The sequence below is a fragment of the Micromys minutus genome (assembly GCF_963924665.1).
Source record: "Micromys minutus genome assembly, chromosome: 31".
Lineage (NCBI taxonomy): Eukaryota > Metazoa > Chordata > Mammalia > Rodentia > Muridae > Micromys > Micromys minutus.
In genome coordinates, this window is record NC_137966.1 from 4,436,952 (window position 1) to 4,725,309 (window position 288,358).

Genomic DNA, 288,358 nt, shown 5'->3' on the forward strand with positions numbered 1-288,358 from the left:
CTTTTTTGTGTGTCTAGCTGGCCCATCTCCCCTCTCTGACACTTTACAGAGTGCCCATTTCTCACTGACATCCTACTTCTCTCTTGCCTTGCTATAGGCCATTCAGCTCCTCATTAAACCCATCGGAGGTGATGGAGAAGATGCTTGCAGAACACTAAGACAGGTGATGCTTCATAAAACTAACAATGCCAAAGTGCAGACAGTAATTATAGCTCTTCTCCCCAACAGATGTCAGCATTTGGATGCCAATACCAAGACAAGAAATCATCCCAACGAGTAAGAATGTGTGCTGTAAAGATGACATGTGGCCAGAAATACTGTTCTGTAAGATTCAAGAAGGCAAGGCAGTCTGTTTGCTTCATGACTGAGATTTGAACAGGTAGCTTAAGCCAAGGGATTCTCAAGAGTCACTGATAGAAGAAATGAGTAAAGCAGTTCCCATGCTATGATTCATTCTGACTACGGACAGTTATTTGGATTACTCTAGAGCCTTTAGATGAGCTTCAGTTTGAAACATCCAAACATAGGCATGCTTTTCTCTCCGTAGCTTAAGCAAGTTCCTTGCACATCAGCCAAAGAAGACTGGTTTTGGTTTTTTATTTTGTTTTGTTTTTTTATTTTATTTTTTTTTAAATGTATCACTCACCTTTCCTTCGCAGATTTTGCATTCTCACCAAAGGCGTAGCATGCAAATTTCAGATTGCCTCCGAGAAGCATTCAGTAGAGGATCTACCACGTCCTGCACTGATCTTTGATCATTCGAAATCTTTTATAAAGATTCGGAGTAAATGGCATACAGACATTAAAATGGGCCAAAACTATTTGGTGATTGGCTTTGACCTTTGCTCAGCCTTTGAGTATCTGCTAATTTCCTCACGGCTGTTCCATATACAATAAATTGAATCTTTAATTATCCTATCTAAGGTAATGACTTTTATTTAAGATTTATGAAAAAGCTCATACTTTCATTTTCTGAGCGAAGTTCCTTTCCTTTTCTCCATCCTCATTCACTCACTCTCTATCTTCATGTTTACAGTGTTTTTCTCCCTCTTGGTCACACTAGTTAATTTTTTTAGTGATTCTAGTCTTTTCCTAGAGTCCTCGTTGCTTTGAATTTTCTAGATAGCCTCTTGTATTTCATTACCAATTCCAGCATTTACAATTTTCTTTCTTGTGTTTTATTGTTGAGAGTTAACTGTTGCTTTTTGCAGTGTCTTAACACCAGTGCTTCTATCGTTAAATACGGAGTCTTTTCGGCGATCTTGAAATGTAGACATGTACAGTTCCTCCCAGCACCACTGAGCCCGAACTCCATGCAATAGCATGTGCTACATTTTCAGTTTTATTAATCTCAGAGCATACCCGATGTCCCCTGGAATTTCACTTCTTGTTGAAAGTATCTGTCTGGTTTTAAATATTCTTCTTTCAGTTACAGATTTCTAATTTCATTCTAGAGTGAACTGAAGCCTCTTTTATGATTTAAGTCTTTGTAAATCTGTTGAAGCCTGTTCGTCATTTAAACTGTGATAACACGCTACACAGATCTCAGAAAAAAATTGTGCACTCTTTGCTGAATGAATCCCTATTTTGATATATTTTGTCTATAGTGATGAAAGTTATTTATTCTGTCATTAGTTGTCTTTGCAGGAAAACCAGCCATCATCTTTGATGAACATTTCAGTTTAGGGCTTTGATTGTGAAATTTTTCTGTGTTTTTTCCTTATTTCTATGTATGTATTTTTGTTGGTGCTAGGCTTTGAAACAAAGGCCCTTATACTTAAGCACTTACCATTATATCAAACTAAAGCACTAACTTCAATTCTTTATTCTGTCATCCTTTATGTCACGTATTTTGGATTATTATATCTACTGTATATAAATTCACAATTGTTAGAACCTGGTGATGACCCTGTGTTTTATTGATGTACCTTTTTTATTCTTAATAGCCTTCTTCCTAAATATTAAAAGAATGTGTTATTATTGTAGCAATACGGGTACATTTTAGTTGGATGAATGAGGCATGTTTGATTCTTTATAATTTCCCTATGTATACATTCAGTGTGAAATACATCTCCTTTACAAAGTGCACAATTGGATGTCTTCTTTCTTCGCCAAGTCTGATTACCTCTACTCTGTTCAGAATTCACTGACTCATTCACATTCCACGCTATTATTAACACAATAACAGTGGAACATTTGTCTCTTTTTGCTTGCAAATTTCTTTTCATTTTCTAAATGTTTTGTGGACTTTTAATTCCCCTCTCATCTCTGTAGCTATATTTGTAATAAATGAATATTTTCTTGCATAACATTTTAATTATATTAAAAATTTTATTTCTTATTATATCTGAATTATTTTTGACCTTACACTCTGGGTCTCACAATAAGGAAAAATTCAGATTTATTTTAGACATATTAATTTAACTCAAATAAGATTTAAAAAGAACTCTCATGCTTTTCTTTATTTTCACCTTTATTTGTATTATTATTATAATATACAATATTTGTAATTATATTATTAATACAACATAAATTGTACTAATTATTATTTTATTTACTTTCCTTAATTACATGACTAAAAACAGAAAGTAATCCTATTTGTCTTGTTTTAGTTTTTAACTTAATTTTTACACACTATACAATTTAATTAGAAGTTATATACTTTACATAAGCTATTTAATGAAAATATTAAAAATAGGTACCAGCAAAGAGTGATATTGTAGAATAAAAGCACAAATCCATCAGCAATTCCTATAGCACCTATATAGTCATAATTACATATATAATTAAATATATACATGTATGCATACATAGATCAACATAGGACAGAAAACATTTCAAATTAAATGAAGATTGCAAATGTACTTAATAAATACATTTTATTAATAAATGTATTTTGTACATTTATTAATGAATAATTGACAATAATAGTCAAATATTTTTAACACCGTCTACTTGGTTTAATTGTATTCTTATCTGCACTGTTTGTCAAATTAGGCAAGAAAAACCTAGACCTACATTTAATATTTCTGCCATCTTTTTATAACTATACACTTATCTTTCCTACTTATTCCTCATTATATGTTAGCAATTAAAATTTCTGGGTTCATTTGTTTCAGGTTGAGGAACATTATGACTTCTGGAAAGATGGCCTTTAGCAACCAGTTCTCACAGTCTATATAATTACTATGATTCTCCTCTTTTGGCTTTCAAGGTTTGGAAGATGGGATTTTACTGAAACCAAAATCACAGTTCAGCATTCTGGACAGAAAATGACATTTGTTGGCCATCTTTAGTTTTGTTGATAAATCAGCTACTAACCCAGATTTTTCTACTTTTCAGGGTGTTGTGTGTAAAGTAACATCTGAGTATGAACCTCCTTATACTTCTGTTGCTTCTTTCTTAAGGTTCTTGAACACTGAGGTTACCGCCATTCAACAGATTTCAGAAGTTTCAGGCTTCTACTTTTTCTATTACTTTACATTTTTGCCTTATTCTATTAGTCTTAAGCTTAAATACAGCTCATATTTTGGGGAGCTTGTTCCATTTGTCTTCATACTCAAGTCTCTATTGCTATATTTTTAAGTTCAAGGATCTTTCCTTCTGCCAACTTAAATATTCTCTTGAGTACATTTAGTGACATTCCTGTTGATACTAGTTGTTATAATTTCCAGATCTAGATGTTCATTTGGCTCTCCAGAAAGGTGAAATATTCTCAGATTAAATTGCACTAGACATTCATCCAGTAAGCTCCAGTAACAAGTTATTGCTTTATTGTTTTTTATAAAGTCTGTAGTCATTATTTGCTTGACTGGAAGTGATTTTCAATTATTATTAAAATAGTTCTGAAGTTATTTTGTGACAGAAATTTCTGGGGAAATCCAACAGAAACTACCAATCCCAGCAAAAGAAACCTATGGCAGACCAAAGAATGAACACTCTGAAGTTTAGTTTGCTAAACTAATGAGATTTTATTGAACCTTCCAGAAGCAGGGTGACCATTCACCAAAGCTAAATTCACTGAGCACTCTACACACAATCTGCAGCAAGCTATCTACAGGCTGAGAATTTCTCCCTGCAATTTCAGTTTGCCTGGTCAGATTCTCAGTTCCCTTTCAAGTTTTTAGTTGTGCTGATTTGTGAGCTTTTGTTACATACCACTCTCTCCCTCCTGGGCAGATGGTTTCAATGAGAAGGAAACTGCTATACAATCTAACTCAGCCTCTGTCTTTTTTTTTTTTTTTTTTTTTTTTTACTGCTGCCACTTCTGGGGTGATTCGCACATCGAGTTTCACTTCACGGTGAAGCTAACTCGCGTATGGCTGATCTCATTGCTATTATTATCTGGAGCTTATCTTTTCTAACTCTTCACACACATTCACAGTTTTATGTTTCATTCCAAATAATTTGTCACCTCCTCTTGATAAGTGCCGCACAATACACTGATTAGCTGTCACTGCCCCACATTCATCTTTATGAAACACTGTTTTTTTTTTTTTTTTTTTTTTTTTTTTTTTTTTTTTTTTGTTCTGAGACAAAGGAGGCTCTGATTTGCACAGAGCCTTACTGCTCAGGATGTGGAATCCTTACTCTAAGATTGAGCAGGGGAAAGGAGGCCCGAGACACCATTTTTAGTCTTCCATGGATGAAGAACAGTTATGATCCAATGAATAGGGATAGTGACTAAAGAGGAACCTAACTTTTCAGTCACTCTCCAAATAGATTTGTACTCTTCCCTCCATAATTGGAGTAAAGGTGTACCATTAGTTTCACTCGTCCTGTGAGATTTAGGGAAGGAGGAGAAAGTACCCTCTTGATCACATGTTCTATACTTAAGTGAAGTTCAGCTTCTTTCAAACTCACCTAGAGAGTGAGAGTAAGAGATAGCTCAGATGTCACTTAGGCCTGCTTCTATTTCAAATTTTAAGATTCCTTTATCCTGAGTGATGTAACCCAATCACAAAAGAGCACTCATAATACGTACTCACTTATAAGCCAATAGTACCCCCACCAAAAAAAAAAAAAAAAGCTCAGAATACCCAAGAAACCATCCACAGAACTTATGAAGCTCAAAAAGAAGGAAGACCAGAATACGGATGCCTCAGTCCTTCTTAGAACTAAACAGGGGAGGAAATACAAGGTCAAATAGAGGAATAGGGATTGAAGAAAAGATATACAGAGACTGCCTTACCTGGGGATTCATCCCATATGCAGCCACCAAACCCAAACACTATTGCTGATGCCAAGAAGTATTTATTGACAGGAACCAGATATGAATGTCTCCTCAGAAGCTCTCCCAGAGTCATATAGATACAGATGAGGATGCTTGCATCTAAACATCAGACTGAACATGGGGACCCAAATGAAAGAACTAAAAAAGCTGAAAGGTCTGCAACCTTGGGGGAAGAACAACATCATTAACTAGCCAAGGCACTGAAGTGGAGAGGGTGATTGGGAAAGGGAGCACCTTCATAGAAGCAAGTTAAGGGGGAGGAGGGAGAGGAGGAGGGGAAAAGGTATAACATTAGCAATGTAAATACAGAGAATATCCAATAAAATTAAAAAAAAAGATTTCTTCAATGACTATTTTGTTGTTGTTGTTGTTTTTATGGAGTTTCCTTTGTCTCCTGCTTTTCTTCTTTTTCAGAGGCATAGGGGAATTTCTCACAATGGCATTCTAGAGGTAAAACTTTCCCCTTGAACTCACCATTATCTTGTGTTCTTTTTTAATTTCCTTCCGTAATTTAGTACTCGCGTGTTTATAAAGCTGGAGGTTAGAAGTGTCACATATCCAGTGAGAAGTTGAAAATTTTTGTGCCTGACAATTCTTTCCCATAGTTCCTACAGAATGGACTTTGCTAATGATGTTTTTGCAGCCACAAGAAATGACACCATGGTAGGGAGTACTTGCTGTCTGCCAAAGGTTAATTGAACTCAGTGGTGTAAAAATTAGTCCTAGGGCCCAGTGATTATGACTCCTGGTGAAGGTACCATTGGTAGATAGATACAGATGGGTATATCTATATATAGATGTAATGCCTATATGGATGTAAGGCCTACTTCGTGTTCAACTCACAGAACCCAACTTTACATGAAGATACAGGTGGCTGAGCATTCTGCCTTAAGAACTCTGCAATTACAGATATCAGTCTGCTTCCTTGGGGTTGGAAGATGGTGACCTCTCTGCTTGGGCTACAGTTTGTGTAAAGAGGTATTATACCATTGAAATCCAGGTTGATCATTCAGTCTGACCAAAGCCATAGTGGAAGAGCATGGAAAACAAAATAATTTAAGAGCTACTGACTTCATAGCAGTAATCTTTCCAGCAGTTGAAAGCTCATTCAAAACAGATTACAGCCATTGAAAGCTTTAGATGTTTAGGAAATGTGAAGGGAAATGGATATAATTTCAAAGGTAACAAGAAGCAGCATCATATCCTTAGTTAGATAGTGTGAGAACGTGATGAGGGGCTCATATTAAGTGTGAGCTGACACTCACAGTTACCATTCCATTCATCTGACAGTACTTAGATAGATTTGATTTTTTCGGATGCCCTTTTAAGTTACTAAAGGATCATTTCAGAAGTCACTTCATAGCAGTTAAGAACTGTAACACTATCACAACTCAAAATTGCAATTCTTCTTAAGAGCTCGTGATCGTATTTGCAAGTTTCTCTTCAAAATACTAAGAAAAATACAGTTTTAAAAGTCATCTTAAGCACCAACCAATGAGTTCACATTGCATAGACCCATGGCTTCAGGTACATATGCAGGAGAGGATTAGCATTGTCTAGCATCAGTGGGAGGAGAGGCCTTTGGTCCAGCAAAGGCTCCTTTTCCCAGTGTAGGGGAATGCCAAGGCACTGAGGTGGGAGAGTGTGGTTGGGAGAAAGAGCACCTTCATGGAGGCAATGGGAGGGGTAGGAGGGATGGGATTGGAAGGAAAGGGGATAACATCTGAAATGTAAATACAGAAAATATCCAATAATAAAATCCCAAAAAATTGATTTTTAGGTATTTTCATAGTAGAGGCTAATGTATCATTTACATGCCATATTTCACAAAACAAAATCTCACTGTCATTGATAACATTACCTGACATTATAATTGGGTAGGCATGACAGGTCCAATTTTTTACTATCCTTGGCTCGTAACAAGGATCTTCTCTGTCACAGGAAGACGTTAACAACAACAGAGGAGGCCTCTGTCTTCCTGATGGAAACTGCAGAAGAGGGAGTTGAAGCAGATCTGATGAAAATATTTTGTTGTTAGGAAAAATGTTTTAGTTGAATTAACACTCAGAATTCTCTGGAAGAAGCAACTTCGTAAACTCCTCAACAAATGCATTAATAGGACTTATCTGAGAGAAGTAGAAGCATCTGGCCATCAGAGAAGTAAAAGATTTCACCTCAACAAAAATATGTAGAATGCATAAGAGACTGGATACAGAAAATTTATCAAGTCAGTAAAATAAATGTCCAATTAAAATGACTGGTAAAATTGTTGTAACAGTAATAAAAATTGAGTTTTCACGATGGAACAATAAAAGTACAAGGGAAATGAGTGTAGTGCTAAAATTCTGTGTGATTAGAAAAAGAGTATCTGCGTGTATTATATCCCTGTGTACTCAATGACATTTGCATAATTTATCTTAATGCACGTACAAATTATAAATATTTATACTTGTCCTTATACATCTCCCTGTTCAAGTTTGTGCATATGTATAAACCTATATTCTTCTGGACAACATAGTATTTATTTACAAAATTTAACTTAATGCAAGTTATTTAGATTTACTTATATGTAGATATCACTGACAAAAATAAGTTAGTTGTTAATGGTTAGAATTAAATACCTACTATTTAATTTAAACATATTTAAAATATGTCACTTTTTAAAATGTATGATATACAAATATGTAAACACATGAATATAATTAAACTAAGTTAATCTATTTAATTTCTGAACTGTTGTAAAAATCATGGAATATGTCAATTATGTATTTCTCAATTTGTAAATACAAATGAAAAAGAAAATATGCCTTTGTTAACTTCTTGGGGAAACATTTTATTAAATATGTATAGAAATAACAAAGTTTCAATTTGATGACTTTTAGAGTTGCTGTGATTGTACTTACATAATACTAAACATATGAATGCTATATTTCTATTTCATCTCTTACACTATGTCTATAGCCAGAGGACCAAGAATATATTCATAGTAAGTATCTAATCAGAAGTCTTGTTTACATAACAATCAAATAACTTAGGAGGCAAGTACCTTTCAGAAATATTAAGATTATTTTGTGTCTCCTATGGTATTCATAAGAAGGAAATCCTGCCATGTAAAAATGTAATAAAAATGTAATAATGCCTTAGTGACATTCCCATGCCTATATAGTGGTGAATTCACCAGATAGTATACTGAAAATTAAAGTATTCATTACTGAGTTTTATCGATTTTGGGAGACTCTAGATACCTAGATACACATCAAATAGTGACTTTTGTCAGGTATTTTTTAAAAGTAATATTTGGAAAGGGTCTGGCATTATTTGGGGCTTGAGATATTTTTCATTTTATAGAATTACCCTTGTTTCTCTGAATAAATTGTCTTTTTAACTTATTTGAGCTTGGAATTGAAAAATAATTTTTGTTCATTCTTTTATTTGCTAGAAAGAAATCCAGAAGTTTGTTATTCGTTCTTTTGATCTCAGTCTTTTCTTCAAAGGATTGAGTAAACTCACCAATTACTCTGAGCACCAATGACTCTCATTCAACAGATAACCATTTTTTTACTTGGGCTTCCCTATAAAGACTCACAAATTCCTGGTGTTATATAGTCAGTCACTTGCAAGTCATAAGCACACTTTTAAACTATAAAATAGTTTTTTTATCTCATTAAAGTAAGATCATTCACCATAAGGGAGAAAATATACATATGGTGATATGAGATGTAATTAAATCCCATGATTTTTATCCTACCTCACGTAAAATTGTAAGCAATTCATTGTATTTTTTTTTTAAACTGAGCATTCATATAAAACAAATCTCAATCTGGGTCTCTAGGTGGTGATTAATCTTGGATTATTTCCTTTATCACTGCGTGTTATTATAGTCCCATCAGACATTTATCAAGATTATGAAACTAGATGTAAATTTGTCTCTGCTGAGTGGATGTAATTTATTATTTCATTTTCACAGCAACTGTAATTTTTTTTCAGCTGAAAATGTTTCATATCCTGGAAATAATACTGATAAGAACATCTCTGCAGAAAGCAAAGGGAGACTGCCATCTTCAGTAGCTATATTCCCTTCTGCGGCTCCACAGCCATTGCACACATCTAAGTTCCGAGGAGAAACCAATACTTTCAAATGGATTGTCTCCTTGAGATCCTTGTCTCTTTTCATTACAAGTTGCGTTTCATTTTCTACATGCTTTACAGTACTATTATTTTGGCCTTATTATATAGCTTAAAATCACAACATGCAGCCAGACCTTTTTAAATTCTCCATCAGTTCCTTGAGGCATAGCCAGTACAATTGTAAAATTAGTCCACACACATCTAATGAATGGTGCTAATGCTCGAACATCTGTATTTTGTTCTTCATTATTTTCTTGCTCCAGCTGAAACTGTCTCAAGGGTCAAGTTATGTGTAATAAGGCCATTTAATAAGAAGGTCTGGAAGTCTTAAGAGTGGTCATAAGGGGGGACGGTCGGCTTAATTCTTAACCTGGCACTCTTTATCCATCCATTGTTCTTTCTTTCTTCTTTCTTTCTTTCTTTCTTTCTTTCTTTCTTTCTTTCTTTTTTTCTTTCTTTCTTGCCTCTCTCTTTCTCTCTCTCCCCGTCCTCCTCCTCTTCTCTCTCTCCTTCTCCTCTTTATCCCTCTCTCCCTCCCTTTCTTCCTTACTTCCACTCACCCACCCCCTCCTCCCACTCTCTTTTTCTTTCCATCTTTCTTTCTTTAAGGGGCTTGGTTTTGGTTTTGGTTTTCCACTGCAAATAAAAGTACAATCATCTTGAGAGAGATCCAAACAAAATGAAACAATGGATAAATGTATAGTTATAAAGAGGAAGCAATCTCCTTATGTACATTGTTTACTGTGTTCTGATTCTTTCATAAAGGTTTTGTTTTTTAATCAGTGTATGTCAGTTATACAAAATCATGGGCTTCATTATGACATGTAATATATGTACATAAGACATTTAATCATATTGGTGCATGCTCAGTACCCTTTTTGTTTCTCTTCCTATAGTTAATTCCCTTCTTTTCATAACAAGTTCTTTTTGCATACACACAGACGCCCACAAAAAGACAAACACACACACACACACACGTATGAGTTGCATTAGTAGTTACTGGGATGCAGATAGATTATTTTTAATACAACATCACAAGTCATTACACCACTAAAGAAAATGCATTTTCCATACCTCACTATTATCTGTTTCTAAGTCTCCTGGGAGGGGAGGTGACTACAGGCCCACAGTGTGATGACATTTTGCAGATAACCATGGCTGCTGTGAGTTTAAGCGGTCAGTAGTCATGTTATCATGTGACCCCACCCCAGCCTCCTTCGTGAAGCTCTTAGACCCATTCCATCCTTTCAGTAATGTTCTTTGAGCCTTGAACGAAAGTGATAACTGTCTAACTTATAGTTAGGAATTAAACAGTAATTTATTCTTTTACAAATTATAGGTCACTGGAGATAACATTGACCACGGCAAGAATTCTTTGCTTTAAAAAAATCTGCTTTATCCTCCTCTGAGATGATTCTAGAGCTTGAAAAGATTATATGAAGACGAATATTTTCTTTTTTAAAAATTGTATATTTTATTTGTTTACGTTTCAGATATTATACCCTTTTCTAGTTTCCCAGATACACCCTCCATACAATCTACCTTTACCCTGCTTCTGTGAGGGTGTTCCCACACCCACTCACCCACTCCCACTTCACTGCCTTAAAATTCCTCTACACTGGGTTATCAAGCCTTCAGAAGACCAAGGGCTATCCCTCTCATTGATGCCAGATAAGACCCCTTCAGCTCCTTCAGTCCTTTTCTTAATTCCTCTACTGAGATTTTTGTTCTCAGTCAATGGTTGGCTGAGAGCATCCAGATCTGTATTGCTCAGGTCCTGGCAGAGCTTCTCAGGAGACACCCATACCAGACTCCTGTTAGCAAGTACTTCTTGGCATCAGCAAGAAGTGTCTAAGTTTGGTGCCTCCATATGGGATAGATCCCCAGGTAGGACAGTCTCAGGGTGGCTTTTCCTTCAGTCTCTGCTCCACTCTTTGTCTCTGTATTTCCTTTAGAAAGGAGAAGTTCTGAGTTAAAAATTTGGAGATGGGTGGGTGACCCCATCATCAACCTGGCGACCATGCCTAAACTCTGAATATGGTCTTGACAGGTTCTCTCTCCCTTTTGTGGGGTCTCAGCAATTAAATTTTGTTCATCAGGCTCAAAAATAAAAATCACCATTACACACTGAGCCACTTTGCAGGTCCTACTTAGTATTTCTTATTGTAAGTCCAGAAGCACATACACATTCTAATTATGTAAGAAAATCACTCCATGTGTTTGAAATGTCTGTTACGGCTGATGAAAAGATTTCAGTTAATATTATCAAGCTGTAACTGTTAAAATTAGCACATTTTTCTGTAACATTTGAGGGAATGTTCCAAAGGACTACAATGGGGTCAAATACAGTATCATCCATTTTTAGAACTGTAGGAAAATGGGACATGAACTTTTTTGATTTAATAGCTTAAATATACATGTGACAAAAAGTCATAGCTTCTGCCTTTCTAAATCTGTATTATTTAATTATCATTATAATTATGAGTTATAGCTTATGGGTGTCTACTGGATGCCAGATTTTTATTTTCTTGATAACTGTGTAAGATAGGTATTTTACAAACAAAGAAATTAGACCCAAATAAGAGAGAAACACTTCAGAAATAGTCTGTTCTGTTTCGAAAAGCCATGCATTTACAAAAACTGTCTACTAACATAATAGATGTAACAAAATATCGTGCAGAATTCAGAGAATCTAGAGTTTATTTCCAGGTGAATATCAATTAGCCTGAACCCCACTTCAGTGACATTTGTAGCCCCTCTAGCAATGAACTATCAATTTCAAGGCTGCTTCCTTTTTTATCCTGTAGTTTGATTCGGAATCACTTTTCTTCCCTGGCATGTTTTGCCCTCTTGTCAAACACCTGTGCGCTGTCTGCTGTCACTGTCCTTTTCTCCATCTTGGCTGGATTTCAGATGAATGGCAGTTCTACGCCTTGCTCCTGTCTGAAATGTATACCTTCTCTGCTCCACCATCTCTGTTCATGAGATCATGATACAGATGTTGTCTTTCTGCACGGCACGATATTCATTCACTCACTAACCCAACAGACACGAAATGCCTTTTGTAAACTCTGAGGGTTTTGTGATAAATCCCTACTACCAAAGTATCTACACTGTGTATTTTGAGTTTGGAAGGTGTCTTGATGCTCTCTATAACAGATTATCTTACATTTAATTAATATAGCAATATGAGTACATTATATCACATTTCTGTAGGTTGTAGATTTCTTATGTCTCACTGGCCTATTTTCTGGGTTTAAGTATTGCTGTATCCTCTCCAGGGATGCCAAGTTACTCACACGCCCTGGTTTTTGATTCTTACTCTTCCCATTTCTTAAGCTATACATGCTATGTAGGTTTTACTTCTGTGGTCACATTTTCCTAAGAAATGTCCTCTTCTTCATAGTATCTTCTCTGCACTGAATAAACTGTGTAGTCTTTTGATATAAAAAATTTGGATATTAAAAAATAAAATACACATGGGAACTCACATAATTTATCAATTATATCAAACATAAATGAAATTACATTATCCCATATAAAATAAGGCACATAAATTCCAGGGGCTGAGTCAGGAACACCATTGAGAGGTCACTATACCACTTATAAAAGCAATTATTGCTATATGTACTGGCTCATAGGAGGCATTAATGATGCTTAGTTATTTCTGGTTAAGGTCTCCATAAATATCAGGAACCATATACAAGACTGGAATAGGCATCGGCTGAAATGAATACATAAGAGATGGTGTTTGATATGCCAATGGTATAGACCATTTAAGAGGAGTTAAAAAACAATATTTTCACAGAGACTTCAGGCCTAATAGAGGGTTTTAATGACTTTGTGAGTTATATGGTGACAGTGCATGAAATTTACAGGGTCTGAGAGTCTCTGGGATTTCTGAATGATTTAAGTTGGTATATATATGCATCGTTTACGAAATCCTAAATTGATCAAGAAAGAATAAAAAAAAATTTAAAGCCCATTTATGTTACGTAAACAGCAACATTTTTGGTGAGCTTAAATAATTGAGCAGCAATTGCTAGGGAAACAAAGGCTTGCCTGATTCTGTAAGGCTTTCAAGTTTGGACAGCGGATCAGTGATAATCTAACAGTGGAACAGAGCAGGTGAAAGTGATTATTCTTGTCCTGGGTTGGATGACTATCTGCCTGTGGAACACATGTATATTCTGTCTTTACAAGAAAGTGTGCTGGAGAAAATGATTATTCTTACAACCCAGACCCTCTCAGTAGCAGGTGAGTTCAACTGAGCATTTACAGTTTTGTCTCCTTTACAACCAGCCTCAGTGTGTTGTGAGAAGAGAGATCTTAAGTTTTGTTTTCACGACTGTACGCCCATGACCAGCTTCTGCCTGACACAGGACCGGCTCACCCTCAACAACATTTTTGGATAAGTAAATAAATCAAATTATAATTGATAGAATAACAGAAAGAATGCTTGCAAATATATACAAATATATATATATTTACTATATATATATATATATATATATATATATATATATATATATAATCAGAAGTAATATAATAGTAATGGAAATAAATTTTATTGATCAGCCAGGAGAAGGGAACAGGACACTTCAGCAGGAGGAAAAGCTAGATGCTCATTTCATAGTATTTGGAATTTTAATCAACTTGAAATATAATCACTTATAATCACTTTAGTCTTACCTTAAAAGGAGTTTCAGAGTAATAATATAGTTTATTTTTCTCTCATTCTGCATACTTCCTTGCATCAAATTACGATAATTTTGAGTTAACAAAAATAAAGCCAATAGAAAGCTCTTTCAAGTTTACAGTGAGTATAGCTGGCAATCTCTTGAAAAGAATACAATTGATCATAGGTGATCATTTATGATAGACTTATAAAGAATACTATTATAGCAGGGCATGAATGGTAAGGCCAGAATTCTTAAAGTTAAAAACAAAATTCAGGTGGCTCTCAAGAAAAAAAAAAAGAAAATAGAAAGAAAAAAGCACAGAAACCATAGGAAAAGAGACATCCCCAGTGTTTTCCAATGTAGCTAGGTGTCTGCTAATAATGACACAGTTCAAGTACTAATTGTGCAGTTGAAAATATATGTCAGAGGTAAAACAAGAATGTAGAGGAAGAGGAACACTCCTCCTTTGCTGGTACGATTACAGTTAGTACAACCACTCTGGACATCAATCCGGAGGTTCCTCAGAAAATTGGACATAGTACTTTTAAGTCCCAGCTATACCACTCCTGGGCACATATGCACAAGATGCTCAAACATATAACAAGGAAACATGCTCCACTGTGTACATAGCAGCATATTTTATAATACTCAGAACCTGGAAACAACCCAGATGTACCTCAACAGAGGAATGGGTATGAAAAATGTGGCACAGATACACAATGGAGTACTACTCAGCTATTAAAAACAATGACTTCATGAAATTCTTAGGCAAATGGATGAACTACAAAATATCATCCTGAGTGAGGTAACCTGTCACAAAAGAACACACATGCATGGTTTGTATTCACTGATAAGTGGATATTAGGCAAAAAGTTCGGGAATACCCACAGTACAACTCACAGACCTCATGAAGCTCAAGAAAAAGGAAGACCAAAATGTGGTTGATCCAGTCCTACTTAGAAGAGGTCTCACCTGTGCTCTCAGGGGTGTCAGAACTCTTGGGAGACCAGCTCTATCTGGTTGGGATTTGGGTATAGAGCATCGTGGCATATGATCAGCTCCCTGGGGTGCAGACAGAAACTGGAAAGATCTTGTGCCCAGGCTGCTCCTTGGTTCCTATGTCCCGAGGGCAAGATTTGGATTCAGAGCATTTTATACTTTGTATTTTCTCTGACCAGTGTGTCAATATCTTCTAAGGAATCTTCTGTGCCTGAGATTCTCTCTTCTATATCTTTTGTCTTATTGGTTAAGCTTGCACCTGTAGCTTCTGATCTCGTTCCTAAGTTGTACATCACCAGGGTTATCTTCATTAGTGTTTTCTTTATTGTTTCTATTTCCGTTTTTAGGCCTTGTACTGCCATGTTCAATTCCTTCTCCTGTTTGCTTGTGTTTTTCTGTATTTCTTAATAAAGGACTGTGTCATCATCATGAGGTGGGATTTTAGGTCAGAATCTTGCTTTTCAGATGTGTTAAGTTATCCAGGGCTTGCTGTTTGGGGAAAACTGGGTTCTGATGGTGACGAATTGCATTGGCTTCTGTAACTTGTTCTTGGGCTTGCCTCTGGCCATTTTGGATATCTCTGTTGTTAACTTTCCTGGGTGTCTGAATGGAGTAAGCCTCCTTGAAGGCAGGTAGAGCTTTATGTCCTGGATTAGAGCTGGCCTCCTCCTGTGTCTGATTACAGCAGGCCTCTTTTGTCCCTGTTCCTAGTTACTGAAGACCTCCTGGGAGATAGATGAGCTGTGTCCTTGGTTACCAGGTATCTCCCAGGGAACAGGCATGCTGTGAGGTGTGATAAAGTATTGGGCCCCCTGCTGTTTTAAAAAAATTTTAAACTACTAGTTATAAATACCTGATAGATTCTAATTAAGTTTACTTTTTGGATGGCTGTAGGTAGGGAAAGAGAGAAAACAAGGTTGGGGCTATTAGAGAGATGAAGAGAAAATGACATAATAGTATTTTCATTTAAAAAATAAAAAATTAAAATGAACAAAAATTCTTAAGTTATTTATTTTCATCTTTTCCACCCAGTGTAGTGCCTGTAGAACTGAACTACTACAGAGACAAATGGGTAAAGTTGAATGAACTCAGACCCTGGGAATCTCAGAGATTCTAGAATGTTAAGAGTCAAGAACAATTCTCTACCAGTCTCTGTATCTGCTTTGGAACACAAAACCAAAGCACCCCACTGAGAAGACTATGGAAACTCACCTTATAGCATAACACTTGGAGTTTTTATCAATGCTAGGTATCTAGGAAGGCCTGAGACTTCCACCAATGCTAATAATTGGTAAAGATCCTTTCTCACTCTGTTGGCTGCCGTTTTGGTTTCTTGAGAGTGCCCTTGGCCTTACAGAAAATTTGCAGTTTCATGTTTCTTGTTCTTAGAGCATAGGCCATTAGTGTTCTGTTCATGAAAATTTCTCCTATGCCTATGTGTTCTCTGCTTTTCCCCTCTTTTTTCTAATAGTTTCAATGTACCGGGTTTTATGTGGAGATCTTTGATCCAATTGTATTTGAGCTTTGTAAAATGAGATAAATAAAAAAAAAGAAACAGATAACTTGTTGTGACCTATATATGTTTGTGTGTCTGTGTGTGTGTGTGACCACATACTCACATACATGTTTTTTTGACTGAGGCCAAAATTAGTGCTACCTCAATGTGTACAGATGGGAAGTTATCCAATGAAGCAGATTCAACCAACTGATCCCAACCTTGAGGAAAACAGAATCCTTCTCCTCCAGAAGTCATAGCACCTCACTGCTAAAAGTAGTGTTCTTGAAAGTCTCCCTTATCCTTCCTGAAGGGCAGAGAGGTTTTATCCTGAGTAGTTCTTTTGCAGAAAACCACAGCTTCTGTGAATTCCTGTGTTCCACAATTCGTGTCTGGAAGACATTTTACAGCATTCCTCATTGACCTCTGACACTACAAGTTCTTCGTTGACTTCTTTGAGCATCTCTGAGCCTTGAGTGAAGGACTGTGATGTAGATGTTCTATTTAGGGTTGAGCTGTCTACTGACCATGTATTCTCTACTCACTGACAAATCGTGAGTCTTGGTATTAAACATACAAAGTTTCTCCCATGAGATAAAGGCTAACCTAATCTACAGGTACAGAGGTATGTGTTCAAAGTGAAGTTTCATGCTTTGTATTTTTAGTAAAATGATTTCTCAGGAAGTTACCTTAGTGGGTTCAAAAAGTTCTTGTATTCAAGTGAGCATGCCCAAATATTAATCTAGGTAGGGAAAACATTATAGATATTGGAATTCTAAATGAGCCGTACATCTTAGGAAAAGCCTTTTGTGAGTGTGTAAGAACGTGGTTCCTTGGTATGAATTGTCATAGTTTAAAAATAAAATTCTATGACTACTAACCACATTTATTCAAAAGGATCGGTTTTTCTAGTCTCTGAAAGCATTTTTTTATTGGATGTTGACAAGACGATAAATGAGCATCTGTTCTTGTCAACTGAAATCGTTACCTTTTCAGTGTATCTCCAGAAGATTAACTATAGTTTCAGAAAATTAATCACTTTGTCCAATCCAAAAATCTACACATTACCTAGAACGCTTGATCAGCACAATTTATTTTCATGATCAATTGGAAAAGGCGAACATAAATGTCTTTAATGCAAATTTCTGTAGATCGGGGTATTTAAAACCAAGCACTTAATCTGGCATGTGCGCCATGGCAATTACTTTGACTGCCACGTCATTTTTTTTAGAAAGATGCAAATATCTTACATTGAAGCTAGTGTGCTGGAGAAAGCTCCATGATACCAGGTATGCTGATACACTCCGGGAACTCCTCCCTCGGTTGCTATAAGGAGCGAGTGTGTTCACATTTCTTATGTCAACTTGCTTCTCCCAGGCAACTTTCTCCAATCCAAAAATCTGCAGTGCGAAAGTCTGTGTGCCAGAAGTTCCTACCAATCCTTCTCAGTTGTATAATTGCGAAGCTCAGTAATCAGGGCCAGATGCCTGCTAACCACCTTAAAAAGTCCCACACGCCTCCATTTAGACTCTAGTTCTTGTAGTCTTAGAAAGTCTGTGCTTTGGATTTATGAATTCTCCAAAATCTACCCATTCCCTTGGGACTCAGCCCAGCCTTGCAGAATGCTGACTCTAGGAAAGAGTAGTCAAGCATGTATATGATTGAAGGGTGGTGGTATTTCTAGGAGGAAATGCTTTTACTAAAGAAAGAGTCACCAATAAATAAAAAGGCTGATAATTTACGAGACAAAATAAAACTAAATTAGAACAGTGATTTATCCTATGAAAACATTCTGGAGCTCTGCAGTAGTATTCCTGTTGCAAAAACAAAAACAAAAAAAACAAGCAAACAAACAAAATGCTGTATTAATGACCAACTTTATGCTAGTCCCAGCTCTAAGAAGAGCCATTGTGTGTGGAATCTGTTCCCACTTATGATGGCTTTTCTATAGAAATTACATCGTTGTGGTTAGGCAAAACCACTCCAAATAACCAATTCTCACCCCAACACAGTCTGTACAAATGCCCCTTCTTCTCTCATTTTCAAATGAACCTATATGTCTCCTCTTAGAAGGAATCACAAACATCTTTTAAAATTAATTCTAAATAAACTCCCATTGATGTCTTTGCAGTGTTCATAATAGGATTATGGGCTTCATTCTCTTAAAATACCAACTACCAGCAGGGCAGGTAATAGAAATTATTTGATGTATGGGAATTGAGCATTTTTCCTCTTATATGAATACTCACTGTAAGTAATTTCCCATTTAAAATGCCTTTTTAGAATCATGTATACGCAGATCTACAGCTTTCTATCCCCACAAGGGAATACAAATATTTCAATGTTTAGCAGCTAGCAAGAACCCTGCAGCAGTGTGCTTCCAACTGAATATCTCTCTGGAAATCTATCCCTGTGGACTGTAAATAATAGCATCAACCAGTCACTGTTTAAGCAAAAACACTAGCTTAGTTCTTGGGATTTCCTCCCAGAATGACCAGGAAAACAGTTTGCTTGTATTTGTAAGAGTTAAAATCAACTTGTATGTTCCCAAACTGTCCTGTGTCCCTTTTAAGAAGCACCAACATTTGGCCAGCTCTCAATGACCTATTCAGTGCATCTAAACCTGTTTATTTTATTTTTCCTCTGTGTCTTCATTTATTAAAATAAATGTTGTCTTTTCTCGGTGTGAGCAAAAATAAACGATGGCTCATATTGTGCGTGGGTTTTTGCTCATGGCAGTCCAGACTGTTAACAGATTGTTAATATGTTACCAGCTCTATTATAAGATTCTCAAAGATGCCATTTGTGAAGTCGAATCCTCCATGTGAAGAAGTACTGCTCAGCAGTGCATCGATGCTGAGAAACCCATATGCTTTCTGAATACAGGTGTCTGCACAGGTGTGAAAGATGCAGGTACCTGAGCTTAAATCGCTGCTGCAGAGGTGAGCTGCTTATCTGGGTGTGGTCACTCTGGGAAACAAACATTACCCAAATTAGTACAGGGACATCTCTGCTTTCTGACTAACATCTACATATATTAAAATGGAAGGTATTCTAAATACAGACATTTCTGGAAATAAGGAATCTTTTAAAAAAGAACAATGGTTGGACTGAATGAAATTAAAAATTATAATTTGGTGGCCCCTAAAGACACTGATAAAAGCCTTTAACCCCACGAGCCTTGCAAAAAGCATCAAGATGTGGTGTTATTCAAAATTTCAGTGCATTATTCATGATGGACCTGCTAAATTATACATAAATACACCCTTTCCTTTATGAACTGAACTCTGGAGTTCCAGTGACATTATAAACAAGATTCGCAGTTTACCTAGGATCACGGGAGATACCTAACAAGAGCATCTCTCTCATTTTCACAGACTGTGCTCTACAAGGACAGCCTAGAAACTTTCCAGGGGATGGTGAGTTCTGGCAGGATGAATACTGTCTCTTCTGTTTCCTAAAGCTGCTTGTTATTTGAAGGAAAACGTTCTGTTGCAGGTTGCCATGGTTGCCACCCTCGATCCTTAGAGATGTAGTGTTGGTAAGGTTCTGCCACTATTTTATGAGGACCCAGATGAATTCCACACAAACAAATCTTACTGAGTGCATCCAGGCTGGCCACTCTGGAAAATACTTTATATGCACAAATTTGTAACAAGGTTAAATATTTTAATTTTATTGTGTATTATGAAGTACTCTTCACAGCACAAAAAAAAAAAACAAGTGTCTTTTAAGCTATCTCTAACATATATGTGTTATTAGTATTAACTATATATCATTAGATTGCCAAAGCAAATCTTTTAATATTAATAGTGTACTATGGCACAAAATGGGCTCACAAGTATCCTTGGCCAAGATGGGTTCTTCAACTTATCCCTGATGCTCTTGGTGACCACTTCTTATCCTATTTGTAAATGCTGAACTTGTTTGTTTGTTGTTTGCTTATTTTTTTGCTTTTGTTTTTGAGGCAAGGTCTCACTGTGCAGCCCTGGCTGGCCCAAAACAAACCATCTGTGTAGACTGGGCTGCCTCTGCCTCCTGAGTGCTAAGGTTAAAGGTATGATCCAACATTCCTGAGACACCTGTTTTATTGTTTTTATTGTTTTTATTATGTTTCTATATTTCTATCCTGGTTACAGACTCCTCTTGTTCCACTCCTCATAGTTCCTTCCACCTCCCTTCATTTGGACCCACCCCTTTTGTGTCTGCTTAGAAAAAAAAAAGGCTTCTAAAGAAAAGTAGTGAATTAAACTCAACTATAATAGATAAAACAAAGAAGATGACAATGGAATGGGATAAAAGAAATAGAAAGAAAAGAACCCAAGAATAAAGGTACAAGAAATAAATCACAGAGACTGAGTTGGTCACTCTCATTAATACCATAAAAACACAAAAGTAGAAGCAATAATAGAAAACAAAAACAAAAACACTTGTTCAGTAAAAATGAGAGAAAAAGTATATATATATGTATACTTTATATATATACATACATCTGTATACATGGTAGTCTTTACAAAGGTCCAACACAACTTTATGTGACAAGAAATCTCCCAGGTGCTACTGAATTTGTTTCTATCAGGCATATACTACTGGACATGCAGCCAACCCTGAAGAATTGTTTATAACCCCAGTGAAACTCACTAGGAAAATAAAAACTTTTCTGTTTGCTAGCAGTTATCAATTGGAGATAACATCTGGGCAAATGATGAGGGTGTTTGTTCAATTCTCTCAATCTTAGAACCCTATGATTTTCAAACCTGTGCAGGCCGTATTCATGCTGCCCTAGTCTCTGTAAATTCATTGATTCTGTTGACTTAAAGAACCTCAATAGCCTGGTGTCTCCCATCATCTGTCTTTTACACACTTTCTGCCTCACCTTCAAGAGAGTTCCCTGAGCCTTGAATGCAGAGGGGTTTGATGATGACATCAAATTTATGGTTGAGTCTTCAAGATCTTTCAATCTCTGCAAGTTACCTGGCTATCAGTCTTCATATTTGTTCCCTGCTGCTTCATGAGGACATTTCTATGATGATGGCTGAGCAGAAACTGATTTATGAGCATAGCACCATGTCATTAGGAGCCATTTTCCTGCTACATTCTTTTAGTAAAACAGTAGTAGTTGGTTTTACCATTGGTCTCTAGGCTATCTGATAGCAGGTCCTGGTCCACCCAAGCTTCCAAGCTGATAGGATTCCTTTTCATGAAGTAAGCCTTAAATAAAATCAAATATTGGTTGGCCTTGTGCCACCATTATTCTAGCATATCTTTGAGGCAGAGTGGCACTGTAGCCTAGAGGTTTTGCTTCTTTTTTTTTCCCTAGAAGGGTTGATGTTCACCTTTCTCTTTCTGCGGCATGCCAGGCACCTTCCTCTACCAAAGATGATAGCACTAAGTGTGAAAGTCCTATGCAGTCACAAGCTTGACTTCTCCAGATTTAAAGACCATGGACTGTTGTCTTCAGCAATAGATTTTTGCCTTCAGTCTGTGAAAATCAACCTATTTTCTTGTCAATAGTTTGGATTTCTGTTAAGACCCCTTTTGCTAACACCCATAGATGTAACACAATCTCAGAACTACTAGCTTTATTTGGCAAAAAGGTATGCCCAATTGTGTGCCCAACATAAGCCAAAGAGTGTGGTTCTGCCTCCCCAATTATTTGGTGATTTCTTTTGATCATCTCCACATATGTATATAGTTTAGAAAGCACCTAATGTAGTAGGTATTCAAACTACCAGAAAGTAGATGCCTCAGTCTTTCTTAAAAGGAAGAACAAAATGTTCATGGGAGGAAATAAAGGGACAGAGGAGCAGGGATAGGAGAGAAAATCATTTAGAGCCTGCCTCACTGGGAAATCCACCCCATACGTGCCCAATAAACCCAAGCACTATTGCTGATGCCAAGTAGTGCTTACTGGCAAGAACCTGATATGGATTCCTCTTCCAAGGTTCTGCTAGAGCCATACTGATACAGAGGAGGATGCTAACCATCAGACTGAACATGAGAGCCCTAATGAAGGAGCGAAAGAAAGGACTGAAGGAGCTGAAAGGGTCTGCAACCCCATGGGAAAAACAAAATTATCAATTATCCAAATCCACCACAGCTCCCATGGACTAAAATACCAACCAGTGAGCTCATATGGAGAAGGGGCATATGCAGCACAGGATAGAATTGTCTGTCACCAATGGGAGGAGAGGCCTTTGGTCTGGTGATGGCTTGTTTTCCCAGTGTAGGGGAATGCCAAGGTTCTGAGGTGGGAGAGGGTGGTTGGGAGAGGGAACCCCTTCATGGAGGCAATGGGAGGTGGAGGAGATGGGATTGTGGAAAAGGGATAACATCTGAAATGTAAATGTAAAAAAATTCCAATGCAGATTTTATCACTATTAATCTGTATCTGAGCTTGAGGTCAGGAATGGTGATTACCTTCAGACATTCTTTCATTGTTAAGAAATGTTTTTGCTATTCCGGCCTTGTAGTTCTACCTTCATTGTGTCTCATATATTTGAAAATTTTGTGGATTCATTTTAATTCACTCTAAAATTCATTTATTACTTTTTTTTTGTCTTGACTATTTTTGCATTCAGAGGGACTGTTTAGGGTGAGAACAGTTTTTGTATCCCTCCTGTTTCTCTGTGTTTTTTATTGAGGAATTGAGACAAGTGATACTGACAGATGGCAATGAACAGTATTTATTGATCCATGTTATTGTAATTACAGTGGTATATGTGCATAATTCTCCTGTTTGATTACTTATTCCCTGTGTTTTCTTTAACAGGGTTAAACTTTTTAGCTTGGGAGCTATCTTCTAGTGCCTTCTATGAATGAGACTTCCTTAAACTTGGTTTAATACAAAAATATTTTATATTGCCATTGTGTTAGTTAGGGTTTCAATTGCCAGAAAGAGATACTATGACCAAAGCAACTCTTATAAGGAAAACATATAATTGGGGCTATCTTACAGGTTCAGAGGTGCAATCCATCATTATTTTTTTTTTCCTTTGAAATAATTTTATTTTACATATATGGTGTCCAACCAAGGTACATCTGACATAGTAAGTTTTCATCAGTAGCTTCTTGTATGAGGTAATGCACATGTCCTTCAATAGATAACGGCAACCCTATTACTCTATTTCGAGTCTTGATTACACCTTGTAGTCGTTGTTCAATATCAAGAACATGGGTCTTGGCCTTTTCATTAACAACTTCCCCGGTTTCATTCGGTGGTGCTTTGGAATGTCCTTTCACTGGTTTACTCCATTCCACAAGAGGATCATGCAGAAAAGTCTTTAAGACACTCATTAAAGGTACTCTCTGATCCCTCATCAGTCTCAGTGTAACTTCACATGCTCTTTGAAACAGACCTTCTGTTCCCATAGGACCCATTCCATTAACCATATTATGAATTAGTCGAAATGGTACAATTTCTGGAACTTCAAAAGTTTCTCCCTTATTAAAAAGACAGTTGAAGTCTACATGTACACATTCACCAGTGAAAGAATCAAAAAGAATGTTTTCACCATGCCGGTCTCCAAGCCCCAGGACATAGCCAACCATCGACATGACAGCAGTAGAGCGGCAGTACGCAGACCTGCTACTGTACCATGATGTAGGATCAGGGAATGTTCTCAGAAACCACTCATGAAAAACAGGAGGGTGCCTGGGCAGGAGTAATTCTTGGAATACTTTGAGTTTTTCAGATAGAGCTGCTGACTTTGGTAGCATACACTGGCGAAGCTCCTTTCCTGTCATATACACTCCCTTCTCTTTATATATTTTGGTCAGAATAGGTCTCAAGCCAGCAGTGTTGTTCACCCATTCAATAATCCCACATTCATCATTCAGCGGAATAGCTGCATATGTTTGGATATGAAGTTCTCTTCGACGTGATTCTGCATCTTTTCTTAAGCTCTTGTTAATCAAAGAATTGAATTCCATTAGTCTACAGTCTTTTCTCAAGTCATCTTTTGGTTTACACATCATGATGTAGAACTTCCCATCTGAGTCTTTTAAAGAGATTTTCTTTGGTTTCTGAAGAGAAGAAAGAACTTCTACCACATCATCGAAGCCTGCAAGGTAGGCCCAGTGCCCAGGAAAGGGGTCGTGATTAGCATGGGCACCCAGGATTGACGGAAGAGTAGGTATCATGACTGACTGCAAGGGAATGAGGATTTCACTAAATGTTGGGTCTTCTACCAGCATTTAGTGAAAAGGAAAGATGGCAGTGTCCATGCAGGCTGGAGACGGAACTGAGAGTTCTACACCTTGTTCTGCAAATAAAGAAGATAGGTTCATAGGCATCAAGGAGGAAGTTCTCTTTGGCATAGAGTGGAGCATGGTACCTCAAATCCCAACTAGACAGTGGTACACTTCATCTGTCAAGACTATATTCTAAAGGCCACACCTCCTGTTGGCTCCATTTCACATGAGCCAAGCTTATTCAAACCATCATACCCACTAGTATAAATAAAAGTTTTCTTAGGTATAGTAATCTTGTCTGGAATATGTAGTTCTTTGGAGTATGCACAAAAACATGAGCTGGCCTTTCTGAAGTTTAGAGACTCCTTTGAGAAGTCAGGTGTTATTTTGATGTATATGTCTTTTTGGCCATTTTCCTTTGTAGCTTTTAATACTCTTTTTTTTTGTTCTGTGCATTTAGTGTTTTAATGATTATGTGCAGAGAAGACTCTATTTTCTGGTCCAGTCTACTTGCTGTTTTATGTGCATTTTTGTGAATAATAGGCAGTTACTTATTTAGGTTAAGTAAATTTTCTTCTATGATGTGTTAGAAAGTTTTTATTTCTTTAAACTAAGATTTTATTCTTTTTCCTCTATTCTTGTTATCCTTAGATTTGGTCTTTTCAAAGTGCCCCATATATCCTGAGTGTTTTGTATAAGAATTATTTTATATTTAGAAATTTCTTTTTTTTTTTTTTTACTTTTTTTTTGCCCAAGATATTCATTTCTTCTATTTTGCCTTCAATGCCTGAGATTTTCTCTTGTATTTCCTGTACTCTGTTGGTGAGGCTAAGGCTTGTCTGTAAAGTTAATGTTTTATGCTTAAACCTTTCATTTTCAGATTTTCTTCAGCTTGGATTTTTTTTTTTATTGATACTATTTCTACTTTCGAGTCTCTGTTATTTTATTTATTTCCTTCTGCTGTTTTTTTTTTTTTTTTTTTTTTTTTTTTTTTTTTTTTTTTTTTTTGTGTGTGTGTGTGTGTGTGTGTGTTTGCATGTATTTCTTTAAGGTTTTATTTACTTTCTCTTAAGGACCTCTATGAAAATATAAATTTTATTCACAGATATAATTGTCTTCTTAGGGGATTACAGCTGAATAAATTACCACTTTCTAGGTATTTCTGAATGCTTGCAGGCTGGTTCAACTCAGCTTTTCCAGTCCAGTCTCTTCTCTAAGCTGACTGATTCAAATGGGCTACTCTCAGCTTCTAACTGAATTGTTCTGCTTGGCCTCAAACTAAATCTAATAATCTGTCCTAATATGACTCCTCATTCTCTGGCCTTTGTCTTCACCTGGAATCTGTCTCTGTAAAACTGTCTTATTAAACCTATCCCTTCAGTTTCTGTCTTTTTGTCTCTGTCTGTCTGTCTGTCTGTCTGTCTATCACTGTCTCTCTGTCTCTCTGTCTCTCTCTCTCTTTGTCTCTGTTTTTCTCTGCCTCTCTCAGTCTTTCTGAATCTCTGTATCTCTGTCTCTGTCTCTCTTTTACTCACTTGCTGTTGCTCTCCTGCTCTCTAAAGTTACATAATTTTTTTCTTTATGTTCTCATGAGATTGGGCATATTTTGTTAAGTCAAGTCATTCTTGATTCACACAATTACAGACTTTGTCTGGTCTTCAATTAGATGTCACTTTCAAATAGAGCTGCTTCTTTCTAAAAACTGTGTTCATTGTTGAGGATTAAAGGTATTCAATAACAGAGTGTCCATATTCTAGCCAGAGGAATTAAAGATGTGTCATTCTAGCCAAATCATATGGACCTAGATGGTATTTGGGTGTGCTGCGAAAGCAGCCATATTGCCTGATTAAAATTTCTCTACAACTCTATCTATTCATAAAAGCCCTTCCCTCATTTTTTTCTATCTCTACCCCTGAACATCACATGGGCAAAACAAATTTTGTGATTATGTTGGTGTCCCAATCCCTCTTTTGGTATTTTAACCTGGTTACAGAAGATGAACATTTCAGGCTCCATATCCCCTATTGGTTAGCTAGGGTCAACTTCAGAGATTTTTGGGAGATTTTACTTCTCTAGGTTCCCAGTTTAATCCCAGAGATGCACATTGCAATTTATCTACCAGTATTTTCTGCTCTCTCCCTCTGCAACAGATCCCTTTTATTCCAGCCCCATCCTTGTATAGTCTCTTGTATAGTCATCCTTGTACAGATCTGACCTCCCCTTCCCCATCTGCCTATGATGTCTATTCTATTTTCACTTAAAGGCTCTGCTCACAACAAAAAAAATACAAGGAATATATTTTAGTTATTTTCATTGTGTTTTAATTTGTATGCAAATTATTTAAAATACTTTAAACCACCATTTCAGACCACCATCCTGGAAAGGTTTTCAGTAATCCCCTCAAAGACTAAAGTGCTCTCTAGTGTTGCTCCTAACTGGACCTAAGCCTTGAGCTGTATTGTAAATTCCCAGAGCATGTTTGCAACCATCTGAACCACTTAGCTCTCAAAAACTCAAGAAGTTGTTATTGGAAGGAGACTTAGAAAATGCCGAATTATGCAAAACAGTGTGTGCCCCCAAAGCCCTCAGTTAAAAAAATAATACTAGATGGAAGCCTTAGAAACATGGCAAATTCACAAAACCCAAAGTTTAAAGAACTCTACTGACCACAGAGTGACAACTGACAAGTGTCCCGGACCATTTCCCAAACAAACTGGCTCATCTCTGGTATCAGATTCACTTATTCCTACATATTCCCCTGGAAACATTTACTGTCTGTCTATGCCTGCTCTTGCTCTGAAATAGTGACACAATACAGAGACCTGGCATATTTATTTACGACCCTCTTGCACTATAGCTGGGTAGATTCTCATCTATTCCAACCCAACTATGCTGTCTCACTACCCAGTCATATGTCCCATTAATTGACATCTTAGTCTTGCCATGGGTATTGCCATGGGTATTTCTGCTCCATGTGTCTCCTCACAGTAAATCTCTCTCTCTCTCTCTCTCTCTCTCTCTCTCTCTCTCTCTCTCTCTCTCTCTCCTCTCTCTCCTCTCTCTCCTCTCTCTCTCCCCCTCCCCACCTCTCTCTCGTCCCTACCAGAGACCCTCTTGATCAGAATGGGAATTCCCACCTTCTCCTCTCCTACCCAGCTATTGTCTGATCAGCTCTTTATTAAGCAATCAGCAGTGATGCCATGTTTTTACACAATATTGAGACAGGAGATGTTTGACAATGCCAGTATCTGGATTGCAGCAACATCTCTGAGCATTGTCATCAGCATCTGAATACACAGTGCACAAAACCACCCCCAACATTCCCAAAAAAATTCAGACTACAATTCTGCAGGTGAAAGTAGCTCTTCTTTTTCTTTATAGTTGTTATCAATGAATGTTTTCATTATTTGTTCCTGAAAACTCAGGTTTAATTAATTGAATATCATATACCTGTGAGGTGTATCACCCCATAAATGCATTTGTTTTGAGAATATATTTTTAAGAATTTGAAGCTTTCAGAAGAAAGAAATCCTTAGTCAAATGTATTTCTATACATAATTTAGTAAATTTATATATGGACATATTATAATTATTTGTCACCTTCTGCTCCTCCCAACTCCACCAAAAAAACTCCATCTCCCATACATGCCTTCACATCTGTTTCCCAACTTCATGTATTTCTGTCATCTTTTAAAATATATTCATTATTTGAAATGTAACTAATGAATTAAATGAGTGTTTTGAATTACATATATGAAATACAATAAAGCAAACCCCAGGAAATTGATGATCATTTTATTGTAATTTTTCTAAAAGAATGTACCAATTCTCACTTCTTTAGACCAATGGCAATCACCTTTACAAAACTTTCTGAGCTAGCATCTCAGATCTAGATATAGAACTTATGTGTGTCGACTCAGAACATGGTTTGACCTATTTACACGCCGTGTTTCAAGTCAGCTAACTAGCCTCTCACTATGACGTCTAATAAAAAAAAATCTCATTACACCACAGCATGCTTGGAAGCACTCACACTGTTTTACATAAAACATCTTTAAAAGCAATGAAGAGAACATCCACTGCCCCCATGAGAGTCATGTTGATTATGGCATTTTTATTTTCAAGATAAGGAAGACAGAGATGGGTTAAATGACTGTGGAAGGTCACAAGTACCCTCTGTCTGATGGATAGTGACAGTTTGGTTTGGAAAATTGAAGAGCATAATTAACAATGGATATGCCGTCCCAGTGGGCAGTCAATGCACCCCTGGCTGTGACTTGCTATTAAAAATGTAGCTATCCCAATATATTATGTGTCATTGTCCTTTCGCTCTTGTGTGAGGGATTAATATTCACATTGGTACTTACGCTACCAGATCATTACTGTTTGCATTTGTTTTACATGAACGTGAGCCATTTTATTTCAACGTGGTTCTCCTGAACCTCAGACATTGGGACTTTGTTATATCAGTTAAAAAAGAAAATTCTATATCTCCCAAGTTTTACTATCTCAGTATATCAGACAATATGCAAATATCTATATGATTCAGTCAAATTCGTACTTCTATGAAATTACATGTCTTTCCTGATCTTCCCTATGAGTGGGGAATGTGACAAGAAGACTGTTGTATGAGCCAATGTAAAGGTTAATGAGATGAGTGATCTTTATGAACAAAAAAGAAAGAAAGAAAACATTATTAGGTTGAAGCCCAAGAAATAATGATTTTTAGTATAGATTTTAACCTCTACTATATAATCACAACTATTTTTTTCTGTTCTTAATGTTCACAATGAAAATTTCATCAGTTATATTCTGATGCATTATCATGCCAAAAGACCAGTACAAACATCACTACTACCTAAATTAAAGTTCACTTCTTATTTTTTCACATATCATAGACAGAAAACACCTGAGATAATTGTACTCACAAATAATGTCAAATTAGAGAAAGGTTATAAAATATGAAGAGGATTAGGGCGTGGAGAAATGGACAAGATCAACACGTAATGCATGTAACTGAAACAAGGGATCCTATTAACTTTATGCCAATAGTATGTGTTAATAACTACCATTATCAAATTTAGGTAGCATTATTTCTATCCAGCAATATGTATATATATATATATATACATATATATATATATATATATATATATAACAGAAGGAATGTTATATTCACAAACTAGATTGAATTTTTTCTGACTGTATGTATCTTTCAAGAGTAAAATTTAAACATGAAGAGTAAGAAATTTCTACTGTAACACTGATCCACTTTTCTATGTACTTTAGAATAAGAAGTCATCATTTCCCACTGAGATTCTATGGCATGGATAAGTCATGAAGGAGGCCTTTTGAAACTGTTAGCATTATCAATAGAAATGACTAAAATAATGAAACTAAAAGAAGTGGGAATACATATAGATTGTCTACAGATAGACTGAACTAAAGACACAAAGGTCAGAAGACCTATATTTAGAATAAAAAAGACATGATATAGTTTTATTCATGTTTATGTTCATTTTTTCTGTACAAACATTTTCTCCTTAAAGAACTTATTAGTTCAAGATTTTGGAAGAATGCTAGATACTGCTAAAGTTGCCTAGGGCAGGTTGGAACCAAAATCAAATTTATATAAATTATTTATTCCATTCTTGACATTTACATTTGTTTCTGAGATACATTCAAGATGGCCTCTGTAAAGCTTTCTCATTAGATCCCTAGGGCTGTACAGAGCCTCTGGGCTGTAGAACGTGTTGATCATGTTAAGCAGATTCTATAACTTGAGCTCCTAAATGCTGTTCTATTTGTTCTTCAGTGCTTCTAACAATACTTGAAGTCTTTAGCGAAAACCCAATAGAATACACCGATTATAAATGCAAAGAATCCATACTTGCCTCTTAAGGAGAGTCTTTTGATTTTCTATTAACAGAAAGGTGGCCAACTCTATTTGAAGTTGAAGAAAAGAGTCACTGCCCAAGGAGCAATAAGCTTCAATCACAATTTTTTTAAATGTATTTTAAAGAACTTAATCTAAGTTAAATGAGATTTAACCAGGTAGTAGAATTACTTTTTAATAAGATCTCAGTGTAAATTATATCTAGCTTTCTTATTCACCCACTGGTAAACATTGATAGGTGATTGCTATCAGAACTATGTTTTAAATTACTTGAGGTGAGTCAGATGGTGGGCTCAGTGGTAAAATCTGAATACTTCTAATGGGAGAGAAAGTAACACGAGATAATTTCACAAGATGTGCAAGTAACAGGAGTCAGGGTACTCTGCAGCAATATAGAGTAGGAGGACAGTCAACCGAATCAGCACTGGAATGAAACTGCTTGTATTTGTTTGATAACTTCTAAAAAAAAAAAAAAACAAAACAAACAAACAAAAGAAATAAACTGTCACTTGAATTTTTGATTTTAGCCATTCTCATAGCAGTAAGATGGAATCTCAGGGTCATTTTTGGTGACTAAGGACTTTGAGAGTTTTCTGTTGTGAATTCCCTGTTTAGCTCTGTACCCCATTTTTATTGGGTTGTTTGGTTTTCTGAAGGTTAACCTCTTAAATTCTTCATATATTTTGAATATTAACTCTCTACTAGATAAAGGGTTAGGAGAAATTTTTCCCCCACCTTTAGGTTACCAATTTTTTCCTATGGATAGTGTCTTTTGAATTATAGAAAAAAATTTCATTTTATGAGGTTCCATTTATAAATTGTTGATCCTAGAGCCAGAGTCACTGGAGTTCTGTTCAGAAAGTTTCCCCCTATGTCAATGAGTTCTAGGCTCTTTTCCACTTTTTCGTCTATTTGATTCAGTGTATTTAAAACTCAAGTGACAGCACATGTTGGAAAGGATTCAAAGAAAAAGGAACAGTCCTCCATTTCTGTAACAGGAGTCAGGGTACTCTGCAGCAATACATTGCTGGAGGATTGTAAACTGGAACATGTGCTGTGGAAATCAATCTGGTGATTCTTCAGAAAATTAGAAATAGTTATACCTGAAGACCCAGCTATAACACTCTTGGGCATATAACCAAAATATGCCTTACCATATAACAAGGACACAGCTCCATTATGTTCTTAATACCCTTACTTGTTATAGTCAGAAGCTGGAAACAACTCTGATGTCCTTCAACTGAAGAATAGATACAGAAAATGCAGTGTCTCTACAAAATGAAATACTATTCAGCTATTAAGAATGAGTACATCATGAATTCTGAAGACAAATGGATGGAAATAGAAAATATCATCCTGAGTGACGTAACCCATACCCAAAAGTCATGTACTCACGTATAAATGGATATTAGCTACAAAGTACAGAATACCTAGGATACAAGTCACAGACTGTACAAAGTTTAAAATACCCCAATGAAGATGCATCATTACCCCTTACAAGGAGGAAAAAAAATTCATAGGAGACAGAGGAAGAGAGGGACCTGGGTGACAAAGGAGAGAGGGAGGGGAAAAGGGGAACAGGATAAAGTATGGGGGTGGGAGAGAAACCCACAGGACCAGGAGAATGAATGGAAATATGTAGGCTAAGTGGTGGAGTCGAGGGAATCCTTTAGAAAGTACTAGAGTCCTGAAAGGTGATCTTTGCCAAAATGCCCAGTGGTACGGAGAAGGAACTCAAAGAGTCTACCTCTAGAGCATTACTAAGTCATAGTCAAAATTTCTGACCCCAAATTGTTCCTGTATAAAATATCTGCAGGGACAAAAATGGAAAAAAAATACTGAAGGAAAGGTGATCTAACTACAGGCCCAACTTGAGATTCATCTCATGGCGGGGTGGAGGTGCACCAAGTCCTGACATTATTACTGATGCTATGAGTGCTTACAGGACCCTAATGTGGCTGTCTTGTAAAAGGCATTGCTAGTTGTTGATGGAGAAAGAAGCAGATAGTTACACCTAACCATTGGACTGAAATCGGGGACCAATATGGTTGTATTAGAAGAAGGATTGTAAAAGATGAGAAGGAGGGTAACCTCATAGGAAGACCAGAAGTGTCAACTAACCTGGAACCCAGGGAGTTCCCAGAAACTGAGCAACAATCCAAGCAGCATACAGGGCCTGGTTTAAGGCCCCATCAGCATATACATGAAGGAGAACTGTGGTCTAGCCTCAGTGAGAGAACAAATGCCTAATACTTAAGAGACTTGAGGCCCTAGGAAGGGAGATGTCTGATGTTGGCAGAGAATCCCTTAAGAAGAAATGCAGAGGGAGAATGAGATCAAGAAGAGATAACAAGATTGGAGGCAAGGGCTGGAATGTAAATAATAATAACAATAACTGTAAAACATAGAGTCAAATTTTGTACTAAGATGGTGGCATTAGAATATATAGAGGCACACAAACTGGTTCATCAGAGAGAAATTAAACTGGAACAGTGTAATTTGATCTATACTCCCAAATCAAGAAAAAGACATCAAGACTCCAAGAGTGTATTGCTTCTCTGGATAACTACCAAGTTCTAAGCAGAGAAGGGAGAAGTTACCAATCTCACAGGGAACCATGAGACTTAACAGTCAGAACCAGAGCCTGAATAAGTAAATGGTCTTTATTAAACATAGCATATATCAATGTTAACTAGAAAAGAAATGGAGAATACATGCTTTAGTTCTTTAGTACTATCAGGAATAGCAAACACACAGGTTTTACTTGTTTGATGTGTGAAAGCCAAACAGAAGGTTGTTATTTGTTCTCACTTTGACAGACAACACCTGCCATGTGTTTTGAGCAAGCCTTTTAAAGTTTCAGTACTTGGGATGTGGCAACAGTGTTACAAGACTAGCCTGGGCTACATGAAATGTTTTGCTTTCTTTTCTATTCCAAGCAGGGTTCTGGTGGTGTTAAGCAGCTGGAAAAAGTACATGTTACTTAAGGTTGCAGTATATATTTGGATAGGAGATTGATACTATGAAAAAATCCCTTTGTAGAGAAAAGTATTTTTTATCTTTTAGAAGGGAATTCAATTTTAAGTTCAGAGGGCAACAAAGCTTCTGCTGGATGATGATCAAAGGCAAAACAACTAAATGTCCATGATATGCAACTAGATGGTAAATTGGAAGATGATTCTAGAGCATAAAACTGACCAGGCTTTATTTTGCAGGAGTCAATTGGCAGGTTGAAGGTCAGTGTTTCCATTGGCCACAGGTAGGGAAGGTAATCAAAATACGATGAGATCTGTTTGAGGGAACTAGCAAGATTTTAAAACAATGAAGATTTGAAGGTCAGGATCATCAAAAGAAAATTAAAATCAAAAGAATGGAAAGTGACCCTGGTACACCAGCGTTGATTGAATCAAAAGTGACAGCTGAGAGATTGAAAGTGTAAATATCCATTTAGACTGACTCACAGAGGTTTAGAAACAAATATAGGCATGGATAAATCAAAATACAGAGGTATTGTCTATATACTGTCATTCCTATGAAGCTAAATCCTTTATGTTATAACTTACTTCAATGTTCAAAAACAAAAGGAGTGTTGCATGTAGCTTTTGCTACCCCACCTAAACTCTGGGAGCAGGCTATATTACCATCCCCCAACCCAGTAAATATCAGATCCAGGGATGAAGAACAGACACACACAGTACATTTTTAACCTGCCTTTTTGTCTCAGTTGTTGGGCACTGATAATTTACTGTGGCTAATGTGCCATTCCCAATTCTATGAGGTCATCACCTCACAACCCCCCCCCAGCTTCATTTGCTCAGCCACCTTCAGTCCCAGTTCAGCATCCCAAACCTCCACCTGTGGAAGCTCCACCAGAGATCTCACGTGGCTGGTTGGCTTTTGTCCATCTGCAGCATGGTGAAAACCCATTTCTTCTCTCTCCTGTGTCTGCTGGCTTGCATGTGGGGACCAAGAAACCCCACTTATTCTCCCCATATTTGGCAACTAGTATCTTTCTTGATAAAGAACCAATTGGTGAATAGGACCTTAGCATTGGATCCATTCTCTACAAAGGAACATTATTAATTTTAATGAGTGTGATGGAGACAGTAATTTAGAAGCTAAGAATAGCTTCTGATGAGGCTGGAAATATTCCATTTTTAAATGTAACTACTACGGTCAACTACAATTACTCCCTAAGATGGGCTCTTATGTATACCATTATTTAAATATTTTCGAACTTCTCTTAAAAATATGGTTAAAGTTACAGCCTTCATTTTGGAATTCTATATGAATAACTTAGTCCATATCATGCTGCTATTCAGCTGAATACGTCAGATGATGTAATGTCAAAAGAAAGTAAGTTCATCACAGGTCTGGGGGCTGAAAAGACAAGAAGTATGTGTGGAGGATCTCCGTGAAGCGTCAGTTTACCACGAAGTGTCAAGCTGACACATGCACAACACAGGGCAATCGGGTTAATTCACGTTCAGAGGAAATCCATTCTGTGATATCTAAACTACTCTAGAGATAATGGCAGCAATCCAGTCACAAGGACAAAAGGGAAAAGTCATTTTCCTGATCTAAGGACCTAAAAGGTCTGATTCCCAATACAATAGCACTTGAGTTTCAGTATGCATAGAATTCTTTTCCTGAACCAAACACCTGAAAGACAAAACATTGCTTCTAGTTCTTGGTCCCTGAGGGATTTTAATCCATCATGACAGATAACACACTGGAGAGTTTATTTGTAGTCAGCTCATCTGGTGTGCACTATTCATATCCTCTAGCCAAGTAGCAAAAGTCTGTTGAAAATAAAGAATAGGTCACTTATAGTGACCTCTTTCCACTAATGAACTCCTCTATCCCACTTAACTCCACAGATCTCCAAAGAATTTCCAACTACTGAGGCACATCTTGTCAAAGCATGAGACATATTTTAGATTCAGACCATCAAAGGAAGACTTGGAGGACTCATTCAAGCCACAATATTCTCCCTCCATCCTTCAAAACACATCTTTGTCATGTGCATTAATATTTCTATCTCAATAGTACCCATCCATGTACCTTGGACAACTTTACAGCAAGTAAAAAGTGCAAATCCAAATTCTTCTCTAAAATAGACATTAGCAAGATTCCTATCATGATTATCTTGAAGCAAATTCCCTTTAAAATTGGGTCTATGTAATCTAAACAAGCCGCTGAAATGCAAAGGTTATATGGGCCTTTTGAAAAGGAGATATGGCCAACACAAAATGAAGCCCCCAGGAAGTCCAAAACTCGACAAGGGAAACACTGAACTTCAATGCTCCATAGTTACTGTCCTCAGGCTGCAGTCTCTTGGGGATCTGAGTGCTTTGTCACGAACTGACTGGTTCCGTGGCTTTCCTGAACTCAGTCTGGACAGCTGTTCTCACTGGTCGGAGACATGTAGACAGTTATCGCAGGCTAGTGATGCATGCTGGGGGCTTTGCTGATTTGGTATCTCTGGTTTGGCCCCATTCTCATGGCTCCTATTAAAGATATTCCTGGGTAAAGGACTCCCATTCCTTTGCAGGGGCCCTATTCTTGTAGCTGTACTAAAATTCCTCAGCAATGATGAGGTAAGAAAGCAACTGCGAAATTTTTTTCATAGCAACTCTCTTCTGGGGCTCCTAGGTGGTTCACAACAGCTTTGAAATTTAGGTGAGCGGGGTAATAATTCTCACAGCTCTTACACTCTTCCCACTTACTAACTCATTCCCATGGCAATCCAACAAGATTGTTGCTTGTGTCCTTGGGAGCGGTAAACCAAATCCCCCGAGTTTCTGTTTGATCTACTAGCATGTATGTATGTATGTACATACTCATGTGTGTATGTGTTTTAAAGGTTATATGTATACATTTGCATGTGAGTATGGAAGCAAAATTTAACATCAAGTGTCTTCTACTGTTCTGCACATCACTGAAAGAGGTTCTTTCTCATTCACATCAAGATTTTGCTTTACCTGTTGTGCCATCTCCTCAACCCTTCTGCTAATTCAAATTAGAAGACTCTGTGGAGGTTAAAAATAAAGGATATATTTCGCCAAATTGATTTTATATTTAAAAATCTATTTGGAGGGTTATAGATGCCACAGAAAGCATGAAAGGAGTCTAAAGAAATCTATTTCAGTTTTCACAGACACATAGGACTTTTTAATATTAAGAATTCCAGAGGGAGGACAATGACGTCACATGATAAATTCAGCAGTGGGTTTGCTCAGTAAGCAGCCGTCACTGTGTGCCCCTGCTGTCTGGGACCTCTGATTCCTAGCTGGCAATGGGAATGGAACCGGTTTAGCTATTTGTAACTCTACACTCATAGAAGTCATCTCCTGTCAACTTCTCATAATGAGTTGGAGGAGAGAGAGGATGAAGTGCAAATGGCCTGATTTATGTGACATGTTGCAGTAAATATTAAAAATGAAGTTTGATCTCCTCATCGGCCCCTCCAGTCTCACTCCATGGGCACCACTCTAGTGTGAAGCCAAGCACAAGGACTCTGTCACTCAGTCCACTCTCCACGAGATTCTCTTGATAGGTGGATAACTCCACCCTGGACTCCATTCTTTACCCCACCACCCAGAACAAATATGACGTTATGGCCTGATAGCTTTTCACACAGGTTAATAATTACATTCTCAGTCCACAAACCCTCTATACTGTAATATTACATCAAATGGACCAATATACAGACAGCCCTTCCATATGAGATAAAAGACCTATAGAATCTCTCTTTTTCCCCTGTGTCTACTTTTATTTCTATTCCTTTCATGTTTTTAACAACTTTATTTTTCAAAACAAAGATAAATGTACACATTTTAAGCATTTTTTTGCATAAAATTATAGAATACATTTTTGTCAGTACTATTTTACAGATTTTAAAATAATTTTTACATAAAATCATATGAATATATTTTTACTCAGTATGTGATTTTTTTAAAGGTTTGATAGTATGCATTGAAAACTTAATAGTTACAATGAGCATAAAGTACATGTAAAACAAACTGTACCATGGAAATAGTCAAAGTTTTCTTGTTGTGTAAAGATTTTTTTTGTTTTGTTTTGTTTTGTTTTGTTTTCTTTATTTCTTGGACTTCAAACATTCTATGAGTTGTTTCTGGGGGAGTATGAGCCTTTGGGGTTAGCATCCCACAATCAGTGACTGCATGTTATGTCTGTTTTTTGTGACTGGGTTATCTCGCTCAGGATGATATTCTTTAGATGCAGCCATTTTCTTAAGAATTTGGTTAAGTCATTGTTTCTGGTGGCTGAGTAGTATTCCATTGTGTAAATGTACCACAATTTTTGTATCCATTCATTTTCTGAAGGACATCTGGGTACTTTCCAGCTTCTGGCTATTATGAATAGAGCTGCTATGAACATTGTGGTACATATATCTTTATTGTGTATTAAAGTGTCTCTGGGCTATATGCCCAGAAGTGGAAGAGCTGGGTCTTCAGGTAGTACTATGTAAAATTTTCTGAGGTATCGCCAGACTGATTTCCAGAGTGGTTGTATTAGTTTGCAACCCCACCAACAGTGGAGAAGTGTTCCTCTTTCTCCGCAGCCTCTCCAGCGTCTGCTGTCATCTGAGGTTTGGATCTTGGCCAATCTGACTGGTGTGAGGTGGAATCTCAGGGATGTTTTGATTTGCATTTCCCTGATGGCTAAGGATGTAGAGCACTTCCTCAGATATTTCTCAGCCATTCAATATTCCTCAACTGAGAACGTTTTGTTTAGCTCTGTACACAATTTTTAATAGGGTTATTTGATTCTCTGTTGTCTAGCTTTTTTAGATATTTGTATACCTTAGATATTAGGCCTCTATCAGATGTGGAGTTGGTAAAGATCTTTTCCCATTCTGTTGGCTGCCGTTTTGTATTCTTGACAATGTCCTTAGCCTTACAGAAACTTTGCAATCTCATTAAGTCCCATTTGTTAATCTTTGACCTTAGAGATTGAGCCATTGGTGTTCTGTGCAGGAAAATTTTCTCCTGGGTCTATGTGTTCTAAGGTTTTCCCTACTTTCTCATCTAATAGTTTTAGTGTATCTGGTTTAATGTGGAGATCTTTGATCCACTTAAACTTGAGCTTTGTACAAGGAGATAAGAAAGGGTCTATTTTCGTTCTTTTGCATGCTGAGTGCCAGTTGGACGAGCACCATTTGTTGAATAGGCTTTCCTTTTTCCACTGAATGTTTACAGCTCCTTTGTCAAAAATCAGGTGACCATATACATGACGGCTCATTTCTAGATCTTCTATTCTATTCCATTGATCCACATGCCTATTTCTGTACCAGGACCATGCAGTTTTCAGCACAATTGACTTGTAATATAGCTTAGGTCAGGAATAGTGATTCCCGCAGATGTGTTTTTATTGTTGAGGATGGATTTCGCTATTCTAGGTCTTTGGTTATTCCATATGAAATTGCACATTGATCTTTCCAATTCCATGAAGAACTGGGTTGGAATTTTGATGGGGATTGCATTGAATCTGTAGATTGCTTTTGGTAGGATGGCCATTTTTAAAATGTTGATCTTTCCAATCCATGAGCATGGGAGATCTTTCCATTTTCTGAGATCCTCCTCAATTTCCTTCTTTAGAGGTTTGAAGTTCTTGTCGTACAAGTCCTTCACTTGCTTAGTTAGAGTCACACCAAGGTATTTCATAGTTTTTGTGAAGATTGTGAAGGGTATCTTTTCCCTAATTTCTTTCTCCACATGTTTGTCCTTTGAGTATAGGAAGGCTACTAATTTGTTTGAGTTAATTTTGTATCCAGGCACTTTGCTGAACTTGTTTATCAGCTGTAGGAGTTCTCTGGAGGAATTTTTGGGGTCACTTAAGTACACTATCATTTCATCAGCAAAGAGTGATATTTTTATCTCTTCCTTTACAATTTGTAAGGATCTTGATTTTTGCTTGATCTTCTTTTGCTGTCTAATTGCTCCAGCCAGGACTTCCAGTATCATGTTGAATAGGTAGGGGGAGAGTGGGCAGCCTTGTCGAGTCCCTGATTTTAGTGGGATTGCTTCAAGTTTCCCACTATTAATTTTGATGTTGGCTGTTGGTTTACTGTATATTGCTTTTATAATGTTTAGGTCTGTGCCTTGGATTTCTGTTCTTTCCAGGACTTTTAACATGAAGGGGTGTTGAATTTTGTCAAATGCTTCCTCAGCATCTAGTGAGGTGACCATGTGATTTTGGTCTTTGAGTTTGTTTATATGGTGGATTACATTGACGGATTTTCTTATATTAAACCATCCTTGCATCCCAGGGATGAAGCCTACTTGGTCATGATGTATGATTGTCTTGATGTGTTCTTGGATTCGGTTTGCAAGGATTTTGTTAAGTATTTTTGCATCAATATTCATAAGTGAGATTGGTCAAAGTTCTCTTTCCTTGTAGGGTCTTTGTGTGGTTTAGGTATGAGGGTTATTGTAACCTCAAAAAATGAATTAGGTAATATTCCATCTGATTCTATCTTTTGGAATAGTTTGGAGTTATTAGTGTTATATCCCCAATAAATGTCTAATAAAATTCTGCACTGAACCCGTCTGGACCTGGGCTTTTTTTGGTTGGGAGGCTTTTGATGACTTCTTCTATTTCTTTCAGTGTTATAGGGTTATTTAGATGGTTTACTTGGTCCTAGTTTAACTTTAGGATCTTGTATCTGTCTAGGAATTTGTCCATTTCCTCCAGATTTTCCAATTTGTGGAGTATAAGTTTTTGTAGTAGGATCTGATGATTTCTTGAATTTCCTCAGTTTCCGTTGTTATGTCTTCACTTTCCTTTCTGATTTTGTTAATTTGGATACTCTCTCTTTGCCCTATAGTTAGTCTTGCTAGGGGTTTATCTATCTTATTGATTTTCTCAAAGAACCAACTCTTGGTTTTGCTGATTTTTTCAATGGTTCTTTTTGTTTTTATTTGGTCTATTTCTGCCCTAATTTTGATTATTTCTTGACATCTACTCTTCTTGGGTATATCTGCTTCTTTTTGTTCTAGGGCTTTTATCTTTACTGTCAGGTTGCTGACGTAAGCTCTCTCCAGTTTTTTTTTTTTTTTGGAAGAACTTAGGGCTATGAGTTTTCCTCTCAGTACTGCTTTCATTGCGTCCCATAGGTTTGGGTATGTGTTTTCGTTTTCGTTGAATTCCAGAAAATCCTTAATTTCTTTCTTTTTCTTTGACCCTGCTATTGTTTAACAGAGCGTTATTTATTTTTCATGTGTCTGTGGGCTTTTTGTTGTCTTTGTTGTTATTAAAGACCAGCCGTAGACCATGGTGATCTGAGAGTATGCACAGGAGTATTTCAATCTTCTTATATCGATTGAGGTTTGTTCTGTGTCCAATTATGTGGTCAATTTTCGAGAAGGTGCCATGGGGTGGTGAGAAGAAGGCTTATTCTTTTACTTCACGATGATATGTTCTGTATATATCTATTAATTCTAGTTGGTTCAAAGTCTCTGCTACTTTTGCAGTGTCCTTGTTCAGTTTCTGTTTCCCTGATCTGTCCATTGGTGAGAGTGGGGTATTAAAGTCTCCCACTATTATTATGTGGGGTGAAATGTATTTTTTGAGCTCTAGTAGTGTTTCTTTTATGAATGTGGGTGCTTTTTTATTTGGAGCATATATGTTAAGGATTGAGAGTTCCTCCTGACAGATTTCCCCAGTAATGAGTAAACAGTGTCATTCCTTATCTTTTTTGATAACCTTTGGTTGGAAATTTACTTTATTCGATATTAGAATAGCCACTCCAGCTTGCTTCTTGGGGCTGTTTTCTTGGAAGTTTTTTTCCCACTCTTTTACTCTGAAATAGTGTCTGTCTTTGTATCTAAGATGAGTTTCCTGTATGCAGCAAAAGGCTGGATTTTGTTTATGTATCCAGTCTGATAGCTTATGTCTCTTTATTGGGGAGTTGAGTCCATTTATTTTAATAGATATCAAGGAATAGTTGTTTCTGTTTCCTGCTATTATTGCTTTTGTGGGTTGAGTTGTTTCTGTGTCTTTTTCTTCTTTTGGTTTTCTTGTTTAGAAGTTTTCTTGTTTTTACTAGGCTGTATTTTCCCTCATTGTATTGGGATTTCCACCTATAATTTGTTGTAGTGCTGGGTTTGTGGTCAGATATTGTGTAAATTTTGATTTGTCTTGAAATATCTTCATCTCTCCATCTATGGTGACTGATATTTTTGCTGGGTATAGCTGCTTGGGCTGGCACTTGTGCTCTCTTAGGGTCTGCATGATGTCTGTCCAGGCTCTTCTAGCTTTCATAGTTTCTGTTGAGAAATCGGGTGTGGTTCTGATTGGCCTGCCTTTATATATATATATATATATATATATATATATATATATATATATATATATATATATATATGTTACCTGATCTTTTTCCCTTACTGCTTTTAGTATTCTTTTTTTGCTTTGGGCACTTGGTGTTTTGACTATTATGTGTCGGGAGGTATTTCTTTTCTGGTCCAACCTATTTGGAGTTCTGTAGGCTTCTTTTGTGCTCGTTGTCATCTCATTCTTGAGGTTAGGGAAGTTTTCTTCTACGATTTTGTTGAAGATATTTACTGTGCCTCTTAGTTGATACTCTTCTCCCTCTTCTATTCCTATTATCCTCTAGGTTCGGTCTTCTCATTATGTCCTGGATCTCCTGGACATTTTGGGTTTGGAGTTTTTTGTTTTTGCATCTTCTCTGGCTGTTTTGTCTATGTTTTCAATGTTATCTTCTGCCCCCGAGATTCTCTCTTCCATCTCTTGTAATCTATTGAAAATGCTTGCCTCTGTGACTCCTGATTTCTTTTTTAGGTGTTCTACCTCTAGGGTTATCTCTTTTAGTGTTTTCTTTTTTGTGTCAATTTCCGTTTTAAATTCCCTCTTCCATTCCTTCATCTCTTTGATTCTGTTTTCCTCTAGTTCTTTGAGTTCTTTGAGTGTTTTTCTTGTTTCCTCTTTAAAAGCTTCTCAGTTTTTTTGCTTTTCCTCCCGTTCTTGTTTAAGTATCTCTATCAGCATCTTGAGGTATGATTTCAGGTCTGTGTCTCCTTTTTCTGGAGTGTTTGGCATTCCAATGTTTGCTGTTATGGGATAGTTGGGTTCTGGTGTTGCCAGGTTGTCTTGGTTTCTTTGGGATATACTCTTTCGCTTTCCTCTTGCCATTTTGTTGTCAATGATATGTTCTCCCCTTTCCCTTGTATCTGGTCTGTGTCCCTGGATATCCACTGGTCCAAGTTGCAGATGGGACGAGCCCTGTTCAATGCCTCAGAGTCGCCGGTTGGAAACAGAAGTTCCAAAGTTCTGTTCCTGGTCCCCGGATCAGGCAGGTCAGAGTGTGTGCTTTCCGTGTGCACTCCGCAGAGATCTCTCTGCTCCCTGGCTGCCTAGATCTCCTACTCACCAGTTTTTCAACCTTTAGGAGCTGCCGGTCCAAGTTGCAGATGGGCCGGGCTCTGTTCTGTGCCCTGAAGTCGCCGCTGGTTGGAAACAGACGTTCCAAAGTTCTGTTCCTGGTCCCTGGATCAGGCAGGTCAGAGTGTGTGCTTTCTGTGCACACTCCACAGAGATCTCTCTGCTCCCTGGCTGCCTAGATCTCCTACTCACCAGTTTTTCAACCTTTAGGAGCTGCCGGTCTGAGTGGCAGATCGAGAATCTCTTAAAATATTCATATCTACCTACTTCTGATTATGACTGCCAGGATCTAAGTCGGCTTTTTCCAGCTCCAACTTGATCTCTCCTTTTAATCTCTGCTCCTCTTCCATTTTCTACCTTTTTACCACCTACCTCTCCACTTTCCAATCATGTATCCACTAACATAAATCTACAACAACAAACTGATCAAACAAGTCCTTTTGAGACTTATCACAAACAGATGAAGATCACAGTCTCAGAATCTGGAGATCCAAGATCCTAGGTAGCTCTGGGCAGCAAACCTAATGAGCCCACTATAATTCATCCCACAAACCAGAGTTCTGGGCCCTTAATGGTATAGGTTCCAAATGAAATATGATTATTGTCTTTGTGATTAGCATCTGGCTTCAGTTTATCCACATGAATCTCTTTATCAAAGATTTCTTGGTCACACACTCAGGATGCTCTCCCAAAATATTTTATTTTATGTGGCCAGGTTGTGACTTCCCAAATCTTTCTTCTTGGATTTTGTTTTGATTATAAATCCCATTATTAAATTATTTCTTGCAGAATACATTTCAAATCAGGGAACAGCATCCCAAATACTTTGCTACCTTGTTACTTAGACATTTATTTGGGCAGTGTTTGCTAGTGCATTGTGTGTAAGTTGTTTCTTCATAAAGTTGGGCAGACAGGCATAGTTGAAACTATTTTCTCTGTAGCTTTATACTGAGGATCTCATTTAGGACTAATTATCTTTTTCTTATTTCTACCTGAGACCTCATCAAAGTGACAACGACTTTCCATTTTGCAGCTAACATTATGACCATATACTTGCCGATGTTCTATGGAGACTGAGATGAGATCTTCATCCCGTCTCTTCTCTGAGACCTTAAATGGTACCTAAATGCTGTTCTCAGTGATGAATGTTGTCTCTGGCCTTCTCCAAACACTCCCAGTCTGAGCCCAGTTGTAAGGCTGTTTACAGAATTTCAGGTGCTTGTTACAGCAACAGCCCACATCCCAGGTTCCTGTCTTATTCTGTTTCAGATTGTTGTAACCAAGTACTACAAAGCAGACACACTAAAATCTAATAACTGTGTAAATTATTCCACAGTTCTTCAAACTCCATAGTCTTGTTTTAAGGGGCGCACCTAGAGACTTGTTTTTTTTTTTTTCCCCTCTGATAATGGAACAGAAAAACAAGACAATATCATAGTATGAAATAGAAAAAGGCAAAAGAGAAGTAGGAAAGGAGAGAGGGATGGAAATAAGTGACTGAGAGAAAGAGAGGGAAAATGGAGGGAGGGAGGGAAAGTTGGAGGAAAGGAGAGAGAGATACAGAAAGAGAAAGAAGAGATTTCCTGAAGCTTATCCTTTTTATTGGTTGTTTTGAGCAGCATCAGTGGACAGACATCAAACTAGACATAATTTATCTTGAAAGAATAGTAATATATTCACAACTTTAGCCTATTCTTTTATATCAAAATAATCAAAACACTTTTTAATCTATGTGGGCAGAGTCTTTAAACTTAAAGAGGATGTATCCAAAACAAGTGAAACAAATGTAGAAAGCACCATTGCTAAAAAGTAAAGTATAATCTCATGGTTTAAGGATATTTACAGGAACTAATCAGAAAAAATAAAAAGTCTGTACATAATCTATGGATAATACTTTGATGTTTATTAAACATAAACTGTCATTTAAAAATATTTCCAACTGAAGAAATGTCAATTTTTAGAAACTGCAGTATTTTGAGTGAGGTGAGTTATTGCCATTTTGGGCCTTTATAAAATGAGAGACAATGAGACCTTAAGCTGAGATTTGTGTTAATTGGGAAATGAGTTATTTGGTTCTGCTAATTGTAATATTCATCACCTAGACAGAAGTAAACTTTGTATACTAAAAAATTAAGTATCTGACCTCAGGTTGTCACATAGGTTTTGTTTGCAATGCCATGAACTTCCTTAACTCAGCTATTGACTTTTTCATTTCATATTCAATTATTCAGTCATGCCCACATATAGTATTAGCCATTAATTTAGTCCAAAATTTAATATCCTGCCAAATGTTAAATGGATAACATTATAAATGATTAACTATTGCTCTGAAAGTTATTGTTGATCTTATTTTGGTGCTATATAATAGATTACATATTTTAGGTAGGTCCAGCAGCATCTAGGACTCTGAAGGATTCTCAATACATAGTTATTTATTCTGTAATAAATCATAGATGGCCAACAAAGGAAACTAATGTTTAAGTGAAAAAGATGGGTAATCTAGAAAAATAGGCTATCACAAAGTTTGCTAAATATATGCAATATTTGAGAAATATACCAAAATATTACTTGTTATTATTTAAAAACAGTGTGTAACTGATTGTCCTTTAATAATATTTAAGCCTGGTATAGCCCTAGGTATCAGGTAGGTTCAGATTATAAAGTGATAAGAAAAAAATATACAATTAAAGATGGTATTGATGAACTGTGTACCAAGAATGTCACATGGTTTGTTAACTTTATGCTTTTGCTTCTGTGATTATAAATCTGGATCTGCTCATTTTCTGATGTGATGCTCTTGAGCAATCTTCACTTAATTAATTAAAATTAAAAGTATCAAGGCATTTTCAAATCCATTAGCTTTGGGGGTAGTACAGCTATATTACCCTTTGACAGGCCTTGAGACCTGTAATGATGAAGACGTTAGGTAGACTTTAGAATGAGCCAGAGAAAAAGTTCTTTATCACCTTCTAACAACTCACATTAATGATCTTATATTTTTGTGTGGTCTTCACACTGGTAACATGAGAATTTTCATTAAGATATATAATGTTATTTCAGTACTAAGCTTCTGTCTCAAAAATTTCTTGTTCTTTATTTGATAATAATGTCTTAAATCTCAGATTTTCTTAACTCCCAAAATCATCATAAATCGTAATTTGTTCCCCCCCTCCTCTCTCTCTGCATGTATGTTTGTGCACCTATATACAGGTATATATGTGGATGCCAAAAGACAATGTAACATTTCTTTCTTAATCACCCAGTACCACATGTTTTGACTTGTGGTTGTCCACTGTATCTGGAACTTACTGTTTCATCCAGTAATGCCACCATACCCCAAAAGCCCTTCTCCTTTCTCCACCCTCAATGCTATGCATACTGCTTGGTCAAACACAAGTGTATGTTGCATAGGTGCTTAGGAACGAAGTCAGGTCCTTGTGTTTGAGACACATGCATTTTTCCAGCGGAACCATTTCTCCTTTGTTTTCTTTTATTACTATATTAATTATACTGATCCATTTTGAGTTGAGGTAAATTCTTATTTCATACCAGGCATGTTATACTGAGTGTTATTGGAAAATGTTGTTTTCCTAACAGTTCAACATTTACATTCTTTCTACTTCTAGTACACTTAAAGAAACTGAACCCTAACTTAAAGCCAATTGCCAAATAAGAGTAATGAGGCCCCCTTAAATCACTTGTTCACATCTACACACTTGAACATAGCTGGAAGACCAAGAAGCAATTAACATTTTCAAAATCAAAGGGAAGCTGCTCACCCAAGAACACTTAGTAAGTAGAACAGCTAAGAGTCAGTCTCCTTTGGATTATAAACTAAACCTAGTTTTTCTATAAATATCCTTCATAGTTCCTCCAGCTCATTGCTTTTTAATCTATCTAGAGAACCACTCTAACCTTGTCAATGACCCTCGCTTAACTTCATTTGCTTTCCAAGCAGAGTTGGGTTTTCTTGACTGAATGGTTGTAGAAATGTGCTAATTTTCTCGCCATATTTCTCTATTACTTATTTACTTAAAGCCCCGAATTATCAAATTTACCAACCCTACTGTACCTCTAAAATACCAAATTAGATTATTTGGTTTATTTACATCCTAAATGCTGTATAACCTTTTCACACATCTAGGTGTCTGTTGAGTCTCTGTAGAGACTGGCTAGCTAAATGTCCTTGGTTGTTATTTATTTATTTATTTATTTATTTATTTTGATATTAGTGCCTTAGCTTCTATTTCAGTGAGTTTGCCAGATCAATAAATTTTTTAAAAAATGCTGAAAGATCTCTTTGAAACAGCCGGTAAACTGGTTGGAATACTTAAAGGGGATTATGTGGGCTCAGGGCAATCATTTCAAGGAGCTAAGTCTCTGTGGGCTTTATATTGAAAATTTGCTGAACATTCTAGAATATTATTTGAAGGACATAACAATTTAAAAGAACCACCAAAAATATAAATCTAAAGATAAAACTCCTAACACTGAACAGCAGAGCATTTGAGACAAAAGTTTTGTCCCTTTAAAGACATTGTAAAACTTCTTACTAGTTATAATTTGGAGACAAAAATCAACCTTTACATAGAAAATTATATGCTTTTTTAATTCCTCTGCAGTCAGTGATAACTCTAAAAAAATGGAATAGATAATAGTTTTTATTTATCATAACACTAAAAATAATTTGTTTAATTCAGTGACAAACTTTCACAGACTTACTAAAGCTGATTGTAGAAGACTCCAAATGTCAATACTTTAGATTGTGCCTAATAAACATCTCCTTACCTACTTTTATATACAAAAAATATATTGTATTATTTGTGATATTCTAATTGAAGCAAACACTCAATAGTCAATCCAAACTAACATGATGCAAGAAGGAAATTTGTTGTCTAATTTTCTTTTAGAAACTCTAGCTTGGGGTATGACTGCACTCAGAGAATTAAATGTTCCACTCCTCTTGGTGTTTCCTCACCATCTTTACTCTCTACTCTTCTTTTGTTGTTGTTTTTGTTTTTGCTTTTCCAGTTGGAAGTACCCTCTTTTAGCTTTTGATTATATAATTCTTACAAGCTTCCAAGTTCACTTGAAAACATATTGTCCAAATAATTTGGCAAAAGTTTTCAGATATTAGATCCTTGTGCCTGATTGGGTTATAAGTCAAACTTTTAATGACTTTGGGCAAGAAAGTATGTTGATAATTATCAGATTGGCAGGCAGGCTTGGAACCAGGACAAGTTCATTTCTCACCCAAACCAACTGGACTGAAAGGGAGGCTGGGGCTCATGGAAATGAAGGCATTATTGCTAGATGAACTGGTGACTGATTTCACACTTGGTAAAGCTGATTCAATTTTGATTTTCCTTCCAACTGCCACCTCTTTCTAATTAAACAAAAGTACATAAAGATATGCTTTTTGGTACTCTGTATTTACGTTTCATGAAAGTACACATCAAGGAGCAGTGTCCCTTTTTTGGTCACACTGTGTCATTCTCAGTGACTTTGTCCATGCCAGTTTCTACCTCCTGAAATGTCTTGACGCTTAATCACTTGAATATTCTCCCCCCTCCCGTGACTGCATGACCGATTCCATTAATGTTCAGTTAAATGTCAGTTACTCAAAGAAGACATGGAGTGAAGGTTCAGAAACATTGATCTGTCAGTCATGTTTGCTCCATTACATGAGATAAAGCATCCACATCACTGGAGACCAATACAAGACAGCTCCTGGGTGTGGTGTATCGCAGAGGTGCCAATACTGAAAGAAAACAGAAATGCAGTGAAAATTGAAATGGGCAGAGAGGGCTGTAATCTGACGTGAGTGAATCATTGTAGCTGGAGGACAATGAAAGTGAAAGATTGCTGGAGAATGCAAAGTCAGAGTTGAAGTAGTTCCACATTGTTTGGGATCCTTGCATTTTACAGTGGTCAACAGCTGCATGGGAACAAGTACCCCCTAGCATTCAGGAAAAACAATACAGTGGCAAAAGAACCATCATCAACAGTGACTCTATATCAGAGAAACAATGTCAAAAATAAACTCGAAACAAATTGTGATCATTGTCTCAAGCTGCCTTAAGCCCTTATGTTCCCCTTTGGGGATTAATAAAAGCACTGGGTAGGATAACAACTATAATAAAATATGACTTTCCAATTACTTCCCTTTTCCCAGGACTTTTCTATCTGTTGCCCTCAGTTATAATATGAAATTTTAAATTAGCACAGTGTTCAGTGAAGCTAAGGATCTCAAGACTTCCTTTTAATTAATTTGTAAGCAAACTCCTTGCATCAAACAAACGAAACTTTCTTCTTGCTTTCTGGCATATAATTCCCTCTGCCCTTGCCCAGAGCTTTGTCTGGGTGGTGCAATTACAAACATGTCTGGTTCCTCACAATCCTTAGGACAGATCGTAAATGGCCTTTTCTTCCTTATTTCACACGTTTCTCGTGTGCCACACAGATTTTATTTGGTTCTATTTGACTTATGTCTGTCCCTTCAGTAACCTAACTTGTATGTCTACTTTATTTCCTTTAAATACATCTAGAACAATGATCCAAATGAGAGGTTCAACATAAATGAGCTATTCTCAACATTCAGAGCAGGACAAGCCATTCTGAATACCATAAGCCTTTCTTCTCTGCTGCACATCAATCTCCATGTACTTTGATGGGAGCACATTCACACTGCACTCAACCTGCCATGGTTACTGTCCATACTTATGACAGGAGCTTGAAGCATTACCTGGAATATCCTGCTAATAGTTAAAGCGCTAAAGAGAATGAACACATAAACAAAGAAAGCAGTAGATGTGTCCTTTACCTTCAGCCTTCCAGGAAGCATGCATCATGTTACAGCTGGCTGAGGAGCACAAACGCCTATGCTCAAACACCAGAACACTCTTCAATTGGAAAAGATGCTACCCACAGAGGAAAACTACTAGCTTCCTACTTAAAAATGTTTTCTTCTTTTTTAAAAAAATTGTTTATTTTATTTATTTATATTTCAAATATTATGGCCTTCCACTATGCTTCTACTCCCAACCACCCATTTCCCCCTCATCACCTTGGCATCCCCTACACTGGTGTACTGAGCCTTTGTAGGACCAACCCTACTCCCCCACTCATTGATGCTGAAGTCATGGGTCCCTCCATGTAGATTCTCTGGTTGGTAGTTTAGTTCCCCGGAGCTCTGGAGGACCTGGTTGGTTGATATTTTTAAAATGTGATCATTTAGGCTCCTTACCACAGATCCAAGTGAAAAAGATTTTTACCAACTTGACAGGGAAGATTTCCAGTGTGAAAATATAACAGTGCTGTTAGCCTCACCTTCTGCCCTGAGAGTGGAGAGGGCTCATGAGTGGACTGGTTTCCCGAGAGACCACATGACACCTATACACTTCAGCTGATAGTGAGAATGACTCACCCCGGAAGCTCGCTGACTCCTTTTAATAAACACAAACAAAGACGTCAAGTACAAAGCCCGGACTCAGGTCCTTCTCAATTCTTTTCCATTTGGGGGTGCAGGAGATTCCAGCACCTTCTGTCATGAACTTTAAAACCACTTGTCAGTAGCTAAGAGAGTACAAGTACATGGTATGTGAGTATATTTGCACAGCTTTGCATATGAATATAATTGAGTAATACTCCAACCTTATTCACAAGTAAGTAGTTTCCACAGACCATTCGTAAACATTCTGTGCAGATGATATCCATCTGTACATGTGTTTACACTGACTGCCAACCATACGCAATACACTTCTAGGTTCTATAGATGCAGCAGAGAACAGAGATGCTGACATTGTTATAGGGAAAGGCATCAATAAATAAAATACTTATTTTATAAATAATATAAATAAAATATGTGACGTAAAACCAGCCATAAAAATAAGTACTGCAAAAAGATGGATATCAGTGTTCCCTTTCTCAAGATATAATTAAAAATAAACAATCCACTATCAACTAAGGACAGTAATCATTAATATGTCTAAAATTATTAACATGATGAAAGTTCACAGAATATTTCTTTTCTTTTCTTTTCTTTTGGTGTGTTTTGTTTTATACAAAAGCAAAGAGTTTTATTCTTCAGAAGTGCAAAACCTATTAACAGAGCAGACATGACCACTCTTCTTACCCAATTGTTTGGAAGTACCAGCTGGTTAACTACATCCTCCCCAGAATAATAAGTTACTCTGGGTACAAGCAATAATAGAAGATAACAACCTTCAGTCATTTATAACCAAGGCATAAATGCATGAAGTAAGCCCCTAGGTACAAGCCCACCAAGTATATTCTGGGCATAGCATGTATCCAGCAATAGTAGGGGTTACAATGCAGTTCCATAGGTAGTAATAGGCTGTCATACCTTATTTCCAATGAAGAGTCCCTGTCAAGTAACCAAGAGTTGTGTGTTAAGTCCTGAGTGAGAGGAGTTATGAACTGGTAGCCCAATCAGCCTTCCTGACAGCTACTGTGAACTTGATGACAAGCTTGCATTGCCCCTGGGGGAACCCAGATAATAAGGGGATCCCAGTTTATCCACCATTGCAACATTAACATGGAAGCAGTATATCCATGTCATGATCCCATATATCTTAACAGCCATAGGCATGGGAAGGACCATGGTATGAGGTCTTTCTCATTGAGGTTCTAGAGTCTTGTGGTAATGTGTCTTAATCCAGACCTTGTCACCTGTTTCAATGAACTAGTTGATCAGGAGGTCCCAAATGTAAGGGTCCATGGCTCAGCCAAGAATGATACCATAGACTCAAACAGTGTCCAAAAGCAAAGAACGTTTATTCTGCAGAATGCCAGCATGCTGGGGTCTACCATCTACCAAGATAGAAGCCTATAGAATATTTCTAACTGATTAGGAAAATATCAGTGTAAAAGCCAAACAATATATCTCAGCTAATAAATGTAACACTCTGGCACATTTCCATGAACAACCCCCTCGTCAGATCTGTGTTTACACTAAGCACAAACTGAAGACCATGCTGTTTAGCTTCACAGAGTATAAATCCCTTTCCAGTGCCACAGATGCTAGAAGCATTTAATTTCTCAGGTAGAGTTTCCTAACAGGGGGGAAAAAACTACAAAAGTGTGCTGCTTCTAAAAAAGATGGCATTAGGTGGCCTCAAAGCAAATTTACTGTTTCTATTTTTCAGTTGAACTAGCTAAAGGTTCAGGTTTTTTTTTATAAGCTTCAACCAAATGAGCAGCAAAAACAGATCATTGCAAAACATAAGAGGCCCTCATTATTTTTGCTCATATTATGGTAGTATATGAATCCATGATATTGCATATGATGTTTTCTTAACTATCTCAGCACGTACTCACACAGAACCCTCCAAGTATCTATTTATGTCTAGAAACACCTTGATGACTGAATCTATTGTGCCAGAAAGCGTTTCTGAACCTCAAAAGACCACCCATTAGAATGCAATTAATTTCTTTATTTACAAGCTTGAACTTGGGCCACACCACCATGTCTGAAAGCAGAATTGAAGGGTACAACCCAAAGCTATTAGGGGGACAAGAGGAAGTGAGGGTTGCATAGCTTGTCAAGTATCTAATTGAACAACTATTTTATGCCAATAGGCCATACACAATGCATGAATGGTCTAAAAGTACATCTGAAACAGACTAACTGTATTCAGTAACTCTGGATAAGTACAAGCTATGGGGTCCATTTTTTGGCACCAGGGTGCAGCTTAGGTTCATCAGTGGACCACGTGCTCAGACTTTTGTCTTTTAAGATGAAGTAGGCTTGGCATCTTATCTTAAATCATCCTTGCACTTTTTTTTCTACTTTTAGCCAGATATATGATAACAACACTTCATTTTTCATAATTTACAATAATACTTGATGGGAACATTAATGCTTTTCTTATAGAACAATGCCATGCCTAAAAAGTTAATTTTAAAAATTAAACTGGAGTATATTTTTTTCAAATTGTCTTACTAAACATGCATACATTATTTTTCCAGGCAGCTTGATAACAAAAGACAAACTACCTACAATTTATTAACTATTTTGAAAACGGTTCCTTCTCATGTCCATTTTCCCCAGTATTTCCAGAGATTCCAATCACAAGTGCACATCAAACACATGGATTTAATCTGATTTCTCCAAATACAAAACCTCAATATATTAAACTCCAGGTCACCATATCAGACACAGCCCACAAGCAAAACAAGTTACCAAATACACACTTTGTTTTTTTACCAATAAAGAATAATTGCTTGAGGCTTGAGAAAAGGCTCATTTGGAGGGATGCTTGCTTTCAAAGTAACTAAGAGTTCCATTCCAAGAAGTCCCCCCACACCCTAATCACACACACACACACACACACACACAATGTCAGGCATCCTGTCAAATACTTGCAGCCTCTGTAATGGCTAAGTGTAGGCAGAATGGTACCTTGGGCTCAATAGCGATACAAAATCATCATCTAAATGATGAGATATAAGCCAACAGGGGACCATCGTCTTTTCCCAGAGGGAATAAGAACGCTCAACGCTGGTTTTAATGACTGCGCTGAGACACATGAATGCTAAGCACATTAAAGTTATTATTTTGTCTGTCATACACTGGTCCGAGATTGCTAGCATGCATCCATGTGTAAGTACACTGCACATCAACTTTGCAGAAAGGAAAACTTAGGATGACAGAACTGTGGTACTTCTGAAGCCGTCTTATCCGCATTTTCCAGTGTGCCTGAAATGATAATTTAAGTACGTGTTTCTGAAAACAGAATTGTCTCTTTTTTAGTAAATTATTTTTATTTATTTACAACTCAAATGTCCCTCCCCCACCAGTGTTCTTCACTCATCCAGAAAACTTCTGAGATGGTGTTCCCCTGAAACCTCTCCTTTCCTCCTTCCCTGGAGCATCAAGTCTCTGTAGGATTAGAACATTTTCTCCCACTGGGGCAAGACAAGGCAGTCCTCTGCTACATTTGTTCCAGGAGACTCAGATCAGCCTTTGTATGCATCTTGGTTGGTGGCTTGGTCTCTGGGGGCTCCCAGGGTTCCAGGTTTGTTGACTGTTGTTCTTCCTGTGTGGTTGCCAACTTCTTTATTTCCTTAAATTCTTCCCCTAACTCTTCCAAAAATATCGCAGACCTCAGGCAGGTTTTGAATAATGCTGATCCCAGGTTCCGGTTGTCTTGTCTATGAGACTCTCAAATATTAATTTGTATTTCAGAGAACTGCCAAAATGTCAATGGACCAGGACTGTTTTCCTAGTATTGCCTTTTCTGTGTGAATTTAAAAATAAATCCCCATAAACAAATATTATCTGTTATTTTGGCTCTTCTGGAATCCAAGAAAAGCTTAAGTAACAATGTTAAGCATTTTCTTTTTAAAGTAGCATGTTTCCCACAGCTGTACCGACACTAGCTTAAGCATTAACCTAAATACCCTATGAAATTACAGCCTAAGCATGTTACGCATTTAACAGTGCTTCCCAATTGCGTTTAAATAGATAGTAATTTATGGGTAGTTGAAACAATGGCACTCGGTGGGCTCAGAAATTCCAGAAATCATGCTACTTATCCAATTCTCAACATCATGTGTGAGTGTGTATGTTTACACATGTGTTCACATCAGGGAGCTAACAGGATTGCTGCTGTTTTTTCCATATATATGTATTCCATTTACATATATAAATTCTTTTATGTATATATATAAATTCTTTTCACTATATAAATACATATATTTAAAAAGAAAATAAAAACAACCTTGTACATGAGAATTCTTCAACTGAAATGACCTAGAAAGGCACAAGCTTTTCAGCATGATGATTTGATTTCTGCCTGAGGAAGGAGAACTATTTGGTATAAGGCTTTGTATTTCCTAAACTACATATGTAAGCATCCTGTATCCAGGAGTGAAATTTCTCCAAAGGCCCTGAAGTTGTGGCTATAATTATATAGTAGACGTACAAGTACTTCTGTACTCTGGGCACATAGATACTCAGTCCTACCGACTGATATAAATATGAACAGTTTGGTTAAAAATATTAGAAAAATGGAAAGTTTCAATTTTAAGGACCACAGTGGACGTAAAAGTGGTTAGAGTTACATTTTTAAAGCATTAATTATTAATATCTGGTTTCTTCAGATCTCGGGACAAAAGTGTGGATATCAGAGTCATTGGTGAGGTGAGTTGGAGACAGGAGAGAATGTAAATGGGGAAGGCCACCGTCAACCTCACAGCAGGCTTGGTCCTTGGGAAAGGATTAACTTGAGAGTTAGGATAATCTGTAGACACCATCCCTAGTGTGAAGACATTTAAATCAACACAATGCTGTAATTTAAGTGATTTGCTTGTTAATTCTGCTTGCTAGTGGCAATAATTCTGCCTACTGCTAGTGGTGGCAGAAATTTTTCATTTAGGGGCCATCTTCTATGATTCCTGGTTCTTATAACTGAATCTCTCTGGCACTGCCTATTTGTAAAGAACAGTATGCAACAAGTCCTTGTAAATATTATTAATTAGCTTCCATCATTTAAATAATGAGCTTGGGAACAGAGTAATCAATCTCACACTAGGACAACTAGATTGCAGCAACTTTGTGGTAGTGTGGCTAACATAAATCTGTTACATAAATTATGTCAATGACAGTGAAAATAGTTGGCCTACAAATAGTTTGGTCTGAAAGAGAGGCAGCACAAGAAAAACATATCATGAATAATCTAGACAGCAAAATTTGCAGTGAAAATATGAAGGAGAGTACTGAACTCAATTTGGGAGCCCAGTGAATGTTTGTGTGAGTTGTTGAATGCATGATATGTAACATGATAACGTAACGTGATAGCTATAGTAGATTGGGTATATAACTTTATATTTAAACTATGAGAGCTTTGAGAATGCAAAATTTCTTTTGAAAAGCCAGAAGGAGGTCTAATTTATACTGGAGAGAAGCAATCATTAACAGATAACTAGACAGAAACCAAAACATGCATACATATGCAACTGATTTTACCCTTTTAATCACACTGAATAACCCAAAGCATAACACTGCAAGAAGCAATATGAGGTCTTCAAATATCTAAATATTCTAGCTCAGCTCATGAAAGCATCTCCTTTGCTATCCACTGTCTTCAGTTTTCTAAAATGTTATTGAAGCGTGCCAGACTAGTCACATGTGGATGTTGTTTGTTCCTGTAAAAGGACAGAACACAGAAATCCTGGTCGTAACCCTCTAATTATATTTTTAGAATTTGTCTACCCTGATTTTTGATTTTTTATGTTTAAAGTAATAGAGATAGATAGATAGATAGATGATAAATAGATAGATAGATAGATAGATAGATAGATAGATAGATAGATAGATAGATAGATAGATAGATAGATGGATGAACAGACAGACAGACAGACAGATAGATAGATAGATAATGTTTCCACGTAAATGGGAGTGTCGTGCCCAGAGAGTCCAGAAGATGGTGTCAAATCTCTTGGGGCTGAGGTTATGGCCTCCTGACCCGGGGGCTGGGAATTGAACTCTGGTCCTAGGGGGGGAAACACTGACTTCGCTTCCTCAATAGCATATCTCCAGCCCTTCAATTGAGTAAGAGATGCAACATTTCCAAAATACATCATTTGTGCAACTTTTACGTTGCTATAGAAACATGAGCAGTTCACAAATTTTCTTTCTATCTTTCACTGCATCACCAATATCCAGTATTTTTACATGTTTCTAATGAGAAATTGCAACCATGCATGGTATTCATTACATACTTGTCTCTGTTGTTGCCGTTTGTCAGTAAATCTGTATTCAGTATATAAAAAAGTATAAAAATTTAAATTGTTAAATTTTAAATAAGACTATCAAGGATAAAACCTTAAACAGATCATTTGAAATATATTTGGAAAAGCTACTCTACTAAAAATGTAAATAGGTAGACGTCCCCTGAAAATCTAAGTACTTTGTTCATTTTAAAAATTTGTTTTAGACTCTAAGCAAAATCTCCATGCATATTCTGAAGTAAAGCTATCAAATAGAGAAATTAAACTCAGTAGATAGTTTATTAGCTCTTTATATAACTATCAGATATTTCAACTTGCCCCCAAATTATACAGTACACAATGGCTCTTTGGTTTTTAAACAGTGGATTAACTTCACTTTAAAGTTAAGTGGATAAAACTTCATTTTAACTGATATTCAAATAGAATGCTGAGGATACAGCTTCAATGTGGCTTTGATCCATCTGTGTTCTCTGTATTGACTTAAAGAGTCTTAATAATAAATAGACATAAAAATGGCATAAACTGTAATTGTGTGACAATGTATCATGGTAAAAGTATAAAATGTTTCCATGGAAGTATTTTAAAATAACACACTCATTTTTATTTTTTCCATGGGCTTCTTTTTAGACAGATGGGAAGGAAACCAAGTAATTACTAACAATCCATCAACTGTATAATGGAATTTATGTTTTAACAAATTGTCTAAATAATGGCTTACATTTAGGAAAATGGACTTTTAAAGTGGGCTGTTTATAGTCTTCATCTATAATTTAAAGATTTTTTGAAGGTTTTAAAGATCTATAATTGTTTAGGTAATACAATAATATCATGTTCTGGCTTCAGGGTAAACAGAATAAACATATCATCCAGTCTAGGAATAAGAACAGTGAGAGAGAAAAACTGAGACTATTGCTACAGCTCCGCAGAAACAAAACACATCTGGTACATTTTGGCCTTAAGCAGACACTAAAATAATAATGAAAAACAGCAACAGCTTAGAACAAGAGGAACATGGTGGTACAATGACCACCCATCAATGATCTTCATTGATAGGTCAGTAACTTCAGAGCAGCACAGCCGTGAGTGTCAAAGACTTACCTAACAAATCAACCTGCTTTATGGACTAATTCTAGTCTGTAGACCCCACTGAGGAAGATGAACATTTTTAATACAATGTGGCACAAAAATGTTTTCTTAGAAGAAAAATCAGACAGATAGTAGAAACCCTCTCCACTTTTTAAGAAAATTGAGTCCCTCTGTTAGAAGTTAATTCAGCCCTGTGAATTTTTTTACAAATGAAGAAATGGAATAACTTGATTAATCTTCATTGTATCAGTTATGGCACATTAAGGTGAAGAAACAAATGTCAGTTCTCAGAGACTCATGATTTCTTCTGAATTGAACCACTGCTACTGATTCATATTTGGTGTTTGCTGATTGGACTATACTCCTAATTTATGTTTGATGTTTAGACTGGACTGCTGATATCCTGGCAAGAATGATTGGAATCAGCCCCCAAATAATTTCTTCTAAACAAGTACACACTTCTCTGTTGTTCTTTTAACCATCTTTCTCCTCTACCTTTGATCGTGGGTAAAAGGAAGGCTGAAGCACTTAAGAACCCTTGTAGGTTTTTAAAAAGTTAGCCATTATTGAATTAAGAAGCAAAGAAGAATAACGTTTTTATCTGATTTGCTTTCTTTCTTTTATTCACTCTGAAATCTCAGTATATTGAATTATGGTGCCTACGGTCAGGTTGATTTTTCTCTCCTCAGCTAAACTCTCTGAACATGCTCTCATAAATGCAACTGGAGGTTTGTCTTTTAGGTCATGATAAATCACATCAAGTTCATCAAGTTGACGGTACGATTAACTACCCCACTGTTTATCATACAAAATAGACCTGTTTTAAAATGATTATACTTAATTAGTAAAGAAATAATTCAATGGCACATGCAGTAACTCTCCTTGAAGTGAAAGTTTACAACAGATAAATAATCACAAGTTTATTCAGACACATACATTAGCCAAACAAAAAGATTAATGTTTTAGCTAAGATGTTACTTCCAAGAAACAGTATGACTGTCACTTGTGATTTGAGGCTAAGTGATTTAAAAGACTGGGGATGTTCTTATACTATGGTCAGTGTTTATACAATAAATCTATATTTGGAGATGTACCAAGCATTACCAAACCTGACCATATAGATCATAAAGATATAGATTACGAATTTTAAAACTATGTAGTGGTTCCAATTTCATAAATATTTTATACATTAAAACTTGGAAGATTTCTAAGGACCAGAAATATTTGCAAATTATCTTCCCAGTAACATTCAAGACTCAGAAATCCATTAGGAAATCTAAGATTTCACGTGACTTCTTGGTTACAAGAAGATTGACAATTTTTCCTTCTGCTTTATAAATTGTTTTATTTATTTGTATTCCTAATATTTCTTCCTCCCAGGCCATCCATTCAGAAGTTCCTTATTAATTACTCCTCCCCTTTACCTCAGAGAAGGTGCTCCCCACTCTCCCAGCCCATTAACCACTCATCCACTCACCCACCTACCTCCACCTCACCTTTCTGCATCCCCTTTCCAAAGGGCTTCAAGTCTTTCCAAAATAGGTTCATCCTCTTCCACTGAAACCATGCAAGGCACTCCTCTCTGTATATGGGCTGGGGACCACAAACAAGTACATGTAGTCTCCAGGAGCTCTCATGGGTAAGGGTTAGTTGATATTGTTGTTCTTGCTAAGAGTTTGTCATCCCCTTCAATTGTTCATCTAAGTCTTCCATAGGGGTTCCTGACCTTAGTTGAATGGTTGGCTATAAGTATCTGCATCTGCCTCAGTTGGCTGGTGATAAAGCCTCTCAGAAAATAGCCATGCTAGGCTCTTCTCTGTAAGCACAGCATGGCATCAGTAATAGTGTTGAGGTTTGGTGCCTGCACATGGGATGGATCCCAAGTTAGGTTGGTCAACAGATGGCCTTTCCCTCAATCTCTGCTCCAATTTTTATACCCATGTTTCTTTTGGGCAGGGACAATTGTGGGTCAAAATTTTGAAGGTAAGTTGTTAACCTCCTCCCTCCATTAGAAAACCTATCTATATACTAGAGACAGTCTCTTCAGGTTCCCTCTCCCCACTGTTGGACATTTAGGTTAATGTCATACACATTTAGTCCTGGGAAGCTTTCACATCCCAGGTGTCTGGAACTTTCTATAGGATACCCCCAAGACCTCACACCATCAATATATTTTCATTTATTCTCCTGCCCCTTGGGCTTCTCTTGTGATCCCATAAACCTGCCCCTGCCCCCTTTTCCCTCTCCTTGTCAATCCCACCCTGGTCCCTTTGTCCCTTTGCCTCCCATGATTATTTTGTTTGCTTTTCTAAGTAGGATTGAAGTATCCTCACTTGAGTCTCTCTTGTTAAATTTTTTACTATATGTGAGACATTTTTCTCTTTCACTTGTTTTGTCCTTAACTGTAAATAAATACATTTCCTTCTAAAAAGTTTTATCTCCTACTGTCTCCATAGAGCACTAAGCAATAAACATTATATTCAGGTAATGTATTGAAGATTGTATGACATCAAAAACTCTTAGTGGTAGCATAGTAATCTTGGGGGAGGGCATTTTCCTATATGCAAATATCTACTCTGGAAAGTCTCTAAAATCCGCACAAAATCAGAAATAATTGCAAAACAAAGTAGCTATGCACACAGAAAATGCTTCAAAATTTATTTCTGAACAATATGCTGTGAGCAAACATTAGGGCTTTAAACAAAGCTTTAGAGTATCATTTTTAGTGCAATCAAAGGACTCAAAGTCTATTAAACACCAAGAATTGTTTCTAATTCAGAGTATCCCCTGTGACTTTTAAAATAAAATTTAATGTATATTTATGACTGAGGTAATGAAGTAGCAGAACTTATGTGAAACACAATAAAAGGCTGATTAAAGTTTGGCAAATTGCTTAAGGATTCTTCAGGGAGATTTATTTCCTTTCTTCTGAAATAATGCTTTCCTTGCCTGGAGACTCTCATGAACTGTTACTCACGGAGGAAGAATAAAGCCACTGCTGCTGCAGTAGAACTCTACTATGCTCCAAGGAGGATAAATCAAAAAAGTCATTGCATATCTCAGAGATGCCCAAAAGAATTTTGTCTTCCTGTGCCCAACCTGTTTTGTACTAACTCCATCATAAAAATTAGTGAGATGAACATGTTTTATTTTTGTATAAGTTCTTGCAACTCATATCCTCCCAAACACAGACACACAGAAACAGACACACACACACACACACACACACACACACACACACACACACACACACACACGTGTTTCCTACCTAATGAAGACAGTTTTTTAATCAACTCAGGTGCCCTAGAAAGTCAAGTGCAATCAGGTATTAAGGAAGAAGTGATTAGGGAAAGTATTTAAGAGCCACAGGATGAAGTCATATTAAATGTAAATGCTTCCATTTCTAAACTTAGAAAGTTTTTGCTTTGTGACATTTAACTTCTGTTCTCATCTATATTGCAAGTCTGCGTTTCTAATTAGCATTTTGAATTCACTCCCCCAATAACTACCTCAGTGAGTGGCTTATGTCAATTTTTAAGAATAGGTCCCAATATATATCTAAATAATTCTGATAAGCCATAGTGGAGTTGATAATGATGAGTTATTTAAGTACAAATCATTTCATAAATTGGAAATACTAATTCTTTTGCAGAGCTACTTGTAAACCAAAGACTTTTATAGAGGAATCTGTGACAATGGCCATGCATGTCATGATTGAGGGTGACATGGTCACCTTCAGCCTTATCATAAACCTTTGAGGTAAATTTAGACTGTGTTTCTAGGTTTGCAAGATTTTTATGTAAATATAAGTTTGGGATCCGTTTAAAATAGACTCAGTGCTCTAGGAAATCTTTTGTGTGAGGTTTCTGACAAGTAAAATCATATAAATGATAAAGCTCAGTAGCAAGGAGAAAGTCAGGAATTGCAAAGGCCACTGAAAATGATATTCCCCTAGAAGAGCATTTCTGACAGAATGCAAAAACTTTTTGAAATAATGGTTATAGATACTCAACTAAACCAAACAACTTGGGAAATATGTCTCAAATGGCCAAATAGAGGTTCATGGAACATAATTCCTTATCTATAAAGAAAATCCATGTCAAAGGCTATACAAATCCTTTCAAAACATCTTACATAGAAATTAATTGCAATAAATATATATGCATGACTCTTAAGGCTGGGAAATCAAATATTCAAACTTTTCTAAAGATTAATATTTCCTTTTGTTTTTTACCTTCTCTGGCTATATGATTCTGTTGCTGCTTCTGTTGTTTGTTTGTTCTTCTAAAAGGAGAGACAGAGAGAGAAAGAGAGCACATTTTCAATTAGGTTGTGATGAGAGAGTACTGAAATCCACAGCAAAGGTCAGACTGGAACCTTGCAAGACCAGGAACAATAGCACAGAAATTCAGTGAAATCTTTTGTCACAGCAGTCACACCCAGGTCCCCATGTGAGGAAGGTGACTTCTTATTTGTTGAGGAAAGAATAAAGGGCGAGTCCTGGTCTGTTCTATTCATGTGGATGCTGTCAATTTTAGCTACTAGAATTTCCCTTTTCTTTCATGGTTGAAAACCAAGTTTAAATATATATATATATATATAATTTAGCCAGTAACTGTACTTTTTGGAGTGTTTACTAACCTTCCCATAACCACCCAGAATTTCTGTGAATGAATGGGTAGCACTTGAGAAGAGAGATAACTTCATAGTCATACAGCATACATACAGCTTTTTATATTCTAGATGTGGCATCCAGAACATAATATGCTATATTAGTATAGTGTGGATGATTCCAGTCTCAATGACCCATCTTAGACAAGTAGAGCTACCGTAAGCACAGTGCGAAAACTCGTGGATGCAGTATACTACAAGAAATGTATTTTATACAACAGAAAGTGATAAAAAAAATACCAGCTTTATTTTGGTTTAGGTAGTAGTGGGTCCAAAGAGTTACTCAGAATCATTTCAGCAACCGTTTAAAACAAAACAACAAAAAGACAAAACAAAAAAAGAAAGAAAGCATTTCTGTTCTTGATTTCCATTGAAAAAAAATTTCTGTGCTACAGGTTGAAGAGCAGACATATCACCAGACGAAAGATTAAGTCTGTCTCAAAGAAATGCTGATTCTAAGTGGGAAGGGACAGATACATATATGCCTTACAGTCTATCAGATGTTTGCGTCATAGGATGAGGTGTGGAGGGCATGGGGAGGGCTTGGTGTGATTGTACCTCACTCTGACTGGGATGTGGTAAAGCTTGCATGTAATCTTGTGAACACAAGCAATGGTTGCATTTTTCTTTAAGACATGGTTTCTCAGAGCTGTGCTGAAACTCATTCCACAGAGCAGGATGACCTTGAACTCAGAGATCTGCTTGCTTTCACCTCTGGGATGTTCTAGGATCAAAGACATTCACTGCCACTTTCTAGTTGAAAAAGAAGTAATGATTCTTAAGTTTCTGAAGTAATGGTGCTTACAGGGGTTATTGTTTTGTCTTCTTCTTGTTTGTTTTTCTTTGCATTTATTAAGGAAATTCTTTTTTCCCTAAAGCTAAAAGTTGCATGCCTTATGGTTCTGGGTAAATACTTACCCAAGTAAATCAACCAATCATCACAATTCTTTTTTTTTTTTTTTACAAAAGTCTTTATATCTTTGTTTTTGTCTAGTTAGTAAACTCTAGTGAGTTCCTTTTAAATGCCAAGTAAATATCATGGCATACATCAAATTAGGAAGGAGGTAGTGAAACTTACTGGACAAGTGCAAGATAGTATGCTATACTCACTCAAAAAAGCAATTACTCCCGTGCTGCCTAGGCTGTCTGTCGTTGCCATCTCAGAATGCTTGAGACTGGGTAACTGATAAAACTAGACATTTCTTCTTGCATTTCTTGAAGACTGTAAAAGCATAGATTAAATTACCCATTCCTGGAAATGCCCTGGTTGCGATCTCACCCCTTGGTAAAGAAACAAAATCAAGAATTCCATAAGCATGTGAAAGTAAGATGACGAGAAAAGGCAAATCCATTAACCATCAGCAACCTATTCCTGTGGCAACTGTCCCTTTCCTTTAATTATGGCATGAACCTCTTTAAGGAGTAGATTCCTAATGCTCTTATCACCCCTAAATGGTCTCGCATTTCAACAGTGTTATACAAAAGATGTAAATTTTGGAATATATTCAAACCATGAAACACACAATAGGTATTTAATACATGTTTAATTTGGTGACCAAGAACTAGTGAGTGTACTATACAGTAAATCGCTGTGGGTTGTACTAAGATGGTAAACTTGTGCTAGTCTCACTAGTTCATTTTTTAGTATTCCTTCTAAATACATGCTTTTTGGAAACTTTTATCTCTGAGAATGAAACCAAAATTTCTTAAGAGATACACTTCCTTTTTTTCTCATTTTTATTGGATAGTTTCTGTTTTTATGCTTCAAATATTATCCCATTTCCCCCCGAATCTCATCCCCTTTCCCCATCCCATTGCCTCCATGAAGATGCTCCCTCTTCCAACCACCCACTTCCACCTCAGCATCTTGGCATTCCCCTACATTTGGAAAACACACCTTCAGTGGACCAAAGGTCTCTTCTCCTATTTATACCTGACAATGCTATTCTCTGCTACATATGCAGCTAGAGCCATGGGTCTCTCCATGTATAATCATTGGTTGGTGTTTGAAAGTCTCTGGGAGCTCTGGAGGGTTTGGTTGTTTGATAATATGTTTCTTCCCATGGGGCTGCAAACCCTTTCAGCTCCTTGAGTTTTTTCTCTAGCTCCTTTATTGGGGTCTCCATGTTTAGTCAGATGTTTAGCTGTAAGCATCCTCCTCTGTATCTTTATGGCTCTAGCAGAGCCTCTGAGGAGGCATCCATATCAGACTCCTGCCAGTAAGCACTTCTTGGAATCAACAATAGTGCTTGGATTTATTGGCTGCATATGGGATCAATACCCAGGTGAGGGAATCCCTGGTTGATCTTTTCTTCAATCCCTGCTCCTCTATTTGACCCATTATTTCCTCCCATGAGTGTTTTCTTTTCCCTTCTAAGATGGACTGATGCATCCACATTCTGTCCTTCCTTCTTTTTGTGCTTCAGAAGGTCTGTGAATTGTTTATTGGGTATTCCTGAGCTTTTTGTCCTAGTATCTGTTTATCAGTGAGTGCATACCATGTGTGTTCTTTTGTGAATGAGTTACCTGTGCACTCAGGATGATAGCTTCTAGTTCCATCCAATAGCCTAAAAATTTCAGCAAGTCATTGTTTTTAATAGCTGAGTAGTACTCCATTGTGTACCACATTTTCTATATCCATCCTTCTGTTGAAGGACATCTGGGACTTTTTTTTCAGCTTCTGGCTATGACAAATAAGTCTTCTATGAACATGTTGGAGCTTCTTTTGGGTATATGCCAAAGCATGGTATAAGATCAAGAGTTGACAAACGACCTCAGAAAATTGCAAAGCTTCTGTAAGGCAAAGGACACTGTCAACAGGACAAAATGGCAATCCACAGATTGGAAAAAGATCATTACCAATCCTACATCTGATAGAGGGCTAGTATCCAATATGTACAAAGGACTCAAGAAGTTAGACTCCAGAGAATCAAATAACCCTATTCAAAATGGGTACAGAGATAAACAAGGAATTTTCAACTGAGGAATATCAAATGGCTGAGAAGCACCTATAGAAATGCTCAACAACAGTACTTATCAGGGAAATGCAAATTGAAAGAACCCTGAGATTCCACTTCACACCAGTCAGAATGGCTAAGGTCAAAACCTCAGCTGACAGCACATGCTGGCTAGGATGTGCAGAAAGAGGAACACTCTTCCACTGTTGGTAGGATTGCAAGCTTGTATAACCACTGTGGAAATCAGTCTGGCGGTTCCTCAGAACTGGATATAGTCCTACCTGAAGACCCAGTTATTCCACTTCTGGGAGATATAGTTCAGCTTGTGTATGAACATGGAAATTTATGTAAAATGGCAATTGGGAGAATAAAAGTTTATTTACTATTTCATGGAAGATCTCACACGACAAGAACAAGTTTGCTAAAAAATTACTGATTTTAACAATTTGACATGCATAGACTTATAAAATAGCTGCTAGCTTAAAAGCAAGCCCTAAAATAACAATTATCCATGTTTATTTCCCCAGATTGCTTTGTAACAACAACAACACTGTAAAATATCTGAATAAAGTTTTTATGTTTATTCACATTCCAAATTGTCTCTCAAATGGTGCTAAGTAATTTACTCTTTTGCATAAATATATTAATAGTTTGCCAATCTGAAAGTAATAGGATGTATAGGCATGCAGATGTTTAGAGTATTAAGAGATTTATATAGATAACTGTAGTATTGAAACATTGGATATTAATTTTTATGTGATTGAACACAAAGAAAGATATTTTTCATGTCATCCCTAAAAAGCTTCTAAAATTATGTAGTTTCTGGTGAGCTGGAATGTATAAAAGGGAAATATTATCATTCTGTATTTAGATGCTTAAAGTTTATTAGGTTATTTAAAACTAGTATTAGCAATTAAGCACTTAGACATATAAGCATTTAGAAATTTCAGGTAATTGCAGGTTTGAATCTATTTTAAAAACATGATGTGCATGTGTTTGAAGCAATGCTGAACTGATTTGCTCTACCACCTTCAGAGGAAAGTTATCTCAAACAAAAGTACACAGTGAAACACAAACAAAAGAAGACAAGCCAAAAAGAATTTTAAAAAGTCACTACAGAAGGGAGAGATGATCAGGGGAAAATTGCTCCTGAATAATATCCAAAGTGTTCTGTACCCAACCTCCTGTAGAAACTGCTGGCCCGATAAAACTGATTTAGACGAAGAAAAGAATGAAAGCAAGCCTGCATGCAAGTGCATTTAAAATATAGCCATTCTTATACAAAATTAATTGTGAAATCCTTGAAAACCAGGGAAAGTCTGGGATTCACCCTTTTGTGTTGATTTCAGTAGCTTCTATAAAGATTCTTTATATCTTGGTATTAAGGGACCCACTCTCTTTTGTGTAAGATTAGACTCAAAAGTTAACTACAGATGTTACTTTGTTCTTTTATGATCCCACTGCATAGTTCAGGAACTTTTGTATCCAATTCCTCCATTAGGGCATTTCCTATGCACTTGACATTGTACATGACTTACTAACATAGAGAATAGATAATAGATACAACAACCAAAATGTGATAATGCAAAACAAACTGAATAATCTTTAACATCTAATATCTAGATATTATAATATTCCCTGTCTGAATCTATTTGTAATTTTTAGTTTTATTTAGCACAAAATATTATACTAATGCTATTCAATACAGAAGCCACTAGGTAAAGAGACATTTAAAGTAAACATCAGGTAGTACTATGTCCAATTTTCTGAGGAATCACCAGACTGATTTCCAGAGTGGTTGTACCAGTTTACTACCTGAAGACCCAGTTATTCCACTTTTGGGCATTTACCCCAGAGACACTCCAATATACAACAAAGATACATGCACCACAATGTTCATTGCAGCTCTATTTATAATAGCCAGAACCTGGAAAGAACCCAGATGTCCTTCAGTAGATGAATGGATACAAAATTTGTAGTACATTTATACAATGGAGTACTACTCAACTATCAGAAACAATGACTTTATGAAGTTCTCAAGGAAATGAATACATCTAGAGAATATCATCCTGAGTGAGGTAACCCAATCACAACAGAACAGACATAATATGCAGTCACTGATAATTGGATACTAACCCCAGAAAGCTCTGAACATCCCAGAAACAACTCACAGACTGTGTGAAGTTCAGGAAAAGAAAAAAAGAAAAAAAAAAACATTATGTTTACTCCTTACACACCAAGAAAACTTTGACTAATTCCAGGTTACATCCAGTTTTACATGTACTCTATGCTCATTGTAACTAGTAAGATCTTAATGCACACTATCGAACCTTAAAAAAAAAAACAAGCAATGATAAAAATGTATTTGTATACTTTTATGCAAAAATGCTTAAAATTTGTACATTTATCTTTGTTTTTTAAAATAAAGTTCTTCAATAAAAAAATAAAGTAAACATAAAACAATATTTAAAATTCAGCTTCTAGCTGTCCCTAGGTTTCATGAATTCTAGGCAACTGGTCTACCCTCGAGCTGCAACCTGATGCTCCATCAGCTATTTTGAAGGGATCAGTAACAATATAAGCCTACTGTGCTCATTTTGTATACAATAACTATAGAACGTAAATATCCTCACAGGAAGTTCTACTTTGAAGCCCTGGTGCCTATGAATCTAATCATCTCATTTTATTATGAGAACTCTATAAGTGAATGCAATGAATTTTGGATAACTAATATTTTAGTCATTTGAAATCTATATGCTATTTAGTCTAAATCTTGTTTCTTTGGTAATAATTATCTATATTTAATAATCTCATTTTATTTAATAATCAGTTATCTGTAGTCTAAATTAAAAAAAATAGTGTTTAGGAACATTGTAGAAACTAAAAGTTAAAGGTTAACTTGGTAGATTTTATGAAACATTTATCTCTATTCTTTACATACAGTTTTGGGGGCCTAGGCACTTCTGTTTCATACTTTGCAATTAATTATCAGCATATTTTACTGAAGAATAAAACTAAACATTGACTGGAACAGCATTGACCCCTCTGCCCTTCGTCCCAACTGGTTGCTTATTTCTGAAAATGTAACTTGAGGAACAAGTATCAATCGTGTGCTAATAACCACACAAGAGTTTAATTTTTCAAACAAAAGCCCCATTTAGTTTTCATATTGAATGTTTTGGTTAAATGAAGCAGGAGTACTGCGTTAATGTTTCTCTGTCTTCATCCTACTCAGTGACACTTCCAGAAAGGCTTATGGCTCCTTAGTAGGCTATCAAAGCATTTGAATCTAAACAGAATAAGAAAGAAAAGAAAAACATAAGCACATAAAAGGACTCAAAGAAACACTGAAAACGAGTTGATTTTCATGCTGATTCTTATGGATTTTCATTCCAACCCCAGTTTCTTCCTTCAGCGATGATTACTGAGCACATACCCCATACAAGATGTCCCATGCACAACACAGTGGTGTCTTGGAGATTTAAAGTCTACAAGTAGGGGTTCATTTTCTTAACCAGAAATTTATGATTTTTAAAAGAAATTCCATGAAGATAATTATTCAGGCTAATTCAAAGGAAGAAACTATGCCTTACAGAAACTTTGTAATTTCATGAGGTCCCATTTGTCGATTCTTGATCTTATAACATAAGCCATTGCTGTTGTGTTCAGGAAGTTTTCCCCTGTGCTTATGTGTTGTAAGCTCTTCCCCACTTTCTGTACTAGTACTTTCAGTGTACCTGGTTTTATGTGGAGGTCTTTGATCCACTTGGACTTGAGCTTTGTACAAGGAAATAGGAAAGGATCTATTTGCATTCTTCTGTGTGCTGACTACCAGTTGAACCAGTACCATTCATTGAAGAGGCTGTCCTTTTTCCATTGAATGTTTTTAGCTCTGTCAAAGATCAAGTGACCATAGGTGTGTGGATTCATTTCTATTCCATTTATCTACCTGCCTGCCTCTGTACCAATGCCATTCAGTCACTCTCAAAAGGACAAAACAGCAACCAACAGATTTGGAAAAGATTTTTACCAATCATATATCTGATAGAGGACTAATGTCCAATATATACAAAGAACTCAAAACATTAGACTCTAGAGAATCAAATAATCCTATTAAAATATATAAAAATCCTACGGAGCTAAACAAAGAATTCTCAGCTGAGGAATATCAAATAGGTGCAAAGCACCTAAGGAAATGTTCAACATCCCTAGTAATCAGGGAAGTGCAAATCAAAACAACCCTGAGATTCCACCTCACACCAGTTAGAATGGCTAAGATCAAAAACTCAGGTTACAGCAAATGCTGATGATGATGTGGAGAAAGAGGAACACTCCTCCATTGTTCGTATGGTTGTAAACTGGTACAACCACACTGAAAATCTTTAGAAAATTAGACAATGTGCAACCTGAGGACCCAGCTATACCATCCTGGGCATATACCCAAAAGAAGCTCCAACATATAATAAGGACACATGCTCCATCATGTTCATAGTAGCCTTATTTATAATAGCTGGAAAGATCCCAGATGTCCTTCAAAAGAGGAATGGATTCAGAAATTGTAGAACATTTACTCAATGAAGTACTACTCAGCTATTAAAAACAATGACTTCCTGAAATTCTTAGGCAAATGGATAGAACTAAAAGCTATCATCCTGAGTGAGGTAACACAGTCACAAAAGAACACACATGGTATGTACTCACTGGTACTTCATACTAGCCCTCCCCAAACAAACAAACGAAAAAAAAAAAAAAAAAAAAAAAAAAAAAAAAAAAAAACCTCAGAATACCCAAGAAACAATTCACAAAAATTATGATGCTCAAAGAGAAGGAAAGCCAGAAGGTGGATGCCTCAGTTCTTTTTAGAAAAGATAACAAAACATTCATAGGAGGAAATAATGGGAAAAATAGAGGAACAGAGATTGGACTAAATATCATTCAAAGACAGCCTCACCTGGGGATCCATTCCATATGTATCCACTAAATACGAGCACTGTTGTTGATGTCAAGTAGTGCTTACTGGCAGGAATCTGATATGGATGCCTCCTCAGATGCTCTGCCAGAGCCATACTGATACAGGTGAGGATCCTTGCAGCTAATCATCAGACTGAACATGAATGCCCCAATAAAGGAGCTACAGAAAGGACTGAAGGAGCTGAAAGGGTCCGCAACCCCAATGGGAAGAACAAAATTATCAACTGACGAAACCCACCACAGCTCCCTGAGACGAAAACACCAACCAATGAGTTATTATGGAGAGACCCATGGTTCCAGCTGCATATGCAGCAGAGGATGGCATTTGCTGGCATCAATAGGAGGAGAAGCTTTTGGTCCAGCAAAGGGTCCTTTCCCCAGTGTAGGATAATGATGAGGTAGGAGAAAGAAGTTGGGAGAGAGAGCACCATCATGGAGGCAATGAGTGGTGCAGAAGTATGTTATTGGTGAAAAAAGAATAACATATAAATTATAATTCTTTATAAATTATAAATATATATTATAAATACAAAGAATATCCAATAAAATAATTAAGAAAAGAAAAAAAGAAACTAACAAAGGGTCTGTTTTTGGAAGCAAATGCAGTAATGTTTCATAGGAGGTGTTTGCTGAAGTAAAAACTGAATTACATCAGGTGTGGGGTCACACAGTTCTTCTATTTTTCTAACCGAGGAATGGAAGTAGAAAATCCTGAAGCAAAAGCAGTGTCTTCCAAGGCTGTTAGAATTTGGAGTACGGAGGAAAGTCACAGTTTAATTTGTAGATCGTTACAACAAAGATGTTTGCATCTGGTAGACCAACAACAAAGCATAAGTTTATTCTAATTAAACCATTTGGAGTAATTTCAACCACAGGACACTATATCTTTCCTTTTAAAATTTTAATATTTTCTATAATTTTCAATATATTTTGTTCACATTTTCCCTCCAACTCTATTTAGATCACCCCTGTCATCATGTTCACTCTCTCTCTCTCTCTCTCTCTCTCTCTCTCTCTCTCTCTCTCTCTCTCTCTCTCTCTCTCTGTATCCATCTCTATCTCTCCATCTATCTATCTATCTATCTAAAATCTCAATTTAATCTTTTGAAAGATAGTTTAAGGCACTTGGGAATAGACTGTATGCTGCAAAAAGAAACAGCAAGATCACCTTGGGGGGGAAAGGAGACACCTGCAGTATTTCATGTAATAGTGATTCATTAGAGAAATATCAGAGGAAACCAGAATATTTAAACTGTGTCCTGTATTTTTAAATACACACAATGGTTTCCTGCTTATTCATAGCTAGAGAAAAGATGGAAGGAAGTGAAATGACAGCAACTTTTGCCCTGATAATCCAGGCTGATTTTACTGCCATAAACTTAAACATGGCTGTTACAGGCCATTTACAGTGGACATTTATATTTAAGAAAAAGATTGTTTTCTATGTGGTTTCATGTCATAAAAGAGGAAGAGCAAGCAGCTTTGGAAGGACAGCACACCAATTAGTATAACCATGGTATATGTGCCTTAGTGGCATAGTCACAAACTTCAGGAATAAAAATGGAGAAGAGCCTAGAGACCCTTGAAATCTTTCAGAAAACACCAGGTGATATGAGGCCTCTGACACATATACATCAGAGGACTGCCTGGTCTGGCCTCAGTGTGAGAAATGCATATAACTTTCAAGAAACTTGAGGCCCCAGAAAGTGGGGATAGAGAGTGGAGACATCCTCTTGGAGACAGGGGAGGAGGTATGTGTTGGTTTATGTCTATATTCAGATGAAGGCTGGCCCTAGTTAGGTCAAGGTGATACATGATTGGATGGTAGAGAGTGGGGCGGAAACAATGTTTTGGTAAGGTGGAAGGGAAGGAGAAGCAGAAGATTCAACATGGAAGACGAGGATATCCCATCTCCTCCTCGTGGCTCTGAGAAGCCATGGGTAGATATGTATGCTGTCTCATGATTGAATTTAATAGGTCAATATTTTGTTGGGTGGTTTATATCTTTGTTAACTCGTTGTGAGCTTGTGTGGAGAGATTGTGCATTGAGAATTTAACATCTAAATCTGATGAGTTTTTGATTATAGACTCATGTTTTTAGTGGTCAGTGAAGGACAGTGTGTGAAAGCAATGAGTCAGAGGCAGCTGGAGGGCCTGTAGAATGAGGTGTGTCCAAGGCTTAGTAACTGACTGCCTAGAGAACTGTGCTCAGCTCCTCACTGGAGCAGCTCCTGGAGTGAGGAGACCCAGTGGGACCAGTAACTACAGAACCTCATTTCATTTTTACCACAACAGGTATGAAATGAGCAATGGTCGGACAGACAAGGAGTGGGATAATGACTGGACTGTAAAAACAGATTAAAAAATAATGATTAAAAATATGAGAACAAAAATAAAACAAAACCAGAAAAGTATTTTACTTCCGGCCTATTTTGAGGGCTTTGGTTTCAAAATGAGTAGATGAGTTGCTTTCTTTTAATTACAAGAAGAGTGTAGTGTTTCTCCAGAAAATAAAAATGTTCCAACCCCCAATGTCCAAAAAAATTGCCTTCAGTGAGTACTTCACAACATTTCAATGTTCAGGTAATAGTGTCACAATAAAGACCGAGACTTTAATACACAAGATTTCTGTGATCCATTAAACATCCAAACTACTGAAGGCTTATAGAAATTGTACTTTGGAAGAAAAGATTAGTCTCCCTGTATGCTAGAATACTTTATTCTCATTCTTATCATCGACATGCAAGGAAATCTATATCTGAACTGATGAGAACAGGTAAGTCCCAATTTTCTAGAGAAAAAAACTCATGACTAAAATCAAAGTTACCTTTCCTGATATGATACTTCCATCTTCCAGATCACCTAGGCTTTTTGTCCATCTCCCTTTGCCCCATAGCAATCATTATATAAACTTCATTCTGGTAAATGTGAGTCAAGAACAAAATACAATTGAAAAAAATGCATGTTTTGGATCCTCAGGGTCAACTAGTGCTAGCATACTTGTATATTGTATTGCATTTAGTTCTTTAGCATGTATGTTTAAGCACCCACACAGATGTGTAGACATACCATAGCTAGCATGTGCAATTAGAAGTGCAACCTCTTGGTGTAGTTTCTCTTCTTCTATCTTGTGGAGTCTAGGGATCAACCTGATGTTGTCAGGCTTTTCTTCTAGGAGTTCTGTCCATTAATATCATAATTTTGAGCCTAAATGTTATACCTTTCTGTATTAGCCTACAAACAAATAAAAATGGCACAGTGGAGATAAAATAGTCAGAAATTTCTATGTGGTTCCCTGAGGATCTTCAACTTATCCAGAAAGTGTTTATTGTTCACTTGTGATCCATTCTTGAAATATTCACTTTCTTTTTCTTTTTTAATTTAAATTTATCTTTTAATTGGATATTTTATTTATTTATATTTCAAATGTTATCTCACTTCCCGGTTAGTTTCCCCCTCAGAAAACACCCACTCCCATTCTCCTTCCTCCTGCTTCTAGAAGTGAAGTATTCCACTGCCACCTCAGGGAGCTCAGATGAGCTGGGCAACTAAATATCTGTTTTATACCCAACAGTTATACCCACCTGTGTTTTCTATCTCGATCTGCTAATTTGTGGTTTATAAAGAATATAATTCTCATTCACTCAGGAGACATATTTAACTTTAGAAAGATTGGGTCATTAAGCTATCTTCCTTGGAAATAATGTTTAGAAGTATACCCAAAATTTATAATCCTCATACTCTCCCAAAACAGAAACACTGAATGTTCTCATGGAAATACTTTAAGCTAGGTTTTACTGGGAAGTTAAATGCTCCAAAGTATTGAATGTATTTTAATAAAGAGAAACTAAGTAATGGGTAATTTTATTTATGATATTAGTTGGCTCTAGATAGTCTTTGAAATTAATCTTGTTTTGTTCAATGTTATTTTAATTAAATATTCTCTGTAATTCAATGTTGTTAGATGTTGGGTCAATATAGTTATGAGTCGGTTTATATTTATAATGGTTCTCTTGATCCTTTGTAGCAAAATTTAATGACCTATAAATTAAAACACTATTAGGTTGCCTTATAACAGTTCTAAAAATTATTTTCTAGATACAAACAATGAAAGCAGTGTAACATACAAGCAGCTAGGCAAGGTAGCTCATATCTATAATATAAGCGCTCAGAGGATAAATTAGGAACTGAGTTATACAAAACTCTCTCTCTCTCTCACTCTCTCTCTCTCTCTCTCTCTCTCTCTCTCTCTCTCTCTCTCTCTCTCTCTCTGTGCATTACATATTACATATATTTTAATAACCAAAAGAACTTCAAGCACAGTAAAACAATTTGCAGAAAAGAATCACTTAGCATTTCTTATGCTTGTGTCATCCAAAATTGGAAGAAAATGTCCTGAAATAATGACTAATGTTGGATGAGAACGAGTTGAAAAAAATAAGACCTTGATTACCCACAGAGTTGAAAATTAAGAAACTCTCAACACTTGGTTTCCAGCATATAAGCTGAAATCATCACGATCTGCTTCACAGGGCCAAGAAGATAATGTCCCTATAATCCACCTATCTCCATAATATTTATCATTTATCTATCATCCACTCTATCAATCATATTATCAATTGTTTATTTTATACTATTTATAAGACTTGGGAAAACTTATGGAAAAACTGCATGCCACAAAAGTAATGAACACAGATATGTATCAGAAGAGTAACATTGTTGGCCAAAATATTATTTTTTGTCTCAACCAAGTAGACCTGAGTTGCTGATCAAGTTTGTGAAAGAGACATCGAATAGCTGATGAAAAATATGAGTGAGGAACATGTCTAGATTCAACTTGATTTTATCTATTTTTCTTTATAAAATAAGGAATTGAGCAAATAAACTGCTCAGTCAGTGTGCTACTTGTATCTATGTTTTCATGGATTACCTTTTGATATTGCATAATCGATTGGTCTATTCTAATTTATTTAGGAATATATGCATGTACATAAACATTTATGCATATAATAACAATTCATTTAAAAAGAAGCCATGAGTTTCCCTGGGTTATACTCTATCAGCCACAGAGTTTACAATAAGTCAATTTTTATATAAGTAATATAAACAAACATATTGAAACAGAGTTTAATTCAGTCACTTAGATACCTATATCTATATTCCAAGGTGTAATTTATCAGCAACTAATGAATACTTAATAACCAGATTAGACTGGTGCCTTTTTGTCCCATTCTGAACTCACTTAAGAAGACGCATGCTTTGTTTTAGGCATCAATGAATACCATAAAAGCTGTGCATTAGTGTTGAGACTGAAGCTTCAAAGCCCAGAAAGCCAACACAAGGGTGAATAAAAAAATTACAGACTCCACATGCATCCAAGCTACATTTGCCTCTCTTAGAGTAAATAGTTTCTTCAAATAAAAGCAAAAGTGATGATGTTAGCTTTCTTCTTTTATCAACATATCAGACTTGTGGGAAAAGTATTTTCTAAGAGATAGGATGAAGGTAAGGATGGTAAGATTTGTCTAAAATCAGTGTTACAAGCCATTACTCTACTGCCCTCTGTTGTCTACTGGTGAATCATAATGCCCTTGAGCAGGATAGCACATAAAATACTTTAAAAGCTGTCAGATATATCTATATTCTGTGTGCATATTCATCACTTAAAGTATCTCCTACAAGGCAATGAATATGTGGGTTTTGTTTTGAAGTCCAAATTCCATTAGGATTTCTAATTTTGTTTTATTGACATTCTCCAATCTGTACACAACAAAAAGGTGAATATTTCTTCAATTTAACTTACGTATTTTAATAAAAATAATAATTTTCAAGGTATTTATTTAAATACATAAACTATAGTAAAATGAGTCAAACAGTGCCTCCTTTATAATCAATTCTGGACTAGGCTTGCAGAGTTTGCTGTATACAATTGTGCTAAAACATTCACAGAAAAATATTTACAAGCAAGCTTTTGGTCTTATTCAACAAAATTGGGATCTTTTTCTCTCTTTGCTTCCTTCCTTCTCTCTTTTTTTGCCCCAATACCCTACTTTCTTCATTCTTAAATTCCCCCTCTCTATCTCTGAGATATTATTAATAGTTACTTTCTTCAAGATTACTAATATATCTTTCAAGATGTACCAAATTTCCCATTTGCATTCTTACAAACAGTAATGAGCACTAATTGAAAAGTTGCCTAATAACTTCAAAGATGATGTCACAAGTGCACATGAAACATTCCACAAGAGAATGAGGAAGATAGGGTGGTTTTATAAAATTGAATTAATTCTACAGAAGAATGGTGCAATGGGAGTTGTTGAATCCAGATCAGCTGCTTTTAAAGGATTCTTCATTTTGGAGGTAGGACAGTCAAGACAAAGGCAAGGGACATAATTACATGTATCGAGTAAAGCCTCCGCGTTTCATCTACCAAGAGTAAAGAAAGACTAGGCAGAGGGAAGAGACTGATTTGGCTCTAGACTGCGCTTTCACAGTACCTTAGCTGTGTCATTGTGTTTGTGCATCTCTGCCTCAAGATGTACACAGGTAGCTAAAAATCTGCTCAAGAGAGTGAGATAAAGGGAAAAGGGAGAGAAAGCAGTGAAGAAACAAGGGATGGACAGAAGGAAATAAAGAGGATAACGGAAAAGAATGGTTGAGAAGGAGCAAGACTAGATAGAAAAAAAAGAGAAGGAAGCAAAGAGAAGAGAAGGGGAGGAAGGGAATGGATGAAAGACATGGAACAGAATGATCATATTAAACACATGCTGGCACACTGGATAAAGAGCAAAGCTAATAAAAACGCCATCATGGAAAAAACAAAGCTTTAAATTCATTCTGAAGCACTTCCCAGTAGGTGCCGAATTTCTGAGCAGGTGAGTGAGAGAATGAAAATATAATTCAACCTCCAATGGCATGTGCAGGTGCACACAAACAAATGTTGACATTATCCGATCAGGTGGAATGGTATTTGCAATAACACATTATTGCTAATGATAATCTTCCTGTAATTGCTATGTACAAGGTAGCATTTCCAGAACTCCCTAGCCTGTTTATCTGCCTTCTACTCTTTCATCTATTTATTCAAGGAGCAAATATTCATTGCATATCTTATATGTGAGGTGCATTAAGCCAGATCTAACAAGAAAATAAAGATTATTGATTTATGTACATATAAGGGCTGAACCCTGTTCTAAAAAACGATTTTTAAGACAAGGAAGAATGATTAATATACAATTGTTTGTCTTCAGCAAGTCATGATCCTAGAATAATAATGTATGCATACATAATAAAACAAAGAAAACTGAAAATATTAATGTCATAAGTGGGAGGCATAAAACCATTCTTCGAAAGCTCAGCTAAGAATGGTAAGTTCAAAGCTGCAGAACTGAGAAAGTCTTCCTGAAAAGTATCAAGAACAAATGCACAAAGATGCATATGTTTTAACATACAAAGAGAGAAATACAAGTAGCTTTGTTTCTTCAGTGCATTGCCTATCAGATGTGCTGTTTCCAGCCAGAAGCATCATGATTACTGGGCCAGGAAAACATACAAAGGGACAGCAGTCCACAGTCCTTCCACCCAGAAAGTGAGAGGAGATGTATTTGCAAAGCTAGATGATGTTACAAATGGTAAGTATTCCAAGTTACTATAGGTTTAGAGAAAAACACATAAAGCTGGGCATAATTATTGCTCATTGATTCTCAGTACTCAGAAAACAGATGCAGGGTGATCTCTGTTAGTTTAGAGCCAACCTAGTTAGGAGGCTAAATAATCAGGTTTTCTAAGGTAAGGCTGGCAAGGGTGCAAAGTCTGAAGGGCATTTCACAGGGAGTAGCCAGCAGTGCCACGTAGAACACAGTGAAGTACTCCGATTAAGGATTTCATTTGTATTTTTATGGCTAAAAAAGCAAAATAAAATCTACTATATTTAGTCCCCAGAGGAAAGCACAGAGTATAGAGACAGAAGAGCTTCAGCTTTGATGCCAGAAGCATTAATTAAATGGTTTGGGGGCTGGTGAAATTTTCCTTTTTAGACTAGGGAAAAAACAGGGCAATATATTTTACAGATAATTGTTTATCAATCCATGATGCTAAAAGCATAAGTACAGATTTGGAAGCTGACTTCAGCAAGGAAGGAGGATTGCGTCTCTTATCTTCTTTCATTCTTCATATAATATACTTTTAAACATCTCTGCATCTTTGTTCTTATATTGTAATTATCATTTCTCCCAGAGAAATATTTTTTTGAGCAAAAAGAAATTTGAATGAATGACATGCCTCAAATAAGACATGTACTCTAAATGCATAAGAAGGAGAAAAAAAGCAAGCAGATATAACACACACAATTACAATTTATTACTGACAAGTACTTCGGGTTTATGTGTTTTATTGTTCATTCTACTGGGAATAGGTGTGATTTTGAATAGCTAGCTCAGTTTCAATTACAGGCAGTATTACCTTCTCAGGCCCATTAAGAGAGAATATGTGCAACTTTATGAAACCTCAATTCTTCAAATGTGTGAGTTGTTTATACTGTTATGTTAATTTGGTCCTGTAAGATGGTTCTATTGATAAGGGTGCTTATTGGAAAGCCTGATGACCTCAGGTTCAAACCTCAGGACCTACCTGGTGCTTGCAGAATACTAATGCCCATGTGTATGCATGTGCACATGCAGATAAATGGAATAAAATTCAAATTACAATAACAATGAAAACAAATTATTTGATTTACTAAATAACTGCATTATCTTCTTAGGACAAACACAACAACATATCTAATACTGAGTTCTATATAAAGGAAATAAGTTTACTTAGCTCACGGGATTCTAATGAGGGTTCACCTGGAGGAAGTGAGTAATGAATGTGAATCAAAGAAGCCAGGGCTGGCACTAGGCTAATTTCAAAGCCTTTTACTCCCCAAAGAACTAACTTGAACTTTAAAAGACCATATCAATACTCCACAAGATGCTCCACTGAATAAACTGTCCCAAGCATGACCCCACACTTTTTTATTAATCTTTCCATTCATTTACATCTCAAATGATATCCCACTTCCTGGTTATCCGTCCACCAGCCACCGATCCCACATCACACTCCCCTTTGCCTGGATGGCAGTGCTCCTCTACTCACCCCACTGTCCCACCCCACTGCTCCAGCGTTCCCCATGCTTCCTTATAGATGAAATTGTGTTTATAGGAACTGAATGTGAAATGCACATTTGCACACGCGCACGCATACGCACACACACACACAACTACACGCACTTGTTATTATTAAATAAAGATTTGGGTTTTTCCTTCCAAGACAGGTCTGTATACTGATTATAATAAGCAGACCTAAAAACCTAAGGGTGAGAGGGACCCATGTCTATAAACACTGTCTTTCCCACATCCTCAGCTGAGAGTTTTGGAACGTTAATAAAAGCTTGTCAACACTGTTGGAACTGTCTCCTGGCAGCTCTATGAATCTTCCAGAAGTTGACTAGCTAAAAACCAACATGGCACCTCTACTCCAACTCGTTCCAGTAGACCTGAAGCAACACTGAGGGCCTTCTGCTTTCCAAGCCACGTCTGCCCACAAAGCACTGCTTTCTTGAAGGTGATGTAATACTTCTAAAAAGATGTTTAACAGCAAACGCCCAAGGTAAACCATTATACTTTCTTAGACTGAAACTGTGTCAGTAAAACCTTAGCAGTCTTCAGTCTACTAAGGTTTTTCCTACAATGTGAATCCACTAATGCCTTTGAAAATTATGTAGAAATTAAAAGGATACCTTAGAGAAACAGAAAAGAGGAAAGAGAAAGGAATTGGAGTTATGAAAAGGTGCATATTTGGTTTTGTTGAATTTTTCCACCCTAGTTAATAATTAGAGCAAGGCCTTTCCCCAGAACTTTTTATCTTCATAGAGAAGAAGACTTACCTTAAAAGGCTAGAGGAGAAAATCAAAACATTAACGAGTTTGGATAATGGGCATGGAAACACAGCCACAAAGAAGGACAGGATTCTGTTTTTATAACAGAGCAAGAACTCAGAGTTTGGAATAATCTATTACATATTTAATGCACGTCGAGAAGATGTGAGCTCCAAAGGCTCAAAACATAAAGAAATCATAAGGAGGGGAAATGTTAATTTCCCCTGGCTGGGTCAGTGTACCTCATAGCCTGGAGTATTGGATTGAATACTGTGTTCACAATCCAAGCATGTTAATAAAATGATATAAACATCATTTCAAAATAAAATCAGCTAGTTCATATTGTTCTTGCTGTTTACTAGGAGAGCAACACATTTTCTTGAATTTATTTTAAGTATTTTTATGCACTGAGTTACTTTTCTGACATACTTAAATAATCTTATCTTAGCATCTCCTAAAATGCCCAAACTAAAATTGTTTGTGGATCTTAACTTGATTTTAACATTAACTGCCCAGATTCTCTTTAACATAATACACCTTTTTCTTAATCAATATTTAAATGAAAATACTGTTTTACATTAACAACTTGCCTATAGCTAAAATTCCAATTTTCTTTACCCACTTTACCATTTGCTGAAGATAATTGGAGGAAGAATGAGAGATCATGTACTCCTTTTAAAATTCACAATGCATTCTACAATAATGACTCCAATGCACTAGAAAGCTTGTGTAGCAATTACTTGGTCTCCCCCATTTTCCTGTGGTGCTTTGTCACTGAAAGTAGGAAAGAAAAGACACAATTTTAGATAGAAGGTATGGTTTTGAATGTTAAAAACTAAAAAAAAAAAAAGAAACAGAAAGTGAAGAAGAGTTGTGCTGGGCTCTGAGCTATTGTGACTAGAATCAAAGGGAGTGAATGTTCTTAAGGGTTAGCCTTGATGCTTGCAAAATGTCAGAAAGCTGAGAGTAGGCAGCACCACCGGGGACTTACAAAGCATAGCCAGCGTGACTACAATTCACAAGGAGACTCAGTACAGCCACAGCTTCTTCTTTCTCTTGTGCTCAGGCTAAATACACAGTGCCCAAGAACAAGTCAACGCTTGTTATATAAACACACATCGTGTACTTATTTTGCCTAGGTGAATACAGAACACCATATCAGAAGCAGTTCGTTCTGTTTATCAGAGGAATGTTCTTGTCTTTCAGTGCAGACTTTCTTTCAAAAGGAATTTTCCAGATTGCCTATAGTAAGAACCTGGGCATACTGAATCAAAATATGTTCACTGGAGAGTCCAGCAACCGAAGTGCTAGCAAATCCTTCAAGCAATTAGGATATAGGCTGTTTGAGAACCACTACCATGTTAAATCTACAATAGCCAACCATAATTTCAAAAGTAACTTCTCATTCTTTTGTTCAGTTCATTGACTGTTGCCGAGGTTCCAGGCATTAGAAATGCTGTGAGCAGTGAAGCAGGGCTTCATTTACAACTTAGAGACCACAGACAAACAACCCATGAACCACTATGTGAATAACACTGTGCTATAAAGGTCTTGAAGAAACCCATGGGAGGCTGTGTTTGAACAACAGAGAAAGGAAATCTATGGTTTGTATAAGAAGGCAGCTTTGCAAAATTTAACTAGAGCACCAGTGGTCAGTGTTGAAATCATCTTTGAAACAAATAGTCTCAGGTCCTATTGGATACCCACTGAGCCAGCATTAGTCTGTAACAATGTTTATATGGTGGTTTGTAAACCCAGTAAGAAAGTATAGTTAAGCCAAGGGTATGTTGACTTGCTCCAGTCAGTTAATGTTCATATGCAAAGACCAGTAACAAAACAATTTTATGCACCTTTTAACATAGAACCAATCTTCATCCTACAGGTCACAGAAAAATATTTGTCTTCTACAGTTAAGCACTTTTCGGTGTTTCCAGATCTTTGCCACTCACTTTCCCTGTAATGCCCATAACATCCTTCCTAGAAACTTTCCCTAAAGAAGGTTTTGAAAAGCCTCAGTGTCCACACTCTGGCTGGCTCCATGGTATAGGCTTGTACTTGATGACTATGCTTTTCAGTTGTCTTGTAGCCAGAAAAAAAATATGATGATTTATTTCATATAAAGGGTTCATAAGTAATTCAAGTACTACATGTGACTAGACAGGTTTTATTGTAATAGCAACCATGTTATACTACTGGAAGGCTAACTAATCATCGGGAGACTTAGGTATTGTGACTTCTGAGTTCAATGAACGGAATAGTTCTTATTTGCTATAGAAATTAGCAAAAGGATGGCAGGAGAATGAGAGGTAATGAAAAGCTAGAGGAGAAGGATTGTAATGTGTGTGTTGTTAGGATGTCTGTTGCTGAGCTGAGAACTCTTCATCACATACCGAAGCATTTAATAGAATTCAAGAACCTTGTGAGATGTGGCTTTTCTTATTCTGTATCTCAAATGTGAGAGCACTGAAAGTAAGATTTTCTGAGGCTTATGTAGCAAGAAAAAACGGTAGGTACAATACATGGGGTCACTGGGCTGAATGCCAGACTTATACTCAAAATTTTGTGATTGCAAAATATTACTAGAATATTTTGGATATTTTATTTTAGAATATTTTGGTCTTTTTTGGATAAGAACCATCGTATTATTTTCAAATGTAAGTTTTAATTTATATCGCTCCCATAAATGAAATGTCTTGATTTATTAAATATATGAACAATAGCTTAAACAGAACATGTTATTGAACACTGTGCTTTGTAAGAAGAAATCTATAAACCAAAAGTCACTCCCCAAATCCCATTAAAATTCCTGCACTCTTTAAATATATATAGTGATGCTCGTGTGTATATGTGTTTTGGGCAGAACCCTTGGAATTGATTAACTTGTTCCTGGCCACATTCTTAGAAAAGAGCAATTCATTCTCAGCAGTCATTGATGGCTCATCGTTTAAGACTGAGACTTTGAGGCATGTCAAATTCTTTTTTATTTTTAATGGATATTTTATGTATTTATATTTCAAATGTTATACTGTTTCCTGGTTCCCCCTTCTCCCATGCCCCTTCCCCTGCTTCTATGAGAATGCTCCCCCTTCTACCCACCCACTCCCACCTCATCACCCTGGCATTCCCCCTCACTGGGGAAATGAGCCTTCACAGGACCAAACGCAAAAGAACACACATAGTATGCACTCATTGATAAGTAGATATTAGCACCAAACCTCAAATACCCAAGATACATTCACAGACCATATGAAGCTCAAGGAGAAGAAAGACCAAAATGTGGATGTTTTAGTCCTTCTTAGATGGGGAAACAAAATACTCACTGGAGGTAGAGGGTGGGAGTTAGAGGGGAGGAGGACTGGAAAAGGAGGGCAGGATCAGGTTTGAGAGAAGAAGGAATGATATACAGAGGGTCAGGAATTTGAACAGTAATGTGTAGCAATGAGGGATGGGGAACTGGTGCTAGCCACCAGCAACTCCCAGATGCCAGGAACCATGAGGGCTCTCAGAACCCAATAGGGATGACATTAGCTGAAATTCCCAATGAAGGGGAGGGAGAACCTGTAGAGACCATATATCCAGAGGTTAGGCAAGGTCCCTGGTTGAGGGGTGGGTTTACAGAATCCCAACAGTGCACAGATGAGGTGGTCTGTTAGCTGTGAACCACTATTTCAGGGCGGACATTCTACAAGGTAGAGCATAAAAATTTTGTGCAAATATGGGGTTGCACATATGAACAGGATGAACTTAGACAACAAACTTAATAGTCTGCTAAGTGTAAAAAATAAAAAATTAAATAAATACCTATATAAATATACTTCCATCTGTGCTGTTGTTTAAATAAAGACAACAGGAATAATTTAATAAGTTAGACAGTAAATGCTAAGTGCCAAAAATGTGTCTAGAGTAGTATTTATTACTATCCACAACTGGAAGTGCCAACTTTTGAAATGAATGCTCATCTTCATCTAGAATTAGGCCATAAACAAGAAAGGACATACATGTCTTGAGACTTTTTCACTATGATTTCTATCAGAAAGGTCAGTGTATGTGAATGAGTTGTTTGCAAGATGCAGGATGCAGTTTAAGACTGAATTCAGAGTTTTCGGGGTTACTTAATTATTTCAGCGTACACTGCTACTTTTTATATTGGTTTCTGGTGTGTATCTTCATGCATAGACATTGGAATGGCATTTGTCTCCGGTGATCATTATGATGTGTTGGATTGAGATTTGATACTTGCATATTTAAATCTTTCTTCTAAACCCCAGAGTTGATTTAACTAATGAGAACAAGAGATTCATTTTAATAATCTTAGCAGATCTCTGCAAAGTAAGGTGTTTTATCTTTAATAGGATTATAACAAAGAATTTCATTATAAACACATAAATCCATAACATTTTTCTTACTAATTCCGAATAAATTATGTGCATTCAACAGGTATATGTATGTGCATCCACTCAGCTATACATGCTTTCTTATGAAATGCTTTGTTCTCTAATCTCAGATATAAACAACATATTAAAGAATTCTTAAGTATATAGTTTATAGTTATGATGACTTATATACATTTTGCAATAAAAATAATAACTTTGTGATTTAAAAATTAACACTGTTATGGTGTTCTTGGTTTCTTTTCTAAAAATATGTATTAACACATTTAATTCTTTCAGTAACATATAGATGAATGATACAGTTGCCTTAATGCTGCAGATGATGCCATTGAGAAGGATCTATCTGTGAAATCCAGCTGTCCTGGAACTCATTAAACCAAGCGCGACTTGAACTCACAGAGATCTGCCTGCCTGTGCCCCAGTACTGGGATTAAAGATATGTACCACCATACTTGGCTATATGAAATTTTCTTTATGACTAAATTATATATACATATATATAATATACATAACATATTAATATAGTATATATTACATTTTCTATACCATGTATTGATTGATAGGTACCTCACTTGATCTTATAATTTAGCTATCACAAGGAGGGTCATGATACGCATAGTGTGCAGGTATCTCTGTGTCCTACTAAGTGAGATTCCCCTAATATACACCTAGAAGTTGTTTGGCTATATCATGTGGTAGTTTGGTTCTAGTATTTGAGGAAATTTACCTTGATTTTTGTTACTTAGTTTCATTTACATCCCGATCTCAACTGAGTAAGAGTACAGCGGCCTCTTCTCCTTGCAGGCATTTCTCGTTTGTCTTCTTGATGATCCCCATTCTGACAAGAGTGCCATAGAATCTCAGAATCGGTTTGATTTGCTTCTCGTTGGGTGTCTAAATACTCCAAATGTGTTTTCAGGTAACTTTGGCCCTAGATAGCATGAACCCCGAGGGACAATAGCGGCAGTAGATTTTACTAATGTGGTCTTCCATAAGCTGTCCTTTGCCAAAGGGCATTTCCTATCCCATCCCACTTTAAAAAGTTACCACTTGCCCCATCTCTATGATTCTCTGTGAAATAATCTGATATAAAACATTGAACATGACAGATGATAAAGAAATAAAAATGAGAAAAATTTAGATACGATAGCTCAAAGAGCACTGTTTTGTTGTTGGTCATATTTAATATTTTTTATCTGCTACTGACTGGCCAATGAGCTCTTCATGCTGTTTTATTTCAACGTGACAAAATCAGTAATCATCCAAATACCATACAATGCTCATTTGAAAGCAAGAGAACTGGTATTAAAAGTATGTAAATGGCTGGTCTTATAAAATCTATTTTACAGAGTTATGCCTGAGTCACAAACCCAGTTCTCTGATGTAGGAGTAATAATTTTTAACTCCGCATGCAGTAAATATTATCCATTGTCTGTAAAAAAAAATTACAACTCACAGTTTCCAGATAAAAATCTAGACTGCTTATTGAAAACTATGTCATGCAATAATTAATAGATTAGAGTTAAAATGCTTTTTAAATACTTATCATCGACATTACCACAAGTTAAGAGAAAATTATACTCATGATCAGAAGTAGAAATTACACCTTGCAGAGGGATATGCATTTTATGCGAATAATCATCACTTTGAAAAGTAACTACTAAAGTGATCGGCATCAGCAGAAGCCAGGTACATATGCGTCACTCATTAGGAAAGATCTTAACACTCGTTTGGATTAAAAATAAACCATCAACACGAGTTGAAGTCAGTGTGATGAAGGAAGTTATTTTCTGCCCCAGAGTGAGAAGATATATTTATTTAAGGATTGTGCTGAGTTGGTACGTTAAAGCACATCGCATTTCTCTCATTCCACATAATGATGATTAATGAATAGGGCTTGAACTTGGAAATACTTCATTCAAAACCAGTTAAAATACTGTTTATTAATTGCTTTCCAAAATGCTATGCAAATCAGGAATAGAAAGTTAGAACTTTGCCAATGGCGGGCACATAATTGTACAGCTGTATGTGTGTCCACTCAGGTGCACATCATAAAATGCTTTAGAAGAACATTAAAAAGACCTCCCCACACAGAGTTTTTCACTTTGCAACAGAGTCTTGATGCGTATTTATACACTAGCCTTGCCCACAAGCTCATCTAATTTCCTGCTGCTTTCTTAGCCATAAAATGGTTTGATAATATAATATCAATAATCTCCTTGGTTTTAAAAGTCTTTGAATTCATAATTTGGCAGTTATTTTATTATTGCTTGGAGAAATTTTGCAGAATAACTTATTCTTTGTAGATCTCCTGTTTCAGATGGTGAATTATCTGTTTACTGATTGCCTATTCTATGGCAGACTGAGAAGTGGGTATATCTAGATAATCATGACTATAGTTGTAGTTAACTCTACACTGTGCAAATGGTGGCTCTTTTGGAGATGGGGAAACTGAGAGTAGGGTGGCTTATTCAAGGCCACACCCATAACACGAAAAACACAATACATGTACTATATTCTCCAGTATTTACCTAAAAGGCAAATTTTATTGCTTTCTGTTGTTATTTCTTATTGGATGTTTTATTTATTTACATTTCAAGTGTTATCCTCTTTCCTGGTTTCCCCTCCTCAAACCCTCTATCCCATTCTCTATAAGGGTGTTCCCCTAAGTACCTTACTTTCTATCACCACCCTGGCATTTCCCCATACTGGGGCACCTATCCTTCACAGGAACAAGGGCCTCCCTACTCATTGATGCCAGATAAGTCTACCCTCTGCTAAGTATGTAGCTGGAGCCAGGGGTCCCTCCATGTGTGCTCTTTGGTTGGTGGTTTAGACCCTGGGAGCTCTGAGGGTTCTGGTTGGTTGATATTGTTGTTTTTCCTATGGGTTCACAAACCCCTTTTGGCTCCATCACTTCTTGCTTCTTTGCATTCTAAAGTATTGGGATATCTTGGGTAATTTATTATTTACATGCTCATTTTTATTGTATGGTAAATCCATTAAAACAGCATTTCCAAAACACAGTTAACATTTTCCCCAAGGGAAACAAATACTACTTATTGGAGTTCTTATTCTGACATTTCTAGCCTTGAATTTGGTGCTCTCCAGTTTTTAAATAAAATTTGATCATTGAACCTGGAATGTAGTATTGGACAAAAGCTAGTTAACACGGGTTTTGTTAGCACTTGATCATTATTGGTGCTCTCAAAAGGACTCATTGGAGTGTTTAAGGTTAACTGGTTTTGTAATCTTGGATTTAGTATGTCTTCCCATTTAAAAAGCTGTACTAGCAAAATCCTACCATGTTTATAATAATCAAAACCCTTAGCAAAATGAAAAGTACAGTTGTGAAAGAAAACAAAGTGGTCCTGCCTGTCAGTACCACAAATCTGTCACGAATAGCACTGTATAATAATGTGTGGGGACCCTCCTGGCTTGGGAACATTCAGATGCACTGAACATAATGAAGTTCCATTAACTAAACACTACTAATTAAACATCAGCACGTTAATTTGACCACCTTCTTCTACTCTAGTTAAGGATTAAGAGGATATAAAAAAGAGTTTGGATCCTATGTTTTTTTAAATAACTAATTTGTTTGTTTGTCGTGTGTGTGTGTGTGTGTGTGTGTGTGTGTGTGTGTGTGTGTGTATAGCTCCATGCCTGCAGATGACTTAGTTTATTGATTAAACATTGACATGTCACCTTTGAAATAAAAATACCTTGAGGCTATACATGTAGGCAACCATAGCAGATACACAGATGTACAAAGTGATTAAAACATTATTTAATACATTCTTACTACTGTTAGTGTAAATGTTGCTCCTCCATTTCCATTCAATGTTCTTATTTTTCCAGTAATTAATTTGATAAGTGACTTGGTTTTGGGTAGACAAAGTAGACTAACCTACTGCACTTGGTAAAACAATTTATGCCTATAGATTTTGCTTATGTTGATTAAGTATCTTACTATTTGGTTCTGTTTAGGTAATATTAATACCCCCTGACAGCCATTTTACTTGGCTCTTTAGAATTAATGGTGTAGTGGTCTTATTTGGTCCTTAGCACCTTTCTTCAAAACATCTAACTCTTACACAAAGCTCCTTAACCACTGTACTGAAGAAAATTGCTCTTTATAAATCCTTCAAAATAAAAGCCTAATATAAACTGTGTTGGATTGTGTGTGTGTGTGTGTGTGTGTGTGTGTGTGTGTCTGTGTGTGTCTGTCTGTCTATCTGCCTACTTTCCTCTCCATTTTTAATTTCTCTTGGTGTTTTGGTTTTAATGTTTCTCTATATAACATACATTTGGAATGGTTCAAGTCACCAGGACACATCATTAACTTCACATTACAGCTAGATTTTTAAGCTGTTCTATCATTCTTAAGCCCTTGTTCATATGTCTTGAGATACAATTATATATATATATATATATATATATATATATATATATACATACATACATACATACATACATACATACACACACACACACACACACACACACACACACACACATATGCATGTTTGATAATGCATCATTACTGTGATGCTGTCTCAGGACTTTTCCACAGTAGATTTTGAGTAGAAGGATGTAACTAGTGAACCCAGCTGTTAAGACAGTCTCCTTTCTGATCCTTTCACTGAAGTAAGATTATGCACTTCAAGTCATAGCCTAGCCTCATAACAAAAAGAAAAAATGCTTGTATTTAAGATCAGAGTTGCCAAAGGAAATCTCTTGAGGAATAGCCTAGAATAGAACAGCAGCTTGTCACAGTCATATCTGAGTTAGGAACATCCTAACAATTAGGACCACGCAAAAAGTCAGAGGTCATTTGAGGTATAGTCTGAGGGACCAGGCTGATAAGAACAACCTCTCACTGTCAGTTAATGTTTGCTTTGTAGAAACACATCCTGAAACTGTGATATAATGATTTTAAACAAAGGATATTGAAAACTAGACTTAATACGAATATCAGGACCTTTAAACTTTGTCAAATGATCCACATGCTTGATATGTGTATTTTGTTTCTAACAAAACTTTCACAACGTTTTCAGCTAAAGAGCTACTAAATTGAAATTGCAGCCTTGGGTCTGCAGCTCTTGCTCAGATTAATTTATTGGACATAATATTTTATTTAAGTTTAAAATAATTCTAGAGACATAAAAGATACTCCCGCATTGTACAGGTATACAGCTAATGTTATACATCTTCTACTAAGAGGAAGGCTTTGTATACACTGTTGCAAAAACTCCATGGTGAACCAGAAGAATGTAAACACCTATCCCTACTGGGTGACAGCCTCACTGATTTCTAATGCCTTAGAAACAAGCCAAAGCTACTTGTTGTAGAAGCTAGAGTCTGGTTCTTCCTCCAAGTCCTGTGCTCCCAGAAATATGACTCAGATTCAAAAATATATTTACAAATTACTTGTCCAAATAGATAGGCCCTATGGCCCTATTCTGACTAGAATCATAACTTAAATTAATCTATTTATTTTAACCTACATTCTGACATGTGGTTGTTACCTGTGCTCAGGTACCATGTGTCTGTCTTCTCATATCTTCCTGGGCATGTCTTCCCACTCCTGGATTTTCTATTTTCTATTTCCTGCCTAAGCTACGGGCCATATGCATTTTGATTGACAGGTTCCACAACCATACAGCCCAAAGGTATTCTTCCTACAATTCCCCTTTTTAGTCCAATAAAAGACTTCTCTTCTTTCAAATATAAGTTCAATACAATATAATTATGAAAATATTAAGATTTACATTCATAATCTTCATCCCAGTTATACATGGCAACTTAGATAAAGTATTAATTCACCATTCCACCATGTGGCTGGTTACCTCTGCTGAGGTATTTTATCTCTGTCTCCTCACGTCTTCCTGGGTGAATCTTCCCATGCCTGGCTCTATCTTAGAATTTATTTTCCTCCCAGATGTCCTATCTTCTATTTCCTGACTAAGCCAAGGGGCATCAGATTTATTCTTGACTGGTGCCACATCCACATAGACATAAGATGTTGTCTTTCTATCCTGTCTACTATGAAACATTTCCCTCTTATTTCTCTAACTGATGCCAATAGGTAGTAATCTTCCTTTGGTGAGTCATGTGTATCTTTCTCTTTTACTCTATTACATGTTACTGTAAAAACGAATGAATCAAAAGGAGAAACAGACAAATTGCATTTCCATAAAATCTATAAATCATGGTATTTAGAATTATTGCCTCAGCCACAGAATAAACCATGACATCTATATAATCAAATCTGAAACCCTGAACCAAGAATAATGAACAATGTTTGTCCCAGAACTTTCAGAAATCTAGAACTGTTTCCAAATTAATATTTGACAGAATCCAAGTATGTGAAACAGCAGGGAGGACCTGTCTGTTTTAAATGCCTCCACTCACGATATCCTTTTCTCCCTCCTTGTCTTCTGTGTTTAATAACCTTTAGCAAATTTATAGAGTCTGAGAATCTAGCAATGCAGTAGCCTGTCTCTACCTGAAACATAGTACTACCACATACTTGAAACAAGAAACACAGGATTTAGAAATCCGCATGTGTGTATATTTATGTGTTTTATCAGAGGATGTATATTACTATTCTTTCATACAAAGTATATATTTATGTACCATATTTTTATACACACACATATAATATACACATATCTGATACATTTATATAGCAAGCTTACTAAATTGGCAGGATATTCTTCCTGTTAGCTCTTTCTATCTATTAGTGCATCCAGCTCACACCTAAATATTCCTCCTTGACTTGTTAAAAAATAGACATGTTCGTCCTCTTAATTTTGACCATAGTTTCTCCCCCTACACCCTGAAATTCTACAACTACAATCTGTAGCTGTTTTTACCATTACTGAATCATTAAAAATTACAACTCTGTATCATGAAAAGACAACCATCCTTTTTTTAATCTGTCATTGTGCAAATGAAGTAATACAGAATGTTTTTAATCGGATACATATTTATAAAGAGTTAAATACAAAGGTCATACAAATCCTGTTCATAGAATTACAAAGATGCCATTACATTAAACCCTCCTGAGTCTAAAGTGTTTCTATATTTTATTTTACTACATAATGATTTTTTGATAAAAATTTCAGAACTACATAAATGCAATCACCATGTTTGTAATATTTACTTGTTCTCAAACAACTTGCAATTTTTATTTTATTATTTTACATTTATATTTTATTTTTCTTCTCCTATTATTATGATTATTATTACTACTATTATTATCTTTGATCAACTTTTACAGTCCAGTCATTATCCCTTTCTGATCTTCCCTCCACCACTTTCTCCTCTACAGGTCTCCAAGAGAATGTTCCTGTCACCCACCTCTTGAAGACTCCTCATTCCCTGGGGCTTTAAGTTTCTTGAGGGTTATATGCCCCTTCTCTCACAGAGGCCAGACCAAGAAGTCCTCTGATCTATATTTGCTGAGGCCTTGAACCAGTTAGTTAATACTGCCTGATTGGTGGCTCAGTGTCTGCAACATCTCAGTGATTCAGGTTAGTTGAGGCTGCTGGTCTTCCTATGGGGTCACCTTCCTCCACAACTTCTTCCAGCCTTTTCCTAATTCAACCACAGGAGTCCCTGACTTAAGTCCATTGGAGGGGTGTAAGTATCTGAGTCTGTCCCAGTCACCTGCTTGTTAGAACTCTAGGAGGGCAGCCTAGCTAGGCTTTTGCTTTTAAGCACACCACAACATCAGTAATAGTGTCAGGCCTTGGAGACTCTCCTTGAGATGAATCCCTTGAGCTGGTCACTGAACACCCATTACTTCAGGCTCTTCTCCATTTTTGTCCCTGCTGTTTTAACACAGGACAAATTCTGAGTCAGAATTTTTGACTGTGGGATGGCAAACCCATCCCTCCACTTGATGTCCTGTCTTTCTACTGGAGGTAGACTCAACAAGTTTCTTCTCTCCATTGTTGGGCATTTCAACTAAGGTCCCTATCTTTGAGTCCTGACAGTCACTCACCACCTAGATCTCTGGTGCATTCTAGAGGTCTCCCACCTCCCACTTCCCAACGTTGCCTGTTTCCATTCATTCTGCTGGCCCTCAGGGCTTCACTCCTGTTCCTCCCCACAAATACCTGAGCATGTTTCTCTTTTCCCCTTCCCTCCTCTCTCTCACCTATGTCCTATCTTCATTTCCCTACTCACCAAAGAGTTTGAACATTCCTTTAAGTGTTTCTTTGTCATTCAGAATTCCTCTGTTTTGAATTTTCTGTTTAGTTCTATACCTGATTTTTTGATTGCTTGTGTGTTTGTTTAGGTTAACTAATTGATTTCTTTATACATTTTGAATATTAGTCTTTTATTGTATGTAGGGTTAGTAAAGATTTTTTTCTCAATTGGCAGGTTGCTGATTAGTCCTACTGACTATGTCCTTTGCCTTATAAAGTTTTTAACTTGGTGGTCATTACTGAGCCTGTATTGACTTCTCTTGATACAATATTTAACCCTATAAACTGATTTCCATTTTTTCATATCTCATCCTCATATCTCTGTGCTTTTCCAAAACTCTTTTGTCTCTATAAGAAACTTCCAGTTATATTATTTCTTTTTCTTTATCCATTCAGATAATAAAACTTTATTTTCTTCCACAGCAGGATAATTTACTATACAGTTTTATGTAATGAAGACAGAAGCATATCGTGAAAGAAAAAGTTATTAAATTTTAATCACACCTATAGTGAAAGACTTCATTCTAATTGACAGCACAATTACAGAAAAAGAATCATGGTTATATCAGCTTCTCCATTCTACACAAATGTGTTCTTAAATTCAATGTCATTTATTTTCATTGTTTGCTTGGTTAATGTAGTTCAGACACATGTCCAAACAAATAAGCAATAAGCCTCACAATGTATTTATAGTGTGAGGTGACAAGATTGGATTGTGAAAGAATAGATAATAAAGATATTCATTTTCCATTGCACTTTTTAAAAAGCAAGTAAAGCTTCTGTTTGATGATATTTAGAGTTATTGAAATGTTTGTGCTGAGTTATAACTTAATTTATCAATCTTTTAAAGCCACAGTGTTAAACAGAAATGACATTAATGTAGAAAATAAATACAATATACAGTTTCTTAGCTTGGAGATGGTCAAGAGCATGGTGCATCTTGTTTCTTTGTTATTAGCCGAGCAATAGTGATTTAAACATGGGCCTGTTTGTCAAAAGTATAGAGAACCCTCAGGCATGCACAAGACAATGAGATTTGGATTTGAGAGGTGGAGTTGTGTATGTACTAACAAAATCTTGAGTCAAATCAGAAGATGAAAGAGAATTATTCAGACTAATCAACTGATATACATTAAAAAACCAACAAGATAAAAGAATTCAAATGCAAAGAGAATCTGACACTTAGGTTTTCAGTTTAGGTTGAATAGTATATGAAAATTCAACAGTGTTACGGAAAGCTTGAAAAGTGTTTCTGCTTCTCTATGGCCTTGGGGAGTCTAATCACATTTAGTTTAGAAGAGTCGGGAACTAAGAGATGTATGATATGATATGATGTGATATGATATTGTATGATATGATATTGTATGATATATATATATATATATACACACACACTAAATGCACAAAGAGAATATTAAGATACCAAATTGGTGGTTGGAATCATGTTATCATATGTTTCATGGCTTCACCTATTTTGCTCACTATCATCTCAAATATGCCCTAGAAACCCTAAGAACATCTAGATCATATGAAAGCCAAGCATAGCCTGTAAAGAACTGCATCGGGTTCTTTATGATATGTAACTTTCTGTTAAGTTTTCTGGTAGGATCAATTTGCCATAGTAACTGGGGAAACCCTGCTTTAGGTCCTAAGTTAATACAGCTGTTTCAAAGGTGTCATTCTTACCTTTACTGTTGTAATAACAAATAGGAACTATTTACAATTTTTATTTTTTTTATATTAACCTGTTATGGGTTTTCTTCCAGAATGTGTGATTAATTCACTCTATACATGCAGTGGCTATCAACTTTCCTCACAGTGTGACCCTTTCATACAGTTCCTCACATTATGGTGACCCTCAACCACAACATGATTTTGTTGGTACTTGAGAACTGTGATTTTGTCACTGTTATGGGTTTTAATGCAAATATATGATGTGCAAGGACAAAGAAAAAAAGAAAGAAAGAAAGAAAGAAAGAAAGAAAGAAAGAAAGAAAGAAAGAAAGAAAACAAAGAAAGGAGGGAAGGAGGGAGGGAGGAAGAAGAAAGAAAGAAAAACAAAAAAAGAAGAAGAAGATGAAAGAAAAAAGGAAAGAAGGAAGGAAGGACAGGAGGAAGGAAGGAAGAACAGTGAATGCAGAACAATAACAACAGCCTCAGAAGACTAGGCTCCTCGATACACAAACACACACAGATCATGTAGAAATGAAGGAGGAATAAAGAAACCCCCCATCAAAGGCTGAGAGACGTTGCCGTCAGTGTCAGAAATGTAGATGAAAGTCTTCAAATTCCAAATGAAAGATGTTGATGAGAAAGAATAGAGCTCCAAAGAGTGCATCACTATAAACACAGTGCAAAACCCTCACTTCATTTTGTCTGGAGACCATCAAAACAATTAGGAAGTAATTCGGTTTTAATATGTGAAAAATAAACAGAGAACATCCAAATTTCTTGGGTATAAAAAGCATTTGTAAATTTTTCATTAGTTTTCTGTCTTTTCTAGGATTTTTTTATGATGAAGTTCCAGCTATTTCAAAACAAATTTAGCATGACTTTTATAAATGTAATTTATAAGCTTCCTGATAAGCAGAAAGTTAAAAAAATGTTTTAACTGGTGTGGTAGGAGGGAACTAGAGAGATGGTCCAATGGTTAACAGCACTTGCTGTGTTCTCAGAGAACCTGGGTTCCATGTCCAATACCAGATCACATATAGCTGCTCACAACTACACATAATGCATATAAAAATCACCTTATAAAAGAAAAACAAAAACAATGAACAAGGCATCAGGCTATCTATCAGTTGCAGGCTGATCACTAAGACTTCTGAAAATAAAGTCTGTAACAGGAGAAAAGAGAAAAAGAAAAAGAAGTACATGAATTACAAAATGGTAACCAGGAGGTCTTCCCTCCTGATAATTCACTTAAGCAAACTGAAACATTTGCTTATTAAAGAGAAGACTATAGTTGAGTGGATTTAGAAAAAAAGAAACGATGTAAAAACTATGTTGAACACACATAGGCTATGCAGAACAGGTTGGACTGGCGCTCACAGAGACCTGCTTGCTTCTGCCTCCCCAGTGCTAGGAGTAAAGAAGTCCCCACATGCTCTAATCTGGATAAAAGAGAAGCTGTGTGGGAGGTGAGGGGAAAAGATGGTGGCATAATATCCTAGAAACCATTCCTGTGGCAGGAAATCAGCAAAAGCCCAACTGGTTTTATTATGATGTGACATTTGTCTCTATGGAGTTGAGTAGGCTCAAGCCTAATACAGGTAGGGAGTGGTCCCATTCCTGCTGTGGTCTCTAATGGCTGTCCCGAATATACATAGTGCTCTACCACCACACCATCCTGCATCTGGCTTGGGAAACACACACAACAGCACTTTCTGACTTGACCCTGTTACTTTTAATTTCAAGACTCTTGTTTCTGACACATCACAACAGTCCCATTTACTCTTTAATGGCATTTGAAGGAAATAGTTTTATTTTATTTTTCCATTTCATACTCAGAGGTGAAGGAAGTCTGTTCTAAGGATCTCATATGTGTGTGTGTGTGTGTGTGTTTGTGTGTGAAGGCCATTATAAAATGATAATAATGATAATAGAATCAATTTAACAAGAGAGAATAATTACCCAGTTAGAAGGAAAATTAAAGGGTATTATATTTGTAATACGGTGAGGGACTTGGTCACTCAACTTTTGTAATAATATTTCACTCAGACCAAAATCCAGTTGTCCATATGTGGTGTGCTATACTTTTCCCTAGAGACACAATAGACAGACAGCTACTCGCCCAGGATAGGAAGCCCTAAAATAGGCCCTTGGTTCACTTTTCCTCTACACTCTACTTCTTTAGAAATTGCCCTCCCATGTGGAAGACACTGACCTCAGAGAAAACTGCTTACAACAACATATGGAATCACAGAGATGGTGACATGCACAAGACTTGTACTAAATAATAGCCATACAAATAGATGTAGGACATCCTACATCTAGAAGAGGAGCTTTGGGTATTGTATAGTTAATAGAATAGGGATAATCAGTTTTTTAAATAATTTGACTCCTGGGAGACTGATCACATGTCAGTGTAGACACTTTATGTAAATTTGGGTCCTCTGTAAAAGCTGTGTATGCTCTGAAACATGGAGCATCCCTGTGGCATTTGTAGGCTATGTTTTGTGGAATTGATGAATTTGGAAGACATTTTCAACTGTCCATACAAGTTATCATGTTAAAATCTCTGCTTCTGTCTCCATGGGATAAAAAGTTAATCCTTTTCTGAAAGCTATCTGATTTTAGTTCATTTGTAGCCCTCAAACATTTCATCATTTGAAACTTATCCTTCAAAATTCCCAGCAATGATAGTGATACACTTAAAAGTTATCGACACTGTTATCTGCATGATCTAACCCATTTGTTCAACAAACATAGATGACAGATTACTGAAGAAATTCAACTTGATCAGTACCTTTCAAACTGTGCTGACCCTGTCTTCAAGGTGAGTATGCAGTTTTTAATAGTATTTATTGAGTGCTAACGTCTCCTGGAATCTAGCGTGAACACTGAATACTGTATACTTCACTAAGGAATGTCACTAGGCATCCTAGAATATATAGGGCCAAACCTTAATCACGCATTATGTAACAGAAAGCTAAATAGTCTAATATCATTTGAGACCAAGGTTGAGAATTACTGCCCAATTAACAATATGGAAGCACTCATATACTAAATTTTAAATTCAAACTCTAAAATTACTAGTGTAATTTAATATCTGGGATTATCTACACGAATCTAACAAAGCTATCCTCAACTTCATGGTTTAGTGCTTTTATTACCTTGGATAGAGCATCTAAACTTATTTCTAAAAAAAGTTTACATTAATGGTCTCATTAATATTTAACAATTTAAAAGACTTTTAGATCACAGAAAAAAGTTTATGGCTATCCCAGTTCTTAAGATAACTAAGAAAATTACATCTATTAAGTTGTTAAAATATCGCAATGCTGAATATTTTAATGTCTTTATGGGTTCTGTTATGATTACTTATATATGAGATGTATTATTAATAGTAGAAATAATCAAAGATCACTTAAATTTCCTCCCATTAACTTCTAGAATAAAGTTATATTAAGTAAAAGGTACCTCACAGCATCTTTATATTGTTTAAGAATCATGATAGAACTCTGGCTTCCACAGTAAAACCACTGATCCATATTTGATGGCTCTTTGAGTCCTTCTTAGAAGGGAGAAGAAAACACTCATGGGAGGAAATACAAGGTCAAATAGAGGATCAGGGATTGAAGAAAAGATCTATAGAGACTGCCTCACCTGGGGATTCATCCCATATACAGTCAAACCCAAGCACTATTGCTGATGCTAAGAAATGTTTACTGGCAGGAACCAGATATGAATTCCTCCTCAGAGGCTCTGCCAGAGTCATATAGATGCAGACGAGGATGCTTGCAGCTAACCATCAGACTGAACATGAGGACCCCAATGAAAGAGCTGGAGAAAGAACTGAAGGAGCTAAAAGAGTTTGAAACCTCATGGGAAGAACAATTTCATCAGCCTGCCAAGGCACTGAGGTGGAGAGGGTGATTGGGAGAGGGAGCACCTTCATAAAGCAAGTTGAGTGGGAGGAGAGAGGGGAGTGGGGGAAAAGGGTATAACATTTGAAATGTAAATATAGAGAATGTCCAATAAAATTTAAATTAAAAAAGAATTTTTTACCTCTAAATAATTCTACCTCTTAATACTGTCTTTAGGGATTAGCTTTATACTATATAACTCTGAGGGGACTTAGAAATATTTACAATACCGGACTCATCATACTGAATTACAGTCTGTTCATAGAAGCACCATCAAGGAAACCAATGATCATTTCTGTTATCAGAAGAGTCATGGAGAGGGTGGGCAGAAAAGACGACTTTCAAAATGAATGTATCAACATATAAATGTGATGTTAAAGCAATACAGATATCATGTGGTCATATGAACTCACTATTAGTAACCGATAAAACTCTGTCTCGAACACTACTAATGCCTAGCACTTTTTTCCTTGATCTGAGGTACATTAGTATGATTTAAAAGGTAAAGAGATACCTAGATAAATACTTATAATCTAGTAAATCTAGTAATTGCTTTATATCCATAGAATCAACATAAGTTAAAGTTACTAGTTCTTTCAACCAGTATTTGCTAAACTCTTATGTGTTAGTCAAATTTTATAAAGGCTAAAATACTATGCTGGCATTTCCTTCTCACACTAAAACACATTGAGCTTTCTTAGAATTCCTTGAATTCTCTTGAAGCCATTCAAAAGAGGCTTTGACTCAAACTTCTGATTTTTTTAATGGATATTCTCTGTATTTACATTCCAAATGTTATCCCCTTTCTCCCCAATCCCATCCCCCCCTCCTCTTACTTCCAAGAAGATGCTCTCACTCCCAATCACCCTCTCCCATTTCAGCACACTGGCATTCCCATGGATACCAGACAATGCTATCCTCTGTGACAGGCATATGCTCTCTTATTCTCATGCAATGTCCCGGCTTAAGATGGTACCATTTGCTTTTCAAACTGTTTCTCCTTCAGACCCAAATGAGCTCAACAAATGACTTATTCACCAAACACCATTAGGTATACCAACAATTATACAAATAGAAATTTATGTTTAAGACTATGTTGCAATCCAGTGTAGTAAGCAAGTGGTATTCCTAACTGACAACATCTGGGAAGCTTAAAAAGATGAGTACTCTTACTTCCCATCTCTGACCAATTAAAGGCAATATTTTAGATCATAGATGCCCAAAGCAGTATTCTGTATTTGTTGTAAAGATTTATTCATTTTATGTGAGTACATTGTCAATATCTTCAGACACACTAGAAGAGGGCATCAGATCCCATTAGAGATGGTTGTGAGCAACCGTGTGAATTAAACACTGAGCTTTTAAACACTGAGCCATATCTCCAGCCCAACAATGATCTTTAAGACAGGGAAATAGAGAGAGGAGAAGGAGGGGAAAAGGGAAGGGAATATTTGGGTATGGAAAAAGATGGTGATGATATACAGATGGTCCGGATATTGAACAGAGGTGTCTAACAATGATGCACGGGGAACTGGAATATCCACCAGAAAGTCCCAAATACCAGGAAAGCAAGAAGCTTCTAGAACCTGAAGGGGAAGAGGATGCCAAACAAAGGAAAGGAGGGACCTGTAGAGACCAGATCCAGAGATTAGGCAAGGGATCTGGTTGAAGGATGGGGACACACACTCTTCTCCAGTTTTTTAATGCAGACTTGCATCTGTCTAAAGGAAATATAAGACAAAGTGCAGAGTAGAGACTGATGGAAAAGTCATCTAGAGACTGCCCCACATGGAGATCCATCCCATAAAAAGACAACAAACCACACACTATTTGCTGATGCCAAGAAGTATTTACTGACAGGGGCCTAATATAGCTGTTTCCTGAGAGTTTCTGCCAGAACCTGACAAATACAGATATAGATGTTCACGGCCAACCATTGGACTGAGCATAGAAACAATATAGGCTAACCAGACCCCCCCCAGAGCTCACAGGGAATAAACCACCAATCAAAGAGCACACATGGAGTAACCCATGGCTCCAGCTGCATATGAAGCAGAGGAAGGCATTGTCTGCTATCAGTGGAAGAGAAGGCCTTTGTTTCTTTGATTCCCCAGTGTAGAGGAATGCTAGGGTCGTGAGGTTGGAGTAGGTGGGTGGGTGGAGGGAACACCCTTATAAAAGCAAGGGAAGAGGGGATGGAATAGGGAGGGGCTTGTGAAGAAGATACGGGAAAGGGGGATAACATTTGAAATGTAAATAAATAAAATATACAATTAAAAAATAGAGAAATAGATACAAAAGATACAAAAGAGGGAATATTCAAATTGGTGATAGATGATAGATACTAGAGAGATAATCAGAAGATGGATGGATAGATAGATAGATAGATAGATAGATAGATAGATAGATAGATAGATAGACAGACAGACAGACAGACAGATGATAGATAGATAGACAGACAGATGATAGATAAATAGATAGATAGACAGACAGATGATAGATAGATAGATAGATAGATGATAGATAAGTAGATAGATAGATAGGTAGGTAGGTAGATAGATAGGTAGATAGATAGGTAGATAGATAGATAGGTAGATAGATAGATAGGTAGATAAATAGATAGGTAGATAGATAATAGAGAGATGTATATAGATACATAGATGGGATTTTCTAAGCAATTCTAAGAGCAAAAATGGAAGGAAGAAAATTTCTTCTAGAAATCTACATTATCACTACCTTCAGCTCTCTAAAATATCTCCCTATTTTTTTCACTGCAGTCCTTTTATTATTTGCTTTGTTCATGCAACTTAGTTTGATCTGATTCACACCCCTACCCCAGTTCTTTCCAGATGCACCCTTTCTTCATTCCACATCAAACTTTATATTTTCCTTGTTTATGAAAGCCTACAATGCCCAGGAGTTTTATCATTTCTCAGGTAGAACTGTATTCAATGTTCTGAGAAACCTCCAGAGTGCTCTCCAGAATGCTTGTTGCAGCTGCAACACCACCAGCAACAAGCAAATGTTCCTCTTTCTTCACATCCTTGCCTGCACGGGATGTCACTGAAGCTTTGATCTTAGCCATTCTGAATGGTGTAAGGTAGCATCTCAGTGTCATTTTGATTTGCATTTCTAGGATGACTAAGGATGTTGAATTTGTTTTTCCATTCAAATCTAACTTTATCTGTTCATGACTGTAATAAAATAATGCAGCTGTTTAAATTTATTTTGGAATAAATTACATGAGTTCTATTTTATATAGAAAACAAACATAAGGTTAAAATAAGAAATTCTTCATATTAAAATAAATTTATTCATAGCCTCATATCTTTTTTATTTTTATTGGATAATCTCTGTATTTACATTTCAAACTTTATCCCCTCTTTCCCTACTTCCAGCCCCCCTTCCTTCCTTTGCCTCCATGAAAGTGCTCCCTCTCCCAACCATCATCCAGTCCCACTTCAGCACCTTGGTTTTTCCCAAAGACCTCTCTTCCCATTAATGCCAGACAATGCTATCTTCTGCTACATATGCAACTGGAGCCATGCTCTTTTCATGTGTATTCATTGGTTGGTGTTTTAGTCCCACGGAGATCTGGAGGGTTTGTTTGGTTTATACTGTTGTCCTTCCCATGGAGTTGCAAACCCTTTCAGCTCCTTCAGTCCTTTCTTTAGCTTCTTCATTGGGGTCTCCATGTTCAGTTCAATGGTTAGCTGTAGGCATCCTTATTTGTGTCAGAAAGGTTCTGGCAGAGCCTCTGTGGAGGCATTCATATTAGGCTTTTACCAGTAAGCATTTCTTGGCATCAGCAATAGTGCTTGGATTTGATGGCTGCCTATGGGATAGAGAGAGCTAATAGCCATTATATACAAAGAACTCAAGAAGTCAGACTCCAGAGAATCAAATAATTCTATTAAAAAATGGTGTACAGAGCTAAACAAAGAACTCTCAACTGAGGAATACCGAACTGTTGAAAATTTTTCTAACTGCTTCTCTGCCATTCACAATTCCTCTGATGAGAATTCTCTATTTAGTTCTGTACCCCATTTCTTCACTGGGTTATTTGATTTTTGGAGTCTAAATTCTTATGTTCTTTATATATTGTCAATATTAGTCCTCAATCAGGTATAGAGTTAAGAAAGATCTTTTCTCACTCTGTAGTTTGCCTTTCTGGACTATCAACAGTATCTTTTTCCTTATAGAAGCTTTTCAGTTTCATAATGTCCCATTTGTAGGTTGTTGATCTTAGAGCCTGAGCTATTTACTGGTCCTCTGTTCAGGAAAAATTCTCCTGTGGCAATGAGTTCGAGACTTCTTCCCACTTTCTCTTCTATTAGATTCAGTGTGTTTGGTTTTATGTTGAGATCCTTGATACACTTGTACATGAACTTTGTGTGAGGTGATAAATATGCATCTATAACACAGACCACCAGTTAGACCAGCATCATTTGTTGAAGATGCTTTTTTTCCACTGTATGGTTTTGGCTTCGTTGACAAAAGATCATGTGTCCATATGTGTGAGAGTTTATTTCTGGGTCTTCAATTCTATTCCAATGATCCACCTGTCTGTATTGTACCAATATCATGCAGTCTTTATCAGTATCACAATTACATGCTTTCCCCTTACGTCATAGAAGCCTTAATTTGAATAAGCAGAAGCTTGAGACAACCCAGATGTCCCTAAACTGAAGAATGGATCTAGAAAATGGGATTCATTTAAAGAGTATTAATAGTGTTCTGCTACTAAAAAGAAGGACATCATAAATTTTGCAGGCAAATATGTGAAACTAGAAAATATTATCCTGAGTGAGGTAACCCAGACCTAAAAGGACATGGCTGGTAGGTACTCACTGATAAGTGGATATTAGACAAGAAGTAGAGAAGACAATCCACAAAGCATAAGAAGTTTAATGAGAAGGAAACCCAAGTGAAGATGATCCAATCCCACTTGGAAGGGGGAACAAAATAATCGCAGGTGGCAGAGTGATGGGGAGATCTGGGTGGGAGGGGAAGGAAAGTGGGAGGGGGTCAGTTATGGGGGGCAGGATAGAAGCCAAGAGGGCCAGGAGAGTAAATGGAAATATGCAGTTTCTGAGGTTGGGGACTGGGTGAGGTTGGGGACTGGGTGGGGGGGTTACCCTCTAGAATGTCCTTGAGTCCTGGGTTGAGAGAGACTCCCAGGGTTCAATGAAGGTGACCTTAGCCAAAATGCACAACAGTGGGGCGAGGGAACTTGAGAGACTGTCTCCAGTAGATAGACAGAACCTCAAATAGAAGGATGGGTTATGAACCCACAGTCAAAATTTCTGGCCCAGATTTGTTCCCGTCTAAAACAACTTCAGGGATAAAGACAGAGAAGAGACTAAAGAAAAGACAACACAGTGAGAGGGCCAACTTAAGATCCATCTCATGGTAGGCACCAAGGCTAACACTATTACTGATGTTACGATGTTCTTACAAACAGGAACCTTGCACGGCTGTCCTCTGAGAGGTCCTACCAGCAGGTAACTGAGACAGATCCATTTACTTACACCCAACCACTGGACTGAAGCCTGGAACCCCTATTGAAGAATTAGAAAAAGGATTTGCAGGATATGAAGGGGATAGTGACCCCATAGTAAGACCTTAAGTCTCAACTAACCTGTACCCCAGGGAGCTCCCCGAGTCTGAAGCACCTATCAGGGAGCACGCTTGGGTTGGTATGAGGTCTCCAGCACATATATAGCAGAGGACTGCCTATTCTGGCCTCAATAGGAGAAGATGCTCCTAATGTGTAATACTGTAGAGACTTCAGGTCCCAGGAAACGAAGATGCCTGAATGACTGAGGGAGAATAGGGGAAGAGGGAGAGCACCCTCTTAGAGGCAAGAAGGTAGAAAAATGTAATGAGGAACTGTGTCAGAGGAGACTAGAATACGGGGCAACATCTGTAATGTAAGTAAATGAAATAATTTTTAGAAAGGACCTATCATGTGCAATTTTTGCTGCCCTTATATCTGGACATAAGGCCTTCCACTGGAGCCCAGCCAACCTATTATGGTCTACCCTCGTAATGAAAAGTGACTTTACTTCCCAGCTATTATGAATTGCCAACAGCTTTTTAGACATGGATGCTACTTCATCGCCACTTTTTCTTTTCTGCTTTCAAGATACTGCCTGGCTTTATTTTGTCCATTCCTTGTGCTCTGACTGGAAAAAAAAAAAAAAAAAAAAAAAAAAAAAAAAAAAAAAAAAGGTTATTTGGAGTCATCTACTTCAGTCTTTAAAAACCTTCTCACCTTTCTTCTACAATGATCTCTGAATCTTGGGATTAGAAGGATTTGACTTAGATGTCTGGATTAGGACTGAGTAGTCTGCTCTATTCCCTCACATCTTGACCAGTTGTGTATCTATATGTTAATCACTGGCTACCTCAAAAACAAAAACAAAAGCAAAAGCTTCTCTAGTGAGGTCCATAAGAATAATACCTCTATGAGCATAGCAATAAGTCACAAGGAGTTAGTACTAGGCACCTTGAGTAGGTCTTCTAGGGCTCATGATTGGTGTGGCCACAGGTTCTTGGCTGTGGTAATGGTGCTAAATGTGACGTTCAACTTGTAAGGCAGCCCTTAAATACAGTAATAAGATGGCTGTTTCCTTCCATGACATTTGTGTCGCTGTTATACTAGTGGGCAAGTCTTGCCGGTGCAGTAGTTACTAGAGTTCACAGGATTCACAGCTGGATATGAGTCATATTAACTTTGTTCTGTAGTGTAGTGTGAAGAGCCTATGTACAGAAGGCTCTAGTACTATGAAAGCGAGTCAGAAGAGATGAAGCCTCCAGATCAACACCGTGTTTTATGACTTGAGCATGTGCTGTCTTTTGTGATATGTTTTACCATCAAGTTAGGAAAAATGACCAAGAACATTGATAATAGCCTGGAATATAAAGTCTGTAGGATCTCAATAATCAACAACTCCAGTAAGTAGTAAGCTGTTCGTGGCATATGATGCGGTAGCTTGTGGTGTCTACTGAAAAATAAATCTGTTTTTCTAGTTAGTGGCTAATTGGATCTGAAACAATTCTACACATGTCCATGTATATGCTATAGAAAACTTCTACAGTACTAGCTTTTTCTCAATGGCCTAATTACCCATTTTTTTAAATTCAAAGAATTCTTATAGGTTAACTATCTTCTTTCCATTTTTATTTTCTTATTTAGTAAGTTTAGATCTCAAGTCTGTGCTTTTTATTCCTAATCTATTTCATGTATACTTCTTCCTTTATTTGGGTCTTTCTTAATTTATACAGTAACCAATGTTGACATGCAAACATAAATTCTGCAATTGTCTTCCCTCTTATTCAGCATTACAGTAATTTTCTTTATATGGTCAAACATCTCTTATAATTCTGGATTTACTCATAACTCAGGTGCCTTATTCCTATTCAGTTAGCATTTAGTTATTGATTCCATCAAAATAATTTGCAATCCTGTCTTTTGTATAATTCTTTCAATCTGTCTTAGTGCAGTTTGATCGCTAAATCTATTCCTTTCAAGGATAATAGTGATCCCTCCAAGAAGCAATCAATATAATCAATAAATAGTCATATATCACTCTACTGATTAATCAACATTCAATGTGGCTAATAACTAACTTCTTTTAGAAATACTGTGTTTGATTTATGACATGCCTCATTTTTATTCACTCTTCTTCACCTCTATCTCCTTTCCAAACTTCTCCATGGCCTAATGCTTATTTTCTTGCTAAACTCTAAATGAAGGGTTAAACAAATGTCTATAATTGAGCTTCCTTTTTAATCTTCATACTCTATCCTTAGGTGACCTCATTGTTTATATCATCTTTATATAGATGACTCACAGGTTTCTTTCTTGACCTTGTGTAGCCTTTGAACTCAGAAGTCATAGTCATCAGCCTTTTTCATTTATTCTTCTAAAAGCATCCTTGTAGCCTGTGAGTTAATTCATCCCAAACTGGCCTTTTTCTTCTCTTATATGCTTTCTTTTTTCTAGCTCATATCCTCAATAAATGCTTTCTACATGATTAACATAAAAATCTTGTGTTCATTTTGGAAAGTTAATGGTAAGGTTTTATTTTTTCTTTTTCTTTTTTTTTGTTTTTTTGTTTTTTTTTTTTGTTTTATTTAACGACTTTATTTTACAAAACAAAGATAAATGTACAGATTTTAAACATTTTTTGCTTAAAATTATACATTTTTGTCAGTACTGTTTTTTCAGACATTGAAATAATTTTTACATAAAACCATGTGAATATATTTTTTTAGTCAGTACTTGATTTTTTTCAAGGGCTTGACAGTATGCATTGAAAACCTAATAGTTACAATAAGCGTAAAGTACATGCAAAACAAAACGCAACATGGAAATAGTCAAAGTCTTCTTGTTTTGTAAATATATGTATATTTTTTTGTTTTCTTTATTTCTTGGATTTCATACAGTCTGTGAGTTTTTTATGGGGGAGTGCAAGCCTCTGGGGTTAGCATCCCACTATCAGTGACTGCATATTATGTCTGTTCTTTTGTGATTGGGTTATCTCACTCAGGATGATATTCTCTAGATGCAGCCATTTTCTTAAGAATTTGGTTAAGTCATTGTTTCTGGTGGCTGAGTAGTATTCCATTGTGTATATGTACCACAATTTTTGTATCCATTCATCTTCTGAAGGACATCTGGGTTCCTTCCAGCTTCTGGCTATTATAAATAGAGCCGCTATGAACATTGTGGTGCATATATCTTTGTTGTGTATTAAAGTGTCTCTGGGGTATATGCCCGAAGTGGAATAGCTGGGTCTTCAGGTAGTACTATATCCAATTTTCGAGGTATCGCCAGACAGATTTCCAGAGTGGTTGTATTAGCTTGCAACCCCACCAACAGTGGAGAAGTGTTCCTCGTTCTCCACAGCCCCACCAGCATCTGCTGTCATCTGAGTTTTGGATCTTGGCCAGTCTGACTGGTGTGAGGTGGTATCTCAGGGTTGTTTTGATTTGCATTTCCCTTATGGCTAAGGATGTCTAGCACTTTTTCAGGTGTTTCTCGGCCATTCGGTGTTCCTCAACTGAAAACATTTTGTTTAGCTCTGTACCCCATTTTTTAATAGGGTTATTTGATTCTCTGGTGTCTAGCTTTTTGAGTTCCTTGTACACCTTGGATATTAGGCCTCTATCTAATGTGGAGTTGGTAAAAATCTTTTCCCATTCTGTTGGTTGCCGTTTTGTTTTCTTGACGATGTCTTTAGTCTTACAGAAACTTTGCAATCTCATTAAGTCCCATTTGTTAATCTTTGACCTTAGAGCTTGAGCCATTGGTGTTTTCTTCGGGAAATTTTCTCCTGTACCTATGTGTTCTAAGGTTTTCCCTACTTTCTCATCTAATAGTTTCATTGTATCTGGTTTAATGTGGAGATCTTTGATCCACTTACACTTGAGCTTTGTACAAGGAGATAAGAACGGGTCTATTTTCATTCTTTTGCATGCTGAGTGCCAGTTGGACAAGCACCATTTGTTGAATAGGCTGTCCTTTTTCCATTGAATGTTTACTGCTCCTTTGTCAAAAATCAGGTAACCATATACATGAGGGCTCATTTCTGGATCTTCTATTCTATTCCATTGATCCACATGCCTATTTCTGTACCAGTACCATGCAGTTTTCAGCGCAATTGCCTTGTAATATAGCTTGAGGTCAGGGATAGTGATTCCCGCAGATGTTTTTTTGTTGTTGAGGATGGATTTCACTATTCTAGGTCTTTTGTTATTCCATATGAAATTGCACATTGATCTTTCCAATTCCATGAAGAACTGGGTTTGGATTTTGATGGGGATTGCATTGAATCTATAGATTGCTTTTGGTAGGATGGCCATTTTTAAGATGTTGATTTTTCCAATCCATGAGCATGGGAGATCTTTCCATTTTCTGAGATCCTCCTCAATTTCTTTCTTTAGAGGTTTGAAGTTCTTGTCATACAGGTCCTTCACTTGCTTAGTTAGAGTCACACCAAGGTATTTCATAGTTTTTGTAACGATTGTGAAGGGTACGTTTTCCCTAATTTCTTTCTCTACATGTTTGTCCTTTGAGTACAGGAAGGCTACTGATTTGTTTGAGTTAATTTTGTATCCAGCCACTTTGCTGAACTTGTTTATCAGCTGTAGGAGTTCTCTGGTGGAATTTTTGGGGTCACTCAAGTACACTATCATGTCATCGGCAAAGAGTGATGTTTTTATCTCTTCCTTTCCTATTTGTATCCCCTTGATCTCCTTTTGCTGTCTAATTGCTCCAGCCAGGACTTCCAGTACTATGTTGAATAGGTAGGGGGAGAGTGGGCAGCCTTGTCGAGTCCCTGATTTTAGTGGGATTGCTTCAAGTTTCTCGCCATTAAGTTTGATGTTGGCTGTTGGTTTGCTGTATACTGCTTTTATTATGTTTAAGTATGGGCCTTGGATTTCTGTTCTTTCCAGGACTTTTAACATGAATGGGTGTTGGATTTTGTCAAATGCTTTCTCAGTGTCTAGTGAGATGACCATGTGATTTTGGCCTTTGAGTTTGTTTATATGGTGGATTACATTGATGGATTTCCTTATGTTAAACCATCCCTGCATCCCAGGGATGAAGCCTACTTGCTCATGATGAATGATCGTTTTGATGTGTTCTTGGATTCGGTTTGCAAGGATTCTGTTGAGTATTTTTGCATCAATGTTCATAAGTGAGATTGGTCTGAAGTTCTCTTTCCTTGTAGGGTTTTGTGTGGTTTAGGTAAGAGGGTTATTGTAGCCTCAAAAAATGAGTTGGGTAATATTCCATCTGATTCTATCTTTTGGAATAGTTTGGCGAGTATTGACAAGGTTTTTTTTTTAAACTGTATCATCTAAAAACACTTACTGGAATACATTTGACACATAAAACACCTGCACAAATTTCTTATATTTTGAAATGAATTTGAACATATGCATATACCTAAGAATGTATGACCACAACTAACATTACAAATGTGTGTGTGTGTGTTAGACAGCCTTCTCTTACCTCAAGAGAATATCTGTAAAAATAAACTTAAAGAAGGATTTGGTTTATTACATAGCAATAATATTGCACAGTAGATTCCCAGAACATAATTATCTTATATAAATGAATCCTTAGTCCCATAGATAATGAAAGGAGATCAAGGGGATACAAATTGGAAAGAAAGAAGTCAGATATAACTATTTGCTGATGATATGATAGTATATATAAGTTTATAAAGCAGTTGAATAGTTAATCATTTTTTATTCATAGAGAATGATGGATATTCACAGCATCTGACTAATCAGGAGGCAGAGATAGGTGGATCATTCTGCTCATATATCTTTCCCTTCTGTTCAGTGAAGAGGACCAGTCTACAGAATCATTGTCGTTCATATTTAAGGTGGATCTTTTCATCTCAAACAGTCTAATCTATAAAATTTTATATAGACATGCCAAAACAGTTGTTTCCAGAGCTCAAAACCCTACCAAGTTTTCAGTCAGGATTAGTCATGACATATAGCTTTAAAAGGGGAATTCTCAATTTTTATACTTTTCCAGGAATAAAGTGAATTTAAATAAGACACATTGATATGTTTGTATGTGTGGTTTTAAGAATTAAATAGCCGATGCAACAGTTTAGTAAGTACTTTTGCTAAATAAATTGAATTAATGTTAATATACCTCAATATCCTATAATTATCAGGTCCTCAAAATCATTTTAGATATTTGAGTTTACTAGAGAGATTTTGCAACAATGAATTTGTTATTCATTCCCCTTCTTTTATACATTTTTGAAAGATAATTACAAGAGAAACCTCTGCAGTTTGACTTCAGGTACTCATCCCAATAAGTTCTGATCTTTGAATCCATTGATTTTGCAAAGTATGGAAATCTATTCTTGTTCAGCTTTCCAAATACTTTGTAATGGCTAGTAACACCTCTCTCTGTCTTTGTCTGTCTGTCTGTCTGTCTGTCTGTCTGTCTCTCTCTCTCTCTCTCTCTCTCTCTCTCTCTCTCTCTCTCTCTCTCTCTCTCTTTCTCTCTCTCCCTCTGTGTGTGTGTGTCTGAGTGTGTGTGTGTGTGTGTGTGTGTGTGCATGCGTGCATGCATGGGCGTGCATGTGTGCGTGTGTGTATATGTGTCTGTCTTTCTTTTTTAAGTTTTTCTCTGTGTGTAGTTACTCATATGACATGTGTGTGTATGTGTGTGCATGTCCTGGTCAATGGTTATTGGGTTTTCTCCAGGATTTTTCCTACTGTGTTTGATTTTATTTAAGAATGTCAGTTTTCAAATACTGCATACATGATTTAGTTTATCAACTTCCAGATCTCTTTAAAACTACTGATGTCCTTATGGTAATTTGGAACAGAGATAAAGGTATTATGCTTTCCAGGATGTTTTCTTCTGAGGATGCATAGAGAAACAATTTGCTAAATTATTACCTAAACAAAACAAATAATAAATGATAATCCAATAACGTGATATTCAAAATGGAATAAAACAAGTCTCAACAAAACACAAAAAAATGCTTTTAATTCTTCACTCACACAGGCTGTAACACCAAGCACTCAGGTATTCCCATTGATATTAGTTACTTCCCTTCCTAACAGAAGCAACAGGAACAAGGGGTTTCATCTGAAATCTTCTGACACATTGACAGGTGAAGTATTTCCTGTCCTCTGCCTGGTAAATAGTAAGAGAATTTTGCTTGTGATCAAATTAATTCTCTCATAATTTAATTAACTTTAAATTATCTATGTTCACTCTACTTGTTAATACAATAGTTCTGTGCACACTGTAGCTGATGAAACTCTAATTTATTTGTGTAATATTATGTGAGACGTGTGTTTCCAAATTTCTTCAGTAATGACATGGTAGTACTGCAATGTAGTAAACACACTTGTGAAAAGCTCTCTGAGAAAGACTATCTAAATCATTGTGGTTTAGAAGTAGTTACCATTGTATTCCAATAAAAAGAAATCAAGTGTTTCTTTTTCAAAATGAAACAATTAATGTTCCAATTGTTTTAGCTCACACATCTAGCAGTATTTTGTGGGAAGCCATTTGTTCTTAATTTCAAAGAGACACCTCTCAGGATTTGGGAAATAGTTCAAAGTAATAAAACTGGGAAGTAATAACGCTATGGCTGCTTGACTCTACTGCCTTGTCACTGATATGAGAAGCTCTGCTCAGTCACTGAGCTCGGTGAAACCCAGCACCCTGAGTGGATCAGCAGAAAGTAATTTTCACCCAGAGATCTTTTGTTTGAACAACAGTTCTGGGTGGTGAATATAGATGATCAAGGTGCCAACTCATCGAGATGCATCTTTGATGAAGTCACTTCTCAGCACAGCAAATGTGAAAATTAAAACTTTTTTAAAAGCCAAATAAAAGTTCTTGGGACTTTATAGAGTACAGAACTTGACAAAAAAAAAGTGTATGTATTGTGATAAAATTAATTATGTAAGCATAATAAGCAGCAGAAATAAAAAATAGTGAATTACATTTTACTTCAAACAAGAGTGAGAGTATAACACCAGCTATCTATCTACCCATCTGTCTGTCTATCTATCCGTCTATCTATCTATCTATCTATCTATCTATCTACCTATCTACCTGTCTATCATCTATCTACCTGTCTAGATATTTATCTGTCTGCTTATCATCTATAGATCATCTATCTACCTTCCTATCCACCATCTGCTTGTCCATCATAATATATGTGTGTGTGTGTGTGTACATGTTCATAAATTTCAGTAAGCAACTATAAAGTGGAGTACTATAATTAAAACTCATTTAACAGGTGCTGTGGCCAGAATCAATATATTTAAAAGTAATTTAGTGTAGGGTAAAAAATGTTAACCAAGCTGTAGGAGTATTAGAAACATAGATATTGAAGAAGTATACATTGGAAAATTACAGCCTCTTTTCTTTTTCTTCTTTCTACAAAACATTGTCTTTTCTTCTTAATACAAAACATTGACACTTTGGAAATTCTCCTAAATGAAACCTCATTTGATATATTCATATATAATTCATATATAATTTTACTGCATAGTCAGAGACCAGCCCCAGGATTGAAGTCTCATAATGTGGTCACTCAAAGCTGTACATTAATATTATAGATTCTCTATGGTCAAATAAACCAATATAGGAAGATGAACTCATATTTAATGCTGTAGGGTAAAATTTGTAAAAAAGTATATCTATTAAACAAGGAAGCCAATCTAAACTTTAGTTCACGACCAGTAGGAATAAGGATAATAAACTTGTGAACCTATTAATTGATTCATGAAAGCATCAGAGAAAACCTAACGTTTCGTAATGAAAAGCTTCACTTACTTTGATGGAAACATTGAGTGCTTACATACATATAAATATATTTGTTGTAAATTCTACAGAACGAGATATTAACATTCATACTATTGAACATTAAAATGATACATACCCCCAAAAAATCTCAATAAGTTAATTAAAAGAAAACCTAAGTACCACAAACTATGGCAAGTTCACAGCCAATAGCACACCCAGTGATGAAATATACATTGTTTTTATTGTAGGATCAGGAGGATCCTTTCAGGATGTAAATAGTTACCACTTCTATTCTGTATGACACTGGAAGTCCCAGGTACAAGTAAACAAGAAAAAGAAATACATGGCTTGAAAATTAGAGAAGAAACAGTAAAGTGTTTATATGTATGCAACACATGGTCTTAAATATTAAAACCCATAAATATTATGCTTAAATGTCTGAAAATTATAAATAAGTTTAGTAAAATTGTAGCATATAAAATCCACACAAATTAAGTTTTACTTTCTTTTTAAATTATTTTACTGAATCTTCTCTGTATTTAATTTCAAGTGTTATCACCATTTCTCCACTCCCATTGCATCCCCCTCCACTTGCTTCCATGAAGGTGCTCTCTCTCACAATCACCTTCTCCACCACAGTGCCTTGACATTCCCCTATACTGGAAAAATGCACCTTCACTGGACCAAAGGCTTCTTTTGCTATTGATGGTAGACAATGCTATCCTCTGCTACATATGCAAATAGAGCCATAGGTCTTTGATGTGTGACCAATGGTTGGTATTTTAGTTTATTGGAGTTTTGGAGGGTTTCGTTGGTTGATAATGTTGTTCTTCCCATAAGGTTGCAAACTTTTTCAGCTTCATCAGTCCTTTCTCTAGCTCTTTCACTGGGGTCTCTGTGTTCAGTCCAATAGTTAGCTGTAAACTTCCATAATGTATCTGTATGACTCTTGCAGAGCCTCTGATGAAGCATTCATATATGGTTCCTGCCAGTAAGCACTTCTTGGCATCAGCAATAGTGCTTGGTTTTGGTGGCTACTTGTATATACATTAAATATCTAAGAAAAATAATTAGAGAAAACAAACATACCTAGTATTTTATTGCATTAGAACATTCTTAGACATATATTGAAGAAAGAAGGCAAAAATAACTTGCCAGTGAAGCTGTAAGTGAAAAGATGTTCCTTCAACTACTTGATTATAAAAATTAATATCAACAAATAAGAAATATGGAAATTCATCACTAACACTATTAAAATTACAATACAATTGTAACAGAAACAAAAAATAAAAACTTGGTGCCTGTTGAACTGGTAGTCAGCATGGAGAAGAATACAAATCGATCCATTCTTATCTCCTTGTACTAAGTTCAAGTCCAAGTGGATCAAAGACCTCCACATAAAACCTGATACACTGAAACTAAGAGAAGAGAAAGTGTAAAAGGGCCTCCAACACATAGGTACAGGAAAAGAATTTCCTGAACTGAACACAAATGGCTTATGCTCTAAGATCAAGAATTGACAAGTAGGACCTCATAAAATTGCAAACCTTCTATAAGGCAAAGGACACAGCTGCAGCCAAGAGATTGGGAAAAGATCTTTACCAGTCCTACATTTAATAGAGGGCTAATATCCAATATATACAAATAAGTCAAGAAATTGGACTCCAGAGAACCAAATAACCATACTAAAAACTGGGGTACAAGGGAGAAATATTGAGTGGCCATAAAGCTCCTAAAGAAATATTCAACATCCTTAGTCATCAGGGAAATGCAAATCAAAACAATCCTGAGATTTCACATCACACCAGTCAGAATGGCTAAGATCAAAAACTCAGATGACAGCAGATGCTGGTGAGGAAATGAAAAAAGAGGAACACTTCTCCACTGTTGGTGGGGTTGCAAGCTGGTACAACCACTCTGGAATTCAGTCTGGTGGTTCCTCAGAAAATTGTACATAGTGTTACTTGAGGACCCAGCTATACCATTCCTGGGCATATATGCCCAAAAGATGTTACAACATATAACATTGTCACATTACTCTATTTTCATAGCAGCCTTAGTTTTAATAGCCAGAAGCTAGAAAGAACTCAGATAGCCTTCAACAAAAGAGTGGATACAAAAATGTGGTACATATACACAATGGAGTACTTACTACTCAACTATCAAAAACAATGACTTCATGAAATTCTTAGGAAAATGGATAGAACTTGAAACTACCATCCTGAATGAAGTAAACCAGTCACAAAAGAACACTCATAATATGTACTCACTTATAAGTGGATACTTGTTCAAAAAACTTGGAATGCCCAAGGAACTTTTCACAGATTTTATAAAGCTCAGTGAGAAGGAAGGCCAGAATATGGATGCCTCAGTCTTTTTAGAAGGAAGAACAAAATGTTCATGGGAGGAAATAATGGCACAACTTGAGGAGCATGTATTGGAGAAAATATTATTCAGAAGACTGCCTCACTTGGGGAGACACCCCGTACGCAGCCACTAAACCCAAGCACTAGTGCTGATGCCAAGTAGTGCTTTCTGGCAGAAACCTGATATGGATGCCTCCTCAGAGGACCTGCCAAAGCCATACTGATACAGAAGAGGATGCTTGCAGGTAACAGTCAGACTGAATGAACATAAGGACCCTAATGAAGGAGGTAGATAAAGGAATGAAGGAGCTGAAAGGGTCTGAAACTCCATGGGAAGAACAAAATTATCAACTAACCAAACCCATCACAGCTCCCAAGGTCTAAATCACCAACCTATGAGTTGGAATGGAAAGACCCATGACCTGAGGTGCATATGCAGCAGAGGACAGCATTTTCTAGCATCAATGGGAGGAAAGGACTTTGGTCCAGTGAAGGCTCATTTTCCCAGTGTAGGAGAACACCAAGGTGCTGAGGTGGGAGAGGTTGGTTGGGAGAGAGATCACATTAATGGAAGCAGAGGGAGCGAGATGGGGGTGGGAGTGTTGGAAAGGGATAATGTCTGAAATGTAAATGCAGAGAATTCCCAATAAAAAATTCACAAGTGACATGTGGGTTGAGAAATAAATCATGTAAATGACATCCATCACAAAAGTATAGAATGTTTTGGGATAACTCTAAGAAAGTGGACGCTCTTTTAGACAAGAACTTCAAGTCTTTAGAGAAAGAAATTGAGGAAGATACAAAAAGATAAAGATCTCCTGTGCTCATGGATAGATGCAATTAAAAATAGTAAAAATGGCTATCTTAATCAAAATTATTTACAGACCTTAAAGAACAATACTCAACTTTATATAGAATAAAAAAGAAACGAGGATAGCTAAAACAATCCTGTACAATAAAAGAACTTCTGGAGATATATTTGTTTTATAATACATTGTAAACTATTTCATATACTGTATACTATAGATATATTGGTGATAGATAGATAGATAGATGATAGATAGATAGATAGATAGATAGATAGATAGATAGATAGATAGATGGATGGATGGATGGATGGATGGATGGATGGATGGATGGATGGGTGGGTCGGTGGGTGGGTGGGTGGGTGGGTGGGTGGGTGGATGGATGGATGGATGGATGGATGGATAGATAGATAGATAGATAGATAGATAGATAGATAGATAGATAGATCGGTCTCAATAAATTTTAAAGTTGCAAATTAATCCACAATATGATATCACCTTATTACTGTTTAGATGACTAGCAAAAAGTCAGGGTATAGCAAATATTTTTTGAGAAAAAGAGAACACAGAGATAGGGAATCTCAACAGTTATAGTACAGAAGTTTCTTGGGAAATTTCATAAAAGAACCTGGTTGTAAGTCAATAGTTCAGCACTCGCCTGGCATGCGCATGGCTTTGGCATCAACTCACAGGAAACATTTAATAAATATAATCTAGCAGTGTGTATGTTAGAAATACAGAACTATCTAAAGTTATGACTGCTTCTCTACAGTCAATGCAGCAATTACTCCAATTAGCTAAAATGCAAAGACAATCTAATCATCTCCTAAGTCAAATGGATTAAGAAATTATGCTTACTTAGATCATTTGATGTGGGAAGATATCCTTCCCATCTGGAGCTTTGAGCTTGGAAGACACTGTACTATACACCTTCTACTGGCAGCCTATATAAGGAATGTGAAAGAAAGAAGCTTGTTCTCTCTCTTACTCCCTTTCCATTCCACTAGAAGCCCACTCCTAAGCATGCATTAGATCCTATTTATTAAAGATGTTGCCACATATTAAAGACCAGCTGAGGCATTTGGCTTCCTAAACTAAACAATTACTGATTCTTTAACCTTCTATTTGTAGACAGAGGTCACTGTACTGGCAGTAGCCGAGCAAGTAAGCTATTCTAATAAACCAATACTATATTTGTGCTATAGTTCTGATCCTTTAAAGAAAGGGAACTAATACATATATATAACATCATACGTATCAGAGATAATCCTACAGGAAATAACACTATGCAAAATAAGCAGGCCCATAAAAATAAATACTACATGATCTTATTGATGTTTGAATCTGAAAGAGCTGACCTCTTTCTTACAAAGAGCAAGTAGAAAGGTAATTATTGCCCACTAGGAAGTGGGAAGGAAGTGAACAGGTTCATTAAAGGTCACAAACTTTCAGCTATTACTCAGTTTTACAGGGTTATACACAGCATGGTCATTTCAGATAACAATAACACTTGGCATTAAACTTAACCATCCTTGATCTGAAATGTCTGCAACCAGGAATTATTTGAATTCCAGGGTTTTAAGTTTGTTTTAAATATCTTTATATACAAAATGAGATATCTTGGGTAGAAATCCAAATCTAAACATATATATATATTATATATATATATATATATATATATATATATATATATATATATATATATATATATATATATATAATAAGCAAACTTACCAGGTAATTTTCCATTTTTATTGTGTCTATATTTTAAATGAAACTCATTTTATGACATCAGTTAAGAATTTTCCATTCTAGCTCATTTGTATGTCAGAACATTATTTTCATTTTGAAGCATTTCATATTATGGTTGAGAAATTCTAAATTATCCTTAAAAGTTCTCAAGACTTTAGATATTAAATATTCCCACCGTTTACACCATTCATTGCCTCAAAGAATAAAATTACACGAGGAAAACACGTATGTGTGTATGTATTATATAAAAATAATATATATGCATGTATGTATTTAAAATCTGTATTCCAGAATATCATTTTGTAGATTAAAAAATGTTTAGAATTCTAGTTCTCTAAAATAAGTGATCACTTTATGTTTTCAGCTGTGTTGATAAGAGCTGATAAGTTGATGTTACAAGCCTGAATCTATTGAAAATCTACCTTAGACGCCATCTTTTCTGAGACATATCAGCCTATAGATTGTCATAGTCAATAAAGAAATAGATATCCAAAGCTCTGAACACCCCAGAAACCACTCACAGACTGTGTGAATTTCAACAAAAAGAATATATTTTAATTAAAATAGAACTGTACCACATCCCCCTTTCCTCCCTACAGCCCCTCCTAGTTTTTCTCCTATCCCCTCAAATTAATAGCCTCTTTTCCTATATTATTGTTACATATATACATATGTGCATGTATACGTACCCACAAATACTTAATTATAACCTTAAAAATGTCTTCATATACTTTTATGCAAAAATGCTGAAAATTTGTACATTTATCTTTGTTTTTAAAATAAAGTAAAAAATAGATATCCAGTCTCAAATATATTATATGAATTACTATATTCAATTTTTCCACAAGCTTGATTCTTTGTAGTTAGAGTTGTATTGTTGAACCTCCAAATGCCCAGTTTTGTGCAACTTTTGTGATTTCAGTTTAAAACCATGAAAAAAAAGTTTGGGATGAGATAGAAAATTTGGGAAGGGGAAACCAGGATAGGGGATAATATTTGAAATGTAAATAAATAAAATATACAATAAGAAAAAATACATGTTAACCCAAAATAAATAGTATTCACCAAGATGTGACACCTACCCAAACTGACACTATTTAAATTTTTTATACCAATATAAAATACTCTTCATATGGAAATTATTCATGTGTCTTATTAAGAGAAAAATTGAACCAGCACCAAGAAATTTCTAGCATTAGACCCACAAATCTTACACAATTGAGCATAGCTCTATATAACCACTTATTATATAGTTCATATCAAAAATCACAGACTCTTTTGTTACAGAATTATTGCACTATTTACTGAGGCAAGAAAACAACTGTCAAACAAAAGATAAGACACTTCAGTGGGGGTGGGAGTCAAGAGAACCCCACCACTTTATTCTAGTTATCCACATTATACTCTATACAGTAGGGCAGAGGAACTGTTGGAGGGCTAACTGGAAGGGGTATAATGATTGAACCATTAAAAATGACATTAAAGAAAAATAAATACATAAATGAGGATAAAACTGTGTCCCTGTATTCTCAATTATTAATTGCAATGCTGGCACTCCTGGAACTGAAATTTATATAAAATTTTTCATTCTTTACCTGCCTAAGGCATCCCATGACTGGCTTTAATATAGAGCAAGTAGCCAATAGGTGAGCAGGAAGTTGGGCCATAACTTACAGGTAGAGAATGTGGACAATGAGAGAATGTCTGGGAGATCTATCTAAGTGGTTGAACGGGCCAGAACAGGAAAGAGGTATTCCTGCCTACATGGTGGCACAGAGGGATCTCAAGCTAAAGGCCTAAGCTTTAAGATACACAATAGTCTCTGTGTTTTTAATTATGCAGCAGAATGATACAGAAAAGTGCAACTATATAAAAGTAGTGGATTTAGAAGTTTAATAGAAGCATTTTTTCAACACTTTTTTAAATGAGTGTATTTGCATGTATAAGAATTATATATAATCAGTGTATATTTGTATATGGGAGGTATAAGATTTCAGGGATTTATCAAAAATGTATTTAATACATTCAAGCAGTTCAAGTAATGAAAATACTAATGAAGAAAAAACTTTCTCAAGCCCTTTACAAATGTTATTTTAAACTATGCCATTTCTACGACTTAGGGTTCTTTGTGTCTTCCATGAGCTCACTATGAATGACAACCTCTGTAATTCAGTTCTAAAACATAGAAAGTTTACTAATGTTTAGACTCTTCTACATTCCAAATGGCTTACTTGCACCATAAGACCTGGAAAACAATAGATGCCATAAACTTCAGTGGCAATGACACGGCCATGTTACTTAGTCTATTTTTGGCATCAAATAGGTTGTTATAAAGGGTAGAGAAAATAAATTCCTTTCCCATTAAAGCAACAGAATCAGTGTCTGAACATCAATATTATTAATTGTATTAATGAACAATTCTTTAATTTGGTTTGAACATAGTTTCTAGCTATATAAGTTTGTGCTGTATTAATTAACCACAATCAGTGTTGGTCTTTTTCATCGAAAAACAATGATGAATAGCTGTAGTATCAAATATGGTAAGAGAAATATCCAAAGAGCCAATGGCAATGCATAAGAGACGTATTATTTTTTTGACCATGGTTCAGAATTAATGAGTGGGATACTGACGAACTCAGAATGATTTATGCCACTCATCAGATAATTTAAATTGCAAGACATTAGCTTTACTTTTGAAAATGACCATTTATGTCCTACATTGGTTTTGTTGTGGTATCAACTTACTTTTTTATATGCATGTCAAAGCATTCAGTGAGTTATAAGCAAAATAAAAATTGTCAATTTTGGGACATTTACATAGAAATTAGTGTAATGATGTTAATTTACATTCTGGTGAAATTCATTTATAGTCACAGTAATTCAGGTAGAAAACCATGCATATTTTTCATTTAATAAAATATGGAGTTTCTCATTTAGAAGATTAAACTGTGCATGCTCGGTTGCCAACCTTGAAAGTAATTTCAAATAAAAGTAAGAACGAAAATGAGAAGCCACAGTGTAATAGCAGATCTGGCAATGCAGTTAATACACAAAAAGCTTATTTTTCAAGTCCTCACTTTGTTTTCCCTCAACTTACATGAAACTAAGAGAACCAATCATTGGAATATGACCACCTGCTTACTAACCCTTGTATGACTGATAAAAGGGGAGGTATGTATCTATTAGACATAAACACCAATAAAAAGTAAATGGAAAAACCTTAAAAAATCAATATTGATGGAATGGTCTTAGTTTTCTTGTACTTCTATAGGAAACTATTTGAGAATGACGGGTCAACAGATAGTAGTTTTCTTCCCTTGCTATTTAAATACTGAAAACTCTAGAATCAAAGCATCACTGGGTTTTATATCTAATGAAGATCATGTGTATGCTTCCAAGATTACATCCCTAAATACTGGGTCCTTAGGAGTGAAAATCAACAACAAAATGTATAGGCCAATTGCTCAGGTCCTTTTGTGCAGGTTGATGCTATCCTGAGAAAGATGTCGTTAGGTGTTTACTCCCCAACCCCACTCTATCATGAATTTTGGAGGGAACACAATATTACTACCAAAAATTGCAAATAATTGAGTTGCCCTTAACACGCCTTTGTGTTCTATATCATATCTTGGAAAAAGTCATGATTTACATCTAAAGACAAATCAACCTAGAAAAATCTTCATATGCATGGTTCATTATTAGATTCATTTTAAAGATTATACTAACAACAACTAATCTTCCAATAGATGACATTTTTGTAAATTTTTCCTTTCAAAGGGAAATTTTCCAGACAGAGTATAGTTATTGTAAGTTTTCAATTCATAGAAAATTGTCTATTTCACCCAGATTTTCCATTTTATTGAGTATATGCTTTTTTAGTAGGATATGGTGACTTTTTAATTTCCTCTGTTTCTGTTGATAAGTCTCCATTTTCATTTCTGATTTTGTTAATTTAGATACTGTTACTGTGCCCTTTGGTTAGTATGGCTAGGGGTTTATCTATCGTGTTGATTTTTTCTAAGACCCAGCTCCTGGTTTTGTTGATTCTTTGTGTAGTTCTTTTTTGTTTCTACTTGGTTGATTTCAGCTCCGAGTTTCCTTATTTCTTGCCTTCTAAGCTTATTTAGTATATTTGATTCTTTTTATTCTAAAGCTTTAAGGTTTGCTGTCAGGCTGCTAGTATGTTGAAGAGTGATTCTTTGTAAAGTTCTTTTTTTCTTTTCTTGAGGCACTCAGAACTATGAGTTTTCCCCTTAGCACTATGTTCATTGTGTCCCATAAGTTTGGATATGTTGTGCCCTCATTTTTATTATTCTAAGGAGCTGAAAGGATTTGCAACCCCATGGGAAGAACAAAATTATCAACTAACCAAATCCACCACAGCTCCCAGGGGCCAACCAATGTGCTCGCATGGAGAGACCTATGCTCAAGGTGCATGTGCAGCACAGGATAGCATTGTCTGACATCAATGGGAGGAGAGACCTTTGGTCCAGTGAAGGCTCCCTTTCCCCGTGTAGGGGAACACCAAGGTGCTGAGGTGGGAGAGTGTGGTTGGGAGAGGGAGCACCTTCATGGAGGCAATGGAAGTGGGAGGAGGGATGGGATTGTGAGAAAGGGATATCATCTGAAATGTAAATGCAAAGAATTTCCAATAAAAGTTTTTAGGGGAAAAAAGGTCTTTAATTTCTTTATTTCTTTCTTGACCAAGTTATCTTTGAGTAGAGTGTTGTTCAGCTTCCATGTGTATGTGACCTTCCTGTTGTTTTTGTTGTTGAAAATCAGCCTTATTCTATTGTGATCTGATAAAATGGACGGGATATTTTTTAATCTTCTGTTATCTGTTGAGGCTTGTTCTGTGACAGTATATGGTCAACTTGAGACAGTACCATGAAGGGCTGAGAAGATATATCCTTTTGTTTTAGGATGAAATGTTCAATGGATATGTGTCAAATCCATTAGGTTCATAATTCTTGGTAGTTTCACTGCATTTCTGTTCAGGTTCTGTTTTTATGATATGTCCATTGAAAAAAGTGAAGTGTTGAAGTCTCCCACTATTACTGTGGGTTGAACAATGTATGTTTTGCACTTTAGTAAAGTTTCTTTTATGAATGTAGGGTGCTCTTGCATTTGGAGCATTAATGCTCAGAATTGAGATTTCATATTGGGAGATTTCTTTTGATGAATAAGAAGTGCCCTCCCTAAACTTTTTTTTTTGGTAACTTTTGGTTGAAAGTAAATTTTATTAGATATTAGAATAGCTACTACTACATGTTCCTTGGGGTCATTTGCTTGAAAATTGTTTTCCAGCCTCTTATTCTGAGACAGTCTTTGTCTTTGTCACTTAGGTGCATTTTCTGTATGCAGCAGAATGCTGGGTTCTGTTTATCTATCCAATCTGTTAGTCTATTCTTTAATTGTGGAATTCAGTCAGTTGATGCTCAAAGATATTAAGAGATAGTGATTGTTGTTTTCTGTTACTTTTGTTGTTAGAGGTGGAATTACTTTTCTGTATATACCTTCTTTTGGGTTTCTTGCAAGAAGATTATATTCTTGCATTTCCTTGACAGATACCTGTTACCAAGTTTAAAGCAGGATCAGGTAAACTATCCAAGCTGTTCTATAACCCCTAAATAAATAGATGCAGTCATCAAAAGTCTCCCAACCAAAAAAAAAAAAAAAAAAAGACCAGGACCAGATGGACATAGTGCATAATTCTATCAAAACTTCAAATATATCTAATACCGGCCACGTGGACCAACAGTTCCCAAAGGTAAAGGCCTGGTGACAAGGGATTCTGAGTAGCCAGAGGGCAGAGAGATCTCTTCCGAGTGCACACAAAAAACGCACCCCTGCTCTGCCTGATCCAGGGACCAGGAACCCAGCATTGGGACCTCTGTTCCCACCCGGCGGCTTTGGGGCATAGAACAGGGCTCAGCCCATCTGCCACCTGGACCAGCAGTTCCCAAAGATAAAGGCCTGGTGAGAAGAAGATTTGAGTAGCCAGGGGGGCAGAGAAATCTTTGCCAAGTGCTAACAGAAAGCGCGCTCCTGCCCTGCCTGATCCAGAAACCAGGAACCCAGCATTGAGAACTCTGTTCCCATGCGGCAGATTTGGGGCACAGAACAGGTCTCAGACAATCCACCACATGGACCAGCGGAGATCCAAGGACACAGACCAGGTACAAGGGAAGGGCAAGAACATATCACTAACAACAAGATGACAAAAGGAAAACGAAAGACCATACCCAAAGAAATCAAGACAACCTGGCAAAACCAGTACTCAGCTCTCCCATCACAGCAAACACCGGAATGCCAAACACTCCAGAAAAGGAAGATGAAGACCTAAAATCATACCTCAAGACAATGATAGAGATCCTTAAACAAGAACGGGAGGAAAAGTAAAAAGAATCAGAAGCTTTTAAAGAGGAAACAAGAAAAACACTCAAAGAACTCAAAGAACTAGAGGAAACAGAACCAAAGAGATGAAGGAATGGAAGAAAAATTTAAAACAGAAATTGACACAATAAAGAAAAAACTAAAAGAGATAACCCTAGAGGTAGAACACCTAAAAAGGATATCAGGAGTCACAGATGCAAGCATTTCCAATACATTTCCAATACAAGAGATAGAATAGAGAATCTAGGGGGCCGAAGACAACATTGAAAACATAGACAAAACAGTCAGAGAAGATGCAAAAACCAAAAAGCTCCCAACCCAAATTGTCCATGAGATTCAGGACACAATGAGAAAACCAAACCTAAGGATAATAGAAATAGAAGAGGGAGAAGAAAATCAACTAAGAGGCACAGTAAATATCTTCAACAAAATTGTAGAAAAAAACTTCCTTACCCTTAAGAATGAGATGACCACAAGCACAAAAGAAGCCTTCAGAACTCCAAATAGGTTGGAACAGAAAAGAAATTCCTCCCGACATGTAATAGTCAAAACACCAAGTGCCCAATGCAAAGAAAGAATACTAAAAGCAGTAAGGGAAAAAGGTCAGGTAACATATAAATGCAGACCAATCAGAATCAAACCCGATTTCTCAACAGAGACTATGAAAGCTAGAAGAGCCTGGACAGACATCATGCAGACCCTAAGAGAGCACAAGTGCCAGTCCAAGCTGCTATACCCAGCAAAACTATAAATCACCATAGATGGAAAGATGAAGGTAATTCCAGACAAATCTAAATTTACATAATATCTGAACACAAACCCAGCACTACAACAAATTATAGGCGGAAAACCCAATACAATGAGGGGAACTACATCCTAGTAAAAACAAGAAAACTCCTAAGCAAGAAAAGCAAAAGAAGAAAGAGACACAGACACAGCTCAACCTACAAAAGCAATAATAGCAGGAAACAGAAACCACTATTCCTTGATATCTATTACCATAAATGGAATCAACTCCCCAATAAAGAGACATAGGCTATCAGACTGGATACATAAAAAAAAAAAAAATCCAGCATTTTTCTGCATAAAGGAAACTCATCTCATAGACAAAGACAGACACTATCTCAGAGTAAAAGGTTGGGAAAAAAACTTCCAAGGCAAAAGCCCCAAGAAGCAAGCTGGATTGGCTATTCTAGTATTGAATAAATTAATTACCACCAAACGTTATCAAAAAAAGATAAGGAAGGACACTTTTTACTCATTACCGGGAAAATCCCTCAGGAGGAAATCTCAATCCTTAACATATATGCTCCAAATACAAAAGCACCCACATTCATAAAAGAAACCCTACTAAAGATCAAAAAATACATTTCACCCCACACAATAATTGGGGGAGACTTTAATACCCCACTCTCACCAATGGACAAATCATGGAAACAGAAACTGAAAAAGGAAACTGTAAAACTTGCAGTCACTATGAACCAACTGGAATTAATAGATATCTACAGAACATATCATCCTAAAGTAAAAGAACACACCTTCTTCTCAGCACCTCATGGCACCTTCTTGAAAATTGACCACATAATTGGACACAGAACAAGCCTCAATTGATAAAAGATTGAAATACTCCCATGCATCCTCTCAGATCACCAGGTCTAAGGCTCGTCTTTAAAACAACAAAGACATAAAAAACCCACATACTCATGGAAAATAAACAATGCTTTGTTAAACGATAGCAGAGTCAAGGAAGAAATAAAGAAAGAAATTAAGGCTTTCCTAGAATTCAATGAAAACAAAAATACAACATACCCAAACCTATGGGATACAATGAAAGCAATACTGAGAGGAAAACTCATAGCTCTGAGCACTTCCAAAAAGAGATTGTAGAGAGCATACATCAGCAACTTGACAGCACAGCTAAAAGCCCTCGAGAAAAAGAAAGCAGATACACGCAAGAAGTGTAGACAGCAAGAAATAATCAAACATAGGGCAGAAATAGACCAAATAGAAACAAAAAGAACCATTGAAAGAATCAACAAAACCAAGAGCTGGTTCTTTGAGAAAATCAACAAGATTGATAAACCCTTAGCCAGACAAACTAGAGGGCAAAGAGAGAGTATAAAAATGAACAAAAGCAGAAAGGAAAGTGGAGACATAACAAATGAAACTGAGAAAATTCAAGAAATCATGAAATCCTACTACAAAAGCCTATACTTCACAATGGTGGAAAATCTGGAGGAAATGGATGAATTCCTAAACAGATACAAGATCCTAAAGTTAAACCAGGACCAGGTAAACCATCTAAGTAATCCCATAACACCTAAAGAAATAGAAGAAGTCATCAAAAGCCTCCCAACCAAAAAAAGCCCAGGTCCAGACCGGTTCAGTGCAGAATTTTATCAGAAATTTATTGCAGACATAACAACAATACTCTGCAAACTATTCCACAAGATAGAATAAGATTGAGTACTACCTAACTCATTTTTTGAGGCTACAATAACCTTCATTCCAAAACCACACAAAGACACTACATGGAAAGAGAACTTCATGCCAATCTCACTTATGAACATTGATGCAAAAATACTCAACAAAAGCCTTGCAAACCAAATCCAAGAACACATCAAAATGATCATTCACCATGACCAAGTAGGCTTCATCCCGGGGATGCAGGGATGGTTTAATATAAGGAAATTCATCAATGTAATATAAACTTACTCAAAGAACATAAATGTATGTAAACAAACTCAAAGAACAAAATCACATGGTCATCTCACCAGATGCTGAGAAAGCATTTGACAAATTCATGTTAAAAACTTGGAAAGAACAGGAATCCAAGGTCCATACCTAAACATAATAAAAGCAATATATAGCAAACCAACAGCCAACATCAAACTTGATGGTGGGAAACTTGAAGAAATCCCTCTAAAATCAGGGTCACAACAAGGCTGCCCACTCTCCCCCTACCTATTCAACATAGTACTGGAAGTCCTGGCTGGAGCAATTAGACAGCAAAAGGAAATCAAAGAGATACAAATCGGAAAGGAAGAAGTAAAACATCACTCTTTTGCAGATGACATGATAGTGTACTTAAGTGACCCTACAAATTCCACCAAAGAACTCCTACAGCTGATAAACAAATTCAGCAAAGTGGCTGGATATAAAATTAACTCAAACAAATCAGTAGCCTTCCTATATTCAAAGGACAAGCATTGGGAGAAAGAAATTAGGGAAAAGATACCCTTCACAATAGTCACAAAAACTATGAAGTACCTTGGTATGACTCTAACTAAGCAAGTGAAGGACCTGTATGACAAGAACATCAAACCTCTAAAGAAGGAAATCTAGGAAGATCTCAGAAAATGGAAAGATATCCCATGCTTATGAAATGGAAGGATCAACATTTTAAAAATGTCTGTCCTACCAAAAGCAATCTACAGATTTTATGCAATCCCCACCAAAATTTATCCCAGTTCTTCATTGAGTTGGAAAGATTGATGTTCAATTACATCTGGAATAACAAAAGACCTAGAATAGTGAAATCCATCCTCAACAACAAGAAAACATCTGCAGGAATCACTATCCCTGATGTCATGGTTTATTACAAGGCAATTTTGCTGAAAACCGCAAGGTACTGGTACAGAAATAGTCCCGTGGATAAATGGAATAGAATAGAAGATCCAGAAATGAGCCCTCAAGTATATGGTCACCTGATTTTTGCCAAAGGAGCTGCAAACATTCAATGGAAAAAGGACAGCCTATTCAACAAATGGTGTTGGTCCAACTGACACTCAGCATGCAGAAGAATGAAAATAGACCCGTTCTTATCTCCTTGTACAATGCTCACGTGTAAATGGATCAAAGATCTCCACATTAAACCAGATACACTGAAACTATTAGATGAGAAACTAGAGAAAACCTTAGAACACATAGGCACAGGAGAAAATTTTCTGAACAAAACACCAATGGCTCAAGCTCTAAGGTCAAAGATTAACAATTGGGACTTAATGAGATGCAAAGTTTCTGTAAGGCTAAAGACATTGTTAAGAAAACAAAACAGCAGCCAACAAAATGGGAAAAGATCTTTACCAACTCCACATCAGATAGAGGCCTAATATCCAAGGTATACAAAGAACTCAAAAAGCTCGACACCAGAGCATCAAACATCCCTATTAAAAATGGATACAGAACTAAATGAAATGTTCTCAACTGAGGAATATGAAATGGCCGAGAAACACCTGAGGAAGTGCTCGACATCCTTAGCCATCAGGGAAATGCAAATCAAAACAACCCTGAGATTCTACCTCACACCAGTCAGGTTGGCCAAGATCCAAAACTCAGATGACAGCAGATGCTGGAGAGGTTGCGGAGAAAAGAACACTTCTCCACTGTTGGTGGGGTTGGAAACTGATACAACCCCTCTGGAAATCAGTCTGGCGATTCCTCAGAAAGTTGGACATAGTACTACCTGAAGATCAAGCTATTCCACTTCTGGGCATATACCCCAGAGACACTCCAATATACAACAAAGATACATGTACCACAATGTTCATAGCAGCTCTATTTATAATAGCAAGAAGCTAGAAAGAACCCAGATGTCCTTCAGTAGATGAACGGATTCAAAAATTGTGGTACATTTACACAATGGAATACTACTCAGCCATCAGAAACAATGACTTAACCAAATTCTTAAGAAAATGGTTGCATCTAGAGATTATCATCCTGAGTGAGATAACCCAGTCACAAAAGAACAGACATAATATGCAGTCACTGATAGTGGGATGCTAACCCCAGAGGCTCGGACTGCCCCATTAACAGCTCACAGACTGTGTGAAGTTTTGGAAAAAAAGAAAAGAAAAAATAAAAAACATTATGCTCAATCCTTACACACTAAGAAAATGTTGACTAATTCCGGGTTACATCCTGTTTTACATGTACTTTTTGCTCATTGTAACTAGTAAGACCTTAATGCAGAGTATCAAACCTTAAAAAAAAAGAAAAAAAAAAGCCAAGCACTGACAAAAATATATTTGTATACATTTATGAAAAAAATGTTTAAATTTTTTTTCTTTTATCTTTGTGCTTTAAAATAAAGTTTTTAAAAAAAAAAGATCTTACTAGTTACAATGAGCGTAATGTACACATAAAACAAGATGCAACTTGGAATTGGTAATTGGATACTAACCCCAGAATGCTCTAAACACCTCAGAAACAACTCACAGACTATATGAAGTTCAAGCAAAAAAATTAAAAAAAGAAAAAAAAGAAAATGAAAAACCATCATGGTTAATCTTTACATACCAAGAAAACAGTTACTAATTCCAGAATTGATTTTTTTAATTTTGAAAATAAATCCACTCTTGCATCTCTTGTAGTCTGTTGGTAAAGCTTGCATCTATGACTCCTGATTTCTTCCTTAGGTTTTCTATCTTCAGGGTTGTCCCATTTTGTGATTTCTTTATTGTTTCTATTTTCGTTTTTTATTCCTTCACCTGTTTTGTTGTGTTTTCCTGTAGTTTTTTGAGTGATTTTTATGTTTCCTCTTTAAGGGCTTCTACTTGTTTACATGTGTTCTCCTGGTCAAAATGGGGGTGCCTCAGCCCTTTTAGAAAGAAGAACAAAACACACACAGGAGGAAATACAAGGTCAAATAGAGGAGCTGGAATTGAAGAAAAGATCATCCAGAGACTGCCTCACCTGAGGATCCACCCCATATGCAGCCACAAAACCCAAGCACTATTGCTGATGCCAAGAAGTACTTACTGGCATGAACCAGATAGAGATGCCTCCTCAGGGGCTCTGCCAGAGTCATACAGATGCAGCTGAACATGCTTGCAGGTAACTATCAGACTGAACACTGGGACCCCAATGAAGGTGCTAAAGAAAGGACTGAAGGAGCTGAAAGTGGTTGAAGCCTCATAGGAAGAACAACATTATCAACCAACTAAACCTTCTACAACTCCCAGGGACAAATACACCAACCACTGAGCACATATTGAGAGACTTATGGCTCCAGTTCCATATGTAGAAGAAGATAGCAGTGTCTGGCATCAGTGTGAGAAGAGACCTTTGATCCAGGGAGGGCACATTTTTCCAATGTAGGGAAATGCCAAGGCACTGAGGTGATTAGGGTTGAGTGGAGTGGGAGGAGGGATGGGAACGGGGTGGGACAAGGGGATTACATTTCAAATTTAAATACAGAGAATATCTAATAAAAACCTATATCCAAAGATGAGATCTTTACATAGGCACTTTTGTCTTCTGACCTCATGAGTTCTTTAATTTTTAAAATTAGCATACAAAAAGAGCAAATTTCATTATGTTTCCATATATTCCGATTCTTCTCTTTTGCATAAGTATAGATTCAAATCTAAATTTGGTACTTGAGACAAAACGTGCCATATTTGTCCTTCCCTGGAAAATGATGTTCACTTTTTTCTTTAATTTAATTCCACCCTTACCTTCAAATAGTTTTTTTTCTTCAACACTCTAGGTAAGTAGGTAGATGATAGAGAGATGGATAGATAGATAAGTATATATATATATATATATATATATATATATATATATATATATGTACATTATGTATTTATCAACCTACTTATCATAGACACATACATGTATATTATGTCATGTATGTATATGATAGGTAGGTTGCTGAATATATAATAATAACTAATTACAATAATTTAATTCTGCATATGAAAGGAAAACATTTGGCAAATTTTCATCTTTCTGGCAAATTTGCTTCTGGTTTCCATGGCTTAGTCATGGTCTGTGATTTCATCAGTGTTCCTGCAAATGACAAGGGAAATGAGAGGGACTATAGTTAATGTAGATGTCAACGAGAAGGGGGTTTCAATGATACTCTCTCTTAAAGTGTACAGATATTATTACAGATATTAGTTATATTGAAAAACTAGGCATTGCTTTTCTAATGAGACACAAAAGTAATGTTAAGTCTTATAATTATTGTTAATCTAAGAATGGTATTTTCTTACAGTTAATTATTTCTTAAACATATCAGTGTTTTCAGTCTCTTATTGAACTGATTACTTTTTTATCATTTCATTGTGTCTTTTAAAGAGGGCTCAGTGTTCACAGGTAAAGTATTTGATCACTATTTCCATAAACTAGGCCTTGCACATGTGAAATTTACTGTACCCTAAAGAAAAGACACGAATCTTTAGGGAAACAGAAATGATTTTCATTCTTAAGACACATTTAGAGTTAATTTTCATGGAAATGGACCCTCTGTTCATTTAAAAAAAAAAAAAACCTCAAATCAACCATGAATTAAAATTTCTTGTGTAGAGAAACGTTTGTCACTTCTATCTTCACAGCTTCTCAGAGGGAGGAAGGTTAAATCTATAAGGTTGTCCCCTGCATTTTAACACTTCTTTACTCTGTGCCTCTGGCATGTGAAAATTAAATTAGGGGAAATATTAGATTACCAAATTCTATCATAGGTGCATATTTTTACAACCTGACATGATTTAGGTTTTATTCTGAAGGTTATTGGGGTTAGCTGCACTGTAGTGTTTCTTTGTATAAAGCAGTCCAGAGTGGTTCAGGGAAGTAACTCGCAGATTCAATATTATTTTTTTCATAATAATAATCTCATGGCCCTGAAGTAAGATAATACAATACAAAGTGGGTGCCATATCCTTAGCAGGGAAAACGGCACAGATAACTACTGAAAGCTCAAAGAGTTAACCTCATGGTTCTTTTTGCCTCTGGGATGAGAGTCGAATCAGGCTCTTTGTGCCTTGCTGTGCATGTGATTTCCTGCACACTCCACTTGGTACAGTATTTCCACTAACTTAAATGATGCTTTTTTAAGTTATACAGAACATCAGGAGAAAATGTTGTCATGCAGATGTAGAACCTAGTTCTGATAACTAGAGGAATTCAATTTCTTACCTGGATTTGCTAGTGTCGAGCCAGGATTCTGATTAGATATTTAAAAAATAAAGGACATCTTATTTATCACTTTAGATTAGTGACGTTTATCACTTTAATAAATATTTTTTTGTCAATTAAATGTGAATACCTAAAATATTTGTGGTTGGCATTTTTAAAGATTTAGTGTGTGTGTGTGTGTGTGTGTGTGTGTGTGTGTGTGAGTGTGTGTGTGTGTGTGTGTGTGTGTGTGTTTATACATGCATGTGAATCTAAGAAACACTGCTGTCATGATGATGTCAGAAGATGCCATCTTCTATCAGGCTCCATCTCTTCTTTTGTAGTAGAGTCACCAGCTCACCATTCTTAGCCGAGCTCAAAACCAACAAGCCACAGTGCTACTTACCGCGGTCTCTCCTCCACTTTAAGCTTAGGTTACAGCCCAGCACAGCATGTTTTGTTCATTCTGAGAACTAAATACTGGTCCTCACAGCTACACAGCAAGTGTCCCAATGCTTAGCCATATCTTCAGAAAACTGCACACATGTGATCATCAAGGTGAAGAACTCACCCCCTCTAAAAAGAAATCTCATTCCCAGTAGTAGATGCTCATCATTTTGCTCCAAGCTTCTTCCAGCCCAGAGCAACTATGAGTCTCCTTATTGCTTCTGCATTGACTCATTCTAGACATATTAAGTGGTGCCCTCAGACTCTGGAACAAGGTCCAAGCTGCCCCTACCGTCTCACTCTGTCTGCAAATCTGCCTCTGTCTCAGGTGGAATTACCACCCTGGTGTCTTCTTCACCATCGCCCAACACAAACATGGCTCTAAGGCCCTGTTGGCTCTTATCTAGGAGGACTAGTTGAGATATCACCCATCTACAAGAACCAGACACATTTAAGAGAAATACATGGTTTTTATTCTATTTATCTCAGCACACTGGAGACTTTAGAAGAGAGAGATTAAGGATATTTTCAACAAAGTTTTCATCTCAGTTGCTCACAGGCAGTTTGAAAGATAATATTGCTGATGTTGTCATTAGAACGTAAGAGATGCAGTACTGGAAGGATAACCAGGCTTTCTCCTTGTCTCCCAGAGCACTCTACAAATAACAGTGACATCATAAAGACACCAGGCAGCTTTGAGAAGTCTCCACAGGAGGAATCGTAGTCTTCTGATAACAGCCAAGTGGCAGATTCAGGAAACACGCAACTGTGATGTCAGTCAGCCCTTTCTCAGAGATCTCATGAATGACCCTGAATGTTATCACATAACCCATCTACCCTCAGATTATTGCTTAGCAAAGAACCTTCAAGAACGTAAATAATTACTTTTGACAAGCTAAGTTTAGGGATAATTTCTTGCACAGCCATGTCTAGGTGATGTAAAAATCAATACACAGACACTGACTTTGAATAGGATTAGAGGAGATCTCACCTGTCTATACCCCTATCTCTTATTACTCAGCTATGACCTGTGAACCACGTGGGAACAGCTATATGGACTTATGAAATGTGTACTGTAAAAGGTGTTTGAATTGATTTGATCTAAAATTAATCATTGGGTAAAAATTATCTTCCTAAAGGATTGGAACAAATATTACCTAAACATCTACCCTTCTGTTTGTTTTTCCTTTTTTACTATCCAACAAGAGTGACTACATACAGATTGAAGAGGTGTATCATCACTTTCCAGAGTTTTATACTTCAATGGAAGCTCTTCAATGTTCTGCTCCCTCTGTACAGCTATATTGAATACACACCCATATGCATGTTGAATAATGGAATAATGACTCTTCTCCTTTAAAATTGATATTTGAGGTCATTGCTAGCTATCTATATGGTATAGTAAGGCGAAGAGTCAATGGTGGTTATATTAGTGTTGGCTAATTAAAACTGAAAAGATATCCATTTGTTTAAAGGTTCAAGTTTGGCTTGCTTACTTGTTTGGCTTGGTTGGGTTTCCTTTGATTTCATGCAGGGCGTCATTATGCAGTCAGTGGCCTCCAATGGAAAATCTCATTGTCTTCAATGTCAATTATAAGCATATGGCACTATAGCCATGTGGACGATCGTGTACGTGCAAACAATGAAAAAATTTGCATTTCAGTTACTGAACTGGGTAGTTTTTGTCTACTATACATGAGGCTATAGGAACCAGTTCACACAACAAAAACTATGAAGTTATTATTTATACTTTAAATCATCAGTGGTGTTATATTACTTTTATTTGATTACATATAGCACCATTTGATTATATATAGCACTATCACAAAAGTATCATGTGGTAACAGTTTCTTATTTTAGGGATTTATTTTATTTTTTCCTAGATGCAGAAATACACAAATTATATTACTAAAACTAAAAATATAGGCTACTACAAATTAAAGAATGTGTAGAAATTGTGTAAGCTGAGGGATTGGTCTATTTCCTTGTTTTCCATGTCTTTTTAATTTTTATTTCAATTTATGTCCTTAATTGTGAGTCTGGATATTTTTTTCCCTTTGGGATAAGATAACTCAAGTTCTTTCCAGCAGTAGGTAAGATATGAAATTACAAACTCAGCAAAGAAAGTTTTGTTTCATTGGTTTGTTTAAAATAAAGTTATTGAGAGTATTGGCGGGAAGCGGTAAACCATCTACTCTTTATTTATTGTGAAAGTGATTATATATTAATGAAATATAAATTGCAACTCAAAACGCTGAACATTTTAGAATTTGTGTTGTGTTATCAATCGTATTTTCTATTACTTAGTGGCTTTGAATAAGAAGTATAAATGCGACCTGTAGGTAGGACTCCTATAGGCTTAAGAATAATGCATTTGTATAAACCCTTTCTATCTCTTTATAGTGAGAGCCAGGAAAAACTTTCTATTGCTCCCTGGATTGAGTCTTATTACAAGGTCATGATTTGCTGACCAGAGGGATCAGCTAGAGACTTACTGCAAGTCATTCCAAATTTGAATACATTGAGGCAAGCATAGCATCAGTCTTTCTTAACGTCAGTTCTTTGCTGCCCTGCCCTTCAACTGTAATATCCACTTTCTAAAGACTGAGTGCTCCCTGCTTACTTAGACCATTCCCTGCACTCCTCCCGGCTGCTGTCAGTTTCACAATGTTTTCGCTAGAGATGCTCCCATAGATTTAGTTGCTATTTGCATGTGATAAATAATAGAAAGAAACTCAGAGATTCCAGGTTGCCCTGCTTTTTGTATAAAATGGAAGTGATTTTTTGTGGCTGGGCAAGGCGACTAGTGAAATCCCATTCAACAGAGTTCTGATGATTGCCTAGTGCTTATATCATAAACTTTATTAAGCTGGTAATGATGGGCAGAAAAAACACATCATTGAGAGGGATGAGTCTCTTAATATGACCCTCAGAGACCAAAGTCTCCTTCCTTCCATTTCATAAATCATATCAAAACGGCAGGACAAAATTTCAAAACCTAAAAACGTTTGCACATGCAGGTCCTATTGATTACTATGGATGACAAGGCCCTTTGAATGATTTTATTAAGCTAAGTAAAGTCCTCACTTTTTAATGTGACAAAAATTATTATATATTTTATATCTAACTCTATGTAATTCGTCATAAAACCCAGGGAATATCCATGTGACATGAAAATTATTACCTTAAGGATAATAGTTTTTAATCATATATTAATTATAGCAAGTTAAGTGAGACTTTTTTTACATAAAAAGCACAGCACATAGACATAGTTAAATAGAAAAGTTTTTAGAAGTTGAAATACATATATTTGAATTTTAATTGGGAAGAAGCAAAGGTCCATACTGAAGAAAAATAATTCCATTATCCCCTAACATATTTTTATTCAAATTATATCCCATTGCAGCCCTTCTCAGTCCTCTCCTTCCAATCCTGCTCTTACAAATTCCTGCTGCCATGACTCCCTCTTCTCCTCAGAGAAGGGATACCCTCCTTGGGTACCACCTCATTGGGTGCCATATAGTACCAACAGGACTGAATACCTTCTGTCCCATTGAGGCACAACCAGAAAATGGAGAAATGGTAAAGAGCTCCAATGGAAGGCAAGAGTCAAAGACAACCCATCCTCCAATGGTTAGGGAACCTACATGAAGACCAAGTTGCAGACCTGTCAGAAATGTGTGAGGGACATAGGCCCAGCCCTTGCATGCTCTTTGGTTGATGAGCCCCCATGTAACCAGGATAGTTGACCATGTAGGTCGGTTTTTTTTTTTTTTTTTTTTTTTTTTTTTTTTTGGTGTCCTTAACCCCTCTGTCTCCCTTAATTCTATCCTTCACACTTCCATAAGACTCCCTGAGCTCCACCTGTTGATTGGCTATGGGTCTCTGCATCTGTTTCCATTCATTGCTAGATGAAGTCTCTCAGGAAACAGTTAATGCTGGTTTCCTATGTGTAAGTTCAGCAGAGTATCATTAATAGTGTCAGTGATTAGCTCTTCCCTATGGACGGGACTCAAGTTAAAACAGTTTCTCATTCTTTGCTTTTGATCCCTGCACATTTTGCAGGCAGGGGAGATTTTTGTTGACAGATTTATGGGTGGGATGATGTCCCCCCCTTTCACTGGAAGTCCTGACTGGTGACAGGAGGTGGCCACTTCCTTTTCTATATTCCCTGCTGGTAGAAATCTCAGCTAAGGTCACCCCTATAAACTCCCTATAGCCTCCCCATCCCAAAGATATAACCCCTGCTTCAATTTCCATTCTTTCTCCAAGCTTTCTCTAGCCCTAGGCTCACACCTGATTGAAATGCCCATACCCCTCCTAAATTGGAAATAGTTCTATCTCAAGACCCAGCTATGCCACTACTGAGCATATACCCAAAATATACCCTATTATATACCACAGGGACCCTTGCTCAACTATGTTCATAGCAGCATTACTTGTAGTAGCCAGAAACTGGAAACAATCTAGATGTCCCTCACCTGAAGAATAGATAAAGAAAATGTGGTACATCTACATGATGAAATACTATGCAGCTGTTTAAAACAAAGGCGTCAGGAATTTTGCAGGCAAATGCATGTAGCTTGAAAATATAATCCTGAATGAGGTAATGGAGGCCAAAAAAGATGTATGGTACATATTAACTTATTCTTGGACATTAGCAATAAAGTTCAGGTTCACCACACTACAGTCCACAGACCCAAAGAATCTGGGTAATAAGGAGAGCCTAAGGATAGATTTGTGAATCTCACTTAGAAGGGGAAGCAAAGAATCATCAGAGATGGATGGAGAGAGGGAAATGATACTATTCAAAGTGTCATGTTTAAGGAAATCCATAAAGATACAAAGGTGGAGATGTCTGCAAGCCAGACTGGGCTGTGGCATGTGTACTGTACCTGATAAGTGCTTTTGTGCTTCACACACATGGCTGTGTGTCTTCATGTTTATCCAGTTTAAAGCTGTACTCATCCCTTGACCTGTAGACAGAAGCTTCATGTGAAAGCCATTGTTACGTACAGTTTAGTCCATTGTTATTCACTGCATTAGTAGTGAGAGTATATGGAAGAACAATGGTGTGTGTGTGTGTCTGTGTGTGTGTGTGTGTGTATGTGTGTGTGTGTGTGTGTGTGTGTGTGTGTGTGTGTGTGTGTGTTTGTGTGTGTGCCCTTCAAAACTGTCAGGGTTAGCAAGGATCAATAGGCTGCAATCACTAGCCCAGTTCCCGGTCCCTTCTATTAACTGTTTACTTGGTTAGTTCAGAGCTGGCTGTAACTACCTTCTATAGCAGTTCTAATGCTGCCTTTCTTCTTTAATTTTATTGGATATTCTCTGTATTAACATTTCAAACGTTATACCCTTTTCAGCTTAGCCAGAGTAGCTTACCCAGCTACTCTACCTTTTTAACTGCTGTTCTTTCAACCCATTTCTCTTCTCACCACAGCAACTGCAGACAACTTTTTTCTTTCACCCATGAACCCTTTTCTTTCAGTAACTACAAAAATCAAACTCATATACTGCAAGATATAGACAATTAATAATTTAGATTATTAAGGTTAAAGGGACTATTAAGGTTAAAGGCTTCATGAAAGATTATTATGAAATTTTAAAAGCCGTGCTGTATACTACAAAATAGATGCAGGGAGAGGATATTCGCATTCCATACCTCTGAAGAAAAAAAATCTATTGAAGAATGTATAAAAGATATCTCAGGCTTTCGCAGTAGAAAATAAAATGTGTCAATAATCAAATGGGTAAAATATACCAGAAAAGTACATAGACTGACAATGAAAACATGTTAAAACTATATACGGGGGCAGAAAGATGATTTTTAATGTTATAGAATCAAAGACAATATTTTACTTTGGTGGGCTGGTGGGCTTATAATTATTGTCAGCTTTATACACACTAAAGTCACCCCTCAGAAGACAGAAACTAGATTTATAAATTTTTTCTTTAAGTTGATGTGGAGACATATCTGTGGGGGCATTTTCTTGATTAACATTTGATGTTGTAGGGCCCAGATCACTACGGTCAGTGTTAAGTTCTATAAGAAAGCAAGTTGCATATGTAGCAGAAGACAGCAGTGTCTGTCATCAGTGTGAGAACAGGCTTTTGTTCCAGAGAGGGCATGTTTTCCCAATGTCAGGGAATGACAAGGCACTGGGGTGGAGAGGGGGATCAGAGGGAGTGCACCTTTGTGAAGGCAACTGGAGGGGGCTGGGAATGAGAGCAGGGCTGGGTAAAGGGTTAACAGCTCAATTGTAAATACAGCGTGTCTAATAAAAAAGAGAAAGAAAGAAAGAAAGGAAGGAAGGAAGGAAGGAAGGAAGGAAGGAAGGAAGGAAGGAAGGAAGGAAGAAAGGAAGAAAGAAAGAATGCTGAGCAATTTGTGGGGAGCAAGCCAGTAAGTATTGTTCCTCCTCAATCTCTGCCTCAGTTCCTGCTTCTAGGATCTTGCCAGTTTTTTCTGCTGTGATTTCTTTTAGTAATATGGATTATGATGCCAAATGACAACCTAAATAAATAACTTCCATAGGTTTTGGTCACAAAACCTCATAGTAAGTAGTGTCCCTCATAGTAAGACAGTATAAGCTAGAACTTTGACACACCAGAATTTCACTGGATTTCACTGTTGGGTAAAACTGGATGAAATGCATATCTCCCTATATAATTACTTTTATTTTATTTTAGTTGTGTAATTATATGCTGAAATCTACTTGAGTCACATTGAATTGTTCCCAGAAGAAAAGCTGTAACACTTGATAATAATGCTCAAGTCAGCCAAGTCCACAAATCCTTGCCATATAACTTATGACCACTAAATGCCTGGAAAGCCAGGGTATAATTATCATACCCATAGACTAATCAACTGAACCGGCTTCTCTGTCAGCAGTTTTAACAGCCACAGGTATTTTAGTAAACCACAGTTGTGCTATCAGTAAATGTTTCTCTTGGCAGAAATCATATTTTTACCTTTTATTTACTTTATTCTATATTTTATTAGTACTTTAAGAATTTGTACAGTGACCCCAGTAGAGAATTAGGGCAAGGAATTTAGGAGCTATAGGGGTTTGGAACTCCATAGGAAGAACAACAGTATCACCCAACCAGACCCCACAGAGCTCCTACGGACGAAATCAACCAAAGAGTACACAAGGGGGTGGGGGCTGGTGACCCATGGCTTCACCTGGATGTGGAGCAGAGGAATGCCTTATAGAGCATCACTGGGAGGGGGGCCGCTTGGTCCTGTGGAGGCTTGATGAACCAGGATAGGGGAACGCTGGGACACTGAGGCAGAAGTGAGTGAGTGGTTGGGGGAGCACCCTCATAGAAACAGGGGATAAGGGGCTTGTGGAATAAAAACTGGGAAGGGGAATAACCTTTGAAATGTAAGTCAGTAAAATAACCAATAAAATGTGAAAAAGAGAATCTTCATATGTCTTTGGATTATATTCATCCCCCAAAGTCCACCTAGATCTCCCTCCTGAGTTAAATTAGTGTTGCCCATATATTCCTTGATATGTAGCTTTCCGTGGAAGGTATCAGCTGCCAAGAGCTCCTCAACTATGGACAGAACTGCATGCCATCCTATACGTTCTGTGTTGCAATTATGTCCTGATTTAGCTTGTGCAGGGTTTGTGCACGATGTCATATCCCATGTGAGCTCAAATGTGTATCTGCTGTGTCCAGAAAACACTGTTTCTGTGTAGTCATCCATTGTCCCTGGCTCTTCCAGTTTTTCTCCCCTCACTTCTGAAAGGAATCCTTACCACCAGGAGGAGGGATAAAGTTATCAAGGTCCTATTTAGGGATGACTAGTTTACATGAAAATAAAACTATCCTGCAATGAAACAAAGGTTTTATCAGATTTTTTTCTTATATATTTGCCTCTGTCCTGGTGTTCAAATATCTTTATATAATTCAGAATATAACCAGTCTTGTTCCTTGTGAAAAGTAGGTTGATAATTTATTGACTCAACAAATATCTAATAATAACCTCTAAAGTTCACACTTTTATTCATAACTCATGCAAAAAAACTTAAATGTGTTCCACAGCTGTGAGCCTATGTGTGATAGCTCTAATCATAGAGTTGAAAACTGCCTAGAACTTAGGAGAAATTCTAAGTAACACAAGGACTGTCAAAAGCAAAACCAGGATTTGGACAGTAATGCTCATTCTGAAGGAAATTATAGCCAGTTCTGGCTTAAAATAATTAAGAATTCAATAGGCATTTAGAAAATTATTACATTCTGAATGTGTCAATGTGATTTAGAGTTTTAAAGAATTTAGCTTTTTCAACTTTTTACATTTTTGCATATTTTCTTTATGTAAGACTTAACCTTTAGACTCCTAGGGATATTGAGGCCAGTTTGTAATTTATACTATGGGAATGTTGCTGAATTTTAAGAATCACATGAGTTGACCCTTCATGTTGCTATAATCATGTTAGTTCCTTATGTAGACTATCAAAATTTTCCATGTACCAGGAAGTTCTTTTGGGTGTAAGTATAAGGTATCATCATGTCAGTGTTCTTAACATAGTGTCAAAAGACATGTCTTCTTAAAAAATGACAATATTTTACAAACTTATTGGTTTTCTCAAATTTGCATGTTCAGAGACAAAGATAATGGCTTATTATCAGGAGTAAGCTTAGCAATGACTTCCTGGCTCTCCTTATGCTTTATGAACAGAAACTGATTTTTAATATTTTGTTCATAATTTCATACATAACACACTGCATTTAAATACATCATTCCACCCTTTTATCTTCCTACTGCAACTCTATTCAAGTTCATGACCTCTTCTTTAATTCTTACACACAGACACAAACACACACAAACACACATACAGACACACATAAACTCTCTCTCTCTCTCTCTCTCTCTCTCTCTCTCTCTCTCTCTCTCTCTCTCTCTCTCACACACACACACACACACACATATACACATGCATGCACAACCTACTGAGCCCAATTAATGTTATCCATATGTACATAGCTTTGAGGATGACCATTTGGACTTGGCATATTTATCAGGATTGTGTCCTGGTTTAAATGTACTTGGCCCAGGACATGGCATTATTAAGACGTGTGGCCATTTTGGAGTAGGTGTGGCCTTGTTGGAGGATGTGTGTCACTGGGAAGGTGGGCAGAGAGACCCTCCTCCTATTCACATGGGAAACAGTCTTCTCCTGTTTGCCTTCAGAACAAGGTGTTGAACTCTCAGCTCTCCCTGCATCATGCTGTGCTGGGCACTCTCATACTTCTGCCTTGATGATAGTAGACTAAACCTCAGAACCTGTAAGCCAGTCCCAGTTAAATGTTGTCCTTGGTTGCTTTGGTCATGATGTCTGTTCACAGTAGTAACATCTAACTCAGACAGTTTGTCCCTCTTATCAGATTCTTCTTCCCTCAAAAGCAGTTAACTGCCTGTGGGTCTTCACCTAGTAACTGGACTTTGGGAACTTTACCTCCATATATAGTGGCATGACATGTCGACTAACACATTTTTATTCTCATTTTACATATGCAGACATCTTGTTGAGAGCTAAAACATGCAATATTCCTGTTGTGTCCAAGAGACTATCTCACAACCATTCTCCCTGCCTTCTTAAAATCTTCTGTCCCCTCGTCTGTGATTTTGCCTGAGTCTTACATATAAGGGCTGTGTTATAGATGTCCCATTTGAGCACAGATAATGGTCCAGTTTTCCCCATTTTGAATAATTATAGTTGTCCAAATTAGCCTTCCTCCTGCTACAGTAGAGCTTCCTTGATGAGGGGCAAATGAGAATTGCAGTTATCTTTACATATAAGGATATGAATTTAAATATGTTAATTTAGCAGAATTAATATTCTTTTCCTCTCTAGGGGTCTATGAATTTTTCAGCCATATGTTTTTGATTAGCTTGACAGTACACAGCACAGCTTTCCTCCCAGTGAATGGGCTATAATCCCAATCATGCAGATCATGTTTACTCTAAAGGCATAAGTGCCATTACTGCACATTCAGTGATACCTTACTGAACTGTTTGGTATTACCGTTTCCTTACCTTACAGTTGGTGAGACTGTTGTTGACCTTTTTTCCACTCAAGGATGTGCGTGATACCTTCCAACACTGAGAGCTAAGCCCTGAGGAAGGAAGCTTCCAGGCCAATACCAGATTGATTTTTCCAATTTCTAAAGCAGACCACATATTTGCTGACATGTCCATTTCTATCTCAGTGTCTGAACTCTCTCCAGTGCTGAGGTTTTTGATGCTCTAAGTCTGAGATCCTGTGTGTTCTCAAGAGCTTTTTAGAATGTTGAAAATTTGGCTTCCACCAGCTACCAAGTGACTTCTCTGTAAAACTTTGCTCTTAACCCTGCCTGTCAGATATGCACTTCCTTGTTCTCCATGGTTCCCCCAGTATTTGCCTCTTGTAGCTCCATAATGGGTGGAAGCTTAGTTTTGACAGTTCATTTATCCTATTTTCTCTAGCCTTCGGGTAGTCATTTTTTTTTGCATTTCTTGTTCAGGTATTGAACTGTTTTATGCAGATAATGCATTGTATATTTCAAGGTCAACCAAAGAATTCAAAGTAGGATTAACATACAGTGTATTATGGGAATGACCCATTGTTTAGATTTTGAGCAAAGGTTCAGTAATGGTTTACTGACTAAAATAGTTTACTGCTGGTTCAAGAGCTCTGTAGTATGCAGGATAACATACAAATTACAGGTTGGAAATAAACAAGGGGGCAGAATAGGTTGGAGGCAGAGATAAGTATAGAATATGTCAAAATAAATCTTTGAGCTCCATGATTTTTCTTTTAAGAACACTGTCCTGTCAATTAGCCACACAGACTTGCTTCAGACAAAAGTGGTCTCTGGCATTGGTTCATTTGTTGTTTTATAAAAATACATCTTTTATACTTTGTGTTTGGCTTCACTCTGACTTCTTATGTGGTTTATGCGTTTATGTAATCAATAAAATCTTGAAGCAAGAAATATATTCTGAATGTTTCCACAATGATGAGTCTAATTTTTAAAGTTAAAAAAATACAGATTAGAAGATAATGAGATCCACAAAAAAGTTTATTTCCAGGAATACTGATGCACTAATTTCCTTTAAAATCAGCCCTTATGAATATGTGGGTTTGCAGTGTTCTGAACGCCAGCAGGGTTTAAGTTAGATTTTTCTCTTTTTAATCATATTCTGTCTGATCTAGATATGTCAGCTAAACACCAAACTCCTATGGAAGCTGTGATCACCATAGCAACCAGATCACAGTTTCCAGTATGTGTGTAATGAGGGTCTGACATGTTTTCTGCACTGGGTGCTAAGTGAAGGTTTGTTTCACTAATTAGGTAGCAAAAACAATCGATTTCTTCGTGATTAACAATGTCACACACTCTACAATAGACAAACCTGAAAAACTTTCTTAACTTATATTTAACTGTGCTTCAGAGCATTGAAAGAGAAAAGACATTTGAAAATTCTTTTTATCTAACTGGTAGGGAACTATTGGCCCCTCCAACTCATACCCTTAAGACGAATTGAATATTAGTCTGTTTTCTTAAGGTGAATTCATCAGACATGCAGACATAAAAGGGAGTTTTAATGAAATCCTTATGCCAAATGATTTAGTGTTTTAATTCACAGTAGATGGGAAGAAATGTAAAATAAGTCATATTTTTGGTCAGCCTTGGTTTAGTGACTTACAAGTGATAAGAGCAGTTCCTATAGAGGCTTATCTACAGATAATGTGCTGCTTCCTCTTCAGGGAAATTGATCCTTTTATTCTAGTTTTTCTTCTTCTTCTTCTTCTTCTTCTTCTTCTTCTTCTTCTTCTTCTTCTTCTTCTTCTTCTTCTTCTTCTTCTTCTTCTTCTTCTTCTTCTTCTTCTTCCTCCTCCTCCTCCTCCTCCTCCTCCTCCTCCTCCTCCTTCTTCCTTCTTCTTCTTCTTCTTCTTCTTCTTCTTCTTCTTCTTCTTCTTCTTCTTCTTCTTCTTCTTCTTCTTCTTCTTCTTCTTCTTCTTCACAATCAAAAGATCTCTACTCTTTGGTCAATCAGAAATCTCAGCTCTCACCCTCTGCCTCATACTGTCTTTAATAGCTATGGTGCTCTAGTCAAATCTTAAGGTCCATAATCAAAAAATGTAAACAAAATGGAAGTCTATGTATACATGCTTCATTTTGTATTCAAGCAGCAACATAGCCAACATTTAGTTGAGGAAGTACAGTCAGACCAATACCTGGGTTGAGACTTTTTCTACCTACATTGGTTGAGTTTTGAGTTTAGAAGCAAAAATGTACTTCCAGGTTGTTTACTGATATACAAATATATCTCTACACATATATTTATAAAACACCTAAATGGATTTTAATATGCAAAATAGCACTTATTACTATAAATGATGATGATGATGATGATATAAGTCAGGCTACACATGCTGTTATATGAAATAGGTTAGATGGAAAAATAACATAGGATACTACATGAAAGAAAAGTACGTATGACAAGTTATATGATATATATGATTCAGAAATTCAGGAGAAGGAAAGAGTACTTTTAAGTAGGTTCAACAGATACATAATTGTGATGAACAAAAAAGTTTGGGAGGTTATTCTTGAAGCTCTCATGACCAGGGAGTTGGAAACACAGCATTAACAAACATTTCATAAATACAATATGCTTTGTTTGGAAATATTTTTTCCTCTAGATAAATGATGGTGAGACTCAAGGACCATCTTGACTTAACATATTTTGGAACAGGGTGAGTTGTTTTGGGTGTATGAATAGTTAAGATCCTCTTTGATTTTCTGTTTTTGTTGTTATTGTTTTTGATTTGAAGCTGTGGACTTAGATAAAGTGACTGACTTTACCAAATACAAAAAAAAGGTTACTCTTTTTTCTCTTTCTTTCCTTCCTCTTTTTTTCCTTTCTTCCTTTTTTCCTTCCTTTCTTCCTTCCTTCCCTCCTTCCCTTCCTCCCCCCTCCTCCCCACCTCTCTCTCTGTTTCTCTCTCTCTCTCTCTTTTTCTTTCATCTTTAAGCTTGTTTTCAAGATTGGATACAGCATCACTGTCCTTTCGACCCTCAGCTCAGATTTTCCGCACATGTCAAAACATGGGTATGAACATTCTTTCTTTTTTTTTTTTTTTTTTTTTTTTTTTTTTTTTTTTTTTTTTTTTTTGTCTGTTGCTGTGGTAACTTACCAGCACAAAACCAACTGGAGCAAAAAGGTGTTTAGTTTAGCTCACAATCCCAGGTTACAGTCCCTCAATGAGACAAAGTTACAGGCACTGCTCCTTAAGACAGTTGGTCTCACCATCAAAATCACAGTAAAGGACGGGGAGAAAAATGAATTCATATTGATTTGTGGCTGTGCTTCTTTCTCCTCTTTATGCAATCTAGTATTCAAACATCAAAACACACAAAATGTTGCCAGCTATATTTTAGAATGAGTTCTCTCCTCTCATGGAATGCAATCAAAATAATTATCACAGATGTATGTATGTATGTATGTATGTATGTATGTATGTATGTATGTATGTATGTATCATCTATCTATATATCTATCTATCTATCTGTCTGTCTGTCTGTCTGTCTGTCTGTCTGTCTACCTATCTGACCCAAATGTATACCTCACTGATATCTCTTCCCAAGTATAAATTGTGTCATGCTCACGATTAAGACTAACCAAAACATGCCTCATCATGTTTTAAATCAAGATTTTATATTTACTGTTAAATATGTGTACAGCACCATCAACATGTTTTATAAATATAATACATGTGGCTTGAAGGATAGGTTTGGAAAAGCAGAGGGTCTGTTATTTTGAAAGGAAAAGAGCAGCCATAATGGGAGCATGGCGAGCTTACGCATAGCCTCTTCCACGTCGACATAAGGCTTTTGGTCATTACCGAAGCATTGTATCTCCGGCATTGTTGGTAGAAGTGGGAACAAAAGTATGATTAAACGAAGGAAAGGGATAGCCATTGGCTTCCTCTCTCAAAAGTCCATGCTCACCATGGCCAAGCTTGCCTTATATTTCTCTGAATGGAGATAGAATACATTCACTAAAGAGATATCTATACTTATTCTTTTCAGCCAATGTTATGGATACTGAGTTATGTTATTTAGATTTTCATTATATGGTTTACATGGTGCAACATTTACATATATTTATGTATTTTATATACATTCTAATAACCTCTCATAAATTACTCTCATAAGCACCTCAATTGGGTAGTGATAACATGAGATATCAGAAGACGCATCATAAACTGTCATGCTTGTGGGTCTTGCTCCTGTGTTCTTGGGTCTCAAGTTTCAATAAAATGATTGCTTTCTTTCTTTCTTTCTTTCTTTCTTTCTTTCTTTCTTTCTTTCTTTCATTTTATGAAGAGGATATTTTATTCTGTTTATTCATTTTTATAAAACTGGATAGTTTTTTATTTACATTTCAACTGTTTTCCCCTTTCTGGGTTACCCCACTCTCCCATCCACCTTTCCCCTGCTTCTATGAGGGCACTCCCCCTCTCACGCACCTATGCCAACCTCACCACCCTGGCATTCATCTATACTGGGGAAATGAACCTTCATAGGACTAATGGCTTCTCTTCCTATTGATGCCAGACAATGCCATCCTTTGCAGCTGGATCCGTGGGTCCCTCCATGTCTACTCTTTGATTGGTGGTTTAGTCACTGTGAGCTCTGAATGGTCTGTTTGGTTGATATTTTTGTTCTTCCTATGAGATAGCAAACATCTTTAGCTTCTTCACTCCTTTCAAAACTCCTCCATTAGGGTCCTCATGCTCAGTTTGATGGTTAGTTGCAAGCATCTCAATCTGTATCAGTAAGGCTCTGGCAGAGCATCTCAGGAGACATCCATATCAGGCAGCAAGTACTTCTTGACATCAGCAATAGTGACTGGATTTGATGGCTGCATATGGGATGGATTCCCAGGTGGGCAGTCTCTGGATGACCTTTCCTTCAGTCTCTTCTCCACTTTTTGTCTCTATATTTCCTCAGTGGGTATTTTGTTCCCCCTTCTAAGAAAAACTGAAGCATCACATGCTCCAACATATAACAAAGACACATGTTCTACTATGTTCATAGCAGCCTCATATATAATATCCAGAAGCTGGAAAGAACCCAGATATTCTTCAAAAGAGGACTATATATATATAGAAAATATGGTATATTTATACAATGGAGTACTACACAGCTATTAGAAACAATGACTTCATGGAATTCTTAGGCAAATTGATGGAATTAGAAAATATCATTCTGAGTGAGGTAACCAAATCACAAAAGAACACAAATGGTATGCACTCACTGATAAGTGGATATTAGCCCAAAATTTAGAACACCCATGTGTAAAAATTTCACATGATTGCTTTCTTAAGAGAGTCAAAAGTTCCTGGGGTATGAAGGAAAGTGTCCTGACACCATAGGAATCTACATTAATGACCAGCAAATCATGCAGGTTGTAAAACTCTCTTTTCTTCTAAGCTTTGTTCCTTCTTTCTTTGATCATAATGAGTGTGACAAGTTCTTAAACATTAACATGTAAAAATATCCTTTATTGTTTTAATTAAGCAGTCTAAGTTCAAAAACAAGCTTTTCCAATTTTCAAAAAATTTAATTGCCTATTGTTATTACCATAAAGTGGTATATCACACTGGGAGAATAAACTGCCAAGGCTTTAGGTTGTAGAACAAGAAAAGAGTCGGGTTCCTAGGTTTTCGACATGCTGTGGCAGGTGCCTTGGTAGCTGCATATGTCTTAGAATGTTCACAATACTTCCAGCACAAAACACCATGAGGCATGGCTTTAGTATGAAAGGTACTGTGTGTGCCTTTCTGAGAGGTCTGCTGCTAGGTGAGTGCTCTGCTTATAATGCTCTTGTTTTCTTGTTCTTCCTGTTTTTTCCTCTTGCATCTAGAAGATGAAGGTAGCAGCACTCTGCCTAAGATTAAAGGGTTATCCTAGCACATTTTTCAAGGAGGCAAACTTTTACCAACCACATGCCACCATAGAATTAACTTCTATTTTGCAGCCCCAAATTGAATCACTTGCTTATTCTAAAACTAACTGAAGGTGTTATTTTTATGATTCATTCCCAGGGTTGGGAAAATGGTTGGTTAAATAAAGTTGCAGTTCTGGAAGGTGGGAGATAAAGGCAGTGATTACGTGGACTGTTGGGTTCTGTATAAACAAGTCTTTCCTTAACTTTCATGGATTGAATTTGTTATATTTATCCACATTGTTATCAAAGAGCGCTTGTGCCATTTTATAACTTTAGTGTTAACTACAAGGTTGTCTCACTTTTCCCCCACATATTTATTTATTGAAAATAGATTTTCCTCTCATACAATATATCTCAACCCCAGTTTCTACTCCCTCCTTCCCTCTCTTCTCCCCCAGATCCACTCCACCTCTATTTCCCTTAAGAAATCAGCAAGACACCAAGAGATAACAACCAAATGTGATAAAAACAAGATACAGCAGGACAGGACAGAAGCCCTCATGTTTAAGTTGAACATGCATCCCAGTAGGATAGAGTTCCTAGAGCAGGAAGAAGAGTCAGAGATATACCTTCTCTCACTCATAGGAGTCCTACAAAAGTTAACAACTACAGTGTGTACAAAGAGGATCCAGTGTACAGCCACTGGGGACCCATGATTCAGTCTTTGTGAGCCCATGTGAGCCCTGCATGGTTGATTTCATGGACCCTGTTTTCTTGTTTTCCTCTATTGCCAGTGACCCCCACAATCTTTCCTGCTCCTCTTCTGTGGGCTTGTAAAATTTGCTTTTTATAACTACACAAAAAGACAGTATTTCTTTAAAAGATAGATTTATTTTGCACACAATATATCTTGATTATAGTTCACTCCTTCCCCCACTCTTTCCAGTTCCATACCCTCTGCTTCCTTTCTAGATAGACTCCCTTTCTGACTCATCCTCTACAAGCAGCTCAAAGCACCTCCTGACTTTCATAAGTTCACCCAGGCCCTGGAAAGGCAACCAGCTAATCAGCTGCCTAAGCTTGCCCACAAGTATAGGCCAAAAACAAAGCAAGAGAAGAAGCAAAGGTTACTGGCCTGTGCTGAGAAGAAAGTCGTTGACAAAGAGAACATCCCAACTAAATGATAAACTCTTCTCCAAGTAGAATCAATACAGTTATCATCTTAGTGGAGAACAAGAAGGCTCAGCTGGTCGTGACTACCCATGAAGTAATCCCCATCCAACTGGTAACTTTCCTGCTTACCATGTGCTGAAAGATGAAGGTGCCCTACTACATCATCAAGAGAAAGGCTAGGCTGGAAAGCCTGGTCCACAAGAAGATGTGTACTGCTATTTCACTCACAGAGGTTTACTAGAAAAACAGTGGTACTGTGGCTAACCTGATGGAAGCTATTAGAACTAATTACAATGGCAAATATGGGGAGACAATATTCTGGGTCCTAAGCCAGTGGATCACAGACAAGCTGGAAAAGGCATAGGTTAAAGAACTTACCACTAAGCTGGGTTAAATGTACACTGTTACATTTTCTATATGTAAATATAGTTACAAAATTTAAAAAGCAAAAGCAACAGGATTCTAAGGGAAAGTGACCACCTTAGAAAACCAGTCATGGTGAGAGTTCCACTTATCAATCTTGACGTTGCTTTACAATATAAATTGGAAATGATTTTTCCCCTGGATTGATCGATATCAGCAGGTAGACTCTAGTTTTTAGACTTGTGATACAAACACATAGATCAATTTACATATATATTTTAAATATTTTGGAACAGAAAAAAAGTTATTTTGTGAAATAGACATGCTGAGGATATTGTTTATTCATTTTTTCATAACAGGTAACCTAAAGTCATAAATGCATGGATATCTAAGATTTAAAAGTGTATCAGAATTGATTTGGAAAACCCAAGACAGGAGAACTGAGAGTTTGGACCTTCACTCAATGAGACAAAGACAACATTAACAAACTAATATTTCAAATTTCACATCTAGATAAATTTGAAAATATGGAAACGTGAAAAGTTACATGGTGTTTGCAAATGTTCTGCATGAAGCAGGGACTTTTGTACATGGAAGGAAGACATTTAAATTAATTCCAGATTCTACTTTCACGTTTAACTCAACAGGACAAACTGTTAATAAAACTCTTTCAGAAAACAAGCTTTTTGCCACTGTGCTTTAACGATCCCTTGCATTCTAGTCACCTGACACATTCATTTAGAACATATTTAAACAGAGGAACACAATCACAATATACACAGTGTTAGTCATTCTAAGTGTAGAGTAGATTGCATACTCCTGACTTAAATTTCCAAAAGATTAACCAGCAAGGCGTCACATTAACAAAGAAGATAGAAAATACCCTTGTCCGTATTTTCCTTCAGAAATCTCACTGAAAGAAAACACTTATATCCCCCAGTAGGAAAGGGAGAGATGCTCTGTATTGTCTTTGCCAGTAATTGGTGGCTTTGGGCTCTTAACTCTCATCAGCAAAATTTATAAAAAGAAATTCATACTTTAAAATATTTTATTATTATGTGCAATTTTTTTTGAAATCCACTTTGGTCTGTTGGAAAATTAAAGGACAAGAAAAATTGGGCCAAACGGATTAAGATGATTTTCAGATTATAAACATTTTCTGGGAAAGGATTCAAACCAATTCAAATAGGAAACACAGAGGAGAACAAGCAAGGGCCCAAGGACAACTGGGTAAAACTAAATTGCAGGGTTAGGTTAATTGGTATGGGCAGAAAGGCTTCCTATCAGGTTTAAGCAGGGAGCATGTCTAAATAATGCTGAGAAAATTGAGTTAGAGAGTGTACACACAACACTTAGGAACCATGATGATTGCATTTCTGCTTAAAGCACAGATCTAGCTAAAGGAAATCATTTTCCTATTTATTCACATGTGCAAGAGAGAAAGGACATCTAGAATTAAATCTGAAGGCCGACTCAGGAGTCTGAGCCGGTTGTCTGCAACTCTAATACAATAATGCTGGTTGCAGATCTTTTTAAAGCTGCTTCTACTTAGTTAACTTCTCACTTATGTCAAATAAAATTTAAACAGTGGAAGTACATAAACTCAAGTGTGGAAGGTTGAGAAGTGCCAACATAATCAGCTTTCTAAAATTTTGGGTATAATCTTCATGGCAGTCAAAGTTGATTTCATAAATGTTTCTGTTTATTTTTTTTTCATTTTTCTCTTTGTAAAGGGATATATATCTGATGCTGTCACACATTAAAACTTATGTTTTTATCTTCAAAAAAGCTGAATGTTCTTGCCTAGACAGAAGTATGTATCTAGGATTTTATTTCCTGTTATTCTAAAAAGAAAGAGAAAAAGGTAGGGTGCATTCAAATAATGATGTACCATTTCTTCAAGCCCTTCACCTACAAAAGTAATTGCATTCTATGAAAATCTGGGAGTTTCCATCAACTCTGAACCATGTAGCACACAGGTCAGGGCTCATGGAAGTTTCTTTGAAACAACTGAGACAATTTCTATATTCTTTGAAGGAGAGGAAAGAAAAACACATAGAGGAAAAAAAGTGGGGTGCTCAAAGCCAATGTTCCCAAAGGATCTTTTCTACTTATTCATCTAATGATCATAAACTAGGGTCATGAACCTCTTCTCTCATTGATGCCTGAGAAGTCCATCCTCTGTTACATATGTTGCTGGAACCATGAGTCCCTTCATGTATATTCTTTGATCCATGGTTTAGTCTCTAGGAACTCTTCTGGGGGAGTCTGTCTGGTTGATAATGTTGTTTTCCCTTGGGGTGGCAATCCACTTCAGCTCCTTCAGTCTTTTTTCTAGCTCCTCAACTGGTTATCCAATTCTCAGTCCAACGGTTGGTTGAGGGCATCCAACTCTGTATTTGTCAGGCTCTGGCAGAGACTCAGGAGACAGCTATATCAGGAGACAGCTATATCAGGCACCTATCAGCATGCACTTCTTGGCATTCACAACTGTTGACTGTGTTTGGTGTCAGCATATGGGATAGATCCCAGCATTATCTGAATGGCCTTTCCTTCAGACTCTGCTCCAAACTTTGTCTCCATATTTCCTCCTGTGAATATTTTGTTTTCCTTTTAAGAAGGACTGAAGCATCCCTGCTTTGGCCTTCCAAATTCTTGAGCTTCCTGTGGTCTTTGGATTGTTTCTTGGGTAATCAGAGCTTTTGAGCTATTATCCACTTGTCAGTGAGTACATATCATGTGTGTTCTTTTGTGATTGTGTTACCTCAATTGGAATGATGTTTACTAGTTCCATTCATTTGCCTAAGAATTTCATAAAGTCATTGTTTTTAATAGCTGAGGAGTACTCCAGTGTGAAAATATACCACATTTCCTCTAGCCATTCCTCATTTAAAGGGCATCTGGGCTCTTTCAAGCTTCTGGCTATTACAAATAAGGCTGCTATGACCATAGTGGAACAGGCGTCTTTGTTATATGTTGGAACATCTTTTGGGTATAAGTCCAGGAATAGTACAGCTGGGTCCTAAGGTAGTACTATGTCCAGTTTTCTTAGGAACTACCAGGCTGATTTCTACAGTGGCTGTACCATTGGACTAAAAATGTAACATTGCAATTGGACTAACAATGGAAGATTGTTCCTCTTTTTCCACATTCTCCATCTGATATCACCTGAGGTTTTGATCTTAGCCATTTTAACTGGTATGAAGAGGAATCTCAGGGTTGTTTTGATTTGCATTTCCCTGATAACTAAGGATGTTGAACAATTCTTTAGGTGCTTCATAGCCATTCAATATTCTTCAGTTGGGAATTATTTTTCTATCTTTGTAGCCCATTTTTAATATAATTATTTTATTTCCTGAAGTCTAACTACTTGAGTTCTTTGTATATATTAGATATTAGCCCTCTATCAAAAATAGGATTGATAAAGATATTTTTCCAGTCTGTTGATTGATGCTTTTGTCCTAATGACAGTGTCCTTTGCCTTACAGAAGGTTTGCAATTTTATGAGGTCCCATACGTCAATTCTTGATCTTAGAGCATCAGTCATTAGTTTTCTGTTCAGGAAAATTTCCCCCGTGCCTATGTGTTTGAGGCTTTTCCCCACTTTCTCTTCTATTAGTTTCGAGGTATTGGGTTTTATGTGGAGGTCCTTGATCCACTTGGACTTGAGCTTTGTACAAGGCAATAAGAATGGATCAATCTCCATTCAACTATATGCTGACTTCCAGTTGAACTAGCACCATTTGTTAAAAATGCAGCATTTTCCCCCCAGTGGGTGGTTTAGCTCCTGTGCCAAAGATCAGGTGAATATACATGTATGAGTATATTTCTGGGTCTTCAGTTCTATTCCATACATCAACTTGCCTGTCTCTGTATTAATATTATACAGTCTTATCACCATTACACTGTAATGGAGCTTGAAGTTGGAGATCATGATTTCCCCAGCAGTTATTTTATTGTTGAGAATAGGTTTTGCTATCCTGTTTTTGTTGTTGTTGTTGTTTTTGTTATTCCAAATGAATTTGAAAATTGCTTTTTCTAATTCTATGAAGAATTGAGTTGGAATTTTAATGAGATTGCATTGAATCTGTCAATTACTTTTGGTAGGATAGTCATTTTTACTATATTAATCCTGCCAATCCATGAGCTTAGAAGACCTTTCCATCTTCTGAGATCTTCTTCAACATCTTTCTTCAGAGATTTGAAGAAGTTTTTGTCATACAGATCTTTCACCTCCTTGGTATTTCACACCAAAATATTTTATATTGTTTGTGACTATTGTGAAGGGTGTCATTTCCCTAATGTATTTCTCAGCCTGTTTATCCTTTTAGTACAGGAAAGCTGCTGATTCGTTGAGTTAGTTTTATATCCTTCTGGTTTGGTGAAGTTTTTTGTCAGCTGGAGAAGTTCCCTTGTGGAATTTTTTTGTGACAATTAAGTATACAATTTTTTTATTGGATAACTTTTTTATTGAAGAACTTTATTTTAAAAAAACAAAGATAAATATACAAATTTTAAGCATTTTTGCATAAAAGTATACAATTGTATAATCTGCAAATGGTGATATTTTGACTTCTTGCTTTGCAATTAATATTCCTTTGAACTCTTTTTGTTGTCTAATTGTTCTGGCTTAGATTTTGAATAATATATTGAATAGGTAGGAAGATAATAGGAAGCCTTGTCTAGTTTCTGATTTTATTAAGATTGCTTCAAATTTCTCTTCATTTAGTTTGCTTCGTTTAGGTATAAGCACTGAATTGCCGATTTTTCCAACTGTTAACATGAAGAGGTTTTGAATTTTCTAAAATGCTTTCTCAGCATTTAATGAGATGATCATGTGGGTTTTTTGAGTTTATTTATATAGTAGATTATGTTGATGGGTTTCCATATATTGAACCAACCCTTCATCCCTAGAATGAATCCTACTTGATCGTGATGGATGATTGTTTTGACCTGTTCTTGGATTTGGTTTGCTAGAATTTCGTTGAATATTTTTGCATCGATATCCATAAGGGACATTGTTCTGAAGTTCTCTTTCTTAGTTGGGTCTTTGTGTGTTTTAGATAGAAGCACAATTGTAGCTTCATAGACCCAATTTGGCACTTTTACTTCTGCATCTATTTTGTGGTATAGTTTGAAAAGTATTGGTATTAGATATTTTTACTGGGTTTTTTTTTCCATTAATTTCAGCCAAGCCATGAGATTAATGTTTTCTTTTCTTTTCTTTAACATTATTTTAAAAAACAAAGATAAAAGAAAAAAAATTAAACATTTTTGCATAAATGTATACAAATATATTTATGTCAGTGCTTGGCTTTTTTTTCTTTTTTTTAAGGTTTGATACTCTGCATTAAGATCTTACTAGTTACAATAAGCAAAAAGTACATGTAAAACAGAGGTAACACTGAATTAGTCAACGTTTTCTTGGTGTGTAAGGATTGAGCATAATTTTTTTTGTTTTGTTTTGTTTTGTTTCTTGAACTCCACACAGTCTGTGAGTTGTTTCTGGGGCAGTGCGAGCCTCTGGGGTTAGCATCCGAACTATCAATGAAGGCATACTATGTCTGTTCTTTTGAGACTGGGTTATCTCACCAAAATTATATTCTCTAGATGCAACCATTTTCTTAAGAATTTGGTTAAGTCATTATTTCTAATAGCTGAGTAGTACTCCATTGTGTAAATGTACCACAATTTTCGTATCCATTCATCTACTGAAGAACATCTGGGTTCTTTCCAGCTTTTGGCTATTATAAATAGAGCTGCTATGAACATTGTAATGCATGTATCTTTGTTGTATATTGGAGTTTCTCTGGGGTATATGCCCAGAAGTGGAATAGCTGGATCTTCAGGTAGTACTATGTCAAATTTTCTGAGGAATCGCCAGACTGATTTCCAAAGTGGTTGTATCAGTTTACAACCCCGCCAACAGTGGAGAAGTGTTCCTCTTTCTCCACAACCTCAACAGCATCTGCTGTAATCTGAGTTTTGGATTTTGGCCAATCTGACTAGTGTGAGGTGGAATCTCAGGGTTGTTTTGATTTGCATTTCCCTGATGGCTAAGGATGTCGAGCACTTCCTTAGATGTTTCTCAGCCATTCGATATTCCTCAATTGAGATCGTTTTGTTTAGCTCTGTACCCCATTTTTTATTAGGGCTGTTTGATTCTCTGGTGTCTAGCTTTTTGAATTCTTTGTATACCTTGGATATTAGGCTTCTATATGATGTGGAGTTGGTAAAGATCTTTTCACATTCGGTTAGCTACCCTTTGTTTTCTTGACAATGTCCTTATCCTTACAGAAAATTTGCAATCTCATTAAGTCCCATTTGTTAATCTTTGACCTTAGAGCTTGAGCCATTGGTGTTTTGTTCAGAAAATTTTCTCCTGTGCCTATGTGTTCTAAGGTTTGCTCTACTTTCTCATCTAATAGTTTGAGTGTATCTGGTTTAGTGTGGAGATCTTTGATCCACTTACAGTTGAGCTTTGTACAAGGAGATAAGAAAGGGTCTATATTTATTCTTCTGCATGCTGAGTGCCAGTTGGACCAGCACCATTTGTTGAATAGGCTGTCCTTTTTCCATTGAAAGTTTCCAGCTCCTTTATCAAAAATCAGGTAACCATATTCATGAGGGCTCATTTCTAGATCTTCTATTCTATTCCATTGATCCACATGCCTATTTCTGTACCACTGCCATGCAGATTTCAGCACAATTGCCTTGTAATATAGCTTGAGGTCAGGAATAGTAATTCCCGGAGATGTTTTCCTGTTGTTCAGGATGGATTCCATTCTTCTAAGTCTTTTGTTATTCCAGATGAAATTGCGCATTGATCTTTCCAACTCATTGAAGAACTGGGTTGGAATTTTGATGGGGATTGCATTGAATCAGTATATTGCTTTTGATAGGATGGCCATTTTTAAAATGTTGATCCTTCCAATCCATGAGCATGGGAGATCTTTCCATTTTCTGAGATGCTCCTTATTTTCCTTCTTTAAAGGTTTGAAATTCTTGTCATACAGGTCCTTCCTTTGCTTAGTTAGAGTCACACAAAGGTATTTCATAGACTATTGTTAAGGGTATCTTTTCCCTAATTTCTTTCTCCACATGTTTATCCTTTGAATATAGGAAGGCCACTATTTTGTTTGAGTTAATTTTATATCCAGCCACTTTGCTGAACTTGTTTATCAGCTGTAGGAGTTCTCTGGTGGAATTTGTGGGGTCACTGAAGTACACTATCATGTCATCTGCAAAGAGTGATGTTTTTACTTATTCCTTTCTGATTTGTATCCCTTTGATTTCCTTTTGCTGACTAATTGCTCCAGCCAGGACTTCCAGTACTATGTTGAATAGGTAGGGGGAGAGTGGGCAGCCTTGTTGAGTCCCTGATTTTAGTGGGATTGCTTCAAGTTTCCCACAGTTAAGTTTGATGTTGGCTGTTGGTTTGCTGTATATTGCTTTTATTATGTTTAGGTCTGTGCCTTGGATTCCTGTTCTTTCCAAGACTTTTAACATGAAGGGGTGTTGAATTTTGTCAAATGTTTTCTCAGCATCTTGAGATGACCCTGTGATTTTGTTCTTTGACTTTGTTTATATGGTGAATTACATTGATGGATTTTCTTATATTAAACCATCCCTGCATCCCAGGGATGAAGCCTACTTGGTCATAATGAATGATCATTTTGATATGTTCTTGGATTCGGTTTTCAAGGATTTTGTTGAGTATTTTTGCATCAATGTTCATAAGTGAGATTGGTCTGAAGTTCTCTTTCCTTGTAGGGTCTTTGTGTGGTTTAGGAATGAGGATTATTGTTGCCTCAAAAAAAAAAATAATGAGTGAGGTAGTATTCCACCTGATTCTATCTTGTGAAATAGTTTAGAGAGTATTGATGTTATGTCCCCAATGAATGTCTGATAAAATTCTGCACTGAACCCATCTGGACCTGGGCTTTTTTTGGTTGGGAGGCTTTTGATAAATTCTTCTATTTCTTTAGGTGTTATGGAATTATTTAGATGGTTTACCTGGTCTTGGTTTAACTATAGGATCTTGTATCTGTTTAGGAATTCATCCATTTCCTCCAGATTTTCCAACTTTGTGGAGTATAGGCTTTTGTAGTAGGATCTGATATCTTGAATTTCCTAAGTTTCAGTTGTTATGTCTCCACTTTCCTTTCTGATTTTGTTAATTTGTGTACTCTCTTTTGGCCCTCTAGTTAGTCTGGCTATGGGTTTATCAATCTTCTTGATTTTCTCAAAGAACCAGCTCTTTGTTTTGTTGATTCTTTCAATGATTCTTTTTGTTTCTATTTGGTCTATTTCTGCCCTAAGTTTGATTATTTCTTGCTGTCTACACCTCTTGGGTGTATCTGCTTCCTTTTTTTTTTTTCTAGGGCTTTTAGGTGTGTTGTCAAGTTGCTGATGTATTCTCTGTACAATTTCTTCTTGGAAGCGCTCAGAGATATGAGTTTTCTTCTCAGTACTGCTTTCATTGCATCCCATAGGTTTGGGTATGTTGTATTTTCGTTTTCATTGATTTTTAGGAAAGCCTTAATTTCTTTCTTTAATTTTTCTTTGACCCTGCTATCATTTAACAGTGCATTGTTTAGTTTCCATGTGTATGTGGGCATTTTGTTGTCTTTGTTGTTTTTAAAGACCAGCCTTAGACCGTGGTTATCTGAGAGGATGCATGGGAGTATTTCAATTTTCTTATATTGATTGAGGCTCGTTCTGTGTCCAATTATGTGGTCAATTTTCGAGAAGGTGTCATGGGGTGCTGAGAAGAAGGTGTATTCTTTTACTTTAGGATGATATGTTCTGTAGATATTTATTAATTCCAGTTGGTTCATAGTGACTGCAAGTTTTACAGTGTCCTTGTTCAGTTTCTGTTTCCATGATCTGTCCATTGGTAAGAGTGGAGTATTAAAGACTCCCACTATTATTGTGTGGGGTGAAATGTATTTTTTGAGCTTTAGTAGGGTTTCTTTTATGAATGTGGGTGCTTTGTATTTGGAGCATATATGTTAAGGATTGAGAGTCCTTCCTGAGAGATTTCCCTTGTAATGAGTAAAAAAGTGTCCTTCCTTATCTTTTTTGATAACTTTTGGTCGGAAATTTACTTTATTCGATATTAGAATAGCCACTCCAGCTTGCTTCTTGGGGCTGTTTGATTGGAAGTTTTTTTCCCAACCTTTTACTCTAAGATTGTGGCTGTCTTTGTCTCTGAGATGAGTTTCCTGTATGCAGCAAAATGCTGGATTTTTTTTTTTTTTTTTTTTTTTTATGTATCCAGTCTGATAGCCTATGTGTCTTTATTGGGCAGTTGATTCCATTTATGTTAATAGATATCAAGGAATAGTGGTTTCTGTTTCCTGCTATTATTGCTTTTGTAGGTTGAGCTGTGTCTGTGTCTCTTTCTTCTTTTGCTTTTCTTGCTTAGGAGTTTTCTTGTTTTTACTAGGATGTAGTTCCCCTCATTTTATTGGGTTTTCCACCTATAATTCGTTGTAGTACTGGGTTTGTGGCCAGATATTGTGTAAATTTAGATTTGTCTTGAATTATCTTCATCTCTCCATCTATGGTGATTGATAGTTTTGCTGGGTGTGGCAGCTTGGGCTGGCACTTGTGCTCTTAGGGTCTGCATGATGTCTGCCCAGGCTCTTCTAACTTTCATAGTCTCTGTGAGAAATCGGGTGTGATTCTGATTGTTCTGCCTTTATATGTTACCTTACCTTTTTCCCTTACTGCTTTTAGTATTCTTTCTTTGCATTGGGCACTTGGTGTTTTGACTATTACATGTCGGGGGGAATTTCTTTTCTGGTCCAACCTATGTGGAGTTCTGAAGGCTTCTTTTGTGCTCGTGGTCATCTCATTCTTAAGGGTAGGGAAGTTTTCTTCTACAATTTTGTTGAAGATATTTACTGAGCCTCTTAGTTGATATTCTTCTCCCTCTTCTATTCCTATTATCCTTAGGTTTGGTTTTCTCATTATGTCCTGGATCTCCTGGACATTTTGGGTTAGGAGCTTTGTGGTTTTTGCATCTTCTCTGACTGTTTTTCTGTTTTCAATGTTGTCTTCAGCCCCCGAGATTCTCTCTTCCATCTCTTGTAGTCTATTAGAAATGCTTGCATCTGTGACTCCTGATTTCGTTTTTAGGCATTCTACCTCTAGGATTATCTCTTTTAGTGTTTTCTTTATTGTGTCAATTTCCGTTTTAAAATTGTCTTCCATTCCTTCATCTCTTTGGTTCTGTTTTCCTCTAGTTCTTTGAGTGTTTTTCTTGTTTCCTCTTGAAAAGCTTCTGATTCTTTTTGCTTTTCCTCCTGTTCTTGTTTAAGGATCTCTATCATTGTCTTGAGGTATGATTTTAGCTCTGTGTCTTTTTTTTCTGGAGTGTTTGCCATTCTGCTGTTTGCTGTGATGGGAGAGCTGGGTACTGGTGTTGCCAGGTTGTCTTGGTTTCCTTGGGATATGCTCTTTCACTTTCCTCTTGCCATCTTGTTGTCAGTGATATGTTCTTGCCCTTCCCTTGTATCTGGTCTGTGTCCCTAGATCTCTGCTAGTTCAGGTGGTGGATGGTCCGAGCCCTGTTCTGTGCCCCAAAGTTGCTGGGTGGAAAGAGAGGTCCCAATGCTGGATTCCTGGTCCCTGGATCAGGCAGGACTGGTGTGGGCTTTCCGTGAGCACCTGGCAGAGATATCTCTGCCCCTTGGTAACTCAGATCCCCTTCTTACCAGGCCTTTAACTTTGGGAACTGCTGGTCCAGGTGGCACTTGAAAATATTAGGGAATACTAATTAAAGTGACAATTTAATTTAAACAGACTTCTTTTTCTCTAGTAATATGTCTTTCTGTAATTTTGGAAATACTTAGATATAGTCTAAATTACAACAGCAATCAAATCTGATAGTAATTAACAGTCGTTTACCAGACATGTTAAAGAAACCCAAAGCAACATGTGTAGTTTATAACTTAAAGGGACAATCTTTTGGGCCTTTTGTGCCTATTTAGGTACCAATACTCCAAACCCCATAAAAAATAGTTTGAAGAATTACACATTTGAAAGTAACAATTCAGTACTGTGTCTATCCCTTAACTCTTCTTAGAGGTAATTGAAAGCAGCTAATCATCAGACTAAGCACAGGTGCCCCAATGACAGAGTTAAAGAAAGGACTAAAGGAGATGAAAGGGTCTGCAGCCTCATAGGAAGTACAACATTATCAACCAACTAGACTCCCCAGAGCTTCCAGGGACTAAGCCACCAACCAAAGAGCACACATGGAGGGACCCATGGCTCCAGCTGCATATATAGAAGAGGATGGCAGTGTCTGGCATCAATAGGAAGGAAAGCCCTTGGTCCTCTGAAGGTTTGTTTCCCCAGTGAAGGGCAATGCCAAGGTGTTGAGGTGAGTGTGAGTGGGCAGGAAAGGAAGCATTATCACAGAAGCGGGGGGAAAGATAGGCAAGGGGGCGAAGGAGATAACATTTGAGATATAATTACATAAACTATCCAATAAAATGCCATTATAAAATATATAAAGTTCCTAACCTCCAGTTTTGTTCATAAGCTCATTAATTCAGTGTTACATGACTCTTCTAAAACTAAGCTAATTCCAAGGACCATGAAAATACTCAGGCAGCTAAAATTAATGTAAAACTATGTGACACCTGGTCAGGGGCCCACCGTCAGGTCATCAATGAAAGTGAGTTTTGAAATGGAAACAACGTTGATCCCTCACTAGTGTTCTTTTATTTGATATAAAGAAATTGATATCTACATAGTGCTTTTAGTAGTCAAAGTAGGCTAGCCTAAATCATTTCATAAAGTTCTGCTGGGTATTTACTACTGTATCTATAAGGGATGAGTACAGTGGTATCCATTCTAGATTCGCTCCACATACGGTTCAAAAACAGACGTTTAGAATAAATTTAGACAGAGGAAGGTGTCCTAGATTCTGAGTTTGTCATACTGCAAACTGTGAGGAAATATTCAAAGGTCACTTCATATATCTCCCTGTCCTTCTGAGAGATAATTTTCCCCCAAGCTCAGGCTTATCAGAACCTTTAAGTTCGAGATAAGAAAGCAATTTTTTTTATTTTATATTTCCAATGCCTGGTGCTGCATAAACGTTCAGGGTGCACTATTGAATGATCTTCCTCAGTCTTTTTTTTTAATGTCACTCAGCACCAAAGGCTGTGGTTCTGTTTGAAAATTACTTCTCTTACAGAGCATTTTGTCATGCTCAAAATGCACCTCCTTGTTCTCCACATTCACTCTCTATCCAAGGAGGATATATTCTTAGGACTTGAACCAAAAAACCTTCAAGGCTAATGAGACAGAGCTCAGTCCTTACACAGCAAACCAAAGCAACTGCCTACTTCATCTCAAGCACCCTAGCTAGCCTGACCTTCCTTACCACATGTCTAGAAAAGTGAAAATGCTTGGATACTTAAGTTATCATTTGAAGGAGAGTTTATTTGAGAATTGCCCAAACTACATTAAAATACAATACAAGAAATATACATTTATTGAATCAAGCCACTGGAACTAACACCGGCCACCATTAATTAATCTTAAACAATAAGAATATAAAAACTAATGTCAGAAATGATAAATAACAAAACTGAATGTAAAAATTGTCAGAGACCAAGTTTCAGAACAGGCAAGAAATTATATAAAATTCCTTTATAAACAAAGATAAGTAATTATTCTGTATATACAATAATGGATGACCACATGATCACTCAGCAAATAACTGTAGAGAAAAAATCAGAAAACATAAAATTAGCTAACAATTTAGGCTTAAAAATAGTGCCTCTTCTCACTGTCCTTTCTTCTTTTCACTACCGTTTAACTTTTTATTATGCTCATGTGTCTGATGCTTATTCTAAATTGTGTTGCTTACTTACTGAGACTGGACATCGTTAGAAAAATATCTCCATGTATATGGTACTTAAGCCTATGTTTACCACCTTAACACAAAGTTTTTCAGTATTTGGAGCAGTGGGAAAAAATACATATTGAATAAGAAAGGAAAGAATTTTTTAATGTTCTTATTTGAATTAGAGTCTCTGAATAAATACACAGCAGAATTTCTGCTGTTCTTGTTGTTTCTTTTCTGTCTCATTCTTCTTCATATTCAAGTTCAATCTTAGGGTACCAGCTGTCTTGGAGCTTTATGGTTATGAAGAGACAACCTGAGAAAGGCAATTCTTACAAAGGCAAATAGTTAATTGGGACTGGCTTACAGTTTCAGAGGATCAGTCCATTATCATCATGGTGGGAAGCATGGCAGCAGGCAGGCAGACACGGTGCTGGTGGACCCAAGAGTTCTACATCCTGATCATCAGGCAACCAGGGGGAGGATATAATTTTAAACTGGGTGGAAGTTGACCATAGAGACCTCAAAGCTCACCACAACAGTGAAATATTTCCTCCAACAAGGCCATACCTGCACCAACAAAACCACAGCTCCAGATAGTTCCACCCCCATGGCGAAGCATTTTAATGCATGAGTCTATGGGAGCCAAACCCATTCAGGCCACAATACCAATGACAGAAAAATTAATATTAAAAGTTAAACAAGTAAATCCCATAGGACAAAGGAAACACAATGATAGTAGATTAACTGTACAGGATCGGATGAATATAAATGTATTTCTATCACATGGGATATAAAGCGATTCTAAGTTTTTGTTATTACTAATTCAAAGTTACAGGATGAAAAACTAAAAAATAAGCATATTTCATTTTTAAACTATAAATACAACACTAATAAAATAGCTGTCTTTTTGTTAACTAGACATCACTATTTAAGGAAGCATATAAATATAATGTGTGTGTGTGTGTGTGTGTGTGTGTGTGTGTGTGTGTGTGTGTGTGTGTGTGTGTTTGTGTGTGTGTGTGGTTAGTCTAAACTGTCAGTTTGATGAGATTGTGAAATACCTTTGGGGATGAAGAGATAGCTCAGTTATTAAAGCCAAGACTCACAACCAAACCATCAAAAAAATTTGTGAAACCTCTCAGGGTGTCTGTGAGGATACTCTTTGAGATGCTTACACCATGAGAGCTCCTGCCAAATGTCCTTCTGTGATTTAATAAGAGAACAGATTACTGTGAAGTGGTAAAAGGTGAGAGTTGTTGCCTGTGTGGAAGGAGTAGTCCATTGATGTGCCCCAGGACAGGAATATATCTTGCCCTGGCCTCTGCCTTCTGCCTTTTTGTCTGTTTCCTGTTCTCCATTATGATGTTGCTCAGCCATGTGCTCCCGTGGTAATACTGGCCTCATAAAGTTAGGTGGCTAAGAACCAAATGCTCCAAAATGTTTATCCAATAAATCTTTCTTCCTTTAAGTACCTTGTGTCACATTAACAAAACAGTAATGCATCATGGATGCCTGATACCATTGCTTTAAAATTAAATTTAAATGATAAGTAGGCCATATCTTTTCCTAACTACCAAGTTTTAAGATACATATATCTTTTAAGTGAATCTGTATCTTTGAACTTTGCTTCCTTTAACTTCTAGTGATTTGTGATTAATAAATTCTGAGTCTTTCAAAATCCAACCCTGTGATTAATTTTTTTTTATTGTAGCTTGAAGAGTTAGGTGCCAGAAAAATTGGATATTACCTAGTACTAGAAGTTACCAATTTTTTTCTGTACCACAACCCTGTGACACCATTCCCTCAAACTTATCCGTTTCAGTGAAATAGTTTTCAATGTGTAGAAAAAGCAAGTTCAGAGTTCTATAGCATTACAATCCCAGACAATTATTTCTATCCCAAAATATCACCTCAGTTAATGTCTACATGTGTATAAGAAGAGAGTTCTTGATTTTATTTTAGCATCTGTATAGTTCTTGGAAATGTATATTTTAATAAACATGTTATACTATAAGAAAATGAATCATGGTGACTCATCATGATCCATGCATAAGAGGACTGCAAACTAAATACACTTTTGAAGTTTCCAGAGCACAGTCCCTACAGGATTTGCTGAACAGAAACATAGTACCTTTGATATCTTAAAAAAAATGGTAGTTAACTGCACATTAGCTATTTGATAATTCCATTCTTGCCATGGGGACATTTTATCCCACCATTTTATTTCGGTCTTAGGCTGTTTGGGCTGCCATAGCACGCCGAGTAATTTATAAGAAGTACAAATTTGCTTTGCATATTTGTAGAAACTCTGTGATACAGATGCTAATATCTAAGGTAGACCGTCTATCTATCTCACTTAGAAAAGAGAAGTTGCCCATAGGAAGAACAAAAATATCAACCAATCAGACTCCCCAGAACTCCCAGGTACTAAAGCATCAACCAAAGAGTACACATAGGGAGACCCATGGCTCTACCTGCATCGGTAGCAGAGGGTGACCTTGTCTGGCATCAGTAGGAAGAGAAGCCCTTGGTCCTGTGAAGGCTCATTTCCCCAGTTTAGGGGAATGCCAAGGTCGTGAGTTGGAGTGAGTGGGTGGAAGGGGGAGCACCCTCATAGATGCAGTAGATGACTTCATGAAAAACAGTTGGACAAATAATTTTAGATGCTTATCACTGTTCTCTAGAGATCTTTAAAAGGCTGAATTGAATGTTAGTAGGAAATAAGTCCCTATATTCTAAAAGGCATGGACTCTTATCCAGAAAACTGAAAAACAAATTAAGGGACTAGAAAAGGGCATTTACTTCATCCTACAATGTTATTTAAACATTTATTTTATGGCAAACTAATTGTTTTACATTAGAAAAAAAAGTGTTTTACATTAGAAAAAGGACACTATTAATACAAGCCTTTATAAGAAAATGCCTTGCTGGTGCTTGAGAGTAACTCAACAGGTAACATTACCTGTTGCTCTAGCAGAAGACTCAGGTTTTCTTCCCACAATACATGTGGTGACACACAACAATATGCAATGCCAGTTCCACTTGACCTGATGCCCCTTTGTGATCTTTGCAGGCAACACGCGCGCGCACACACACACACACACACACACACACACATTCTACATACATATAATAAATACATACATGCATACATACTGTAAGATACCTGTCCTAGTCAGGATTTCTATTCCTGCACAAACATCATAACCAAGAAGCAAGCTGGGGAGGAAAGGATTCATTCAGCTTACACTTCCACATTGCTGTTCATCACCAGAGGAAGTCAGGACTGGAACTCAAGCAGGTCAGGAAGCAGGATCTGATGCAGAAGCCATGGAGGGATGTCTTGCTTCCCCATGGCTTGCTCAGCCTGCTTTCTTATAGAACCCAGGTCTACCAGCCCAGGGATGGCACCACCTACAATGGGCGGGGCCCTCCCCCCTTGATCACTAGTTGAGAAAATGCCTTACAGCTGGATCTAATGGAGGCATCTCCCCAACTGAGGTTCCTTTCTCTGTGATAACTCCAGTTTATGTCAAGTTGACACAAAACCATCCAGTACAATACCCTTACAAATAAAATAAAACAACTAAATATGTTTTAAAAATAAAAAACAGAAATAACTGGCAAAAATCAGTGATGGGTAATCTAACATTTTTCTTTACATGTGAAACTAGTTATAATCGCATCACTCTCCTCCTTTCATGACAGAATAATAGAGAATAATGAAGTAATGGAAGTCTTCAGTTCTTCTTCAGTACCAAAAAGTGATGGTTATAGAAAGGGGTGAAGAATTGTTGCCATAAATGTGTTGTTATTACCCAAAGTCATTTCCTCAAGAGAGGTTCAACGGAATAGGAACTGGACAGTTGAAGTTCTTACAACAACAACAACAAAATAGACAAAAACCAGTCAGAAGAAACAGGGATATCTGTAACTGAATAGTATTGAAAAAGTATGCTGGCTAATCTTTGCTTTGAATTTGATTGATTCTGGAATTAACTAAAATGCAAGCTACTGGGCACTGCTGTGAGAAACTTTTGTGATTAGATATCTTGCAAAAGGAAGACTCACTTTAATGTGTGTGGTACCTTCTAATGGCAGCCCAAACCAAAAGCCAAGCATTGAAACAGGGAACATTACTTGTGCCTGTACTCTTTAAAATGGGCATACTTTATTTGCATTTTAAATGTTATCCCCTTTCCATGTTCCCCTCCATAAACCCCCCTACCCTATTCTCCTTCCCCTTATTTCTATGATTGTGCTCCCCTATCCACCCACACACCTCCTCTTGCCTCCCAACTCTGTCATTCCGGCATAATGGGGCACTAAGCCTTGTCAGGACCTAGGGCTTCTCCTCCCATTGATGCCTAACAAGGCTGTCTTCTGCTGCATATATAGCTGGAGCCATGGGTCCCTCCATGTGTACTCTTTGGAAAGTGCTTTAGTCCTTGGAAGCTCTGAATAGTTGTTATTGTAGTTCTTATGGGGTTCCAAATCCCTTTAGCTCCTTTAATCCTTTCTCTAATTCCTCCATTGGGGATCCTGTGCTCTGGTCAATGGTTGGCTATGGGCATCTGCCTCTGTATTTGTCATGATCTGGCAGAGCCGCTCAGAACACCGCTATATCAAGCTCCTATCATTATGCACTTCTTGGCATCAGTAAGCAAGGGAAAGATCTGTATAACAAGAACTTCAAGTCTCTAAAGAAAAAAATTGGATAAAATCTCATAGGATGAAAAGATCTCCCATGCTAATGGATTGTAAGGATCAACATAGTAAAAATGACCATCTTGCCTAAAGCAATCTACAGATTCAATGCAATCCCCATCAAAATTCCAACCCAATTTTTCATAGAGTTAGAAAGAGAAATTTGGAAATTCATTTGGAATAACAAAAAAAACACAGGATAGCGAAAAGTATTCTCAAGAATAAAAGAACTTCTGGGGGATTCACCATCCCTGACCTCAAGCTGTATTACAGAGCAATAGTGATTAAAACAGTACAGTATTGGTACAGAGACAAAAAGTTCAATGGAATCAAATTGCCTTCACTTTTGCTGGCTAAATCACACATTTTATGACTGCTGCTTTCCTTTAAAATATTAGAACCAGGTTCTCTAGAATTCCAATATGAATGAAGACCAGTAGTTCTGCGGGAGTCTTTCAAGCCTCAGTGCCAAATAAGGACTGGTGATACATCCAGAATGATGGACCAAGAGAGTACTGGAGTCTCAGTCTGCAGTGTTAGGCAGCTCTTGGACTACCAAAACCATCCTCTATTAGCTCAGAAATCTCTCCTTTTAAAACTAGTTCTTTTATTTTTCTAAAATTTGGATATAATATTATTTCTTTGCTCTCTCTCTCTCTCAGATTCACAATAAATCATGCTGTAATGTATATATTAAATCTATTAGCTCTTTCATTTAAAGGACTCTAATATGAGACTAAGGCACCACTCCAGGTCTTCCTACCTCAATTATCCCAACCCAAAACTTACCTCACAGACATGTCTAGGAGTTTGAACCTTAATATACTCTAGATCCTATTAATAGGGTAACTGGCATCAGCTATTACAGATTATATCCTTGATTTATTTATTTATTTTTAATCTATCTACTTTCTATTTAGAGTAAATATTCTCAATAATAAAAGACAAACCTTATGTATTTTCATGAGCAATCATAGCAAAAATGAGTAGAGAGGTGAATGAATGATATAAAATGATTATTTTAGTTACACACTCTTCCATTAGTTACATAATTTATTTCAAATGAAATTTCTAAAGTTCTAATATGTCTCTATACCAAGCTTAAAACAAGGACCAAATTGTTTAGCATTTGATGTTGGGCATTGTCTCTGATGACATTTTCCTCACCAGAAAATAGAAGATTTACTGGCCTTAATTCCTGTCTCTAAACACATTTCATATCCAAACAAACTACTTTATTCAATAAATATTTATAAGGCTTTCTCATGACACAAATTCAAAGTTCTGTCAGTGAGAAAAGGTTAGCAAAGCTCAATTAGACTAAGCCAAAATACTCCAGAGAACAGAACTGTCTCTAGCGTTTTCAAAGCGCCTATAGAGAGTCTGTGCTTCCTGTGTTCTTAGAAGAGGAATTTTGTAGCTGGAGGCTGCAGTTGACAGATTTGTCAAGAGCACCTTCCCATGCCCGTCCCTTTGAAAACAGATAATGAGCCGTCACATCAGTACTGTACACAGTAATATAAGAAAATGACTTCTCTTTAAGTGAGCATTTCTAGCTGTTCCCTGCCCTGAGGTAAGGACCTATATCTTTAAGACTGACAAGACAATGTTCTTTTCCAAGTAAAGAGAAGTTTACTTACTATGGAATCCTGTGCAGCTAAGTGGACTAGTCAATTTTTTACTTTGTAAAAACTTGATTTTTTTTTAATTTGTAGCAATCTCTTAAGTGTAAGTGTAAGAATACAGCCATTTTTATTTTGGTGAACAGATATTTATCATTTATAGACTGGATAGAAACAGCCAGTACCAAGTCTTCATCGAAATACATGCTTAAGTAAGAAAGACACTATATTTGGTAGCTATAGACTATTGAGAACTCTCCTAGAATAAACCAAGAACAACCTCCCAGTCACTTTTGTATGGATAAGTGGATAACAAAGAATTCTAGCAAGATTTTATAACTATACAGAAAGATGGAGGAATTTTTTAAGAGCAAGAACACAATGCATTTGAAAATATTGAGTGTTAATATTCCAACTACTAATTACCAAAAAAGACCAGTACACAAATGCACTTCCAAATTATTAGTTCATTAGATCATTTTTGATACCTAACATTATAACTAATTCATTATTTGACTGCAGGCACATTTTTTGTAACTCATCATTTTTAACAGGATAAATGAAAATGAAAGCATCCCTCTACTTTCTTCTAAGATTATTGTAAAGTTAAAATGAGATGGTAGAAAATGAATGTTCTTCACTGAAGTTTAAAACATCACATGATCAAAGCCATGTCTACAGCTAGGATTAGAGAGAATATGAGATATTATGCTAAAAAAAATTATAAATATAATGCAATAGACATTTCAATTAACTGGCTACTATCAAGCTAAAGACTAAAACAATGACTTTCCTAGTTCAAATGATGAAAGAGGGTATTGTGCTTTGTACTAGACAGAGCAAAGAGAGAGTGCTCAAAGCATTCAGTGTTTCTCAGTAAGTGATAGGGAGAAAATTGGAAACTGTTCACAGGGACAAACTTGGAACAATCAGGGATGATTACACAGGACAAGTAAAGTTTCAGAAGTGCTCATTAGAGCACTATGTTAGAAAAGAAATTTGAGTTGCAATATGCCTAGCAATTAGAGCTGCCCACAAGTGAAATGACAGTGCTGCCCAGTAACAAACCCCTGTCATCAATAGCAGGAAGCCTCCAGCTACTTCATCAATCACCTGTCAGTATGCTAGGAAGGAAAGAGTGTCAGATACTCCCGAAAGCCACTTTCTACCAGACAATTTTAAAACTGTGAACATAAAAGGTGATTTAAGCTACATTTTATTTTATGTTTATGTGTGCATATGTCTAAGTGTGTATATGTAACCACACATGTCAGAAGATGGTGTCTGAGCCTTTGGAGCTAGAATTACAAGCTGTTGTGTGAGCGTCTGACATAAATTCTGGGAACCAAATTTTTGCCCTTTGGAAGAGCAGCAAGTGCTCTCACTGATAAACTAACTCTGCCTTTGTGTTTTATTTATATTGTTATCTTGAAAAGAATTTTCCAAAAAAATATCTATGAGTATTATGTAAGTACACTGTTATTATGAGGATAAAGACTCTGAATGTCAGAAAGGAAAGCAGGAAAGTTAGTCTTCTTTGAACTGATTTTTCATCAGATTGTTAACTGTGAAAGCCTATGGCTTACATGATGCTTACATGGTCAAAAGCCAATACTTCTCAGCATGGATATGCAACTCATTTATCATCCCCAGTAAACAGGGCATTAATAATATTTCCAAGCATAAGCTTTAAAATACTCTGTTTCTAAATCTGTGTAAAAGACTATTTTCAAATTTCTTCAAGAGTCCCATACAATATAATCTGCTACAGTCATACTTTTCAGGGACTCCCAGATCCACCCTCTATTCTCATTCAATTCCTTATCCACACAAATTTGGGTTTTCTTCTTCTTTCTTAACCCACTGAATGATGTGTCTGTTGCCCGACCCTTATTCAAAGTGTGGCCTGCTTCACCGTGCAGTCAACATGCCCAAAGTCACACCATTAAAATGAAGTCAACTTTTCATCTCCAAGCACTGTCAAGTACAGTAACTACTCAGCCAGTAGCAGAATGTCATGAACCCCCTCTCAACTCCATGGTGAAACTTTGTCTGGATTGAGTATCACAGATCTCATTCATGTCGTCACATTAATTGAGTTTATAAATAAAACGCCCGTTTTGTCCAGAAAGAAAAAAAAAACTGCTTTCTTGAAGTTACCCAACATCCTGTTTTTTATAGTCTTTTTATCCACTCTTTCATAAAGATCCCCAGGCTCCAGGTCATGAATATGATATGTATAGTTCATTGTGGGCTAAATACTCTAAAATGTCTTATTCCCTCTGCATTGACCGGTGGACAGTTTCTGCATTAGTTGCCACCAATTGCTAGAAAATGCTTCTCTGAAGAGGGTTGGAAGATGCACCAATCTATGTATATAGTAATAAGTAAATAGAAGTCACTTTAGTACTTTGTCAGTTTAATGGCTCTAATCAATCTAGAGAGACATAGGTCCTTGGCCTTGTTATCATAGATAGGTATGAGTTCCACCTTACAGAGTAAGCTGTAGATGCCGTCAGAACTAAGTGGTTGGTTCCTTCTATAATATATGTGACACTATTTTTCCAGTGAATATATGTTATTGGCCCAGTCATTATTGTTGCTCTAATGGTTCACACTTGCTGAGACTGAGGATTACTTACTCTTCCAACAGCATACAATCCTTCCTATAGTAATATGAAAGCTAGCCAGGAGAAAAAAATGTTTCCATGTCTGTAAAAACTTGTTTTTCTTATTTTCTATGATTCAAGTATAACTTCAGTAATAGGATCTTATCATCAAAGGACTGGAAGCTAAATTAAGAGGATTATAGAACAACTCAATTCAACTTCTGTGTGTGTGTGTGTGTGTGTGTGTGTGTGTGTGTGTGTGTGTGTGTGTGTATTCTTCTACAGTAAAAGGTTCTTTGTAATTTGTGAACACAAAGAATCAAAACTGGTATTTTTATGTGGTAGAGACTTACTCAGATAATAATGAAAAATTTGACAAATCGGGATGTGGTAGTGACTCTCTTCCTAGTAGAAACAAGGCCTTTGATTCCATCTAAAGTACAGCAATGAAAGAAAGGAAGGAAAGAATAAAGGAAGAAAGGGAGGAAACTGAGGTTACCATACTAATTAGTCATATCTATTTTATTATATTTCAGCAGATATTTGTTCTCTAACAAAATCAATATGATATATTACTATTTCCTGGCATTGATCTTCGCCCACTGCAATTACAATTGTAAATAATAATCTACATTAGGACAAAGCAAAGAATAATAATTTTAATAGCAAATTGTTAGAAGGTAGAGTATAATTCTGCTTTTTTTTCACTGTCTAAGCATATGTCATTGCAACTCTTGAAGGATTCATCTTTGCTTAGATGAGACATGGCAAGCAATTTAGGCTTGAATCTGGTCATCTGAAAGGATTACACTGTGCCAGGAATAATCATCATGTTTACATGAGTTATGTCCATCAGAACATTACACAATTGTGTTGGTAAATAGGCCAGATCAGGGAGACAAGAAAATATAATGAGTATCATCACTGAAGTGGATTCAATCTCTGGTCCAAATTACAATTATTATTTTCATCTAAGGCTTCCGATTATATAGGAATCTTCAATGCCAATTTAACTCTCCTAGAAATTGGTTATTTATTCTTAAAATAGAAACACAGCCCTACCTTGTACACAATGATGAATGATGAAAGCATACAGCCCAATATATTCTCATGAATGAGTGGGTTTGATTTCCATTTTGGCAATGGCAAAATCAAACCATTAGACTAAATGTGTTCATTCAACAAAAATGTGTCTTGTTGGATAGAATAATATTCTGGGCTAGCAAAAGAGTCTTAGAAAACTTGAAAAGATTTTCAAGGAAGTGAATGAGATATTCACATCTTAATGGAAATAGAACCACTCACTGTTGAAAATGGTAAACTTAGAACTTCTTGTCTGGGTTATAATGCTATGCAGATGTTTCACATTCCCTCATAGTTGTAAGAAATTAAAGTTACTCAGTCATCCTTTGGTCCTCTAGAATTACCAGTTTGTAGTTATACTAAACAGAAATCAGCATTAAATTGTCATCAAATATTAGAGCTGTAATCGAGAGTTCTTATGCACTGCACAGAATCAATGGCAGTGACCCAGGTTCTGAAAGGGACAAACATGAGTGAAACTATACTCAGTTATTATATTCCAATACAGAGAGACCTGCTCTGGTTTAGGACAGTATGCTGAGATGAAAGAACATTTTCATTATCATGGAAATAATATAAACTTCCAAAGGAAAGAGGAATGCTCTATTAAATGGGAGGAATGGGTAAGCCAATGGAGTCTACAATGCTCTTCAGACTTTATCCTTGGTTAGCACCGCACTGAGGAGGTAGATTATGAGGAGGAACCAGATAGATACAGGACATTTTCAGAAGGCCTGATGAAAGGACGAAAGGAACTTTAGTTCTGCATCTTTTGGTCCAGGAACAGGCTTGACAAGAACTGTGGGATGCTGGAGCAAGTATCTTCTAGGAGTTAAGCTCACAGTTTCTGGGGACCTATTTCATCTGAGCATTTGTTATCAGATTACCAGTCCTTCAAGCCAGGGTGTCAGAATTATTCTAGGTGCCCTTTGTAAGCCTTGGGTGATAATGTAGTTCTCTGCTGACCTTGCCAACTATGAAAATAAAAAAGATAAAGCTAAACTTCTTAATAAACTTGCTTGGCATAAGTCATCATTTTATGCAAGACTTCCTGGTCCTAGATATTACTTTTCTTATCTAATTCTGATTCTGGGTTCTCTAACTCACCATATCAGTAATTAAGATCCTTATACCCCCTTATACTATATACTGTCTAAGTCAGATTATAGTGATGTCAAACATGTTAATCAGCACACAGCTCTTAATTTCATTTTATTCTCTTTAGCATTACACTTGTACCACATATATACTTTCAATACTTCTCACTACAGTCTGAGCTGAATGTGCTGCTCACTAGTGTATATTTTGGTATGGAAGGAAGTAAATGAAACCATCAGACCCTTCCAACAGAAGGCGAGCTGAATATGTGAGAGAGAATCATGACTATTGGCAACTTTTTACCCATTGTATCAAATGAGTAATAAATTTACCTACACAAGAAGAAAATTAAGCTGAAAAAAAAATAGTTGTGTTGAACTGAGAGACAAGTAATAAATTTATGATTTTCAGTTCACAAATTTACAGTTTACAGATTTAGTAAAACAAAATGCCCTGACACTTAGACAAGTATATCACAGAGCACACTTTCAGATCAGTCTTTGGACTCTTACTGTCAAGAGTTCTGGCTGGGAGGAAGGAATGGAAATTTGGGATGAGCCCCTAAATGTTATACCCAGGTTGTAGTGTCCCAAAAGATCACTGAAAACCACAAGGAACCCAACTTGTATCCATAAACAAAGAGTCTTTATTCAAGCTGGAGCTCAGACCTCTCCAACATTTTTAACTTCTTCAATGCAGTGAATAGGTATGGAAGGCTGCAGGCTAGTAAAGCCTTTCCTTTTCATCATAATTTTGGAGAAATAAGGGGTTTTCCAACTTTTCAGTTACATGATTGGTTAACATTTGAAATAGTCAGTTTGGTGCATTTCTATTGGCTAGTAATGATTTCACCTTGTTATAAGAAATTGTGGTTATCTTGAATAATCTATTTCAAAACATCCGAAACATTAGGTTCTTCCTTCTAAGGAGTCAATTGGCTGTTAGTTAGGGTAGAGTGTCTGTTGCTATGAGTGCTGTGATTCCTGGAACAAGTGGTTTTTCCAGTAATTGAGTTCAAACTAGGGGCAAACAACATAAGATCGAGTCTGAATACAAAATAAGGTTTGTAATGCTAGGCTAGGTACTTCAAGTTCAAGTACTCATTTTTAATAAAATTCTCTTTGAAACCCACTTTCTTGCCTCAGAAAGATAAGAAGTGCTGTGAAATTCAGTGTTCAGGACATAACATAGCTATTGTACTCCTGAATGCATACTAACTGTACTTACCAGCACTTGACCTACATAAAACCAAGCCAGTCAAAATACCCACAAACATGGGGTCATCTTCGAAATTTATTTATTTTTTTAGTTCTCAAGACAGGGGACACATAATTCATTGACTTGGGTCATCTCTGCTTGCTTCTTTATTTGTCCAGCATAGACATTTGAGATATACACACTAGTGATGGGAAAATCTTCCTTGCTCTCAGAAGCTCCCTACATTTTCCAAGGCTCACTAAGACAAATACTACAAAACCTGAAAGAAAAGAGGAGTTGAACTTTTAGCATTTAATAAATTCTTAACACTTTAAATTGGCTGCATGTTGATGAAGTTTTGTTTCAACATTCTTGAATGCAGGAGGAAATAGTTACCAATGCACTAAAATGGTGTACAATAGGAAGAATAGGCTGACTTGTTAAGGTAGCACACTTTGTTACATGATACAAATTACATTAGAAACATTGTAACAACTAAATTAAAAGAAGGCACTCTTGAATATGAGAATAATTTTATACGTGCACAGTTCTGCTATAGACAACTATGGACAACACAAAAAGGAGTAACACTGAGTACCTACTACAAACAAGATACTGAGGAGAATCCATGATGTAATACTGCCTTAGGTTTTGGCAGCAAGTCTGTTTGTAGTATTTGTTATCAGCATCAGTTTACAGGGAAGCCACCCAAGATCAAGACCACAAATATGAATTATTTTCTACCTTTAATGATGACAGAAATTTGCTTTGTAGAGATTTTTTTCTCTTTTTTAATTTTTTAAAAAAGATTTATTTATTTCATTTATGTGGGTCCACTTTCGCTGTCTTCAGACACACCAGAAGAGGGCATCAGATCCCATTACAGATGGTTGTGAGCCACCATGTGGTTGCTAGGAATTGAACTCAGTACCTCTAGAGGATCAGTCAGTGCTCTTAACTGCTGAGCAATCTTTCCAGCCTCTCTTTTCTTTAATTTTCTTTTATCCAATATATTCTGATCATAATCTACATTCCCATTCCCCAATTCCACCCAGATTCTTCTTTCTCCCTACCCACTCAACACCAGGTTCCTTCTCCCCGTCCTTCTTCCTCTCCCTCTCCTCCCCCTCCCCTTTCCCAATTCTCCCTCTCCCTTTCCCCTCCCCTTCCCCCTTCGCACACATAACCACACACAAAACAAACAAACAAACAAATAACTGAAATAAAACAAAAAGCAAACACAAACAGAATAATAGATGATTTCTGTATTAACTAACTACTTCTAAGCAGGGACAAAGGATACTTTATTTGAGAAAACTGATTTTTTTCTCTTCCTAGCAGTTACCAATTGCAAGTAGTTTCTTGTTTAATGGTAAGACTTCCTGTCCACCTCTCATTGCTGGAATTTCAGTGCTGAAATTTTGTTTGGTTTCAACTTTCTCTGATCTTTTTTGTGCTGTCACTGTTTCTGTGAGTTCACAGTTTATCAGTCTGATACTATCTGGGAGATGCTGCTTTCTTCATGGCATCCTTCAACTGTGTCTGTTATAATCTTTCTGCTTCATTCTATGCACAGACATCTGAGAGTTGCAGGAAAAGGGTGATAGAGACATCCCATTTAAAACTAAGCAAATCAAAGTCTATCACTTTCTGAATACTGTCTAATCGTGAGGTTTGTTTGTGTTTATTACCATCTACATGAAGGATTTTTCCTGATGTGGATTGCATGAGACATTGATCACTGGGCACTGAGATATGTAGCAATATATAGGCAGGAGTTAGTTTGTTGCTATATTTCCTTAGCAAATTAATAGCTGTAGGCTTTCACCTCAACCATGACCTATTTTGTCTCAGGTGCTTGTTCATTTTAACAGTGTCACTGCTTGAAGTGGAATATAAATGTAATTTTAAAATGTGGGTGGTTGCTCCCATCACATTTGCACACTTGTACCAGTATATCTTGTAGGTAGGTCACTATTATATGTCACAAGGTTTGTATACGGGAGATATTGATGACTACTGATCTCCTCCTTTGTAAAGTACCTGCCAGCCCCAAGAAGCCTATAATTGGTAGGGTTGAAACTTCTAGTTTGATACTAGCTCAAATTAGAATTTAAAAAATCTTAATATACATTGATATAAACATGTCATACTTTTTCCTGTGTATTGTATAATGTCTGGCAAGGCAAAACAGAAACCTATGAGCAAATGTTCAGTGATCAAGAAGATGTAACTTTACTTATATAATTATATAGCCACATTTATACCTATTTTCTTTTTGCTTCTTGAGAGTTTGGAACTTTGTTTTCATGTGGCTGGAGATTCAACCAAGGGCATTGCACATGATGAACAAGTTCTTTGCCTCTCAGCTAGGTCTCAGACCTTGGGAAGTTTTGGACACTATAGAAAATAGGCTAAAGGAATCAAGTCCCAAAATTAGTATTTCCAGCCATGAACCATATCCTCTAAAATGACCCTCAGGGCCTTTGTAGTTTTTTGTAACAATTATACCTCAAAATAGGAGTAACTAGTTGAAATGGACCATTAAGTAATAATATATTTATATAAAATATCTCACTGGACATTTTTGGCCATTGAATTCCTCCTAATGACATCTGTAGTGATAAGATAAATGTTATTCACATGAATAAATTTTCAAAGCTCAAGAGGAAATCTAAAAGAACAAAATTAACTGGTTTTTTTTGAAAATTAAGTTATACATATTTTGGAATTATATTTGGAGAATTTATATTGTAATATTAATACACAGTTTTGCTATGAATAAGTGTTTTGGGAAGCATATGTGTGGCTCACCAATTAGGAATACATGGGAATTCAATCACAGGCATTTGTTATAGATTAGAGTATAATATGATTGATTAAATTCTGATCAAATATCTTCTGCATTTTGTATCAGAAGGAAATCTGACTTATATGCAGCCTGCCATTAATCACACCCTTATTCTATATCTATGGCAAATAATATTAAGATAGTTTCTACATCTTTTACAAAATATTTAACCACCTCAATGTGTTCTATAAAAAGAAAAGATATCTTAGGTATATGCCACACATATTAAAGGAAATTGATATTATAGCTATTGTTAAGTTACATTAAGATATTCTAGAAAGTGCAAGACTCTGCAGCTCAAATATGATGACTTCCTTAATAGTGCAAAATAAGTGGTCTTAGCAGATAGTTCCTTCGTTCAGAGTGAATGGAGGCCCTTAGTTCTATTCCACTCTCCTAAAATGTTGACAATGCCTCCACTCTGAAAGTGAAGCACTGTGGAGCAGGAGAGATGGCTCAGCACTTAGGAGTATGTACCCCCTTGCAGAATTCCAGCTTGGAATTCTGAATTCTGAGTGTGGAATCTCTGAACCACATCAGGGAGCTCCCAACCACCTATACTATACATCTAGCCCCAAGAGACCTGATGTTCTCTCTGGTCTCTGATGGTAGTAGTATTTATGTGACCACACCCATACACAAGATCATAGTTAAAAATAACACACACACACACACACACACACACACACACACACACACACACACACACACACACACATACACACAACCAAAAATAAAAGAACATTCCAAAGTTTAGAAGGCCACAACTCAGAATAAGGAGATAGAAATTCTACTGACATTAAAAGGACAACATAGACCCATTTGTCTCCATCTAAGGACCAGGCCTGACCTTGAAAAGAAGGCCATAAGGCATCAGCTCCAAAAACAGACCATAAGTCCCAGGAGCTAGGCCTAAGACTCAAGCTCCAAGACCAGACCATAAAATCCCAACACATGGTCATAAAATCGCTTCCCAAAAAAATATCCTGGGGATAACCACAGAATGGGAAATACTTATCTGAGAATGGTCCATCTGTGCTAGGCAGCCCTATGATTAAATGTTCATGACATAAGAATGTAGACCACTGACCACCTGTGAACCCCTAGCACCCACCTCATTTACCCTAGATAAATTTAGATTACCTAATCCTTCTGGAGAGCTCCCCAGTTCCCTATAAGAAGGCCTGCACACCTTTGTCTGGGGTCACCAATTTTGAGAAGGGTTGACTCCCACATGCTGAATGTTTCTGCAAAGTAAACACTCTTTCTCTTTTGTATACCATTTGAGTTTGGGTTTTTCTTACACCGTTTCATGAAGGAAAGCTAGGAACACATCATGTATAAACTGAAAGAACTATCCATACATCTCTGATTCTACAGAAAAGCTGATAGGAGATTGACGACTACTCTGTGGGGTCCATAACTCTTCTAAATGATTATGAACAACATAAGCTTTGCTGAACCATTTCGCCTGCCTCTCTTTGCTTTGTTGGTCCTGATTCAATGTGTTCTATGTGTATAACAGTTACATAGTAAGCAGTTCATCATGTAAGACATAAATTTATTTTTTGTTATACAATTTATTTTATTTATAATTGCATGCTTCCTCCTACCCTGAAAATAATAAGATATATTTAATTTTGCTGCATGCATGACAACCAACAATGACTCGTTTTGAGTCACTCAAATTATAAGCAGTAGTACATAATACATACCAAGTCTGCTTGTGGTTTTATATTTCAAAATAAAGAAAAATTGGTGGTTGGAAAAACAGTATTCAGTGTCCTGCAGAGACATTCTATAACATTTTTTAGACTCCATGAGTTGTATATTACAGACTCTTAGTCAAGCATAGCTCAGAACCTTCCAGCTCCTTGTATATAGAGGTGGCCCTAATATGCATCAAAAGAAAAACAAAAACAAAACAAACAAACAAAAACCAGCCCTGTGGTTCTTCTGCTCCCTGCTGATTCTGTTTGTCTGAATACCAAATGTCACAGTAACCACCAGATCAAGAAAAAGAAGGAAGAAGAAAAAAACTACATAGTCCAAGAGAAGGCAGAGACAAGAATTCTTGGCTTCGGCTAGAAAGATGGCTCAGAAGTTAAGAGCATTTAATTGCTCTTCCAGAGGTCCTGAGTTTGATTCCCAGCCACTACATGGTGGCTCACAACCATATGTAATGGGATCTGACACCCTCTTCTGGTATGTCTGAAGACAGGAAAAGTGTACTCATATACTACAGTGTAGTCATAAAGTAAGTAATTTTTTCAAAATACTGATACAGAGGAGGATGCTTGCAGCTGACTGACAGACTGAACATGAGGACCCCAGTAAAGGAGCTAGAGAAAGGACTTAAGGAGCTGAAAGGGCCTGAAGTCCAATGGGAAGAACAAAATTATCTACTAACCAAACCCACCACAGTACCCAAGGTCTAAAACACCGACCAACCAATTCGAATGAAAAGACCTATGGCCCGAGGTGCATGTGCAGCTGAGGATAGCATTCTCTGACATCGATGGGAGGAGAGGCCTTTGGTCTAGAAAAGGCTCATTTTCCCAGTGTAGGGGAATGCCAAGGCACTGAAGTGGGAGAGTGTGGTTGGGAGAGGGAGCACCTTCATGGAGGCAATGCGAGGGGGAGGAGGGATGGGATTATAGGACAGGGATAACATCTGAAATGTAAATGCAGAGGATATACAATAAAAACTGGGGTAAGAAAAAGAATTCTTGGCTTCATTTTTATTTCTCCAGCTGTGGTTCCTTTTAGGGCTTTAAAATAAGTTGGAAGTGCTGTCTAACATATGTATGTTAATTATGGAGGATCATGAGAGACTGTATTCTGTTACTCCCCGCAAGACTGACACCCATGCTGTCAAGTCACAATGTAGAAATCCAAGAGGATTCCAAAGTCAAGTAAGTGGTGTCAATCTGTTCACACCTGTTCACTTCCTTCAGTGTTGGTGCTGAAGACATTTCCTGTGTGCAAATTACACTCAACATTAGTCATCCTGAAGCCAAGAAGCTGTGGTGACCTACAAACCGCTTTGACTCAGTCAGGAGAGGAGATAATGAAAACCCAGTGACAGGAAGGTCTATGGAAATGGTGGTGTGTCTGTTTATAGTCTCCTGCAGGACAAGTGTCACCAGACCCTCACCTGAGAGTTCAAGAACACCACCGTCTTGCTTTCATCGCATATCATCTTTGGAAACACTAGAGCTCAAAGAAAGTAGCAGGCCATCTGCAATTTAGACGCTAGTCATGCAACTTCCATGGGTCATCACCCGGACCAGGATGAGACTTTGCAGTGATGATATCTTGCAGTTATCAGTGCAATCCCATTTCCACACAACAGCCTCATTGCATCACTGTTATGCTAGTTTATTGTTAAATAATGTGGTGTGCTCAAAAAAGGCATAGATGAGAGATCGTAATTCCAACACTCAGTTTGTCACTTAACATGTCAAATATAGATTAAAGTAATGCTCTGGTAAGAAGTTTCCCAAAATTGAGCTTGCTACTTCTGAGGTTGTTGGTATTTTTTGCTGTTTGTTTATGGAATTAGCTCACTAGAGAGCCTGTTCCTAGGAAAATACATATGTAACGGTGCACATTCTTTCCATTTAACCCTAGCAACTGAGTTGCTCCATTTTAGAAAGGTTGACACTAATGACCGCATGGTAAGCATGGACTTTAAATCTAGTTCAAAGTCATAGATGGAAGCCAGGGTCTGATTTTTTTTTTTTACATCTTGCTTCTCCCTAGGTCAGTGGAGAGACTTAATTTCTCAAACATGTACTACATTTCCACTCTCTCAGAGAACTTATTTTTCATGGAATCCAGGATGTTTTTAGATTTATTCTCTCTCTTGGGTATTGATTCTCAATTAAATTTAATCTAACACTAGTATGAATATAGAAGCACCTTCAGATGAATGTTTTCTTATCACTCCAGGACACAAGGATGTGGTTCCTTGACTTTTCAGCCTTAAGACCTTTCAACAAACATAAAAATTGATTCACAGGAGGAACTAGAAAGATCTGCTTCAAAATCAGGAGCAGTTCATAAATAAAAATCAGTTATAACCAAAGTAAAACAACTGAGGGTATTTAAATTTTTTTAAGTATCCAGAAGTTTCCAGGTACAAGAAGGAACCTTTGAAATTTGTTAATTTTGTAATGCTCTCAGTGAAGCAAAACTGATGGCTGTAAATGAAGATGTTAAAACCCTGAATTGGACCACACTATGGGTAGAAAGAATGTACACTGGGGATTCAAACATCCAAGGATATCTCTGGGTTGGATGCCCAGAAAGGAAACACCAAATGCAGAACACCAAAACCTTGGCTCTCAAGGAGCACAAATGAAAGGAAAACTCATGAGTGAACAGTTGCAATGGTTTGTGTTGAGAAATGCACTGGAGGTATCAATCCCCAGTGTTGTTTAAGAGCAAGAGAAAGGCATGAAGCATTATTAAGAGAATGTGAGATTTCCCATGAAGAAAAAAAAGTTAAACTGAAAATTAAAAAGGAAAATGAAATATTGCAGACTAAGGACATAATTTAAAAGATAGGGTCCAAGTCGTATATATGAAGAAAACAGACTTTAGTAGATATCAACCATGCAGGCATACTACTTTGAGACATTTCTTGAACATGTCTCTCTTGAACTGAGTAGATCAGTACTTTAATCACTAAATATATCCCATTTATACAAGTAAATATATATTATAGGCTTTATTTATGCTAGACTCTTTACATGGAAGTGAGTCTGTGTTCTTGCTTAGACAGGAGTGAAAAATTAGAGGAAGTTACTGAGGGGAGACAGAAAATAGACGGACTATGGAGATAATCTTCAAAGCAGTTTATCTATAGGGAGAAAGATATGAAATTAATTTCTATATAATAAAATAGGACAAATGTTTTGATGTTAAAAAAATGTTTCTTTGCAAATAGAATGTCTTTGAGAAAACAATCTAGAGGCTTTGATATCTGACCACTATCAAAGGACTAGAGAAACTAGAATAAATTTGATGGAGTAGGAAGAGTTTACAGACAGTACAGAGGGAGGTTTAGAACTACAAGGAACATCTACAGGTTTTAAAACTATATATAAGTTTTATATATTCTGTATATGAGTATGCCAGAAAAAGCAGCTAGAGAGTGTGTTGAAACCAGTATCCTTGAACTGAAGATGAAATATGCCATTTCCCTGGGTTGATTTTGTCAGAAAATTTTATCACAGTAAAATTAAAAGAAACTAACATGAGAGGCTGAACTGATGTCACATTGAAAGCCAACTTTCTTCTGGTTATAACTGTAATGTAAACAATGGGACAGAGTGGGAGGGCACTAAAGAAGTAGTTAATTGTAGACAGACTGTAGATCTTAAAGTTCTCTCTTCATACTGAAACAGCAGCCTATCCAGTTCTGGTATCAGAAATCATTGTGGAGCATTCAGCATTCAGAAACGTTTTTTATCAGCCTAGGCAGTAGCTCAGAGCACTCAAAATCGCATGGATTATAAAAGCGAGGTGACTGTGCAGTTCAGCTCCATGGGTTTCAGATGAAAGCCACGTTTCATATTAAAGACGCCCAGCACATTTCAAATACAACTGGATGAGGGAAAAGACTATGCTTGGCTCTTTTCTTGGCCAGCATAACCAAATGAAATATTGTTGGCAGGGAAACAAATTACACAGTTCACTGCTCAAACCAATGCATTCAAACCACCTGTTTGGATGTCCTTTTGTCTGTTTTAAAGCTGCATTGAAGTTCTCATTTTAACAACTCAGTGTAATTTCCAGATCTTGACTATTTCAGTCCTGAGAGTCAATAGATTTTGAAAATGACAACCAAACCAACCAACCAACCAACCAAAAAAACAAACAAACACAAAAAACAGTTCCATGGGGATTATTTTCCTACTTATAATGACCAATATTCCCAGATGTTTGATTTCCTATTCTGGACAGGGGACTGAGGTGCACATTTTACATATCAAAGCAGACCTGGTCTCTAGGTTCTCTCAGCATCTCTCAATCCCCTTCTCCCCAGAGGCTCCTCACAAAGTAATCTAGGCATTTTGTGCTTGTGATCTCTCTCTATGTCTCCCTCTCCCATCCCCCTCTATTTCTGTCTCTTCCGATCCTTTTTTTCTATTCTTTCTTCTTTTTCTCTTCCTCTTCTCCCTGTGCACATGACACACTTACCCCCTATCTGTGCATGACAACTCCCTAGGCCTTAATCACTAGGGCCAGTGAACTCTCCCAAGAACATCTTTCCAATAAGCTGGCCTTTAATACAATCTAATTTGGCTTGAATTGTTTTATTTCCACTGACAGTGAAATAACCTATCAATGGGATTTTCTGAATTGCAAAATGGGAAGGAACTGACATTTCAGTGTATGTGAAATATAAATTTTGTAAAGACCCAGTAGAAATAATATATCTGAGGAGAGTCTGTAGGCCTATCATAAAGTTATCTTTCAAGATTATTTTATGCTGTAGAGCTACAGAAACAGTTGGAAACACAAGTATTATTCCATCATGGCACTGTATTTATCTATGTTGATAAACTTTAATCTGAAAATTCAAATGAGTTTGTCATGCTGCCAGTGACTGAAAGCCAGTATCACATTTGTTATGCAAGGAAGCACTGTAAGAATAATACTGGGGCAGATCATAAAACTCAACAAAAGCAAAATTACCAAGAAGCTAGATGCACATGAAGTTTGGTGGAGAATCGCTAGGCGACCAGACAGGTATTGATTTTACTAGACCATCCATTAAATGCCTTCTACAAACAAGAACAGCCATTAAATAACACCCCAATGGAAGCTATTTTTCTTTTCCTTCAGCTCAAATTTCTTTCTCAGAAAATACTGACTCTTACTGAATCTTTTAGAAAGTCATATGTCCTTTCCTAAACTATTCATATGATTATTCCTTTAACAGTGATTTGTTCAAGTATAAGATCATGGTCCACATTCTTAACAATAAATATTATGAAAACATAGATTAACCTTATTTTCATATTGCAAATGTAGTTGGAGGTAACCATGGAGACCAAATTGTACTATATGCCATCTTTGAAACAATTGCCACCCAAAGGACATATACTAAATCCCTTTTAAATATGATACTATGGATAAAGTTAGAAATTTCTTTAGTATTGGTATCTGATCTAAGTGAGAAAAAGGTTACAAATGACAAATTTCTTCCTGTCCATTTGTTTACAGGTTTCCTACTCAATGTCTAGAAGACCACTTCTGCAAACAATTGAATTTTATATATTTAACCTTATGATTCAGGCCGTAGAGATGTGTGTATTATCTTTATAATCCATGTCCTTAAATCCCACAGAAAAGGATTAATTAGTTGACATACAGAAATTACTCAACACAAGATCCAAAGTGTTGCCTAGAGTGTTAACCACTATACCCTGGAGCATTAAATAGGCCTGTTTAGATCTCTAAAATAATTCACAACTGCTAGGGAAGCCTAATGTTTTTGTTTCCAAGGAAACATATATATGGCTTAGTACACCAGAGGTCATAATTCAACTCTATATTATAATTCTTATGTAAGCCCTGTATCTTTCTTTTTATTTCTAATTTCAACAGTTCTACAATCTTATTAGGCTGATGAAGCTTGGAAAATGTAACATGATTATCAAGAAAATGGTTAGCATTCAATTTTTAAAAATATGAATGTGTGTGTGTTTGTACAATTGTGAGTGCATAAATTATTGGAAGCTCTCCCTCAAGACATCTAATGCCTTGTAACTGTAATTTCAGGTGGTAGTATACCTTCCAGAATGTGAGCTGCAACCAAAGTCAGGTTTTCTACAAGAACAGCAAATATTTTTAGCCTCTGAACTATCTCGTTAGCCAACACACATTCAATTTGTTAGCTTATTCTAGCAGACATGACAGAAAAACATGTGAACTCTATCTAAACTAGTAACAAACTCCATGGATATTATAAAGAGAGGAACTATAGAAACCATACCTAACTATATCAATACTTCTTGTTTTTCTTTAGCCATTTTTAGAATATCAAACAAATGCCTATTAGGAGCTAAAAAGCTTAACAAATGATAACTGCTAAGTAGAGTAATGGTGTATATTACACAATATGGGCCCTCCTTAGAGGAAATCTTCAGAGTCTGCTGTTCTTGGTAGGGCATACCTGTAATTCCAGCACTCAGAAGTCTGAGGTAGGAAGTGAAGCCTAAATAAACTACATACATAGTTTCATTTTAGGCCAATATACAAAGAAAGACTTTATTTTGGCCATTCAATAAATAAATTCTGGAAATACATCTTCAAAGTAATTAGGTATTCTTGTAGAAATCCTTATAGAAATCATGTCCTTTTTTTCTCATGTTTTAGTAAGAATAAAGAATAAATGACTAATTAAACTAACAGCCTCATTAATGGTTCTGCTTATAAATTTTCTTTAAATTCTCTTCATATATTCTTGGCTTGCTGAAGCTCAAATCCAGGACCTTGTTCACACCACACAAATGCTCTACAAAGAAGGGACAGTTGACTGGGTCTTGACAAGCTGAGGTTATTTGAAGGAGATGATAATATCCATATCTGTACATTGAAAAAGATGCATGATAAATATGGAAAATCTTCTTAATGCTTTTATTATTATTATCATCATCATCATCATCATCATCATCATCATCATCATCATCATCATTATGCTGTTTGGGGGTTTTTGTTGTTGCTGTTTGTTTCTGTTTTTTCAATTTTATTGGATATTCTCTGAATTTACACTTCCAATGTTATACCCTTACCCCCCACTCCCATCTTTCCTCCTCCTCAACTTGCCTCCATAAAGGTGCTCCCTCTCCCAATCACGCTCTCCATGCCTTGGCTCATTGATAATGTTGTTCCTCCCAGGAGGCTGCAAACCTTTCTGCTCTTTCAGTCCTTTCTCGAGCTCTTTATTTGGGGTCCCTGTACCCAGTCTGATGTTTAGCTGCAAGCATCCTCAACTGTATCCATATGACTCTGGGAGAGCCTCTGAGGAGGCATCCATATCTGGTTCCTGGCAGTAAACACTTCTTGGCATCAGCAATAGCAGGAAAAAAAAAAACACCAACAACAACAACAACAAAAGCTCTGAACACCCAAGAAAGCATCCACAGAAATTATGAAGCTCAAAAAGAAGAAAGGCCAGAATGTGGAGGGCTCAGTCCTTCTTAGAAGGGAGAACAAACAGGGGAGGAAATACAAGGTCAAATAGAGGAGCAGGGGTTGAAGAAAAGATCTACAGAGACTGCCTCACCTGGAGAACCACCCCATATGCAGCCACCAAACCCTTGCTAGCATTCTAAATAAAATTCTTCCCCTGTCTGTCCATACCTAAAGTGCATTAGGGAGTGTTCTACTCTGACAGCCAACATTGTACAGTGTCTTAAATATGTAGGGAAATATTTCCCATTAAGGCAAGCTGTCTGAATGACCTCCTTTCATACTCTGGCCCTCTCCCTACTATTGAATAGACAATGGTACTAACTGGGAAAGATGATGAAGAGAAAAAGCAGGCTGAAATGAACCTGAGTTTCATAACATGTTCCAAGAAAAGACTACTAAAGGAAGATAGGAAAGCCACATTAAAATAGAGAGAGAATGACATCTACTGGTTAAGAAAAGTCAGAATTGGCAACTTGCAATGTATATTCCTGATAAAGTTAAAATGTTTTCTCTTTTTCATATATATATATATCATGGTAATAAATAAAAATGGATGTTATCAACCCACCATGGGACAGAAATTATCCGATTGCCTATGAAGGCCTAATGATGAAAGCAGCTTGTCTTTAATTGGGTAAGTTGTAGTTAAGAATATTTTTACAAATGTCCTTCAATGACTTTGACATTATTTGTGCATGTGTATAAACAACATTTCCTGAGTGTCTTATTAAATAATCATTATTGTCTTTCACATGTGAATTTTTGTTCCAGCTTATTCATTTTAATAACAATAGAAGCATCTCTCACTAAAATTGTATTCCTAAGAATTATCACTGGAAAATTCTCTGTGACCTTGAGTTTGGCAATTGTAATGTAAATGCATTTTCAACACCACCCTGCTGGAAATTAGATGTTCAGCTAGATTTTACTAATGTCAAGAACTATTCTGCAAAATATATTATTCTTTTGAGAGAATTAAAATACAGACCATAGGATGAAAGAGAAATTCCTAAATCATATGATTTTGAAGGATATATATCTTTAATATACCCAAGAACTCATGAAAACTCAGAGATTAAAAAAAACACAAGTAAATATTTTAAAATGTCCCCCCACATATTCTGGTAAACACTTCACCTACACCCTTTGTTTGCTCTCTCTTTCTTCTTTGTCATTCTTTCTTCTCTTCTTTCTTAACTTCTTCCCCAGCCCTGTCTTCTCTGTATCTCATCTCTTTTCTTTTAGATTTTTCTGTCAGTCATTCACTCTGTATTCTCATTTTCTCTTTCTTCTCTCCTGATATCTCCATTCATCTACTGTCTCCCTCTTCATCTGTATGAAAATAAAAGTGCTGACAGAAAAATGGCTCCCACATTCACAAGCTTTGCTGCCATGACGAACTGTACAGTCTAGTAACCCAAAGGTTCAGCACAAACAAGGAACAAAACCTGCCAAACTGAGAGCCAAAATTAAAATGCCTTCTTAAGGACTGAAGGGGCTGAAAGGGTTTGCAACCTCATAGGAAGAACAACATTTTCAACCAACCAAACCCTTCAGAACTCTCAGGTATTTAAGCACCAACCACTGAGCACTCATGAAGAGACCCATAGTTTCAGTTGCATATGTAGCAGAGGATAGTATTGTCTGGCATCAATGTGAGGAAAGGCCTTTGGTCCTCTGAAGGTGCATTTTTGCCACTGTAGGGGAATGCCAAGGAGCTGAAGTGGGAGAGGGTGGTTGGGAGAGGAAGCATCTTCATGGAAGCAGGTGGAGGGGGAAGGGAATGGGAAAGGGAGGAAATGGGATAACATTTGAAATGTAAATACAGAGAACATTCAATAAAAAATGAAATTAAAGAAAATTCCTTCTTAGACATTTTATCCAAGCAAAAGGAAGCCGACTAAGAAAACAAACAGGGAACCTTTCTTAAATGAGATAGGTACTTGAAAATACAGTGGGTCTAAAACTGAGTAAAAGATTGTTTCTTTGAAGTCTATAATAAATACATAGAAACTTGGAGGGGATAATTTTTCCAAAAGAACAACAATCAGGTACAACAGAACTGTTTAATGAACAGAGAGGGGATACTGAGGCTGGAACATAGTGAAGTAGGCCAGTGTAGATTTACATTAATAATAGTGAAGAGAGAAGTAAAAACAATCATGGACATGCTTGCCATGGTGAAGATTAGTCCTAGCCCTTTTAAACATAAAATGTTTGGGCTATATTTTCATACTACAAACCTAGCTAGTTACTGTAAGCTATGTTAAATAAAAGTGGACAATCATGTAGCTCAAGGCTATAGTAGTCAGTCATGTAACTCCTTTTCATCTTTAACAAGGACAATACTCTTAAGCTCACCCCCTCCGATCCATTATTTATCCAAAAGAGAGATGCTGTATGAAGATCTGTAAGTTCCACATTAATCAGCCTTCTGTAAGGACCTTAACCAAACAGAGATTGAAGATTTCCTAGAGGTGTTGATGTTAGCCAACAGATAGCTCACTGTGGCATCTCCTAACAGAAGACATAGATGTTCTCTTGTTTCTCTCAAGATGGCTCCTTCAGAGGCTCTGTTCTGGGAATTGATGATCAAACCACTATTCTTAGGAATCTTAATATTTATTTTCTTTATAATGTTATTATCTATAATCTTTTATTAACAGTCCAGTGGTTATCCCCATCCTGCTCTGTCTTCCAACAGTTTCTTATTCCATTCATCCATCCCCTTCTCCAAGAAGATGTCTCCACCCCCTACAAACTTCACACCCCAACAGGCCTCCCCATTCCCTGGAGCAGATGGCTGAGACAGCAGCAAATACTTACTCCCAGCCAATGGCTTGAAGTCGAGAGCCCTGTAGTTGAATTAAGAAAAGACTCGAAGAAGTTGAGAAGGAGGGTGACTCCATAAGAAGACCAGTAGGCTCAACAAACCTGGACCCCAGAAAACTCTTAATAGCTGTTTTCTCGCCTTTATTTTTCTTTTTTATTTTTATATAAAACCTATAGTTGTTTTTTCCCTTTTGTCCAGCTTACAGAGATGCTCTTCACCTTTCTCAAGGAAAGCCGAGATGTCATATGGCATTTAGAACAGCTCTTAGGTATTTACAGGAGAGCTCTGGGCTGCAGTCTGAGAAAGCTGCTCATTATATTTATGTGCATAAAAGCATCAGAGAGAATGGAAAATGTCAAGCAAAGGAACTCATGCTTTTATCTGAAGAAAAATATCACAGAAACAACTTAATTTGAGCAGATCTTCAGTTTTAATACTTTAAAGAAGTCTGTGCTTATCTAAAAGAAAAAGGCCCTTCCTATTCTGGTAAAAAATGCATTTGCTTAGTTTCAAATTTTTCAGAAATTCTTTCTTGCAAATTATATTAAAAGGCAAACATTCAAATAAAAAATACTTTACTTGCTTTAAGCATGATCAGATTAGGCATTCACTATTTGTCACTCACACTTTATGTGCCTTGGGATAGAAATGTTACTACTTGTCTTCTTATAAAGTCATTTACTAAGTTAAAGGGTTGTTGTCAAATCATTCCAGAATAAGGACATATAGAACAAACTGATTGTCTGGTGCTTACACAGAGTCATTACACTGTCACAATTACAGTATAACAAATATTCTTATAGAAGGTGAGAATAATTTCAAAGAGTAGTATATTTTTTTCAAGTGAAATTTACTCTTAATTCAAAATGTGAAGAATGATTTATAGGAACTAATTAGAATATTAATCTCTCTCATCTCCTCTATTCTTTCTCATCCCTCCTCTTTCCACTTTTTTTCTTTTTTGAGTTTTACTTTATTCGTATGAGTTTTACCCACATGTACATATATGCATCACTTTCATGCCTAATATGTGGAGAGCGCAGAAGAAGGCATCAGATCGGTTAATATTAGAACTAGAGATGGTTGTGAAAAACTGCATGGATTGTGAGACTCAAACTCAGGTTCTTTTCAAGATCAGCAAGCACTTTTAACCCCTGAGTCATCTCATATCCAGAATCCAATTTCCAAAGAGAAACAATATTAAAATTTACAACTCTACCATGTATTATAATGTACACCTGTAATCTAAGAATGTAAAATGCAGGGATTTAAAGACAAAGAGTTCCAGGCTATCCTCAGCTACCTAGAAATTCCAAAGCCAAATTGAAGTTTTACCTACTCAAGTCAATCAATCAACAAATTTTGAAGTGCAAGACTTAAATTGGAATGGAAGATAAACATAAACTCCAGTGATCAGAGAGATCAACAAGAGTTCCTCTGCCAACTTTCTATTTTTATTAAATAATGTATTTACTTTATATTCTGATGATGGCTCCCCTCTTCTCCCAATACCCCTCCACACGGTCTTTGACCCATTTCCTTCCTCCATTTATCTCTGAGACGGGTGAGGTTCACCCTGGATATCAACCCACCCTGATACCTCAGTTCACTGCAGAACTAGATACAGACTCTTCTACTGAGGACAGCAAGACAGCCCAGTTAGGGTAACAAAATTCACAGCAGGCAATAGAATCAGGGCTAGCTTGTGCTTTAGTTGTTTAGGGACCTGCATAAAGACCAAGCTGTACTTCTGCTACATATGTATAGGGAGCCTAGTTTTAGCCCTAGTATGCTCTTCAGTTGGTCTTTCAGTCTATACGAACCCCCAGGGTTCCAGGCAAATTGACTCTGTTGGTCTTCTTGTGGAGTTTCTACCTCCTCAGGGTGCTTCCATCCTTTCCTCAACTCTTCCACAAGAGTCCCTAAGCTCTGTCTAACATTTGGCTGTGGATCAATGCATCTGTTTTGGTCATCTGCTGAGTAGAGCCTCTCAGAGGACAGTTGTGATTCTGTCAGCAAGCTTAAGAGGGTATCAATATACTGTCAGGGATTGGTACCTGCCCATGGGATAAATCTCAAGGAAGGGTAGTTATTGGTTGACTATTCCCCTAGTTTCTATGACATCTTTGTCTCTGTACTTCTTGTGTGTAGGACTTTTGGGCCAAAGGCCTTGTGGGTGAGTTGGTATCCATATCCCTTCAGTGGAATTCCTGCCTGGCTATAGAAGGTGGCCATTTCAGTCTCTTTATCAGCCAGAGCTAGGAGTCTCAGCTAGACTCAACCCCAAAGACTCTCTGGAGCCTCCCCCATCTCAGGTCTCTAGCACATCTGAGAAATGCCTCTTATTTTCCTGATTTCTACTCCTGACCCTCTCTCCCTGGCCTCTCCCTGTATCTGATCTTCCACCTTCTACTCACTATATGATTTTCCACTCATTTCCCCACCTCCATACAACTCTGATGTCAATTTTACTTCTTCTTTTAAACTATATTTAAGTGTAGCACCTTGAGTCTTCCCTGTTATTTAGCTTTTTTTTTTTTTTTTTTTTTTGGTCTGTGGGCTTGTTAGTAGTGTGGGTATTCTGTGTACTGTGTACTTGATGACTTACATATATGCTTATTCTATGCATGTTTTTTTGGTCTGGGTATGTCATTTGGGATGAGATTTTTCTAGTTCCATCCATTTTCCTACAAATTTCATAATGTCCAACATTTCTGAAGAGATGTTTGTATATTATTCAGCCTTTAAAGAAATGAAAGGAGACTTCTCAAGGCTCCAAGTGAGTTGACCTCTATACAGAACTAGAAATTTGAGAATATCCTGGGACTTGGGCTAATAGACTGTGAAGAGCCACAGTCATGGAAGGGTCAACTATGGGTGTCCAATCAAGAGAGCTAAAGTGGTTCCAAGGTTTTTAAATATTCTAACACTCATAAGAATTTTGAATCACTTGTGAAGAAAAACGGGCTCCTATGACACACAAAGCAGCTCATAAGGTAAGTATAGTATTTAATGCGGAAATATAGCTGGGACCAATACCTAAACTAAGAGCCACAATGAACTAAACTGAACTGAGAAAGAATTATATTGCCCCAAGGATGAGGCCCCATGTGCTTATATAATTCAAGATAGTCATGTACTTATAAACAACACTAAATACACTTATTGGGTTGTGTTTACATATTTATAGATATATATGTAACAATGACATTTAAGGAAAAAAGCTATGAATGCAAGAGACAACCAGAAGTAGGGAATTGGCCACAGAGAAAAGTTGAAGGGAAGAAAAAAGGAAGGGGGGGGAGAAATGACATAATTAAAATTTTAAAACATAAAATTAAAATATAAATGGGGGGAGCCCTATAATCTTATGCCCAGTAAGTATGGTTCTCAAGTACAAATATAATATAAAAGTATTTTAAATAAACAAAAGGTAGGGTAACTTTCCACCTAGATAGCTGAACTGTAGAAATTCACACACAAGAGGGGAAAAAGGCATGTAAACACATTTTGAAGAATGAAAACAGGCCATGGATATGGTTTACCCTGACCATAGCTTGCTATATAAGCCTAACAACCAGAGGTCCCATCCAAGATCTGACAAACATGCCAGATACAGGTAGATTCAAGGTACACAAGTTACTCCTGCAGTCATAAAACAAAGCAAAGAGAAGAAGTCAGAATGGGCCCCAAGCACATTGGCTTGATAACTGGCAAACAGAGTCCAAAAATGAAGACTCTGCACAATAAGCTGCACTGGGGAACCAAATCCAGAATCTTTTTTTTTAAACTTTATTTTAAAAAACAAAGGTAAAAGAAAACAAAATTAAACATTTTTGCATAAATGTATACAAATACAATTGTGTCAGTGCTTGGCCTTTTTTCTCTTTTTTTAAGGTTTGATACTCTGCATTAAGGTCTTACTATTTACAATAAGCAGAAAGGACATGTAAAACAAGGTGTAACCCAGAATTAGTCAACGTTTCTTGGTGTGTAAGGATTGAGCATGACATTTTATCTTTTGTTTGTTTGTTTTCTTTTCTTTTCTTTTTTTCTTGAACTTCACACAGTCTGTGAGTTGTTTCTGGGGTAATCCAAGCCTCTGGGGTTAGCATCCCACTATCAGTGACTGCATATTATGTCTGTTCTTCTGTGACTGGGTTATCTCAATCAGGATGATATTCTCTAGATGGAACCATTTTTTTAAAAAATTGGTTAAGTCATTGTTTCTGATGTCTGAGTAGTACTCCATTGCATAAATGTACCACAATTTTTGTAATGCTGGATTTTATTTATGTATCCAGTCTGATAGCCTATGTCCTTTATTGGGGAGGTGAGAACGTTTATGTTAATAGATATCAAGGAATAGTGGTTTCTGTTTCCTGCTATTATTGCTTTTGTAGGTTGAGTTGTGTCTCTTTCTTCTTTTGCTTTTCTTGCTTAGGAGTTTTCTTGTTTTTACTAGGATGTAATTCCCCTCATTGTATTGGGTTTTCCACCTATAATTCATTGTAGTGCTAGGTTTGTGGTCAGAAATTGTGTAAATTTAGATGTGTCTTGAAATATCTTCAATTCTCCATCTATGGTGATTGATAGTTTTGCTGGGTATAGAAGCTTGGGCTGGCAATTATGCTCTCTTAGGGTCTGCATGATGTCTGTCCAGGCTCTTCTAGCTTTCATAGTCTCTGTTGAGAAATCGGGTGTGAGTCTGATTGGTCTGCCTTTATGTTACCTGACCTTTTCCCTGACTGCTTTTAGTATTCTTTCTTTGCTTTGAACACTTGGTGTTTTGACTACTATGTGTGGGGAGGGATTTCTTTTCTGGTCCAACCTATTTGGAGTTCTGAAGGCTTCCTTTATGCTCGTGGTTATCTCATTCTTAAGGGTAGGGAAGTTTTCCTCTATGATTTTGTTGAAGATATTTACTGTGCCACTTAGTTGATATTATTCTCCCTCTTCTATTCCTATTATCCTTAGGTTTGGTCTTTTTATTGTGTCCTGGATCTCCTGGACATTTTGGGTTAGGAGCTTTTTGGTTTTTGCATCTTCTCTGACTGTTTTGTCTATATTTACAATGTTATCTTCTGCCCCTGAGATTCTCTCTTCCATCTCTTGTAGTCTATAGGAAATGCTTGCTTCTGTGACTCCTGATTTCTTTTTTAGGTGTTCTACCTCTAGGGTTATCTCTTTTAGTGTTTTCTTTATTGTGTCAATTTCCGTTTTAAATTCTCTCGGCCATTCCTTCATCTCTTTGGTTCTGTTTTCCTCTAGTTCTTTGAGTTCTTTGAGTGTTTTTCTTGTTTCCTCTTTAAAAGCTTCTGAATCTTTTTGCTTTTCCTCCTGTTCTTGTTTAAGGATCTCTATCAGCATCTTGAGGTATGATTTTATGTCTGTGTCTTCTTTTTCTGGAGTGTTTGGCATTTCGCTGTTTGCTGTGATGGGAGAGCTGGGTACTAGTGTTGCCAGGTTGTCTTAGTTTCCTTGGGATATACTCTTTTGCTTTCCTCTTGCCATCCTGTTGTCAGTGATATGTTTTCATTTTTCCCTTGTACCTGGTCTGTGTCACTGGATCTCCATTGGTCCAGGTGGCAGATGGTCCGAGCCCTGTTCTGCGCCCCAAAGCCGCCGGGTGGGTACAGAGGTCCCAATGCTTCGTTCCTGGTCCCTGGATCAGGCAGGGCAGGAGCGTGCTTTCCGTGCGCACTTGGCAGAGATCCTTTGCCCCCTGGCTGCCCAGATCCCCTTACCAGTCTTTAAACCTTTGGGAACTGCTCCCAAATCCAGAATCTTGCTTTCATCTTCATGTGTGCACGATGGCATGTGCACATACACGTGCATGCATGGATTCACATATAAACATATACACATGCACACACAGAGAGAGTCCAAAAATAGACTGATTAAATTAAAAATTTGTAAAGGACAGAATATCTCAGGAAGAAAGGTTGAGGTGTAAAATAAAAACTAAATGAGAAAAATAATATTTTGGTGTGTATGCCAGTTTGTTTCAGCTATTGTCATAAGATCAAGGTATTTGTAGTCTCCAAGCTTATTTGGAGATAGAGTAGTAGCTAATCTCTTTTCTTATCATAATTATTAGTGACAATGCAACTATTATTCCCCAATTATAGATACAAAATTCCACATAAAACATTTTTACAAGTCATATTCAATTCATTCTTCAGAGGGTAAAGGAAAACATGGCTCTGCAATTTGAGGCACAATAAGATGCATTTTCAAATATTTATAATTAACATAAATTAGATAAAGGGATTAGTGTCTGTCAGCTTAAAGGATAACAGCAAAAACCAGTCAGAAATCTGCAGAGAAGATTTCTGTGCTCAGTGGGCAAGGAGGACACAGGGACACCACTGCAATTTTCCTACTAAGAATGCAGAATTTAATAGAATCGTGAGTAAGCAAAAACTCACACATGTTGAAGGACAGTTGAGAAAACAGTGTCAAGGCTGGGGAGTCAAGAAAAAACTGAGCAACTTTTCCAAAGTGTAGAACAAACGTTTGGTTCTCAGGGGGATCCCACTGCTGAAAAGGGAACAGCTGCAGCACCTGATACACACAGGAAGGAAGAGGAGCACATTGCTTGGGGAAATAGGTTGAGTTCCTGCCTTTGGCTTCAGTGTGGTAATTTGAGAAATCAAGAAAATCCTCTGAACGTAGGACAATATCAAAGGAAAGTTGTGAAACAACCAAACACATGGGAAAATGTAAAATAGTTTTGATTACATAGTGCATATTGAGTAGCAAATGGTGTTGGGGAAGCCTGTAAAACCTTTTAAAGAACTGAATTTTCTATATGGATGCAATGTATTTCTATCATATCCCTTCCTCCTCTCCCTTCTACTCCTGCTCTGCCGCTACATATCTCCCATTCAAATTATTTTCTCTTCTTTTATTTTATATATTCATTACATAGGTGCATACAGAGACATGTATATGCATAAATTTATAAAACCTACTGAGTTTACTATTGAGTACAATTAGTAACACCAACCATACATTGGTATAGCCAACTTGTCCAGGGCCTCATTCCTAAAGAAAATTGATTCTGCCTCATCAGCCCTTAACTACCTATTACTCTTCTTCTTGTTGTTGTTTTTTAAAGATTTATTTAATTATGTATACAGCATTCTGCCTGCACCTATGCCTACAGGTCAGAAGAGAGCACCAGATCTCATTACAGATGGTTATGAGCCACTATGTGGCTGCTGGGAATTGAACTCAGGACCTGTGGTAGAGGAGTTAGTGTTCTTAACCTCTGAGCCATCTCTTACTATTTAACTTGAGGTAGGGCCTTGTGAGTCCTTCATTGCTCCATGGTAGAATGGTGACTGCTCTGGTCACAAGCCATTTGCATTTTATGAAATCTTCTATGCTTCAGATTATTTTAACATTTGTCTTTGTCAGGGTGTCTGCACATACATCATGAGCAAGAAGCAAGTTGGGGAGAAAAAGGTTTGTTCAGCTTACACTTACATATGCTGTTTATCACCAAAGGAAGTCAGGACTGGAACTCAAGCAGGTCAGGAAGCAGGAGCTGATGCAGAAGCCATGGAGGGATGTTACTTACTGACTTGCTTTCCATGGCTTGCTCAGCTTGCTTTCTTATAGAACCCAGGTCTACCAGTCCAGGGATGGCACCACCCACAATGGGCTGGGCCCTCCCCCCTTGATCACTAGTTGAGAAAATGCCTTACAGCTGGATCTCGTGGAGGCATTTCCTCAACTGAGGCTCCTTTCTCTGTGATAACTCCAGCTTTTGTTAAGTTGACCAAAAACTACCCAGTACAACATTCTAATAAAAGTTATTGAATTTAAGATTAGCATGATTATTCAATTCCTTCCATTATCTATGAATACCAAAATTCTAATTAAAATATACCAGAAATCGCTTGTAAATAAGTGGATGGTGCTCTCTGTGGGTTTTCATTTTGTTGGCATTTCATACTTAAGAGAAAAACCAAATAAAACACAGTTAAACACCTTCTTGATGACATTTAGTTGTCAAAACATAACTTTCTGCCTCTTATAGAAAAATCACATCTACATTGGCCAAGTATTTCCAGAATCTATCACCTGGAACACTGTCGTTGTATTAATAAATAAACATGGAATTAGGAATAATAAATAACTTAAAGTTTGATAATAACTAAGTTTTAGTTATAGATTACACACGATACATCATAGGCTCACACTAAGGTTACGGGGGACCCAGCTTTTAAAAGTGCACATTAGAAACTGAATGGTTCCATGATTAAAAGTGCTTGCTTCATAGGTGTAAGGAACATGGTTCAAATCCCCAACAGCTACAGAAAAATGACAGTTGTGGCAATTTCTTACTCCAATAAGCTCGTATAAAAAGCACACAATTCAGTTATTATACTTTAAAGCTCTATACCTAGATTGGGCAGATCTACCATTATACTAAATTATTCCCCAGCTATGAACCCCTTGCTACTTACTTGCAGCTTCTCTAGGCCATGTAGTTCTGCTCCATCGTCTTTCTACCCCCTCTCCTCCGTTTTCCTTTCTCTCTTCTTCCCTCTCTGAGACCACCAGTTCCCTTTCCACTGCCCAATCATTGGATCTAGCCTTAATTTGACCCATATGAATTGGGAGAAAGTTCAGTGAGATCACCTGAGTAGGGGATCTCCTTAGGGCAGTCCCTCTAGAGGAAGTAGAAATAACATCAAAATACAAACAGCACCAGGGCAATCCACAACAAAGTATGGTGCAATTCTAAATGCTTCTCTAACTCCAGTCAAATGGGGAAGGACAAGTGGAGGTTATCTGGCCTTGCAAGCTGCCAGCCCAGCTCCCTGTTCAGCAAGATATATTATCAAGAGAATAAATAGAAACATAATACAGCAGGACACCCAAGTTTTTTGTGATGCCTATACATATGTGCACATTGCATAATATATATATATAAACATATATATAAACATATATATATGCTGCACATACGTGGCAGTATAAATTTTAGAAAATCTTTAAATACAAATCCTTGTCTTTTCCAATTCCATATTTTTGATATCATCTATTTCCTTCCTTATGGGCAGTAATGGACCCTGAGCACCAAATCTCCCATTCCATATCTGCCACATGTTCCTTCCCTTTACAGTGTCAACTTATTGCTTCTGGTACACAGACATTCTATATCCTACAATCACGTGAACCACTGTACATAGTTTTAAAAGCACCAACAATCAACTTCAAGTAACATAAGTGTGGGCATTTTAGCAGAAAAGAACTTTCTCCTACCTTCTGTTCTGATTTTCATCCCGTAGTATGGATGGATGGAGCACAGAGATCCACAGGAAGTGCCTTAGTATGGATGGATGGAGCACAGAGATCCACAGGAAGTGCATTGGTATGGATGGATGGAGCACAGAGATCCACAGGAAGTGTGTGCTTACTCACAGCCCAGGGAACACCTTTAATTATCCCCATAGCCAGTTTCCTTTTGCCTGTTGCTAGTGTGGCTTCTATAAAGTTGTATGTATTTTAGACACTGGGTTTGGTCAAAATGAAAAGACTGCCACCTACTGAGTTACAGGCAAGAAATTCAGAACAGTGATTTACATTACTCCATTGTTTGAACTAAATCTTTTTTTAATTGTGGGCATTGCCAGATCTGAGGCATCTCAAGGAGAAGGGATGATGAGGATCACCACAGGAATGGTGACTGGCAGTAGGGAAAACATAATTTTCCCAAATTCAGTGTTGGATGACCAGGAAAGGTAATGAACAATTATATAAATCTCAAGTGAGCAGGAGTTAATGAAGGCAGAACCCATCAATCATCTTAATCATCTTTCCTTACTACGGAAAAAAAATACCTATAAACCTATCTTTATCCACTTGAATAAAGTAGAGGTTTATTGGACTCTTATTCTTAGTGGTTTCAGTTCTTGATGGAGTCAACTATTTTCCTATGTCTTGAGACACAGCATCACAGAAAGGTGAGGAACAGAAGAAAGATAAAAACTTTCCTTCATCCAATGGAAATGCAAAAGAAGAGAAAGGAGTTCTCAATCCCCTGCTAGAGCAAGTGCCCCATACAAGACTGGCCCTGCCTCTAAACTACTTCTACTACCAGTCCCAATATCGTCACAAGGTGGAACTAAGGATTTAATACCTGACCTTTGTGACCATTTCAAGTTCAAATTGTAGTTATAGCACAGGATAAGAATTTCAGCCACCAGAAACAATGACTTGACCAAATTCTTAAGAAAATGGCTGCATCTAGAGAATATCATTCTGAGTGAGATAACCCAGCCACAAAAGAACAGACATAATATGCAGTCACTGATAGTGGGATGCTAACCCCAGAGGCTTGCACTGCCCCAGAAACAACTCACAGACTGTATGAAGTCCAAGAAATAAAGAAAACAAAACAAAACAAAACAAAAAATCTCTATACAACAAGAAAACTTTGACTATTTCCATGTTACATTTTGTTTTACATGTACTTTATGCTCATTGTAACTATTAAGTTTTCAATGCATACTATCAAACCTTTAAAAAAATCAAGTACTGACTAAAAAATATATTCATACAGTTTTATGTAAAAATTATTTTAAAATCTGAAAAAAAGTACTGACAAAAATGTATTGTATAATTTTATGCAAACAATGCTTAAAATCTGTACATTTATCTTTGTTTTGTAAAATAAAGTTGTTAAAAAAAAGAATTTCTCTGGGGTACTTTCTAATGTAATTAACAAGATTGACCTGCCCACTTCGAATTGTTTAACTTTAGTTATAAACAACCCATTCTTTCCTAAAATAGTTAAACAAATAACAGCAAAACAAAGGAAAGCAATTTACAAATTTCAGCTCATAGACAAAAGCAAAGCATTTCCAGGGACAAAGAGTGGAACAGAAACTGAAGGAAAGAAGAAGGTGCAGTGACTGTCCCTCCTGGGGATCCATCCCATCTGCAGACATCAAACCCAGACACTATTGCTGATGCCAAGAAGTGCTTGCTGACAGGAGCCTGGTATAGCTGTCCCCTGAGAGGCTCTGGCAGAGTTAGGCCAATACAGATGCAGATGTTACACAGCCAACATTGGACTGTGCACTGGGACCCCAGTGAGAAAATGAGGGCATGAACTGTAGGAGCTGAAGGGGTTTGCAACCCCATAAGAAGAACAACAATATCAACCAAATAGACCCGCCCCACAACTCCCAAGGACTAAACCACCAACCAAAGAGTACAAAGGTGCATTGGGAGAAACCCATGGCTCCAGCTGGACATATAGCAGATGATCTGGCATCAGTGGGAGGAGAGCTCCTTGGTCCTGTGGAGGCTTGAGGACCCAGGATAGGGGAGCAAGAAGCTGCTGAGGCAGGAGTGGGTCAGAAGTTGGGGGAGCACCTTCCTAAAACCTGGGGGTAAGGTGGAAAGCATAGGGGACTTGTAAAGGGGAAACTGGGAGGGGCAATAATATTTAAAATGTAAATAAATAAAATAACCAATTAAAAGCAAAGCATTTCCTCAAACGTCAGACTAAAGGAAGAAAGCAACAATTATCTTTTTTGTTGTGATGAGGACTGATTATCTGGGCAAGAAAAATAAAAATAATTTTCATCAAACATCTAATATGTAGTGAAAAGCTAGTGTTGTGAAATCAAATAGTAACTTGATTCGCTATATGTGAAGATTTGTGTTCATTAGCTAAAACACAAAAAGCAAATAGGAAAACTCAGACAATTTAGAGAAAGGCTACCTGAACAACACCAAACACTCTCAAAGTACAAACAAAGACTTGATTAATGACTGAACACCCAATGCAACTCATTTAAATTCACTCATGGGAGAAATGTCATTATCAAAGTTAGCTAATAAAAGCCTCACGGTTTCTTAAACTGAATTTAATTTCATTAGTTCGTTATTTAAGTTTGTGATATTTAACATTTAAAACATGCTTATCATTAATAATTCAACAATTTAATTTATTATTTAATAAATTATTAGTCAAGTACTAATACATCCTCAAGGTTATGTTTACCACTTTGTTTCACAGAATTAATATATGCATATATATATATGTATAAAATAAGCTTATACCTAAAATTGCAACAATATTTTAATAGTTCAGTTTTCATTCTTACCTATATAATTTGATAACTATTTCACTGCTACTACTAATTTTTATAAGGCACATAAAATATGTACTGAAACTTGAGAGTTGTCAATTTACTATGAGAGACCTAAAATACTTGACTTTACTACAGAATGTTTGAGGATAATTTTTTCTTGTGTATAAGGTAATGTCCCTGTATATATTTGGTTTTAGTTGAAACTAAAAATGCAGCAGAACGAGGTATTGAGACATAGCAATTTTTTAAAGGTGAGCTTAAACAATAAGAAAAATAATTATAATTACAAAATTGATTTTCTAAAGATTTAGCAACAAAGTGAGACAAAATGAATTTGTCAGTATAATGGTTTAAAAATCAAAACAATTCATGATAATTATTGAATCCGGAGTTCAAGCACATGTGGATTCACTCTTATATGTATTTGAATATGCTAGTAGTACTTCCTAAGAATGGTTAATAGTAAATAGCTGAAATAAAACATGTTGTGTTTGAAATATTTTAATCATTCCCAGTGTCCAAAATTTTCATAATTCCGTCTGTTCATTAGCACTATTGATGACACTTAGTTATTAAACAAAATAATAATAAATTTAAGGCATTTACCAAGACCATTGGTGAGTATTGGTTACAGCAAAGTAGGAAAAACAGGTTTTAGATGCTACATGATGACATATGTTAATGTTGGAATCTAGTGGTTTTTTAAGAATATGTTTTAATGATTCTGATAATCACAATGGTGTTTGACTAGACACAAGTTGTCAATGAATGGCTTTTAAATAACTAAAAGTATGCCAAAGGAATTTGGACCTGATCAGCAACATTCTAACAACCCATCATCATGAAGTTCAGTCATTTTCCCTGTAGAATTTTTAATACAAATGGCTTTTCTTATTTCTGAAGACTAGTTTAAAAGAGGAACCTATACTCATGTTCACAGAGAAAAGCATATGAGGGAGGAGGCACTGTCTTGAACATGCTTGGTTTAAGGTGTGTCTCTCCAAACATTTTCTTCTTTGATATGTTCAAAAGGAAAGACAGCAGCACACTTCAGAACATATGCAGCTTAAGATCAATAAACACATGTTCAAAAACACAAGGATATGTATACTGTAGACATGTTCAATTCAGTGTTATGAAAAATCAGATTTAATCTAGGGCACCTGACAGAGTCATTAATTTAGTGACCTTGACATTGTTCTTCATAGGATTCTGAAAAAAACAAAACAAATCAAAACAAAACAAAAACTTGAACTGAAGCCAAAATCATAGCTTCAAAGGGGCATCAGTGACCATTTTAGGTAATACTGTACACTCTCCATAAGTGGTGAGGGTATTCCCATGGGGTTTGCCTCTTCTCAGAAGAGATTTAAGAACAAAGAGAAAACTATTGGACAAAATATTAGATATATACCCCTCTACTAAAATAACCCATTCTAACCTTTTATGCTCATTATAGTGAATAGAACCTGAAGGCTAACCCTGGGAAAGAGAATTGTGGAAACATCTCAGCACAATGTAAACTAGGCTAGGCTTCATTCTCATTCAAAAAAATGTCTTCCTGTGGCCGGTTCTGCAGTGTAAAATAGACAAGCTCTGAAGACCTGCTCCAAGTGTGTCTTATATTCAGTGTTCTATTCCTTTTAAGAGACACCATGACCATGGTAACTCTTATAAAGGAAAGCATTTAACTGGGCCTTAATTATAGTTTCAGAGATTCAGTCTATTGCCATCCTGAGAGGAAGCATGGCGGCACACAGGCAGATGAGAGTTCTACATTCATATTCACAGGCAGCGGGAAGAGAGAGACATTGGGACCAGCTTTGGCTTTTGAAACTTCAAAGCCTACCTACCTATGAACCAACTTCCTCTAACAAGGCCACATCCACTTCAACAGGCCACACCTGTAATCCTTCTCAAGTAGTGCCAGTCTCTGCTGACTAGGCCTTCAAATACATGAGCCTATGGGGAGACGTTCTTATTCAATCCATAATACTAAGGAAACTGGAGAGAATTATTGTGAAACAAGCATCCCTGTTTATGAACGAGCACTCTTGACATGAGCATAGCCATTTCTAGTAGAACAATGCACCAGACCCATGGGAATGGCAGAGCCTCCTCCTGATCAGAGCACCGATGTTGACAATGTGTGCATAAAATACCAACCACAGCTTTTATCTCCCTGTGACTACAGCCTGAGAATATTCCCCTTCAGAGACCCTGCTACCAATATTAGCAAAAGCTCCATTAGACCTCACTCTCCACCTAGTCCCCAGCTCTTCTGTTTACCATGTCTTCCTTCAATCCCCATCACTGTAGTCAAGTCAGTCCTGAGCCGTGAAGACCATGGCAAATTCCACTTGTAAATAAATAAAATCAAAAACAGCCCAAAAGCAAACAATGAAAGTCTCTGTGACAAAGATCTTAGACCATAGAATAAAATAAAGAAGTTAATCAAAAAATATCTAATACTCACCCAGAATGGTGAGCCTCTCTGACATTCAAATATGAATTGCTTCCTCTGTTAGATGCTGGAAACTCCATTTATGTCAGATGTAGCCAAGAAACATGAAGCTCTCTCTCTTCCAATTAACCAATCCAATCTTTTAATATGTATGTGTGTGTGTTTTCAAGAGACAAAGGGTGAGTACATTTCCCATTCCTCCCTCCTCTTCAGAAATTGTATACTGTAGAAAATTGAAGAAGTTCCTGGTCAGAATTAACGATCCCAAGCTCAGACCAACACACATCTGTGGGATCAAAAACACTGATACTAAAGAATCCCTAATTGTCTTGTCAGGTCCACTAATGGGGCAAAAGAAGCTATGACTGGACTACAAACCAGACGTTCTACACGGAGAACCATTCCACTATTGTTCAAAGCTCAAGATCCCTGGCTCAAAGATGTGTTTTCTTCCCAGTGGAGAAAAGTAGGCTGTAAGAAAACAAAGTTATCTCCAAAGGAATACTTGAAAAAAATATTTAATTAAAAGAAAAACTAATAAAGAATTTTGTTGGAAAATCATTACAGGTAAAATCCACTTTCATTAGAATATAAACCAAACCACCAGGAGGCTTATTTACCATAAAAAAGGGACAGATTAACCTTCAAATATAACCACTGCAAAAGAACCCTGGTTTAAAGTGATTAGTTTATAATCAATATATGTTCTAAGACATTATTGAAAATAATTATAATAATACTACAGATACCTGTGAATCAGTGAGGCTTAATTGCTGCGTGTGGTAAGGGGAGAGAGCACTGAGAGACCAGCTAAGAATACCATCATTTCACAGACCATCTAAGAATACCATCATTTCACACTGACAAATCTGTGCTGATGCCCTAACTCTCAGCACCTCACAACATCACTGAACTTGGAAAGAACATGTTCAAAGAGGTAATTATGTTCAAAAGGAGTTATTACAGCACCTCTAATCTAATATAAACAGAGGAAATTTCTTACAAGGACATGATTTTAGATGCATACATAAAGGGATATACAGTTGAAGGAACAGGGGAAAAAGAAAACAACCATCTCTAAGTCAAGGTTACAGGCTTCAGAAGAAGCCAATCTTGTTGAAATCCATATCTTGGACTTCTGTTACCGAGAATGGTGACAAAATAAATACCAGTTATCTTCACCACACTGCCAATAATACCTTGAAATGGCAGCCCTTAGCTATAGACTATATTAAATATAGTTCCATCCGAAGTTCTAGCTTTTCTATAAAACTTGACAAACTGACTCAAAAACCCATTAAAAAGCAAAAGGCAATGAATGAACTGCCCAAAAACATTTGAAAAATGAAAACAAGGTTGAAGACGTCATATTTCTTATTTATAAAACTCACAGAAAACATAAGTAAAATAAAATGGTGTTTGCATACAGATTAAAGGATACATTGACAAGTCAGGCTTCTACAATGTTCCAATACCTTTTCTATAAAGGGCCCATTCTTTTTCCATCATGTGTCCTGGGCCTGCAAGTGGGAGATACAGATACGTCCTGTAGGTTTGAGTGCTCACTCGTCAATTTTTCTTAGCACTTTACAATGAGCACTCAGTAATGTGGAATATGTGTGACAGTCAGGAAAACTCAGCAGTTGTGCATAACTACAGAAAGAAAACTGGAGTGAGGGGAAGAAATTTAAAAGAAGTGAACTTGGTATTAGGAAGTCAGTGAGGGCACGGGATGAGTTAAAAGGGTGCTAGTGCGTGTGATCACACATTGTTCCATACATGTATGTAATCGTCAAAGATGAACAATATGAACAATAATTGAGTTTTCATTAAGAGGTAGTAGTACATCTGGATAGCTATGTACCAAAGGATAAAATAACCTTACACTCTCAACTAAATATCTCCAGAATCCATCAGCAAACTAAACATGGAAGTGAATGCCAGAGAGCTCAGGGACTTAAACAGGAGCAATCCTGAATGTGTGGAGCATTGCATAGGTGAATTAATCTGGACTCTTAGGTAGAGCCAAGAATGTGGAACCACCAAGAAAACATGTGGGTGAATTTTATTTTTAATTAAAGACAATTATGTTTCAAAGGGCTGTAAGAAAGAAATAATTGTATATCAAAACAATTTTTAAAAACACAGCTCTTACCTCAAAGGGAATAAGAAATATTTAATTCTGAAGTCATATATAAATGACTTCATATCACAGACTTAGTTCACCATAATACCACGTAAGACGGTGGTAATAGTTTGACGACGTTTTTATAGTATCTTAACAAAGAGAGTAGTAGATCAAGACACTTTGGCAAATCATATGGTGAGAAGCACTGGGTGGGTAAGTTATATCAAAGTAGGCCAACTTCTGTTACAGGAATAAGATGCTTTCTATGGCATTCTTGGCTGTCATGTTGGTGGAAGATGATGTTTGTACATTCGAATAATGATCTACCTAATCGTCATAAAGCAATAGTCAAACACAAAGGTGAGCAGTGAACGCCTGTTTTGTGTGCCAGTGATAACTCGAAATGAATTTGGCTTCTGACCTGTGATGTTTCAGGTTTCCAAAAACCACACATGTTTCCATCAGTCTATCAGCATGTAGAATGACGAAGGGGGGTTGGGGGGAGGTAGAGAATCTGACCCACTGCTACACAGGAAAATTCAGTTCATAAACTATTTGAAAGAAGAAAAGCCAATACTTTAGCCTCATGAGAAAAACATCTGACTATATTTGAGAATGAAGCTGAATCTCAGTCAACAAAAATAAAGCTGAAAACTTGTAGCTAAAAGTGTTGAATCTTGTAAAGTCAGGAGGGATGAGGGCAGCCACTAAGGGACTATGTTATGCAACTTCCATGGGTGCTATGGAAACAAATGTCCTTCTGTTCATGTCAACTGCTTGCATGTGACAATTTGAGCTCTACATACTTTAGAAAGCAAGCAACCAATAGAAAAGGAAACAAGAAATGGAGTAACAAGAGATTTTGTGTAAGGAGAGGATAGCTACACTCTCAATACCCAACAATTAAAATCTTGCAACCCCACTTGAACGTGGACAAATGCTTAAATATATATTTCCACAAAGATGATACATAAATAACCAATTGCACATAAAGATTTCTACCACCAATAATCACCAGGAAACATAAAAATATTCCCTAGAATGACTAAATCAAATAAAAAGTATTGATTAGTATAGGAGAGCACATGGAAAAATCACAGCTAATACAGCTGGAAGAAATGTAAACTTCCAAACATAATGTGATAAAGTCTCTCCATTAATCAATAATTGTACCCTTTGTAAGGTGAGTTCTCAGAAAAAATGCAAATCTCTATTAATCCTAAAGTGTACATATATGATAAAAGTAGCATTATTAATAACAGCCAAAATGTACACATAGAACAATGTCTACTCACAGATGTAGAGGTAATGGAAATATGGTACAGGCTCTAGAAAGTGGGGAGGTCTGGTGGGGTGGGAACTGTGGGGACATCCTCTTGGAGATGAAGAGGAGGGAAAGAATAAGAAACAGACTAAGGTGGACCTGGAGGGCGACAATGACTGTAGTATAAAAAAGGATTAAATAATAATAATAATAATAACAGTAATAATAATAATAATAATAATAATAATAATAATAATGTGTATGGCACTCAGGTATATGTATTAAGATTAATAAACACAGAAAATGTGGTGCTAAATGTGAAAAGTCCACCAAAAATATGTCATGTGGATGTTTTAATTATTAGAAACGCCTGTCTAGACAAATTCATAAAAATATAAAGTGCTTTAGCAGTAATCAAGGGTGAAAATGATAAAATTGTTGATAAAGAGTGACAGTTTACAGACTATTGAGTTTCTCTGAAGGATAAACCTGGACAAAATTAATTTTGGTCATTGTTCAAGAAATACTAATATCTTAAAATTATTGAATAATGAAACTATATCACATATAGGTGACATTTCAACTATTACAGAGGCTATGAAGAGCTCACAAAATGGGACCTAACATTACTGCCCTCCAAAAGAGCCAACAAGCAGCTGTATGAGTCATAGTAGACCCAACCAATGAACCAAAGATGCTGTAGTTGAATTAGAGACGAGCTGGAGGAAGCTGAAAAGGAGGGCAACCCTGTAACAGGACCAGAAGTCTCAATTAACCTGGACCCCCACTGTCTCCCAGACACTGTATCACCAACCAGGCAGCCTACCCCAACGGATATGATCCCCCCAACACATATACAGCAGAGGACTACCTGGTCTGGGTTCAGTCAGAGAAGATGCACCTAACCCTCAAGAGACTGAAAGCCCCAGGGAGTCTAGAGTAGGAGGTGGGGAGGTGGGCCATCCTCGGGGATACAGGGGTGATGGGAGGATGTGTGGGATGGGGAACTGTTAGAGGAGGGGTATAAAAAGCTGGACTGTAAGAAAAATGATTAAATAAACTTTAAAAAATGTAACAAAATCCCTCACTCAAGAAATCATATATAGACAGCAGGAACCATGAAAAGAAATCTCTGAAGGACAGAATACTAAACCTTTCAGCTGCTCATTGGGCATGCGCACATTGAGAAGCAAAAGAACGCTATATAACATGAGCAGGCGTCTTGAACAGTGATAAGGAAATGTAGATAGAAAGTTCAAGGAAGAGGAAGGAGGAGCAGGGGATGCCCAAGGCTGTGATATTTGCTGGTGACTATGTCTCCTTGTTTGAAGACAGAAGTAGAGAACGGAACGTGTTTATCAGGAGTAGGAACAAACAACAATTGCCTTGTGTGCGGTTCCCCACATGCTTTTTATTGCAGAAAAGTCCATGGTTTTCTTCAGCTTACAAGGAGGTGTCGGTGGAAGTGAGAATTTCTGAAACTTTAAGGAACTTCACTTACAGTTGAAAAATCTAGTCTTAATGCCATGCTTTCTATAAACATCAAATACACACCTTGTCTTTTTATACCAAATATCTGGAATTTTCTTTATAAGTCTTAACACTATCACCTTTTATAAATATAATTTTCAATTTTATTCTACATGAGCATTTTCTCCCATGTATATCTGTGTATACTGTGACTGTTAATGTCCAGAGAGTGATTCAATGCCCTGGTGCTGGAGTTTCATGTGGTTTTGAATGCCCACGAAGATGCTGGATACTGAACCTGAGTCCTTTACAGGGGTAGCAAATGCTCTGAACTGCCAAGACATCTCTAGCCCTCCACTATAACCTGTTCATGATTTGGAGTTTCCTTAAAGAATATATATATATAGGTATATATATATATATATACCTATAGAGAGTATATAAGATAAAGCTGTCCTGATAACAAGCAAGAATCTAAAACTTTGCTTGAAATTTCCTTTTTTTTTTTAAATCTGAGAAGCTTATATTGTGGAAATTTGTACTTCTATCATCTTATGTCAGAAAGGAAGTATTGACTAACATATTTACGTAACATTGAGAAGAAAATGCAATTTTTTTCAAATACGAATACTCATCCACCTTCTTTCATAATTATGGCAGACAAAAATATACTTTTATAAGGAAAGATAAGAGTAAACTTTAAAAAAGAATTTACCTCCTCTCAATCCTATACCTGGAATTATTGTTTTCTTTATTTTCATTTAGTTTTACAGTTACCATTTTCAGTTTATCTATTTGTATTCAATCAATCAGTGGTACCTTCACCCACTGAGCTTTCTTTCTGATCCTGAATGATCAGAGAAAGATCCTGTCTCAAGACATATTTCATTTTTAATTGGATATTTCATTTATTTACATTTCAAATGTTATCTCCTTTCCCAGTTTCCCCTCCAGAAACTGCTATTCCCACTCCCTCCTCTCTGCCCTAGCATTCCCCTATAGGAGCCTGGAGGCTTCACAGGACCAAGGGTCTCTCCTACCACTGATGGCAGACAATCCCATCCTCTGCTACGTATGTGGCTGGGGCCATGCATTGTCCATGTGTACTCTGTGGTTTCCTTTGTCACATTTAGTTTCCAGAAAACCAAGTTACATGGTTGCCATGGCAATGAGTAGAATGTGAATCTTGAAACCTTCAGCTGTAAGAGTGCTGTATAATCAGAAAATACTGTTTTATTAATCTTTCTAAAATGTACTGGTAAATTATACCAGGCTAAAAATTCTATAGAAAAATGTTGATTGCTACAGGTTAACCTATAATACAGTATGTAAATGTTGTAAAAAATATAATGCTGCAATAAATCAATGTGCACACAAGGAAAATATTTCTATTGATTTATTACTTTATATCAGTGACTATATCATAAATCAAAAGCTCTCTGAACAAATACATTAGCAATTCACTTATGCATGCAGGGTCTTGCTTACCTAGTCTCAAAATTTTACAAAGCATTTTCTCTTCTGTTTAAACTAAGTGCACCGCTCTTTTTAAATTCTGGTATGCAGTAAGTAACCATGAAGAAAATACAGCTGAATTGGATACCTACTGACCTTTTAGATTAATTTAAGATGGTTACTGCTTGTGCTTCCATTGGCTTCAGCAGCTGGAAGAAATACGTGCAGAGCTGTGAACCCAAGAAAGCAGCTGTCTGAAGAGACATGATATTAAGCAGTGTAAAGGCATTGCATGCATTGCTTATCTTGTATCATATGAAGCAAATGCACACCCTCAGGATATCAACAGACGCCCAAGTTAGAAAGCAAATACCAGTGAAAGCTACTCTTCAACCCTCATTTATCTGTATTTTCATTATTTTTGTCTTAATAAAAATTTCCCTTCCAAATCAATTGATTTTTTTTAATTGGTTGTATTTTTAAAAACAGATGTAATAGCTGTGCTAAATTGGTGGGCCGATTTAAAACCATGATCAGTATGAAAGAAGTTTATGCTTATAAAATATCTTTCTGATTTCAATTAAATTTCTTTTAGGGGTGTCAACAGTGTAGAGCACATCCTGCTTTCATGAAGAACCTGAATTTGATTACCAGTGGGAGCATCAGGCAGATACCAGGTAGATACCCCAGGGTATCTACCAGCCTATTGTGTCCTTGTACAGGTACTGGGACATCTCCCCCAAGTACACACACACACACACACACACACACACACACACACACACACACACACATTCACAGGCAGGTACACACACATGCACAGATACATGCACGCAAGTATGTGCGCACACACATGTACACGCATGCATGAAAACAAATCTTAAAAAATAATAATTGTTCTTTCTGTTACTTCATTTTTGAAGATAGTTACCATACCTTAATTGTTATTGTTTATCATAATATAGTTTAGTCTGTTGTTTCAGCAGTAACTTGAGTATTCATTTGCAAAAGTCCTACAAGCAAGTAATCTAAGGTATAATTATCAAAAAATTATCAGTCTATGGAATGTTCAAAAAGAGATTTCAAATTTTACTCCATAAATAAATTTAAGAATCTAAAATCAAATAGCTTCAATATAAATTGAGTTGTGTTATGAAAGTCTTTTCCATAAGAACTGGACATTTTCTCCAATATTAAGAATAAGAAAGTTTTGATGTCATTTTTGAGACTCCTACAACTATAATTTTAATTCATTAGTCTCATTTATCCATGGAGAATGTATTACCAAAAAAATCAATAAAGAAGACAACACGTGTTTGCCTGTATTGGAAGGTCAAGAAACGCAATTCTTTTCAGGTGATAGATAGGAGTGTCAGGAGATAAAGGTAATGTTCAAAAGATTGTGTGTGGTGTTTGAAGTTATCTACCATGATGGAATAATCAATAGCTGCCTGAGAAGACCTTCATTTGATCATTCATGCCTCATTGCTCACAAATGTTATTAAATATTCTCTTGGTTTCTCTGCAGGTTGTCTTTGAATTTGGCAGATGCATCATCTTTTATATATAAAGTAGTATAAAATACATATGATTTGTAAAAAAAAAAAAAAAGGTAGAAAAGCTAGACTTGCACAGCATTCACCAATAGCTCTCTGACATTCGGTGGTACTCTGAATTTTTTATCATATATACTTGTTCCTTCTTGAGAAGTCATTTTATCAGCTAGCCAGTAATTTAACCATTAGTGGTATTGTAGATAAGATAGCATTAAAATGGCAACTAGTTCATCATGCATTGAATATAATATATATATATATATATATATATATATATATATATATATATATATATATATATATATATATATATATATATATTCAGTATATATAAAACATACTGAATATTTTTATACAGTACATTTGACAATTTTAGAGTAAACTAAAATCACTTTTATGCCAGGTGGTGGTGGTGCATGTATAATATCCCAGAACTTAGGAGGCAGAAGCTGGAGACTCTCTGTGAGTTCAAGGTTCGCTTGGTCTACAGAGCAAGTTTCTGGACAGCCAGGACTACACAGAAACTCAGTCTTAAAACGATTCAAAACACACAAAAAAATGAGAACCCACTTTCATTAGTAATGCCTTATTCTTAAAGGTGCTACTAATGAGAACATTTACTAGAGACAATAAAAGCTTAAGGCAGAGATGCTGGTGAATGTCATGAGTACTAGTTTTTCTTCCAACATCAAGCATTATGCAGAACTTAAGTCAGATGTCAAAATAGTTTTTGCATAACCACAACGAAGGTATAGCTAAAAGCATTGTGGTGCTTCATGTGTATCATTATCCAAGGTTTGAAAAAAAATAATTCAATTTATGAAATGAAAGCTAAGGTAGAATAAATATTTACTGCTATATATCTTTATACATAAACCGCATACATACACACACACACAAACACGTACAAAACTACACTCATATTCATTTGCAAATGAACTATAAACTTAAGAATGTGAAGACATAGACACCCAGATATTAGTAGTAGGGCCCCTGAGATAACACTTTATTTCCTTCAAAAAACACACTAAAATGTTGTAAGGGCCATGAATTATTTACACAGCTTGAACTATGGTCATAAATAAGTTATTTTCTTATATTCAGGAAAAGGGGTACATGAATAAACTGCAGTACTCTATAGCAAAAGTCAATAAATATTATACATGAACAATAGAAAGAAGGGCATCATGCCAGGAAATAAATAAAGGTATTTGGTAAAATTCACCATCTATCGATGAAGAAAATGGTGAATTATGTGTAGGAGAACACAACAGTACAATAAAGGGGCATTTTTACTAAACCAGACAACTAACATTTCAGATATAAAAGATCTGAGAGACTTCTCTTTGAGATCTGGAAAAGAACAAGAATGAACAGTCTCACCCCTTTATTTCACATGGTCTTGGATGTCCTATTCAGAGAATCTGTCAAAAGAAAAGAATAAAAGGTCTCTAACATTGGTAAGAAAAGGAAGAGGAGGAAGAGGAAGAGAAGGAGAAGGAGTAAAGAAGAAGTAAAATTGTACCTATTTGCAGAAAATAAAAACCACACAGAATTGACTGGAAAGCTATCAGAACTCATAAATCCACACATTTCATTGTAAAATGAATATACTAAAGTAACAGTCTTCTCGCTTACCAATATTAATTTACATGAAATAGAAGTCAAGAAATGAATAATGAAAAAAATCCGTCTCAGCTAAAATAGCTAGCAGACAAAATATAAAACCTGGAGGTAATCTTAAACAAAGAGGTTAGAGTTATTTACTATATAAAAAGCATTAACAAAGAACTGAGCACATAGAAAATTGAAAGATAGCCAACGCTTAACCAAGCTCATTGGTTAAAACAATATTATTAAGATGTCACTATTGCCTATCACATGCTGCTGCCTCTCCTCAGTTAACTGGGATGCTTTAATAGAGTCACACACCCCAGCAATCACATACACTCAGAGAAGAAAGGAGATTACAGAGTTTACTAAAACTTACATCATTGAGGCCTCGTGGGTCAGTTAAGGGTTAACGTTGGTGCATTATTATTTTGGTTTGTTTATTTGTTTATATTGCAGATATCTTTTGCATGGCTTTCGGGTGAGCTGTGAAAATTGTCTGTTCACCCTAGAGAGACCTAAAGGCAGATCATAGAAATGAATCTACTAAGATCTAGCCTAGTGCATGTGAGTTTATTGGGATTACTTATAGGAGCATTGGTAACTAAAGAGTAGTTACATCACACAAAAAATCCAATTCATGTTTGACAAAATGTACTATTAAATGTTAGAAATGTTAATTACACTAAAATATTTCGATCTGGAGAGATGCTTTTCCAGAGGTCCTAGCAACTACATGGCGGCTCACAACTATCTATAATGGGATCCCATGAACTCTAATGGTGTATGTCTGAAGACAGCTGTAATGTCCATGTAAATAAAAGTGAATATATCTTTAAAAACATATTGAAAAACCATTAGGTACTATGTGACATGTGAAGAAACTTGTGATATTTAAAGTAATAAAAACATTTAATTGGGAATTTCCAGCCAGACTGTGATGTGGTACATTCCTTTAATCACTGCACTACAGAGATGAGACCAGCCTGGTCTACAAAGTGAGTTCCAGGACAGTCAGAGCTACGCAGAGAAACCCTGTCTAGAAAAGGGAAAAACAAAGAGGAAGATACGCGCATTAAGCTTCATCCATCATTTTTAAAACACTGTTTTATGTAAATTTCTGTGATGCTTTAAAAATTAGATCTCAGCAGGTATTTCTCTGAAACCTACCCCAAGATGACTTAAATCACAAATTTATCTCTACATAGAAAAGAATTATCTGATTATACTACCTTTCAAGGTGACATTTCAAATGGTGTCACAGACCCTCTAGCAATTCTGTTTCTGCAATGTGAACACCTTATGCATTTCACTGAGTAGGTTCTTTTTACATCTCTCTAGTGACAGAACTAACTTAAAACAACCTAATACAAACCATTCCTTCAATCTTGTCAAGCATCTGCCCTTCAAAAGTGGCTTTGAACCGGTTTTAGCATCTTATCAGTTCCTTCACATAATAATAATAAGTAGTTGCTGTTTGTTTTACATTTTTGAGGTACTTATGAATGAACTGTCTCTAAAATCGAGTCTTATTGCCAAGTGTTTGTACTATCAGCAAGACAGCATTTTAAAATATCTGTGTAGCCCTGTAGCTTCATAACCCTCAAAGTATAACTCATGATGTAAATATCGCAACATTATGAAAATGAAATTCCAAAGTCCCTCTTCACATGGATTCACTACTTGGATAAAGTCAGTTGGCCAACTGATGATGAGACTAAGCTAATCGGGAAGGAAATCTGTTGTGTAAGTCACAGAATCCCAGCCACTGAGAAAGCATTGTCATATGGAGCAGGTATGAGTGGGCTGGTGAACAGAATATCTTTAGTGGAGCTATTTTTAAAATGAAACCTGAATTTTTGTCTAACAAGTTCCCTTGGGGACAAGGGGAAGCCATATTGAAATGCAGCAAGTGTTCATCTGGAAAAAGAATCATAATATTTCAACGGACGTCACATTTTAGGGGACATTTTCAATGTCCAAATAATACTTTACTTTTAAGTAAAATAGAAACAATAATTTTGTATTTTAGTTTCTCTCTATATAAAATAAAGTCAATATCATTAATACTCTCTGAAAAGGCAATAAAATTAAGAAAATGTAAACCATGAACTATGATCCTCTAAAGGAATGCTATGAGTTTGCTAACGTTAATTCACTATTTCCAGAGAAGTGACTTGCATTATGAAATTCATTCTACCTCACAAATATTTTCCTAATTCAGAAATGAATTATTCGGATCACTCACAAATGTTGACCTTATCCCATTAGTGATTCACATGGAATATTCTAATTCCAGCTAGCTGTGCAGAAAGAGCAATTTACTTGATGACGGTATTTGCAAGAAATAAACAGCCACAGCCACATGATTTCTGCACTCCAAATATATGAATATTATATATTTTATACTGTCATATCATGAACAATTTTGAACATTATGAATCTAAGAAGAAAGTAAGCAATAATCATAAGAAAATTTCAATGTCAGTTTTTATATTACGCTGTAGATTAAACCTCCTTGTTTATGTAACATAGAGAGGATGTTACTTAAATTATGTCATTTGTGAAACATACTCATAAATTGACATGATAAATATATATTTGATATATATATATATACACATTTACACAGAAAGCTGAGTGTGCAAACATACCTATGTATTCATATAGTCAGAGACTGAAAATAATCCCTCTGAACTGCAAATAATAATTGAAAGCTACGAGTTGAATAAAACAGTTATGAATGTATTTTGCATCTATGTTGTTTTCATATTAATTTTACAGTGAAATTAAATTTTACATCTATGTACTCTTGTAAAATTATATGTAGTGTAGTATATATGATGCAGAAATTTCCATTTGACATACAGTGTTTGCCATATATTTTCCAAATTTTTAGCCAGTGTGTGTGTGTACATGTGTGTGTGTGAGTGTGTGTGTGTGTGTGTGTGTATACATGTTTCAGTGTAAGACCCTGAACAAGCCAGAGGCATTTTTTTTTGGATATTCTCTGTATTTACATTTCAAATGTTATCCCCTTTCCCCCAATCCCATTCTCCCTCCCCTTCCCATTGCCTCATGAAGATCCTCCCTCTCCCAACCAGAACTGGAGTTACAGTCCCCTGTAAGCATCCACTATATTTTTCATTTGTGTTTCTCATGAATTATATTTTTCACTATTTCTACTGTATAATTGAGTATATGTAAGTCATTACCTTTCAGCATCAACAGAGTTACTAGTTAACAGCTTGTATATGCTGTGTTACAAGCCTTTTCATCCTATGATGCCCAGATGTATCAACTCTTCCTTGCTAGAAGGCTTCTCTCTGAAGAAGTACCAAAGGCCACCTGGCAGGACACTTCAGGGACGCCAGAAAAGAACTGATTGAGTTCAAGGAATCAAGAAGCAAGCTACCAGTAGTTGCTTGACAACAGTACAGCCATGGTGCACTTGAGAATTATTGCTTTCAGGAGATAATAAGGGGCATTTCACCGGGACAATATGTACTTAATGGCTGCTAAAGATAAGGTTGGCTAGAAGAATCTCGGTGGTGTTAACCTCTTTGCTTTAACTTGTTCACCTTTGGTAAGAAGGCAGTAACTGAACAGGGCTTGGGCAGAGACAAATGATGTCCCAACTTCTTATGTCTCCTAATGGAGGCAGACCACTCCTCTGAAATAAGGGTGAAAATGGGGGAATAATATGAGATAGACAATTTATGAAATAACAGTTAAAACATAGCAATCTCCCTGCCAAGCAATAGGTAATAGCTGCAGGAGTGCATGAAATCGCCCTTATCCATTAACTAAGAAGCTGTAGGAATGAAGGTATGTGGAGGCTTTCTCCAGTGCACCATGACAATATTAAGACCCATTTAAATGATAAAGCCACATATACTGCTAATGGGTTGTCATCAGTTAAGGTACCCAGCAAACGACATACAAAGGACAATTACCTCTATTTCAGTAGGAGTATACTTTTTTAAAAAAGATTTATTTATTTATCCTATTTAAGTACACTGTAGCTGTCTTCAGACACACTAGAAGAGGACATCAGATCTCAATTCAGATCTTGGGAGCCACCATGTATTTGCTGGGAATTGAACTCAGGACCTCTGGAACAGCAGACCGCTATTAACCGCTGAGCCATCTCTCCAGCCCAGAAGTAAACTTTTAAATTTGGAGCAAAAGCAACAACCAATGCATCTAAGAAAACCAAAATTCAAGATTCTGGAAGTAAAATATAACATTTTTCAACTTAAAATTATGTTTGGAAAGGAGACAATTTGCTGATGCCCGAATTAGAGTAAAATCACCTGCTCAAAACTTCCAATGACTTTCCATATAATACATGGTAAGGCTCAATTTTTTACATGGCCTACAAGAACATTGTCTTGAATCCCATTTCTTTCTGAGATAAACTTTCCTTTCTCTACTTGTAATTCTATTCCAGACATAATTTCCCCCTTTCTCTTCATTCCTTTATCAGCAACATTTTCAGTATAGTTACTTTCCCTCTCTTTTCTTTCTGATTGTATATATACATACATACATACACACACACTTACATAATCTTATATATACATATACATATTCACATATAAGATCTTATATATATATATTGGAGATATAGATATATATAGATGATATAGATATATATAGAGAGATAGAGGTATACATAATAACCACTCTGTGTTCTTTTCCCTGGAGAAGACTTTTTCTGCTTTTCTCCACATTCCTTAGTTGCTTGTGATTCTTTTACTTTTAGATAGTTTTTTTGTTTGGTTTTTTATTTATTTTTCTACCATACAATACATTCCAGTTCATCTCCCAATACAGCTAGAGGTCATGAATGGTGATTTCGTCAGAAGTTCTTTTATTGTTGAGAAAGAATACTTTTCACTATCATGGGTTTTTTGTTATTTCAAATGAATTTGCAAATTGCTCTCTCTAACTCTATGAAGAATTGATTCAGAATTTTGATGCAGATTGCATTAAATCTGTAGATTTTGGCGAGATGGTGATTTTTACTATAGTAATCCTGCCAATCCATGAGCTTGGGAGATATTTTCATCTTCTGAAATCTTCAATTTTTTTCTTCAGAGACTTGAAGATTTTCTTATTCAGGTCTCTCACTTGCTTGTTTCAAGTCATACCAAGGTATTTCATATTATTTGTGACTATCCTGTAAAAATATAATGAGTCAAAACATCTATGTTCTTAAAATTAAATGGCTTAGAATTAAATGGCAAAAATGACATGATCTGAAAAATAGTGGACATTCACCACCAAAGAGTCAAATTGGAATCAAAATTAAAACTGTGGGTAGGAAAATATAATGTAATTTCTAAGAGACGAAGTCAAAGATATAATAAGACCAGCTCCCCCAGAGGGTCCTTATTCTCCATATGAACTGCCAATGTTTGAGGATGGAGCCTGTGTGTTGTATATAGAGTATGTAAAACACACAGGTCATGAATTTGTACTACAGGCATTTACATTAACAATCTCACTTGGCTTCTCAAGTAGAATGTGACTTCCATTCTGTCTCTGGTTATCTTAAGTGTGAATATTCAATCTCAAAATTTAAGAAATTTTATGAATTGGGAAATTGTAGACCTCAGCCAAGAAACTTTAAAAATGGGAAATAACTTACTGCTTCGTGTTTGTCTCTAGAGTTTCCTACTTGATTTTACATCTTCTATCAGAAATGTAGTAGTCTATTCCACTGAGCCACAAGACCATGGAACAAACAAATAAACTTAATTTCTCCTATATGAGGAAAAATCAACAGTATTTCTCTAAAATCAGAAGGATGTTTGTGAGTCTCGTAGGCCACATATCTCCATGGAAAAATACTCTGGCATACTCAGAGTGGTTGTGTTTCTCCTGTTTTCGGCTCTTGACTTATCACCTGATTGCTTGTTAAGCACTGTGCTAATGGAAACCAGAAAGGAAAGAAGCACTTGCCTCATCCTGATTTTAGGAGAGACTCTTGATTTTATTCCACATAGGACTTAATATTGAAATGAATCCACAAATATTGAATTAATGTCATTGAATCTCTTCTCAGAAGCCCCAAAGCTCTTCTTTGTCTTTGTGGAACTGTTGAGAAGGCTTGAGAAAGACAAAAAGGATTCAGTAATACTAACATGAAAGTCTTTCCTTGGGTGACTGGAAATAGAGAAAGAAAATGTGCCTGTCACACCCACCTAGCTTTTAATGACAGTATCATTGAACCATATATTTTTATCTTTGTAATCTCTTTCCCTCTTTTATTGGATACTGTCTGTATTTATATTTTAAATGTTATCCCCATCCCCACCACTACCATCCCCCTCCCCCTCCCCTTGCCTCCAGGAAGGCAGTCCCTCTCCCACCTCAGCTTTTTGGAATTCCCTTACACTGGAAAAACAAGCCTTCACTGGACCAAACCTCTTTCCTACCATTGATGCCAGAGAATGTTATTCTCAGCTACATATGTAACTGGAGCCATGGGTCTCTCCATACATACTCACTGCTTGGTGTTTTAGTCCCTGGGAGCTCTGAAGGGTTTGGTTGGTTGATAATGTTGTCATTTCCATGAGGTTCCAAATTCTTTCAGCTCCTTCAGTCCTTTCTCTAGCTCCTTCATTGGGGTCCCTATGTTCAGTCAGATGGTTACCTGCAAGGATCCTCAACTGTATCAGTATGGCTCTGGCAGAGCCTCTGAGGAGGCATCCATATCAGGCTCCTGACATTAAGCATTTCTTGATATCAGCAATAGTGTTTGGGTTTAGTGGCTGAATATGGGATGGATCCCCAGGTGAGGCAGTCTCTGGTTTATCTTTACTTCAATCCCTGCTCCTCTATTTGTCCCTTTATTTCCTCCAGTGAGTGTTTTGTTCTCTCTTGTAAGAAGGACTGAGGCATCCACCTTCTGGCCTTCCTTCTTTTTGAGATTTATAAGGTCTGTGAATTGTTTCTTGAGTATTCTGAGCCTTTTTGGCCTTGTATCTGCTTATCAGTTAGTGCATACCCTGTGTGTTCTTTTGTGACTGGGTTACCTCACTCAGGATGATGGCTTCTAGTTCTATCCATTTGCCTAGGAATTTCATGAAGTCATTGCTTTTAATAGCTGAGTAGTACTCCATTGTGTAAATGTACCACAGTTTCTGTATCCATTCCTCTGTTGAAGGACATCTGGGTTCTTTCCAGCTTCTGGCTATTATAAATAAGACTGCTATAAAAATGGTGGAGATGTGTCTTTGTTATATTGACTGTAGCTTTGGCCTATAGAATATTTATTAAATCGAGATAGGCATTTTATTTGTACTTTCCCCAGTGCTTGAAAAAAAGTTTCTGTTGAGAAGATGGTGTAATTTTTGTTTTTAATTCTATGTATTCTAATAAATGTATCAATTTATGTATGGTAAAACATTTTTTCATCCTTAGAATTGAACCAAATCAGTAGTAGTACATGGTATTGTTAATATGTTTGTGATATTCATTTAAAAACTATAAATGCAGCTATGTGTCATGACTTACGATTGTAATACCAACTCTCAAGAGCCAGAGTCAAGAGGATTGTCATGGACTTGAAGCCAATCTCATATAATGAGAAGATGTAAAAGCTCAGAGGAAGAGGAGAAATGAAAATAACAAAGCAAATGAAACAAATAAATAAGAAAAACTATAACAAACACCTTAAAATAATAACTTAGAGTCAAATTCTCCAGAATATCTGTCCTTTCTTTGATGAAATATGAGATTTATTTATTTAAAAATATTTTTGCCAAAAACATACCAAAAATTGTGCATACTTATATAGCTCACCTGTAAATTATCTGAATTTTATGGGAAAAATGTTAAAGTAATCGTCTTAGAAGAATCAGAATAATAATCAAAATAGATTTATAATTTCACTTCATTATAAACTCCCTAGGTCCACTATTTCCTACATATTTTATCTCAAGGCAGTGTGTCCAATTCTTATCATACGGATTAAAGCCCAAAACAGTGCTTTATAAAAGTAGAATTGCTTATAATCTGAGGAGAAAGAGGAGTCCAGCAAAAGCACTAAAGCATAATAAATGCAGATTTGTACAGTCAGAAGGCAGTCAGAAGCCATGTATCTCACTGTAGAAATTAATTTCTAAATTTTAAAAATAAGATTCCAGAAAGCATTTTTTTTTCATTTTGTTGAAAACCAGAGGTTCGTGTAATAACATTAGCCACATTATTATCAATTTAACCAGTAAACCAAATGGTTGATCACTTCGTCCTTCTTCAGAAGACCATGCCCAGCTTCACTTTGCATCTCTATGTATACAAGAATGCTTTTGAAATAAGAAGATTTTGGTCATCAAACTGCTGAAGATACTTCACAAACAAAGTTCTCCCTCCAGATTATGATGAGAAGGTACATGTGTCTGATTGAAATATGTTTTAGAATAATTCTGTTTGGAATAATTCTATTGTCTTAAACCAGTTCCTTTCTGAAGGCTTCCTTTGTGGATCTAGCTTTGTGCCTAGACTTCTGGTGTTAGGAATAGACACCATTCTACTGAGTGAGCCACAAGTCCAGAACAACTGATGATAACGTCCAGGATGTGTTACTACTGCACTTTTCGGAATAGTTTATCGATCTGGTCATCATTTTGGTTTGTAGACATTACAGCTATCAATTGTTTTCCTCTCCAGGCATCTTGTCTAGCTCCTGTAAGTACCACCCGAGCTAACCTTAAGGAGACTTCCAGGTTAGTTCTAGCTTTATACCCACAAAATACTCTGAAGGGTGCTGTCCTTGGCAATAGTCTTGCATTCAATTTCTGGTAGGGAACCAAGGGTTATGACAATAGACTATACATTGGGAGTGGAAACGTCTTGGACTTCTTTGCCCAGTTAGAAATGAGGTTTCCCATGCCTGGCACTGGGGAGTTTTGTTAGATAATACATGGTTTTGAGGACCACATTGTCAGCTCAAGGGGAATAATTATATATATATATATGCAACTATAAGTAACATTGTGATTCCCTATGATTATCATTATTAAAAATATTCTTAAGGCTATTTATCCCTTCTCTTTTCCTGTTCCTCTGTATTGTCCCCAGTACCACCATCTAAATAAGTCCCTCATCTCCTTTTCTTCAGATTCCTCCCTTTGTAATAACTGTATCGTGTCATTACACTCTCAAGGACTCATTCTTCCCCCATTTCCCTAACCCTTCAGACTGTCCTATTGTTCCTGTTTTGCGTCTTTGAACACTACTACTCTCACATCCCTAGACCTATCTACATTCTTAATATTTAACCTTATATTTGCAGATAATTCTAACTTTTATTTCTCATCAAAGAAGGCCGGCCTTTGTTGTTGTTGTTGTTGTTGTTGTTGTTGTTGTTCTTTGTTTGGGGATTTTTGTTTTGTTTTGTTTATTTTTGTTTTGACAGACTGAGACTATCACAAAAAGACAGAAATAGTCAAAAGAAGACAACAGGTAATCCTGGGGCAACCAAAGCAACTGATATATCTACAATATAATATCTCTACCAAAGCTTAGGAAGCTTTGAGGCAGAGCAGATAAAAGGAGTATACAAGCATTTGCTGAACTACTGTCTCCCCACACAATATCTTTGTCTAAACAAGACCTGGAAAATAGCAGTTGTTATACTAATATGGATGTGTGAAATTGCACAAGACCCCACCCTTAAATGAAGATCTACAGGCAGTTAATGAGATGGAGAAAATGTCTACCGCAAGCACAAACTATTTAATGTAGTGGTTCTCAACCTGGGGATCATGACCTCTTTATGACTCCATTGACCTTTACACAGGGCTCCCCTAAAACAATCAGAAAACACATATATTTGCATTATGATTCATCACAGTAGCAAAATTATAGTTATGAAATAGCAATAAAAATAACTTTATGGTTGGGGGTCGTCAAAACATGAGGAACTATATGACAGGGTCACAGCATTTGTAAGGTTGAGGAACACTGAACTAATATGTGATGTGATCCCAAAATATGGTCTGTCTTAAATATGTATATATATAAGCAACATTCAAGGAACTCAGGAAGTTATGTTGTTGGGCATGTGTGTGTGTGTGTGTGTGTGTGTGAGAGAGAGAGAGAGAGAGAGAGAGAGAGAGAGAGAGAGAGAGAGAGAGAAACCAATACTTAAAGAATAAGAGATCATGACTCTTTGAAAGAGTGAGGGTCTCTGGGAGTAAGAAAAGGAAGAGGAAAATGCCCAGAACTCGCATATAAAGTTATTTTTAAAAATATTACCTGATACATAGCAAAGAAGCTGTTTTAAAAGCTTCATATTTTCCCATTGATTTGGAAAGGTTTGCATTCAACACATAGTATTACATTGGATTTTGAAGGAAAATTTTAATACTCTGAACAGACTTGTAAGACCTTAGTACTCATACCGTTTTTTTCCTAAGAAAACAAAGATCACAGTCAAACTCAGCCTTAACCCTCAATATCTCATTTTCAAACCTTTCCTGTCCCATTATTACATCAAGAGGAACAAGGGGAAGGCTAACAACTCTCAAGTCCCTGTCCTGGTAATTTGATTCTAACATTCGCTTATCCTAAAAATATGAACAATACAAGAACAAATAAAAGGATTAAGAAAATAATTGAATTAAATTAAATTTGGACAATTTTACTGAAGGAAAATTGCATCTTAAATTTCTCTATGTTACATTTAATTTCCTAGTATGAAAAGAAGTCTCATACAGTAAAAGAAATGTTATAGAATAATCATTTCAGCCTCACAAGGTATAGGCAAATACAAAGCTTTGACTTCCTTAATAATCATCAGCCAGCTGCCCCCATGCTAACCTCTGCCCTAAATATATGCTGTATTATTAAAGCTGGGATTGGCATTCATGAAATGTTGCAAACTGTAGGCCTCATTTAGACTTCAGTCTTTCTTTCATGTGCTCCTATTTCCTTAGAGGGGTGCATGCATTGCATGTGTAGGTCAATCAAATTTTGTTTCATGCATAGAACTGTAATAATCACCACCATTAGTATTCAGAAGAGTGTTGAGACCAAGCTAATATATGCTTAGCATATGCAAAACTTTCTTCCCTCAGGTAAGGCTTCTTACTGACCTCTGCGAATGTATAATCTCTGTGCTAATCAGAGTGGTTTGGGTCTTCTGCCTAATATCCAATTCCATCAAAATCACTATAATTTTATATTAAAACTTTGATACATTAAACTTAAATGATGTTTGTAGATGGCACATTTTGTGTAATGTATATGCTCCATTATCTAAACTTGTCTGAAACTGTATGCTCTGCTGGACTGTTGCTAGGGAACGGTTTCTCATAGCGACAAGTCAAATTCTGAAAACAAAAATAAGAACTATTTTTTTTATAGAAGGTTCTTTAAGATCTGTTTTAATTTAACAACTGATACTATAAAGTAACACAAATGGAAGATAGTACTGTACGAATGAAAGACATGAACCTACTATCTGGGAAGAGTATTTAACGTAATTCCTTATTTTCTAATGTTATCTCAGATGCTGCAACTCTTGTACTGAGCCACAGCACGTTCATGATTTTGCCTGGTTTAAAACACACAGATTTCCATGCCATAGCCTTTCCTTTAAAACCATGTTACAAGCTGAAATAAAAATTGTGCAAGCTAACTGTAGAAAAGCATAGCAGGCTCTACAAGCATATAACACTACAATCAAACAATTTTAGATGAAATGGGAATTGATAGCACTTAAAGGTAGTGAGAGTTGCCTTATCGTACGGGATATTCAAACTTTTATTGGTTCACTCTAGATTTGATATTTAAATCAGCTACCTTTTATAAAAGACTTTCTTCTGAGCAAATTGGAGAATTTTAATTAAGCATGCCATGCAAGAGCAATAGCATATGGAGTCATGACAATATGATAGGTAGATGTATAGCATGGTAAATCACTCATTTAAGTATTAACATAATCTTTGCAGACTGTTGGAAAACCTGTGCATAGACATGACTATCTCTTTCATCTAAAGGTATCATCCTAATACATGTCCTCACTAATACGCCTTCATGTTCATCTAGATTATTTTGGCTCTTCTACTGTTTATAGTTTGTGGTAGAGTGTATTAAACTGGGAAATTTTTCATATTACTTTTCTGCACATCTATCATCATTTATCAAAAGCACATTGAAAATGAGACTATTCTGCTTGGCTGTCTTCTCTAAGATAGCCTCAGAGCAAAGATTGAGTAGGAGGTCTAAATTTATTTTTGAAAAGTAGAGATTTTCTATGTTCCACTGAAAAGAGAAAGCTCGTCTATACAGACTCTGAAAAACTTCTATCAGAAAAACTCAGTGGAAAGATTAATATTCAGGAAGAGCTGATAAAATGGGTCAAGCATTTGACAATGACTCAGCAGTAGTTATACTAAGAACAGCATTCAGAAGTAACCATACATGGTGCTTATCACTTTAGAAGTCCAGGGGGTAAAAACATGCTGGAAAAAAATTTGTTCCAACCTGGGTGTTTTTCCCAGGAAGTTACCTGACCTTGAGAAAAGATACATAGTGTCTTCCATCCTCAATTTGGATGGGGATTAATTACTAAGTATGTCTACCTCTAAGACTTTACAGTTCAGTTTAAGACACAGAAATACCTTCCATTTATATCTAGGAAGATAACTAGAATTCAATTCATGGAAGATCCTAGAAAACTGAATACCTCAGAGGACCTAAGTTTAAAATAACATAATTTTAAGGGTTTCTGTGAAAGGAATTTCATGAGAACTGAATGAGAAGTTTGTTATGTTTAAAGAAACAAAGAATGTGGTGTCAACTCACACTGTTGGCCCCTACTGATCACCAAAACTTGAAGAAGTGGATTTTCTTTCTCTTTGCTAATGTGGTTTATGAACAGGTGCAAGGGTTGGCGAGTAATTGCATTAAAAATATTTCATTGACCTTCCCTCACTTGATTATATTTTAGGTTAGTGTTATAATGTTTCATTATGACTACTATTAACAAAGAAGGTGAACTAAATATCACAGTAAAAATACTATCCCTTGTACCATGGTAAGAAGTAAAAGCAGTTTGAAATTTTTTATTCTAACTTTTATTATTTATACTTTGTAACAAATACTTATTATTATTAAATAAATATTATCAAGCCATGAAAACATATTACTTGGAGAGCTGAATTGTTTTTATGTGATGTTTTTCGATGGGCCTTTTACACTCTGAGGTTCATCCACGGTTTTATACCCATTGGAAAATAACTACGGCCTATAGTAACCTGTGAGACACTTCTTCAAAGACCAGTGTGTTCTTAAGCAGTGGGCCTACCTCCACATCAGTAGGGAAATGACACACATGGCCAAGGACAACACCCAGCATGGATGAACAAAAAAGCTCTTGTGAGCAAAGCAATACATTTTTAAATAATGTATGAGATCAGGACAGTACAAGGACAATCAAAACCAAAATGACAGAGATCCACTGAGGTCAAATATCCTCAAGCAGATGAATCTAGATTACCTAGTCAAGATTTCTCTCTGAAGGACTAATAGAGACTTTGCTCTGTAGGCGTAGGATTCAAGGTTCAGTCCCAGAACTCCATAAACCAAGTATGCACACCTGTAATCTTGTGACTCAAGAAGTAGAAGGAGAAGGGTCAAAAAGAAGTTCAATGTCATTCTTGACTATGGCAGAAATTAGGGACTGGTGTGTGTGTGTTTGTGTGTATGTGTGTGTTTGTGTATATGTGTGTGTGTTTGTGTATGTGTATATGTGTGTGTGCATGTGTGTGTTTATGTGTGTATTTGTGTATGTGTGCTTGTGTGTATGAATATATGTGTGTGTGTGCTATGTGTGGTGCTCTTGTTTTTGTTGTTAAAAATGTTGCTGATGATGATGATCATGGTATTGTTGTTGTTTTGATTTTTAGACAGATTAAGATTATGAGAGTTTATTCAGGAACCCTGAAAATAATTGAATGTGCGTAACAGTATAAGAACTGGGATAAATACTTAGGGAAAAGTAAGAATGGAGCCTCCACTGTGCTGTTATCACTGAATATGAATCAAGAAAAAAAATTTATTGAGAATAAATGTAAAATTTGCCACTGCTGAAAATGCCAAAACAGAAGGATACACAATGCTCTATATGAGAGTGAGTGTTAAACATTGTTGATAGATTCAACAAGAAAAATTTTCATATTCCAGACATACTGAGATATTTCATTATTGCAAAGACTAAAGCTTGCTTCACTACTTAGATTAGGTTTTCTATTTCTACTACAAAACAACTTCACACCAGGACACAATGTATTTGTTTGTTTCCTAAGTGGCCTCACGCCCTGTTGTCATATGTCACAACTGTAATTAAGTTTAAAATGTTGGATTTTTGCCTTTCTTTAGATTTATCATAAAAAACGTGGGAGCAACATTATTCAAAAAAAATAGAGGAGGAAACATCTTAGCAACAGAGGCCCAAGGAGAAGACTGAGAAAAAAAATTATGGTGATATTTAGTCCTGGAAAAATATTTGTGAAAATCAAGGCTATGTTTCCACAGCAACCAACTTTGTTGAGTCCACTGAGCTCTGTTAAAAACAAAGAAGAGAGCTGGGAGGGAAAGAAAAAAACAGCAAGGGCTGCCTTGCAATTGTGTGTTAGACAAGAAGAGAAACCAAAAAGCAAGCTTGTTTGAAAATATATAGGACACCACAGTCAATCGGGGTGGGGGGTGATGCTGTCTCTCAAGTCCTACTCCCGTGTTCATTCATTGAAAGTTTTATTTTCATATAGTAAGAATTCTACATGAGATACCATTCTCTGCAAAAATGTTAAATGTGTACATCATTGATTCTTCTTGAGGATGTTCCTCAAGACATGAGGATGCTTCTTCCTATTCCTCACCTTTGGACTTTAGTGAATCTGCACTGGTTTATTTTGATGTCTCATATCTGAAAAAAAAAAAGTATCTGTTCTTGTTTGATTGAGCCACTCAGCTGAATATAACCTCTTCAACATTGATCCATATGTAGCTATCTTCAGTCCTTTTAAAGATGAATAATATCCCATTTCTGTAGGTCTCAGATATTCTCCATCCACATATCTACTGATAGACTAATATGGTGCTACTCTATCATAGTGCAAGCAACCATATTGCACTACACTGAACATTTGAAGCTAATATCTCTTTCATCTCCCAATTTTTATTCTCTTTGTGTAAATATCCAGAAGTGAAATTTTTGACCAAAATAGTAGCTCCATTTTTAATTTATTGATACTGCCATGTTGTTCTACAGAATGACTACTGTTTTGAATTATCGGCAACTTAGTTTTAATATTTTTTTTCCACCTCTTTACCAGTACATTTTTGTCAAGATATTCTTCCCAAATAATAATCTATCTAATAAATATGTGGTGATATCTCCCTTTGTGTTTGAATCAAAGTAACTGTTTCTTTGGATTGACTTGCTTTGGTTTTTCTGAGATAAGTTCTCAGTCTATACCCCTGGTTGGCCTTAATCTCACGATAAGGCCCACATGGGCATTGAATTTGTAATCCTCCTGCCCACAGCCTCATTCAGGGATCATGAGCAGATCTAGCTTCTGTGTGGTTTTGACCTGAGTTTCCCTGATGTGAGTGACACAGAACATTTGTCATATACTATTCATCCAATGTGGATTTTATTTAAGTAAATAGCTCCTTAAATCCTCAATAGTTTTTAAGTTGTGATTTTATTTTTTCCTTTGAATCATTCATCATGAACTTTAAGATTTAACATCTTATCTGAAATATAGGCTGCAGATATCTCCTACTTTATTTACTACTCAAAATATTAATTTGTGTCAGTATGACTTATCTGCTTTGTTTTAATTGTATTTTCCATGTTATGTTCACAAAATTCATTTCAAGATCAATGTCATAAAATTTCTCATTTGCAATGTGTGTATGTGTGTGTGTGCCTGCACTTGCACACATTCACGCAAATGCGCTCATGCACAAGTTGTGCACATTCCTTGAGTTTCAAATTTTGAGCCCCGATTTAATTAAGATTTTCTAGAACAGAACTGTAAGAATGAATATGTATGAATAAACAGGATTTTTTACCAGCTAGTACAACCAGTGGCTGTCTACCAATGAAAAACCCCAATAACCCAATAGTTATTCAGTTAACAAGATAGAATATCTCAACTGGTCTTTAGTATGTGCCAGAATCCTGAAGAATAACAGTTAAGGAAGAACCTTGCCAAAGAAAGTGAGGGCAGGCAGGCAAAATCAAGTGCTTTCTCCTGTGCCCTTTATATAGGCTGATACTAGTAGATGTGGTAGGTTTAGGGTGAATCCTCCCTCCTCAAAAGGTCTGTTTCTATGGTGAGCATTCCTTCCTCAAATGATTTAATTAGGAAAAAATCACTCATTATGGTCCCAGATATTTGGGTTTAAATTAATTCCAAAAGCAGTCAAGATTGTAATCAAGAATAGCCACCATAGGCCCTGTTATCTAAGGGTTTAGCAGGTAGATGACACAGCCTTTTCTTAATTGTATACTCTTGTCATATTAGTCAGGTTTCAACTGGCCAAAAATCTAGGGACAAGGTTAGTGGTAGAGCACTCTTCTGGCATGTGCAAACACTTTCAGACTTGGTGCGCAGTATCACATACATGCATTCTAAATCAATCAGGCACATGTATATTTCTACATTATTTATCACTCTGATCTATGTCTGTTTTATGCCAAAGTTACTACAGATTTGTACTATACTTAAAAGTCAAGAACCATGATATATCAAGATTTCATCTTGTTCAATGTTGTTCTGGTTAGTCAAAGCTTTTTCACTTGTTTATTTTCATCATATTTTCTACTTCTGTAAATGAGATCATTTAATGTTTTTGAAGAGATTACACTGTATATGTATCTTACTTTAGGGAGCATGGATATTCAACACCTTTTCCTTTTCTTAAAATTTATGTTTTCCTAATTTCTATGTAATATTTCTGTTTCTTTTAAATGATGTGTAGTTTTCAGTGTACCTGTCTTTTACCTCTGACATTCAGTTTTCTAAACATTTTGATCCATTTTATTTTATTATACATGAAATAATTTTCTTATCTTCCTCTTGAGATGGTATTTAGAAGCATAATGAATACTTGTATGTTGGTTTTATACACTGACAATTGGTAAAGTTACTTATTAGTTATGACAGCGTTGAGAGTTGTTTTGTAATGGTTTTCTAGATAGTTGATTGTGGTGTTTGTAACAACAAAACAGTATTTCCTTTTATATTTAAATGCCTTTAATTTATCTTGAATCATCTGGCCAAAAATCCTAGGAGTATGTAGAGTAGAACCATGATATCTTTTCCTTATTCTTGATCTTAGAGTATAATTTTTCAGTTGTGGGATATATATGTGTGGCCTGTACTATACGAAAGTAAATTATATTTATATTTGGTTGGGTTTTTATTAAAAGAATATTCAAGTTTGTTAAGTGTTTGTCCTACATCTAGTGAGATGCCCATGAGATCATTTTGATAATGAGGCACACATATTAGTATTTTTATATGTTGTATATCCATTGCATCCGAAGAATAAATCCTACTTATTAATTGTATATGATTCTTTAATGAGGGTGAAATTTTCCTAGTATTTAATGGATAATGTCTGTATTTATAATTCATCAAGTATATTTGCCTCCGGCTTTCTATTCATGAAGTGGCTTTTATCTGCTTTTCTGTAGCATAATAATATCTTGTTTTATGAAAGAAAATTTAAATTATCCCCCATATCTATATTATTAAAGTGTAGCAAAGAAGTTGCTTTATAACTACTTGCTAATATATGTCTAATTCAAGACATAGTTGAAGATCACCTTGAACCTTTACCCTAATGTCTCTAACTCCTCAGTGTTATAGTACAGAGGTGTGTCACTGTTCTTTTTTTTTTCTTTAGGAATTATTTATTTATTTTATGTATGTGAGTACACTGTCACTGTCTTCAGACACATCAGAAGAGGGCATCAGATCACATTACAAATAGTTGTGGTTGCTCGGAATCGAACTCAGGACCCCTGGAAGAGCAGTCAGTGCTCTTAACTGCTGAACCATCTCTCCAGTCCCAGTATCACTATTCTTGATTTATATGGCAGGGTATCAAACACAGTGCTTCATGAATGCTGGAAAAGTGTCCTATCCACTGTATTTAATTAATGAAAAGGGGATTATAATGTTTTGTTGAGAATTTCCTTGGTTTCATCTTATTTGACATTGAATTCTATATCTCTGAATGTCTAATATGTTACATAAAATCAAGACATATTGGGTTAGTACAACAAAATTAATTGGTTTTCATTTTTTTGCTTCAGCTGCAGCTTATATACCATGCAATCAATGGTCTGCTGTGGCCCTATAAGTGCCTTAAAGTTTCTTCTCTATTTTTACTTAATTTTCTCCTTTAATGAAGACTTCTAAAGGCCAGATCTTAAATTTGCTGTACTTCCCTTGATTTATTTTGCCTTACACCCATCTAGCGATTATTTTTATTCAGTATTTTTATTATTCTCTACTGTTTCTGTCAGCGTTTATAAACTTTTCTATTTTTTGTTGCAATTCTGAGTCCATTCATATTTTGTTTTACCTAAAAATTGCAATATCCCTAACAGTCAGGTACCTTGCCATTACAATAAGGTCAGTGTTCAGATGGTTGTCTGATTCATTTATTTGAAGTACATTTCCTTGTATTTACTCTTTTTTTTTTCGTTTTTCATGTCTCCCTTTGTTAACGCTCAGCCATTGCTCAAGCCTCCTTCCTTTCTTGGTACTTGCTGATCATGCTCACCCAGAGGACTCTCACCAATCAGCAGGTGTCACATTCTGAGCATCTTCTCAAAACCGTCATGGCAGCATAGCTATTCAATATTCCTTAGTTAAGAATTCTTCCTTTAGCTCTGTACCCCATTTTTAATAAGGTTCTTTGATTCTCTGGATTCTAACTTCTTAAGTTCTTTGTAAATACTAGATATTAGTCCTTTATCTGATGTATGATTGGTGAAGATATTTTCCCAATCTGTTGGTTGGCATTTTTGTCCTATTGGCTGTGTCCTTTGCCTTACAGAAGATTTGAAATTTTATGAGGTACCATTTGTCGATTCTTGATCTTAGAGCATAAGCCATTGGTGTTCTGTACAGAAAATATTCCCCTGTGAGTTTTTGTTGGGGGCTCTTCCCCACTTTCTCTTCTATTAGTTTCAGTAGCATATGTAGCAGATGACGATGGTATTACTGAGCATCAGTATATCTGTATTTATAATTCAGATAAGTGGAAGAAAGGGCCCTTGGTTTTATCAAGGCTGCTTCCCCCTGTGTTGGGGAATGCCAGGGCCAGGAGGCAGCAAGGAATGGCTTGGTTGGGGATGAGACAAAGTGTTTCTGGAGAGAAATCCAGGAAATGGAATAACATTTCAAACGTAAATTTTAAAATATCCAATAAAATTTTTAAAAAAGAAATTTATTTCCCAACTTGATTTTGTGTTTTGGTACTCACCTGGGAAGCAAGAGCTTCTTACAAAATATCCAAAGAAGATCTCCCAAAGGAAATCTCTCCTTAATAGTAGTGTGTTTATGAATAGAAGGAAGGACTAAGACTTCATATTGTACCATCTTCCTGATGTCTCTCCCCAATAAAGCAAATATTGAAAATAAAAAATTACATTTAGAAAATCAATTATGCAAACAAGTAATATGGTGAGGTAATGATGAATAGACAGATGTGGCCTCTAGTCAAATGGGGCAGCTAACATCCTACTGACATAGATTATGGCCATACACAGCAGATGACTCAGTATGACTTTCTATATGAGACATAGTATTCATTTAATTTTGAAGTCACAATAAGGTGCACCAAACCTAGAGATTGAAGATGATAGTCTCACAGTGCCTTAGGTCTAAAATTTTGATTTAGAATGACTTAAGGTCATTTCTTAGACTCTTCCTGGGCTCAGATAAAGCTGTGAATTTCATTCTTTCTAGAGTAAGCATGGTCTGCTTCTACACCAGCTCAAATCTGATGACATGAATTTTCTCTAGCCGAAAGGCTGATGTTCTTCTTCCTCTCCTTTCTTTGCTCCCAGAGTTGTTTGTGTTTCTTTCCCTGCTGGTCATGTAACTGGCTACATCAGTGGTAAAACAAGTGTTTTTCATACCTTCAACCTGATTAGGTTTTCCTAATCTTCTGCTTTATGTCTTCAGTTCATGTGATTAAATTTCACCAAACTGACCCAGATGAAAAACAATTATTTGAATTTAAGGTTGGCCACACCTTATTTTCATCTGCAAAGGCCATTTACCTTACAGTATATTCTCAGATTATCAGGGATAAGAGATAGACCTTGATTAAGAGTTATAACTGTGCCTTAATTTCAAACCTAAAGTATTGGCCAAATAGTTGTAAATCCAACTTAGGTGAGAATAGACATATCTGTGGTACTCACTTTAATTCAGAATCAATATTATCAACAAACTGTGTTAGACTGGGCTTTAAAGATGTTCTAAAATAGAAACTCCTTAAGTTGGTTGACAGTAAGATAAATATATTATTAAAATGAAAGAAAATATTGCATGTTCATATTTATTCAATATTAGATTCATTGTAGCTGCTGGTTTTATATGTGTTTGTTAGTCCTCTATATTTTTCAGGGTCATTTTGTATATAATTTATTAATATTTGAATAATTAATCATCAATATTTGTTTATATTATTCTTTTTCTATGCAATATATCTGCAGTCATTATGACTATGTACACTGCCTGAAAGGAAGATTAAAGAAGTTGTATTCCTACTGGATTTGATTTATGTAACCTATTAAGCATTTTAACTTGGTAAGGAAATAGAATTAGTATTAACCCACAGGATAGTTTGTCATTTACTTATTCACATTAGTTGTTAAGATAAAATGAAATATGTGACTTTATTAAAGTACCCTAGCATTATAATCCTTATTATAATTTTATTTTATTTTGTAGTTTTAAATGTCAGCACAATTCTAAAAAAGTTAATGGTGTAAAATTCAAACTCACAGCACCTTGAGCAAGACTGGCCAGAGACCTGCCACAGCTGTTCCTCATTTTGCTCACCATCGATACTTGTCTTTAAACCTCTCCCAATTTCATGGGAAACAAAGGACCAGGTAGAATATTTCACTCTGAGACCCAGTTTTTCTCCCTTGTAAAGTGGGTTTGAAAACGTGTTTGTTTATTTTCTACACATTGCTCTGAAGAGAGAAATAACGTGTGTAAAGCAGTTGGACATAGCAAACGTGAATGTAATTCTTGCTTAAACTCGTGTGGTTCTTTCACACACTGTTTATTGCTCATCTGAAGATTTTTCTCTAGGACTCACTTATTCTGATTCCTGTCACCTTTGTAAAGAGCCACCTGTTCCTACTATTCACCATCACTCCTCTTCTTTTTTTTCTTTTTAGCACTGACGCATTTCCAGACACTGAGGTAAAGGTTTGCATTGTTGCATTTAAGATTGGTTTAGTTCATTGCAGTTTTAAATTATTCATTTCTTTACAAAATCATAAAATATTAAGTGAAATAAAAACATAAAACACCTATAAATATGAGTATATTTTTGAGGAAACCTAAAAATGAAAAATTGTCATAATATATGGATGGTTTTCCTTTTTAGTAGCAATATTTCATCTTTTAATAATGTCAACTTAAAAATAAATTACTAAAACCCCCAAAGAATTTACAAATGCTGCTAGAGTGCACATACCTTGGTGGTAACTAATAGTTCTTTAATTGAACTTGAGGTTAATTCAACAAGAGAGAAATTTCCAATTATTTATCAAATACTAAGTGATCAGTCCTGAAATCATAGACGTAAGTGTAACATACAGACAAAGCAAGCTGCATCTATACATGTAAGAATACACACACACACACACACACACACACACACACACACACTTAATAACCTTAATAACGAAAGAAACAATTTTCAAGAAAATGCATAGGACAGGTTCTCCTCACCTGTGGAGCAGGGGCTTGGGACGTTGCTCTGTTTGACTGATGGCCACAAATCTATGGAGGGTTGTGGCTAGTGACAGAAACCTGTTTACCCAGAAGTTTTAGGAAGCACCTACCGTCCCTTAGGGTCCCGGTGGCTTCAACCTCTCTCTATCAGGAACCAGGGTGCTTTTCACAACCCCACACTAGTCCTTATACTTTTTTTCCTCTTCCAAAGGGCTCCTTGAGCTCTGTGAGTGAGAGATTAGAGGGAGACATCCCATTTAAAACCCGTCCTCTCTGCAAGTTATCTGGCCATGAGTCTCTGTATTTGTTCCCATAAGCTGCAAGAGAAAGTTTCTATGATACAATTCTTAGAATAAAAAAGAAATGGATAAACACTGGTCCCCGTAGTCTTATTTTTAAGAACATATGTTTAAATATGGCAACATTTTATGTTTGGAAAGTCAGCTCTCACTGACCCATTCTCTGGCCTCCATTAAGTGACAATCACTCTGGGTCTCCACATAATCTTCTATAAAATTGAGTTAATGTCTAGATGGGCTTTTTGTAATCGTGCAGCATGTTTAATGTGAACTAATCTGAGAAAAATAAAAGGACAAGCACATGTAATAATTTATACCAAAAGAAGAGACAGCAAGAACTTGGGATCCTTGCAAACAAGTCTTCAACATCCAGGAATGCCCCCTCAGAAAAATGGTACCTTGGCTACATATGCCAAGTTTCTGTCCCAGGTGAACTAGCTGGTTACTCAACCCTGGCTCCATCCTAAGAAACATGGCCACGAAGCACTAAAACATTTTAAAAATCTGTTTTTAACGGGTGAGCTAGTATGAGTTCCAAATATGACTTATTATCATACCCCAATATGTTGCATTCCTGTGATCTGGGGTTATTATTAATAATTAATTAATATTAATAATCATCTGTCAATAAAAATATCATGTCCTGATGGCAAAAGGCAGGGAGAAATAGCTGGGAATACTGGAAGACAGAATGGAATTCTGGGAGAAATTCAGAGAGGTAGGAATTTGCCCTGAGCTCTGAAGAAGATGGACTTGTGAAACCGAAGAGTAGTAACTACTGAGAGAGTCTAGGCTTTTGGCAGACTTAGACTAGTATAAATGAGATAATTGAGCTACAAGATAACCGGGATGAACCAAAGGTTATGGCGTAGGCATTTTTTTCATGAATAATTAAGTCTCAGAGTCTTGATTTGGGGAACAGTAGCAGAACTGGAAAAGCTTGTGTCTACAGAGTGTGGTCAAGTATCTTGCAAATAACTGGGTGGTCATGTGAAGACACCCAGAGAAATATATCACAGAAATGACCAATTAATGTGAGCTTATTTACATGTGGCACTCACAGCTGAGTATGTTTATAATTCATGTTATTCTTTTGTTTTTTCTTGTTTTTCTTTTTTTTTTTAGTTGATCAACTTTATTTTAAAACATAAAGATAAATGTACAGATTTTAAGCATTTTTGCATAAAAGTTTATGAATACACTTTTGTCAGTACTTGATTTTTTTTTTAAAGGTTTGATAGTGTGCATTAAAATCTGACTAGTTACAATGAGCATAAAGTGCATGTAAAACAAGATGTAACCTGGAAATAGTCAAAGTTTTCTTGGTGTATAAAGATTAAGCATAATGGTTTTTCATTTTCTTTTTTTTTTTATTGGCCTTTGTTTTTTCTTGAACTTCATATAGTCTGTGAGTTGTTTCTGGGGTGTCCAGAGCTTTCTGGGGTTAGTATCCAATTATCAGTGACTGCATATTATGTCTGTTCTTTTGTGACTAGCTTGTTTCTGTCTCATAGTCTGTTGTATTATAGCATTTACCCAGCAGACACTTTGTGCCAAGTACATCCCTAAATGCTTTATAGATACAAGTCAGTCAGCCAATCAAAATATCCATGCAGTATTTAGTATTAATGAGTTCATTGTTTCAGAAGAAAATAATGAAGCCTCCTTTTCAAAGTCATTTAGGTTATATAATAAGTAAGGGCAGTAGTTTTGAATCTATGCAGCTAACCTCAAAATATACAATTAGTTCCATTAAGCTCCTCATCCAAAAATAGGAGATTGTAATATAATTTTAAGACAGCATATACATATTAGATACCACTTTTATAAAGCTCAATATAGGATGCTTAGAAATGATTCTATAAAATTTAAGTGCAGCTGGACCAGGTGTATAGAATTCTTTTACCTAGAGAGATAGACGAACTGTGGTAGGCAGGACTTTGTTGGTGAGTAGAAGGCAGAATGAATCCTGTTGGGAGCCAAGCCAAGTCATGGCTCTCAGAGACCCTGATGAAAGACCCAAAGGAAAGCTCCTCCTCTATTCTTGTTTAGGGAAACACTTGTCAAGGTTCATTCTGGGGCTGGAACTGGGGCTTCAGAGGATTTAAGGTTCAGTTCCTAAGAACTTGGATTTTTTTCCCCTGAGAAGACTGGTGTTAGCAGTCCTAAGGTTGCTATGTGCTCAGCCTGTGATGTACTTGAAATACCCTATGTTCCCTTGGTACATTGTTGATTTACTGGCTTGCTATTGACTTTGTTCCATTGTGTGATGCTTTTCTGCTGACTTGGTCACAGCCCCTGTGGGAACTATTCAGATTGTGTTATACTTCTTAATAAACTTGCTTAGTCTAAGATTAAGCTTGTGTAAGATCTCCTGACCCCAACTTTCTTATCTTCTTTATTTTCTCATGTTCTGATTCTTCCTCTTAGAAACTTCTCCCTAGATACAACTAGACAGATGCTGGTACTTCCCAAAATTTTCTGAATGGCTTTGAGGTACAAGGAAGTAGAAGCCAGGATTTCCAGCTCTGCCTAAGCGGTTTATGTGCTTGCCAGTTAAACAACCAGTCCCCACCTTGTGACCTCATCTAAAGTGGAAAGTTTGGTCTCAAATCCAGACTACATTAAACTACTCAAAGTCTCTAAAGACTCTCAAATCTAATTGTGGAATTGATTAAAAAACAGAAACACCATCTTTAGCCATCAAAGCCAATAGCAATATTGCATAATAATTTCAAATGATTTTCTTAAATTAATTTTTACTACATTTAATTAATGCAAGTTATTTTATTTAACTCAAGGAAATTGAACACATGCTATTTTAATCCTGACAGGAGAATTTGTTACCTTAAGTTTCCTGAATTGGACAGTTCTTGACTGTGAAATATAAGTTTCTTATTTTAATGGAAAAGTAATTTCCAAATTATTTTCCTGGCATAATATTTTATTAATGATTCAGCTTTAGCCAAAGTAATAAACTTCCGCAAACAAGTTTTTCTGTCTCTTTAGCCATTAAGGAAAAGCACTTTAAAGCCCATTGCCTTCAGTAGAACTAAAGCTGTAAGATTAACAGCTGTTGACATTATGTAGGGCAGGCAGGAAGCCTCTGGGATTGTCTCTTTCCTCAAGGCACACAGATCAGTGGTGGCTAAAAGTTTCAGGGTCTAGCCTCCTGACTTTCTGATTTGGCTGTAGAGGAAAATTTCCACGACTAGTAATTAGCACTCTCAGCACATCTGTTTTGCTGGGAAAGAAATACATAAGCCACGGAAAGATTAAATCTAATTATTATGATTTCCATTTCTGGGGCAAGGCCTTTTCATAAATAATTATGTCTTAGTGCAACACTAGCGCATTTCTAACACCAGCTCTATCGTCCATAATGATGAATAGATTTACAAGTGACAAGCTCATTAACCACAAAATCTAATTAATACTTTAACCAGAACACCACTCTGGGAACTTCTTGCTGAGGTAATCATGGCATTAGGGCTACAAAACTGTGCACTTTTTAGCAGATGAGCCCTGTTTACCCAGCAGAAGGACAAGAACAGTGTAGCATCTGCAAGGCTTAGAAAGGAGTTTGCAGGTCAAGGGTGAAGTGACCTCAGAGAAAGGATGTATTCGTGGGGAGAGTTTACATATTTAAAACCCGGAATTGGGAATGGTTGTTCTTCCTATGGGGTTGCAAAACCCTTTGGGTCCTTCAGTCCTTTCTCTAGCTCCCTCATTGGGGTTCCCAGGCTCAGTCTGATGGTTAGATGCAAGCATGGTCATCTGTATTTGTCATGCTCTGGCAGAGCCTCTCAGGAGACATCTATATCAGGCTCCTGTCAGCAAGCACTTCTTGGCACCAGCAATAGTGACTGGGTTTCCAGAAATCACAGAGACTAAAATACCAACCAATGAGTACACATGGAGGGACCCATGGCTCTAGCCACATATATAGCAGAGAATGGCATTGTCTGGCATCAATAGGAAGAGAATCCCTTAGTCCTGTAAAGGTTCATTTCCCCAGTGGAGGGGAATGCCAGGGTATTAAGATGGGAGTGGGTGGGTAGGAGGGGAAGCATCCTCTTGGATGCAGGGGGAGGAGGAATGGTAAATGAGGGAACTGGGAAAGGGGAGAACATGTGAAATGTAAATGCATAAAATATCCAATAAAAATAATAACAGAAAAGACATGAAAATAGAAATCACAGTTTAAAAAAATAATATAAAACATGTGTAGATATAAGAAGGACCAGAGAAGACAAAGAGCACGCCCACAGTGGAATAAAATTTTGGAGAAAAAACAATCGACATTTATTTAGTGTATATACTATAAAATATTCACTCCTGTCTGTACTTTCTATTTAAAATATTTTGTGGTTTTCAAAATGGCTGCAGAGCAAGCTGTTGCTGGTTTTGTATCTTTGCCAGGCTCACTTTTCTATTTGTTGTCTTTTCCTATACTGCTATGCACTCTAGTTTAGAAGAATTCGTTAATTTTTCCACATTGGTGTGTGTGTGTGTGTGTGTGTATGTTTTTGTGTATGTGTTTTCATATATGTAGTTGAACACGCCTGTGAGTTCTCATGCACACATATGCATGCATGCAGAAGCTAGAGCTTGATATACTCTATCAGTCTCTGTCAACGTTATATATGAAGAGATCTCTCTTGTTTGCACCTACATTTCATGAATTCAGCTTAGTCTAGCTGCACAACTTGTTCTGGAGAACTCCGATTTCCCCCTCCCACATGCTCGGATTACGGTCCAGCCAGGACATACACCTGGCTGAAAGGGCTCCAAACTGAGATCCTCACACTTGCAAAGCCAGGGCTTTACTGTCATCCTTGCAGCTTCTGCTCTCTAAAGTTGTGATGTGTGATTGATTGACGGGTTGATTCACAGTAAGCTCTACACTGGGAGGGTCTGTTTGTTTGTTCTTTGCTGGCTTTCGGGAGTCAGCCAGAAAAACATCTAGTTCAGAAGTTGTTGGTTCAAGGTAATGCCTGTGTATGCTCTGCCTGCTGGCGTTTGATCCACTTGGATGGGTTATGCCGAGAAACATTAGCCAGGGATTGTTCTGCCCCAATCAAAGGAACAGGCAGTTCATTTTAACTGATAAGATCATAAAGTACTGCCCAGAAACAGGAGAGAAAGAAGACAGAAACTGGCAAATGAGTTTTTAACCGCAGACCGGACAAGCTTGTGATTTATGATAGGCTTACAACTGGAATTTACTCCCAGGAGTTAACAAATGACACGCACGCCCACAAATCACGCCTCACTCCCTGCGTCCTGCCTGGCTCAAAGCAGACAGTCTTTATCTCTGGCCTTTCACTCCACTCTGCAATGTAATTTGCAAATTGGCAATAAAGTCTGCCCTAAAGTGCTTTACATCTGCCGTTAGCCATAATAATGCAGATGCTGTGCCTCATTACACAATCTGATACACCTATTTCTAGTGGTTGATTTTACCTGTTATTATAGGCTCAATATTATTCCAAGAGCGCAGATTAAATCAGTGCCTTAGCAAAGGTTCATAGGTTTGTATCTTTTCTGGGTGAGACTTGATTGGAATTCCTTTGAGCCGAAGTAAGAAAAACCAAAGGATACAGTCCTCATTTCCCAGTTTTCCACTTAAAGAGAGCATAGTCGCCATTTAAATTCCCATTACGCACCTCCCACATAGATTATGTTTTTTTTATTTGATATTCTCTAAATTTACATTTCAGATGTTATCCCCCTCCTATGGCCTCCATGAAGGCGCTCCTTCTCCCAACCATCCTCTCCCACCTCAGCACACTGGCGTTCCCCTACACTGGGAAAACAAGCCTTCACTGGACCAAAGGCCTTGCCTCCCATTGATGCCAGAGAATGCTATCATCTGCTGCATATGCACCTGGGGCCATGGGTCTCTCCATGCGAACTCATTGGTTGCTGTTTTAGTCCCTGGGAGCTGTGTTGGGTTTGGTTAATTAATAATTTTGTTCTTCCCATGGAGTTGCAGACCCTTTAAGCTTCTTCAGTCCTTTCTCTAACTCCTTCATTTGGGTCCTCGTATTCAGTCCAATGGTTAGCCCTCTGATTTTTAAAACAGATTGAGAAATAGCAAGGGAGGAGGAATAAAAGATTACTGTTGTCCCAAAAGCCTATACCAAAAACTCTACCTACTGATACAGGTGAGTGATATTGTAATCTTAGCAGCCCAGGAGGTAGACATTAGAGATGTCAAGTTTAACGGCAGCTTGGCTAAAAAAAAAAAAAAAAAAAAGTGTTAGAGGTGTGTTCCAAAAGTGCTAACAGCTCTAGGAAACACTATCTTCTTCCCAATTAAAAGCAAAGAAGAGGGACGAAGAGCTAACAAGACTACATGTGAAGACACTGAGAACAAGAGATTAAAATTATTTCAAGCCTTCAAATTACCAGCCAAATTATGTTTTATTGTGGTATATATGACTCCATTCCACCATATGCCTTTTCTGTATCCAATATGTTCAGCCCTCTATGCTGTCTTTGGAGCAAACACACTTCTCATCACACAGAGCAATGTCTCTGGCTTATGTTTTGCGGTTCAAACTATAATATCCCAAAAATATTGTCTCTGCATGGTTTGACTACATTTAAAAGCTGTGTTCTGGCCCAGAGCAATTAAAAGTGGTATAAACTAAATCTCTGAATGATATCATTTAAGGGAAAAGTAAAACGCATAAGGCTTCTAATTATCTTTGCATGCATATGAAATCTTTCCGGAGGACGAATATTGTTTAAATATGAATAATTGCAGCAAAGAGGAAATGATTTCGCTGAGGAAGAATGCCTCTGAAGATAACAGTTTACACAACTCTTCAGATGCTGTACGTTGGCCTAAATTAATTATAATGAATAAATATCTAATCAGAAAGAGAAGTAAAATGTACAAGAAAAGAAAATCAGGAATCTGATCAATACTTTCAGTCCAAATGGCAGATTTGCTAATGTGTCTGATCCACACTACAGTGGCAACCTCACCTTCAGGATTTCAATTCAGGATCCTATGATAAACCTTCTACTGTGCAGATCTAAAGTAGTTCCTTAACCCTACAAAATGATGGTGTGAGCTAAACAGGAATTAGCTTGAACACTATTCTCATCTGACATCTGTGCTGTCTCTTCCAATTAAAACGTAGTTGAAATTTTCCTTGTTGGTCATTTAAAAGCTTTTTAGGTTTAGTTAGTTGAAATGAAAAGAGAAGACTTGGAGGGGAGGGGTTTGTTGTTTTGTTCTGTTGGGTTTGGTTTCTGTCTTTCCTTTGTTTTATTTTTCACAGGAAGTGACAAAAGAATTTTTAAAAAGAGACTGTGCTTGCTGGGTATGGATATTGCTCTCAGAAGAAACCTGTGAATGGCCTACTCTGTCCAGGGTTCATATCAAGAAGGAAGCTTATTTTAAAACAAAGCATCTGGAAAGCCAGCTGTATTGTTGCTCTAGAATCTCAGTATAATAACTCCATAACAGAAACCCTGTGAAGAATGAGTATTGGGAGGCTGGATGTCCTTAAAGAGCACTTACAGAGCCTTTGTGAAACATGCATACTTCTACAAAAGAGTTATGCTCCAGCTTTTTCTACGCTTTGTACAAATGCATACACAACGACTGCTTCTGGCTGGCGATATCAGAGCATTTCATTCGCCAAAGAATTCTGGTTTACATTTCCACAAATAAAGCAAGTTTCATGTGCATACTACCTGTAAATCTTTTGTCAGCCTTAATAGGATACATTGAATGGAAATAATGCTGGGGATGCTTGCTTGTTGTGTTACAGAGGCTTCTTAACTAAGATTTTATGACTGTTGGTTTAAGGCATCATCCATTGAACTGGCTAAAATACTAGACCCTCCCTGAACCATTACCTCAGATACATTTTAGGAATATCTATCTCCAGCCTGACAATTTAAAGATTCCTTTTTATTTTTTATTTATGTAACCACAAGTATATCTGTGTATAGGCTGGAGCACAGGGACTGGCCGAATCTGAAGGAGATCATGAGAGCCCTGGAACTAGAATAACAGGACTTGTAAGTTGACCAATAAGAATGCTAAGAAATGAACTCAGATGCATTATGCAAAAGCTGTTCATACTCTAACCCACTGGAGAACCTTCCTAGCCCCTGACACAGAAAGTTTAAGTTCAGGTCTAACATCTGAAAACACTTAGAGAGAACCAAACCTATGACAAATCAGAATTTTAAGGTACCATGTATAAAACTTCCATTAACTAATCCATCTCCCGTTCCTGGGGAGATCAGTGTAGACACAACAGATTAGGGCGCACAGGAACTCACAGAGACTGAGGCAGCATGCATGAGGTTCTAACGGATCTGCACCTGAAAGGGTCCTAGAATGGGAAGGAACACAGGACACATGTCTATATCTCTACCCGGAACGCTATCTCCAATTGATAGCCACCTGCAAGTGAAAATTAGTTTCTCTAAGGAAGTCTCATTAGGGAAACAAACAACTTTTTAGGGTAGGCTCTATATACAACAGTAGGCATCAATGCAAAAAATAAACTCATCAGCATCTTTGGAAGCTCTGTGTCCCAGAATGTTAAGTCAGGGCAGTTTGTTGGTGTTTTTTGTTTGTGTTGTTTTGTTTGTTTGTCTGTTGGTTGGTGGGTTCATTATTTTCTCTACTTTACAGGTCTTTTGTGTATCTACTATGGCTTTGAGTTATGGATTTTTATGGCATTCTTGAGTGTGCAAATATGTTTCTCCACATGTAATTTATTTTTTCCCTTGTCTGTTGCTTGATCTTGATTTGTTTTATTTTTTATTCCTTAGACATGAATCCAAATGGGATGGGAAGTATGGAGGAACTGAAAGGAGTAGGGCAAGGGAAAAACATACACAAAATAATATTGTATAAAAACATTTTCAATAAAAGAAAGTAGAAATAAAGTGACAGACCGGGAATCTTCTTCCAAATGAACGTGGGCCAGTTGGAAGGCATTCAAAGCACTGACTGAGAAGAGAGAATACTGAGCCTCAATTTCTCTTGGCCACCATCACATAATGTTCTATTTTCATTTCTTTATTAACTATAGAAGAATAGAACAATGTTGGCTAAGATCCAATGATCCATGGTTAGGAATTCATCCAAGTCCCCACTGACTTTGAAGGCCAAATGAATTCCTAAGTCCCCAAAGATGAACAATTGGAACAAGCTTAGATGTTTGAACACTCACATTTACTTGAGTACAAACTGAAAATCACACCAGGGCAAAATTCTACTTCACTCTCAGATATAAATCTGGAGGAAAATTAAATGTGGAAAAAATGTTTATCCTGCTATTTCTCATTGAGTAAATCTTTAATTCTACAATAATTCAATTAATGAAAGAGAAGGTAGTAATGAATCTGGCTCAAAGAGGTAGAAACCTGGGAGGAAGAAAGTTTCTGTGTTCTAAGCTCATTCCAGAACAGCTAGAGAATCTAAAAAGTAATCCTATTTATTGATCACCTGCTATAAGTGTGACCTATTTTTAATGTGTCAAATGTGTTAAGGAAAGGTGGCAACCAAAGTGTTCTTTTCACAGGTAGAGAACGGGTAAATACAATAAATTAAATTAAAATAAAATAAAATAAAATAAAATAAAATAAAATAAAATAAAAATAATGAAGATTCAAGGCTTAAAGGCCATAGCTTCAAAATGCAGTTCCTAGCTCTGTAATTGGTCTGATCACAGGAGCCACTGAGTAGATCATTAAACTGGTACTCCACAAAAGTGGCAGGAGATTTGTTTGTGAGTCTATTACATGTGTTGTATTTTAAGTAAATATATCTCTATAGCTATATAAGATGATATGTAAAATGATAGACATACATATAATTATAGATATATAATATGTATATAGAATACAAAAATCCATAGATGATTGATGACAGGTGATAATATATTTATAAATTGAGAGAGACAAAGAGACAGGTAAATAGAAATACATATGATAGATAAATGGATGAATAGATAGATGAAGATAGGTAGATAGATAGACAGAAAAACAGATAGATGATAGATGATAGATAGATAGATAGATAGATAGATAGATAGATGATATATAGGTAGATAGATAGATAAATAGATAGATGATAGATAGATGATAGATAGGTAGGTAGATGGATAGATAGATAGACAGACAGACAGACAGACAGACAGATAGATAGAGAGATTATAGATAGATAGATAGATAGATAGATAGATAGATAGATAGATAGATGATAGATAGATAGATGGATGATAGATGATAGATAGATAGATAGATAGATAGATGATAGATAGATAGATAGATAGATAGATAGATAGATAGATAGATGATAGATAGAAAGACATATGATAGATAGGTAGATAGATAGATAAATAGAGAGATAGATAGATAGATAGATAGATAGATAGATGATAGATAGATAGGTAGATAGATAGATAGATGATAGATAGATAGATAGATAGATAGATGATAGATAGATAGATAGACAAGTAGATAGATAGATGATAGATAGAAAGACATATGATAGATAGGTAGATAGATAGATAAATAGAGAGATAGATAGATAGATAGATAGATAGATAGATGATAGATAGATAGATAGATGATAGATAGATAGATAGATAGATAGAAAGACATATGATAGATAGGTAGATAGATAGATAAATAGAGAGATAGATAGATAGATAGATAGATAGATAGATAGATAGATAGATAGATAGATGATAGATAGGGTGAACAAGTGAAAAACAGGGAGATAAAAACACGGACATTTATTAATTTTCACTCTTGTTCATGTCCTTAACTCTCTTCAGTCATGGTTCAAGAAATTAAGCCAGAGCATCATTTCTTCAAATTAATATATGGAGTTTCTTTGACTTAAAAATGGATGTATCCTTCTTAAATGAATTTCGTGATTGGTAACAGAATTGAGGTCTCAGTCTTGACTTCCCTCTTTACCAAGAGACAGTGTCCCTTCTATCTGTACCACTCCTGGGAATTTTAAAGCAGTGCCTCCAAAAGTCTATGCTGAATTCCCAGCCAACAAATAGTCAGTGGAAAGGAAAATATTGAAATGTCTCTGCAACATTCAATATCATAGTTTCTAAGAATTAATAAGTGTTGCCATCAGATGGAATACAGACACCCAGGATAATTCAAGCCAGAGTTGATTCCTAGTCCCTATATAAGAAAGTTCACATCTCCCAGAAACTCCAGTTCTTGGGATCTAATGCTTTCTTTGTCCTCTGGGAGCAATGGCACACAACTGAACACACATGAGCACACACACAAAAATAATCTATATATATACAGAACATGCCAATACAGATCCAAAGAGCAATGCTCAACAGACAAATCTCAAAAGCTGTGAAACACTTAAAGAAATGTTCAACCTCCTTAGCCCCCAGGGGACTGCATGTCAAAATAATCTTGACATTCCATCTTACACACATCAGAATGGTTAAAATCAAAAACACAAGTGGCAGTTCATACTGGTGAGGATGTGGAGCAAAGAGAACACGCCTCCATTTATGATGGGAGGGCCAACTTGTACAGCCATTTTAGAAATTAGCATGGGGGTTTCTCAGAAAACCAGAAATCAACCTACCTCAAGACCCAGCTACAACACTTTTGGACATACAACCAAAGGAAACTCCATCCTACAACAAGGGCGCCGGCTCAGTTATGTTCATATCAGCTTCATTCATAATAACCAGAAACTGTAAGCAACATACATGGTCCTTAGCCAAAGAACAGATAAAGAAAATGATACATTTATGCAATGGAGTATTTCTCAGCTGTTAAAAATGACATTATGAAATTTTCAGGCAAATGAATGAAACTAGATTTGAAAAAAAAAAAAAAAATCATCCTGAATGAGAAAAGCCAAGCCAGAAAGAAATACAAATATTATTTATACTCACTCATTAGTAGATACTTACTATAAAGTAAAACACAATCCCACTAAGACTAAGTAACTAACTAACTAACAAACAGAGGCTAAGTAACAAGGAGAGCTTACAAGCAGAATGCATGAATCTCTGTGGAAAGGAGAAAACAGTAGATTTTGTGGTCAGATGCGAAGCGGGTGAGGTAGAAAACAGGAGGGATAAGAAATTACTAGAAGTGGAGGGCATTTCAGGAGTGGGGTGGAAAAGAAAAATATGCTACATAGAAAATAACAAAATGTTTTAAATACTTAATAGAAACAATAGAAAATGATTTAGAATATAGATTTAGCATATAATCCATGTATAAAACCCTAGAGTTAAGCCCACTATGGAGAGGGAAAAAAATGAATACTTTAATGGCTGAGGTACATTTAAGAGATTAATAAAGTACAGCTCTGGGTGTAATTTTGAGTTTCTTTACAAAGATGATGAGAAAGGTGATCCAAAAATAGTTAAATATGCTGATCTATCACTGGATTCAAACTCTGAACAGGCTCTTGGAAGGTTGTAGAACCTGTAAAAGGTGAACATGGTCTGAAAGGAGGTCATTGAGCATGTGTTCTTGGAGGGCACACTTTGCTCTGTGTCCTTCCTGCTGTGTTCTGCTTCCTGATGTCTACTGCTCTGCTTAGGCACACCTAAAAGACTGAAAGACTAAATCTGCAAACTCGGATATTGTAGTCACCTCAGGAAAAATAGAATATGGAAAATCTTATTACATACGCAGAGTTCAACTACTAAGCTGTTTTATTGTGATAGAGGCACATTAGTCAGGAATTTTCTGTTAATATCTCTAAGTGCTCTCTTTTTATGTTAACCTCACAATGTTCCCCACTGTTGGGGATCAGATTGTGTATGTCTATGTCTTTTGTCTCTCATTCAAAGAGTTAAGAGTAAAGACTCACATGTATTTGCAAAGCTGACAAGGAACCCTCATTCAAATCAAAGCAAGAGAGAACAGCAGAACACACTGTTAGGGCACGGGGCAGAGGCATGAGTGAAGAAACTCCAGGGCCCCCATTACTCTATATGATTGCCTTCAACAGGGTTCAGTGGGAGAAAAGAATGGCAGAAACATTAGATTTGTATTAATATGTCAAAAGTGATTTTTTTTAACTTTGGAAGCAAAGTAAGTAAATACCTTTATTATTAGAAAACATACTAAGACTATACTTTATCTTACAGCCTGTGGCATGGGATAGAGGTTGCTGGTTTGGAAGGGAAGATACATTGAGAGACCACTCTATACTCGGTGGCTGTTATCTTCTTAGGGAAATAAAGTGGATGTTGAATCAACCAACTAAGCTAAGCTATACAGAAGTAGTCAGGGAAAACAACTGTTCAATATGTTATTCTCAACACAGTACCTAAAAATGATCTCTGGCTGCAACTCTGACGCATACTGTTGTCTCTGCCAGATTGCTTTAGTGACCATGGGCACATTTGTCCACCGATAAAATTGGTCATGTGATCAAGTGTTAGAACAGTACCCTGGTTCAAGGAACTTTCCTACTAAATATCAGTGAAATTCCAATGGGAAAATTTAAAAAAAAAAACGGAAAGGAAATGGTATCAAATGCTATTTTTTTTAAAGGAAATATCCCACTATTTTAGAAAATGCTGTATTTGACCACCTAGAGGCCACTTGAAAGTTCAACAGAACAATTTTGGAAGACTGAGAAAGGTCACACTGAGAGACTGTAGGAGTTTAGAGTATTTAAGGGAGAAAATCCCCAGAATGCCTAATGGGCATTTCTCAAAAATCAATACTTCAAATCATTTGCAAACCTATTTCCAAAAAAAAAAAAAAAAAAAAAAAAATGGGGCGGGTTGTTTCACCTTCTTGTGTCCTCAGCTGGCACCCTTCCTGCTCATTAGCATCATTTATAGAATCCCAAGCAATTAACAACTTTTGGTCTAACACTATAATTGTGTAATGACTCATTTAGCAAAGACCTATTCAGTACCTATGACAGGGTCAACCTTTGGGTTTATGATGGTTTATGGAAGGGATAACCATTTGATAAGCATTTGAGACATACATGAATAGAATGATTAATAAATAAATGAATAAGTCAACAAATAAAAGAATGTCACCGAAGAAGAGAAAATCCTCAGTTGAAGAATTTCTTAGATCACAATAGTTTACAGGGTATTATTTTGATTGCTAATTGATGTAAGAGAACCCAGATGACTGTAGACACTACATAAAGCCCTTGGTCCTGGGCCTTACAAAAATATCAGCTAATCCCTGCTTTGTCTGGCCTCAGTGGGAGAGGCAGTGCCTAGCCTTGCAGTGACTTGAATTGCCCAGGTGGGAGATACTCAGGCAGGGGGTGCGGGGCTCCCTCCTGCTCAAAGAAGGGGAAGAATGGGATGGTGGAAGATTGTGGGAGGAGGTGACCAGGAGGGGTCAGTGAGAGGGATGTAAAATGAATAAGTAAACAAAATTAAATTAAAAGAACATTAGCTGAGCACAAGCCTGAGAAAGTGAGAGATCCAGGTGGTAAACAAGCAGGTTACAATTCTGTCTGGTTTCTACTTGAAGTTACTGCCTGAGCTTCTGCCATGACTTCTCTCAATGATGACTTCTGACCAGGAAGTATAGACTGAACCCCCCTGACTCACGTAGCTTTTGATACAATCACAGCAACAGAAGGTAAACAGAGACAGAGTTTAAAGCCGAGTATAGGACATCACCAGTCTTAGAAGTTGTATGGCTTAGATTATCCAAAACTGTAAACATTTACAAGAGGTGTACTGATTTTCAAAAGATAATGTTGAGCTATTAAACCTGTATAATAAATGAATTAAACTGTATAAGGAAATGAAATGCTGAATTCATCCTTGATAATCAACAGGGTGACTTCATCCTTCATACCTAATTTCTTATCTTCTAATTGTTTTCCTCACATTCGATGCTTCCTGTAGATTATGTCTTTTTAGGGGAAAAATCTAGAGGTCTTACAATTAAGAAAAATCTAAACTCTTACCTCACACTGAGGCATTTATTGATGCTAAAATAGTGTCAACCTATTTTATTCTCTTCTATTTCTGAAAACAGTGCTGACAAGACTTTTGATAGAAAGTAGGCATGAATAAAGAGTTTAGGGAGCTATCCATCAGCTGACCAGCATCTTCCACAGAGACATAGTTTCATTTCAGCTACAGAAACGAGGCCATTCCCTCAGTACACAGAACCCCTAACCTCTTTGCTCTACAAAACTGTCATTTGGTAATTATGTAAAATAGTCAAATGGAGTGTTTATTATACAGATGCTGAATTCAGTGTCTTGGTTGTATGATAATTATGCAAGGCCCAAAGAAGATAGCTAAGTTATCAATGATGAAAGGCTGGAGACTGAGGAACAAAAAGAGGCAAGCGACACAGAAAATATGGCAGGTCCAGTAACAGGTAACAAATCCACACCCACATGTCAGCTTCGATAATCTCCGGAGTAACTGATTCTGCATACACAAAAATAGGACATTTAGACTGGGCCCTTAATAAGGCAAAATACAGAAGAGATGGGTATAGGAAATGCCTGATTATCGCTCCATCGGTAGGCAGAAAGTAGGGATTTGTACAAAATCTTTTTATCTTTAAAAACTTGGGAGGGCATTTTTCATTTCTCTCAATCATTAATTCTTTAGGGAGTTTCTTTTCCCAGTGAAAGTAGAAGATGGGATGCTACATCTTTGAAGGACTCAACTCAGAAATTTTGACAGGGAAACATGTATGCAAAAGGTCAAATGTGCTGCAGCGAAACCTGGGTGATTTGAATGGAATATAACTTGTCTCATAATCAAGGAGGAGTCGGGAAGGTTCTCTTCGTAGTTAGAAGGAAATATGCTATCTCTGAATCATAAAACACTGGAAGATAGGTAACTGACATTATTTTCCTGGAAATAAATGTAATGGCATTTAACTTGGTACCAACATTAGAAATACGAATTTGTGGGAAGACAGGTATTCTTCGCGGATGCATTAAACTATTGCTGGCATTTTAGTAGACCCACTGCCTGCATATCTGGGTTCACATAAAAATGATCACCATGCAGGAAAGCTGCAAGGAAAAGATAACATGCAGTGCATTCTGCTAGGTCACCGTGATACAGGGAGCAGGGGTCGAGTCATACATCCCTTCCCCTTCGGAGACATCTGCAGCACCAACACAGGAGTTGAGTCGAGATTTTTGTACCATAGACTTCACTCATGACTGAAAAGAGTACTGTGCCATTTGCTTCTAAATCTCTTGACATTTAAAGGTTTTGTGAAGATTGCCAGATTCATAATAAATCCTGAACTTCAAACGAAGGAATTTTTAATCATTTTAGGGGCAAACAGTGTGCAGAATATTATCAAGTAGCTGGAAGCGATGGTTCGAAGTGTGATATTTTTATTAATTCTTTGAGAATTTTATACATGCATGCAATGCACATTCATCATATTCAGTTCTACCTTCTTTCCTTACCTCCTTCTGGGACTACCTCCCATCCCCTTACCTGACTCCCAACTTACTTTTCCATTTTGCTATACATGAGTGTATCCAATTTGTGATGCCTATAAATGCATGGTGTGGGGTCATCCACTGGAGTGTTTCTTTTATTAGGCCACACCCCTAAAGAAAACTAACTTTCTCTGTGTCACTCATCAATGCTCCTTCATCTAGAAGTTGGCCCCAGCGAGCCTCCCTCCTCCCTCTCCAAACTAGAATACTGTCTAGCTTTATCTCATGCAACTCTTGATAGGCAGTTGTGAGTGTTATGAGTCATTAATGCTGTTCAAGTGAAAACGTTTCACCCAAGTTTATCCTGATCTCTGGCTTCCTAGCTCCCCTCCAAATCCCATGATATAACCTAAGTCTCATGGGGAGACTTGTGAGTTTATGAACTAATTAATAGCTGTCACTTGGTATCTATGCATTCCTAGGTATAGGCAGGCCTATGTTTCCTCCTTTGAAGCAAACTTTAGATATAATTCAAAACTGGTTGATTACCCCCTGTTCTATAGCAATTTCCTCCAAGATAAAACATGTAATCACAGAAGGAAGTTTATCAGTTCATAGGCTATTCTACAGAGAGGTGTGGACATTCCATTTTTCAGGAAAGCTCTTTTTTAAAAAGAAAGTAAATACCTCAAATTCTTTGGAAAATCCCTGAACCTGACCAGGCATACTAGGCCCCTCCCCCAATGCTTATTTGATCAGAAAGGACAGTGGAGGGAAGGATATTTTCAGACTACCTTTGCTACCTGGAAGAAGTTCAAACTTACTGATGTGCCCAGAAAACATATTCTCCAAATGACACGTTTCCATGAGAGTTGCACCATGCACTTACGTTTCCGGGTTGTTTCTGGACATCTCAGTAGCTGTCTCTGAGTCACCTTTGTTCCACAGCCATAGACCATAGTCCTGTACAAAATAAAATAAAATAAAACTCATTGATCAGTTAGGACTTTGGTGGCATCTTTAATTTGCTCTGTCGTTGGTTCTTTATTTAGAGTGAGATGTTGCTATGTCCCCAGCCACCAGGAATTGTGCCACACAAGGTCCCCTAATGGTTTGTGTTGCTGTTATAGTCCTGGAGCTATCTTAGCTGACTACTCATTATTGTAGTAAGCAGAGTTCAAAGCTGACTAGGAGCATTGATAATATCGACCATTGCTTTGAAAAAAAGAGTATCTAGAGCCTCTTGTACAGATTTTGATTAAACAAACTGAAAGGTCTAAAAGCAAAGCTTCAGATTTGGTTTTTTTAAAACTTCTAAAGAACATCACAAAACAAAGTACATCTGAAAACTTTATTAATACCTCAGGCTTAATCTAAATCTATCTAGTATCTATGGAATTTAATAGTGAAGATGTGACAAAGTTATTCCGCCGAAGTCCTGCCAATAAAATTCTGTTTAGAGGACTTTAGATAACAGGCCCACTGCTTATACACAGCACTGTTGTTGTTGCTGCTCTTTTTGTTTCTTTGTTATTGTTGTTTTTGCTTTGTTTCTCTGTTACATGACAAAGATCAGTCTGAGGGAGGGAAGGGGGTCACATACACAACAAACACCAGGCTGCAGAAAAGCAGAGAGAGTAGAAATTTTCTGTAGCTTTGTAGACTCCTATACTGCAATCAAACTCGCTGTTAACTAATTTTTAATTGTTCTTTAATCTTCTTTTATAGTTCAGACTTTATTTCCCTCCCGATCCACCCTCCATCTATGCTGCATTCCATACCTCCTGCTTACACAGTTTCCAAGAGAATGTCCTCATGCCCCACCCCACCAGACCTCCCCACTCCCTGGGGCCCCAAGTCTCTCAAGGCTTAGGTGCATCTCTCTGAATCTAGATCCAGCAATCCTCTGCTGTATATGTTGGGGGCCTCATACCATCTGGTGTGTGCTCCCTGGTTGGTGATCCAGAGTCTGAGAGATCTCAGGGGTCCAGGTTAATTGAGACTGCTGGTCCTCCTACAGGGTTGCCCTCCTCCTCAGCTTTTTCCAGCTTTTTTCTAATTCAGCCACAAGGGTCAGCAGCTTCTGCCCATTACTTGGGTATAGGCAACTCCTTCAGCTGCTTTTTGGGCCCCTGGTTGTGTGCAGGGGGAGGAGTAATCATGTCTGTCAGCACACCACAGCATCAGCAATAGGCCTTGGAGCCACCTCTTGAGCTGGAGGCCAATTTGGGCTTGTCACTGGATCTCCTTTCCCTCAGGCTCTTCTCCATTTTTGTCCCTGCTGTTCTTTCAGACAAGAACAATTATGGGTCAAAATTTTTGACTGTGGGATGGCAAAGCCATTCCTCACTTGAAACCCTGTCTTTTTACTGGAGGTAGACTCTCCAAGATCCCTCTCCCCAATGTAGGGCATTTCATCTAAGGTTCTTCCCTTTGAGTTCAGAGAGTCTCTCACCTCCCAGGTCTCTGGTACATTCTAGAAGGTCCCCCAACCTTCTACTTCCTGAGGTTGCCTGTTTCCATTCTTTCTGCTAGCCCTTGGGGCTTCGGTCTTGTTTCCCCCATACCTCATCATGTTCCCTTCCTCTCCTTCCTGTCCCTTTACTCAATCCTGTCCCCTTACTCAATCCTGTCCCCTTACTCAATCAGCCCATTTCCTCCCTTACGACCCCTATGACTGCTTTCTTTACCTTCCCAAGTGAGACTGAGGTATTGTCACTTGAGTCCTTCAGCTTGGTAGCCTTCTTTTATTCGGTGGCTTGTATCCTGGGAATTATGTACCTTTTAAGCTAATATTGACTTATTAGTGAGTGCATACCATGCGTATCCTGCTAGATCTCTGTCAGCTCACTCAAGATGATATTGTCTCGTTCCACCCATTTGCCTGCAAAACTCTTGATGTCCTCATTCTTAATATCTGAGTAGTATTCCATTGTGTAAATGTACCATATTTTCTGTATGCACTCTTCTGTTGTGAGACATCTGGGTTGTTACAAACTTCTGGCTATCACAAATAAGGCTGCTATGAACATAGTGGAACTCATGCCCCTGTGGCATCATGGGGCATCTTTTAAGTATATTCCCAAGTGGGGCATAGCTGGGTCTTCAGCAGACGTTAACTAAGTTTACAACACAGTCTCTTATCTCGTATCCTTATCATGTCCTTGCCAAGTGCATCTCTTTTTTTTGATCTGACAAACTAGATGAATTAAAATATGTTTTCCTTCTAAAGATTCAGAAAATAAGAAAGGTTTTCTATGGGTCAGGAAGTACCTGGTCTAATATTACACTAAATTTCTAAAGAACTTCATTGCAAAGGATCCTGAGCAGGTGAAAAGACATCATTAGGCCCGATAGACTAGCACTGTCTTCAGGGGAGAGGAAAATATTTACAGTTCATTTCACAAAGTAGGGTTAGAAACATTGGTTTTGAAATTCTATAAGTTCAAACTTTCCTAAATCAGGTGAAAGCCCATAAATATTGTGAATTTTCCTCTTATCCCTTCATTATTTTTTCATTTTATAACCAGTCATTGTTTGACAAAATAAACAATTTCATTATAGCATTACCATAAACATGTATAACAAACGTTGATCCTCTTCCTTTGTTTTTGGAAAAACATCTGATATTGGTTTTAGAAAAGCATTTTATGTCTTCCAGTTTACCCCTGAACTCACATTGTATTTGAAAATGATCTCTAGGAAACTTCTTCCCCTCCCCCCAAAGTATTGCTTTAGGAAGGTGAGATTCAATCTACCTTATGGTTCAATTATATTTTTATTGGGCTTCATTCTACTGCAGAGATACTTGCTCGTCTTTGTTCACTGCTTTATCTATAGAAAATAGCCAGAGACTGAAAGCAAGCTATATGTCTTTCAACAGATGCATAGTCAAAAATTGTGATGCATTACAAAAGAAATACTCCTCAGGCTTTACAAAGAGTAAAATTCACAGAGAAATTACTGGAAGTGAAAACAAAAATCATCCTGAATAAGGTAACCAATACCCAGAAAAACAGATAGAGGCTAGGAATAAAGGTGAAGCAACGACAAATATTTACTAGAAAAACAAAATAGAATAGTTATGGGTGGTGTTGGTGGTGGAATAGACTGAGAAGGAGGAGCTAAGAGCAGGATAAGGGAGGGAATATAGAAAAGACAGCTAAAGGTAAAGGCCATTTGAAGGGCAGTATGGAAACCCAATACAATTGAAGCTCCGGAAAATATATACAATTTTCCATGAAAGGACTCTAAATGAAAGTGCCAAATATCAGGGAAGACAGAGGCCCAACTGGATAACTATTATTACTAGATGAAGCTTTCAGTTCCAGGACTGGTTTATATTTAATTGAGTTGTAGAACCCAATTCTGAAGACTATACTTAGACAACCTACTGAACATGGACAAACCTAGGAGGCGCCTACATAAATGTTCACCTCTACATTCTAACATCTTCGGGACAGGATAGTACTCTGCATGCTATAAAAGGAGAAACTTAAAAACCCAACCCTGCTATAAACTTTTTGATCTGGAATGATTCCTTCCATGCATAATATGCTAGTAAAATCAAAGCCCATCAAAGTAACCAACCAATATCTGATTTGAATTAAGGCTTACTCCACAAGATAGAACACATACTTGACACCTAGAGTAGAAGAACATACTATACTATTCTAACACAAAACAAAACAAAATGTAGCAAAAGAATTATTCTTAAAAACCATTCTTCTATATTCATAGATCAGTGGCTGATTCAGTCATTACCAGAAGCAAGTCCACCAACATCAGATGGGACCAAATACAGAAACCAGCAGCTAGACCTTATGGCAGGAGTGAGAGACACCGGAACATTTGGTGTCAAATTGAATGTTTCCATTAAATCCCTCCACTCAAGACAGAAGATACCCTGTGGGAAAAGAGCTGGGAAGCATGCAAGAGCCAGATGGGATGGGGGTAAGGCAGAAAACAAGCTTTCCAAATCAACAGGATCAACCCATTTATGAGCTCACAGAAATGGAGGCAGCCTGCACAGTACCTAGTAATTATTAAACCATTTCCTAGAGCTGAAAGAAACAGTGGATACAAGCTCTCAGCCCCAGCACAAATGATCTTCAATTAATAACAAGTTGCAAAGGAAACTGTAGCTTTTCTCCAGTGGAGATTTTCTGGGGACACAAATTATTCTGAAAGGTAGACTGCATACCCAGAGGATAATGGCCAACAGAGAGGAAATTCAACAACATCTTTGAAAGCTTCTTGTATCATTATATCGTGACATTGTTTCTTGTTCTTGTTTTTCTTTTTTAATTTTATTTCACTTTGTATTTTTGTTTTTCTCTTCTCATCCTATAATTCCTTATGAATATATTATAACTTCTAGTTTACTGTTTTTATGTGATTCCTGAGTGTGTGAATATAGAGTCTGCATCTGTATCTATGTCTTGTGACTTTTCTGGGGCCCCTTTTCTTCTGTCTGTTTGGTTCTATTGCAATTTTCTAGCTTCTGTTTTGTTTTGTTTTATTTTATTGTTTAAACGAAAACAAACAAAAGTGGCCCTTAACTTCTGACCGTACTGCTTCCTACTCTTAAGGACGCCTGCTTTCCGCAGTGTTGGGAATTCAACCTAGAGCTCTGTGGATGCTATGACCTCACACAAACCTGGAATACTAAGATTTCTTTTATATATTTTAAAGGCTTTTGCTTTTATTTTAGTGAGTATAGGTATATTTCTGGATGTATGTCTGAATATTATGTGTATACAGTGATTTTGGAGGTAAGAAAAAGGCATCAGGTCCTCAAACTGGAGTTATAAATGGTTATAAGCTGTCATGTGGGTGCTGGAAATCAAAACTGGGTTCTCTGAAGAGCTTAACTGTTGGGCAATTTCTTGAGCTCCTATTAAGAGTTATTGAGAAGAAAATCTTTTCTTAGATTAAGCCCTATCTCAAGTACTCCTCATGAAGGAAAAACAAAAACAAAATTGAAGCAAATCAATACATGTTCATTTCTAGTTTGGAAAAAAAGGAGTATAATATAATTATCTTACTATTTTAGTTCATAATTATTAATAAGAATAATTGGGAAAAAAAGACTTTTAGGCCACACTTTGAGTATCCAAATGCTATTTCCATTCCCCTTCAAGAAGTTTGGGTCAATGAAAAAAAAACCCTTTCACTACACTTTTCTTTTTCTCAAGTCTCAGAAACCAAAGCTCATCCAATCACAGCATTGTCCTGGAAATCTCAAAAATCTCCAACTAACAGCTGTACTTGGAAGCCAAGAGAACATTTCTTTGTAGAGTTGCAAAGCCATTAGCCTAAAAATGCTGGGGACCCAGAGGGAAAGGAGCCTATCTATTTTTTATGTCCAGAAGAGAAAAGTAGTCCAGCTATCATGAGAGAAGAGAAGACAAAGAAAGAAAACGAAACTTCACGTTCTGCTCCTAGTCCTCAACATTCCACATTGAAAACATGATATCTTCCACCTGTCAGAGACTTGTTAAAATGTATGTTTCTGAAATTCTCAAAACAGCTCCTAGTGTCCCCAGCACCTCCCTGAATATGACCTGAAATTGTGAAATTTGTAATAGTTTCTCTGTGTTAAATGGGATACATATAGGAAATAAGTGGGAAGTATATATCAAATGTTTGGAGGACCTTGTCATTACAAAAAAAATTAGTAATATACTGACGCTGGAGAAATATCAAAAATATAATGGTAGGATTATGTTCACCTCTAAAAGGAATCAAATGCCCTGCAGTAGCCCTTAATTATTCAAAGGACCAAGTAATCATCTGTATAGATATATTAATAATTAATATGTCTACCTTAATGCATCTTAACTGAACATTTTTGTACATCAAATCACCCACATTCAACACGCCTGGGCATTTTACCGAGTGTAGTTGTTATAACAGTGGGATGTTCAGTTTGGGTCTTTTTATGGTACTTTTGTGTTATCTCACCTTTTCCTACTTTCTGAATACCACTGATGATCCGCCAGTAGGTTTGCATGTCCGTGCATTCAACTGTACATTTGATCATCCTAGCTGAATAAGCAGCTAATGTCATCTTAAATATAATTCTTTACAGATCAACTTTCTCCTCAAATTTATTGAATACCATGGCATTCAGATTTATCTTCTAATCCAGGGCAAACTTTTACCATTACCACTCTCTCGGCACCGGAGAAAACTGAATTTGCCTCTCTGGAGCTCCTGAGGCTGCCCCTTAACCCGAGCATGCGCACTTCTGCTTCTCGCTACCACCCTAGTCAACATTACCACCTGTACAGGTAACTGCAGTAGGCTCTGAACACAAAGTGTGGCTTTTCTCCTTGCACGTGCCACCTTCCTAAAAGTATGTAGAATCGTCTTGTCAAAAAGTCCAACCCATGGCATTTACTTAAACAAAAACCTGCAGTAGCTCTAAATTACCTGGAGAGTAAATTCTGAACTATGAACTTAGAAGAGCCTTTAATATGTTTACTGTACCTTGGTTTCTAAATCCTCTATATTAGTTTTGTTCTTAGTCTATGGCTCCTATATAAGCTCCAAAATAGGACAAAAAAAGAAAAGCTGTATCTTATATGTCGGTAACCTAGTAACCCGAGTTTCTATGACACTTAGTAGCCTCTAAATGTTTCTGAAAAGCAGAACTTGGGCTTCTCAAATACCGATACAAATATATGAACATAATGAGAAAGAAGCACGGTTGTTGAATATCCCATAACGGTCTCATTACTCCACGTCCTGCTTCTCTGTTCTCACATAAAAGAACGTATTGATGAGACGAGTTGTCAAATATAACACTATTGGGAACACAATAATTTCTAAAACCTTAAATTTGTTTTACCTAGACCTTTTACCAAAATCGAGTCAGTTTTATCACTAAGCTTCTAGAAGTGACTTTTATTATTGTTGTTGTATGGTTTTCCTTAATTTGTTTGTTTTGTTTTCTTGATTTGTTCTTTCACTGTGGGGTGGGAGTATTTCGTTGTATCATCTTTCTACAATAAATACTGTTTTGGTATCATTGTATTTCTGTTTCAAAAAGTTCATTTTAACTTAGTTAATGTTTTACTTTCAATTAAGAAGCCATCCTTGTTAACTTCCACACTTTAGATATAGTTACCTATATTTTCTTTTAAAATATTATTGTTATGCTATTTAATTTAAACTTAAAACACTTAGACTTTACATTTAAGTAAACATAGGAAAATGGAGAGCTCACTATTACTTCTTCTCTTCCGGGTAATTAATGGCATCACCATTGTGTTCATTCTGAATGTTATTTGTCCACAGCACAGAGGAGACCATAATATATTGTGAATTTCATTCTTAATGATTCTGCAACATGGCTATTTCTACTAATTTATCTTCCTGTTCTACATAGCACTGCTACCCCAAGCTGACTGCACCCACTTTAGAAAATACTCTCTCATGCTCTTCACGACTTGCCCGGATTTATGGTTCCATATAAATTATAAGATCATCTCATGCAAGCAAAAAATCCATGTGCTATTTTAATTGGAATTGCATTAAATTTATGCTAATCTAAAGCGTCCCCAATAAGACTAAGATTGGCTTCTGCATTTACTTGTGATATCATCTATGGTTACTAAAAAGAATTTCTAGCATAACTTAAGCCTTTTCTTCCTGGATTTATTACTAAGGCTCTTCAGTGCGCTTTCACTCTGGTTAATTAATCTCACTACAGACCTGTGTTTTCCAAGCATTGCCAATATGAAAAACAAAATAGTCTTGATTTGTGTTTGTATTTTCCTCGGTATTTATACTATTGAATATACTGCTTCATACTTTTTCCAAGTTTCATACATTGTAGAGAAGAATAATTCATCAGCAAAAACAACTAGCTTTCCAAAATTTGTTCCAAATATATTAAAATTTTAGAAATGTCTAATGCATAAGTAAAACTACTGTCATTTAACTCAAATATATTTCAACAAAAGTATTGACTTTCATGTCATATATTTCTCTAAAGATCTTTACCTCTTTCAAAATCTTGGGTACTTAAAAATATATACAAGTTATTCATTTCATAAAAGATAAACCAAGTATCTTATGTAACGTGTTGGCAACAGCTGTTTTCATCTCAAGTCTTATATACTTACAGGGCTAGATATTGTAAGAAATAAATATCATAAACGATCATTATCTTCATTAGCCTCTCTTCCCGTTGCTATGAGAAAATACATGCCAACAGTCACTTAAGGCAGAAAGGGATGTTTTGGCTGGTGACGGCAGGGTAGACTCCATCATGGCCGGGATGGCGTGGCAGCAGGAGACAGAGGCAGATGGTCACGTTGTATCTGTAGCCAGTAATCCCAGGAAGAAGGATGCTGCCACTAAACAGATTTTCTCCTTTTTATGTCGTCTGAGGCCCCAGCCCATAGCATGGTAGTGTCCATATCAGGGTGAAGCATTCCCATTAGGCCTCAATGAATACACAGAGGAGTGTGGATGTGCTTCCTGTTTGTTTTAAACCCAAGTCGATCATCAAGAACAGTATGGGTATTCAGGCAGCCTTTAAAGGCACATATGAAATCTGGAGGTCAAAGTGTTAGTTAGCATGAGTGTTAGAGAAGGTGCAGGTGAATCGGGCCTACGTTCGCATTATGTTTGGATATATGGAACTTTCAGAGAATAAGTTGTTAAAAGTATTAGGATTACAGTCCGGTGATTGTTTTATTCAAATGTGGCATAATATGTTAAGAAATGGTACTGTTGAATTTTTTCAAGTATATTTTTATAACTCACACAAATTATCTCCTTAATGTGTCAAGAACACACGTTGTGAATGTAGGTATGATGCAGTGTAATCCCATCTGACATGGAACATTTTATTATGGCTGTGTGCTAATAGTGTGAGGAATCTGTCTACTAATTAATTTCATCTAATTAGTGATGAAATGCTCTGTGACCTGGTTTCTGTACTATAAACATAGTATTGTAGGAATTTTGTTTAGCAAAGATGGTTGAAAAGCAACCTTGAAGAGCAACTCTTTAGAAGAGTGTAAATGCCATCAAACTATACTATCAATGAAATTAAAGCTAAAACACAACCATAATTTTATCAGCTACCAATTCTTAGTCAATAGTAAATATCACATTTCATTTACTGTTTATGGATATCTGTTAATGAGTTTTTCACAGAAAATCATGTTTTATTCCATTTTTTTTCTAATTAGACATGGAACTGGATGCTGTTTACCATAAGTTTTATCATTTCTCTAAGTTTCATGGGTGTAGTTTGACTTGTCTCACTTGGACAATACTTTTTTATTGAAGGAGATGTCTGAGGGTCCTAAGCCTAAACTTGCCTTGAGGGACAGTTCAGACCATCCTTAAAAACACAGATTTCAATAAAGAAGTCAGAGTGGAAAGAAGCCAATGCTGCTCCTCCCATCTTTGCCCCACCTCATGGTCTTTACCAAGTGGATGTGCACCAAATCTAACATGAGATAGAGATGGGGAGAGGCAGACATTTCTACAATGATCATATTTCCTCCTGAGGTCCAGGCAGAACGTTGGTGATGTTTCTGAGTCTTCAGAGCTCTTCAGAGTCCACTCATACCAGCTCTCAAGAGTTCTATAAGGATATGAGTCCGTGATAAATACAGAAGCAGAAAAAAATATGATATTCAAAATAATTTTGTGAAATGAGACTAACGTTAGTAAATGTGCATCTCTGATTTCAAAGCTTCTTTAAACATTACATGTATGAGGTAAATGAACACACACATGTGTCAGGATAAATGCCAACAAATGAATACTAGTAAGTGCTTTCCAATGAACAGAATGAGATTGGTCACAAACCTACCAAGACACGCATAAAATGAGGCACAACAAACACTTTATGCTATATACAAAATTTATCTCAAAATGTGGGTATAAATATATGACCACAAATTATCAGACTAGACTTCTTATAAAATTAAGTAGACAAAAGCGTTTATAAGATTAGCGTGGAAAAGAATTATTAGCTATGATGCAAACAACACACTCTATAAAACAAATGCTTAATTTTGACCACATTAACAGATGAAAACCACCACTTTTCAAATGATATTTGTTTTAGTTACATTTCTATTGCTGTTAATATACACCATGGCCAAGGCACCTTACAGAAGAAAAGGTTTATTGGAGACTTGCTTACAATTCCAGATGGTTAGGGTTCATGACCATCATGGTAGGGAGTATGGAAACAGGCAAGCAGGCATGGAGCTGGTTCACCTGAGTATCTGTGGACTTTGCCAAATACAGTCTTTCAGGTATCTCAGAAAAACTTATCACCAAATCTTAAAGTATTGTGAGAATATACTATGGAACTCGGGAGTAAAGAAGGATACATTTAAAAAGCAGAGGAGCTGAAGGGGTTTGCACCCCATAGGAAGAACAACAGTATCAACCAAGGAGACCCCCATCCCCAGAGCACCCAGGGACACAACTACCAATTAAAGAGAACACATGGCAGGACCCAGAGCTACCTTTGAGTATGTAGAGAAAATAGCCTTGTCCGGCCGGAATCAATGGGAGGAGAGGCTCTTGGTTCTGTGAAGGTTCAATGCCCCAGGGTAAGGAAATGCCAGGTTGGAGAGGTGAGAGGGCAGGGGTGGATGGATGGAGGGGCACCCTAATAGAAGCAGGGGGAGGAAAGATGGGACAGGGGGTTTCCAGAGGGGAAACTGAGAAAAAGATAACATTTGAAATGTAAAAAAGGAAAATATCCACTAAAAGAAAAGAAAAAATATATTTTGGAGGCCTGCTCTTTTATGAATGGAGCAAGCATGAGGGTGGATCTGATAGAGAAGTAGGGGTTGGGGGGCGCTGGAAAAAGTCCTGAGAGGAGAAACTATGATCAAAATGTATTGTGTGAGAGAGGAATATACTTCCAATTTTTAAAATTATAGTACACCTAATATATAACTACCATAAATAAATATAAAGCAATGTATCAATGCATGCATACATTAATCTACTGACCAGTATATATTTGACACTGATTGCATTTTTGACAGTTAATATGATGGTAATTACCATGTGTGTTTGCATTTGTAGCTCTAGATGAACTTAATTAATAAGAGGTATTTGCTAATACTTGTTGAAAACAACAATTTATAATAATGCTTTGATAATTAATAACCTCAATCTTGTCATTAATTCTTTTTTTGCAACTTTAAAAAAACAGAGATACATATACAGATTACTAAAAGCATTTTAGCGTAAATATATATGAATATATTTTTCACAGTACTGGTTTTTTTTAAAGGTTTGGTAGTATGCGTTGAAATCTTACTATTTACAAATGTCATAAAGTATATGTAAAACAAAATATAACATGAAAATCGACAAATTTTTGGTATTAAACATAATGAATTTTAACTACCAAAAATTGCAACAAGGCTATCTTCTTAGCTCTTGAACTATTAATGGTTAAAGGTCTAGGTGTACCCCATTCTGAGAGGGTGCTATACATTTACTATTTTTTTGTCTTATGACAGACTGAGGCTTCCACTTTTTTAACTTTTTTTTTTGAGCTTCATATAGTCTGTGAGTTGTTTTCTTGGGTACTCATAATTTCTTTAAATATATAAAATCTGATTAATAATCCCTGGGTACTGATTGAGGTATCTACCTGTACATGGATTTACTTGCCAAAAACTCATTGTAATAATTATTAACCCTAATGGCTGTTATTGAGAGTACAGATTTTACCAATATATTGGCCATCAGCATCAGCAGTACTCAGGCAGCTCCAGTTTAAGGGACTTGGTTTTGTATTGATTAAATGAAAAGGTATGAAGACAAGCTCCAGTCAGAGATCGCCAAGCATCACCAATAACAAGATGGCAAGAGGCAAGCGCAAGAACTTAAGAAATGAAACTAAGACAAACTGACAACAGAACCCAGTCTGCAAACCACAGTAAATAGTGGATATCCCAACTCACCCAAAGAACAAGATTTATACTTAAAACCATACTTCATGATGACCATGGAGGTCCTTAAGAAGCACATAGAAAAGAAGTACAGGAAAACCAAGAGAACACAAGAAAAGAAGTCGAAGCCCTTAACGAAAAAAAAAAAAAAAAAAAAAAAAAAAAAAAAAAAAAAAAAAACACAAAAAAGACATACAGAAAAGTAAAACCAAACAGGTGAAGGAATTAAAAACAGTAAGAGAAATTATGAAGAAATCACAAAAGGAGAACACAGTGAAGTTGGAAAACCTAGAAAAGACATTAGGAGTAACACATGCAGACATGACCAACAGAATAAAAAAGATGGAAGAGGGAATCACAGGGGCAGAAGATACCATAAACATTGACACAACAATCAGAGAAAATGCAAAAATCAAAAGCTTCTAACCCAAAACATCCAGGAACTCCAGACACATAATTATTGAAGAAAACTTCCCTAACCTAAAAAAAGAGCACAAACATACAATAAGCCTACAGAACCCCAAATAGATTGGTCCAGAATAGAAATTTCACCCGACACATAACAGTGAAAACACCAAATGCTGAAAATAAAGAAAAAATACTAAAAGCAGTAAGGAAAAAAGGAAAGGTAACATATTAAGGCAGACCAATCAGAATTACACCATACTTCTCAACAGAGACTATGAAAGCTAGAAGATCCTGGACTGATATCATACAGACGCCAGGAGAACACAAATACCAGTCCAGTTTATTATATTCAGCAAAATTATCTATTACCATAGATAAAGAAAACAAGATATTATAGGACAAAAACAAATTTACATATGTCCAGAGATCCAGCCCTAAATAGGATAATAGATGGAAAACTCCACCACAAAGAGGGAAATTTCACCACAAGAAGAGCAAGAAATTAATCTTCTTGCAATGAGCCCAAAAGAAGAAAAGCACACAAACACAATTCTACCTCTAACCACAAAAATAGCAGGAAACAAAAACCACTTTTTCTTAATATCTCTTAACATCAATGGACACAGTTCACCAATAAAAAAAAACATATACTAACAGACTGGATATGTAAACAGAATCCAGCATTTTGCTGCATACAAAAAACTCTTATCAGCAACAAAGACAGGAACTACCTCAGAGTAAAGGTTGGGAAAAACCTTTCCAAGCAAATGGGCCCAAGAAACAAGCTGGAGTAGCCATCTTAATATCGAATAAAACAGATTTTCAACCAAAAGTCATCAAAAAGTTAAGGAAAGACACTTTTTACTCATCAAAGGAAAAGTCTATCAAGATGAACTCTCAATCCTGAACATCTATGCTCCAAATACAAAGGTACCCTCATTCATAAACTACACTGAAGCTAAAAGCATGTATTGTACCACACACAATAATAGTGGGAGGTGTCAACACCCCACTCTCATCAACGGACAGGTCATGGAAGCAGAAATGGAACAGAGACACAGTGAAACTAGCAGAAGTTATGAACCAAATTGATTTAACAGACATCTCTAGAACACTCATTCTAAAACAAAAGAATATACCTTCTTCTCAGCACCTTATGGCACCTTCTCCAAAACTAACCATATAGTCGGTCACAAAACAGGCCTCAACAGATACAAGAAGATTGAAATAATTTTATGCATTCTATCAGATCACCATGGACTAAGGCTGGTCTTCAACAACAACAACAACAACAACAACAACAACAACAAAAAAAAAAAAAAAAAAAAAAAAAGCCCACGTACACATGGAAACTAAACAATGTGATTTATACACGGAGTTTATAGAGGATTTATATCAGGAGTTTCTTCTTTCATATTAAATTAAAACATCAACTACATCAAGCCAAGGGAAACTAGAAAATGTCTTTATTTTAGAAGTTGGACAAAGTTCAAGTTGCATGTATGGTTCTGTGATAAATGTTCACAAATGATCTGGGGTTTGATCGCCAGCACAGAATAAAGACAGCTACCTTAACAAACAAACAAAAGTCTTATTTTGAAGAACTGGAACCTGTGGGGAATTATTTATGATCATTACCTTAATATGTTTATCTCCCATCACTGGGACTAATGCCTGGGAAAAGGAATGTTTAATTTAGCCTATTGTTTCCAAGGTTTCAGAGAGGCCATGCAGAACAAAACAGCCTTCATGGTAGAGTAGAATGCCCGGGTGCCTATGCCAATCGCCTATCTCCTTCCTCCAACTTGCTTTATCTTTGCAATGTGCTGCCCACATCCAGGGTCTTGCCCCTGAGCTGGTCCTCTCTATGTACAGCTTACACACGCAATGACACAGAGGCTTCTTGATCTTGTTATGGTGATCCTCAGTGGTAACTGAGATCCCGTGTCAATGCCAGCTCGGGGATAGAAAACATAGAGGATTGTTTCTCTTTTATTACTCCAAAGTCTGTATTTTCTTTGTTCAAGTTTTATGAAATAGAAAAGAAATATGTCTCAAACCCACGATTTCAAAAGTCTCAAAGAAAAAAAACTCATATGAATATATTTTTAAAATATAAAAATATAGTTATACAGATTAAAAAATTAATTCAAAGAAATATCAGATATTAAAGAGTATTGATTTTTTTCTAATTTCTTAAATAAAACTCCATGGTAAGTAATCTAGCCAGGACCAACAGGTCGTTCTTCAGTGACAGTGTCCTGAGTAGAAAGATTTAGGGGATCAAAGATAAAGAAGACAGAAGGAGTGAGCTCAGGAGCTCATGCTCAAACTATAACTCATGCCAAGCAAGCATATGAAGAAGTGCAGCATCTTATATACGATTTGTGCAAAAAGAATAGGACACAGTCAGCACAATGGGACAAAGTAAGAAGCAACTAATCAAGGAGAACAGACCATATCTCAAGGACATCAGAGATCAGAGACTTGTCATGCTTTGAGACTGATAGGTGCAGTCTTTTCAGGGACGTTTGTCAAGTTCCGAGGAACCAAAACCTTACCTCCTTCATTTTCTAGCCTCAGCCCCAGACCAGATCTCGCCAAGTCTGCCCCTGTGCATGGACCCAGACTTATGTTTCTTTTATTCTTCCTTCGGGGCCTCTGAGGAAGTCTCAGATCAGTATACATCTCAACAATCTTCATGTTTTGTGGACTAAAGAAATGAAAGTTCATTCTAGATACAAAGCATTATCCACGTGATATCATGGAACATAAACAGAGTGAAACCCCAATTTTGTGCTAAAGCTGCATTATTCGGATAAAAGCTATTTACATTCCCTGTTTAGAGTCATAATTTGATACCTTTTGGGGATACGGTTACAAAATCAGGGTTAAAGATGGCCATGATGCTTCATTCATCTATGATGAACTTCATGTTTTGCACCAAGTGAACATTCAATAAGAATTTGCTGGATTAAAACACTCTTTTATTGTGGAATGATGTCTTGTCACAATAATAAAATATGCTTTAGCTAAAGATACTATATCGATTCTTTCATGAGATCATTAATCCATAACTCCATAACACTGTGAGCACATATGTGTGTGCACCTTCTTCTACAATTTGGTCTTGAAACAAAATTATCTCTGGGCAATGCATTCGGACTTTCACTATTAAAATTGCTGATTGAAAAGAAGTAAACTGACATAGAATTTGAAACCATTTCGAATTATAAGGTATTGAACCTAGAAACGAACCCAAAAATAAGATATAAATCTATAATTTTTAATATATAGATTTAAATTTTAATATATAGTTTTAAATATAATAATCTTGCTTACAGAATAACAATTGTGCCTGTTCATCAAACAATAAGAGTAGATGTTGGAATGAATAACCTTGGAGCTAAGTTCACTCTCTATGCAGTATATGTAGGCACTTATTGGAGGTTTATTGTCCCTCCAAAAGCTTTTTCAGAACATTTTGGATTTTAAAGATTGAAGTTTTGCAAGGATTACATCTACTTGATTTTCTGAGCCTATCACTCAAAAACAAAGTTTTAAAATTAGTTAATAATGGCTTTCTCTTTTCTCTAATCAATATGATAGTGGTCCTCTGGGATTTATAAGGTTTCAGTCCCCTATTCTGTGTTGTTCACTGAGCCTCCATTATAGAGAATATGCTGTGGATGTACCAGTTGGAATTGAAAATCTCAACGTCAAATTTTTCTATCATTGTGACCAGTTCTAAATGTCTATCTAGCTTCTTTGCTGGGGGATGAGAGCTATATGTATTCTTGGGAATAGAACAAATATTTAGAATACAGTTAGAAATAGTGTTGATTTAGAAAAATTAAAGTACTAGGTTCTCTAGTTATGGTGGTAGTTGTCAAGTTTCCCTCTCCAAAACAAATAGCTCTCATTTAGACATGATGTTCTCACAAACACACAATATATTGCTAAATGGCCGATAATTCAGATAGCAAAACAAATGCTTCTCTGTAGAATACTTAAGTCTAGTCTCTTGGTCCTGTGGAGGCTCAGTGCCCAGGGTAGGGGAATGCTAGGGCACCGAGTCAACAGTGGGCGGGCAGGGGTGAGAGCACCACCCTCCTAGAAGCAAGGGAGGGGAGAGTGGATAGGGAGGTTGTGGGGGGGGAAACTGGGAAAGAGGATAACATTGAAAATATCAATAAATAAAATAACCAATAAAAATTAAAAAAAGAAAAGCAATCTTGCCAAAGTGTATAGTATAATCAATAGGAAAATGACCTATTGATTCTCAGCATATTATCAATAGGTAAAGGACATAACTAACCAGTTACAGAAACATAACTAACACAAATGAGAAAATATACTACCAATAAATCTATGTTCTTATCAGCCCATATGTTCTATAGAAAAGCTATTGCTATTGCTCATGTGAAACTGAATAATGTGACTGAACCAAGACAAATGACAGTTTTGGTAGAGTCTGTATGAATTATGTTAGTATACATCTTTATATGTCATGTTCTTGTTTATAACATAAAATAGATATGTACTATTCATTAAATTCCTTCTTATAACAACAATGAAGTCCAGTCCCCAATTCATATGATTGAATAAAAATTATAAAATACAGTATTTTATTATACAGCTATAGTTGAATGGTCTCATGTATTGTCTCATTTACTCATTGAAACAGAGAGGTATTTAAAACCTATTAGGAGTGCAACAATATGTTAGCCACGAAATTTTCAAAAGAACTTCTGTGTTTAAATGTTGTTTATTTGGTGTGCAAATAATTTTTCAAAGTATCAAATAAAATAAGAATACAAAATATTTGAATAATTAAAATATAAATGGAAGGATCCACTTTTATAGACAATTTTAAAGTCCTAATACCTATTACATACTACTCTTACATGATTGTTGACTGAATGGACTGCCAAGTGTTTTTGTAGTTCAAAATAATAAATAAACTTTGACAAATGCAAAAGGTCATTAGCTGCATTAAAACCCCCTAGATCCGCAGCAAAATGTGTTCTCAATGGGATATTAATTAATTTCAGAGAGAAACATTTCTGCTGATTACCCTTGAGCAAGACATAAATGCTACAGAACCAGCAATGCTGAGGAAATTATGAGCAGTTTCTGAAATAAAAGAATGGAAATGGACTGGCTTTTTATTTTCTTTCTACAAAAAAAATAACACATGAAGACATCTACTTATTTTTCTTAAAAATCATAGGACTCTTAAAAACATCAGTTGTAGAAAGTCAATTTTCATAACTTTTCTCAAGGAATAATTGAGAAAAATGCAGGAAGAATTTTTTGAAGGGTTCTTGAAAAATTAGTTCAAAACACAGAGACATAACCATCCACTGAGCAATGTTCTCCTATATAGTTCATGTTTAAGCCTCTGTATCAGATTTAATATTCCAAATGTGTGTATAATTTATAACGATCATGACTGTATCTATGATGATGACTGAAAATCTATATGAATTATCCCTAAATGTATTTTTTGGTTTTAGATATCCAAATATTTAAATCTCAACATTTTACTTAGTATGACTTCTCCCGTGTAACTATTAGAAAAGCATTTGTTGCATCATTTTTATACATTTTTATTAATTGCTTTATTTGCATTCCTAATGCTGCCACCCTTCAGGTCCCCTGTCCCAGAATTGTTCACATCATCTTATATACTCTGCTCTCCTTCCCCATTGCCCTTGAGGGAGTGGTTCCCCCATATCCCTACCTACCCCTGGGCATTTCCTTTCCCTAAGGCATCAAGTCTCTACAGGATTAGGATGCCTCCCTTCCCAGTGAGGCCAGACAAGGCAGTTTTCTGCTACATGTGTGCTAGGAGCCATAGACCATCCCAACTGTGCTCTTTGGTTGGTACTCAGTCTCTGGAAGCTCCAGGGTACAGGTTAGTTGACATTGTTAATCTCCTGTGGGGTGGTTATCCCTTTCAGATTCCCCCTACAGCAATTTTTCAAAAACTCAATACTTGAAATCTGTGTAGATAAGTTATTTAGCAAAGCACTTGATTTTCAAGCATGACAACTTGCTATCCATTCCCAGAATCGACTTAAAAAGCTGGGAGACATGGTCCATGTTTGTCTTCTTAGTGCTTAGGATGTTCAGGATAATGGACATCCCTTGGGCCTCACTGGCCTCACAGCCTACCTATTTTAGTGAGCTCAGGCCAATGATAAACCCTGTCTAAAAATAAGGTGGATGATATTCATGATAAATAACACATAAGTCTGTCATTGGCCTTCCAACCACGTGTATATGCATGCATACACACACACACACACACACACACACACAGGCACATACACACATGCATGCATGTATACACCCATGTATGTACTAACATATTTTCTTAAACTAAAAAACTTAACATTAACCTTTTGAAGTATTTTAGCATTGAGTAAATACTTTAATTCCTGCCCATCTCTTTTAGTTGGGGTTTCTACTGCTGTGATAAACACCATGACAAAAGCAACTTAAGCAAGAAAGAATGTATATCAACTTATAGTTTGCATTTCATTGCTGAGACATGCCAGGCAGAGACTTGAGACAGAACATGAAGCAGCAGAGGCTGGGAACGAATCCTGTACATTGGCTTTCTCAGTCTACGTCATTATAGAACCCAGAGCCATAAGCAAAAGTTGGCCCCACCCACAAAGGGCACAGCCCACTCATATCAGTCACTAGTTAAAAAAATGTACTACATGTTTCCCTAGCTTAATATTATAGGGAGGTTCTTGTCAACTGGGAGTCCCTTTTTCCACGTGTCTGTGGCTTGTGTCTAGTTGACATAAAACTCACCAAGGAGCCATCAGCTTAAGTCTTCAAGTCTCTGGCTCATTCAGTTGTAGCTGATACAGACTCTGGCTTTTCATGCCTTTCCCTGACTTTTTTTTTTCATACTTTTATACTCCCTGCCCTGGAAATCAGAGACATCTCATGTAAGCCCTCAGGAAATTGACCTGAATCTCTAAATCTTATTTTTTAAATGAAAGCATTAAAATTTATCTCCTTGTTTTAACCTTTAGAGTTTTATGATACCGCAGGATGTTCTAGGAATGCTTCCTGGTAGAACACTCTCAACCCAACTTAGTTCAATGTGTGCCTTCATCTCCATAAAATAAACTCAATTCGATGCTTTTTACAAGTCAAACAAGACTATATTCATTAGAATCACCTGGCATACATCCTCTCCTCTGACACAAAAACTCCTTAGCTGTTGCCCTGATAATGAACATGTTAGATTATCTCAGTATTTTTCTCGTAGCAGTTTTCATGGAACTACACATGCCGTTCTAGGCTCCTATAGTTAGTAGAATTCCAACGTAATTGGAAGTAGAAAGAAAAGAAAAAATTTTCTGGACCAGGTGTTGGCACTAGGTGAAAGCACTTGATATTGTTAGGTGATACATTTTAAGCATTCACAGCACTTAAATAGGAAACCATTATTCTTTTCTAAGACAAGTTTTGGTCCCGATAGCAGTGGGACTGCCCTAGCTCAGGCTGCAGATGGTGAACGGAAGTCCAGTCCGAGGTAGCCTCTTCTGGGCCCATGAGTTACTGGGAGGTCTCTCTTTGGAAATTCAGTGAAGATAGAGTGGGGTCTCTCCTGGGATCTTAGGAGTGAGAGGACTCCTAGAAGACCAAGCTCCCTGCAGGCAGGTTGTCTGTCCTCTTGTCAGTGGGATGGCCCTAGCTCAGGGAGCAGATGGACAATGGAAGGCTAAACACCATTTTCTTTTGTCAAGGATTAACATATAGAGAACTCGGTAATTAAAATATTACTGAAGATAAACATGATGCTAAGACAAATCTCACGAGGAACTGGTAAATCAGAAGAGGGAGAGCTAGTGCGGTAGGTCTTCTAAGTTCATGGGTTTGAACATTTGGTCCACAGTGGGTGGTTCCCTTCCTGGAGGTTCACATCTCACTCTCCCTCCACACACTCTTTCTACTGTCTATTAGTGAATGACATATAGTCAGCTAGCGTCATTCAATCAGCTACAGAAGGCCAGTTCTTCTCTGCCATGGTAGATTCTACCATGAAACCATAAACCGGAAGAGAGTCCTTCTTCCTTGGTTTTTGTTATGGTCTTCTTATCAAACAACCAAAAAGCAACAAATACACCCATTTCGTTCTAGACATCAGTCGCTTGTGATCATCAGTGTGAGCTTAGCCTTCTCCTTCTAAAAGTGTTTATAAGTAAAGCTAGGATGTCGGGTGAAAGGAGAGAAAGCATGACAGGCATTGTCACAAGCTCAATGGCACTTAGTTTTGCTGGAAGTTACTTGTTTGCTTTCATATTTATAACTGGGCACCTCCTTCATCAACTAACATAATGATTAAAGAAATACTGGTGTCTACTTTATTCACAAACTGTACATCCTACCCCTTGTAGGTGCCTACTAAGTTACATATACAATAGATTATATTTTAATTCAATCTAACGATTGATTAAAAACTCTTTTAGAAAAAAAATTATTAAAGCCACAGGTTTTTGACTTTAGTTCATTATAGCAAAGTAGAGAAGCATAGTTATCGGGTGTATAAAATGTACCAACATGAGAGTACAGAAGACACCAAGCACAAACTCCCAGGTTTCCCCTCCCAGTAGAATTATAGAGAGAGCCATGATGTAGTATAAAACACTAAACATTCATACTCAGAAAAGCACTGACATGCCCTCTTGTCTAGAGATTTTATTTGAAGTCAACATGTAGGCTCAAATACCCATGGGGGCTGACATTGCCACCTCAATCTTTATCCACTTATAAGGTCAAAATCTGGTGTAGACTAAAGCCTAATCATAAATCACTGTTAGCTTGATGCTTCTCCTTTATCTCTAGGCTCCAGGTAGATAAACGAATTCACATTTTGGAGTATATTGGATATACACACATGTATATGCATGCATATACACTATATATATATATATATTAAATGTCATCTCTTAAGACCAGAGTTGGGTTCAATCATACAGTGCATTATGAGTGGATTCTTTGATCCTTAGAAATAGTTGTTGAAGACTTAGTGAATGAAAAGTGAAAGTTTTATGGAGTTTGTGTTTCCTAAAGCTTTAACAGTGAGGTGGGGCTTCATTTACAGAGTTGAAGAAAATAAAAAACCAGATGAGTTGAGTTTATGACATGGTAATATATGGAAGTTATTAAATTAAAAGTTAGAATGCTTGAATAAGAAAATAGAGAGGTTATTGTAAAGGCAGAGATGACATTCTAAGCAGAATAACAATCTATGCAGGACTTATAGACAGATATATTATTTTTACATATGTATATATTTATTACAGATACACCACTCAAATTTCAAGGGATTAAAGCACAATTACTTCTTTTACCTCAACTGGTTTGGATTCAAAATTTATTTAGTTTTGCTCAGGAATATGCTCTTTCAAATGTATTTCTTGAGATATACTGCTTATTAGACACCGTGAAAAAACTTATCAACATCGTAGTAAATCTAGTTCTCAATCTTAATGAGGCATTTTATCTAAAATGCATTCACATGATTTTATAAACCTTGGGAGTATAAAAGAAAGAAAAAAAGCTATAATGTGGAAATGTATGTGAAGCAATGTTTTTTTTACATTTCTGTATTTATGTATATATATTTATGTAATAATAATAGATAAAGAGGTCGTGAATCTGAAGGGGAATTGGGGGTATAGGAAACATTGGAAGAAGAAGAAATAAATAAAATAATGTAATGTTATTTCCTCTTTTAGTAAAAATAGATTATTTTTCATACAAAATATACCGATTACCAGAGATATTTCTCTCCCTCTGCTCTTCCCAGACCCTTTCTCTTTTTCATTAGAAAGAACTAGGCTTCTAAAAAATAACAACTAATCATGACAAAATAAGATATAATAAGTTAAAATCCAAACTATCACATTGAAATTGAACAAGGGAAACCAACTGAAGGGATAAAGTCCAAGAGATGGCATGAAACGGTACATATGTATATATGTACATGAATGTACACATGCATATGTATATACATATGTGTGTATATGCATGCTTATACCTATGTGTATACACACATACATACATACATGCTAAGGACATGTAGTAAACCCATGTCAGCTCATGCTTCTTGCTTTTCACTGTGAGTTCACCTGAGCTTTTGTTAGTGATTTTGAGAGTCCTCCTGGTGTCGTTTATCCCCTCTTCCTCTTATACTCTTCCTGTCTCTTCTCTTTTAATCTGTCTTTCTCTCTCTCTCTCTCTCTCTCTCTCTCTCTCTCTCTCTGTCTGGCTCTCTCTCTTTCTCTTTCTCTCTCTCTGTCTGGAGCTCTCTCTCTCTCTCTCTCTCTCTCTCTCTCTCTCTCTCTCTCTCTATATATATATATATATATATATATATATATATATATATATATATATATATACATAAAATCTGGCCTTGACCCAGATTTGCTCAAATCTTCTGTAGAAGGGAGTTTGTCTTATACTGAATAATACATGATTGTAAAAGAGTAATTAGTTGTCATTTTTGTTACTATATTGTAGACCAATAGTACTTTGGGACTCCGTGCAATCTAGACTAGGTTTTCATCATCCGAGCAGTGGTAAGTAGGGGCTCCATCTTATACACTATGCTTTAAATCAAATCAGACATTGGATGGCCACTCCCTCAAGTTTTCTGCCATCATTGCCCTAGCATATTTTAAAGACAGAGTAGACTGTAGATCAAAGGTTTTGTGTCTTGGATATGTTTTAATATCCTTCCCAGTACTTTCCCACACCCAGTAAACAAGAACATGGTGGTGAATGTTCCATGGAGATACCTTCTCAACTTCTCCATGCTCAAGGAGTAGTCTGGGTGTCTTCTTCAAAAGTGAACTTTGTCCTCAGTTTGCACAGAGCAATGTATTGTCTTATCAATAGCCCGGGTTGTTTGAATTGATAGGACCCTTTTGGCCAACATCTCAATTAGAAGTAAAACAGTCCTACTTCTAACAGCTTCATTTGGTGACGTGAGATGGCCAGTTAGGACTCATTATTAGTAGACTGCATTATTGCCTTAATGGATTTTTAGAAGTTAGTTATGGTACTAGGTGTTCATACTATCCTTCAAATGTTCCTCAGTTCTAGCTATCTCTGTCCACATTTCTTTTCTCAATCGAAGCTTGCTTCAACTCCTTAGTTAATCCTCCCATTTCCAGCCCTACCTACCCACAGGTCACCCATATTTTATTCTATTTTCATCCCCAATAAGACCCATGCGCACACCCTAGTCCATTCCTCTCTACCTAATAACTCTGGATCAACAGTTTGAAGTCTGGCTATTATATTTTTAAATGGTTAATAGCCACACATAATTATATTTATTCTGTGTCTGGGTTACCTTATGAGGGTACATCCTTTTTTTCTAGGTTCATCCATTTGACTACAGATTTCATGATGTATTTTTTTGTCATAAGAGTAATACAACATTTCCTCTATCCATTTTTCTGTTGAGGAACATCTATGTTGTCTTCACTTCCTGGCTACTATGGATAGAACCACGATGAACATAGTTGATCAAGTGTCCTTGTGGTAGAATTAAGCATCCTTTGGGTATGTGCCCATAAATTATATAGCTTGATCTTAAGGTAAATCAATACCCAACTCTCTGAGAAATAGCCATATTGATTTTCATAGCAGCTGTGCAAGTTTGCATTCCCACCACAACGGACGAGTATTTTCCTATTCCACAGCATGCTTTGTCACTTACGTTATTGACCTTAGCCATTCTGACAAGTGTAAGATGTAATCTCAAAGTAATTTTGATTTGTACTTCTCTGATGACAAAGAATGCTGAGCATTTCTTTAAGTGACACAAGTTTGATTGTGTAATGATTATGTACCAAACAACCTTCTGAAGGAATAACATGTGCACTCCTAAGATCTAGAAGACATTGAGGAGTCTACCAGAAAGTGGGAATGGGAAACATACAGTGTTCAGAAGTCCCATGAGAGAAAAAACTAGAATGGGAAATAGCTCGAAGTGCACCAGAAACGGGAAGAAAGCCAACATTCCTGGGTTAAAGCATATAGAAAAACTGGCCAAGATTCCACTGAAGAGAAAATGACTAATAGTGAGCGTATTAGCAGATAAAGAAAAGTATCTTCCTTTAATCCTAAAGAGTTATAACAGAGTAATAGAACTAGCCAAGCCTGTTTGGGAAGAGACTCCTAATGGCTTGGAACCAAACCTGGCTCAGTATAAGACCTTTTCTGAGCACAGTAATACGAAATGAATCAAAACTATCTATTCCAGCTGCTACTATTCAATAAAGAACAAGAATTTTTTATTGAGAATGCTTAATTAAAGAAGAGAAAACACTCTTATGAATAGAAAATGCAAAAGTTAAATTATTAATGTATTTAGACAATGATTTTATGTGTAGGAAAAACTCAAAGCAGAATTAAATAAATAATTTAATAAAGTAGCAGAATTCAAATCAAAATATAAAAATCCATGACATTCTGTGCCTCAACAACAAATTTTCTGATAATTAAAGCAATATCAATAGGACAGCTATAGTAAAATAGATAGATAAAATCACTACAAATTACCCTAAATTTCCTTTTCTTAGCACTGTGATAAGAATACCAGAAGCAATTTGAGGAAGGACTTATTCTAGCACATGGTTAATATAATAAAATCCACAATGTAGAGAAAGATTTGAAAATAGGCGTTTACTCATATTTGACAAATCAAGAATCACAGAGATTAGGCCAGGATAGGTGCTGTTTTATAATTTCTATAAATTGTTCCCAAATGGCCCATTTCATTAGACTAAACACCACTTGCTAAAAATTCTAAAGCTTACCAAAATAGTGCCATCAGCTTGGAGGTGTTTTATATATGTATAAAGGAAGTCTGACATTGAAAACATTAGATTCTGCTCTCATCTCCTATATCTTAATGTAAATTTGCATTCAGTTCAATTTCCAAACACTTATGGGGGCCATAGAAGTAGCTCCATAGATAAAGTCTTGTAATGCCTATATTACTCGTGGTTCTCAGTCACAGAATTTTTGAAATGAATATATTATGCATATACATATATTACAAATTATATATATATATATATATGAATTATTTACAAGCTGCAGTTCAGCTAATCTAATAGTAGCTATCTGTGAATGGAAAGTCCAAGAATCTAATAGTTGCTCAGTTCCACAAGGCTGGATGTTTCACCTGGTCTTCAATACATACAGGAATCCAAAAGAAATGTGATCCTGTGCCAGTGAAGTAATGGATGTACTCGAAAGGCAAGGGCAAACAAACAAAAGGCAAAAACTTCCTCCTTCTGTGTCCTCATACAGATTTTCATCAGAAGGAAAGGTCCAATTAAAGATATGTCATCTGGCTTCAAGATTTTAATTAAAAAAGGGTGTCTTCCTACTTCAATGGTCTGGACTGTGTGTGGCTTCATGCACTTCAAATGAGAGATAAAATATCTCACAGCTATGCCCTAATATTTGTGAACTGTGGGTGGGAACCAAGCTGACATAATAAGTCAAGTTCACAACTGTGATTAGCCAACACAGTGCCATACCTGATGACCTAAATATGCTTCCTGAGACACTCATGATGGAAGGAGAGAACTAGCTCCAGTAAGCTGAAGGCTAATAGCCGTGTGCACATTCATGGGTACAGCATACATATGTTCAAATCAAGCAATTTAACATAAAACCCCAAAGTCTGAAACTTTAGACAAAAATAACAAAAGAAACACCTCTCAAGATACTAAGGTAGAGGTCTGAGTAATGGCTCCACGGGTAATGAGATTCAGATACACCAAGCATGTTCAGTATCCATTTAACAGCTTGGCACAATCGCACATATCTGTATCCCAAAACTGGGGCATTGGGGCAAAAAAAGGCATTTCCTAAAGGCTACCTTGGCTGCCAATGTAGCCAAAATGGAAAACTTTAATATCTCAATACACACACACACACACACACACACACACACACACACACACACACACCAGGGTGTGATAGAGGCAGATACAAAATGTCAATCATTGACCTACAAACACACATATGCACACTTGCTTTCTGTCATTCATACGTTCACGCACAGCATTCAAAAAGAAGAAACGTGTTTTTGTTTTTATAGATGAGACCACAAAATCATAAGAAATGAAATTTTAAAAATTACAGCTTGGATAATATCCAACTCTGCGTAACAAGAGAAGCAATCAATGGAGTGGAAAGGCAACCTACAGAATTAAGAAGAATAGCAACTGTCCATTCCATAGAGGCCCAATTACTGAGAAATATGAGTCCCTGCAACTTAGCAGCCAAAGAAAGAAATGCACTTAATAACTGAGCAACTTATATAAATATAGATGTATCAGAATGAAAAATAGTCGTGCCTAACAAATATAGTGAGACGCCATCTTGCCAGAGGAAGAATGGTTATTGTTAAGTAAAAGATAATAATACCAACAATGATAAAAATAATAATAAAAGAGCCAACATTAGGACAAGTGTGGAAAAAATAGAACTCATATATATTGTTTAGAATGTCAGTCAGCACAGTTTTTTTGTATTATAATGCATGCTATATCTTGTGAGCCCAAATGCTAAAGTAAAAATGCAGGTATCATAGGATCTAACTACATCACTCCTAAGAATGAATGTGTCTGAAGAATCTGAACTCAGCCTAAAAACTAAATAACCTAAATACCTATGCCTAATATCCTATTTTTTATTCTTTCTTTGAAAATGCCATACATGTGCACAATATGTCTTAGTCACATGTATCTCTCTTTCTATTTTTCTTTAATTTTGCCAGAACCCTACCAATGCTTCTCCTGCAATAATTCATGGTTTGTTTGATTTTTTATAACACACCAAGTCCAGTTGGTGTTGACCATATGTGCATGGTTGTAGAGCTATCCACCAGAGCATAGGATGCACTTTCTCAGAGAAAAGTGACTCCTCTTCCTCCAACAACCATCAACTACCAATGGATCATCATGTAGGGGCAGAGCCATTGGGAGTCCCTCCTTCCGTGCTGGAGATTGTAATTGGCTTGATCATTGACATTCATTGTGCATATAGGCACAGCTTCTGTGAATGTGTGTGTGAAGTACCCAGGTCATGTTCAGAATACACATGGAAGCACACCTCTAAATTCTCCAACACATTCCAAAAGGTTTCCTAAGCCACAGAGAGCAGTGTTGTTATAGATTTCTGGTCTAGAGCTGAGCCCTCACAGTCACTTACACTAAGCATTTCAGTCTTGTCTCTGCATTAGTCAGTAGCCACTGCAGTACAAAGCTTCCTGCTGCAGCAATTTAAATATACAAGCATAAATATTTTACAAAACATAGCAACATGATCATTTCACAAAGCAACACCAGTACCTTCTTCTTTCATTAAATTGATGATTTCTGTAACATTCCTGTGGAACAATTGCACATGCAACTAATGGAGCAGTTGGTGTCCTCTAACCATTGACACCATCAAACCAGTGCACACACTGTCCATGTGAAGTCTGTATTATCACATTCAGGAGCAAGCGCTAAGCAAGACCCTGCTGTCCTTTTTCCCAAACATCTTCCATAGCACCTCCTGGTCCTATAAAATCTAGTCACCAGGGAGAGTTCTACTGATCAATTCAATGTAGATTTTTTTTTCCCTATGTCCTCTAGGTAAGTTATATGGTGTCTTCACCTAGTATATATAGTATAGTAATGTAAAGGGAAATAGCCTGTGCCCAGCAATGAGATTCTTCAGTTACTAACACAAGTCCTTTCAGAGTATCATTGTTAATTTATGCTGGACAGCTTGTTCAAATTCCTTTTCAGAATTTATTTCTATTAGTTTTGTGTGTATGTGTGCGTGTGTGATGATGTTTATCACAAGATCCATGAACTGTCTTTAAAATTTTAAAAAAAATTGAATAATAGTATCATGCATGAACCTCTAGAGTTCAAGTATTCATATACTTTTATGCAAAAATGCTTAAAGTCTGTACATTTATCTGTTTTTTAAAATAAAGTTGTTCAATTAAAATAATAATAATAATATTTCAAAGCAGATAAAATTTCAGTTTCTTTTTTTCTCATTAGATTTTAGTTTCTAGAATATCTTATCAAACAGTCAGAGCTTTTACAAATATATTTAGAATCTCTATCACTACATCATGTCATAATTAAAAATTTTTAAAATATAGTTTTTAACCATTGACCTGGTTCTGGGCTTTATCTTGTTTAGAAAAATCTGAACATTGGTAAAGATGCACTTTTATTTGTATAATTTAGCAATTTCCCAATACTTTGTCTTACTTCTTTTTTTTTTTTTTTTTTTTTTTTTTGCTTTTTTTTAAAACTTTATTTTAAAAAACAAAGGTAAATGTACAGATTTAAGCATTTATGCATGAAAGTATGCCAATACATTTTTTTCAGTACTTGATTTTTTAAAGGTTTGATAGTACGCATTAAAATCTTACTAGTTACAATGAGCATAAAGTACCTGTAAAACAAAATGTAACCTGGAAATAGTCAAAGTTTTCTTGGTGTGTATTGGATACTTTATGTATTTACATTTCAAATGTTATTCCCTTTTCACCCTCTCTCATGTCACCTCCCCCTTCCGCCTGCTTTCATGTAGATGCTCTCACTCCCACCACCCACTCCCACCTCATTTCCCTTGCATACCCTACACTGTGGAAAGGAGCTGTCATAGGACCAAGGGCTTCTTCTCCTCTTCATGCTACACAATGCCATCCTCTACGAAATATGTATCTGGAGTCTTGTGTTCCTCCATGTGTACTCATTGGTGGGTGTTTTAGTCCTTGGGAGGTCTGGGGGGTTGGATAGTTGATATTTTTGTTCTCCTTATAGAGTTTCAATCCCCTTCAGCGCCTTCAGTCCTTTCTTAGGCTCCTCTACTGCGGACCCAATTCTCAGTCCATCTGTATCAGTAAGGCTCAGGAGACATCCATATCAGTTTCCTGTCAGCATGCACTTCTTGGCATCAGCAATGATGACTGGGTTTGGTGACTGCATATGGGACAAATCCCCAGGTGAGGCAGTCTCTGGATGATCTTGTCTTCAGTCCCTGCCCTACTCTTTGTCTATGTATTTCTTCCCATGTGTATTTTGTTCTTTTGTTCTAAAGACTAAAATATCCACATTTTGGTCTTCTTTTTTCTTAAGATTCATATAGCCTGTAAATTATTTCTTGAGTATTCTGAGCTTATGGGCTAGTATTCACTTATCAATGACTGCAGACCCTGTGTGTTCTTTTGTGATTGGGTCACCTCCCTCAGGATGATATTTTCTAGTTTTATCCATTTGCCTAAGAATTTCATGTAGTCATTCTTTTTAATAGCTCAGCAGTACTGCATTGTGTACATGTACCACATTTTCTGTATCTATTCTGCTATTGAAAGACATCTGGATTCTTTCTGGCTTTTGGCTATTATAAATGAGGATGCTATGAACATAGTGAAGTATATGTCCTTGTTATATGTTGAAGCATCTCTTAGGTATATGCCCAGGAGTGGTATAGCTGGGTCTTCAGGTAGTACTATGGTGTTGGTACAGAGATAGGAAGTTAGATCAATGGAATAAAATTGAAGACCTAGAAATGAACCCACATGTCTTTGGTCCATTGATTTTTCACAAAGGAGCTAAAACCATCCAGAGGGGGAAAACGACAGCATTTTTAGCAAATCATGCTGTTTCAACTGGCAGTTAGCATGTAGAAGAATGCAGATTGACCCATTCTTATCTCATTGAACAAAGCTCAAGTTCAAGAGGATGAAGGACCTCCACATAAAACCAGATACACTGAAACTAATAGAAGAGAAAGTGGGGAAGAGCCTTTAACACATAAACACAGGAGAACATTTCCTGAACAGAAGTCCAATGGCTTATGCTCTATTATTAGGAATTGACAAATGGGACCTCATAAAACTGCAAAGTTTCTGTAAGTCAAAGGACACTGTCAATAGGACAAAACCATAACCAACAGACTGGGAAAAGATCTTTAATAATCCTACATCTGATAGAGGGCTAATATCCACTATATACAGAGAATTCAAGAAGTTAGACTCCAGAATCAAATAAATCTATTTAAAATGGGGTACAGAGCTAAACAAAGAATTCTCTACTGAGCTATATATATATATATATATATATATATATATATATATATATATATATATATATATATATATATATAACGCCGAGAAGCACCTAAAGCAATGGTCAGCATCCTAAAGTCATCAGGAAAATGAAAACCAAAACAACCCTGAGATCCCACCTCACACAATTCAGAATGGCTAAGATCAAGTAATCATGTGACAGCAGATAGTAGCCAGGATGTAGAAGAAGAGGTATACTCCTTCATTGTTGGTGAGATTGAAGGCTGGCATAATCACTCTGGAAATCAGTCTGCAGGTTCCTCGGAGGACTGACCATAGAATTTCAGTTTCTAATGAGGAAGATAGTGGCAAATGGAAGAGACATCATAATAATACTGTGTAGGGCATCAGTTCACTTTAATCGGAGAAAGTTATTTTGCCATTGAGCCACAAAGTCAAGACCCGCTCGACTGATGCTTAGCCAAGAAAAGTCGAGAAGCAAATAACTCTTTTTATTGGGGTTGAACATACTGGGAGGAGCATTTTGCTCTTAGGATGATTTGTGGCCAAAAAAAAAAAAAAAAAAAAAAAAAATTATACTGAACCTGAAAAGCACCCATGGATATGGAATTATGTTAATGAAAAGACTGGTATGATTCCTAAAGGACACTTTATTCTGAAAGTTACCAGTCTGCTGAGCACATTAAATAAGATCAAATGGAGACCTGTTGTTTGGATAAAGTATGTGGGACCTATCTGTGTAGAAGCCTGATACCCCCTCTCTCAGTAACCATTAATTGTCTATAAATCTTCATATTAGAGATCACGTTATCTCCCTTCTCCACTGGGATGTCAAGTGGTGTCTCCACTGGGCAACTGGTATTTCAGTACAAATGTTAGGATTTCACAGTTTCCCTGCCATACACAGAAGACACGATCACATTCTAGGTCTTCTGAGCCTTAGGTGTTCTGATCCTTAGGTGTAGACGTTTTGTTGTACAGCATTTCCTAAAACTTAGAAAATTTTCAACTAAAGTCCAATCTTCTTTTGGTTATGTTCTTCTGGAAGTCAAGAGTTAAAAACTTATGTTCTTCTTGGTCCACTTCCACACAGAAGGCATTTGGGGAATATTTAACAGATAAGCTAGTACTTGTAACTCCAATATACATTTTAATAATTCAACAGCACAAACTGAAAACATTGCTTACTCATTCATAATGCAAAGACTTCACATGATTCCACACAGCTTTAAACATAAGCCAAGTAACTTCAGCTCCAAGGTCATGTGACCTGCAGTTGAAGACATTTGTTTGTACTGCTACTTCACATTTTCCCACTCCTTACAAACTGATGTACCTATAGTGGGTTGTTAAGTCCTGACATGTTGAAATCTACTCTGAGCCTCCACTGAAGTTTTCGGTCCCATCCTCAAGTCATGTTTAAAATAACTTGGATTGATTTTATGGCAAGTTCAGTATCATACAAAGTTCCATATAAAAGAAGACTATTGAAGGAACAGCCGGTGTCCATGGAGATGTAGTAAATTGTGTTGTTGCAAAAGGAATTAAGTGGTATCTATGGAATACAAAAGAATAATTCTTAGGCCATAGAATATTTTCTCAATGAATGCCTATGTGATGTCTAGAATGCAATCCAAGCCAGTGCCAATGTTAACTTAGACCTTTGCCATAGCCCTTTGTATGATTTCCCAGCTTACTTTCTCCATGTCTCTACAGCTCATTTGACCCTGCATAGCCACATAAGTTCAACGTGGTAAAGCATAAATCAAACCATCCTAACCTTTTTTGTGTGTTTCCAACTATGCCCAATACTTTCTCTATACTTGAAATCAGTATGTATTTACAACCAGGATCTTCAAGGCTAACTCGATCTGGTCCTGTCAAGACTCTAATTCTGGCTTCTCTGGAAACTTGGTTTCTCTATGTGTCTATTATGCTGGTTTTTCTGCTGGGTAAACAGATGTTTCTTTTTCTCAAAGCTTTTTCACCACCTTTAATAGAATTATTCTATAGTGATATTGTGCTGGCAAGAAACTTCTCATTCACCTTATTTCTCTGTCATTTGTTTAAGGTAGCTTTTCTCCCACAACCAATCTAAAGAGCCTGTTCCTTTGACCACATTATTATATGTATTTTATGAATAAAACTGTGTTGCATATTTTTAATGTCAGCAGTCAAGAGGGTTACAACAGGAATGTTGTTTGGAATTAGAGGCCCACCTGATTACATTGTGAGTCCTGGCCAGCCTGGGCCACAAAATCAAACCCTGTATAAAAATACATTTTAAAAAAGAACTAAGAAAAAGAAGAAAAGGAAAAAAGACTGCCTTCACCAGTTTCTTTTACTATCATTAGCCTTTTGTCTAACAAACCTAACGCTTTTGAGATGCACCAATTCATGATTAAATACGAAGGTGTTTAGAAACCAAACCATGCAAACGAAAATGAATTCTGCTCTATTCTACTGAAGTAAACAGATTGACAATGAAGGGTTCCGTTGAGATTTGAACTGATTCCTAAGTGACCTGACCCAGAATGTAGTTGTGCATGAAAAGGACAAGCATGCCCTTCTCCTCCGCACTTTGAAATGCAGGAATGGCTCTCATACCCTCAGGAGATGCAACGGTTCATTCAGCAATGCCTCATTTATAATGTCTGCCCACACTTCAGCAGGCAGCTGTGCACCTGGCCACTCCACATAACCGTACTTACAAAAACTCTGGAAAATGGTCATCTGCCCTCTAAAATTTAGGCTCAGAATGTTTTAGTCAGGAAAACCAAGATTAAAACAGTCAGATTATAATGATAAAGATAAAGATAGGGATAGATAGAGACAGAGACAGAGATAGAGATGGAGACAGAAAAGATTCCTGTGGAGTGTAGAGAGGAGAGGTGTCCTTTGTCAATTCCAACTTCACAAACAGGAGCAAGGGACATGGCAAGCAAGGCCAACTGTTTCTTCTCAGGATAGCAATGTGCTGGCCTCAACTTCTGGGAATGTCTCAGAACCAAATCTACCATCTCTATTACAATCAAAACTCACTCGTGAGCAGGTCAGATCAATTTCATATTTTTGCATTTTTTCATTAAGTCATTTCACGAACTTAGTTTATTTCTGTTTCTACGACGAAACACTTTGAAGTAAGCAATTCAGGTGAGAACGGATTTATTTTACAGCACAATTACCATCTATCACAGCAGTGGCTTCAGATAGCTTGCCATACAACATATTTAGTAAAGATCAGAGTAAAATAAATGCATACATAATAATTTTTGTTGCTTGTCTGCTTGCTTGTACTTGGGTATACTTTTCCACTCAAACAGGTCAGGTCTCCATGACTAAGGAATTGTGCTACACACAGTAAGTTTACTTTCCCTGTGTCTTTAGGAGAATCAATAAATTCCCCCAGACACATTCAAGAACTGAGACTGTCTTCTCTAAGGATCCTAGGCGTTATCAAGTTAAAAAGGACCATTACATCAGTGTATGCTGAATAAATTATTTTAAACATATAAATATTGACACAAGTGTTTATAGAAATAAATATGTCTTACCCTTAAACTCAATATTCTGTATTTCAGTCCTTCTATTTCCCCATCTTTTTATTATGTGCATATGACAAGTATGAAAAAGTGGTGTGTTCAGGTTTTTACACAGTCAAGGAAAAATGAGGATAACGAGGAATCACAGAACCAAGGATAGACTTAGCATTGCAACCTAACAGACTGCAGAGCACAGGTATGAAATTCTTTGGCATTTCAAATACCATAGGGAAGAAACAAGAGTTTAGAATTCTCAAATCAACATTAAAAATGATGTGAAAAGG